This window comes from Neopsephotus bourkii, unplaced genomic scaffold (genome assembly GCF_033783945.1).
Source record: "Neopsephotus bourkii isolate Nb327-2 ecotype Australia unplaced genomic scaffold, CSIRO-AGI_Nbou_v1 NB_1542, whole genome shotgun sequence".
Lineage (NCBI taxonomy): Eukaryota > Metazoa > Chordata > Aves > Psittaciformes > Psittacidae > Neopsephotus > Neopsephotus bourkii.
In genome coordinates, this window is record NW_026902018.1 from 6059877 (window position 1) to 6266765 (window position 206889).

Consider the following 206889-nt stretch of genomic DNA (forward strand, 5'->3'; position numbering starts at 1 on the left):
TGTCCGTGTGGTACCACGGCCTTTGAGACTCAGGGGTTGTGTAAAGTGGTAGAAGATGTGCCATCAGTTTCAGTGAGCCAGTGATGTGTCAGTTCACCTAAGTCATGACTGACCTCGCTGGTTTTGGTCAGTCACGAGGTGTCAGTCATGACTTAGGCGGACTGACACCTTACTGTGTGGGTTGGGAGGAGTACCTGAGGAGATCAGTGTTGTTTTTATTGTGACTTTTTGCTCACTGCTTAATATTGCTCATTCCTAGTCCTGAAAAAAAGGATAAAAGTTGGAACTAGGGCAAACATCCTGAAGTATAATACTTAGAACTGCAAAATACAATGTAAGTTATACTGTTATTGAAAGGTTGAAACACTTACTTCTAAAGCATACATACAGGGTATTTTTATAGGCAACTGAGTGACAGCTGTGTAAATAAGGTTTAAGATCAGCCATACAAGATAGCAAAGCCATCCATCTGTTCAAGCATCTTTTGACTAGATTAAGAATGGACCAAGAAGTCTATCTTGTTATGGGAAAGTAGTAACGGGCCCCTCAAAGTGAAATAAAAGAAACAGCTTGTTACAAATTTGTAAAAGCTTTTTTGGGATATTTTTAACTTTTAACAGGCTGGAGCTGTTTCTTAAGAAGCATCTCAAGATTTATGTACTCTCTGCACTGTATCAGATTTAATGTAACTTCTCTGTTAAACTGTGCCACATCCCTGCCTCTTTCTCCATTCCAGTTATTACCTTTGCCATCTCACCCGTCTGTGGGAGCTAGATTAGGAAGACAGATTCGGTACACTCTGAAGTGTAGCTACATCAGAAGGATTATCACCTTTCCACTTCTTACAAGACTACAGCTACCACCACTGGAGCCAGAGAGATGTTTGGAATTGCAATAGAAGTCCTGCTGGAAATACTCTTACAGATGTTTGTTTCCTTCTGTTTCACCAAAATGTGTCTTCTTTATTGTGCAAGTGCAACTTTTTTGAACTATTCTTCAAGAATGGCCACCAATTAAGATGGAAGAAGCATATGACAAAAGATGTATAAACATGTGAATTATATTAAAAAATGCATAGGCAGAATAAGATCAAGTAGCACACATGGCTTATTGATTATAGGGACTGAATTGGAATGGATTCTAGTTCTCTTGTATTCTGTAAAACTGCAAAGGCAACAAAAAACCCTTAAACCCCTTATTGATATATCTTACTGATGCTGAATTTCTGCAGCAAGACAATGGAGTTCTGCCCTAGGCACAGCAGAATGGCAGCTCCTGCATGGTTCCCTCAGTCTGGATCTCTGTACCCTGCCCATGGGAACAGGCAAGCACAGCCAGAATAAACCAGGGGCTGGCTTTTATTTACTTTATTAAGGAAAACACAATCATTGCCAACAGACCTCAGATGCTTCAGGAACTGCTTTAATGTGAGTTCTAGTTTGGTTTCATTAATTTTCAAAATTGTTCTTTTATACCTTAAAAGCTGTGTATTTTCTGCATAAGCAGTGAGCTCTTCCCCAAATTCTCTTTCTGGGAACAAGTCCAGAGGAGGCCATGAGGATGATGAGGGGCGGGAGCACCTCCTGTATGAAGATAGGCTGAGAAAGTTGGGGCTGTTCAGCCTGGAGAAGGCTGTGTGGAGACCTCATAGCAGCCTTCCAGTATCTGAAGGGGGCCTATAGGGATGCTGGGGAGGGACTCTTCATTAGGGACTGTAGTGACAGGACAAGGGGTAATGGGTTAAATCTTAAACAGGGGAAGTTTAGATTCGATATTAAGGACAAAGTTCTTTACTGTTAGGGTGGTGAGGCACTGGAATGGGTTGCCCAGGGAGGTTGTGAATGCTCCATCCCTGGCAGTGTTCAAGGCCAGGTGGGACAGAGCCTTGGGTGGCATGGTTTAGTGGGAGGTGTCCCTGCCCATGGCAGGGGGGGTTGGAACTGGATGATCTTAAGGTCCTTTCCAACCCAAACTATTCTATGATTCTAAGCACTCTGATATCCTTATCTTCCAACCTCCCGCTGGGCTTGTTTTCTTCATGTGTTTTTCTTTACATCGCTTTTAACAGACTTGCGTGATCTTCCAGGGTTTCACCCAATTTCAACAGCAACATGAAAGCCAAACACCCCCTAGCAAGACAAAAAAAAAAGACCTCGTTTATAACAGTGCCCTCACCTGAAAGCCCCTCTGGAAACACCCCGGGGATGAAGCCACAACCGAACCGGCTGCTTCAGCTCAGGGTTCACCTCACGTTCGCTTCGCTTCCCCGCGCGCCCGCGACCCCACACCTCAGCGCCAGGCCCCTCAGTACCTCAGCGCCGCCGATGCTTTCCCGCCTCGCAGCGCCTGAGGCCCGGCAGGGGGCGTTGCGGGGCCCTCGCCTCACGCGCCATGGAAGGCCCGCCCCCCCGCGCAACGGCCCGCCCCGCGCGCAAATTGCGCGCGGGGCGGGCCCGTTGCGCGAGGGGGCGGGCCGTTGCGCGCGGGGCCAGGCTCTTCCTCCTCCACAAAGCCAAGGGGCGGGGCGGGCGCGAGGGAGAGCGCGCGCGCGCGCGCGCCGTGATTGGCTGCCGGCGGCGGTGGGAGCGCGTTTAACGGCCGCAGCCAGCGCCGGGCTAAGGGAAGGGGGGTAAAGCAAAACAAAGGCGGCGGCACCGGGAGCGTAGCGGCACCATGTCCCGGCCGCCCCTCGGTGCTCAGGGCGGCAGACGAGCGGCCGGCCCCTGCCTATGACCCCTGCCCGCCGCCGAGAAGGGACCTTCGAGGCGAGCGAAGCCGCCACCCCGTCTTTGTTTTTCGGCGAGGGCCCAGCGCTGAGCCCTCGTTGGCAGACGCCTGAGGACCGGGGTTGCCGTTTGCCCTCGTTCCCCGAGGGAAAGGCGCCCGGGGACGAGCTGCTGCCCGGAGTCCGGGCTGGAGAGTGGAGCCGGCACGGCGCAACGGTGAGTACCGGAGCGTGCGAGAAGCCGGCCCCTCTCCGTTTTGCTTGGGTATTTTTGTGGTGGGGGGAACACGGGCCGGGAAGCGGCTGTGGCCGGAGGCCCCCGTGCTGCACCCCCGGTCGGGGGCCGCGGTTTCCTGTGTGCGCGGGGTCGGGGCCGCCGAGGCAACTTTGCTGGCGGGAGGAGGGCTATTTATAGCGCCTGGAAATGACGGCAGCGCTGTCTGCCTGTAGCCTCCTCGCTACGGGGCGGGTGGCGGAGGTTTACATAAGTGAGGGGGGGGCGAGGCCGAGCTCGGCGGGCAGAGGTCCGGTGCGTTCTCCCCCTTCCCTCTTTATCCTATCGTGCGGCGGTCCCTGCCTAGGGCTGGCGGGAGCAGGTCTGCGCTTGGTGATGGCGTGCAGCGGTGCCCGGCGGCGGGCTGGGGAAAGCGAGCCGGTGTTCCGCGGGATCGCCTCGAGTGCGAAAGGCAACGAACGGCGTCACCCACAGCAGCGGCTTTGTGCTCCGGCGTGAGGGAGGAAGCGGCTCAAAACGTGCGCGGAGCCGCCGCTCCCTCCCGGCGGGGAAGCCGAGCCTCTGCCCGCAACTTTCTCCTCGCGTATATATTTCCCCCGTTATTTCTCGGTATGTAATGTAACAGTGAGGCTCCTGTGTGTCAGCCTTTAACTTTGCCAGGTTTTCCCTGCCGGAGTAATCGGATAGCAGCTTGCTAACAGCGCGTGCACAGGCTTTGTCCGGCTCAGCGACTCCTAAACGGGATTTTTGTGTCGCTCCTTTCCTCTGCGCCCAGCAGCAGTGACGGGGACGCTGCCTTCTTCCACTTGCTGTTCCTCCCGGCGTTTGCGTGGGGCTCCGAGCAGCGCCGTGACCATCCCCGCGCAGACGGGGACGCGGCCGTTGCCGGGCGGGGGGAACTCAGCTCGCCCTGCGGGGCGGGCCGCGGTGCCGCCCCCCCGCCACGCTCATCGGGGTGTTTGTTTACACATCCGGGAGCCGCGCGGGGCGGGGCCGCCCCCCCCGCCCATTGGCCTCCCGTCGGCCCTCCCCGGTGACGTCACGTGCGGGCGGCGGGACCGAGCTCTTAATCAATTCTCCCCCTAATAACGGCCTTGAGCTCTCGGCGCTGGAGGGCTCCGTGCCCGGGGCGGTGCCGCTGCCTGCGGGGAAGGTGAAGGGGCTCCAGCTGTGAGTCTGCGGCGAATGCAGAGGTTCTGGGGTAATAGGGACAGACCAGCCACCCGAAACAGGGTCTTGACAGCGACTCGGAAATGACAGCAGCCTGCTCACTCTCTTTGTGTGTAAATGACAGGAGGCTGTACGCGCTTAGACTTGCAGTTCCTTTCGAATTCCTTAGATCTTCAGTAAAAACCTAGCTGTCACGTGCATGACCAAAGCACAGATTGTGGTGTTGCCTAAGAATAGGGAAGGAATAGTTGCTTCAGATTTTCATAATGCTTTCTACAGAGTACTGAACAGCAGCCCTGGAACCTGCTGCTGCTCACAGCTGTCAGTGAAGTCAGACTGGGTTTATTCACCATTACTAGAGTAAGCTAAGAAATGGTTTAAACTTTGAATCTTGCCTTCAGTGTCACAAAGCAACAAGTTCTCTTAGGGGTGTGTATCAAGCACTTAAGATTGCCTTCTTGTTGAAGAGAGCAATATCAAATACAGTTTTTCAAAAGAGCATTGGAATTACTTTATTCCTGCAGTTGAAGGGCTCAGTATATAGGCTCTGAGAGAGTCCAGGTTGCATTTACAAGTGTGAATTAAAAAGAGCTTCTAGGAATGTCTTGAAGAAAAATATTTTCCTCCTATGTTAAATTTGCCGAACTTCTGCAAGCTTTGAACTCGTGTTTCAGTTACTGATTGAAAGGGTCTAATCCAAAGTCACAACATCTTTGTTGGTGGTGCCTTTCATTCTGAAGCCCTGTTTGTTGAGTTGGGTGTGGTGGGTTGTTTTTTTTCCCATTTCTGTGACATTAAATAGGATCTGTATCCTTTTAACATGGGAACTCAAGCAGGGAATTTAGAGGGAGCCTCATGTTTAACTTTCAGGACTGTATTTCTTAGGTTGTCTTTCTCCTGTAATCTGATGTCTGTAATAAATACAGCTTCATATCTGGCGGTTCTACAAATGCAAGCTGGTTGGTTGTTTGGGGTTTGTTTTTGTTTGTTGGGTCGTGTCCCCCCCGTGTAATCATTATTTCCTTTGTAGCTATAATTATCTTGGGACAATAGGTATACAATACTTGTTTAAATTACTCTATTAATAATTAAGTTCTGCTCTTCATGCTAATTGGGTTAATATTTCAAACAATTATATTCCTTATCAAATCTCTTCTGCTTTTTAGTGACTGACAAAAGTCCAGTCATTCTGATGTGTAGATACGTGCTTTGGATGGCAAAGTGTTCCCATTGTTGCTGTATTTTTTTTGTATTGCATATTGTGCTACTTGTCTTGTTTGTAGCTTATCTCTGCCTGTGCAACTTCTTGCGCAAGAAATTTTCTTTTAGCAAGTCCTCCAGTAGTTCTTGACTCTCTTCTGCTGTGCTGTCAAGGTTAAGATTAAAGGGATTTGGTTTGGTGTTAAAATCTTGCTGTGGCTGTCTCTTGTGCTAGGCCTGCTGTACAGATTACTTTCTCAAGTTGTGTTCTGAAGCACTGTGACTGCTTCCTATAAACAATCTTTAATTTATGTGGCTTTCATTATCTGCTCTGTTTGTATTACAAGTATCCTACTGCTGGAAGAGTGGTTAACTGCTGCCCTGCATACAGTTTACAACTGTGATAAATGTTTTGCATGCCTGTTCTAATAGCTGGATCAAGATACTGTAAACTCTATATTGGCTCTCATTTCTGTGTTTGTGCTATTGACCTACTCTGCCAGTCACCTGATAGCCAATGACACAAATGACTGTGCAGTGTTCATGTTTGGGTTGCTTGTTAGATTGGTGCATATAGCCTGGTGACTGATGGCCTTTGACAGATCAATAGATGCTGTTATAAAGATTTAGATTCTGTAACTTTCAGCAAACTGTTGAAGGCTTGCCTTTCCAGCCTGGCCAGAAGGTCTGGCCTTCTCTGTGCATGCAGTACCTCTTAAAGGCACTCTCTGAGGATTAAGAACACAGCTGGCTCTTCTCTGTGTAGAACTGGCCATGATTTTTATAGCACCCATCAAGACCATTCTGGTAGAATGAGGAAGTATCTAATTAGGTTTGATCAGGGTACTACTCAAAAAGGTCTTTGGCTAAAGGCATAATTCTGCTGAGCTTGAAAGAGGAGAAGACCTGGATCCTTGACTAGGGCAACAGCAGCTTACGTGGTATTTGACTTAAAGCCAGGTGTGATACAGCAAGATTTTTTGCTGAAAGCCAAAGTGCAAATACCTATTGTATGTTTAATGTTGGACACGGCAAGTGTGTTCTGAGATTCCTTGTCATTTGCTACATTGGAACTGACCACTTGAACTTCAAAAACAATTAGCTTTCTCTAATCCCCTGCCTTTCTGCTGTAATTTTCTGCATGGATACCTTGAATCTTCCTGGTAGATTGTAGAATGTGCTTGTGTTTTGTGAACTGTTTGAATCTCCTCCTTCATTACAAATGTGACAAGAAGCCATCTGTGAAACAGAACTGCTTGTTGCCATATTGAATGGAACTTGAATTGTGCATCTTCATAGAAAAAAGGGGCCTGTAGTGCAGCCTGGCATTTGCTCTAGATGACACTTTGCTTTATGTCTAGAGTTGTTGAATAACAAGTTTATTCTGGCCTTGTAAGCTGCTAATTGTTCTGCTCTTTTCACTTGCAGGTTGTGACTGTTTCTCTTCTGTCATTTGTGTGGAAAGTGCCACACACACTCCAGAACAACAACGGCTTTTGCTTGCATATTCCAGTGTTTCTTTTGTCAGCGAGTTCAGCAAAGTTGTAATTCTTCAAGTGCCAGCCCTGAGCTGAGTGAGGAGCCACCAGCAGAGATGGTAAAAATGACAAAATCAAAAACGTTCCAGGCTTACCTGCCAAACTGTCACCGAACCTACAGCTGTATCCACTGCAGAGCCCATCTAGCCAATCATGATGAGTTGATCTCCAAGGCAAGTGGCTTGTTTAGAGACCTCATGAATTATTTGTTAACCAAAATGGTTATCACTGTATTGCTGCTCCCAGTAGATAAGGGATGCAAATTGACACATACGTCAAAGTATCTTCCCTTGATTCACTCTTGGGTCATATATGCTGCATATGGAGGTCTGGATATATTCTGGAAACTTTCAGTTTGACATAAAGGCTGTTCTAATGTATTCCACATACTGACAAGCTCTGTGTACTGTCAGGTAGGTACTGCTTGTGAGCTGTCATGTCTGAAAAGGCTGCTAAGAAGAAAAGATGGATCTTTGGGGAGAGAAATTACTCTGGTTATGGTTATGCCAGATAAAGATTATTTTTGACTCTGACTGAAGGTCACAAAACTGGTTGTTTCAGAATGTTGCATTTCTGTTATGGAATCTGTAAACACACTTGCTTCTGTTGTGTACCAGTTCCTAAGGAATATGATTAGCCAGAGCTGTTTAGAATAGTTGGACTGTCTAAGCCTAAGCTTAGAGGATGGGTGGGTCCTTGAAACAGGCTAGGCCTGTCCTTCTTACCTGTTCCTGGAAGAAACCAAGATTTGTGATGTATGAAATATGTAGGGAGGCTTGAAGTTTGGGATAAGTACTTGACAGACTGGTTCATTGTTTGCTTCAGATAAGCTCCTGATGAATTTGCTCTTAATGGTGTATTGGAGAAAACACTTCAGTTGCTTTTCAAACCTCTTTCTAAGAGGGTGCTTTCTACATTACTATTTTGTGAAATAAAATTTTAATGGCAAACCTGTTAACTGTTGTTCTTGGGTGCTGAAGAGATGATGGGGTTTGAGAATGCTGCTACTTCTGGTTTGTGGTTTTCCATGGGCAAAGAGAAAGTATATCTGTTTGCGTGTCCCTTAGAAGGTTATATGGAAATAATGGATCTTCCCTGTGCAGTTTTCCTTGTTACTAATCTCTGTTTAGGTCTCAAGACAACTTTTTGATTCAAATAGTAAAATTGGTGACAGTTCTTGGCCATGTTGCTTACTGCTTGCTTGCTTCTGTTCTGCCTTTAGTCTCTTCCCCAAAACAATTCTTTCCCTCAATGTAGTACATGTATTGAGGTATGGAACTGCCTATGTGACATCAAAAGTGAAGCAATGGTCTAGCTACATGTGTAAAATGATGTGAAGGAAAAAAAAAAGGCCTTGTTTTCACAAAATCAATTAGGTTGTAAAAGACCTTTAAGATCAAGGCCAGCCTCTACCCCAGGACTGCCAAGTCCACCACTATACCGTGTCACTACGTGTTTTTTAAGCACTTTCAGGAATAGTGATCTCACCAGTTTCCCAGGCAGCCTGTTCCAATACCTGATCACTGTCTCAGTGAAGAATTTTTTTCCTAATATCCATTCTACACCTCCCTTTTTTGTTGTGCTTGTATTTGAATTTCATATGTTTCCATGTTGATTTCAGAATTCTAGTATAAGGGTTATTTTTGAAATATGGGATTCTAAATTGCAAGCGATCATAGCTTTATTCCTACATGTTCTGGGCCAAAAACTGGCAGGAGGGGTTAATATTTCCTGAACTTCAGGTTATAAATGGCTACAAAAAGAAAGAAACTTTACTAGCTGTGTCTCTTGAGATGTATAAATTTACTGAGAAAACTGTATCCAAGAACACATACTTTGTAAGAAGCTCGTCTTCTAGTGAACTAAAGTTTTTTGCGTGTCTACTTAATTGCCACAGCTACCACACGAGCTAGTTGCTCTCCAAAATCTTGGGAGTTTTAGCAGAATATTTTTAATATGTTCTTAAGCGAATTGCATGTTCATATTGGTTTCATAAATTTCAAACATCAAAAAAATCAAATTCTCAATTCCAAACAGAGCTAAATTTATCTAGTAAATAGAAATAGTTACTCCTAAGTTATTTCTGATGGTATTGGGAAGGATGTTAGGTATGGATTCTGCTGCATTTCTGAATTCCATAATTCTTTTTTGCAGATATCTTAAAAGTTTCTGAACTCTCAGGTTACTATATGCTTATTTGATAGCTGATCCATGTTCTGTCAACTTAAGATTTCTTGTTTTATTGTCTCAATCTGTGTGGTTAGATATGCACTTAAATGTGAGGTTATCTTATTTTATGTTTTTGAAATAAAAATAACATTTTCATCCATTGTATTTGGAGCATAGCTTTAAAAAACTCGCCCTCCTTTAAGCTTAACTTCTATGTATTCTAAGAGTGGAGAAGTTCTTCTGATGGAAACAACTGCAAAGCAATAATAAGATACACTTGGGTCATTAAAAATAAGTAGTGCTTTCCTGGGGAGTGGTGGGAGGAGATAAGATTTGATTGCTGCACATAAAAACACAGGTTAACCTGGAAAATAAAAATTGAAGAAATATACTAGACAGTTGTCTGTAGATAGAACTGAAAACAATTGAGGTACAGTTTAATCCTTTTAATGTGAATCCTGTTTCTGAATTTCTGTGAAAGTGCTTTCATAAATGCACATTATGTGCAATTAACTTAGGATAATGAGTTTTTCATTTACACCAACAATATCTGGAATCCTAGTAACTACCAAGCCACTGCAAAAATACTTAAATTAACCTGAAGTGTAGCAGGTTGGTTCTATACAACCTGAAGTTAATGAAGAACAGTGCGGTTTCTGGGCTGTTTTGGATTTTTTGATGGAGCAGAGCATTGGACTGCCCTACCTGATTTCCTCCCCCCAATCCCACCTTAGGTTGAGGGCATAATTAAAAGCTGAAGCCATGATTACAGGTTGCTGTGCTTTTTTCTAGATAATTACTGTACAATCTCATTCCAGAACTGTAGTCCCCCAAATACTCTTCAGCATATAAAAGCAAACAATACTAGCTGCCTAGCTGTAACCACTTAGTTTGGGTGTCATTGTACCCCCACCCTGCATTTCCTGGGTATGTAGTGATTGTCCATTCTGCTGTATGGTCAGGGAATAAGAGCCAAAATATATGGTATGCTCTTAATTTAAAGCAGCTACAACTAGTTTTCTAATGTGCTTTGAGGCATAAGTGTTTGTTATACTTGACACGATAATGTTTCAGAGTTCAAGATGAAAAGATGAACTATGCTACAAAATAAGTGGTGTTTCTCTTAAATGTTGGTCTTGCTTGGAAAAGCAAAGAGTGCTGTTTTTTGTCAATCATCCCTTTGATTCTGGTCCCATAATACAATACTTCAGAGTTGCAGTTCTTCAGCTTTTGAGAACTGTTGATGCCAGTTGTCTGACAGGGATGATGGCATACACGAATCACCTTTTCATTTTATTTCTGCTCTGTTTGGGCAGCAGGATCTTTCTTACTTTAGAATTGATCACAAAGCTCTATATCCTCCACTCCCCCCCTGTGTCCTTGCTGGTGATAAAATGGCAACCAAGAGCCTTGGCAGTGGCTTACAAATAAGAATGCAGACTAATAAGATGGTATAAAAACGTTACCTGCACAAATGAGTTCATCATCAGTAGCTTTAGTTTTCTCTGCTACTCTGAAATGACTCAACATGTTGCCTAGTATCCAAATCAAGTTGGGTGTTGGTAAATAGAGTACGGTTCCAGCTACTTTCATTCTATAACCCTGTGTTTTCTGCAGCAAGGCAGGAACTTGGGGAAAGGGGAGGAATGGGAAGAAGGCTGGTTGAGTATATAGGAGTTCCAAGCCGAATGTAATCAGCAGCATAGATGTTGACAAATGTTAGTCTCTACAGCTGAATGAATGCATACATATATGAATAGTTGCCACAATAATTTATAACTCCAGTCATCTTGGAGAAGATACCGATTTAAAGGACGCATAATAAACCTGACAAGCTCTAGATGACTTAATTGAAATAAGTGCAGTTTTGCACACTACTGATCTGAACGGTTAACAAGTCTGCCAATGCTGGATTTTCTGTTTCTTTGGACAAGACTTTGAAGTGAAGGTTAAACATGAAAAAAACCTAACCCCAACTATTAGGAGTATACCAGTCGTCATGACACTGGAATAGGTTGCCCAGGGAGGTTGTGAATGCTCCATCCCTGGCAGTGTTCAAGGCCAGGTTGGATGAAGCCTTGGGTGAGATGGTTTAGTGTGAGGTGTCCCTGCCCATGGCAGGGAGGTTGGAACTAGATGATCTGAAGGTCCTTTCCAGCCCCAACTATTCTGTGATTCTATGATTCTATGCTCAAAAGCACAAGGGAAGAATGTGCAGCTTTCTTACTTCTTTAAAGAAGCAAATGCATATTTCTCAAATCATATCCTACTGCAACTGCAGGCACAGAAGTAAGCTCTGTCAGCAAGCAGCCACAGGTCTTACTAAAGAATAAGGCAAAATCTGATGCCATAGGAGGCACCTGTTGAATTTAAAATGTTCAAATAACACATAAAAAGCTACCAAACATTTTATGCTAATAATAATTCCAAAAGTCCCAACAATTTAAAAAATGGACATAATTAAGTTTTGATGGGGAAACTTCTATAACACACTTTGAAGTCCAGGGGAGGTTGCCACTCTTCTGTCATGTACAAAATGTGCGTACTGCTCTTTAAGTGGTTCTGAAGTAACTTCTGTTAAAGGCTTAACTGAAAGAGCTTTCTTCTGATTTGCTTGTAAATGGTAGAAAATGTGCAGTGATTATTAACAGCAGTTAATTTTACAGGAGGCAAATACTGCTTCAGGAGTGAAACTTCCAAAGCACTTGCGAATGGCTTGTACCCACTAAGTTCCAGTAACTTAGGCATTCGGGCACAGTCCAACAAATGACAAAGAAATACAAATACTTAATGGAGAGCTTGGAACCTAGTGGATATGTTGTAAAGGATAATGCTTTGTTACTCAAGGTTGACCAGCTTGAAAGACTGTTGAATCGTCTTACGTGGTGCCTTAATGCTCGGGATGGAAGAAAATCTGGATTACTTTGTGCAGATGCTTGTATAAATACTGTCACTTTCTTCTGTCTCATTCATTGTAAAGCATATCTGACCAGAGGGGAAACAGGCAAATGAAGTCACAGACAAGACTAGATGTGTCAATATTTTCAAGAACAAGTTCTGCATAAAGGTATATATATATACACATAACTGTCATTGACTTCACTGGGAAATCCTTGCACCTTCCTTGTAAAAGAACAATCTTGGTGATTAAATTTAGTTCTCCAAGGCATTCTGTATGTCTGCTGTTATATTATTGATGAGAAGGAAAAGTCTTCAGCTTAAATAGATGCCAGAGCATTTTTAGCCGTCCTTAGCAATCTGTGGTTATGTCATCTACTGTTTAACAGATGAGTTCAAAATGAACTTTTCGAAGATTTATTGTCTTTACTTAAAGTATGCTGTTCTTAGCTTGATTCAATTTGGTAATCTTCCTTCGCTTATGATGTAAGGAGTACTTGGAAAGATAGTTGGGACTGTTGTATGCTTGAAGGCCATTTTTATTTCCTGCTGGAAAAGTTGAGAATGGGCCTAATTTCATAAACACTTGGGTGACACTTTTTTTTCTGAAGAGGCTTATAGTTTCTTGGGTTGTGGTTTGGGTTTTTTTTCTATTGGGGGAAAATAAATCCAGTTTTTGGAAGCAATCTTTGAAAACAGCTAAGAATAGATTTGAAAGCTTAAAGGAGCTGGAAAGTGCGCAAGGGAAGTGTTCTACTCGTGTTTTGGCATAATCATTTCTGAAATACATTCAAGATGCTGTAAAACTCAGCTTGTCCTGCCTGACAAAGTTGCCTTTTTGTGAAATAACATTTGCCAAATCTGCAGACATGCAGTTTCTGGGGTGGATTTTTTTAAACTTTGTTTCTGCCTATTGAACTTTACAGCTGGCTTTATTAAACCCAGTCATGAAAAATCAGAATGAAAATCTATGCTGACATTTTTTTTTAACATGATGAATATGATGGAGCAGTATTATCTCCAGTTGTGTATGGTATTAAGGAGCTGGATTGGAGTGAAATATCATATGCAGCAGCTTGTGTTTCTGGATTGTCTTTAGACCACTGCCCCTAAGAATACTGTCTTTGGAATTACTCAGTAACGTTTGTTTGAATCGCATATTTGTTCAGAATGCTAATCCCGGTTGATCCATCTTAGCCTGTAGAGTGAAGTCTGGTGAATGTGAAAGGAAACTCAGGAAAATGAAACAAAGAAAAAAAGGACCATGAACTTCTCTCATTTCCAGTCTTTAAAGTTGCCTTTCTGTGTTATGACTAGCTTCCAAGCTACTTGTAACATACTCATAAGATACTGTTAATGCCATTCTGACTTGCTTATAATGCCTGCCATACTTTTAATACATGCTAAGATGGCAGTTTCTCTGGATGTTTTTAATGGATCATGATCTCTATCCATGCAATCTAATCCCATCTGTGGGGAATAATTAATTGTATAAGCTTTTTAATAGTTTCCCTCCCCCAACTTGTGCCCTTAGGTATGCCTTAGGGCAGTAAATACCTGTTCTGCTTAAAAGCTAACTTCATTTTCTCCTGGGTAAAAAGCTATTCCTGGTGTTAAAGGTAATGATGGGTTTAGTTTAGAAGCATAGATCATATCTAATTTTGCAGATACGTACTAGGGTATGAGTGAAACATTTGTAAGGTTTCTTTACTACAGAATATACTGATGACAGAGGTCTGTCATCTGACTTGAAAAGATCATAATTCCAAACTGTTCTTGCAGTTGACCTTAGCACAGTTGAACAGTTTTGCTTATGCAATCAGACAGTCTAGATACTTTAAACTGTACTAAAACAAAAAGTTATGGATCTTGTAGATCTTCTTGTAGGAATGGACAAAGATGTGGATTTTATAGGGGAAAAGTTAATTCATACATCAATGCAATATTAATTGAGGACCATGAAAAAGCAGACTTAAAGCAAGTTTGTTATAACTGGAGATATTGAGCTGATAAATTGCCCAGCTTCTATGTTAAGTCCTGGTTGATGTGAGCCATTATTGATGACATTTGAAGGTCACACTTGCCACTATCTTCTAATACCTCTCTACTGGGTAAGACACATTTAAGACTCAGTTTTAATAGAATGTTCTGGTTTAAGTGTGATTTATATGTAGTGCTAACAATCTTGGAAGTGCTGAACATACCTTGCAAAGTAAAAGCTTGCATTTGCATAGGTGACGTTTATTCTTCAGAGAAGCAGTTTGTCTGGAGACTGGTTTGAACAGTTATGCCTGTTAGTCCTTGAGACTGCCATTTAGAATACTCCCATTTCCTTTGAGGAGTTGACACGCAAGACATTTAATCTGACAGTCTCTTAAAATTCATATCAGTATAACTGAATCACTCAGTGCAGAGTGTGAGAAACTTTGTGCTGGTAAAAACACATGTTTGTTCAGTATTCCTTTTCTTCTGGTTATGCAAAATACTTTGTTTATAACCAAGCTACAAGCTTAGCAAGCAGGGTGCTGAAATGAGTCGTCTTCTTTTAATTTCTAGTAATGGGATGCATCAGGAAGTTAAATCCTTCTTGCACCTATTAGGTGGAACCTTAATGTGTTAATCAATATTCTGTGGTCAAGGGAATGCATATGTGACAGATGTGTATCTATATACAGGTCTTGGGGAACAAAGCTGTTCATGTGAGTAAGAAACTATGACTGCCAAACTCTGAGGAGTTAAGAAATCCGTAAGGAAAAAGCCACGGGAATTTAAAATGTATCTTTACTGCAGCTTGTGTATATGAGTTCCCATGGGTGAATTGCAGACATTAAATGCTTGGCGACACACTGATGATATGGTTGAACTGCCTAGACCCTTGTTCTGTATTCCCAAACACAGTAATGCAAGTTGCTGCAGGTTGCTGTTCGGCAGTCTGTAAGTGATGTAAACATGGAGTAACTCACTCTTCGCAGCTGGGCAAAGAAACAATTGTTCTATGGCATGTAAATGTGATATTTAGCTTCTCAACATGTATGTAGGTAAGAAAGATGGTATCAGCCAAACTCTGCTAACAGGAAGCTAGAGAAGGTGGGAATGGAGGAGGTTTTCCCAGTGGGATGTTTGCACCCCTGTCCTAGGAGAAAGTTCTGGTTTGTGTTGCTTCTCCCTCCACTCTACCTTGATAGACTGAAAATATGACCGTTTCTGAGGGGGAAAACCCTAGGAGGAGAGTACAGCATATTTAGGGCAAAAAAGCAAGAAGTGCAAGAAAAGCAATCTTTAAAAATATATCAGGATAAAAGGAAACAAGCAGTACTTTCCAACCTGTGGTTTGTATTTCATTTGGCTAGAACTTTTTTTCAGCTTATGAAACAAGAGGGGAAGAGCTGCTTTTTCTGCTATTTCTGGCATCCTGCTGCTGCCCTCTGCTTAATTTTGAGAAATGCAGGGTCAAAGGAGAGCTTTTATTAGGTGATACTAAGTCAAGACTAAACATAAACTTGGCAGAAATAATTGCATATCATAGTTCAGTAGGTCTTGTGACTGCTGATTTGTTCCGAAGGCTTTTTGGTTCTTTTTTTTTCCACCCAGCTAGCTGGGTACTTCAAGTGTGGCATATACATAGCTTACAAGTTATTGTGTAGAACCAGACAAAAAAACCCTCCACATTAATTTGTATGTGATTGACATGTGTAGTTACATGTAAATGCAGAAATTAGCACATGATAAATTTAACAGGAGACAGTAATTCTTGATCAGTTTGAAAAAGGATTCATGAATTCTAATTTAGAACATAGACTTTTTAAAGCAAGGAGAAATTACTGCAACTTTTAAGATTTCTTACAGTAGCTTAACAAAAAATAATGTCATCATGGCTTTGAAAGTTCCTTTTCTTAATTTTGGGTGCATGGAACAATAAAGTTCTAGTTTTAAGTTTGCTTATAAGACAGTAAGAGCATCATTAAAGTGTTTCCTTTGCTTTTTTCTTAAATTTTGGGGTTGCACAGCTGTAGTTGTCTCTAAATTATTGTGTATTGACTCAGGCTAGTTACTCATTCGGTAATGGACTGGTTTTGAGAGTATATACATTAATAGTTTTTATTTTGATCTGCAATAAGCATTCTCTGCTTCATTACTGATTCTGAGGCTCGAATTTAGACAGCAATGCTTGTATAGAAAGTACAGACTGTAGGTTCTGTACCATTCTGCCAGTTTTGGGATGCATGTTTAAGTATCTCAGGAGAGCTGAACTGAGGTTTTTGTTTGTTTTAAAGGAAGGTGTAAGGATTACTTTCTGGCAGAGCAGTTCAGACTGTACTGAACTGAATCTCTCCTTTCAGGGTCAGTCCTACCTGAAGTTTTAGCTTTCACTGTACTGCATAGCCTACCTTTTTTTCCTTGCCTTGTGAAAAATAAGACTTCCGGCTAATGGAGAGAGTACCTTTTCTTTTGTCTTTGCTATAGATAGAGATATAGAATTATCTAGGTTGGAAAGGCCTATAAGATCTTTGAGTCCAACTGTTAACCTAGTGCTGCTGAGTCCACCACTAAACCATGTCTCAAAGTGCCACATCCACATGCCTACAGGCGCCACCATTGCTACTTAGAGTAGTCTGAAGTCATGGTTTTCTTCTAACGTTCTTTGTTGTAGTGTATAATCTGGTTAATGATGATCCAAAACTGTTCATTGATATATATTTACCTTTTACAATTTTATTTGTCCAAACTGTTCCAAGTAGTTAAGGTAGAACAGTTACTGTGTTGCTGATCATTAGGCTATCAAAGTACCTATTTGGTGTCCAGTGACTTCTAATTGTGTAGCTAAATACATGTCAAGAAGCATCCATTGGAGAAAGGTCCTTCTGCCTATACGTCAAGCCTAATGTTACTAAAACCATTCAAAAATACTCAGAGTGAGAAAAACCTTCCATGTTGATCTAATGTAGGTTTCTGAAAAGTTCGTCTCTGATCTCCAATACTAGAACTGCAAGGATTCTTAAAAACAATTGTACTTTCTCTTCATCACGAATAATTAATTTTCTTTTGAAAGTAGGTTAGGGAAATTCTGGAAAAAATACTTTAAGGCAGTTTTGGGATTACTTTTTAAATGGAATTTGGTATGGAAGAGAAAAAAGTAAACTCCATTTCAGTGTGATCCTGTTTGAATGGGAAATTATGACTCTGTCTAAATTATCAGGTAATTTAATACAGAAGAAACATATAAACAGATGAAAGGAGTGATGTTCTTATGTATGTTTTGAATGTTTTACCTATGGCTGGATCTGCTCTGCTCACAAGTTCTGCCAGGATGTTTGTAGCTCAGGGCTGTCTGATCAGAGGTTCAGGCCTTTGTGTCTTCATTAGCATTTATAGAGTGCACAGTAGAAGAGCTTCTGGTTTAGTTCTGTACAGAAGGAACAGAGATGTAGTTCACAGGCACTGAAACTGCTCTGCAAGCAAAACCAACCCCCAGTGCGTGTGGTTGATTAGGGGTTTTACTTCAAAACTGCGCTACTACTCTGGACTAAAACATTGATTTAGATCCAGCCAGGAGGGTCTGTCATGTTTTGTCCACAGTCTATCAGGAACGGGAGAGATTTGAAAGCATATGGCTGTTGGTGCATTTGATGATAATTGCTTTATTAAAATAAAGCCAATCTTATAAACTGATCAGATGCATTTCCTGAATACCGTATGCTTGGTACATAATTTCCCTGGTCTAACATCAAATGATGCAATAAAACTGAAATAAATCATCTTTTGGGAATAATTCCTTTTGAGTTAAAAGCAGATTATTTTAATTAGCATAAAGGATGTCTAGGAAAATGAGAATTGGTATCTTGCAGAAGGGTAGGGAAAAAGTATGTTTTGTGTTATCAATGTCTTACTTTGAGACTCAAAATAGTTGCTAAAATAGTTACTCAAAATAGTTGCTAAAAATCTGATGTGGGTAAAAACTTTGCTGACCAGACATTCCTCTAAATAATTGGTACAAAGTCATTCATCTGAAATAGTTTATATCTGTATTATATGTATACGCTTACTAACAAAACCCTCTGGAACTGTTTTTTTGTTTGGTGGGGGCTTTTGTGTTTATTAACAAGTGCATTTTTCTTTTTCTTTAATGCAGTCCTTCCAGGGAAGCCAGGGACGAGCCTACCTCTTCAATTCTGTGTAAGTATGTTGTTGTGTACGCTACCTGCAGTGTGGTTTTATCTGTATGCTTCACAAGTGGATGTAGCTGCACTTTGCCCTGTTCTTTTTAACATTGGCTTAGTAGTTATTGCAGAGCTACTGAGCTGATTTGTAAGTATCCCTTTGCACATACTAGTTTATCTTATATTTTAAGCAATTCTGATAATAGCTGAAAGTTTAGGGGAAGGTGTTAATATGGAATTCATTCTGTGTACGTAATGGTCACTATCCTGTTCTGAGGTACTCCAGAAGTCAGAATGCATTGTGTGACTAAATTTGCTTTAGACAACTGTGCTGAAGTCTAAAGAAGAATTTTCCAGTGTGATAGATACATTTACAGTTTAATGTTTCAGTGAACTTGGGGCATCTTATGTGACCTTGAATATTGTAAATGTGCTAGAGCTAAAGGTCTGTGATCTTATCATGCCTAATATTTGCAATTTTAGGCACATCCTACCCATGATATAAAGCTCTCTGAATTTGCTAATGGATTTATTTTAAGCTTCTAATATGCAGAATTGCATTTTTGTCTTTATTTTTCAGCAGTTTAATATTTTTCAGCTTTTTGTAGAAAGACATGCAGTTAAGTGTCTTAGTCTATTTTAGACTGGGATAATGGAGCTGTAACTGCAAAGGATTTGATTGCAGATCCTTGAAATTCTTTTCATATATAGTTGTTAAATGGTGACTTGGGACTTTTGGTATAATTGTAGTAGTAAGAATCTGGTAATACAACAGTAAAAATGGCAAAATTTTCCTCTTGTATAACACTCTCTAAAAACTTGGTTTAGTCTTGTAGGATGTTTTCTACACAGACTCTCAGTCATTACAAAACTAACTTGATGCAGTACTTCATGGGATGTTTTGTTTTGATATTGCTGTTTGTTCATCGTGGCTTACTCTGCCGATCTGTAGCAAAGAAATATTTATGAGGCTTTTTCCTTGCTGCTATTTTGGAGTTGGTTCTAAATTCAGCTGTACCAGTGCTGATTTACTGGTACAGGCTCCCATTATAGAGGTCTCAAATTGGTTTTAAAGAAAAGCCTGGAACTGTAGAGGTGTCCAGTTACTGCTTAGTGTTATGTTCTTTTAAAGTTAACTCTTTAGCCTGTCTTTGTTGATGAGAGTAAGTGGCCATCGCAGTTTGCTGTTTAGACTAGCCACTTGAAAAGCTCAAACCAAAACCCTTTATAGCTCCTGTCCTTCGTCTCAGTGTAACAGAGGAAGTTACTTCTACAGAGCTGAGTAAGTTAGGCACTTCTCTGCAGAGACAAAAAAATAGTATAAAAAGAAAAATAAAAGATGGATTCCAGGTAAGAAAAGAAACACTCATGCAATTAATGTAATATGTAATTTCTCTGGGTTTTTTCAGGGTAAACGTGGGCTGTGGTCCAGCAGAGGAGAGAGTTCTTCTGACAGGTTTACATGCTGTAGCAGATATCTATTGTGAAAACTGTAAAACCACTCTTGGATGGAAATACGTAAGCAATATACTTAAGTCTTTAATAAATGTTTGTATGTTGAAGCACTGATACTCGAGAAGCACCTAAACTGATAGTTTAGATGAGTTAGCTCTAGTGCTTTTGTATGTGTCAAGACTGTACTACAGTTTTGCTTCCTTACATCTACTGGAATGATGTAGTAGATAATGTTATTTTGGACCGCAAAACAAGCATGAGCTATAGGTGCTATTACAGTTATCTAATACTAATATCTTTTTGCAAGATTACCAACCACATACACTAAACCAGATAGAAGAAATTGTTAAAATGAGTCTTTAATTTTTAGGGTTGCAAAAGTTGGCTCATATAACAAAAATATATTTTACAATAAATGGTACTGAGCATATTTACACTGCTTTCATTAATGTGCACCTAATTCTGTTGTTTGACATGTTATCTGTACGCGTGCACAGTTACCTGCAGCACTTGCAGCTGTTGCAAGTTTGACGCTTTGAAAATGTTAGATTCTGGGTGTTGTATGTAGGATTTTCATTGATTTAGTACAGCTTCAGATCTTACAGAAAGAAGTTGTCCTAATGCATTCCCTCTGATGAATATAGAGGACAGTTTTTGGAAAGTTCGTTTTCCTTCTTTTCATTGCTTCTGGGAATAAGGAAATTCACATAACATGCCATAGTCTAACCTTCACTTGAAAAAAAAGGGAAGTTCTAAAGCAAGTTCTGTTGTGCAGTGGATTTGCTGATTCTGCTTATGAAAAGTTTACTCCTATTTCCTTCTCAATCCTCTTCATCATTTGTTTCTTCCCTCCTGCCCTGGATTCGCTGTAACCAGTATGGGATGTTAACTGGAATATCTCCTGGTTTGTATTTTTAATGCAAGTTTGATGTTTAAAATACTTTATTTCCCAGCTTAATTTAGTGTCTTGATTTTTCTCCTTTCCAGGAGCATGCTTTTGAGAGCAGTCAGAAATACAAAGAAGGAAAATTTATCATTGAACTTGCCCACATGATAAAAGACAATGGCTGGGAGTGAATCATAACTTTTTTCCTTCTGTTTGGACAATATTCTGTGGAACATGCTTTACAAAGACTAACGCAAAATAAAGGAAGAGCTTGGCTAGATTGGCCCTGAGAGTATCACTGAACTCTGAAACCTCACAAATGAGTAGTGTAGTGTAAGTGGCTATTTCAGGCCATGTTTGCCTTTTCTCCTTGTGTAAGTTCCCTCTTTTTGTACGTGTATTATTGTGTGAACAGTTGTTTTGGAACATTTTGGATGACTTTTTTCTAAACTCTCTCAAACTAGAGAAACAGTTCACTAATTGAAAGCAGATTTTACTGGTTAGCATCTATCTCTGACCTATGCCTTTAATGCTACCTTCTGCTGTGCATGCTTCTTGCCTAAACACGTACACTCCAGTCCTGTAGAAGTTCTATATCTGAGAAGTCCGAAAGAATGTATGGGATGGGGTGCTTTTTTATATGTAGCAATTTCTGATGTGTTTGGCAGTGAAGAGGATGCAGTATTGTAGTTATTGATTTCTTTTTTAAATTTGAGTGTACCACAACCTATGTACATCTTGTAGGTGAATTGGTTAAAGGTACAGTGCTCACTTAAGAAAACTATTTCAGTTGCACTGACTGAAGTTAGCAGATCTCAAGTTCTTAGGAAAGGTTATGCTACAGGTTTGGTATCTTAATGAAATACCTTAGAAGGATTTTAAATCAATTATGCTACAGAATATGTTCATTTAAGACCAACATATTCCCTAAGGAGTTTGCTGGATAAGAAATTTATAAAAATAGCTTGCAAGATTAAAAAGGCAAAAAAAAATAATGCATCTTCTATTTTGGAAAAAAAAATGCATAAAAATTAGTCGGTGTATTAGAAAAAAAGAAGTTTTGGTACTGTACCCTTGCCAGTAACAGGGACTTGCGCATCAGTAAAGTTTTATGGCTGGTTCCATGTAACTGCATAGTCCTAATGCACTGGACAAAGAGGTTGATATTGAGGAAACTTGTTTAAGTACTCTGCTTCTGCTACATTGCAACAAAAATATTTATTTTTGTGAGAAATGGCCAGAGCCTATGACATGAAAATTACTATAGTACCTGTAGGAAAAGGAGGTAATGAGAGAGAAGGGAAGTTTGACTCAGTTTTTCATAGACTAAAATAACAAGATAGTTTTTAAAGCTTGGGGGTGGGGAAAGGGTTTGTTGGTTTACTGGCTAAATCATCCCCAAGTACCTTTTTATAATAAATTATATGAAACTCACCTTCTCTTTTGTTCTTGTGCTGTGTCTTAAATGGAACGAGTTAATGAGAGGAACTTCTGGAAAGTGTATGCACAGTGTTAGCTGTTGGTATCTGTGCATGCAAATTCGGAGCAACTATGAAAGAAATGCTCTACATAAAAGTGCTAACTTTATTTTCAAATTAAACAGGCTCTGAAAAGTTTTTGTATTTTAATCCTTTTCATGATTGAGGAAGAAATGTTTGGGAAAACCCCTTGAACACTACAGAAGCACTCTTAACTGAACAGTATGGAAGCCTTGCAATACAGAATCATTTTCTCTCAATAACAATTCTAATATGGCACCTGCAAAATAAGCCAGAGGTGCTGTTGCTGCTGTTAGGTTTTTGGGAATCTCTCATAGGCTTTCTGAACTCTGCTGCACTTTAGAAATTTTGTCATATCTGAAAAATTATGCCAATGGGTAGGGGCAATATAAATCCTTAAAACCAGCGTTCCAGTGTCCTTGTGGAGAGGAAGAGTGAAAGTTCGCCCATGTGTACACATTCTCTGTGATGCAGGCTGAGTAAACTGCATTCAAGATGTTGTAGTGATCTATACCTATGAATTGAAAATGTAAGAATTAGAGAAACAGTTAAAGCTGTTGGGTTTCAATCCAAACACCTGAGGTGATACAGTTGCATTCAATCTGGACTTTGTAGCTTGCACTTACTACTTAATGTTCACATCATGAGGCTTCGAGTCTCCTTTTAAGCAATCTCATTGATGCAAGATGGGCTTTGGTGTTGCCTGTCTCTTGATCTTTTTGACCTGGCATTCTTGGGATTTTGTTTTCCTCCATTGTAATGTATGTTGCCAGCAAAGAAGGCACTAAAACATCTATCAGCAAAACGTTTGTGTTGGCTTCAAAGTCCAGTTGCAGTGTTGATACTTGGGAGCGTGCTTATTTGAAGTTTGTGCATCTTTGGGCTTTTCTTACTTCCTGGCTACAGACTTGCTGATGCAGTACACTGGACTGAAGACAAAGTAATGGCTGCTTTTCAGTAGAGAGTTGAAATTAAAGAAAATATGTAAAAAAAAAAGTCTCTCTAAAATTGGGGTTTTGGCTGTCTCGTGTTAGTACGTTAATGCTGTCTGTAACAGTCTGATTCTACTTAGATATTCAACCTCTTTTTTCAGTGCATTGTTTATATTTCAAACTGGACATTTTCACCAAAACCTTAATTAACTTTGATGCCAAAGGTTGGGACTTCATCAAGTGCTTCGCACATAGAGCTTCAGACTACTGGCATAAAGAGTTAATGATCTATAGATGATGTTTGTGGCTTTTAAGAGAACCAAACAAAGCAATATTCGTTTTGGTCTTTTAAGAGTAGATGTTTAAGAGGACTAAAGAATAGAACTAGTACAGAATTGCTACTTCATGCTGCCATGTAACAATCCTTGAGACTCATTCTATTGAGGGAATACGTGAATTTTCTTTCTGTGTTGCTTGGCAGTGGCAATGATTATTTTCTTCCCTTACAAAGACCTAGAGGGTTCTTGTTACTGGTTTTGGTGAAAGTAGGATCCAGACAGCAATGGCTGCTGGCTGATGTGAAGGGGTCAGTCTGGTCACTGAACCCCTCCAGCAGTCATTTGAAAGAAAAATAAACTTACTTGAAAAAAATTTTACTAAAGCATTTTCCCTCTAACCAATTTTTGTAATATATTGAAGATTATATTTAAAGTTTGTATGTGTTTTGCTCTGGGCAAGTTTACTTCCCCTCCAACTTGAGCACTTTTGTTACTTGTACTGGTTATTTTTATTGTTGGTCTTAACATTTATTTTGTATTTTGTTTTTTATAAACTGTAACAAAAAGCTTTTGTGAACCTTTTGTTTCTTGCTGGCTCTTTCTTGGACCAAATGAACTGACTATGAGCTGGCTTAGAAGAAATGTTCATTGGGATGCATAGGAATTTGCTAGCAAAAATGTACATGTATTGAAAGTTGGTTTGATTTTGTTTTTTCCTCTGAACCTCTAAAGCCACGCCTGTCCTAAAGTAATTAATCATCATTTGATGTAATTCTAGTAATCTGACCACACGTTTTCTGTTCAGGTCCAAAATAAAGGCTGTAACAGCGGTGTTCCAGGACTGAGTCTGCCCCCAAACACTAGGGTTACTCTTTGGCTGGTCACTCAGAAGAACCTTTTTGATGACTAAAAGGCAATGCTGCCATCTATAAAGATTCTGTTAAGTTGCAAACTTGCTGTGAAATAAGCTGCAGAATTTGGCGAGGGATTGCTGACACATCAGCCTAACCACTCTTGCTCTGTGCTTTTAGCAGTCTAGTAATCTCAATTTTATCTGCCAGTAAAAAGGGCCAGAATATGAATTTCCCCTGTTCATTGTAAGCTCTACACTGAAAAACTGTATTAATTGAAGTTTGTGGTAATTCCATCTTAATTTCCCACATGCAAGTCCTAGTGTGATGGCCAGTCTGGGTGGTACACCTTGCATGCTTGCAGCCTTTTGCAACCCATGGGGCATACAGTTTATGAAATTCCTTTGAAATAAAATCTCAGAGGTTCTGACATGGTCATCGCTGCTCCCATAACCAAATGGTCATCTGTATTTCTTATTGGTGTACCAAGTTAGTGCAAGAGTTCATGAATGCTGTGTGGATTTATGTGCATTCATTTCTGGTGGATTTATGCTTCCCCCTGAGTAATGCTTGTAGAGTTTTTCTGCACGCTCATCTCAGCAGTCAGGTTGCAACAGTAGTGCCCTACAGTCTCACAGACCAAACTTCAAACATCTCCATTCTTTGATAATGGCGATGAGTGGAAGAAGCTGTCAAATTATTGTTCAACTTTTTGGACACTTTGTTGTATTTCATTGAGACTCATGTTAAGCCAACCAGCAGTATAAAAACTTACTGCAGAAGGAACAGAGCTTCAGAGGTTTGTTTTAAAAGGACTGTTACAGATGGTTCAAGGCCTAAAGCATGAGTTGTAAGTGGCAGTTGAGTTGTGCCTCATTGTTTCTTAAACTCTTTACAATGCTTTCTTTTACAGGTGACATGGCTGTGTTGCTGTTTTGTCCTAGCAATACTGTACATCATTTGTTGTTTCACTATATTGTATCTACTTGAGGTATCACAATAAAAGCTTTCAGTTGTTTTGTTGAGTTGTTGGGTTTTGTGCTATCCTTTCTTGCTGATTGAATTATCATGCTTTATTATCTGGTAAGGCCAGAGAATAAAGCCAGTGCTCTTAGTTGCTCTTAAAAACATCTGAATATGGGTTGAATATGATTTGTGTGGTTTTAAGACTGCCACTAAACATTTGGGTTTTTTCCTTTCACTAATCTTTCCAAAATACAGCAAGTGGTGTTGCTGCTTTTAGAGCTTTTGCCTATTCTGAGCCAGTCATGGAACCTTTGTGAAGTGCTTTCAAAAACACACTGTGCACACCCCAAAACTAACCGTCAGAGAAATTGAAGGAAGTGTGGGTGTGCTTTCTGTTGTTTTAACTCGGTCATCTATAGACCAGAAGAGCTCTGATCACAGGCACTCAACCTGTTATTTCTGCTTTGTTTGGGAGGAACTTCTGGAGTTCCTGTAATCAGATGAATGGTCTTCTTGCACGTTAGTGCAGTTAAAAGTCCCCGCTGTGAGTCAGTAACAACGATGTGATGAAAACTGGTGGTCTCCCTCCAAGAGCCCAGGTCACAGCAGGCTTCTTATTGACTCAGATTTATTCCACCTGGGTATTTGCAGGAGGTAGAGTGTTGTGTGTGTAACTGTGGAGGGCTCCCACCAGCATTCAGATACGAACTGAACCCCAAAGGTTGTGTTTCAATGCCAGTGTATCATCAGCTGTCTGTAGCAGCAAGCATGACAGTGCCTCACAATCTCCAGTGGAACATCTGTGCGGAACAGGAGGTTTGCGTAAGAAGGGATGATTAATTAGGAGAGAGATGATGTCTGTGATAAGCTGGCTACTTTCCTACTGTAGCCCCAACATGTGGTTTGCTCCTTTATAATGAGGGGACACCCTGATCATGTTTAACCTGGCTCCCACTAACCCCCAAGTACTTTTCAGTTTGAAAGTGCACTCTGTGGCACTCATTGATGCTTAGGAAATTGTTAGGTCAAGCAAAGCAATGAAGATTAATCTCAAGATTAATCTGGTCATATTGGTATTAATGGCTGTAATTACAAAAACAAGGGTTAACCGGGGCTTCATTATGAAAGGTTCATATTAGTTTGAAAGTCTTCAACCAATGCCTCAGTTTAAACAAATCCCACATAAAAGGTCTGTTTCTAGTAAGAGTAAAAATATCCTTTTAACAGTTCTTAAAATCATAGGAAGGGACTACTGCAGTGATCTGGTTTGCTCTTCTGTATAAGAACAGGTGTAGGATTAGCCTTAATCACATTAAGCCATGCAAAATAAATAGTTTTCAAGGAATGCTTTCCATCAGACTCGCCTGCTAGGACAAGGTGTAGGTGAGTGCTCAGTAACACTAAAGTGTTCATCAGACTTTCCTGGAATTTCTCTTAACTACAAGGTAGGCCAACTGATATTGTGATTATTTTAAGCATGATAAACCAGTAGGGAACATAGAACCCAGATAAAAACCAGCAGCTGCTTGCTTTGAGCACCTTGAGTGAAGTAAGGAATTGGTAGCAAGGACTTATATAGGATTCTGGGAGAGTTTTTGTTTGGTTTAGTTGAATGTTCAGCAATTACTGAACCTTGGTAACAGTGCATCACATGTGACCTCTTTGGGCTGCCTGAGGCTGAGAATGAAGTCATTCAGTGTGGGCTGATTCAGTGTCGCTTCAATAATCCATCATTTCATCTCATAAAGGGAGGGGGATGCTCTATATATGAGATCAAACATAGTATTTCCATCTGAAGGAAAAATGGGAGCTAGCCTGCTCCCCTTCCTTTTATTCATGTGCTTATAAGCTACCGTCTCAGATAGACTCCTTTTTTTCATTCCTTTTATTGGCATTACTGCCATACAGCATGAAAAAAGGATCTTTCCTGATCTGACCATAAAAAAATGTAAGGATAAAACCTGCATTTTATGAGGAATGTGTGCTATTCATTGAATAACCTAATTTTTGACATGGGTATAATCAAAGTAAAAAAAGATTCAAATAACACAGAAGTATCTTTCATGTTCAAGATCTTCACAGTAATATCCCATTACATTTTGGTTGAGCAAAGGGACTGTAAAAGCACCGTCAGTAACTGGGTTACCAGAATAACTCTGGAATGCGAGCCCACTGCTGTGTTTCACCGGCTGGAACATGCCTGGAGGATCCCTGACTTCCAGATGGACAGAGATGGGCAGGTGCCTCATCTAAGAGTTGTGAACCTTCTATTAAATGTCTTTTTGCCCCTGTTAAATGACTGGACAGTGGCCTTGGTCTGCGGCTCTTCCCACGGATGAGACCATAGCTGCAAGGTTAAGCTGTGGTGGGACAGCAGCAGGTCTCTATGTACAAAGTCCAGTCAGCCTAAACAGGAAAACAGTCCCAGCTGAAGCCTGGTTTAACCTCTGGAAAGGGCTCCAGTTCGGTTGCTGTGCCCACATGAGGTTTCCTTTCCATTCTTGTCTCTTCCTCTGCACCCTCCCCTTGGCTTTTCCCCAGGCAGGTCCAGCCTGCGCTGCTGCTGGCACTTGCACCTCTGACAAGCAAAGCAGCTGTGGATTAACTGGGGCTGGACAAAGTCATTCCTTGGCTGTGAAGCAGCTCTGCTGAGCCATGTAACTGATGAGCGTTAACTGTTTCTCCTCTAGTAAAGGCTGAGATAATCCAAGTGTTTGACTCATTCATTTCTATAGCATTGCTGAATAAGATTCGGGCTGGGGTCGCTAACTGCAGAGCTGAGGATCTGAGGTGCTTTGTGATCCTGGTAACAGTTTAATCTATGCTTGTGTTATATATAAACCTGATTGATTGCCCAAAGATTTTACTTAGTAAAGATCACTCTAGAAAGCAGACAATGCAGGTTTGTCAGTATGCAGTGAAATAATGGGCAGATTTTGCATCATCTGGTTTCTGTATTCTAGTAATAAATAACGTAGCTTCATTTTCCTTCTTGCCCAAATAGACTTTAGAGGGTTTTAGTTCAAACAAAGGCAATGGCAGGACCAAACTAGCCCTTTATTCAAAATGGAGTTTGCATCCCAACAGTTAAATATACACATGTATGCAAATTTCATCACAGCATGGAGCATCGTGGCTCACCCTTTACCTGCAAGAAGGGTTGTGAATGGTATTTAGTGTTCAGAACACGTTTATGACGTGATTAGCAATGGTCAGTGCTTTATTCTATACCTGATGAAAGTTAAGTCACTTTACAAAACCATTTATGAGCAAAAACCTCCAGTTTGGGACCTGGAGTTGATGCCAGGGCAGCAATGGTGTATGGGCATCTGAAAACAAAGTGTGTAATTGAAACTTAAGTGAATTAAACGGCAGCCTGATTGTTACTGATTTTGCCAGCCTTTCTATTCTGTGCATATATGTGCTATAGACACATGTCAAAGCTGGTAGTCTTGTCCCTTACTGCCTAAAGCAGACGGTTGGGGTCATACAAGATTACAACCAATAGCATCTTTGAGTTTGGCTACAGCCATTTATGATCACACATTGGATTCCTTCAAGTTTCTTTGTCCTCAGAAGCAAGATCTCCCCTGCACAGGCACCTTCAGTCCCTCTGTGGTGAGGCTGCAAGCTCCTTGGGTCAGTATGAGAACAGGGAAGGTCTCTTACTGAATATGGTTAAGGTTTTAATTCTTTCAAGGCTTTGGGTGGTGCTAAGGATCAGCTGTGTTTGATCTGTGAACTTGAATGGAATTCCTTGTCCCTTTGAAAACAAAACCAGGCCTCATTTTGCAGGGAAGGTGATTTAAAATGTTTCTGTGCCCAGCTGTATAAAGCCACTCTTACAAAGGCACAACACTAAAAGTGAAGGAAACCCAACCCCAGCTGCAGGCGCTCTGAGCATCTCCTGTGCAAGCAAACCTTTCCCCAAAACTCTCTTGAAAGCCCACTAGAAGTCAGGGATCTCGTGACAAGGAGCAGGGCTGCCAAGGGCGAGAGGAGCTTGGGCCCAGGGGCATTGCTGCATGGGGGGGGGGGAGCCGGGTTGCAGATGTTAAACACGTGCTTTGAGGCCTTTTTCCTAAACAAATACAAACCCATTCCCTGCCATGTGCAGGGCAAACCTGCTGGTGCCATTGCAGTGTGAACCCTCGACCTGTTGATGGGAGCTGCTGTACGCTGTGAAACCATCCCAAGAGGCACATGCTAAGTGCCTTAAAGCGGTGGTTTGAAGGGTGTGTAGGGCACTAGGACAGGAGGGTAGGCACCTGCCTCTGCAGTGCTGGGAGCGTGGCTCTGCCTCACCCAGAAAAGCCGACCCTGTCAAAGGGACGTTTGCCCTGCAGGGAGAGCACAGGTCAAACCCGTGGGGAAAGATGAAATCTTGTGACCGGTTGGGTCTCCAGAAGCTGCCCAGCTCAACACTACCGGTGCTGAGGTGGGCAGGGCACTGCCCGAAGGCAGGCTCAGCTGCAAGCCCACAGCTTTCCTAACAGCTGCTCTGTGGGGCAAGAGGCTGTTTCTGGCCATAATCTCCTTATAGGTTTCCATATAGGTTTCCCACTGATGGTCCAATAGGCACTATTGCTCTGGATCGCACGCTCCACTTCGTTACCTGCTATAATTGGTAGGACTGTAAATCTGCTCCTGCTTGTCTGCTTGAATTATCTTCCTTCCCTTTCTTCCTCTTTTATTTTCCTCCTTCCTCAATTCCCCTCTTTTTTTATGACACTCATAACAGTCCAAAGTCCGCAGCATTTTGCTTTTGTTCCTCTTCTTTCTCATCCAGAACGCCCTACCCCAGTGGCAGCGCTGCCATGTCTTGGTCAGGCACCACACTGATACTCCACGGTGTTTGATTCACTGTGTATCAGCAAGAGCCACTGTTTCCACCCTGGACGTGCACCCCAGTGCTGGGGAGCCAGCGGGGCCAGGCCTCGAAACACAAGGGCAGAGGACAAGGTGCTGCTCTTTGCTACTCCCTTATCACTGCTTTACTGATTAAACAGCAGCCAGTCTGAGACTGAATGCTGTTTCTCTGGAATGATAATCCAGAGAAAATGAGCACGTATGAAGTGCAGCCCCATAGCCCTCCAGTGAAGAGGTACTTTACTGCCTCTGCTCCTCCTGCTCCCAGGCTGACAAAGCTGATGGATTTTGCTTTGGCAGCAATTTTTTCCCCTTTCCCCTGTCTCCTATAATGGAAAGTTTCTTGCAGCACAGAGGCTGGAGACACAAATTAATGCCCTTTAATCACCTGCCCACAATACACAGAAACAAAAGGTTTCTCACGTCATCCTTTCAGTGTTTACTAAAACAGAGACTTTGCTCTGGCAGACCTCTCCTGTACCAGCCAAAACTCACACTGAAGGTTAACAGCTCCCCAGGTTAATGATTGTCTCCCCTTGTTTGCTCGGTCCTGTGGAGTTGAAACATGTAAATACGAGTCCCCCGTGTGATTGCTGTGGTCAGACAGCGACCAGCACTGCCCAGAACAGAAACACGTCCAGTAGCAGAGAGCGATGTTACTCCCTTGCCTGGCCCCCTGCTCAGCACAGGATAACACCGTCCTGCTCGGGCTGGTGATTACAGAGCCTGCTATGAAAACCCCCTCTCAAAATAGCAATTCCTAATCTCCCCCAAGGCCGTTAATCAGGTTTCTAATCCAGCAAAGCTGTCCCTACTGTAACATGCTGCGATTCCCAGGTCTTTATTAGAAACCCCTCTTAGTTACAGCATTTACTAGGTCAGGGGACTGATGGTGACACTTGCCTAGGCAGAAATAGCTGCAGATGCTTTGTGAGACTGACCTTACATAGTGCGTGATGCCATGACCTGGCCGCCTGCTACTGATGAGTGTTGGACATCACCAAAGGCTCATCTTCATGGAGACAGAGCTCCTAATCTGGTATTTTCTGAGGACAGAAATGCTGCCTCTGCTCCTCTGGAGACAAACACAATTGCTGGTCCTGCCTGATTGCATTCAAATTGGATAGAAATGTCCTGCACACGTGTGACAGCCAAAGTTTCCGAGTAGTTTCACATGAGAGCAGGATTTGCCCCTGTACTTTGGCTTAATTCCAGCCAGGGTAACTGCATCTCCCTCTTGCCCACCTTTCCCTGGGTGGTTCTGTCCTGAAGGACCCGGTGTGTTGCAGAGGTGGGGTGATGTGACTGATGTGTGTAGCTTGCACACAAGTATGTGATATTTGCAGCATTAACGGAGATCCCGCTGGCAAAAAGCACCATATAAATGTAAGCTCATCACTCCCAAAGCAAGCCAGCATCCTCGTGCACAGCTGTACACAAGCAGGTGGTATTAGTGAGGCAATGGGCTGTTAAATCTCCTTCTGCTACAGGAGCTTTACGAGGGTCCCTGACTCCCAGGGAGACAGTTTGACTTTGAGGCTCTGGTTGAAGAGATGCAGGCTCGTGAAGGGGCTCGGCTGGATGCTGCAGCGATGGTGGGGGCACTCTGAGAGGGGACTGTCCTGGTGCTCAGCACTGTTTTGGCTATCTGGGGGTGCGGGGGGGGGCTGCTGCAGCTGAGCCCCATCTGGAGATTTGCTTTGGTGGTTCCTGGTCTGTGGGGCTGTGCCAGGCAGCCCAGTGTCCCTGCCCAGCTGGGAAAGGCTGCAATGGGATGGGGAGTCATTGGGAATCTCAGTGTGGTGGGCAGTGCTTTCTGTGCCCCAGGGTTTGTCATCCTGCTTGCACATCCTGCTCTGCAGTGCCATTTAAGCAGAACCAACCCCAGTTCCAGGCTTAAAGGACCTGGTAGGTTTAAAGGCACCATGCAGTGAGCCTATGGTGGTGAGAGGCAGCGTGCTGCACCAGGACAGCTTCCTAACACCAAACCCAGGAGGGGAAAAAGCTCAATATAACTTGGGAAATGAACTGAAGTGTTTGAGTGTCCCATCCCTGCTAACGTTGCTGGGATGAGCACAGCCATGTGCCCCTCCAGGCCAGCCCCATTGCCTCCCAGCCTCCTGCTCCCGAGCGCAGCCGTGCGCTGTGCTGCAGCAGCCCGTCTGCAGCGCAGTCATGGGGCAGGCGATGAACACAGCCTGTTTTGTTTCTTTATTTAGCACGTTCCTCCCGAGAGGCTCCAAGGTCTTGAACTTGGGGTTTTACTGAGCTTGCTGTTTGCCCGCCCGGGCCTGTGTGCGCATGTGCGGGGCTGCTTCCGTGGCAGCGCTTTCCTCTCCGGTCAAGAGCTCCCAGGGGCCGAGGGGTCCAGAGCAGCCCCATCCTGTCAGTGCAGATTGCACGGCCTCTGTGCCCCGTCAGCATCACATCATGACCAGAGCAAGCGGCCTCCCCCAGGTCTGGCTTTCGCATCACACTGTTGACGTTTGTCCATATATTTTAGCCTCATTTGCTGTGCCTTTCCTTCCCCCCCCCATTATTAATATAATTTAGTCAATGCTCGGGAGATCTCCCACGCTCCATGAAGCCCAGAGCCCCTGCTGCTTCCCCATGCTCTCGCCTTTGCATCTGGCTGGCTCCATGCCCCGTCTCCCAACAGCAATCTGTTCTCTGTCCTGTCCCAAAGCCTGGACCGCATGTAGAATGGGCTGAAGGGTAAAATAATGTTGTCCAAAGGTTAATGCTGGGCTCTGCAGGGCAGGTGTGAGGCTGGCATCATCCTCTTGCCCCATATCATGGTCTTGCTGGCTGGAGCCCTGCATAGCTGGGCCGAAAGGAGAGCCCCAGCTCGGTCAGCTGCGCACCCCTGTCCTGAGAGGACCCCGCAGTCCTCGATGCTGCCAGCACAGGGCAGTGACTCAGTTTGCAGCTCGGGGCTCTGGGTGTGGATGTCTCACTTCTCGCCTTGGCAGCAGCAGCTTTTCCCGCTCCCTGTCCAGCACAAAACAGGGGGGGCCAGTGCTCGTGCTCGTGCTCCTTGCTCACTGAGCAGTGTCTGAGCACATCGGGCCACAGACTCACAGCGGAACTACCTGGCTCATCCCTTGGTTTCCTAGAAATCCAGCGGCCAGCCTGGCAAGCAGAGCCCGAGCCCGCAGGCTTGTTAAATCAACACGCCAGTGGCCATTGCCTGAGGTTTGCATTACAAAGCGGTCGCAGCTGTGCCAGAGGGCGGGGGGTGTTTTTTAACCTCTGCTTTTTCCATTGAGCTGTGGAGGAGGCAAAACAGCCTCTGAAGCGGCATTGAGGGAGCAGCCTGTGTGCACGAGTGGGCAAACCGGGTGTCGGAGCTTGGTCCAGCCACCGGAGCCCCAGATCCTGTGAGGATGCCCTGCCTGCATCCGGCTGGCTTTGCCCAGCACTGTCAGAGTGAAGGGCTGCATGGGAATTTCTCTGGTTCCCGTGCATGTCAGCTCTGAAAACCAAGCTTATCTCCCCCGAGCCGCGCTGTACGGCCCCTGCTTTAGTGTGTACAGGAGGTGAGAGCAGCAGCCAGGCTGTGCGAGCATCGCCAGCCTTCTCATGAAGGGTCAGTGCCATCTGCCCCTGGCCTGACCCAGCCGGGCTTCCTGGGCACCGCTCCCATCGCTCAGCATCGCTCATCCCTACGACGGCTCCTCACGGCCCTGGACGATGTCCCCTCGGTGTGAGCTCCGGGTGGTGCCTGGTTTGGCTTCGCTGTTCCTCCCTGCGGCCTTGTGATGCTCCAGGCTTGATTTTAATGGAAGGTGAAAGCGTGGCAGGGCTCGGAGGTGGCGGAGGCAGCCCCGTGCTGAATGGATCTCGGGCTGGCGCTGATTCCTCGACAGAGTGAGCAGCCCTGACACTGGAGTGCTTGCATGCCCTCACCCTTGAAACAACACACAGAGGCTGAAAGAGAAGGTCCAGCACCGTGTAACTTGCTCTGTTATGGATTAATTGCTGCAGTACCCCACGGCGCTTTGCTGAACTGGCCCTTTAACCTCCTCTTCTGATCCTGCTCTGTGCTTTCAAGACAGGCGCACTACAAACTGCTGCCTGTGCTTTTATGTCCTTCTTGCCTCTGCACATCTCCAGGCAGGAGGCTGGGAGCAGGGGGGATCAATCTCTAAGACCCCATGCCCAGGCTGTGCCATGTGTCTGGGAGCACCGTGCCGCAGGGCAGGAGCCAAGACCCTTCATTTCCGTGCTGAGGAGCAATGATGTCTTGTACCGACCGACTGAATCTTCCCCGAGCATCCACCACCTCCGTGCAGGCACTCAGCCCCTCTGCCCCTGCGGAAGGGCCCTTTGCTGGGCACAGCGGTGCTGAGCCGGGTGCTTTCCTCTCTGGAAAGGCTTCAGGTGCCCGCCGGGGCGGGAGGGCTCTGCTGACCCCGCAGCTGCAATCCCGCTCCTGACTCCAGGCACCTCCCGGAGCCGCTCCTGGCCCCGTTCCTCGCTCTGTCCCCAGGGCGGGCTGTGAGCACGCCGGGCCAGCGCAGCCCTGACCTGAGCGCTCCGGCTCCCAGCGGACTGCCCCGGCCCTGCCAAGCGCTTGCAAAACCCCAGTTATTTGTTCCCCGCAGCTCGCTGGGCGGAGAACAGCACCGCGCTGCTCTTTGCATCTATTCTTAATTGTGGGGTTTCTCCTTATACCGGGAGGTGCCAATAACAACACAGCAGGAACTGCTCCCAGACCCAAACCCGTCAGTTTTCGACCCTTTTTTTCTGTGGCAAGTGCCAGACTGGTTTCTTGCCAGCCCAGTGTCTGCTGACAGCGTCCAGCAGCAACACAGACAGGGAGGAGTGATGGAGTGAATGAGGTGTACTCCCTCAGCCCTGCATGGTGATGGGGACAGTGGGTGACACTCAGCCCTGCGCTGAATGAGGCTGACACCCCCCCCACGCTTAATATCTGGTAATGGAGCTAGAGCCAGATGCAATGCAAAGCCAATACAGACAGGGCCTACAGGCCAATGCTTCAGGAAGGAGATTTTCCAGGAATACATAAATTGTGGAAATAAGACGATGGTTCCCAGCCTTTCTGGTCCCATGGGATGAGGGTGTTGGGGTGGAGGAGCAGCAACTGTGCCCCTGCAAGACCGGACCTGGGAACAGGCAGAGGAGGAGCTGGGGAAGTCTGACTCAGCCCTGACAAGGTGGGGTTGGTTTGTGGTAACTGGTTTCTGCCTTGGCACTGGGTGCGGGGCTGGTGCTGGAGCAGAGCAATGTGGGGTGGTGGCCAACATAGCCTCAATCACAGAATAGGGTTGGGTGGCCCAGTGTCCCCACACAGCCGGTGTGGATAAGCACTGCTTGCCTGATGGAGGAAAAATACATCAGTGCCTTAAAATGTGACCCTCCGGGTTATTCCCTGTGTAAATACATGCTCTTAACTAATCAGAGCTGTTGAAGTTAGTTAACTTCTTCCTTGTGTCTCTGCCTGCCTCCTTGCAGAGCTCTGTAAGGTGAAAAGCACAGTGAAAAATGAGCTTATTCAGCTGAGGACCCAGGAAGGATGAGGACCAAGAGACAGCCCAGGATGGTGGGGATGGAGAAGGCAGGATTATTGCCCAGGGTGAGGCTGGCATTATCAGTGAGGGGCCAGCACCCAGCTGCGCTCCCACTAGCCAGGATGACTGCAGGTGCCAGTCACGAAGCCCTTTTCCCTGGGTAAAGAAAAGCTGCAGCCTTTTGACCGTTGAAGCTTGGGAGCCCCATTCACTGCCAGTGCCTTTCCCTGCCAGCCCTGGCTCCCCCTGACCTTCCCGGCATGGTCACAGGGCTTGATCCTCATTTCTGTGCTGCCCGGGATGCCCAGTGGTGAGGGGGCTTACCCCAGCATCCTGGTGCTGGGACAGCTGAGCCTTCATCCCCCTGTGAGCCCTGGCCTCCCCCTCCTGCCGCTGGCCCACAAACCCAGCTACAAAGTGGGAAATGGGGCAGGCGCCAGGGACTTTGACCCCAGCCATAGGAGCCTCCTCCACGAGCTGCTTTCTCTTGAGAAACCACCTTCTGGGGGTGCTGAGCTGCCGCCGTGGCCTTTGCAGCCCCAGGAAAGGGGGTTTGGCTGCTGAACCATGGGATCACCTGAAGCCTTGTCCCATAGAGATGCCAGCACCAATGCAGAGCAGACACGTGTTGCACCTTGGACGGCTCCCACACTGCTGTGCTCCCTCCTGGTACATCTGCCCATATCAGCCAGGGCAAGGCCAGCCAAAAACCTTCCCCACTGGGAAACACTAAGCAGAGGGCATGTGCCCAGCACAGCAGCACCAAGCCCCTTCTCCCAGGGTGCCTGGTGGGACAGGACAGGCACTGGCTGGAGCTGCCCCACCAGCAGTGGGATCACCAGAAGTGGATGCTCATGTTTGCCATAAAATCATCACAAAAGGTTTTGTTGGGTTCTTTTACTTCTTTTTCCCTTCCAGAGGATGCTCAGCAGCCCCAGCCTGCTCCAGCTTGGGGAGGACAATGCTGAGCTGTTGGGTGCAAACCTTGTGCCATGCTGGACATGCAGTATCAGGTGCAACATGTGAGAGGGTATTAAAGGGCTACAGGTCCTCTCTGCTAAAGGGCTCAGGGAGCCACTGATTAGCAATTCCTTTTCCCCACTTTTGTTGTCTTTATTATAACTCCAGCACTTTCCAACATGCTGGAGGAGGGCCCTTTTGTGTTATTTAGAGGCAAACATAGGAAATAGTTTTTTTTTTTGTGAAAATCAAAGGCGCAAAACATGGAGGTCTAAACAACAGCAGAATAGCATCTGGGGATTCTTGTACCAAGCTTCCTGATGAGGTAAACACAAACCCTATCCCAAAGTCCAAACTGCTGCCAGATCCTCAAGAGAAGGTGATGGTTCCCCCTGAGCTGCTGCTGCAAACATCCTGGGATGCCAGGCGGACACAGCAGTGCAGGACCAAGGCTCTGCCCTGCCACGAGCTGCTTTTATTTCATTATCCTCTGCTTAAACCCAGATTTTTCCTGTTCTTGCTTGTCACTTTATTAGTGTTTCTGCTCCTTTATTTATAACTGCAACCTCGTCTCTCACACCCACAGACACACGTGTCAGTGAGACGCCTCTGCACCGGGGGCTAAGCATCCTGGGGATGTGTTTCAATCTGCCACCGCATCCCCAGTTGTCCCCCAGGGCCAAGAAGTTTAGGGCATTAGTGCCATCAAGCCTTTAACATCACCCCAGTGTCGCCCTGCCGTGGCTCCATGAGCACAGCAGTAACTCGGAGAGGTTTTCCACTCTGACAAGTAACCTGAGTCACTTCCAGTGCTTCCCTAATGTCTCCCTGCAGTTGGGCTCCAGCATTCACACCCTCCATCATGCCTGGATTTGATGGTTTTGCTGCCCAGAGCTGTTTTCCTCCAAGGGAAGTGCTTCACCTGCAGCACTCAGCTGAGTCCCATTGTGTTTTGGGAGCATTTGGCTGCTGCAGCTCCTGGTGCTGGCTGAGACTGAGCAAAACTCAGTGCATTGGTGCTGAGCAGTGGAGCTCATTGCAGGGCTGAGGCTGCCACTGCCAGTCCCTGTGCAGCAATGGCTTGGCAGTATGGGAGAACTTGATGATCTTAAGGTCCTTTCCAACCCTAACTATTCTATGATTCCTGTACCCCCTGCAAGGTTCCTGTGGATTGGGATGAAATCAGGGTTTGGCTCCAGTGTTGTACCCTGTGCAGTGCCTGGGAGACAGATGGGTCTGGTTCTGATCCCAGCAGAGGGGATGGAGGCAATATCACCAATGCACCTCAATGCTGCCAGCCAGGGCCATGGCACTCACAAGCTCTGCATGGACACGGACCCCGACCCTTTCTCCAGAGACGGGAATTCTTCTAAACCAAACAAACCCAATCCCAACCCCAAACATGTTTTTAAGCAGAAACAAAGATCAGAGATACTGTAAGTGGTGGAGACAAAGCACCAAAAATAGCATCCAAAGTTTCCCCCGTGCACTCTCCCTGCAGGCAGCCTGCACTATATTTGTCTTCACTTGCCATTTCTGCTGCAATCAATTTACAATTGCCGCTGGCGAGGAACCCATCCATTAAAACTCGACTGAGATCTGTGCCGAAGATGGCTGTAATAAAAAATCTGGCCGTTCATTAAAGAAATAAACAGTGTCCTGCTCACCAGCTCTTCCCAGCCTTGGCAAACCCCACTCTAATTGTCACCGGCTGCATTGTCCGGGCTCGGGAGCACCCATGGAAGCCTAAAGTGGGTTTTCTTCCACGTGGGGAGGGATTTGCTCCGCAGCTGCTCTTGGAAGCTCTTGGCGCTTGCTGCGTGTCAGTGCCTTATCTCCTCAATTTGCTGCAGGCCGCCCTGGCAAGGCGGATTCCTCCCGGGTCAATTGCTTTTATCATAAAACAAATGTTTTCTGTCATCCCTTTTATCCTGGGATGAAAGCGCAGATAGAAATCACGCTGCTCCCTGCGCTGCCTTGGTGGGCCACGCTGCCGGGTGCTCACCCTCACCCCAAAGCAATGGGGTAAGAGGGATGAGAAAGCCAAATGGGAGCCTGGAGCAGCCCCTGCCTTTGCTCTCTGGAGGTTTGCGGCTCTGCTCCGGCTTCCTGACCCAAATCATCCCAACCCAAAGCATCCCGGCCTCCCAACTGGCTTCGCAAGACAAGGGGGTGCCCACCTGAAGCCCCTGTGCTCAAGGGAGGGACGCAGGGGGAGGCAGAAGGGTGATGGGGCCGTTAGGAGGAGGCTGGAGGCATGCAGCTTGTGTGGCCAAGCAAAACAGCGGCTGCGGGGGGATACAATTGCTGCCTATAAATAGCAGCGGGAAGCAAGCATTAGGGAGGGAAAAATGTTATTCAAGCTAAAGGACAATGTTGGCACAAAAGCAAATAGATAAAATTGGCCATTAATAAATGAAGGCCACAGATTAGAGAAAGTATCTAATATCAGCAAAGTGAGAGCTCAGGAGGCTTTCCAAGGTGGGGGGTGGGGGGTAGAGGAGACCTCGACCAGCATTTAGAACAGGCCGTGGCTGTTTTTTAAAGCCATTAGGTTATGAGCTGTCACATGCAGCCTGCTGTGCCCGCAGAGCAGCCTTTCTTTCTGTGTAAAAGGGAAAAATTGGCCTCTTCCTGACGTCAGGAACCGCAGAGGGGCCTGGGAAGCTGCCCTGTGCACAGCCCCATGGGTACAATCCCAATCCCTACCGCTTCCCCCTCCCTCGGGCAGATCGATCCATCCCAGCCCCCCCTGGAGCCCTCTGTGCCCGCTCTGCCCTTCACAACCCCACCAGGGACCCAACCTGCCTGGAGAGATGCTTTAATCCCCAAAGCTTCCCTGCAGGCCTGGGAGGGCTGTTTCTCACCATGGTTAAGGCATCGCATTGCCAGCAGTGGCTTCCACCTGCCTGTCCTGCAGCGGCCACATCCTGCACAGCCCCCCATGGTCAGCAAGGCAGGGTGCCCCTGCGCTCTGGAAGACACCAAAGCCATCAGCCTGGAGTCCTGCATGGAGGAAAACCCTGCAGAGATGCAGCCCCTTGGGCCAGCAACACGGGAAAGGCCCCAGTGGAGGGAGCAGAGGGGCCTGGGAGAGGTGGCTGGGTTTCTTCCCCTGTTTTGAAAGCAAATCTGGCCAAACAAGTTCCTGAGGGATAAGGGACAGTGGGCACCAAGCTGCCCTGCCTCAGCCCCTCTGACCTTTAAGCAGTGTCTGGCAGGAGCAAAGCTCTGGCACTGCAGCAGCCCTGAGACTGCAAAGCTCTTGCTCCCACCCCAAGCAACAGATGGCCGGGCACCCATCATGCCTGTACACACTCTCCTGCATGTCCCATGGGATGTGAGGCAGGCAGCACAGCCCTGTGCTGGACACACGGACTGGCGTCTGCAGGACACCTGCCTTGTTCCCATGTCAGCCCTTCACCCTGGCCTTGACTCCACAAGCCCTGTCCTTGCATTGATCCCTTGGGAAAGATCAGGGTGGAGACCCAGTGGGGACTCAAACACTGCTGGCCTTGGTGGTAGAGGCATGGCTGGGCTCTTTGGGGATGGCTGGGAGCTCCCTGGCAGTGCTGTGCCTGTACAAAGCCCAGCTCTGCGCACCCATGGTAACCCTGCACAGGCAGGGAGCAGGCAGAGGGGCCCTGTTACCTGCTGCAGTCACTGCAGGCTGCTGCGATGGCTTCACTTTGCTACCAGGGAATTGCAGGATTAATTTCCCCTCTTTGCGAGCCCAGTGCCACTCTGCAAGACACATTTTAGCCAAAAAAAAAAAAAAACCATTATTGGCTTTAGTGCAAATTGCACTGCTTGTGCTGGTGGGGGTATAGGTAAAACAGCCATCTCTGGCCTTGAAACCTTTTGATGTCACTGATTCCTGCAGCAGCACCCTGACTGTCCCTTGCAGGGCTGGTAGCACTGGGCTGTCAGATGCTGTTGGCCCCATGCAGGCACAGGGACTCGTCCTATCCCACGCATACAGCTCCCGCATGTGGCTGGGCTGGGAGCAAGACCAGAGGCTTGCTGCTGCTGCTGCCTTGGGGTTGAACCGGCTCTGGTGGCTGGGGCTGTGCGGCGGTGGCAGAGACCGCTCCTCCCCGGCTGCTATTTCCAGCGGATGAAGTCACCGGGCTGCAGCGCCTGAGCTCAGCTCGGGGTGAGTCAGTGCCGGCCTGGCCGCGCTGCCCCCACCGCGCCGCAGCACCGTGCCCTGCGCCAGCCCGGCCCCGCATGAGGGACGAGCTCCGAGGGCTCAGGCTCCGCAATAAAGCAGTGCCAGGCCTGCGGGCCCGCTGCGGCTTCCCTGCAGGGTGCGCCGGGCTCAGCTCTTCCCCACGGTCCTGCTGCCACCAGCCCCAGGCAGGACTGAGCTGCTTTGCAGAGCCACCACCTCCGTGTTTGTCCCGAACAGCCACAGGTGCCTTCAGCGGACATGTCCCTCACGGGCCATGAGGTGCTCCAGACCATGCTCACACCGTGCTGCTCGTTTAAAAACCCCAATCCATACTTTCCACACACACTGTCGGCTGTGAGCAGCTGCGCTGTGCCCACTGGCCTCAACACAGCACCACAGCTCACCAGCTACTGCTGCCTCCCTATGGAGGTACCCAGCACGGGACACACGTACTGTGCTTGGCCACATCTGGAACTTCCCAAACCTGCCTGGGCTGCCCATGGGATGTGCAGGAGGCGGGAAAGGGACCAGAGCTGCCATGGTGGCTTTCACACCAGCAAGGCTGACACCACCGGGAGCCTCTCTCCTCTCCAATCCACCCAGGGATTTTGGTTTCTTAGAGGTGTTTTCTGCTGCAGGCGTTAAGGGCCAAGAAGCAAACCTGCTGCTGGGTGTTTGTGCCAGGTCAGTGAGCTAAAGCCTTGGGTGGGATGGACTTGCAGACACTGCATGGCAGGGCAGGAGGGTGTGACACCACCTCCTTGTCCCTCCTGCACCACAGCCTGGTACTGCAGAGCGGGTCCTGGTCCCAGTGTGTGTCAGGGATGGGGATACCCAGGTCAGGGTTGGATGTCACTGCTGTGGAGGGGCTGTGCACAGCCTGGGCTGCAGCCCCTTCCCCACAGCCCCAGCACAGGGTGGTGACTCCCTCCGCTATGGCTGTGATAACAACACTCCAAAGAAAGAGAGGAAGCGAGAATTCCCCGGCTGTGCTGCGGTGTTAACGTGCTGCTGGCTGGAGCCCGCAGCCACCCGCCTCCTTCCTGTGCAGTCTGATTTAGTTTGTTTGCTTCCCCAAAGCAAACAGTGTTTAAACTTGGGGGGTGTTTGGCAAATCCCCTCCCTTGCTTATAAAAGCTGCTTCCTGGCACAAGGCTTCCGGCATCCTGTTCCTTCCAAACACCGCTGGCAAGGGGTGGCGGGGGACTCCAGCACTATTTGGTACCTATAACCCAGCATCCCAGCACTGGGTTTATCTACCAGCTGCTCCCACCAGTGGCCATGGCCATAGCTGTGGTTCCACCACAGGCCCAGGGGATTAGTGTGGTTTTTAATCCACAGTAAGAAGTAAACTAGAGTAAAGTTAGCACAGATGAGAAGTGAGCTGAGCCATACTGACCGAATTCTGCATACATTTCTCCACTGCTCCCCATTGAACCCTGTGCCCTGACAGCAAGGGGTGGGCTCTGGGGAACGCTGACTGCCTGGTCCCTGTCTTGAAGGGAGCCAGGAGAAGCACGATTTTCTTGGAGACTTTGAAACATAGTTTGAGTCCTCACAATTCACAGCCCCACACAAGATGGGTACCACTATCATCTACCATGTGATGCTGAAGCAAAGCATCTTGTATGAGCTCTTGCCTCCAAGGCTGTAGCAATTCAAACCAGTGGAGAGCAGGCAAAATTGAACTGAACAATGTTTTGGGCTTTTTCTCTTGGTAAACATGGAAGCAGAGTTGCAGCTATTCAGCTCGACATCTATTCAATCAGTGCTGTTTCCCACACAGACAATACTATGGTCCTCAGGGGGCCAGGCTGACTTCATGCCAGGAGAAGCAGAGGTGAAAAGCTGAGTCTCCTGCAGCCCCATGTCCTTCTGTGGCTCTGAGGAAAGGAGCAGTCACGGCTGCCAGCCCCACTGCACGTCACGGCCTTCTCAAGGGTGTTCTGTGCTTGTGGTGTTTGCTGCTTCAGTGCCAGATCTCAGGAAACAATGAATTCAGTGGTTACCCAGTGCCTCTGCCTTTCAGCAAAGTGACTCAGGTATGAAGCAATGCAAAGAGTGCTGGTGTTATTCTAGATGAGGCCAGACAAAAGCTACTTCAGTCTCTGGTTAAAATCCTACTTTTTCTCTCTAAGCACATTTACTGGAAATGTGTCAAAGCCAAAGAATGTAAAAATGTGCTTACAAATAGCACAGCAGTTCCCAGGAGCGAGTTTCTGTAGGAAGGCTGCACAATTCCTGCCTGTCCCTCTGCCCACTGCAGGAGCCGCCTTGGGTATTCCCTTAGCACACTGTCCTTGCTGGAGAACAAAGTGATGAAAGGGGCAAAAAAGGTTTCAGCAAAGCCTCCTTCCTCCCCTTTCCTGGCTCTGGTAGGGGAAGCTCTTCAAGTCACCCTGCAAAGAGCCAGGTTTTGTATAAAAGAGGGATCACCACACTGCCCTGCTCTCTGCGGACCCATCCTGTGCCCCCATCAGTACAGCTCAATATCTTCCCCCATCTGCCAGAGAAGAGCTTGTGTCACACCATCTGTGGATACCGCCCACTGGGGGAAAAGCTGAAGTTACAAAAAATTATCCAAGTTTGCAAAACTGCAGGTACAGGAGGGAGCACAGAGGTGGGAATGCAGAACTGAAGTTTGCTGTGGTGCCTGCCTGCCTGCCTGAGCAGAGCCATGATACTTGTCCTGCAAGGCTCCAACAACCCCAGCCCGGGTGCTGACTCACCACACAGCCTTGGCCAAACCACTCGACCTCCTCACCCCACTGCAGCACCCTGGGGACAGGCCACAGCCAGTGTCTCCCAGCCTGGAAAGACCAACAACAGCAGGAGCACCAGCAGGCCAGCAGAGAAGTGGATTCAGGCTGAGCAGTGAACCGAGGCTGACAAGCTTCACCCCTGCTTAGAACAAAAGTAAAAGGGTTAAAGGGTTATGCTCAGCCCTTCCTAGAAACCAGGAAACTGTTCTTTCTTTTGTGTCCAATGTTCTAGTGGGAAATCATAATGAAGCAGGCAGTGCAAAGGCAGTGCCTGGAAGGGCAGCAGTCCCTTCTGCACTGTGCTTGCAGTGGTCCTTCATGGACTGCAGTGAGTGCTGCCAAAAAGCTGGAGTAGAAAGGGAAAGTGGGTAGTTATCTCTGCAGCCTGCTGCTGTGAAAGGAAACCATCCCTTTTATCAATCTGTAACAAGGACTCTTGCTGAAACAGGAGTCCTTGCCACACCTTTGTTGCCTTCCTTGTAATCAAAAGCTCCATTCTTTCATAATCATCTCCATTTTAATCTAGTACAAAAAAGCACTTTACTCTTAGGATTTCATTAAACTGCCTATTCCAGCTCTAGCAGTACTGTGAACTTAATGACTCAAAAATGTGCTGAAGTACAAGCTAGGTAGAAGGGATCAATAACAATTTATGAGGAAAAGGCCAGCCCAGGATAAGCAAGAGGTTTCAACAAGACACAAGGAACTCAGCTTGAGGAAAGTACCATCATATCCCTGTTCCAGGAATCAAACACATGTTATTTCAAACTTACACGCTGCAAAAATCTTACAAAACAACTCCCCCTATTATTCTTTCAAATTAGTTTGAACTTCCTATGATTTAACAAAGATGTAATCATATCCGCAAAGATCCCAGAGCTCCTCATGAGCATCTTAAAAAGTAGGAATGAATCACTTCCTTGTACGACAACCAGCTCTGCAATGCCATGATCCTGGAAATGACAGCTGAACAGCCAAAGGCAAGCACTCAAAAGAAAATAAAAGCATTTAATGCAAAACATTTTACCAAAAGTTTTTACAGCAATTTCATATAAATGGAGTCTTCTCCTAAAACAGGAATCCACCGGTAGAAATGTCTTGTTACAAAGCTGATTACAAAACTTATCTCCTCAGCCACACAGAGAGGTAGGGAGGGTATTTCTGTCAGCTGAAAACACCTAAGATGAACTGAAAAGTAATGTTCAGGGTCTAGCCTGCCACATCTAAGTGATGGCTACACACATAAGTTTCTGGATTAAAACTCCACAGGCTGATATATCTCTACCCCGTAAGGCCTTTATTAAGCTTCCTAATAATTTGTGGGTATGCAATGGAAACATCTGCCTGTCAGCTGTTTTATATGGTTTTCTCTAATCCTGGGAAGACTGATGTCAGGGCAGACTATGGTGTGTGCTCCCCTGCAAGGAGCAGGCTCCAGGGATGGTTGAAAAAACATAGAAGAATAAAGAAAATGTTTCTATTCCTGCTCAGTTTCTCCCGGCTGTAGTTTCTGGGACCCAAGTGTAGGTTTGAACTGCTCATCCTGCTCCCTCTAGCAGCACAGCGGCTCACGGAAGGCCAGCCACCGGGTGAAACAAGTGGCGCAGCTACCCCAGGCTTCCCACCTAGATTTGCTGCTTCCCAAGCTGTCAGAATCTTAAACGGGTACAGACAGAGCTCATTCTGGAGTGAGGCCCTATGCAGACCGACAGCAGTCAGCCCAGCCAGGATCCTGGCAGCCCTGCCAAGAGCAAGAGGTAAAATCGGTCCTGGTTAAGAACTAGCAAAAGGCAGCTGGAAGGGAAGGGCAGGACAGGCTGGAGCCCTCTCCTCCCCTCTGCAGAGCGCTATAGCAGCACAGGCACTTCCCCAGCCCATTAATTCATCCCTTCCTTTGGCACACTTGGCTCGCCTGGAAATGATTACCTGTAAAAGGAGCTCTTTCACCAACGTAGCTGTTCACTGAAGTAGTGCCCTGTGAGGCTGGGCTCTGCCTGGTCTGCTGCCAGCCAGGCAGAGAAAGGCTCCAGCTAATCCCCTGCAGAGCTGGGCTGCCTGCTCCCTGCTCAGCAAAACAACAACAAAAAGGCCTTCGAGGAAGATGCAGTGGGGGGAATGCCGCTCCCTAGAAAACAAAGCCACATTAACCAGCCTTAACAAAGCAACAGTTTTCTTCCCCAGTGGAAGTGCAGGCTGGTGCCTTCCCTCCCCAGGACAGACTGTCTTTTGGGCTCTTCAGGGACATGTGGGAAGCCTGTGGGAAGCTGCTCCAGTGCTAGGCTCCCCACACTGCTACCAGGAGCTGAAGTCCCCGAAGCCTGTGCTCTTCTTCTCTTTCTTCACAGCTGTGCTGGTTGAGGGGCCGTCATCTTCCATGCTGCGCTTCCTGGAACCAAAACAAAAACAACTTTCAGGGACTATTTAGTGTTCAGTGGGACTGGGGCAGCTGGATGCCTTTCCCAGCATCAGCTATACTGGAGCCAGCTCACCCCTTATCAATTAGAGAGGAGTGAAAGCTCCATGGGGATGGTTTGGGTCAGGCTTTGAACACCTCCAGGAACGTGTTCAAAACTCAAGTTCTCCAGGCCAGAGCTGAAGACTTAGCACAGCCACAATGAAAATATGAGCCACAAGTTCCCACCCCACCTTCTCACCTGCACTTGTGGCAGCAGAAGGATTTATGGGGAATTAGGTGTAATGCAGCTGGACAAGCTTTTCAGACCCTTTCCTGTTTCTTGAGCACAGCTTGTTGCAGTCGATGCTGCTATCCCCAACCTGTCTCAAGCAGAGTTTGCAAACCCATGGAAACACTATGGAGCCAGCTCACATACTATGGTTTTATTGTCAGGTATCAGTAGCAAATAGGGAGAACCAAAAATCCTGAACCTGCCAAAGGGCTGCTATGGACCAGACTCCCAGGACAGGCTGCAATGAGTGAAGGACTAGGAATGAAAACTCCTTTCTATAAAACTCGGTCCTTTCCACATGGCTGCAAACTCTGCCTGGGTTTCCTCTGTAAATACAGTGCAGAATGGCAGCAGTTTTAAGCTGAACATAACATTTTAAGGAAAAAGCAGTATTTTGTAACTGAAACATTTTACTGACCCACATGGGCTAACATTTTTGTTCTCACAGTCATGCAAATGCCTGTAAATCACAGAAGCACACACAAGCTGATTAAATAGTTGTCCAGGTCTGTGTATGCATACATGCACACCTTCATGCAGCAGCTAGACAACAGCATGTTGTAAATGCTTTTAGAGAAGTCTGCTAAAAACAAGTGGAAGGCATTCATTTTAATTGTTCCAAAACTCATGCTAAGGTGCTGCTCAGGCAGATTCTGCATTTTCCTTAGGAAAGCAAGTGATGCTGCCAATCCCAAAGGGTGTACAAAGGGTGTCTGCGAGAGGATGCTTTAGGACAAGCCTGTACAACCAGCCAGGTACCCTGGAGCTACCTGCCAGATGTACTGTGCTCCCACAGCAAGCTTGGGAACCTGCTCCCCTTTCCGACCACTTCAGTTGTGCTGGTACAACTGTTGTGCAGCTGAACAGGGAACCAGATCAGCAGGCTGATACAGGTTTAAGGCAACTACTTTGATGCTGGGAAGGAGCTGCTAAAAGAGAAACATCTGTGGGACCGTGGCCTTCACAAATAACTGCAGAAGGGGAAGAGAGTAAAAGATGGTGTAGGAAGTGACACACTACAGTTCCTCAAGGACTTCTGAATTGTGCATATATATCTACAGTTCTGAAGTCAACAAATGCTGTTAAAGACCAACTTGGTCATGAATGGGCTGCCCAAAGAAGTGATAAATGCTTCATCCTGGGAAGTGTTCAAGACCAGGATGGAAGGAGTCTTGGGTGACCTGGTCTAGTGTGAGGTGTCCCTGCCCATAGGTGGGTGGGTGGAACTAGATGATCTTCAGGTCCTTTCCAACCCAAACTATTCTATGATTCTATGTTCAAGTGCTAAAACTGTAATCTTCAAGAGGGTCAGCAGGGAACTCTTGAACGTTAGGACTGCATGAAAGTGTCTTTGCAAAGCCTGCTGGTACAAACCAAATATCTAAGCAATGGCACTGGACAAGGTCAGTGTCCAGCAGGAAAGGCCATTAAAACACTCAACAAAGATTAGATGGGCAGGGCACTCACGCTGCAGCCATGTTAATGTATTTTCCAATCCCCTGCCGGTAAGTTTTAGGAGTCTGGACCTCTTTCTTCGGTGGGACCACTTCAGCTTTTGCCTTGGCTGCTGCTTCTTCTAGCTGCACCTTCTCTCTTTCAGCAGCAACCTGTGGGAAACAAAGAGTTCAATCTGTTGGATGAGCTAGTCCAGCATAAGGAGAAAATGCCTACAGCTCTTTGAAGCTTTAAAGCACTCTAAACCAGCAATCAGCACCACTATGATTACAAGGCAGGCTTTGGAGACAGACTTCAAGGGCCACTACAAACAGGCTGTCTGCAGCCATTATAACAAAACTCCCCTCTTCTCACCTGCAGCTACTGATAGCTAGTGGGGACATTTGGAAAGGAAACCACTGGAAGCATGATGGACTGAGAGCTGTGCCACTGCCTCTATGCTAAAAGAGTCGCAATAATCTGGCACACAAGACAATGCTGAATGGCAGCTGTTTAATCTTAGCTTGCAACCATATGGGCCAGGGGGCTGCACATGTTCAAAGAAAAGGCATTTAGTTACAAAGTTCTCCAAAGAAGAACTTTGTCCTTTCAAGAAAACCAACCGACTATCCTCACCTGGGCATCTGCTTCTTCATATGGATCAACAAAAACAGTTGTTGTCTGAATTCGTATTTCCTCCTGGGAGCAGAAGAGAAGAAGAGCAATTCAGTCTGCTGATTTAGTTACACCATCTCCCCCAGTCTGGTTTTCAGGGAAGGACCAGTGGGGTGAACTGCACTGCCACACAAGGCAGTGTGTGTTTGCTCCCTCCTGCACAGCCCCTGGCGCTTCACATGTACCTTGGGACGGTCTGTTTTGGGGTCACTTTCCACGTTCTCCATAGCAGTCAGAGTCTCAAAGCCACCAACCACCCTAAAAGAGGAAGAACATAATTTCCAGCTGTCACAACACCCTCAAAATATTCCTGCACCCTTACATCTAATACATCCATTACCCGAGCAGATTCGTCCAAAAACCTGGTAGCCACACACAGGACAAGCGACCATGGACAGGCGTCTGCGCAAGACACACACCCGTTTCAAAATGGGTTCACTTGCTAATGCTACATCCATAGATCTGTTATTCCCATGAGCTTTGAAAAACAAACCAACAGACCCGCTCAAGAAAGCAAATGTTTTCATTAACTTCTGATTTTTTTACTTTTTAGGTTTCTTTTGTTTTTTGAATTGTGTAGCAGACTGAAGAATGTTACTAGCAGGAAAGGAAACTATAACTGCCACTACTGTGGAGCAGTGACAGAGCTGTCTGTAAGAACACCACTACCACAGAAAGCACAGGACTGCTCTAAACCCCACCATGATCATGAGCTCATGAGGGCTCTGGGAAGGCAGCAGCACATCAAGTCACAGCCACAAGATAACACTGGGACTTTTCTCAGTGTAATTTTTGTTTAGGAGCACATTAGATCTTTGGCCTGTTGTTTTTCAAGTCAACATATGCAAATACTTGCCTGGAAATGTTTAAGAAAGGCTGAAGACTTTCTGGCCTGTTTAATGTTCATTTTTTAAAGAAGTGTGGAACAATGGGGAAGTTCCAGAAAAGGGTATTTGGAAAAGGATAAATGCGGTGACCCAGATTATTATAAGCCTGTCATCTATCCCAGCAAAATAATGGAATAGCAGACACAGGACATGATTAAGAAAGAAAGGAAATAAGTAATGGCAATCAACAAGGTCTTGTGGACAAAAGTCTGTCAAACAACCTTCTATCTTTGAGACAACAGATGTGGTTAACAGGGATAACAGTGTCCACGGAACAGACTGCTGGAAGGCAGCAGATACATTGACTGAGAAACGAGGATGATAAGAAGTTAACCCAGCACACATTAAACAAACGTGCTGACAGGTGTCAAAATCTAATTCTGAATAGGAACCACTGAGTCACTACATTTCCAGAGGGGTTCTGCTGGGATCAGATCCTGGTCCCAGGGTATTTAACACTTTTATCTACATCATCATCCACAATTAAATTTGAAAACAGCTATACTTAGAAGAGCAGTAAATAAAGACAAAGACAGGCCGTTGATGCCGAGCAATCCAGATCCCTTAGAAAAGCAGTCTGTAGCTGGACAACATCCGTTTTAACAGAGCCAAGCCACATGGCCAGAAACCAAAAATACAGCCCGTATTAATGGCTGTGGGACAATGTGAAGCAGCTATAATTCTCAAAACCTGCTCTTGGAGCCAAAGGAGTTTGGGACCAGGAGTGAGCACCAAGGGCACGAGCCACCATTTTAAGGAGCGCATAGCTAGACCCTAATGCATTTTGGTGATGCTCAAAACCTTCAGTCATTATGCTAATTACACCTTGTTGGGAATACTTTGCCACTTGTACATTTTAAAAGGCTATGACAGACATGGTATTCACAGGTTATCAGTAAATAACCTAAATAGTTTATTTTGACATGATTATAAAGGGCTAAGGGGGAAGAAGACAAAGGTGTCAGGCCTGCAGAGTGTGTCATTCTCTTTTCTTCTTAGCTTCTTGTCTCTCAAATGGAAAATTACTTTCTTTTATACCCCTGCATTCTATAACATTTTGCACAGAAAGTATCTATGCAAATTACAGTGTCAGCAGAGTGAGTTCTCAATATAGGTTTATGGTTTTAGACTCTGCTGTAATACCAATAAAACCCCAAAATTAATTTGAATGCAAACCACCAGCTCAGAGAGCTCTGGCCAGAGGAACCAGAAATAACTTACTATTCACTTCTGTCTAGGGAGCACTTCAAAGCTTTGTCAAGGATCAGGCCCAGGTGAAGCTGATGTTTCATCAGTAAAAATAAAACTCCAAAAGGACAAGATCTGATTGCAAACATCACATGTCCAGTAAAAGCTGAATTACACTCTGAGCATGGCACTCATGGCTAGATGAAAAAAGACCAGGAATATCCCAACTTAAGGTCTCAAACTGTAAAGGATTTTGCAAGCTTTCCTCTGATTTATCTAAGTAGAGATACAAGGTACCTGCAGGCTCCTGAAACACTACATGTTGTTATTGTCCAATCTCATGATGTTACATTGCAGCACTAAAATCAGTTTGATGAGATATAATGTGTCTAAGCCCATGCACTGGCATTTGTTACAGCAACTGCTCCTCACACAGTGAGGAAACCAACGTGCTGGAGCAGTTTGGGGATTCTTTGCATGTCCTACAACACATGCCGGGTATAAGAAGAAAAGGTAATGGATGCCTGGCCAAGAAAAAACCCAGACAAGTTATATGAAGAAAAGACCATCAGGTCAGTACATTAAAGCATCTGAAAAACCTTCTAAAGAGAGTGCCACTACTTAATATTATTGTAATATTCACTAACTTTGAGCAAAAAGAGATAAAATCTATCCTATGAATAAATAGGATTCTCACCATAAGGAACTCTGTACATCATTTTCATTGAAACAAAATGCAAACTCCAGAAATTTAGGCTAATATATATCCCTTTACACTCTTCACATGTGCTAAACGCATTACCCACACAGCAACAGTTCACACGCCGTTAGCCTTTCTCACACAACATCACTTGTGCTAAGTTGGGAGTGCGGTGGAAAAGAGAAGAGAGAAGGGCAGAAACAAGCTTAACCTTTTTCCCACTGTTTCTGGCTCTGTTCCTTTCATAAGGTGCCACACATGCTTTGTCCTAAATTGACTAAGCAAGGTTTAAACAGATGTTCAGATGACCGCCAACAGAGAAAAAGATGATACCTTAAAGACACCATTTACATTAGAACAACAGTGAAACGGAGGGCTTGTTGTGTGCTTCCAGTAGATGCTGAACAGAGAAATGATGATCTCAACTATATATTTAGCTCAGCATCCCTGAGACAGTTGGTTGTATTTTTAGAGGAGCTTGACAAATGTTGCATTACATTTAAGCGTGGACGACAAGGTAACATTTAGGCTTTTTCTGTTAGCAGGGTAATGAAACAAAAATGTGCCCTTACTCGTGCAATTCTGTTCTTAAAAACTGAGCAAAGGTAGCACTGGAAACCTTTGCATTTCAAATTTAGAGACGTTATTTAAAATCTTGCTTCCTGTTAAGACTCCTTTATGCAAACAGTAACCCTGCTTCATAACCACTGCCAATGTCTTCGCATGAAGTGTAAGTGAAATATCTGGAGCAAGCTCTACTTATTTGCAATATGCCAATATAAGTCTCACTGTACATTAGTTACTGCTGCTCCCAAAGAAAACTGCAGCTTCCTTGCAGTCTCACAGACATTCACAAATGGACTTCCTATTTCTGATAGTTTTGTTTAGAAGAATTATAGGAATTAAGCCTTATGCAATGCTGGGGATGGCAGTGGTCCAAGACGATAGAGTTTCCTGGTCAGAAGATGATACAAGAACAATGTGTGGACTTTTTTATTTTAGAAAAAGGCTTTAAACTAGAAACAGAAGCCAGAAAGAAGCACTCTTGTTTTGTAAACACATTCTGCCCTCAAGGTTATTTTTATAAAAAGGAGTGCATACATTTATATACACACACAGAGGGAACAATATAGACATGTCCAAACATGTACACTCAGGACAAAATGTTTTCTATGTACACACCCCATCTGAAAAGGATCGAGCAATTCGAACTTGTAACAAGGATGCAGCCAAAACATCTCAATCTCTCATAAGGGCTTAATCTAGCAGGCGAGACACAGTAATGATGGGCACTGAAAAAATAAAACAACTTGGAAAAAAGCATTTTGAAGCTAGACTCAACAGATGAACAGCAAGGACTCTGCTTTGGCACAGGTTCCTCTTCAGAGATCACACAACTGTTTTGGAAACAATAGCAGCCCTGGTGCACCTCCAACCACCCGGTCCTCCTGTGCTACAGGACACCACAGCCAAGGCTTCCACAGGGAGCCCTGGTTTATTTTCCCACCTTGCTCTTCACTCTTCTCTGGTGTCTGGGGAGCAGACTCTGCAGTGCAAAATTAGGTCAGGCTCCCTGCACTGATTCAACAACAGAATCTGCCTTTCTGCTGTCACACAATTTCTCTGTTCTTCAGATGAGTTGCAGAAGAGCAACAGGAACATGAATTTTCCTACTTAGAAGCCACTGGGGTTCACGGATTCAAATCATACAGCGAATGATACAAGTGGAAACAGATACTGTGCATTATTTAACTGTACCTGGGTAACTGAATAATGCCTGGTACTTGTTTTATGTAGCTAATTACTTTAGAGGACAAGAGTTACTTTCATTGCGCTGTTCTAGAGAGTCACTATAGAAAGCAATAAACACGTTAAGGAATACTTAATGCGGAGTGAATAATTATCCAAGGAAAGAAAACTCTTCCACAAAAGCATCTGGCAAGGGCAGGAGGGAAGAAAAGAGAAAACTGAGCTTGATATCAGCTACTGAACAAGTGCCTCCAATGTGACCAGGTCTGTGGTTTCCCAAACTACCTTGCTCATTATTTCCAGGAACAAGAGAATTGAAGAATGAGTGGCAGAAACCTCAAGAGATGCTTAAAAGTCATCTGTGTAAGCGGATACATGCAGCCATGTACAAAGGGGAAAACTGTCCTCCGTATATTCATCTCCTCTATCAGACGCCACATCCTTCTCTCAATTCTTGACAAACACAAGTGATTCTCTAATAAACACACAGAACTGCTGCACAGATAATTTCCAGCTTTGCTACTTTTCTCTCCACTTCCTCTATTGCCTTTCCTTTTTATCACATCATTTACTTGCAATCTGCCCTCACTTTTAAGCCCACCATGCTTTGCTTGTCCTAAATCTGACCCAAAACTGAGACAGCATTTCTCTCCTCCTGTTGATCAGCATAGCTCAATTACCTTCCACTATTATTTTAAACATACACTTTTTCATGTGTCCCTTTAGCTTTGAAACAGGCCCTCCCAAAACATACACAAAGCACTTATTTTGTTTTTCCTGGGGCTTTCTTTTCCCTTGGTTCTGAAGTGCAAACTGTCAGTGGAAAGCAGGCTGAAAGGGGTCACTGTCACAACTTTCTCCTCCATCTATATGCAGCCTGGTTTTCACTTACACACACTCTGGGCAGAGACTGTGTTTCTATTTCTGCTTACAAAGGGCAAATGTACCAGGTCTCTCATCCAAGGAGCTGTGTATGGGAACACTGGAGTAATAGAAAATATAATTACAGCATGGATGAGATTTGCTTGAATCTAAATCTCATAAAGCACACCAGACCGGAATGTTAGCTGATGCTGGTGTTTGGGCTGTAACATCCCTGCAGCTCATACAGCTCATACAACAGTTGAACTCCCAGTTATAACATGGGTAAGAGGGAGAGCCCATGTGCACAGGCCTCCACAACAGCAGTCCCCTGCAAATGCTTCTCATCCACTCTGCGCAGAGCAAATACATGTTGGTTGGTTTACATCATCTGAGTTACTAAATTAAACCTTCTACCAGCAAGCTAGAAGCCAAGAAAAGCCACCAGTTAGTTTTCACATTAATTACAGCATTCTCTAAGTTAGGAGAAATGGTAATTAGGAGAAATGGTAATTACTAATTTAATCTAGGCAGCTCTGCTGGAGCAGGAAATCCGTGCTGCCTGCAACACACCTCCAAGGGAACACATTCTTCTCTCATTGCCTTTGGTTTTGCTCCCCATACATGCCAAATTACATCTTTTATTTTCAGTAGCATCTGTCCTCATTACTGCCATGATGGGCAGCACCATCATGACAAGATGCCTTCCCTGTCCTCTGGTCTCTTCTCATGAGACTTGAAAATTCCAGTGCATCAAGCCAGACATGTGCCACTTTTCATAGTCCCACTGCCTGCAGCTGGTGTGTTTTCCAAGCATGCTTAACAGCCAAACATCCAGCATTAACAGCCGCTGCTATGCAAAAATTGTGTTGCAAACCAGTGGGGACATGAATAAGATGCAGCTCCAGAGAAGGAACTTTTCAATGTGCCATCCCACACAGGCCAAGAAAAAAAGAAAGGGGTGGGGAATGGCTGCTCTTTCACTCTTTTTTGTTCTCTGAAGTATGGAAAGCGTGCTGAAAAGTTCTACACAAACTACAAACAGGTCAAATTCTGCTCTCAAAGATACGGATGGGACACTCACTAACATAACATGAACGAGAACTCCATAGAAATAGCTGAGGGTACAGTTGAGACCAGAGTATTTTGGTTTTTATATTAACTGAAATAAGTAATCCTCAAATCTATATATGAAAGTCACAACAGGCCAGTAAGCATTCAATTAAGACAATCCAATTTAACATCCATGGAAACAAAGAATTAAGATTTCATGGGTTCATTGTATTCTTAAACCCAGATATTATTCCTAGATATGCTTCCCAGATATTATTGTGCTATACAGTCTAAAATCAGATACAGTCACCAAATCCTTGAAACACCCAGGATCTAAAATAGCAAACTAGAGCTGGCGTTCCACTACAGATACAATCTCTGGAATCTTTTGGCTTTTATGGCTTTTAAAAACAAACACAGGTAAAAAGAGCTGAAGGATTCTGATGACAGGATATAGATCTTAAGAGCTGCACACAGCAGCCTTTTATATTAAATTTGTAGGTAAATTCATTTATTCAAGTATTCAATTTTTAGATTAATACAGTGACTGGAATGCATCTAGCCCAGCATCTTCATTTTTTTACATTCTTTGAATTTACATGCAAGAGAATACAGAGTAAAATTCACCTTGGCTGTGTTCATACGAAGATGACACTCAGTGTTCATGCAGGAAGCCAAATATGATTCTACATCAACATTTTTATGAAGATTTTCCTTTGTATTTCAGCTACGAATATTTGCAGTGCTGAGAAAGCAGCACCACTTCTTTACTCCAGCAACTAAGTTCAGATTCCTGTAGTAGAAGGACAATTAAATTAATTGTCCTTTAATTAAAGAGACAGTCTTTGCTAAAACTGTGTAAATCTCTGCTATATACACGTAACAACATTTACTTAGACTTGCCCTCTCTAAAGGACAATGCACTTTGTGAAACATCATTCGAGCTCGTAAGGTACTTGAGATGTTATGCACGGCTTTTGGGAGCCCACCCCCTGCATCACATGAAGCTGAGCTCCTCTTACTCTTTCCTGGTGAATTATGATAAAACTGGAGCACATTAGGGAATGCTAAGATACTGAAGGACTAAACAGGATGCCTGCTCACTGAAGCCAGGCTGCATCCAGGACTGAAGAACAGTCACATTTTCAGCTGAGCTGTCCTAACCCAAATACTATTTGATGAGGTGGCAAGCTCAGGTTAACAGCATTACCATATGGGATTTAATTGGATTTTTGCAAGGAGGACTCAATTTGTAGCTTAAGTGAAATAGTCTTAGGATACAGGTAATGTAACCCCTCCAAGAATATACTTGCTCTCAGCCTTCGGTATTAGAATTTGCTTTATTTATCTGCTTTCACCAAATAATAGGGAACTTTAAATTTTTCTAGGACAGACCTAAGAAAGGAAAAAGAACTGTATTTCATAGGGTACAATTATTGCAGAATAAGTATTGGAACTAACAGCACTGAAGTAAATGTTTAAAATGAAGCCAGTTTCTGCCTCAAGAACTCTAAGACAGAGAAGACGGATTAAATATACCACTTTCATTGTACACTGCAATTGTATGACATCCAATCAAAGTAAACAGCACATGCATTTATTTTCAACCGCTGCCTTTCAAACAGGTAAAACTATGAAAAGAATTATGAAATCTTCACTTTTAAAAGATTGTAAAATCCCTGGGAACTACCAATGAAGCAGGCTAGTACAATTCTCCTTCCTGCCATTTGCATGGAGGCATTTGTTAGAACAGCCATGCATGACTTGGTAAATACCATGTACCAGCAGCAGAGGAAGCAAAGAACAAACTGTAACATAAAGCTTTTGTGATCTCCTCTGCAATAAATACCTTGATCTTTATCATGTGAGGGCTTGACTGGAAAAGACTTCTAGAAGAGACTTCTTTTTACAACGAATGAAGTTCCCTTGCTGTCTTGGCATTGGTAATATCTTTATATATCTACACACATGAACATGTATGCATATACACACACATGCACACAAACATACAGATTTTATACTGATGATAATTGTCAGGAATAAAAAAATGCCAGAAGAGCAGAATAAAATAAAAGGGGACAAAAGACTTAAACTATGTGGAAGCTCTATGTTCTATGACATGATGAACAGCAGCCCGGTCATGACTAATTTTCTGGTTTATAGCTCATAAGAGGATGAAAGCAGTGCTGAAGAGGTAATCTCTTGTGTCCCAGCAATTAGCATGTACAGATATTAACATGGTTGGTTACAGGATGATGATTACTTTGTTTGTGACTCCCTGGAGGGCCACCCACAGAAGGGGAGTAAGGCAACTGACAGTGACAGAAGGAGGAAAAAAGGCAGAGTGTGATGACTGGCACTGATGCAGTGTTGGCCATCTACTCATGACCAGCAGAACTGGATTGTGAGATATGAGTATGCTTCAGTTCAATTGCAAGGGTCCCTAGATTCTTTTCTTAAGGTTTCAGACACGAGTGCATGTCTGCTATACTGCTGTTCATAATATCCTTCACTTACCTTCCAAAAACCGTATGTTTCTTGTCCAGATACACACAAGAGCGGAATGTGATGAAGCTGGAAGGAATAAAGACATAACTGTTAGCATATTATCTCATTGACACTCAACAACAGCCAGTAATGCTTAAAAACATGAAAATGTTCTTTTACATATGCAAAAGCTCTCTGAGACAAGACAAGCCCCTCTCCCTTTCTGACTCCTCAACAGGAGCCTGCCGGCCAAACATCCTTTAACTCCTCTGTTTTGTGGGTATTGTCTTGGATTCTGGAGTTTTGACTTCTCATTTTTACACCTCACTAACATCTCTAAACAGTACTCCAGGCATGGTGACTTGCGCAAGCTCCAAAATTAAGCTGAGCATTTGCCTTCTTGGCCAGACAGGCCCTGGGAAGCTCATGCAGGACAAGGAGACGTGCATCCTGCTTGAGAAGTACATTTCTTGTGCGTGACTGGAAGCTTCTATCCAGTGAATACAGTTGTATAACACAACAGTCCCTGCCAGTGTAAACTTTTATCTTTCAGGATATTTACTTTTTGCATTTCTCTTCCATTACATTGGCCTGTCGGTGATCCACTTCTTTGATCACTGCAAATTTGTGCTTTGGACACAAACACAGCAGAAGAATATTTCCAAGAGTCAAAAATAATGAAAACCTGTGAAACTTGGATTTTTAATCATTTTAAATTCATTGAATTTTTAATTTTGGGGTATTTTTACACTTAAAATGTGGGAACTAAAATACCCAATCCAAAGCAACTTTGAGTCTAAAACTTTCCTCTAAAGCTTAATACTTCTTTGGAAGACGTGGACTACAAGCATATGAGACAGAGGTTTCCACACTGTGGTCTGCAGACTATGATGGCCCATCTTGGCTGGACATGCAGTGCTGGCTCTCCTCCCTGTCTCCATCTGTTTCACTACATTAGAGACAGCTAAAAATATATAAGCATTCCAAAAGCACTTTTCCATATAAGCAACTGCCTCAGGAAGTTATAGGATTGCAAATAGGAGGGGCTGCAATCTGCCAGAAAATCTATTTAGACATAGCTTGCCCTAGGAAAGCTTTGAGATGCTGTGCAGAATGCCAACTCCTACGCAGGGCAAACATTACAACTGAGCCTCTTGCATGGGTTCTTTGCACCACTTTATCCCCAGATAGCCAGTACTTAAAGACTGTCAAGTGATCCATTATGTAGTGTTGTAATAAACATTTGAGTGGTAGCAAATATAGAGAATGCTTCTCATCCATCACTGCAGTCAAATAAAATTAAGGACAATGGAATTAACATAACTCAGGATGATCCTGGAGGAGAATTCCTGAACATTATTTGACCACCACCCTACACAGGGGATCTGGCTCACCCTGCACAGCAGTTGCCTATCACCTACCGTGAAAGCTATTCACCCAGTTCCTAAGGTCACACCAGTTACCAGAAGTTTCTAAACATGGCCTAGGAAGCTTTATAAATATGGGCAGCTGGAGCCTCTCAAGGACTTCACATATAAAGGAATTTTACATTTCATTTGCAAATTTGAGGGAAACATATGATTACATTTACAGGAGCAGACGATGTGACTCAATATGGCACACTGCTCATGAACTGTCTCTTTAACTTCTGTTTCTAGAATCCCCCTTTGAAAAAAAAAAGAAGAAGCCTCTACTCGCCCCTAATTTAGCACCTGAGCTCTGGCAATAACATTCAAATCCAAAATAAGCTCTACAGCAACTCAATCCTGCACGCTGCCCAACATTTGCTTAGCCTTAAGTATGTGAGTAAGCCTATTAAAGGCCCTGAGACAAGCACTTGCAGTTAATTAAAGCTAACCACACTACTGCATAGTTTACAAGCCATAATAATTTTTAGCATCATAAAGACCAACACCAAGAACCCCCTCCCTTCCTTCCTCCCTAGTCCCAACACATGGTACTGTACGCACATATACACTGTCTTTCCTGGGGCTCCCAATAAAAGTGCCATTTCTTTTGTATTGCAGTAGAGAGTAACCAATAAATATCTGGCTCAAAGTGACACAGAACATTTTCAAAAGACTTCAGGCAAGTACCTGTATTAATGTTATGCTTAAAGAAGGTTAGGACTGCTTCAATATCTTGAAATTTCCTTTGTTGTTCTTCCTGCTTCATTCATTTCCCCCTCACTATAGTCCTCATTCTGCTTTTGTACATTGAAAAACATTTCATTCTTAATCCCAGATTCTGCACACTGCCATGTCTGGGTTCTACACATTTCAGCAGTGCAGAAGGATCCCCATTTGTTTAAAATCATGTGAGCAAAAAGAAGCAACATTTCCATAGAGTATATGTTTCATTTCATTAAGCTTTTGGGAAGCTCAGGATGGGGCTAAATTTAAACAGAGTGAAGAGGTGGAATGATCTTACAGGGACAACACTGGGGGGACACTGACAAAAATGAACTAAACCTTCAAATCATAAAATCAGAAAAGACAAATTAATGATGCTATAATAAACCCACAGGTCTTCCTGCTGTGCTTCTCTCTGCTCTTAGATTGGGTACCAGCAGCTGTAGCTACTGTGACTTCAATATGCAGCACTCGACAGAATATTTCACTTGACTGAACTTTAAAGAGTAGCTTGTAAAATGTCATTTGTTTTCTTAACAGAGTAAGACACAATGTCTAGAGGGAAACAATAAAACACAACAAGCAAGTGACTACTTACAACTGTGATTTGTTTGTGTTGGGTCCTGAATTTGCCATACTAAGAACACCACGTCCTGTGTGGGACAAGTTGGGCTTAAATTCATCTTTGAAAGGTTTTCCCCAGTAAGATTCTCCTCCTTAACAAAAAAAAATAAAAGAAGAAAAGTTCGTTTTCATTAGTTTTCCACTACATGTTGTAACAGGAACAGACATTAAATTTAAGCTTTCTGGTACTTCAAATCCCATGTATGATACGTTCTTTCTTCATCCCTATCACTAGGCTAGTATTTGAGCATGCCCTTGAAATCAGATGTTTTTAACTGGCAACACAATTCTGTTCTTCCACACTACCAACTGCAACAGACCTGACTGCTTATCAACAGCATTATACATTGTGTGATGAAAAACTGCCAAGTATTTAATTTTTTACTGCTGGCACACTATTGTTTTTTGTTTTTGAGACATTATTTCTTTAAAAAGTGGCTTCCTGACAGAACACTGAGCAAAGAATTACTAGCTTAATTGCTCTCTGGATATGGCATTGCTTCTGGAAATCAAATATTACAGAGATTAAATACATTGATAGAATCAACTAAGAATAGGAACTATAAGCCCAAATGCTTAATTCCTTTCTAAAGAGTGAAGAATGATGATATACATTTCTCCAAAATGAAAGGTAAAAATGAGATATTTGGACTAGATACATGGATGCTGTAAGCATTTAAATGCAATGAAGTCAAAAGGATGATGAAATTTTGCACAAGCCATAGACCCAGCCCTCCAAAACCGATTTCTCTTCCATGTCTTTGCATAGAAAGAGGGTCTGGGAGACCTCTCCTCCCGGCTGTCATTTTTACATTATTTATGACAGACCTGGCATTTTCATTTGCACTTTCCTCCAGGATCATTCTTAATAAGAAAAACGAAGGGTGAGATGAGTCACATAGTTTTTTACAGTCTAATCCATAATCTTGTTTGACAAACCATGAAAAAAATATTTCACCTTAGGATAGTATTAAAAATAAACCCAACAAAACTATTCAAACAGGCTGCAAGACTGGTCCATCTGCAGAACCAGCTCAAGAATCCTCTACAGTAAGTGTATCACTTGCGAAGCAGAAGGCCAGTAAAGGATCAGTAGTGCTCAACGGTTATTTGCACATGTAATACAGAAAAGCGATTTAGTGATGTGGCTGCACAGGCAAGCAGCAAATAAACCTGAGGAATGAAACAGGCTCCTACTGAAAACCTCATGAGGAAAATCACACAAGTGCATGAAATGAGCGTTTCAGATGATAAGACAAAGGTGGGTGGCTGTATGTGCAAGGGGAACTAAGCAAGTGAGAAATTTTGGAAGAAACCCACCCATTTAAACCCCAATTAATCCTGTTCAAGAGACTTATTAATAGAGTTGAGTGTTGCCTCCTCTGCAGTTTGTCAAGAGGCAGCAAAAGGGGACAATCCCTGCAGGGATTTTCTGTAATCAGGAGTATTGGAGGAGCGATTACTTCAGCAATCTCTGGCTATTGAATATTTTAAGATCAGCTAAATTACATCAGCTTGATCTCATATGCCAATCTCTTCCAGTAGTGGGTGAAAGGGATATAGTACAGCTGCAGCCAGTTCTACTTCTTGAAGATGGATCCAAACCTCAGCTATTCTAGCCAAGTGTTCAATCTATTAAAAAATGTTTTACCAGAAGCCAATAATTTGCTTTGCTAATGAATCTCCCTGTGTGTTGCTTCTTGCTAAGAGAGGTTATCTGTGCAGTGCTGTAGTTACCTGCCTTATCCAGAAGAACAAAGTTCCTTTATGTTAGTAAATAAACAAACTACACTTGGAATATAGGGAGGCTCCACGCCAACAGGTGCTGCCTGAAACCAGAAACACACCTGCAAAGCCTGCAGACCCAGTGCCCACCAACAGCACCATGCCCTGTGCACTGCTTCTCTTTCCCTCTTTGCCTTTTACAGTTTTCACCTTCTCACTCCCTGCCCACACCACCACACTGCTGCAGGGCCATTGCTTCAGGGCTTGCATTTCAGCTGGGGCTCTGCACCTGAGTAATCAACTTCACTTGGACTTCCCTTGGAGAAAACCGTATTTTTGCTCCAAAGGATCTCTTGAAGGGGCTCCCTAATCATTTGTAAAGCAGATGCACTTGCTCTAAGTTCTAACCTAGAGGAGTTTTTGCTGTCTGAAATTTTCAGATGATAAGCAAGCATGAACACAGCCCATTGAGATGGTACAAAGCAGCAAGTGGCCAAACCCTTGAGTCTGTTACAGCCTTCATATGTTTCCAGCTGATGCTGAAATTACAGTGATTGTCAAGCTGCTGAAGGAGAGTAGAATCAGCCCTGAAGCCTTTGCTGCTCAGAAAAAATAATTCAAAAGGAAAGAGAAAAACTGTGAATGACAGAAAGAATCTCCCTTTCTGGCACAATAAGCAACCAGACCCAAGAGCTTGCAGACAGGAGGAATGAGCCATGATCTTTAAGTTTTGGAATATTTCTTTTTGAATGATTTCATTTCACTGCAGGTCAGAATTAATGTCATAACTTTGGTTCATTCCAGTTCTCTGGAAATAAGTGCTAGTATTTTAGAGGATAGTTACAGCACAAAATCCAGCCCCTGCTTCCCCCTCTGCCTGCCATACAGCTGTTTCCAAGGCTAATTCTGTCTGCCTGGGAGCTGCAGCACGAACAGGGAATGGCCTGTGCAGCATTCGCCTGAAAAGCCAGAGGTCCTATAAAGGACATAGCTGAAGTGTCTGTGGAGGCCTGGCAGCACGAACTGGCAAGGGGCAGTGGTGATGCTGCAGTCAGCAGGACAGGAACAGATTGGGGTTTCTTCTCTTTTTTGAAATGAAAAACCCAACACTGTATTAAGCATTCTCATTAAATTGAAAATGGCCGGAAGATGCTGTTTGTCAAACTCCTGCTAACCTCTGGAATTGTTCCAGGCTGTATCTGCTTGAAGCAGGGCCAGACAGAGCAAGCCAGAAGATGGTGTGTTAAATGTATGTATTTTTTTAATTACTGAAACCCAGATTCACTTTCTCTCTGAAGATTAAGTACAAATCCCTCATTAGTCTACTGCCATGGCAGCACTGTGCCTAATGCTTAGCCAGGGGGGTCTGGAACAGGAATTTTAGATTCTTACTTTTTACTCTCTACTGTAGAGCTCAATGTAAACTTGGGAAAATAACTCTCTAATCATTACGTGGCATTTTGAAGTATCTAGCAGATTTTACTGTGTTTATTCTCAACATGGTTGGGAGGTGTGGCTGTGCCATCTTCCTCATTTTCTGAAAGCAGAACGGATGCAGACAGGCAGAGGAGGTGGGACCATCACACTGTCTAGCTCTATCCCTCTCATGTTACACTCCTGGTATATGCCATAAAGAGAGGATGCTCCTCCTTATAGTCCCCAAATCCTCCTCAGAGAGCACACAAACACTGCTGACTATATATGGAGTCATGATGATGTAAAAACCTCACCCCAAACTGATGTACTAGCCTACAAGAACAGCCCATGGAAAACAAGAATTGACTCTGGGTGTTAGATTCACAGCGGGCAGCACTGCCTGTCACTTCACCTTCCTCTCAGCTTACTCCCTGATAAGATTATCTTCTGTCAAAGAGGAGCTGTGTGCCTACTGGACTTGCAAATGTTTCTGAGATCCTATTACAAAAAGCACCAGAAAAAAATTCTGGGGACTTCTGTGCTAAAAGTCAGAGGAGTTCACATGGCAGCAGACATGCCACAGGCTGAGCTGGTGCTGGGACTGGGAAATGGGGGTCTCCTGTTGGTACAAGGCTGGAAACTTGGGACTGGCCAAGGAAATACACTGGCCTTCTAGCAGCATTTAACCTGCACAATGTCAAAGCCTTCAAGAGCCAGAAAGAGTTTTTGCACAGTTCTGTAAAATGAAAAACACATGCTAACCCAGATACCCAGGACTGAAATCTGAAGGCAGCTGGGAGCCACTTCCCCACATTTTTAATAACAGAGAAAAGTTCTCTTAAGTTAGAGATGTTTACCTAATTGTTACACAGAGATGAAACCAACCAGACCACACAGCTCATAGGAAAAATTAGACGGCGTTCATCATTTCCATGGCTATCCAGAGTAGCAAGATATATTTAGGTTGTAACTGAAGCACTGCTAGTTATTCAGTCTTGTATCTGCATCTTGTTCTGATAGTGAAAAGGTGAATAGATCTAAACTGACATCTGAAGCAGTAAGAACATTAGCAACTACAGAGAAAACCTGCACATTTTCAAACTGTCTTTTGAACTGAACCATCTTACTCTTTGGTAGCCTTTACTCTTACTAAATGCATTTTTTTTCCAGAAAGAAAATTTTTGGGGTAAAATTACAGAAATCATACAACTTTCTTGCAAGAGCTGAGAGATGCACCTAAAGCTTCAGAAATGTAGCATTCCAAAAGCCAGGTGTGGGCTGGGAATCATCATTCATGACAGTTGTGATTTTAAATAAATCCTTTCTTTTTCTGGCATAAAAATTGCTAAGCAGTGGTAAAGAAGTGGGAGGGCTCTGATTCACAAAAATGATGGCTTACTTTCTGTAATTTTCTTCTTGTCATTTGGAACAAGGAGGTACATAATAACATCTGACACTTCTTCAGAGCTTTCCAAGTAGGATTCTTGAATCATTTTGCAAATATGAAAGCCTTAGCTCAGCCAGTAACTGCTTCTCTCCTTTCAGATAAGAGGACACAGTACTTTTAACCCCAATTATCAGAGACTGGATTTTCAGGGGGGCCACAATCTAAAAGGAGTACATTGCTAAATAAAAAGGTCTTGCCCTTGTCCTTTTGCTGAGCTTCAGTCATGCAAGAAAAGGGGCTCTAAAACTGGTTACATTTTAGGAACTTGCCTTGTTAGGAAATCTTATTGCAGAACTGACCAAGTTTGTTCACAGTCCTTTGCTATTGACAGTTCAGAGGAGCTCTGCTCATTGCCAAATACTACTGGTATTTTATCTTGGACTTTTACAGCTATTATATGCCTCTTTTGTGCCTTCCTGGATTCACAAATGGACAGAGGCACACACACAGGCTGGTTCATGAGACCTTCCATTAGGTTGTGAGTAAGAGTAGCTGAAAAATGGTCTGTGCTGCTTTGAAACTGTAATACAAAAGGGTTAGGATATTAAACCTATTTTTCCTACATGCAAATTTTCTTCTGTTATTTGAAATACTGAAATACAGAGCAGCTGCTCCACTTGCACTAGCATGAGTTAGATGGAATTACTCATGGTGTTCAACCACTTAGTTGTTATGAACAGCAGGAAAAGAGATACATCACAAATCTAAAATTCATTTTCAAATAATTAATCATTACAAAGAATGACCATGACTCAGCTTATTGCTCTGAATACTGCCTCTATGGGTGGTTATTTTGTTAGAAAAGAAATAAGCTGCTGCAGCAATGTAAAATTTCTCCCAGTAGACTTATGAAACACTAAGTTGAAGTCTGTAGAAAATTAGTTTGGTCCTCTAAATCAGTGTCTGCATTACAGGACTATATAACTGACTGCTTTGGCAACACAGGTCTGCCAGCTAAGCTAAGATAAGCTAAGGTAGAACTATTCCTCACTCTTTTCCCCGTGTGACATCTCAACTTCTAGATGCTATAATGCTAATTTCCACCCTCCTCCTGCTGAGTACCAGCAATCAATTGTCCTTCACAGGTCTTCTGGGTCACAGTTACTTCCACAACAATGTAAGAGACTCAGAAAGGACACACCAGGGTGCTGAATAACAAATAGAAGTAAGTATCAGTGCTGCTTTCAGATAGGACTGTTCAGCCGGAGCAGCCATGGAAGCGGGAAGGAACTGACAGCCAGCGTGGCATCTTACATCTGTGCACTGTTTCCAAAACACAAGCACTCTTAATCTACGTGAGCCTAGAGAACAGTTCCAGTCTATGTGTGACATGTAACCATACGCCAGGTTGTACTCAATGTGCCCAAATCCACCCAGAAGCTGAACAGTCCTGGGCTTAGTTAGCAATGGAGTGGGTGATCATCAAAGCATTTGGGTGTTGCAACCATAAACCCTGCACCTGCTGATGAACAGGGATGAATGTCAAATGACAGAAACCAAATGGTGGGAAGATTCTTAAACAAGTCAGTTCTAGTTCCTGAGCTGATGAAGAGTAATGAAATAAATAAAGCAAATCAAAGATAAATTTGAAGGCTCAACACACCTTCCACATATCAGTTTGGAAAAGGTGTTTTTCAGTTTTAAACAAAGAAACATCCCAAGCCTCTTACCCATAAGATTTCAGTTAAAGTAGAAGGTTCTATGGGGAAGAGAAAACAAAGGATGTTCTTTTTTTCTGTTCTAACAGAAACAATTCTGGCAGTTTAAAATACTGATGTTTAATAAGTAACCTCCAAGCAGTCTTCCCTATTGCCAACTGAATTATCTGGAAAGAAAACCCTGTTCTACTCTCATTTGCTTCTCTGATATTAACAAAGTCCAGCTATTTACTCCCCAAGTAAACCTCTAAAGACCAGTAAATATTATGGACTTCTTAGCTTTCAATGATGCATCTTTTTTTTTTCCCTTTAAGAAGCAGTAAGAAATATGGAAATTCCTTGCAGCTGCCAAATGAAATAAAAAAGGGAACTTATACTGCAAGTAATGTACAAGACCCAAGTATAAAAAAGTACAAAGCACCGAATCCAAGTGCTTTACTCCAAAGCTTTCCCAAATGCACACGTATGATCACATTAATAATGCACAAACCAGTAAATGACATTTTTACACCATGGGAATCCAGAAGAGCATCACTGCATTTGCCATGCTCTTAAACTGCTGCTGAGCTGTACCTTCCTCTGGCGATGCTGCTGCAGGCAGAACACAAAACCAGACAAGCACCTCAGGTCTGACTACCTTCTTACAGCATGTGCCTCGAGAGTTGACCATTTACTTTTTCTTGTGATATTATCATATTTAATAAGTGATTAAGGATATCTAAAACTCAAGATGTATTAAAAAAATAGAAACCAGACAGTTGCATCATTTGGACTCTACAATAACTGCAAACAGCCTCTAAAAATCTGCAACACTTGTAGCTATTTGAATGTACACTGCCCATTTTATTAGAACTTTAATAGTCTTGACAGATGTTTGCAAGCCATCTTGCCTGCAGTATACTCGTATTTAATTTAGAACGACAGGAAGGAAAACAAGACAGAAAAGACTAGAGGTCATTAGACTCCTTTTATAAATAAAAGAATATGCATAGGAGGTTTTTTTCTCCTATGGGCTTAGTTGCATTTTGCTTCCTATTTGCTTTGCCAGTAGAGCTGAGCCTTGATCTTCAACGCCAGTCCTCTGCCAACTATTAATTGTGCTGTCTTAGAATACCCCTACCATTTGCACAGAGACAAGAATGACACCAGCAAGTTAATTTTCATTCAACAGAAGGAGCTGAATTCCACCCTATGAGGGTAAAGGTGCCTGAGTTAACTCATTACATTTCTTCCATCTCCTGACACCTGTTTAATTTCTCATTTTAAAAGATGTTACTAATTATGTCTTTTGGGATTTGAACCAATCTTTCCTTATAACCAAGTCAAATCACGTTTCTTTTGACAGCCCAAGTATATAAGGTAACAAATCCTGTTCATGGGCTTTTGCCATCAACACAGAATCTTTAACTAATCTCAAATCTTAGAGTATGCAACTGTTGAGTATCACATGCAGCAGAAGAAAAGTTCTTGGGCAACTGACAACCAACATTATTTACAAAGTAAATAGAGCTAAAGTATTTAACAACTACAACGACATCTTTTTTTGGATGATCCATGAGCACACAGAAGAACAATACAGAGCTTGCATACACAAGTGACACATGTATGAACTAGAATAAGAATTATCAGAACCCTACAGGACCAGGGAAGGACCTGTGGAGGCTGGGGACATCTACAAGTGGGTAGATAAAAGGTGCAAGTGGAAAATGAGCAAATCTATAGCAGCAACTAGAGATACCATGTGGTGGGCAATTATCTATTGTGGTGGGCAATTATCTATTGTGGTGGGCAATTTGTGGTGGTCTCCTGATCATTTCTGATATGCCTGCTATGCAGATCTCCAACTAAAACAGAAAGAACAGGCAGAAGAATTTACTAACAATGATCCCTAAAAGTTAGAAAAAGAGCAGCTTGGGCTGTACAAGGCAACTAGCTGGGAGAACAGATGGTATCTGGCCGCTCACCAATAGCGATGCAGGTCTGAAGTATTTCATTAACACTGAATTTGAAAACGACTTTGCATGAATGTTTTCCTCCTTTGTTCTTTGCCCTGGAAGGCCAGCTGTAAAGTCATTGTAATTTTCATTTATTTATTTTCAGGAAGAAAAAAGGAAGCAAAGACCGAGCAAGAATTCTATGGGGAAGAGTGTCCAAGTTTTAAGCTGAGAATATATGAGATGAAATTTTAAGCACAGTTAAAATGGTCATAAAACATACCAACAAACCCCCTGCTTTAAAGCAGCAATACAATGTACCACATACCACCATTTAGAGAATTTTAGGTGTTTGGAAATAAAAGTAACAACATAGCTCATGAAGTGAAAACAGCTTACTTGATTCTAACTCAACCTTACCTGTTCCTGTTCCAGTCGGATCACCTCCTTGGATCTGCAGAATTAAAATTAAATCAATAGCTTACATATATATTTGTGTGAAAGACATTGCATATAAGCCTTAAGAGCCAATTCTGTTTGATTTTCTTCCTTCTATATTGTTGACAAGTTAGCAACAAGGAAACCATTACTACTTGTTTGGAGCCTCTTTTATCAGCTGGCTGTCATCTCCTACATTACTTATCCAAGAGCAGAAGGACAATTTTATAAAAATAATAAGTCTCTTGTGGCTAAATAGGGAAAACAAACAGCCTCAAATGGGTTAACTAGATCACCCTTTCTATTACGTGCTGAATCATAACCTGCTTTTTAACTGATGATGTATTGCTTTTGGAACTGAAAAGGCTTTATGTTTTATTACCAATCCTCCATGTGATGCAAAGGCAAGAAATGAAAGAATATGGAATATTTTCTGCATCTGAATCTGTACTTCTCTGTACCCCCCTCACTATCTGCAGTAGGGAAAATCCTCATGTGAAACCAATCTTGCAGCAACAAAATTAATCACTGCATATACATGCAGGATCTACAGAAATAATAGTCTATTCTCTCCCAGTAGAGGCAGTGTGACATGACTAGTTTCACAGTCACACAAGCACAGTTTTAAATGCAAGTTTAACTATGAACTGAGATACACAGTGCTGCCAAAGGTGTGCTCTGCCTTCAGGATCAGGTTATTAATTCTTCTGAAAGAAAGTTACACTGACAGCTACAATATCTTAAGCTGCTTGGACTGCACCTATGTAAGTAAAGATCTTTAAATACCAAAGTCAACTTCCTGGTTCACTAGGTGCTCTTTCACTCCTTCACAAAGAAAGCCTGGGCACCCTGTCCTGGAGCACACTCAGCAAAGGATAATCTGACAGTATCCTAGTACCACAACCTGAATCAGACATTCAGCTGCTTTCTAAAGTTTCACCTGAATGGGATTTCAACAGGCCACAGTATTACTTATCCAAATTAGCATTTCCCTCCCTCTCTCTCTCTCTCTCCCCTTCTGTTCATTAACCACCCACCCACAGCTTGGGGAAGATAACAAGAGCTTTGCCAAAGCAATGACTGTCAAAGGCTTTGTCTGGAATGCCAGCAAAGCACTACTAAATGCAGTGATGCTCCAAGTGACAATATTAGTCCGAGACAGTTGTTAGTAAGATTAGTAAGTACAAATCTAGTAAATTAGGACAATCCTAATTCTGATGTTATATTTAATATATATCTATTGCAAACAGTCATGCATGGAAGAATATAAAACCGAATTAAACTAAATAAATAGCGGAGGACATCACATATTGTACATTACACAGGATCTGTTCAATACTCACCACAAAATTACGAATTGATCTGTGAAAAATTGTTCCATCATAATAGTTCTTCTTGCACAATTTGATAAAGTTTTCACAGGTCCGGGGTGTCTGAAAGTCAAACAGAAGTTTGAATTAAGGCTTTAGCAATCGAATGGGTCATTATACTGTTTACAAGAATCACTTCTAATTTGTGCCTTATGAAGAAACAGCCACACAGGACTTGAAGAGGAATGAGTCTTTCTACAGAAAAAAAAAAAAAAATGTTCTTTTTAAAGCATACAGTATACAGTATAAAGGAGAGACATGCGCTGTGTTAAATAAATTAAACCCAGACCTTCCAACTAGCACAAAGCAGCACTGAACACTAGCTCAGATAACGTGAGCTCCCAGTGGACATAATGACGGTAAAAGTAGGTAAGCTCAGAGACTTTCAAGTAACTCAGTTCCAGCAGTGTATCACAATCCTGTTCCAAAGGGGGGCTTACAGCACTGAAAAATGTTAAATTTCCCAGAGTAAGAAAGAACCCGACTTCTCTGCTCCATTATTTCAAAGTGAACACAGTGAAGCTACCTGGGAGAGAAGCAGCATTTGGTCCTCTTTACCACCTGAAACTGAAAATGGGACTGACCCCAGAAGCCACTGGACCACAGGAAAAATAAAAAAAGACAACTTGTTTAGCAGAGATGCTAAATACATTGCCAACTTCTGATTTGCTTTTACAGTACAAATTAAAGCTATTTATTTTAATTTATGGGCCATGGCATTCAAACAGTACCTTTTGAAAAACTTTACTGTCTACCTAATTATCCTTCCACTGTAATTGTCTGGATTCTCTTCTCTGCGACTCTAAAATACCTTCAAATGTACAAATGCAAGTACAGAAAAAGCCTGTTTTCTATACTTGGACATGTTTTCCAGCTCCAGTGTGAATTATGTGCATAAATATATTTGTTTTGCAAAACAATACATCTAACTAATCTGAGTTGTCACAGGCCTTGAAAATACCCTTATTGTGGTATGTGCTTGCAAGTAAAGCACCAGCATGAGTCGCAGTGTCTGTATATGAACACACACAAGAAGCCTCTTTCTGTAAGCCACTGATACACTCTGCACTGGTATGACATCATTCTTGGTCTGAGGGCTGCAGACAGAGTGAGACTGAGCCATGCAACCTGGAGTGGCTTAGAAGCAAAAAAATGCAACAAGCCTGATTACAGTCATTTAAGGATGAAATAATCTCAATCTTTTTAAAAGCAGAGCCATATAAATGTTCACCCAGAACCCTAAAGACCTTCAATTTTCTCATATGAAACACAGTCATTCTCAGCCCTCTTTTATTTACACTGAGATGTCTCTTATTATCCAAACAAACTCTACCTGCCACTATAAATTCTTTATAATGATTCCTTCTTACTTGCTCTACCCATACAGATGGCAGTTGTCAGCTAGGCCGTAATTGGAAAACCAAACAATCTTACACCAGCTATTATGTCAGATTTCCTATATATTTAATTACTGCTTTAAAATGGTAATGGTAGCATAATGGATTTATGGTAGAATACTACTGGGAAATGTATTTTGGTAGCATCCTGAAAGCAATTTGTAAGTAAACATACTCCACAAAAATTCTTTCAAACAATACGAGGTTTTCCCATAGTTTCAATGTTCACATCAAATTTGAATTTTTTTCCTGGAATTTGCCACATACGCTTGAAAATAATCTTTGTACATAACCTTCCAAGTAAAATTCAATCCCTGAAGAATCATTTGTGCAGCATATGCTTCCTTTATAATACAATATCATAAGAGCCTTGATCCTAACCTAGTGCTTATTAGTTATCACTCATGGAAAGTGTCAGTAAGGATAAAAATAAGCTTAAAAAATTTCTTTACGAATCAGAAATGGAATCAGCAGCTTTTAGCCAGAGGCACTTTATCTCATGAGAACCAAGAACTCCTTGGAGAGAGACACAGTTAGTAAGTTCTCGGGGGGGGGAATACAGCAACCTGTAATTAATTAAGAAAAATGAAGTCAGACAAAAGACTGAGTCCCCTGGAAATACACACACGCACACACACACGCACACACACACACTCCAATCTGTCCTGAACTGGCACCAAGCTGACAACCCAATACAGATTTCCTATTTATTTTCAAAACAAGGATTTGTAAAATATACATCAAAAAACCTGACTCTGGTGATGTATTTTTTACGCAGGACCTGTGCTCACCCTTCTCTCTGAATGGATTATTATGCCTTTTCCCCCAAACAAGCTTTTCAAATGTAACTACACAAATATTTAGCATACATGCAATAAGCATTTCACTACGAGGTTTTCTTTAAATAATTGCTACCAAATTGGTTCCCATGGTCACCTCATGCATCATACAGATACGTTTGTCAGGTAAACAGTTCCTTAGCAACATTACCATTACTTTTCATGGTGCTTTTAGTAGACACAAATAAAAAGGTTTGATTCAATCAGTAATAAACCCCAGTTTCGGTCATGCAGTTGATCTAGAATATCTGGCTCAGATTATCTAATTTATTCAAAGAAGTTAATGTTCTTGCCACTTGTCTCACACTGCCAAGCATATTTCAGGGACTTTTTAAAGCAGTATACTGCCCAAAGCTGGACAAAAACCCTTGAGGTTTATAGGCAAGTCGTAGACCCTCTGTAATGAAGCTACGTTCTGCATTGACCATACAAACAAGGACAGTCTTTGAAGTCTTTGTTAAAACTACAAAGACTGATGAGAAATATACATAAACAAACCTGCCTGTTATTTAAGTGTAAGATCTTGTAGAAGATGTCAGACTTGCAGTCTTGGAATGCAAACCTGTCTACTTCTTCAGAAAGCAGACTCCACACTGTTTGCCTCACACCATTTCTGAAGGAGAAAGGGATGGTGAAGGCACCTGGAAATGCAGAAGCGCAGGAGGCAACACTGGTTTCTTGTTACCTTATTATTGACAATGGGCTCCAGGCTGTCTTTTCACTCCTGGCTGGTTTTCATTCAAATTGACCACAACAGCAGCAGCTGACTTTTCCCTCTTCACTCCTTTTACAGTAAGCAGGAAATTATCTAAATTATTTTAATCTGCTGACTATGATTTAAACATATATGTAAGGAAATTAAGGGAATAATGACACCTTAATTTGTTAACCTGTTGATCTGAAAGCCACTGACAGAAAAGGAGTAATTTTTTAAATCCACTGCAGTATCTTCTCAGAAGGATGCAGTGATAGTACTAGGAAGTCAAATTAAAAAGTTGTGGAAGGCTTTTCTCTCCAAAGAGTGTGGTAGGACAGCCCTGATAAATCCTTATTTTCTTTGGTCAAGCTGGGACCGTGCAAGTTAACACTGTGTCTCTGTATGACATCCTTCAACTTAAAGATATTTCTCTCTCCAAATGACAAACCACAAGAAGAAGAAAAAAACCCTTATTTATACCAAAAACGAGTCTTCTGCTCCAACTCTGCTCCCTGTTTGTAGATGCCAGATAACTGTCTTTCAGCTGTTGAAAATTCACACCCAAGACAAGTGATAACATTTTAATAAATGGTTTGAGAGGAATCCAGAAGAACAGTTATCTCAGAAGATGACACAAATGCTTTGCTTGGCTCACAGAAATATACATTTAATGGGGCAACATCCCAACAGTTTTCTGATTATGTTTAAGTCTCCATTCAGGTAACACACTCAGCACGCCACTTTACATGGAAATACCAGCACTCCACCAGTTACTAGGCCCAGACTAATTTCAGAAGTCAAGAGACTGCTGCACAGGTACTGGGAAAACATTCAAGAAAGGAATATACAATTTAGAAAACTAAAGCAAAACAGAAAAAAAAAACCCTGACTCCTTACTATAAAATGGTAGGAGATATGTAGATTTTATCTTGTTCCACATTCAAGTATTAACTGTGCCAATTTTAGTTTCCTTTTTGCCATCAAATGTGGCTCCAAAACAGGCAAAATTCATCTCTCCTGCTGCATCCCCAGAACTGAGGGGTAAGACTAACCAAGCCAGGTCACTATCAGATTTCTCAGTTTGCAGCTCTCCTTTCTCATGTTAAAATAGGTCATTATATTTGTAAAAGTTACCTTAACTCAGAATTTGTATTGGGCAGTTGAAGAGCCAACCAGAAATAGATTAAAAACCTGCAGCACTCCTGTTGCCAAGGTACAGGAGATGGGAAAAGAAGAAGTTCTGAGTCGTTGCCATGACTGCAAGGAAGAAGGGTTTACTATGTGAAGAGCTAATCATTTCAAAATGCTCTATCCCTTGAGGTTGTGCATGAACCTTGAAGAGAAATTTCACACTAAGCATTCAGAAGCTGTCATTCGCACATCTGTATAATTTCCCTGTGCTAATTCCACTTCCCTTTTATTTCTTTTTGTCTCTCTAAATTGGATGAACCGTAGTAGCTGCACTAAACTACAGAGCCTTGATATATGCTCATTAACCCCATGTTTCAAAGCAGAAATAATCTGAAATAATGAAAAGCTCGTTCCTCACAAATTAAAATTACATTATACAGCCTTCATCTTATCACACAAATGCCAGAATCCTGCTACTAAGAGGCATGAACTAGTGATGGAAATTTCTAAAGCTTCAAACGAAGCCTGCAGTTTTTTTTAACACAGCTCTCCTTTAAAATGCAAGGGGGATTTTGTTTTGCTTTAGTCCATTTATGGACTTTTTTTGTTTTTTACACAGAGCATTTTCACTCCTGTAATTGTTCATTCTAGCAAGTCTCCTAATGCTTGAGCACATAAAGAGGTGATTTGGTAAGGTTTAAACTTATCCCTTTCAATCTGCAATCCTCATAGTCTATCCATCCCACAGGAAAGAACTCACCCTAATAGAAGGTTGGCTTTACTTTGTGCTTACTCGGAGACAATTATAATGGAGCGGTTTCTGGAATCACCATCTACCAGGTGCAAATGTCTGTTCCCTCCACTAAGTCATGGAAAGAAATTTGACATATAAGTGTATCCTGTGTGCTTCAATGCATAATACTGTACTGGAAGGCAATTTAAGTGACTGTATTTCACTCTGCACCAATGGACTAGGAGCACGCTCCATTTGTTTCAGAGCAAGAGGGACAAGAAAATCCAGAACTCTACAAAGCCCACTGCAAAAGCACAGGGAGAGTTTCACTGCAGGAAGCCCATGGCAGGAGAAGTGTTTACTATAGACCCGAACATCACCCCCTGCCAGCTCCACTTCCCTGCTAACAGTTCCCCTATGTGCAAGAGGGGTTGAGCTGGCAACAGGTTACGGTGGCAAACAACAGCTGCCTATGGTGGTTCAGTTCAAACAAGACATAGTTCATGTAAGGGACACCATTCTCAATCTGGTCATGCAGCGAGCAAACACGTTCAGGTCAATTTACAATCTACAGCCAGAAAAACACAGTTCCAGTGAGTGAGCACTGGGAGAGATGAAAGCATCAGGGCACTGGGGGTAAAGCAGTTGGCCAGACTCTTACAGTTGTTAAAAAGAACCACAGATATTAAAAAGAACTAGAACAAGCAAACTATGCCTCAGGTAATAGAGTGCTGACTTGATAGTAACATTCGCCTGTTTTGCTACCTCAAAGCCTCAAAAGTTTGCTTAGTACAAGGAGCAGAATTACGGCAATCTTCTTATACAGAAACCCACTATACTTTAATTAGCTATTTAGCAAAGATTCCTGCAGATAGCTAAATTTCACTTTTCAAAGACATTTCTTCCACAGTACTGACATTAATGATGCTACCAAAAACTTTTTCAAAGTCTAAGCAAGATGCTCAGCTTTGACAAGATGCCAACAAAAAAATGACACACCCCAGTTTTATTTTTCACTTTTTTGAAAGTACAATCAATCAGTTTAGCTGAGCACTACTCAAGTTAAACAAGGCATCTAATTCACTCATCTAATTTGTCAGTGTTAACTACTAGCTCTCCAAAGGCAAAGTCATCATTCCTAGCCACAGTCACCACTTTTCCTCTAACTTTTATTTATTGCAGTGGTAGAAATGAAAACAATCCTCTCCCCAGCCTCAAATTTGTCAGTCACACAAGGCTGAGGAGCCTGTCAGACAGTGTGGTGCAGGGCTGGGTGCTGATGAGGACGGGGATGGCAAGCACAAAACAGCGTTTGTAGGTACAGTCTAAATGAGGATGCAACTTAAATTGCTTGAGCAGCCTCCAGTAGCTGTAAAAGCTGGAGTCTCGCAGGTACCAGTGCAGGTCCCTGGCATTTCGTCAGTCTGCAACTGACTGCACATAAATTCCACCTTTTTAAAAGATGCAACCTGTAACTGCTTCCACGCTAGACAGTGAAGCTCTGGTAACTGTCAGCCTCCCAAGGTCACCCCGCTCTCATCAGAGGAGCCAAAGTACAAACAAGAAACATGTCACAGAAAGATGAAGAGCAGCAGCTGTGTAACTCCAAACCACCCGCCTCATCCTCGGGTCCGGGATCACTAAATGGCAGACACAGCTGGTATGGGATGCCTGCACCATCAAGCGTCATAAAACCAAGCAACATAATCCAGGAACAATTGATTCTCTCCCAGTACAGCTTATCAGGGGGGCTGGGGTGGTAGAAAGGTTCAAATGTGCAAAATGCCTTCTCACTGATTATCCTTCACCAAAGGCTGCCGGGACATCATGCAAAGGGTAGCAAGCCCAATGGTGCAGGGACGAGTTCACAGGGATGTGGTCGAGCGCCTTCCTCAACCCCATGTTGAATGTCCTGTTTAGGCACAGGCACTGGGGGACAGCAGGGATTGCCACTGCCCCTCTGCTGCTGCAAAACACCGCAAAGCACTTACAACAGCTTTTGCCTTATTCAGCTCATGAGTCTTCTCACTTCTGCTCTTCCAATTCTCTCCTCCATCCCACCATGGGGGGAGTGAGCAAGTGGCTGGGTGGTGCTTAGCTGCCCCCAAAGTTAAAAATATTTAAAGTATTATCTTCTAGTCACTTAAGAACAACCTAGAAGTGACCTGTTAATCAATACGGCTGTGCAGAACCATTCTATTCCCAACCACAAAAAGCAATAGGTCTGTCTACCATTGTGGCACTATGAGGAAAAACAAACACACTGAGAAACAACATCCTCTCTAACAAACATTTTTATCCAGCTGTTCCCCTACTGGAAAAGGGCAATTCTGTTTGTTAGGTTGGTTTTAGTTTCTGTTGATGAGAACTTTCAAAGTTGGAAGTTGCAGCTCTGTCTACAATGAGCTATTTTGATGAAAAAAAAAATGGAACCACCCATTTACAACCATGCCAAGACCACTGTATTTCATCCCTACAACCATATTACTGAGTGAACACACACTGGTAAGCCACCAGCGAGGTATCTGACAGACAGTGCCACAGTGACGCTGAGAGAAAGTGAGCAGAATGAACGTTTAAATCCTAAAGAAGAGATTCAGGGAGACCGGGGAACCTTGTCATGACAGGAGGTCAAAGGATTTTTTCAGCAAATCACTTCTTTCCCACTGGAAATGGATAAGAAATTTACAGGCTTCTGATCTTCAGAACAGTCCCTCACACAAAAGGAGAAATGATTTCAAAGAAGAGGGGCTGGACTATACACATTTATAGATCACAGGCATATTTAACAGGTCAGAGGGCCTCAAAGATTAAAACAGCAGTGTTAGTAAAATAATGGCTTCTTCAGATAGTTATGCCAAGACATCATCATTAAGCAAAGTTTGCCAGGTCCTAAAACCTCAAAAAGCATTTGTGGAGTGCTGGATGGAGCTTTGAAATCCATCTCACATTCTTCTTTGTTATGCCAACTTGCCCTTAAACCTTGAAGTATTAAACCTGAGAGAGACAGGCAAATGGACAAAACCTGCTGTGGCAGTTACAGATTAGTATTTAATTACCACTATTGGCATGTGTTTAACTACCAGATCCCTACCACTTGGATAAAGAGAACTCACAAAGGAGAAAAGGGTGACCAAACCACCTGTTCATCATTTTGACAGGGTCTTCTGGAGCTGGTATATTTATTTATATATATTTATACATACATATTTCCATGGCAGGATCAAATAAAAAACATACAAGCACTAAAGAAAGCCTCAAAGCAACCTAGAGGCAGAGGCAGGAAGTTTTAATCCCTTTCACAAGTGCAGAAACCAGGAGTTTACTACTCTGTCTATTCTCCTGCAGGACTGCTGATTCCAACAGGCAGCCTAGGCTATTTGCATAGCTGCGCTCCAGCAATCAGGCATCCATGATAAATGGCTGGGAATTCAAAATTATGCCCATATTTATTGCTCATTGTGAAACAGAAACTGGGATGCCAGTGATTTAAAAAAAATCCATAACCAAATTACAAAAGCCAAACTATGGAGTAAGTCTGTGGCAAAGGCACAGAATTCAGGGGTTACCAGCTCTTAGTTCTCGACTCCATCCATTACACCACACTGCTTTTCTACTTCCACATCCAAGTCAATTTGACATTTTGCACAGGGTAAAGTCTCCACCCTGCCTTAGGAGGCTGCTCCACCATCTACAGGGTACAACTACATCGCTATAGTGACCAATACAGCAGAACACACACAGACAATATAGACAACTGTTCCCAGCAACGTCCTGATTAAAGTAACTTGAGAAGGCTAGAAAAATCACAGTAAATAAAATGCAAGAAATCCAGTGACATTAATTGCCTTTCATCAGTTATTCCTTCATAATTTACTTGTTTGGCGATGCATAAGACTAGAGCTAAAAGAGTAACACTTGTTGGATACTGTTAAATCTCCTGTACTCGCCAACACTACTTCTGGCAAGTAGAATTTTTGTAAGTTTGTTTCCAATTAGCGTATACAACAAATGTTGCTTATGCCCAGCTGAACTCAGCTTCCTGGAAAATATCCCTAACAAATGGCCACCTGATTAGTCCCCATCAGGATGAACATACTGTATCTGAGTAAGAAGATAGGGAGAAAAACAAACGGCAGCAAGAGCACCAAGCACACTGCTACGATGCAAAGAGAGAACAGTAGTGTACCTTTGCTCATTTGAGGCACAAATTCAAAAGGGTGGAAAAACATCCAGCTTATCTTCCAAAGTCTTTTTGTTGCCTTTTTTCAGGTCAATAATTTAAACCACACATCACCTTTCTGGAACCTAAGTGAAGTTTTCTGATTTTCTGAACAAGTGATTTCAAGCACAGAAAGTATCTGGATTCTCACCCTATTTCATGCTCTCCTTCTGAATGAATCCTGTCACCAAGTAACTGATGACTTCAATCATACTGCAGCACTGATTTCCTCCCCTGGATCAATACAAAACACTTTTTGATTAGGTTTTTGGTGCTAGGAAGAATTTCATCACTATCAATCTTATTGATTGGCACCATGAAGTATATGAAGATCCCTAGATTTATTTTTAAACAAAAGTTTCCATGCGTCCATATGGACCGAACTCCAAACAATCCACACTGCCAGACAGCTCACAAAAAAACAGGGGAAGAAAAGAACAGGAGTCAGAAGAGCTGTGAAGGGAGAGGCTCAAGTCAGGTACTGAAAACAGAGACCCAGGGCAGACTTCAGAAGCAGTGAAGACTGCTGAGAGCACAACAGCAAGCACACTTTGCTTAAATACAGCCCATAGGCATGACAATACAGTTGAAGACTCAGTAGACATACACTCTAAGACAGCAAGTATGTCACTTGCTGTTATGTCCTCAGCAAGGAGACTTCCCTTCAAAGCGTATACTGAAATCTAACCTGTAAGACTATTTTAAAATGTAATTTGAATGTTAGAAGTCCACAGGCATTCGTCACATTTATATAGCAACTTCATCCTCAATCTTCCTAATGCATATGACAATCATGTATTTGCAAGTACTGTACAAATACAACCACAGCTTCCATAACAAGCAGAGAACAGGATATCACTCAGCAATTAGAAACAGGAGCTTGTGGTCAGGTCAAGACAACAACCAGGCAGGCCGCGTTCAGTCTTTAAAAAGGGAAGCTAAGCACCACTGTAATACAGCTTACATATCATATACTTGCTCCTGCAATTGCACTGCTGGAGACAGTGTATGTATGAATTCCCCAAATCACATATATTTTATCTGAATTCAAATAGCAATGACAACCTAATAATGCTATTGGCTCTCTCCTTCACTCAATTAGCACTGATCTCTGGGTTGAATACAAGGGTCCCAAATCTGCTGGTGATCTAAATGTGTACCAGTACAGTGCTTTGAGCTGAAATTTGTTTCTCTGTTTCTTTCTGCAAAGTCAAGGTACTACCCATGCTAACAACATGAAAAATCACAAAGGCTGAAAAATCAGGTATCAAATAGCCTGTGCAACATTAATTTAGGTGAGCCATATGATACAGTCCAGTTCCTCCTGACTGCATTCAAGGATCCACATTTTACACTTTTCCAGGAAAACCAAACCCTATGTATAAACCATTTCACCACACAGTTCTAAATAGCTCCCCAAACTGGTTCAGCCTGTGCACTGAATAAGACAGAAGAGCTAACAAAAAAATCAGCGTATGATTAATTAAGACTATTACCATGCATATTCACAAACAGGGTGAACTGGATGTGTTTAGAAAAGTTTGATTTTGGCATTTCCCCATTTTCTATGCTTGTCTTTGCAACCTCAATAGATCCACTGTGCTGATCTGTGACCTGTATGTATGTTACATTTCTGTAAGATATTTTCTCTGTCTGCACTGAGCTACCTTATGTGCCTAACCTCAGTGTGATTCAGGAAAACCAAAGTTAGAAGCACAAACTCCTTATATAGTAAAGGGAGAAAAACAGGCGCCTCCCGGAAGAAGTGATTTAATAGACCCAGGATGATGACCTAAAGTGGATGTTGTGAAAACCTCCTTGAAGCAGCAAGTTTTTCCTACTTATTCTAAATATATATCTTTTCCCCTCTGCAGTGCCAAAGGTCTGTTTAATTCACATAGATTTAATCGACACAAAGAAATGAACAGATGGTTAAAGGCTAGTGTTCATGCAGGTCTGGTTGTGTAAAATAGTGCACACTTCAAATGTGTGTATGAGGAAGCAGTGTGTGTGAAAGGGAGGTGAACAGGAATTCATCTGGAAAAAAGGAAACACAATGGATATCGTACAGGAGGTTTATAATGGGCAGTTGAGACTGGGTCCTCAGGACTGAGTGACACTGGTTACACATGTGGCCCAAAACCCCCATGCTGATAAGAATAGCTGCAGTCAGCCTGCATTAGCTGGGAGCCAGTTTGAGAACATATGGCATAACAAATGATTCAATGCAATCTGCTCATTCTGCTGCTTCCCCCAAATATTGCTGTACTAACATCCTCTGCTTTTTGCCTTATTATATAGTGTTACTATTTAAGATCATGGAAAACACCTGTAGGGATGACAGGGATCTACAGAATTACTAGCATGACAGGCTGCTGTGGAGATTCTCATATTATTTTCACAAATGAGCATGAGATGCACACACAAATCTTGCTTCTTACTCGTGTGACAGAAAAGAAGGGAAAGCTAGTAGGCTTGTCCTGTTTAATCCTTTCCCCCCACTCCCTCCAGGCAAAAAAGGATGCATTCTCCCAGTGCATCTTGGGATTTCACACCAGGCACCCCAGCTCCCAGCCAGCACCGCTGTCCTTAAATTCTGTGAGGGTCACAACAAGCAGAAGTTTTACCATTTAAACCCCTATTCATATCCTTCAACTTCCTAAAACATCTACCTTCAGGCCTATAATAAAAATCTCAGTAAACAACGGAAGGTTTGAGCTTTCCATTCTGAAAACTTTTTTCCTTTTATAGCTGCGGTTATACAAACAAACAAGCAAGCACACGACCAAGCAGTGATGTCTGAGACATCAGTGTCGCCACAACTCATCCGTCTATCCTAAGTCTTGCCATATTTATTATTTTAAGAGCCATAGATTTCCTCCAGAATCAGACTGTACTGACAATAATAAACTGTAGTCTGTTGTTTTTTTAAATAAATGCCTACCTCTTAATGGCAAAGGGAAGATGTTTGAGAACCTGAACCTTAAAACTGAAACAGCAGAAAATAAAATACATACTCTAAGGTTTTCATATTGCTTTGTTCCTTAAGCTCAAGATATAGAAGCAAATTAACCATTTCTTGAGTTCTTAACTGCAAGTACTCCAGCTGACAGACTGCTCTCAGTTTCACTGAGGTTCTTTTCCTGGTTCTGCCAAGTAACCTGCTGTGTAACCTTGGGTTATTCTCTCTTCCCTGTGCTCTTCCTTCTTTTTTTCTCTACCTTCCTTGTCACTGTTTGGGTCACTATTAGAGCTTTGAAGGTCTAAACAGGTACTTTGACATGCTGTAAGCAGTCCACTAAAATGTATCCGATTACTCACAGAGAACATTTACACATACAGGAGGATAATATATAAAATAATATATATACATTTGCAATTTACATTATAAACCAACTGAAACCTAGTTATTTATCTGTATCTATTACAGTCACAAACTATTTCTTTCTTTTGACATTTCCATTGCCAGCTCCTATTCTGTCTGTTATCTAAAGAGGTTCATTTTATGGGCACACAGTACCATATCACAGTGCAGCTCCAAGTTTAAGTCTCCCTTATTAGTGTGAAGTCGCACATAGCCCTTCTTCTTCACGTATGTGTATCTCACAACATCTTCATCAATAGCAGCTGTATCAAAACAAAAGACAATAATTAGCTCTCTGGAAGCTTACTCATAAATCTTTAGAAATCATTAGAAAACAAACTGCTAGACTCTGCTGTCTGACCTCTTCCCCTGGGGTACTGGGTCTTCAGGGAATGTACACTGCAATTCATCTATGATAACCTCACATTAATCTCTGTGCAAAACACTTTCCATTACAGAAAACCACCAACTCCTCAAGAGCCAACAGTGTAATCTGTATTTTAAAGTAACAGAACCATTCAATATTACAAACTATAATTTTCAAGTGATGTCTACCAACCACCACCGTTACTTTGAAACCAAATTGTTTCTTGTCAAACTTGGAAGCCAAGCAGGTAGTCATCTGTCAACCACAAATTGCTGACATTTGAGGACCTACCCAGTTCTGAGAACAAATGAAACTGTTATGGAAAACATTACTGGAAAGTCAAACCAAAGGATCAATCTAGGATGTTTCCACTTCCATTTGGTCAAAATGTCCAGTCAGTCAGATGTTTTCAACACTCAAAAGTCACCTGCAGATCACTGTAATCCACCACATAAAGGAACTGAACTTGGTGAATGTAGCTTGAGCAGTTTACTCAGTCTTTGGCCAAGTGTGTTACATACTTCTGAATTTTAGTTTCGAAAGACAGACCTTTCTCTTCAGCTGGGAATACCAGACACTCAGCTATTTAACCAATATTCAAATTTTACATTCTACACATTTGTGTTTATGCTGGAGAACAAATGAAAAACTTTATTGTACTAAAATGCATTTTTGTATAACCTTGAAATGCAACGAATCAAATGTCATCACCACAAAATTTGCTGTCATTCTAACCAATACCAGGTTATGCCAAATAGATGGGCAAGATTTTGTGTGCTATTTAAGGAGAGACTATACTTCATTCCTAGCTTACTGAAGTGAATATCCCATTTTGTGGTTCCCAGGCATAGAAAAGACCTCATTAATCTCAGTTCAACGTAAGTAACTGCCATTCAAAACCAAAGCTAATTCATAATTGCTCCATTATTTTCAGAATGAGCTCAGTGGAAAGTAAAGATATATCTACTCAGGGAATACATTTCCACAGCATCAGCACTGACCAATTATCAATGCATTCCTTCAGTCCTCATAACTGTGTGTGCTAGGAAGCACACTTTAAAATTGGAAGCAAATAAACAGTTTGTATCTAGGTAGTTCTGATACCTGCTTCATGTGTAGTTTCAGGAACCATTGCAGTGGAGGTGAAGGAAGCACTTACTGCTCCAGTGGAATAGTGAGCCTGTTTGCAGAGGAAAATGCAAAAGACATTAGATCATAAAATTTATCTACTAAAGATACTATATAAGCACTAGAAACACACAAATGTTACTCTTCTGAAGGCAGACTTTCCGCTCTAGTTCCTACAGAAAGAAGCAAATGAACAATGCACCGATAATTCTCCATCTGTTGCCTGTAACATTTGCTCTGATGAAACTAGTTAAGGCTTTCCATGCACTGAGCTGAAGGGGCTTACTGCTTATTCTATTATGAGAATGTATTTGTACGTCCACAGGTGGAGATATGAAAGAAGTACTGCTGGCAAGACATCTGTAAAATTCTCCAATGTTGCTGAGTAAGTGGAAGGAAAACCCAGTGAACCACAGAGATTCTGCGGAGGAAAGCAAACCATCCCCTCTCCCACACACGGCCCTTCTGCGTGCAGAGGCACTATCCCATTGTTCCCAATGACTATTTTGAGCTTTGAAGCTCTCCTGCAGAAAGGAAACATGAAAGTCACACATGGATTTTGTAGTAAATTACAAAGATCTAATAAACCCACAGGTAAGTTTAGTGGCTCTGGGGCAATGCTGGTAAAGAATACAGGTCAGGCTAATGCTCCATTCATAAGGTTACACTGCATCCTATGCAAGTTTTTAGTTATGCCCATCCGCATCATCAGCTGACAATCTGACCCTCCAACACGTGTAGAGCTCATTGTTTTCTCACCTTTTTTCTTCTTCCCTGCATCTTTTGTTTTCTCATAACGCTATAATGCCCTGAAAATGGGGCAAATGTGATCCTACTCCTTGGTCACATACACTCGCATATCTGTCACTAAACGTTATTAAAAAGTGTATGCTGCACTGCCATTCCTTTCTGTGTAAGTGTAATCAAAGCACGAATACACATGCATCCCAAAATTATTAAAGAAGAATATTCTGTCTTGCCAATTTCAAACAGCCTTTGATGTAGGAAATCTAGATGCAGACGAGTTGCTTCTCTTGATAACCATGAACACACAGCAACAAGCACCTGGAAGAACATCCTTTAAAGTAGTCCACCAAAAATCCTGCATTCCAGTGGAAAAATGGAGAAGCAACTGTGGATGACTGATATATTTGCCCACACCAGAAATAATTCACTTGCACTGCCCTTAAGGTGTGTTCTCTCTGCCAATAATTGGAGGAAGCAATGCTAAACAAATTCAAAGCAAGAGATTACAACCTGGAAAAAAAGGTTCTGCCAACATATACATCATAACCACATCATAAAGATTCTTTCTTCTTAGTGTGCTCCATTTCTAAAATCATTTATAATGATTTAACAAAGAGAAATGCATTGATGCATACAATGTATTTCTAAGGAATTCAAATATGATTCTCATATTCTTATCTGTGACAAACTTCCATGTAACAGAAAGCAGGGGTAGTGTCCATTTATACAGCAATATGGCCTCTAAGCTGAAAAACATCTATTGTCATTCCTGAAGAAGTCAATCAGTGCCAAACTACAAATGAAATCTACTTACAGCATTCAGCTTATCCACTTTCTTCTTTTCAGGAGCCTTCATAGTAGCTGCTAGAATATCATCACCTTTGAATTCCTTATAAAGCTCCAATAAAGTCTCTCGGGTCTCTGTATTTGTATTTTTCAAATAGTATGATGGATCTAATTTGGCTTTTTCTTCATCTATGTAAGACAAAAGTCAAATAATGCAGAGTTAAAAGAAAAATTCTATGCAGTTCTCTTTCAGTTTATTACATATGTAGTTACACAAAAATCTTCCTGATATTATTTCTACATTTTTTTTTTAATAAAAAGACCTAGTAACTACATTTATTCCTGCAGTAACAGTAACAAACAGCAATGTGTAACACTAGTGACAGTACCACTTCAAATACAGCACAATAAACACCAGTATGATGAAATACAAGAAAAAACCCAATGACTTCTAATAAACTACTGCCAGAATTTCTTTGGAACCACTAGAATTTATCTAAGTCCACACAAGTCTTGTAAAATTTTTACAGAACAATAAAGACAAGATACAATTGGGTACAATATAAACTTCTGTCTTCTGTCTCTTCACTGAACGGCCAGGCCTGTAGTGCAAACAATTCCAAGACTAGATCTTTACCATGATACAGGAGGAGGAGGAGGAGGCCAGTGACTGGACTGGAGAATTTGATTAATTTAATCTTTTTTATTTTTACAAGTTTCACTTGTTCTCTCTCTTTCTATGCCCGCTATTTGCTGCATATCAGAGATTCCATCTCTGAGATCATACCCACTTATTTTAAGCAGGTAAATGGAAAGAGAGATACTTGCTTGCAGAACTAGTAGTTTTAGAAAAACCCAAAGATGAGCATAATAGACCCAGAAAAATACACCATGCTTAGAGTCAGCAATTAGGCCTCATCAGAAACAATTCTAAACCACCAGGGCAAAGAAGAGATTTTTTTCCTTCAGCACTTTAATATCAGAAAATATTACTAAGCATTTAGCTAACAAAAAGTCACAAAAGAACTCAGAAGCAAATTAGATATCTAGAAAGAAAAAGTATTTTATATTTTATTAATAATATAATACAGGGACTTTTAAAAAAAAAATCTGTATCAATGTTCAGCTTGGAAGATGCCCACTGTTCTCCAGGAAGAAGGATGGGAAATAGATTGTTGATACACTCAATAAAGAGCCTAGCAGACAATAAGAGAAGATGCAGGTTTTCTTTTCTTGGTTCTGGTACAAGGCTAATGGACCTTTCAGCAAATTATATTCCCCCCCCCCCTTGTCTCTCATCTACCTACTCTTTAAGGATATGGAAAACTTTCCATGTTTGCACAGCACTCAGTAGAGACAGCTAATAATTTCTCAAAGAATCATGTCTTTGCTTCAAAATCTGTTAACACCTTTTGATGTGAAAGGGACAGTTTTGACAAGTTATTCACGTTTCCAAGAAGCTTTCAAAGTTACCACTAGCCACTGAGGGATGTCCGTCCAGGAAACTGTCAATTCCATAATGTCTTCTTTAGAATCTGCATATTTGGCTCAGCTAGCCTTACTTCAATTACTCCTTACCTGGATCTATTACTTTTATGTTGTTCTTAACATGAAAGAAGTTTGAGACATTGAACTTATCCAGGTTTGTTGGATCCTGAAAACAGTAATTAAAAAAACAAATATGAGACATCTTGGTAGGCACCTATTCCATAAAACACACTAGTCTGAAGGGCGGACACCACCATAATAAATAACAAACAAATAAGGAGAGAGACAATAACTTCCACACTCTCCAATCAGCAGAAAGATGAAAAAAATATAAAGCAATCAACCCCAACTGACATCAGGCATGAGCCCATTCACAGAAGGTTCCTTAGGGATCTGGAATTTGCTCCCATACATAGCATTACACATATTTTGTCTACTGAAATTACTAACAGAATGAAGCTGTGTCCACCGTATCCTAGTGAGAATAAAGAATGAGGAGCTGCAATCTCCTGATTCTTTCCTTCATTCTGTGGTTTGGTGTAAGACCTATGCAAATTCCCATCAGCTATCTCCTATTTGTAACAGTGTGCCTGATGTGCACATGCTCTCTGAATTTTTGTAATGTATCTCAAAAGGCAAATAAATCTCAGACCAAGTCTTTGCAGTCAGAACCGTTTTGTTTTGTTTTTTTTTTACTAGTAAAAACTGTGCTTACAAAATTACATTTAAAAAGAAAAATTAATAATTTTAAAAAGCAACAAAAAGTGGTATTACTGAGTGACCACTCAAGGAAAGCAGCAAAAATACACAGTCCATTAAGTGTGAGTCTTTATCTCTAGGCATCTTTCTACATAACTTTGACCTTTTGTTAGAGAGAGTGAGACAAGGACTGTCCACTGGTAAACTAGGTTACATTACACTATTATTAAACAGTCCTTAATCCTCTTCTTACAATGACTTCAAGCTTTCCTCCTCAAGCTCCTCTGCAGCACAGAAAGGTCAAAACATCAGCTCAGGACACTCAAGTCATTTTTGGAAATTCTATCTTACAGAAAATAATTCCAAATCTAAAATACCAAAATATCTTAATAATATCTTAATAATAAGCAATAGTTCCAATTTCAGCAAAAAATAACGCAATGTATTACGTGAAAAACTGTGACACTGACATGAACAGTATTATGCCAAATAGATTTAACAAAGCTTCCCAGATCACCACCGTTGGTAAGAAGTTCTGACAATTCCATCTCTGATAACAGTAACGGTTAAAACAGGCAGAGCTGGCAGCTCCATCACTTATTAAATGAGCTAATTACGCCTTTTATTCATCCCTGAAATGGTATGCTTCCACCAGAGAGTGCATTTTTCAGTTTAATGCTGGTAGTAAACCCAAACACATTTATGAAATCAAGCTGCGTTATTCTTAGCCTTAATGATGACCTCCTGTCTTTTTGTTGTCTCTTTTTCTAACCACTATACAATCATTTTCTATTGTTTCTTGTCCCACTATACCCCTCCAATAGATCTTCATCAAGACATGGACTGCCAAAACCCCCCAGATATTTTATCTTTAACATCTTGCATTAGAAATGGATAACCTTAAAGTAAAACTACTAAGGAATAGGAAATTTGGACCTGTTTCTTAATCATTTTTGTATCCTCCGACATCAGCGCTCAGGTGTATTTATTATTACCTCACATGTATAGTTATGTATGCATGAATAGAGATAATCTCAGCCTTGTTCTTTGACAGTCAACAAGATGCATGGAGAAAGTCTGGCGAAAGGGCTTAGTGTGTTTCCAGAAGGCACAGAGCCCTTTGGGAGCCCTCCTCCCAAATACCCTTCAGTAATCATGAGCTGCAGCTTGCCCACACAAAAATCATTGCCTTGCACATGAAAGTACCACCCCAAAAGTTAAAGGAAGTCAGACTGCCTGCCCTCTCCAGGAAAGGAAAAAAACATTATCTGTGTATTAATATTAACAGCACCAAATGGATTTACATATCTGCCATTCACAGCAAAGCTGAAGGGCAAGACTGGCTCCTGAAATTGACTTTTCATGGACATGAGGGAGGGCAGAAGACAGCAGTAAAGATGAACCAGAAAATACCTTCATTATATTCCTCTGATTTATTGATTGTTTAATAAGAAAAAAAGGACATCACAACTGCCAGTACCTTATGAAACCAAGTGGTTTGTGTGCAGGGTACCACGAATCAGATTAGTTCAAGCTGTTTCACAGCCACAGTTCAATCAAACGTTTACCTGCTTTAAACAGCCTAATTGCAGGCACTGAGCAGCTCCAGGAAAAATATTTAGAGTCTTTTGCCCTGCAAGTGATTTCTCAGGACTCTCCAAATCACCACTACCCTCTCCATAGGCAATGCATCCATCATGGTATGAAGGACAGCAGGAGCCATGGGGCAGCTCCCTCTCCTTGCAGATCATAGCCATCCGTCTGCTTCCTGAGAGACCTGAGACAACCCCAAACCCCAGAACTGAGACAGAAGTCCTCCACACAAGGTCCTTCATCACATTGAGGTGAGCCATCAGCTCAAATGGAAACCTCCACAGAGGTTTGATGTACAGTGTTTTCCCTTGTGCTCCTGATTCTGCAAAGCAGGCCTCTCACCATGCACTGAGAAAGCAGACAACCCATGCGCTACTCCAGAACCAGTTTCCCTCAAAAATGGTTCCTCAAATTGAAGTTTGAGCGTCATCTTACACAGGACACTTAGGACAAGCGGTTGACATACTGTTTCCTCCACCTAAAATACAGCAACATGATATACTAAAAGTTTGACTAGAATTAGTTTGATTAGAATTAGACAAGCGCACATACTAAGTGCAATACTAAGGTAATCACAAGACACCATTTGCTTCTACCACTCCAAGAACAGAAACAATCTGGCCAGGCCAACCTGTGCTGTGGGAGACACAAACTATTTCCTTACTGTTGTTATAGAGTCCTAAAACACAACATACACATTTTTTCAGAGGTGCATTTTAAATTTTAAAACTACAGACGGTCTTCAGACATAATCACTTCAGGAAGAAAACTGTCTAAACACTAATAATGAGTCTGCCAAGTTCCTCTCATTGCATCCCCAACAGACGCCAGGCACAGAATCAGACAGTGTGACCAAGACACCACAGGGATGGGCAGACAAACGTACCCACGCTGTCAAAGCCTTGGTCTCTCATGAATTAATGGCTTCTCCTGGTCAGAAAAAGGCTGGACTCACAGGGATGTTCCTAATCCTGTTAAGATTAAGGCCTGGAGCCTGAAGGCCTAAAGAAATAAGTTGTGTGCAAGTGCATCAAACCAGAAAGGAAGATGAACTATGAGGAGTAAACTGGCCTACTTTTGTTCGTCTTAGGATGTTTGAAAACATGTATTCAAATTGCCCTGGGTAGCAATCTCAGGGTTTTTCTTATTAAGGTTACAAACCAAAAACTTTAGTTTAGCAAATCACTGGCACAGATACAGACTTCAAAGTGTTGCTAACAACCACAACTATTACAAAAATCTCATACCTGATGGTCTCCTGAAAGCTGAGCTCTGAAAACAATCTTAAGTTTTAGTCCACTTGTTTTTTTCCCTATCATTTTCTGGTTTCACCTACTTCAGGAAACACTTAAACTCCCTTACTCTTAAGCACCATATACACTACCCCCAAAAAACAGGTTAAAACTGTTTTTTGACAGTTTACAGTTTTAAACCATGTAAATTTTTTGAGGTCTGATTCCTCTCTTAGCATTTGGTCGGCCACACTGCACCCCTAAGTATCTTCAGGACTGTTACCCTCATGTGCTGACCATGTCCCAGAGTGCCCCTTCTTTAGCCACTCTGCACATGCACTGAGGCAGGATTTGCGCTCAAAGAGCCCTCGCCCACAACTGAGAGGAAATCTGCTCTGACCTGTCATGCAAAGAGCAAAGAAGCAATAGCTGCAGAGTAAAATACCAATTAACAGTGTGCAGCTCAGCTACCTCCAACTTAGTTCATTAATTATGCTTCCTGCCACAAATGCCAGTGGTGTTTAACACCTTGTTGGGACCTACGTCTTGTCCATGGCTGATTAGGTTATACAGAAACAATAAAATTGACATAAGGAAGCATGTAACAGTATTCCCCCCCCCCCCCCTTTAATGGCAGTAAATCTGTTTGCATTCTACCCAGACTTTCTGTGCGTGTGTGTGTCTAGTTCTCCCAGGAATCCCCCTCCACTCCTGCAGATGCATTTGTTAAGATGCATCTATCAGGGAAGGCTCCCAGCAAGCTACCATCAGGAGGCTGTGCCTGTTACCACTGGCACAAGGGTTGGGGGGATTTATTGCAGTTCTTCTGGTGAAGAGGAACAGATCACCTCTGCCTCTGCTCTACCTGCAAGCACTGCCGCTGTGCAAAGCCACACTATTTCTCCTCCCCTGCCGGCAGATAGCCCAGCAATGGCTTATACAGAGTTTCCACAGCACGAATAATTTCTGCTGTATCTTCACAAATTTGAGCACTGTGGTTTCTATTTGAAAAGTCACAGTGGAAGATGAGGAGTTGACAGGGGGCTAAAGCGAAAATTGTTCTTAGCTCCTCTGAACAATTCCTACCAAATGGGATACGAAAGCAGGGTACTGCAGCATTCTCACTTTGCTCTCCTCAGGACCTTCTCACACTTGCAATAGGAAAGAAGTCTGCAGCACTGTCAGAGCCCACCACCATGTCCAGAAAAGCACTGTGTGCCCCTGCTCCTCTCTGTGCATCTTGAGCTGGGGCAGGTGCTTTCTTCAGCCTGCCCATTCTTATATGAGGGAATCCAGATTATTTATGTGCTTGCTAGTAAGTTCTACATCATTACATATGAATAATTTGGAACATATACAATTGAAACACACAGAATTTACATGGTCACTAATTAATAATAATTTCTACCATACTGTTGACCAGATTTTGTCACAAAGATTAAATGGTGGACAGCAGACCTTGAGAGCTTACACTGAACTACAAACCCCAAAAAATTTACTTGGAAGATAACTTCAAATTAGGTTGAACATTTAGATTGAAAACTAGCTGAAAACCTGTAAAACACAGGATAGAAAAAAAATCACATAGTTCTGACTTGTAATCTAATGCAATCTTATTATGTGAAGACAGAAACCTTGACTTGAGTTTGTGGACAATCATACAGCTGTGAAAAGGGAATTTGAACTTGAGGGTAAAAGGCTAGTCTAAAAATACCCAGTCATACTAAAACTGCTGGTGTCTAAGAAGGGTTTCATAAGGAATAATGTCATGTGTATTTCTGCTTTTATCAGTAAGGTATTAAACCAGAATCCATGGTATTTTTTTCCCTGAATAACTACATTCCAGTTTCAGTAATGTTATCTTGCACACCAGGATATTCTTTACCTCCTGCCCTGAGGGGCTGGATAATATCACCATATGTTGATGTAAAACTGCCATGCTCTTCCCCAGGACATTTGCATTTCAACAGGGAAAAAAGCAAATTCTGTGTATCAAAGTGCAGGAAGTATTTTGCAAAGGAATCCACAATTCCTCTACAAAGAGAAGTTCATCATAGATCTAAGATAGTTTTACTAACAACCAAAGTTGTGATTTCACTTTAGGTCCAAATCCAAAATAATTTGTCCTTCTTAACAAATAATCTTATTAGTAATAGGACACAGTAACTATCACTCAAATCAAAGGAACCAGCTGAGATGGTGCTCACCAGAAAGATAACAGCGAGGGATTACAGTCTATGTTTAAATGATGTTTAGCACCAAGGACAGGACAAAGAATTTGATGCAGTTCTTTCTCTTCTGGAAAGCCATTTTTTTGGTTTGTTTTAATTACATACATTAGGAGAGAGAGGTCAAGTTTGAGGTCAATTGCTATTCCGGTAAAAGATCATCCCTAACAGCTGTGGGACTGCCCATTCTGTATCAATAAAGAAAACAATGATGATACAAATAATCTGTAAACATACATTATTCAAATTTTCCATTTATCAGGTATTTCACTACCAAACACAGGTAGCCCATCTGCTTCCTATGACAGTCAGACTAAAAATGCTATTTTCTATTGATAAACACAGCTATTACAGACAGTCCTTTTAGCTGTTATCTGCAAAGCAAAAAATGTTTTTTTACAGCAACTTCATTTATATCTACCTTTTTGCCAAACAGCAGGGTCACTGTCACCAACTCACTATCAATTCCAGCTTTCTCAGATACCACAGTACTCAATTTACACGCGAGAATGGGAAAAAACAAAGTGATAAACTTCAACACAGCACTGAAAGGTTTTTAAGAGGAGCAGGATTTAGGGTAGAACTCTAGAGCCACAAATTGAAACACAACAGATTGCAGTCATGAACTCTGGCTAAGAAACAAAGCCACAGGTGGTAGAGCTTGGCAGTGTAAAGCCACCACGCTGCCTACAGTGTTGTCAACAACACAGCTTGTAGAGGAGACACTGGTCTGCCTTTCAACAATTTGCAGGAAGAAAACAGCATGAGAAAATAACAACAGATTCTTATACCACATATACATACGCAATTTTAATACCCAGCCTAGTCCTACCACTTTAGGTTGCATTCTGGCCTCAACAAAGCAAGTCAGGGTAGGGCAGCATTTGAATAGGGAAAATCAAAGTACACTTGCAAGTTTGCAGCTGGTGTTATGCAGTGAATTAAATGGCTTTTACTTCTCAAACAACACCCCAAAGCCATTTTAGCCTGTTTGTGGAAAGTCTTTCTTTGAAAGAAATATTTATAAACTAATTGGGTAAAGGGTCAAACTTTAGCTGGTTAACAGCATTCCAATGTTCTAAATCTCTTCTAGGCCAATGCCAAGATGGGGTATCTTTGCTATTTCTAAACCTATTTGAGAAGAGTATACCACAGGATTGTACACTACAGAAGCTAACACCAATCCATAATAAGCTGTTTAATTAAGAAGAACAAATCTACTCACACATTACAAACATCATCCTAAAAGGAAGTAAGAGAGGTACAGGTAATATATGGCTGTGACCTCTATGTAGCTGGCAGGATGAGTGTACCAGTAACTGGACAACCATCGTTACCTACTGATTTCCATTAATGGACATACTCCTCCAAGCAAGATAGAAACCCAACACATCAAGAACAGAACGAAGATGAAAAACATTGATAAAAATCCAGATCGGGCACATGTAAATTACCAGCTATTGCATTCTGAGATTTAAGAGACTATAGCATCTGTTTGCTTTTATGAAAAAAGCAAGCTGGGTGTGTAACAGGAGCACACTCTTTACACATACATTAATCTCCAAACCTACAAAACATACCAAAATATTTTTAAACGACGGCACATTTCAATTATTTGTTCAAAATAACTTGGGTTTCCATACTGCTGCACAGAAACATTTTTAGTCACTCATGGTTTTTTTTACTGTTCCAAATCCATCAGCAACCATGCTGTTACATTCAAATAACATTCTGTTGGGAGCTTTCAATCTGAAAAAGTGATGATTTCTGCTTCCATTGGATTAAAAACATTTTATTTTGTTGCATGAGCTTGAACAGCCACAAGCCCAAGGGGATAAAGGAAAAATATTTATAAACATGCTGTTTAGCACTGGGGAGTAGGGAAGGAGGGAGACATTTTATTTAAATTTAGACATAAATGGAAAATATTATTCTATTCAAATGAGACTGAATTAGTCTTGGTTAGTGGCAATGAACTGTTCATGAGATGTGTATTAACTCATGACTCCAGTAATAATGATCCTTGCATCTTTTTTCCTCTATTTTTAAATCATGCAAACTTAAAAATGCATCCTTTTAAGCAAAGGTTTTTGATATTTTGGTACTAAAATTCATCTGTAAATAAATATCTTTTACACTCTTAAATTTACAATGCATTTTTAATTTAGATTTTAATTCTGATAAATAATTGAAAGACCAACATTAGTGTCTATTCGGAAGAAAACCATTCTAAGCAAGCACTTTAAAGAAAACCCTTTGGTTTGCTGCTGATTTTACTCTACATTTAAAAAAACATTCTACAAAAAAAAAAACTATTCTGAAGCTTTGGCTCCTTCAGACATCTTCAAAAGAGTAAAATGGACAATCAGTTCCAGTCCTAATATGACGTGAACTTCCTAAAAGTTTATATACTTTACATTCTAAAACATGTTTTGATAGCATGGACAAGACACAGCTGTATCAAGCTGAAGAAGATTCTGGAAATATCTTTATCTTTCCTCTACAGAGTCCTTTAGCAATGCATTTCTGTTAAGTCTCACAATAAACCCAGGGAGTCACAGCAGATTTTCAGGTAAGACTTACATGTAAGATCTTACATGTAGTTTCATATCTAAAACTTACAATTATGCATAAGATCTTATATTCAGTTGGATACAGTGAAATAACTGCAACTGCAAACATGTTTGTCAAAATTCATATTTTTACATGGCATCCTTGATGTTTTCTGGGCGTTTTTTTTTCTCCTCCAATTTACAAGTTTTTACAATTTACAGTTTGAACACCATGTACAAGGTACACAAAAGTCACTCTACTGATTTGTCAAGCTCTAAGTTATATGGCATCTTCATGGCTCACCTGAATAATAAAGAAAATACAGTTATTCCCATTCTACCATCTCCAAGTCACACACAGAGATGATGTTTACCAGTTCCATTATTCTAGATTACTGCATAACAGTGTACATAGCAACATTCCGTCCCCTGCAAAAAAGCTGTAGAGTAAGACATGTAACAGAGAGAAAAGTTTACCTGCAGTGTCACAATGTCTTGCCTAGTGAAGGGCTCATCTGTCAAAAGATCCTTGTAGCTCTTTGGTTTTATGTTCAGCTGCTCAACTGCCTAACATCCAGGCAAAAAACACAGATATTAAAAATTGGATTCTAATGCATAAATATTACAAGTGAATAGGTGATACCAATAAAATCTTAAAGTAAAAATAATAAAGAATACAATTTAACCCTTTGTTTTCAACTGGCTGCTGCAATATTTTCACTGTGTGTTTTTAAGAGATGAGAAGCTTTTGTTTTTCACCCCTACAAAACTTAACAGTTCCATATGGTTTGTTCTTTGGGTTTTACTTCTTTTTAAAAAGAACTTTGTAGCCTTTAACATTCCACAGTTATGCATATCATTGTAACCAAATTCATCACAGAAGTACTGCCAAAATAAAAGAAGTCTTGCTTGCAGTTTTCTGAGTTAAGTGTTTACAGATGGCACAAGACAGGCAGCTCTAACAAGGGCTCTGTATCTCCTCCTCTGTCAGCCCCCCTTGGGGAGACACGTCATGTGCCAGGCCAGCATTAGTCCCTCACACTCTGTCCACCCTTACTGCTGCATCCAGCCTGCAGCAATGCTTCTGTTCACCTGAGAAAATTAAATGATGCTCAACAAAGCAGAGGCATGTTATTTCATAGTGACAATCCAAGTGGAATAAATGCTTTGTTGTTATGAACAAATACATCATACAGTGAGATGACTGTGACTGTCTGCCTGCAAAAAGCCTGAATGTTATTCACCCAAATGTCCTCTATTCTCCTCAGATAAAAGTGATAATATTTTTCTAGTTTCTTCAAAAGCCCATAAATTAATTCCATGCTTATAACAAACCGATAAATGCTACTCTACATGAGAAACAGACCCTCTTGGCACAGCTTGTTTAGGAAGCCTGGTATTATAAATTGTACCAAACTGAACAATAATTTTACAATATCAACAAGCATTTAACAAAGACTTCTCTTAAACTCATTTTTGCCTTTTAACCACAGCAATCAAAGCATCATGCTCCCAGAAGGAACAGAAATTACTTTCTATTTTAACCTAATCTTGACTGCTCTCACAGCTGGAATAAAGACAGTTCAACTACAAGCAGAGCACATTTTCAAAACCATGATGAATCCAGTATTTTCCTTGATTGCAATGGTTTCAGCTTGCTCCTCTCTCAGTACCTGAAAGTCCTACTGGAATTTCTCATCAACAGATTTCAAAAAGCAGATGTTTCAGTGTTCAGATGTCTTACAACACTGGATATGTATCCATTAACTGAAGCATTTATTTGCTACTGAAAAGGACTAAATCTTGCTTTTACAGTAAGGCTTATGCAAACAAGTCATAACTAGAATTCTACCTGGGTTTGCATAAGTGTTCACAAAACACAAATAAAAATGCAGTTAAAGTGTCCATTAAGGCATTCTCTCTGCACTTTCCCCAGCACCAGTTAAAATACTACTTTTTATTCATTGATATGGACAGAAATGAGGCAATTTGTTTTGGTGATGACACTGTGTCAGAAAGAAGACAGCAGAAAATTTGCCTATTAATTCAACTGAGGAGGGTATAAAAGCTACTCCTTTTGGTCTAAGAATTCCATGCATGCAGATTAACTTAGGAAAAGGATTTAAAAATGTCTTTTAAATCATACTGTAGGCTTCTTCATATATTGAAGGCAAAAGCTGGACAACAATTTGTGAAGTCAGTTCACCTTGTACTTTCACCTCCCTAGCTGTAAAACAAGGCTGAAACTTACCCATCTTTTTAGAGCGTTTTGTAATCTTGAATGAAATGCATCAAGTCTAAAATGTTAATAATGAAATGCAACAGAGAACCTACCTCGTAGGCAAACACATTTCCAGTTGTCTTGATGGCCACAATATGAGAGTTATTGGTGAATACAGTAAACAGCACTGGACAGTGATATTTACCTGAAGGAGGGGAAAGAAGTCTAAATTTTACATGAAGTCCCTGCAGCTGTTTTGAAATAGCCAATTTCTATTATTTCTGTGAAGGGTATTTACATTCATTTTTAATAGAAAGTGTAACTTCAGTATACATTCAATAGTGTTTTAACCATGCTTTGATTTTTCGATGCCCAATAGAAGAAGTAACATTAAGGGAATTATAAAGCAAGTAATAAAAATGCAGTTTCGAACTCTACCGCCTTCAATTCTCCCAACACAGAACTTTGTCCAACTGGCTTGATATCTATGAATTACCGCAATATAATAGTTATTGTTGTAATCAAAGCTCTATTGATAGCCAGTATCTTGTAACGTGCCCAGTGCTCTCTTTTCAGCGTTGTTTCCAGGAATAAAAGTTTAGCTTATATCTGACAAAAAAGTTCGCAGCAGCTGTTGTGCTTTTAGGAGAGGAGAGTATTTTGTATTCAAATGTTGCAAGCAGAATGCCATTAAATCTGAACACGTTATTCAATAAGGAACCCAGCTTCTGCTCTAATCAAGCTGTGAATTTTCCCAGGAGGGTCAGCATAAATATTAAGCATGTCAACAACAAGCAAACTGATGGAAGGGAATGTACGAGGAAAAAGAAAAATGTCTGGATCATCTCAGCAGAAAGCAATTAGAAGAAGGTTATTAATACTTGATCAGTCTCCTAGACCCAGGGGTTTGGGTGAGACTTTTGCAATATGCTGGGTCTGTTTGGTTCTTTTTTTCTTAATTACCATCTGAAAATCAAAACCAGCAGGGAGACCAGAACAGAGGCTGCTCCGAGCACCTGCAGACAGGAGAGGCAAGCACCTACAGAGTATTTACCATTACCTGATCAGCAAGAGGAGGCACTCCGACCTCCAGCACACGGATGCAAGTAAAAGGTGAAGACTGTTTCTGTTAATGTCATCAGAGCTGAAGGAAAACCATTGACACAAGGGACTGAAATTCAAGAGGAAGTTAAGGAAGAGATTTATGGAAGTGGCACTGGGGTATGGCCCAACTGGTGGATACAGAAACACGCTGCTAAAATGCAAAGCCTCACCCCAGGTGCATGAAAGAGAGCAAATCACCATGCTTTCAGTTCTAGCAAAAGTAGAGCTGCTGAAGGCACACACTTGTTCTGGACAGAAGATGCTCAGCTAAGGAGGGGCTCATTAAATGGAAGAAACTGCAATATCTGAAGACCTTTTTTATCATACAGGTGTGAGCAGAGACTATCCTAACATACGTATCAACCATTCTGCATGTTAAGATTTAAAGAAAAATTAACAATGGACTGAAATACAACATTTTACTCTTCCTGTTTTGTTGCATCTTCCCGTGATCAATTAATGACACAGCATGAATCATTTTAAGGAAAAAGCTCCTGAAACTGTGTGGCTGGAATCATTCCACTCCATAGGAACCGGACTTCTTTAAGGAAAGCACAGTATCTTTCAAAGACTTTTGGCCACAGTGACTATCAAAAAATTGTTAACACCCTTCTCTTGAGACAGATGGAATGCACAGAAGAAAACCATCAGCTAGAGAAAAGACCTTGTAGTCCTTTGGTAAGATAATGAGACAGACACTCCAGAATTTTATGCTCACCAAGACATTGCAACTCTTTTTTCAAAGAAATCATTATCTGCCTTGTAAAAGGTTAACTCACCTCCACTCTTTTTTATTCCTAGCATCCTCTCTCAGATGGCAGATTCTGTATCTTTAACCATGCAGAAATAAAACTCGAGGTTGCTGTCTTTTGTGCTACAATTCATAAAATCCCACGTGTTCATTTAAGTCTAATTCTTTTTATAAGCATAAAGTTGCTCAAAAGCAAGTGAACAGCAAATACTGCCATAGGTAAGGTAGAAGAAAAATGATAACATATTATAGAAATTTGGACTTTTCTGAAACTTTTCCTTAAAGTGAACAGTACTTTACTGCAGTAACTGCTACAGTAAAGTGAAAATGCTGAACACTTTACAGCTCCTCAATGTAAGGAAAAACAGAAATGGAGCTTCCAAGGTAAATATGTCACTCACAAGAAACAGCCATTTTACTAAAAAAAAACCAACAAATTACAACTTGACAGAGAACACAAATAGGTAACTTTACCATGAGGAAGACAGTCCAGGATTTACTGAAGTGCTCATTAAGAAGAGAAAAACAAACAAGCAAATAAAAAGAAAACCCACAGAAAATGACTGCACGTACCTTCACTGTTTTTAGCAAAATTCAGCTTTATCAGTGATTTGGCATCTAGTTTCTAAAAAGAAAACAAAGAAACAAAAAAAAGGCAGCATTAAAAAAATTAATCACAACCAAATCTAGCCATGGAAATAAAAGGAAACTGTAACATCAATGTTAGGATTTTAATGATACATAATTTATTAATAAGATATTGCAAGTTGTCTGAAGCATCAGAACCCTGGGAGTTTAAGGCACAGGCAGCCCCACAAAAACAAGGCTGACCGAGCCTGAGAGCTGGGATACGTTTACTTACAGCGTTGCAGTTTGACACAGTACAGTGCTAACAGAGTGAACCAGCTCAAGATCTCACACAGCTGTCTTAGCACAAACTGAGAGTTCACATGAAAAGCTAACAGGGAAAGATCACTGCTGCTGCTGAGAAGCGACAATTCAGAAGGGACCTCTGATAAAAGTCATAAAACCAGCAAACCATTTTGGTAATCAATCTCACTATCTTTTCTGAAATGACTGTAATTTTTCCTTTACTTCTGTAAAAGTGTAGCAGAGCCCATGGAATAAATAGCAATAATGAAAAGAAATGGAGGCACAAATTCTCTGGAAAGGTGCTTGGGGTCATGAAGTGAGTCTCAGGAAGGGTCTTTGACCACTTAATCCCCAGGTAGCCATTTCACAGAAGAGGGAACTGAGACGGCAGCTGAAGTTGGGGTAACATTCTCCAACTCCAGAGAGAATGCTGCAAACTAAGCTAGCTCCTGCCCTCTCAGGCTTCATCAGAATGTCTATGGCATCTTCCTGGTGCCCTCTCTCTGGAAGAGCTGACACAGGGAGGGAAGAGTTATCAGGCTGGCAGACACTTTTGGATCATCAAGCTGTTCCCTCCCCACAGCCAAGACATTAAAGCTGCAAGCACACCCAAACCAATGGTGAGCCTTCAGTAACATGACAGGGAAGCCCACGTATGCCAATCCTTTCATAGGGTGAGTGTGGGATTTTGGCACATCACTGGCATGACAGGGTGCACCATGTCTGGGGTCACCCCACCAGCACAGCCCACCAGGATGGTCAGGTAGCACTTGACTGGGGCACCCAGAGACAAAATCCAGCCCAGAAAGCTGCAAGGCTGAGTCAGGATCTCAGGTATATAAAGAAACCCCAACAAATGCTCTGATTGTATCAGCTGTCAGCGACAGTTTCACTGCCAAATTGATTGTTAAAAACACACACAGCACAGGCCTTTGAAAAGAAACAACTGGTTCTCATCTCAAAACATTCACCTGAACAGATCAGGGAGGTTTTTATAACCCAGACAGCTCTTTATAAACAGCTACGAGTGGTGATGTGGCAGCCACGGTGCCGACACTGCCAGTTCCATCATTATGACAAAAAGTGATAACAAAATCATGTGAAACTAAGTCAGTGGGCTCTTTCTGCCTAATCAAAATTCATATTCTTGGATCAGAGAGTACAGGTTATGACAGCTGGACACAGTCATTTATAAGAAGACAGTTCTCAAACTGTTTTCAGCCATCTGGCAGGCTCATTCATGGCCACAAAGGTAACCATCTCTCTAATTTATTAGCAAGAGCAGCAATGAGGGCTAATAGGAATAAGATGGGAAGGGAAAAAAAAAAGGCCAGTTTAGGTTATATTTAATTAGGCGATGGAAGATCAGGGCTGCTGTTTTGCCTTAAGTGGATTTTCAAATAACAATCCATAAACCCCAACATCTGCACACTGCTGGGGCACAAAGACAGCAAATGCAACAGCAGCTTCTGCAATGACTTACGTGAATGCAGAGCTTTATTCATTTATTTATCTTCCTAAAGGAACAAAATTGTCATAGTAGTAGTAGAGAAACAGCAGAGTTGCCAAAATGAACATATGATTCTGGACAGATCTATTCAACCTAAACAACTATTAACACAAAGCAGCATCCATCTGTGCACATGTTGTGCAACAGCCCAAAAATTCTGTTCCAGAAAAAGCTTCTTTAGAAATAAAACCACTGGCAACATTGATAATTTGAAGGAAGGCCTTTAAATTATCTTCCTGGCAGACGTGACTTATCCCCAAAACATGTAAGCAATCATCTTTAAACAAAAATGGAAACAGTTCCCTAAGAAACAGTTTAGCACGATCGAAGATTCAGATTTATACCTTGACAGAAATTTAGTGGAAAAGACAGACTAAACTGCTGTACAGACTTTAAAGGCAGCAAAAGCTGTAGTACATTCTTTCATCTGTCAACATGAGATGTACTGTTAGAACTGCTGCCAAGTCCTCAGACTCGCACTCTGTACCCAGGGAAATAGTATGGTATTTCAGGTCACATCTTTCCATAATATGGAAAAAGGTTAGTTTTCAGCATCAGTTACTCATGGTGCATCATCTGCTTGTGCTGGCAACTGCTCCAAAATGAGACCAGCATTTATACAGTCTTATGTATCAATAGTAAATAAAGAAATAGTGATTTTCATATAGGAGTTGAAACACACAAAAAGCTTGGAGACTTCAGTAGAGTTTTCATCCTTAAAGGAGTGCTGTATATGAGCATTATAACCTTTTATTGCCGCAGACTGGCCTCCTATCAAGTTTGTATACAAGAAGTGACTTTGGTGTGTCAGTGCATGCCCTTTGGAGCAGCTCTGCATTTTGGCTCAGCTGGCAACAGCTTCGTGCCCAAGCACTCCCATACCAAATCATGATGGAATTTCCAACTACTGATAAAGGAAGTTGCTTGTGCAATGTATTTATGAAAAGAGATGGAAACAGAGCAAACTGTATATAAGAAAATATTGGGAAAACATAATTAGGGCAACACCTCAAGAATATTTTGAGAAATTGATTGACAAGTCTTGATGCATGACAAGACAAAAGGGGGACTTAGTGTTTTGTCAAATGAAATCTTTGGAGAACCAGAACAGCAAAACCAGGTGATGATCTGCTACAGAGGACTGCTATGGTCTACAAAGGCACCTGTGCCCGAGACCAGGATGCAGTGACAAAGGAGGAAGTCCAATCTGCATGCTGTGACTTCCAATAGGTCCAGTTTTAAAAGACATACAGATTACACAGGAAACTATGAAAGAATATGATATAGAAAACCTCTATCTTTTTTTTTCCTCTCAAGTTATTAATTTCACATGAAAATAAGGTTATTTTGTGTGGGGGTGAATCTGCTTTTATTTATTCTCCGTTAAAAGTCAAGCTTTCCAGCACCATCACACAGTTTGTTGCCATGGAAATGACCATTATGCCACAAACAGGCACTGGTCTTCACAGGAGGAGACAGCAGGAGCAAATGAGTCCTAAGATGAGTTAAAGTAGTTGTTTTCATGTCTGTCCTATTATTAATAAAGCATGAGAGCTCAAATACTGCATACCCAGCTGAAGTTCAAAAATCATTTCCAACCTGTGTTTCCCCAACACACACCTACCATCCAGTTCAAGGCAATCTCCCGTGAAGAAAGCAAGGGCAAAAAAGATGTTTATTAAAAACACTTGATCTAATTAAAATTCTAAATTCTTAACGAAATCGAAAGGCCACAAGCATCTGCCACTTCCCTTAAGCAGAAATAAGAGCTGCATATTCACTTCTAAAAATATTTTATGCAAGAATACTGGAAAGCAGACGCATTTCACAGCACGTAGTGCCAGCTGCTCCACAGCAAGGAAGGGCTAAAAAAACAAACGCAAAACCCATGCAAGCTCTTTTCTCAACTGACTCCTTTCTCACAGGCACACTTCCACAAAGGCAGCCAAGGCTACTTTTGGCCATGACCTACTTTCTCGCAGCAGCACGAAGCCCCACAGCCTTGTGCTCTCATCTGTCAGCTGACAGCACTCGCTCCTGCGGGATCCCAAAGGGCAGCGTCCTGTATTGATACCCAAAGTAGAGGTTACTGCAGCGTGTAGGTTAGTGGGGCACTGTGGCAGCTCGTGGGTGAAGCATGCCGATTGTTCTGAATTAAATCATTCCGCATCATCACTGTGTGCCTCATGAAGATATGACCTACAATCCCCACGCATCAATTAGTTACACTCTTTGAATCTCTTTGGTCTGTGGCTGAACGTTCTTCTTGTTAATGAAGCTCTGACCCTGTTGGATATGCAGCAGCCTGAAAAGCAATCAAAAAGGGCTCATTTGATTCTCTGTCCGCACATGGGTAGAGCTGGTAACGTGTGGCAAGACTTGTATTTAGTAAATGCAGACTTTCCCACTCTATCAACTGTAATTGAGTCAGTGTTAACATGTTCAACACTTGGGGATCAGACACCCTCCTGAATGGCCTCTGGCAAAAACACACAATAACCCAGCAAAGCCGTCATGAGGGAAAAAGAACATGTCATCTCTGAACTGGCTGACAACACGAGAACCAAATCATCCAGTGCTGGCTTGGCCACTTGGTATGTTCTCACTCACCAGAACAAGCAACACAGAGTTACCTCAAATAGAAGAGAAATCCAAACCAAATATTAATATTAAAACACAATGTTGCTTACCAAGTACTAAATTTAACTTAAGAGCAGCAAACTAATTTTGTGTTAAATTCTTTGGCTCCTTTAAAAGTGAAAACTGTTACTCCTTGCACAACTTAACATATTAAGAAGCCCTCTGACAATTTTCTCTGCTATAAAACCTTCAAGAAATACGGGGATAAGAGCTGAATGAACGGTATTAGAATAACTCCATGTATAATGTTACTTATTCCAGATTTTGTAAATGGATTTAATAATGATAAAAGGCACTGGAAATCCTCAGCAAGCCTACACATAATGGGAATGTGACTAGAAACAGTAGTGGGATTTTAGCAAGATAAGCCAGCTTCACGTAGTTTAATACTTGATGAAAAATTTGGGGTCAGCATCCATGAGGCCAAAACAGCCTCATGATTCAAGGTATCATTTCTACATTCAGTTCAACAGCAAAAAAATGCCAGATATTTCTCAAGTGGACAACTGCCTACCAAATGCTAAAATGATGTCCTCAATTCACATTCTTGGATGAAGCTGCTGTTCAGCTGCAGCTTTCATCTATTACCGAACTGGTATGGAAATGGACACAAAAGATCCTTCATTACCCACTTCCAGACCACTGTATTTCCATATTTAAATTTTAATTAAACTGACACCATATGGTCACCAAAGCCTTGTCCAGAGAATCATAAAGACATGCTTGATAACACACATGGCTCACAGATACTAGCAATAATGTTGCTCTATCAAAAGAGCAAATTAACAGAAATTACCATGAGAAAAAGATGTGTAGTTTCATGTGCAAGATTAAACCTGCAGCCTTAATGCAGTCAGAAGTCTATCAATCCAGAGACCCACAGCCAAATACAACATTATTCATGGAAAATAAAGCTTTGTAGAAGCATCAAAAAGCTGGTCTCCAATTTTAGTGAAAAACAGGCAAGTAAGGATCAGTGGGAAACCTCATGCTGGATCTCATTTAAGGTCAGAGCGTTTCACAGCTGCTAGTTTAAGTGTCACAATCACAAAACCTCATCCAATGTGCACACTTCCACCAAAACACAGAAAAGGAAAAAAAAATTACCATCTGCTCGGTCTGTAAAACCTAGATGTAAATACTTTCTTGCTGTAAGGGAAATAATGCATATTAGGAATAGTGCTAGACATATTTATTTGCTTGCATCCAGAGCTGGCTTACTGGATAAAACACTGCCCATCACCAAGGCAATCCCTGTCATCAAGGTGCAAAGGAGGCACAGCAGCTTGGCCAGTGACTCATGACACTGGAGAGCTTTAAACATCTCCTTTTGATAAAGCACCTGAACAGTAAGTAGAAGCAAATCTCATCTTCACTCTGCTTCCCAAAAACAGAGGGAACTGAAAAACAAATCCCCCTTTTAGCACAGATAAAGGCTAACTCCTAGTGGCCCTGGGTGTACTACTGTAAAACATAGAGATACAACTTTGGGAGTCTATCCATCTGTTCGTCAGTAACAAAGGAGAGTGGGAAAGTTTCTGAAAACCCAACAAAAAAAGGAGTCATCTTCCAAGCCCTCAACCTCACCAGGACCTCCATCCCCATGACCCCTTCTGTTTTATGACCCTTTCCAGTTATGACACACAACTTTCTGGTCATTCCTTTGGGCATGAATCATGTCCTCACATGTTTCTATCCAGGGGCCTTGAAAATTTATGGTCACTAGTCAAATATTAACTCATTTAGACTGTTGACTAAATGTCTAGTAATTTCTGAGGCAAATGAGGTAAGACAACATGGTTCAGTTGCTGCATATTGAAAAGTTCATCTCGTTCAAAGTGGATTCTAGACATTTCAGCAGCTGCCCCAGACAAAAATGCACCTGGAGAGAGATGCTTAATAATGATGGCTGTAACCACCCGTGCCTGAAAGACCGCTACAGGCCACAGGAACACAGGTAGCAACCTTCAACTGGAAACAAAGAAAAAGAGAAAAGGAAGAACCAGCGTTCATCCTGGCTAATTCTTCTTTGTAAGTACCTACTTCTGAAAAGACCCAAGCTATCAAGAGAAAATGCAACAAATTACTATATTCTGAAAGCAGCCTTCATGTCTCAACACAGACACTGAAACTGTTTTCTGTCTCACATTATCATATGCAGTATATTAAAGTAATATCAAAGTATTTCAGGAAGAGATTAGAAAATACTCCCATCACTGTACCAGGAACTCAACCAGCATTTACTACGTATGATTGACTCTGTTCAAAGAAGACAAGTTAAAATTAAACAGATGTGGAGAAGAACAACTGTGACCATTTAGGGTATAGAGAACTTAAAGGCAAGAAGAACATCTGACAGGAAAATACAAGTCTCAGCAAGAAAACGTCAAGAAAGCATTACATTCCTCTGTACCAAACACACAGCTGTAAACACTAGCAGATATACGCACAATTCTGGCACAAACACAAACGAGACTAAGCTGGTCAAACCCAAAATTTACAGAAGATATCTATCAGATGAAAACCATCAGAAGAACCTCTCGGCAGTCATAGCAGGAAGGAAGCAAACACTGGCTCAAGACAGAGCATGCAGTGTGCAAAGCAGACTGCGAGACAGCTGAACACCTCAGTGAGCCTTTCAGTTTTCTGTTCCTGATCATTGCACCCTGCTTTTTGCAACACACGAAAACCAACTAAGCTGGATTTGTCTGAATCATTTTTCAACAACAAAGCTTCCCTTGGTTTGATTTCTGCAAGCTTTGTTCTCTGCTCTGTAATAAGCCATTACTCACCCAGAACAAAACTGTATTTCCACCCCCCACTTAAACTTCTCTTACAAATAAACAAGAAATAATCTCCCTTCACTTCAAATGCACAAGAAAAAATATGGTAAGTTTAACAAAAGCGAAAAAAGGGGAGCAATTGACATTTAAAACTATGCAATATCCGAAGGGTTGACTTGAGTTGCATCAGACAAATTAGGAAATATACTTCGAATTTCAAAGCTGAAGATGTGCCAACCTCTGACACATTTGTGAAAAGCCTTCTCTAGAGAAGAATTAAAATTCTCATTTATACATCAGTTATGCTACAACCAAATGAGACCTGAAGTTACAGATCTATCTGAATGATCACCCATTTCTCCAGTCGACAATGCAGCACACAGCCTGGATTTCAGGAGCTGTATTCTGATGCTGAGGTGAAAAAAAAAAAGCAATGAAAGAGGGATATGCCTCACTCCTGAATTTTCCTACATACCTCAGTTGGTCAAACTATTTTGCTCTTGATTAGATAATCCCATCAATCTAGGTGTGGAAAACTGATGTGGAGATAGCCTACCTATAGAGAGAAGCACAGCATTTTCCTCTCAACGTACATAACATAAGGTATTGTGTACCTAGACAATGAATGAAAATGCTCAGAGTCAGAACAATCTCTTTGGAAATAGTAAGAGTGAAGAAAACTCAAGTTACAAGGAAAACTTGACTCCTGCCTCAGCGTGCCATCTTTAGAAGACCATCAAAATCCTAAGGTAACATTACCATCATGTTACAGAAAGGTCCAGACAAGCACTCTGAAAATGCTTCACACTGAACATTATCTACAGCTATTACATTTTCCTGACGATGTATTCCAACAGCAGCTACTGCTACGCTGGCATGAAAGAAGTCACCTTCAAACCACAGATCCTTGTCTGATGATATCCATTATTTGTTGCTCATTATCTAGAAACACACCTGGAATAACGCAATTAAAGGAGCAATCTGCAGTAAATTATCTCACAGACCATATGAACTGAGTTAAAACCCATAGTTACTTCTGATTTAGCTAATACTGGCCACATGAAACTTGAACCTGTCCTCTCCCCTGTTCAGCCCAGAGACCTGTTCCACTCAAGTCAGCACTGGATGAGTTTTGTTTGATTTTCATCTCGGCACCTCTGACTCAGCAGCGTGTGAAGCTCATGCAACCCACTTACAGGAATCTATTCGTGAAACTCATGGGCCTTACAACAATTATTTGACAGAGGTGGAGAGCAATTTGTAGTGAGCTATAAACCCTTGGCTGGAACCCAACCTGTACTTTAACACCTGTTCCTACAGTAATGAGTATTTTCCATACTTCTGACATGCTGCAGTTTCTTTATTCAAAATACTGCAAAAGAAGAAAAAATATACCTAAGCCCTCTTTCCCATTATGTTCACTTTTTGAGTGAAGAACCATTTATCAGTGCTTTCTGTTTCTGTATCTGTGCTTTCAAAATATATACACAGTAAAAACACTTTTATGTTTAAGGAAGTTTCACCTTTGCTCCAATTTCTGCATCCTTTTCAGGCAGGATTTCCCTTATTTAGACAGCCAAAGGCTTTTTTAGTGCATGTAAACATAACTGCTGTAAGGTTGTTTGCTCATTTTTAAAGTGGGATTAATAAATCCAGTAACCGTCTCCATATCCTCTCCATTAACCTGGCCAGCAAGGTTCTCTCACAAGACCAGCAACTGTTTTCTATGAGACTGGCTGAAAAATACGTTAATCAAACTGAAAAGAAACCATGATTTCACAATAAAATTAAGGAATAACAGCCACCAGCATCTGGAAGAGGAATTAGCTAATAAATATATTTAAGGAATGTGTTTGAGAATTACTTTACAAAGTTTTGAAAAAACAAGACTTGGTTTCAGATTTTTTCTTTTGAGGGTAAGAAATTATTGGTTCTAAAAGTGCCTGTAATTATTCAGGCAGGAATCACCCTACCAATCTTATTTCAAACAAATGATTAAAATAAAAGAGCACTGCTCACATTGCTATGTGAGCAATGCTGGAGGGAGGAGGTGTCCACTAAGGCTCTGTCACTGCTGCCGGGCATTGCAGGTACAAGATGTGCATCTCTGGGTGCTTCCAAAGAGTGGATCAGACAGGCTTACTGCATGAGGCACCTGTACTACCACAATTAGTTGATAATATTAGTCATAATCTCACCCCAAATCATTTTTATTTGGTAAACACAGGATTAAGAGTGTGGGAGAACAATAGCAAATGTTTATCTTGCTACAGAGCAAGACTTCGGCTACAGCTGTCTCTTCTACGAAGGCAGATGTTCTGCTGGGAAAAGTTAGAAATTTTCAGCTTTCTCACTCCAAAGTCAGTCCTCATTTTCCATGTCAGTGCCTTATGACACTTAAGAAGAAACTCTCTCTGGCCTGTAGTTCTGGATCTTAACCTTGCATGAGATAGGGCATGACACAAATTGTGCTCTGCCTCCTTCAGTCCAGAAACGTGACTCCTAGTCTCATACATCCACCACACAGCATGTTCAGGTCTTCTAACCTGACTCTTGGGCATACATTAAGCCCAAGCTAAATTAACTCAACTGAATCCTGTTTGCCCTTCAAGCTATACATACGCAACTACTGCTCAGCTGCACGTGGCCCTTACCAGGGGGATTGCCTCTCTGGGTTATGCAGGATCAGCAGACACATGGATTTTAGTTTGCTGTCAGCAGTGCAGAAAGAATTCACATAGGTGACCCTGCTATGAGAATTTAAAAGTAGATGCACTTGAAACAGTCACTAAATAGACTTTGGACCAAAGCCTTAAAAGCAAACACCAGAGATGAACTAAGTTTCAACTATCTGAAAGAATTAAATTCCCACAGAAAAGGGGGAACTGGGGACAAAGACCATAGCTACTTCTGAGAGGGGAAGAGAGATATTTGGCCAAGAGCCTTGAATGGAGCTGAAGTACAACCACAATAATCTGGCCTGCCCACATGCAGTAGAATGTCACTGAACCAGAGTGGAAAAATAGGTATTTACATCAGACAGATTACAATGCAAAAATAGCTCAGCCCACATACAACATATCCATGCAACAAAGAACAATTTCCTTGAAATTCCTGTCAAAAGGCATGCTGATCTATCATCTGTTCAGATTTCAGATTTCAACAAACCAGACACACTCTGACCAATCTCACTTCTTGGAAACAGGTACTTCAGAGCCCAGCTGGCTGACTTGTGTGGGCATGCTGGTCAGGGCTGTCATATCACTGCTACATGAAACATTCTGGCAAGCTTACAATTATTTGCAAGCCCAAGAAGCCAAAGTGCTGTTCTTAGTAAAAAGGAATGAGCTAACTATGACTTTCTTCTTTATTTTATGCAATTTTAGCATAAACATAAGCTAGAGCAGTGTCCTGACAAAGCTGAGAATAAAAGTGAGCCAATGCCACCTGACAGGCTGTAGTTCAGCTGTGAGAAATGCGTGTTTCTTCCAAAATTACTGGCCTAGTAACAGAAGTATTTTTCACCCCAAAGCATTCTTAAAAAGGATGGGGAGGGGAAGGTAATTAATTTAAAGTTGTTTTCTGGAATAGCTCATGGAAAACTCTAGACAAAGGTCAATGGTGATTTGTTTCTTCTAAATGGATATGGATACTGGTGTCCATACTGCACCTCAGGAGAATGTTCAGAAAAGCAAGAAAAAATAAACCATGAACCATGAGGAAGTATAGGGAAGGAAAGCAAAGGAAAAAAAAATATTTAAACATATCAAAGAATAACTAATCTTGGCATTGCTAAATGTCTTTAAAAAGGAAGACCGGTCCAATAGCTTAGGATTCAGAAGAATCAGAGAAGTCACATGTAGATCAGTTCACCAAACATCCAATTAATAAAAGCTTAAGCACAATCCTACCCCCTGGGGGCACTGTGAAGGTAAATACATTTATGATTGCAAGGCTCTCCAACTCTCCACTAAGGGATCCACTTCAGAAATAAGACAGCTAGGCAGGATTAGTGAGTACCAAGAGTGCACCATTGACACTTTTCAAACAGCCTATTGACTTCTCAGAAACATTTGGCCTGTAGCAAACTGTAGCAATAGAAGCACAAGCCACAAAGGATTTCATTTTTAACTTCAGAGCAAAAATTTGGAAGAAATTCTGCAAACTCTCATCACCAATGACAAATGATCAATCTGTGCAAAGTAACTTCATAAATCGCCATACAAAACATGGCACTGCAACTAATCCGGCTCAAACCCAGAATCCTGAGTTTCTGCAAGTCACCAATTCATTACAGAAAATATTTCCTGGTTTCCAAAATGAACAAGCTATACAAGTAACAGAAGGTACACACACAATGACACATGAAATAGAGGGCTGTACAGCCTAGAGATGCACAGGCTCCTCTCCAACTTCCTCTGCGACCTACCCTCCCTCATCCCAGCACCTTCATCCCCTTCTTGCCTAACACCATCCTCCCCTTCCAAAAACCAGAGCTAGGCCTCTGGGAAATAAAAGGCTAAATTACAATACTTTATTCAACCCCACTCTTCAACTTATAACTCCACAGGGATGGATTCAGTAGGGCTCTGGATAGCAAGAATATAGTTTTTCTTCCAAGTGGTCTGGAACACCTTTGTCCTGTGGAGGAGAGAACTGTAGTGTACAAGTCCACCACTGAACAAAAGAGAAGAAAGGGCTCCCCAAACAGAGCAATACAGAGGAAAGGGAGCTCATGTTGAGGTGAGCTGGAGATGCACTGCAAATCAGCTACAGAAGCACAAGTCTGGGTAAACTAACATTCCAAAGTCCAACTTCATTTGAGCACTTTTGGCTCACCAACTACATTATGCACAACCTCCTTTCTCTAATTACACAAAACCACTAGGCACGTTACACTTGCCTAGCATTTACACGAAGTAATTTTAAACCACATCACGGTTCACATTCTGAAATGAGAACAGGTGTCATGGAGCTGCTCTGAGTGAAAAAAACTGATCTGGCAAAACCCTAAAACTCCCAACCAATGCACGAGGCAGAAAGATGGTTAGAAGCTGGTGAAAACAAATAAACAGCTGTAATTCTATTCCTTCTCAACAACACTGGCCTCTTCATGTGTGAAGAAAGACCTTCAATCATCTCTCTATCACACAAACACACCTGCAGTTTGCTATAACTGAAGAGATTGAGTCTCAGACAGCCTGTTCACGTTTAGAGTTTGGAATGCTGCATCTGTATTTAGCTTCTCCTCGAATCTGTCTGCTGGGAAAATCTTTAATCAAACACAAGATGTTTCAGAGGTAATCTCATTCCACAAAGCTGTCTGCAAACAAACCAACAACCCTGTGCAATGCCTGCCACCTACTGCTCGGGAAAGTAACTGCACCTACTAAAGGAAAAGGCAAGTTTCAGTAGCTCAAGCAACAATTTCTGTTTAAAATTTCCCTCTCTGCCCTCACAAACAATGCACTCAATCTTTTAACACAGTAGAAAAAAATTAATTCCAACACGGAAATATTTCCAATACTTCATATTTATCTGGTGCTTTATAGTGTCACACTACTACAGAAAATGACCCCTTCAAAACTACCATTTATGCAGAAAAAGAAGGGAGAAAAACCACTAGGGTCCTGAAATCCCAGTCTCATAGTGAACTATCACAACAGAGGCAGGTCAGAGGCTTTCTGAAACATACTGTCAACATAATTCAAAAGATTTTGTAGCTTAATCTGACCATTCATAATATCATCTATTTATCTCCTTAATCTGCATGAAGACAAACATCCTTCCGTTTAGAAAACATCACTGCAAGTTTAGTCCCAGATGGAGGAGTGAGCTTGCCAGCCCCTTGCCCTGTACAAACTAGAACAGTGCTTGTATGAGGCAGCAGGACAAAGTCTTTTCCATCAGTGACCAGCTGGGCTGACTGGGCATCACTAGTAGTAATATGAAAGCTCCTATTTCCATCTCTACAGATTATACCTATGCCACACCCGTAAGAAAGGCAAGATACCCTGGGAATTTATATAAACAAAGTGCACATAGTATACTATTTACAACCCTCCTTCTTCCACACACATGATCTGAGACTGATTATTTTCTCCTACAAAGATCATTAGCAGGATGACAGGGAGAGGCTATCAGGTCGCAAATCCAGAAGCCCTTTTTTTCCCCAGCTAAAAAGAGATCCCTAGTAAATCTCTACATTAATTTCTGCAAAGTCAATCTCACAGATACCATAATTCAAAACAGCACTCCTGTTCAACTTCTTTTGCTTTCATTAAGGCATTTTGTTTCTTTCACATGTTAAATAGGAAACAGAGCATAAGGGACATGTTAAATAGGAAACAAGAGCATAAGGGACATGTTAATTAGGAAACAGAGCACAAGGAAAGCAAAGACATCATGTGAATACACCCATTGTTACTTACTTCTCCTGTGATTGGATTAGTTCCATATTTCTTTATCCAAGGAACAATGCTCCTGAAAAGAGAAGGGATAAAATAATAAGTGACAAGCACAATCAGAAAACTCTGTTGATAGGCATGATTATTTTGCCAACTTGCTACGACCAAATGACAACCACACAGCTGTAACCAGTTCAGCAACACAAAAATAAAGCTAAGTACAGACAGTAACTTACAGTATGTCAAAGACTGTCCCATCTGGTGTGCAAACTGGGTATTCAAATGGCTGTAGAGACAAACTAGGAAAAAAAAGTACACATTCTTTTTAGCAAAATCAGTTGGAAATCATGACAAAAGCAAACTACATTTTGATGATTCACTTGCACATTAAAGTAAGGCCTACCCTAATAAAAATACTGAGTGACAGCCAATACCCACTACCTGATTCTACAAAAATCATGTTAACAACAAACCCATGAAGAGAACTGGTGCAGTTTAGTAATGTGGAGCAGCCAGCACTCACAGCCATAGAACCATGGGATGCTGCAATACTCCCTAACTGACATGTTGTGCCCCACCAGCAACAAAAAGATGGTTCAAGCAGAAACACTCACTGTCTTTGCACTGAAAAGGACCTGGGAGTAACTGGCATTCATATTCAGCGCTCTCTGTTAAGGATGCTTCCATAAAGCAGCCAGCTTCTAGCCAAGCAGCAGTAGTTTGCATATGAACTATTCAATTTACAAGAGGATTTCCAACCCATCTCTACTAACTTCCCTCTTTCACTCCAGCACCTCAAGCAGTAAACTCTGAACACAAAAAAATGAACATAAATATTGCTTCAATATACCTAATCACTGCTTCAGAAAGACGAGTGACTGACAAAGCATAGTCTGAGCAATGAAAGGGAGACTCAAGCTCCAGTTACACAAATTTGAAAGACTGAAACGTATATAATAATTGTTCTGAATTATTTCATCACTTGTGTATTCTTTAGCCATCAGCTCCAATCTTTGCAGACACTAATCATGGAAAGTATAGACACTGGTTTAGCTCTTACCAATTTTTTTTCTTGCTGTATTACTATCATAGGAGGCACAAGCCAATGAAAGTAACTACCTCAGAAGAACGTGTCTTCAGTTATAGTTCAGTGTCACCAGCCTGATAAATACATGCGTCATTTAATAATGATAATGTATATCTGTTGTCTTACCTGCAGTGATCAAATGACAAACGTCTGAAATTAGTTCGTGGAAGGTCTGTTGATGAGAAAAAAAAACAACAACAAAACAACACAACAGAATTGTAATGAATATATAGTAAATACTCCATCCCTGGCAGTGTTCAAGGCCAGGCTGGACAGAGCCTTGAGCAACATGGTCTAGTGTCACGTGTCCCTGCCCATGGCAGGGGGCTGGAACTAGATGATCTTAAGGTCCTTTCCAACCCAAACCATCCTCTGATCCTATGATTCTGAAGTAAAAAATAAACACTTGAAATTTACATTTTGCTACATGCATGGTAGCAATTCGCTGATGACAAGGGTAGATACACTAAATTTACATTATTAATAACACTTGGACAGAGCTTTGAGCAACATGGTCTAGTGGAAGGTGTCCCTGCCTGTGGAAGGGGGGTGAAACTCGGTGAGCTTTAAGGCCCCTTCCAACCCAAACCATTCTATGATTCTATAAACCTTACAAAACTGTAACAAAAACCGGATTTCTACTGCAGAGCGCAAGGACCCTCCTCAAGTAAAGTTACACAAATAGAAACACATCAAAACAGAGCTCTGTCAGACTGGCGGCACCCAGCTTGCGTTTAACACTCACGCTCTGCTCTGCCAGCGGGCACAGAACTCGATGAAGGCCGGGACAGCTCATTCGTGTGTTAACACGAATTTCTGCCGGTTTTCACGCTGACGATCACCACAAATTCAGGTTCCCGGCGGCGCGAAGGCCGTACCCCAGGAGGCTGTGCTCTGCCCGAGGAAGTCACCTCAGCCCCCCACACCTCCACGTTCGGAGGGCGCCTTTACCTGCTTTCTTGCCCCCGTAGAACTGCGTGTACTCCGCGCACGTGATGTACCTGCCGAGAGACAGCGCGGTCAGTCACGGACACCCGCACCACGCCGGAGGCCCCGAGACTTCCCCCCGCCCTGCCGGGCCATCCCCACTCACATCTTATCCTTCTGGTGCTGCCGCTTCCCCATGGCGGCGGCTCAGCTCGGGGCCTCAGCCCACGGCCCCTGCGGACACAACTGCCCACTCCCCACAGAACTCCCTCTGCGCCCGGACGGCTGCGGCTGCTGCGCCCTTCCGGTGCCGGTGCTGCTGCGAAAGGCCGCGCCGCGGAAACACGGGCGGTGAGCGACGTTCCGGGCCGGGGCCGGCCATGGGGGGCGGGAAGCGGAGGAGCGCTGAGGGAGCGGGGCGCCCAGGCACCGGGTTGCAGCACGTCGTGAAGGCGTGTGTGGCCGCTCGCCGGCCTGAAGGCGAGCCGGTTGGGTTCCCCCTCACCGGTGCCAGGTAGGGACGCCGGGGAAGACCTGAGGGAGTTTTGGCGGGTGAGTGGTAGTGAGAACGGCTGATCCCTCCCGTGGCCTTCCCCGTTCACACCGTTAATTAATAAAACAAACCTGCCCCTACTCCCACACTGAGAGTGCTCCTCGTTGATTTTGCTGCAGGCTTCCTTTGTAATGTAATAGAGGGTTCATAGAGCTCATCTGAAAAAAAAGCAGGTGCTGAATGTAAGCAGAAAATGCTAAAATACCGAATTTAAGAAAAACGTGCAACAACTTAAATAGTTTTTTATTCCTGGCCTGTCAGGCAGTGACAGAGCCTCTCGAGAAAACAGAAACACTTCGAGACAATCCTTCATAAAGTATTCCAGCACCTCTTGGAAGACTTAATGACAAGGAACTTTCTTTCCCTTAGCTAATCACCTTTAAATCCTGTTAAAAAGCATTAATTACAAGACTGGCATGAACAGCACGAGGCTGAATAAAGGATAGACAGAATCCAAACATCTTGCCTTCTGCAGGGAGGAAACAGGCCCCTGGCTCATAGCTTTCACCTATCAAACACCTCCAAAACAATCTATGTTCATTTATTCTTTCCTCAGTAAAGCATCCGCTGGCAGCTGCCTGCACATTCTGTCAACCATCGAGAGTCAAAATCCACGGAAGCCAATAGCCAGGCTCCTGCCAACAGTACCAAGCTTTGGACCAGACCCACCCTTTCCCCAGAATGTGGTATGTATCTCTTGTTTTGATCACTTCAGTGGGTTCTGTTCCACTCTGTGAGGAGCACAATGCCTACTGCCATGATTGTAGCCTACTTGTCAATAGCATATGAATCACAGCACTACCATGACTGCTTGTCACAGTACTATCAAGACTTTTTGGGCTAGAAGTCCTGAGCCGGCACACACAGAATCAAGCTGTGCTACATCTCCCACTGCTTGCTGAAAGGTCACTGATGCCATACTGAAGACTAGCTGCTAAGTCAGTTGTTTTTATTGCTCTTCAAGACACTTCAGTTGATGTGCATATCACATTGCTGTACAAAGGAGTCAGGTGGCCATAGGTCTGGCAGTTGAACAGAGGCAACAAAACCCTCCAAATGTGGGGTTTTGTTGCCTTAAAGAACACATCCCTCCCACTAGGATCCAGACAACCATATAATTGCAGAAGTGCCTCTCTGAGCTCAGTCCCCTTCAGCCAAAGACCACAGCAACACAGCTGAGGGTGAATGATAGTGTGTTTCTGATAGAAGTTTGGGGGAGAAATTGCCCTTTCACAAGGGTTTAAAATACACTTACTCATTTCTGTACTCATTTTCTTACTCAAAACCATCTCAAAGTAAGGCAGTAAATTGAGGCATACCTGAATAGTTAGGTCTTAGAACAACCAACATAGCCACTCGCTTCTTTCCCAGCACCATGTGTACTTAGGGAAGGAAAACAAGTTAATTTGGTTTCAGTGGAATTCCAAAACCACTCCCCAAGTGAACTGCTGGCAGGCCACCAGCACTGTTGTGTTGTCACAAAATGCCACACAAGGAACATGGTCGTAACTGCATGAAGTTCACTTCTTGTTGCTGCACTGACCACTTCAGCGGTGGTCAGGGAAGCCCATTTTGCTTTGTGTTGCCCGAGATAATGAGCACTCCCACACAGCTCCTGTTCTTCCAGCTGAGATGTGGCTCCAGGAGAAAATGTAGCTGTCCAGGGAGATCACAAGTACTTGTCTGATCATGCTCCCAGAGGAAAGATCACCCAGACAGTATTATTTATTTCTAGACACATTAACATGATTCAGCCTGCGTTGACATTTCTGGAGATGCTTGTGCCTGTTGTAATAATTCAAGACTTACATTTGTTCTGTTTGTTTTTTAAACCAATGCAATGTTCATTTATTTCTGTACTTACAAAAAGAGTCACCCCCCGTATCCCTTTCCCTCCCCCCTAAAATGCCTTTTACAAACATTTAAAAATTAAAAACCAGATGATGACATGTTAATTTGGTAGAATTATTTTGAAACATAGCTTTTGTAATTAGAGTTAGATTTCCTACAAGATGACTTTGTAGAGACAGCCTGATTATCGGCCAAATAAAATTCCATATTACAAGTTAGCAAATTCTAGTACAAAAATAGTCCATGTGTTAGAACAGCCTCTTATTATTATTATATTCACAGGAAAGAGTCTATTGGCTGCATAATACCTTAATATTTATGAAATTTCTTTTTATGTGGCTCATTCATCTAATTTAATATAGTGTTGAGCCTCAATAAATCCTCAGGCAAAAACCCTAAACAGGGTTAAATATGCTGTTCAGTGTACTCTGAAGTACTGTGCTTTTCACAGGACATCCAAGAAACCCCACAAACAGTTCTCAGCTAGTTTTGATATTAAAATGAGAACCAGATCCAAAAGGACCCCCCCTGAAGTACACATCCACGACTTTCCATAGAAACAGAGGCCACAGCTTCGATGGTTTCACTTGGGAAATGCTTTATCTCATCCACTCATCATTTTCACAAATCCACTTGTGAGCTTCTTTAAAACTAAACCAGGTCACTCCTGGGACCCTTACGGCACTGCCCTCTTCAGGAGTGTCCCTGCTCACTGGGCTCTAGCTCCTCTTCTGTCTCTGGTTAATGCTGTGCAGCAGTTTCTCGTGGACCAGGCCCCGCAGGGAAAATCCAGGTAAATGCTACTTGTCTCTCAAGATGTCTAGCTGCTCTTGATATTCTGTGAAAAGCCTCTGGAAGCGGAGGTTCTGTCCAATTACAGGAAGAAGCTCTTTCAATAGTTCTCTCTTTCGTAAACCCTGCACAAAAACCACAAAAGCGTCCTCAGAATGTATTACTTGATAACATATTGCATAGAGCTGTTTAAGATTCATGCCCTTTTTCCTGCCTGGAGAGAGCTCTGTATTTTATGTTCTTACCCTGCTTACATGAATCCTAAAATAAAAACTATCTTTACATTTATACACTCATGAAGCTGGTGCACCTCTGAAGTTGCAGACTTCCCTACTGAGAAGGGAAGACATTTCACTGGCCTGTCACTATTTCAAAGTTGCTGTGTGAAGAACGCAACAACCTGAACACGCAACTCTGCTCCATCTGCCTGAAACTCCAGACAGCATCAGATCTGAAACTGTGGCAATAAACATTTGTCTATGCTTTCACATGAAATAAATACAAGTGTAGTGCAAGGAGCCCTGCATATGAGATGAGCACAGAGTAAGGAAATGGTTCCAAGGACAGCAAAAATAATGTGATTCCTATTTTGCCACTAGTTTAATAATATAATATTTTCAGTTCCAATGTCTGTCCATGTCTTGTAATTTTCAGGGGAAACTCTTCCTCATTGTTTTGTTTAACTGTTATCAGGACTTACCATAACTGTTGATTCCCACTGACTTCCTGCTGAGTAATGGACTGGACCCAGTAAATCCTTGCATAATTCTCGCAAACGATATTCAAACCCTGAATATTATCAGAAATAAAATCACATTCAGAAGCATTTCACTATATAGAACCCCTCTACAATGCAACTGACAACATTCAGGAAAGAGTTTAAGTATCTAGCATAAAATAAAGCCAAAAATACTGATTTCTGAAAGAATGTATTGTTCTTCTAACAGCAAATCTTTGGAAAGATAAGGTGATTCATAAAGGATTTATTTTAGAATTCCAAAGGGCTTTATTTTAGGTTCTCAAAACCAAAACCACTACTAGAGATAATCTACAATACAGAGAAAAACTGAAGTAGGTCTCAACCTCACTCCCTCCTCCCACATAAAGATACCAGCTTTTAAAAGCAAAACAACATTAGAAAACGTTAACAGCCAGGGAACTAATACAAAGAGGTATCACATGAGCTGGAAAGCCACAAGATGAAAACCAGCAAAGGGGGAAAGTTGTTAGGTTGCGTTTCATGGTAATACATGAATTTGGAAAAATGGAGTCCATAGTGAGGAAACTAAAAAGGCCTTCTGATACATTAAAATATTACTAAACTAGGAGAGAAATCTCAACCTTTAGCAAAAGAGCTTACGACTAAAATAAAATGCACTAAATTAATATGTATGAGTTTAAAAAAAAGGTAAAGAGAAAACCTTTAATAAAACCACACAGTTTCCAGGCCAGCTGTATGCACCTAAAAATCAGAGGGGAGAATTCCCTTGAAGTAACTAAGTCATCAGTTCAGGAGTAACTTGCCAATCAAGGTATAACAGATTGAGTATTTTAAGGGATTAGAATTCACTAAATGTTGAAATCATCAGAGGAATAAAGGGTCAATAACAGGATATGCAATTTTCAAATTCAGCAGACCTAGGATAGCAATACACGTGCGGCAGAGCAGAATGTGCAGTGACATCCAGTGTATACATGCATGCAAGGCTGTGACATTAGTGTAGTGCAATATGAACCCTGCACACACAATAGAGATTCCTAATTAGTGAAGACTTTAAAAAGTGTGACTGTCTCTTCAATATATGTATGACCCAAGAATAACATTTTAATTTCAACTAGAGAATCACATGCAGTTTATCAAGCTCTTTTGTTAAATAAGGGGTCAAAAGACAAGAATCAATGACTTGAATTTTAATTCAATCAACACCTATTAGGTGGCCTAACATGAACCACTTAGCTCCCCTCTATGTAAAATGATTATGCATGATGAGGAATAAGGCTGGGAACTACAAAATTTGGAATGCTGGCAAGTGGAGACACAGAGATCTTTAGAATCCAAGAAGCATAAAGTCAGTTGGTTAACCTTACTTAACATAATAGCATAGAGATATAGTGTATTCAAATATAAAACAGACACAAGTACTTTTCTTGCAGGTTTCTCTCCTCACAGAATTTAACCTGTGGAGCTCACCAGTACAGGCTGTTCAAATTTTAGAATGTAAGAAACCAGTATAAAGTGCAAGTAACACAAGCAAATTCTCTGCAGTTTCACGTGCTCTGGTACAAAGTGTCAGAAACCAAGCAACTCTTCCATTTCACATCAGGCAGCCATCATCAGTTGCCTGAGGAATGTTACATATGAGTATGTGCTGGTTCCTCCAAAACATCTGTAGTTACTGCCAGATAATACGTATGATGTCTGACAGGCACCTGGACTTTTCTTACAATGCTGTTCCTACTGCTGAAGTCCACAGATGGCACTGTTTCCCCAGATCATGATCTGTTCACATTGTGTCAAAATAGGATTCCTGAGTACTGAGCACTGCAGGAAGCAAATGCACTTCAGCTGCTTGTTTTGGTTTTAAGTAAACACTGAGTCCAGAAGCGAAGTGCTGAAAGGAGAACATTAAGTGCAATCATACATATACATGACATGAATAAAGCGTTTCTTAAGTCTACCAAAGCTGCAAAGAAGTAACACAGCATGGCAGATCTCACCTTCATTAACTAGGTACCGTGCATAGATAAGGAGCCAGTGGCGATATTCGTGACTGGATTGTAAGATAAGTGCTGCTGCGATCTGGTTCTCCAGGTATGCAAGTGTTGTTTCTTGTTGCACTAAATGAGGCATGGAGAACAATCTTGCAGCTTGCCTTCCTGAACTACAAAACAAAAAATTTAACATGCCAGCCATAAAATCAGATACTATTAAATTCACTTAAACTAAATACTTAAATTCAGTTTAAGGAATAGATCTTTTTGCACAAGCTATTCCACCCTTATCTTTCAGAGGCATCTAGTGCTTCCAGGGTTCAAGCTTTTAATGACAAAGGTGGCACTTCATAGCAAACTGCCTTCACCCCCAACCGGACCATTTACAAGTATCAAGGTCCACAGAGGGTTTTCTGCCTCCTGTTCTTTTCCTTGCATTTGTCATCGCTTTAAAAACACATGGTTATCAGCAACCAAGAAAGCTAATTTGGAAAAAAAAGTAACCCATTCTTTCATTTTTGAAAACAAAAAAGCTAATTTTTCAGTGTGATATTTTCTCTTTCTCAAAAAGAGAATGCTCTTTGTTTGGATTTCAGATATTTCTCGCAGTTAATTCCCCTCCCCCTCCAAGGGAACAGCAATCAAATTATACAACTCTCCAGTTTCTCTCACTAGAAAGAATAACCTCTGATGTGAAGGACAGAAAGAGCACAGAAATCTGCCTGGGAAATCAAATACAAATCCAGGTGAGGATAGGCTATTAAATTACCTACAGGAGTCTGCTCTGGCTCACACAATTCCCTAGTGGTATTTTCAGATGTTAAAAATAAGCATTAGATGACTAATCACACAACTTTCTCAGACTTCACTAAATAGATCCTTTGAGGACAACTGAACTACTCAAAATTTGCAGGCCTATTCCAGAAAGCTGGTAAACTAAAAAATTAAAATGCAAAACAAAGTCAGTTTGGCTAATCAGAATATTGCATCGTCAAATACTTTACCCATCCAATAAAGAGGAGCCTTAGAATGATTAGGTTTAGAGCATGCTTTCCTGCACCCCAAGCAATCTCGAAATAACATTAAGATACAGGCTATAAATGTGCAAAAGTTGTAAAAAAAAACCTCAACACTGTATGAACTCCTGGTAATTTCAGAGCCATTAGCATCTTAAAAATTAACTCACTAATTCAACTACATGAATAAATAATAGGAAAAGAGAGAGAAACATGCTGATCAAATGAAGCAAGTAAGTGCGTACTTTGACGTTCGTCCCTGTATTACAGCTAAAGGCCCAGAACACAGCATGGCTTCTTGGGATGGTAAACTATTCCTGAAATCTGCACATTGTGCTAGAGAGTCCTGTTTGTCAGAAACAAGATTCCTGAGGAAAAAAAGGAAACAAACAAAACACAAGTTTGAGGAGAGCAGGCAATGGTATCAGGGGATCCAGGTCTGTTCTGACTCAAAGCCCAATTTGTATTTTCACAGATAACCAAAAAGTATCACTGAGGTGCCCAACTGTTCCCACTCCATGTCCAAGTTCTACTTGTGCTGTCATGTGAATGTCCCTCCCACCTACAACATTAATTGTGTAATACAATTTAGCACTAGTTTTCAGGGAAATGAACTTTCTACTTGTCATTCTGCCTCTATTAAGAAGTCATGCCCCAGAACAAAGACTGGAGTAAACACAGGTAATGACTTTAACAACTTGATTTTGCTTCATGTCAGGTCCCCACACCCACCAGACAAGTCATCACAGATCATAGGCATTGACAGTCTTTCCCATACATTACAGCTATTCCTTCCATGGAGGGAGCTGACAGTTACCGCTGGCATTTCCACGCGTAATCGAGGGTATCATTTGCACTGGTTTGAGATGCCAAGACAATCAGTGGCTCAAACCAATGCTAAGTTTAGATCTCCAGACAGCTCAGAGGAAAAATGTCACAAATATTTAAAACACCCTTTACTGCTTTATCAAGTTTAAATCTGTATGATGACTAAAGGGATTGCTCTTATGTATCTCCAAAGCTGTGGTGCAGACAAATAAATTATAGCAAATTCAGAGTTTTGGCCAAGAGCCTGTCCTCTGCTCCTTAACTTTCTACATAATTTCTCAGTTTATCTAAAGAACAAATAAGGTGTTTTCTTCTTTTCCAGAGCACTCACATCAAGTAGTGACTAATTTCAATTATTCTAAGGAGAAGTTGAAACAATAAGCCCTTTCATAAAGCACTCTCATTACACTAAGTGCACCTATTAAATTAAGACTGAAGTATGCGGTTTTTTTTCCCCTCCTGGAAAGACAACAAAGAATCTGTTTTGGAAAGACACTGTAAATAATTTAACCATGGCAAAATTTTTAATGGGACCTTATGCCTTGACAGAAGTAAGAGAATCCATGGAGATAGCCCACCTGATACCCAGTAAGGCACAGATTCTTACGTGTTTATGTGTTTAAGACACCAGTAATGACTCTTCATGGGGATTCTCTAAGCTATAATGATTTCTTCCCTCCTCCCAGACTTGACTTACTGTGTTCATAAAACTTTTTAATGTTGAAGACAGCTCTCTTCAAACTTTGCTTGTCATCAGATACAGTAAGAATTCAAGGAGTGATGGGGACTGACAAAATCATTGCCAACTGCTCAACAGATTCAACTGATGTATATCAGCAAAAATATATATAGGTGTAGGTTAATAAGCAAGAGTATGTACCATGTAGGAAAGAGTGATAATGCTGTAGAGTAGCTTTTACATTTTTTTAATGTTACTTTAACCATACCAAGTCTTACAAATATAAAAAGCCTAGACATGCAATAGTGAACCAACACAAAATTAAGCCTGGTGTGTGACCCTACTTAGACTAAACCTTCAAAATAGAAGCATCTGTTCAGCTAAGTTGTAAAAGCAGGGAATAATACATAACTTACCACGTAGAAAGAGAAGGATTAAAACAATATGCCTTTCCGTCAGACATGCTCATTACAGGTATACCATGCTGAGTCAGCAAGATCTGAGACACAGTTGCATCACTTCCTACAAGTCAAATGAGACCAAAGTACTTCTTTTGGAGTCTTGCATAATATTCGTAACAGTAAAAAACACTACCCACCATTATCAGTCATAGCAACCAACAGAAAAAGGTTCAATGTTATTCTCAAGCACTGACAGCAAGGTTAAGACACAAGATCATGGTGGTAAGCACCAGGCTCAGTGCAATAGCATTAAAATCACACTTTTGCAAAATACATTATCAACCTTGATGCTGCAATTTTCGCAGAACATGGGCATTATCAGAGATGTTCTCCACATCCAGGGGCAATCTTCAGTAATTCTGCCAGGTCTTCTGTAACCCAAGAAGTCTTTCTCTTTCTTTTTCCCATTAAGTAAAAAATTCTAAACCCCAGCATACTTAGAAAAGCATACTTTCTAACACAGGTAGGATCACTGGATACTTGCATTTCCCAGCATATTCCAGGCCCAGGGTTTGTGCATGTAACTTTTAACAAATACCTTTGCAAACTGCTAGTACAACTACTTCTCTAAGTAGTTTGAATTAGTACTTTATGAATGAAAGCTAAAATAGAAGCTGCTATGCTCCGAGATACTGCTTTTTTTTGACGATTTGTGTTGTGCCAGATACTGGCAATGATTGGAACTGAAGATTTTGAGATAACGAATCAGAAGACAGTCAGTTGCAGTTCATTGTTAAAAGTAATAAACATGCAAAGTACACTCAGAGAAATTGTTGTAATAGCAGATTGACATTAAATATTTTGTGATCTTCACAACACTGAATTTTCATATTCAAAAGCAATTCAGAATATAATAAGCTACAGAATCTTGTAGAAGACTGTTACCCACTAATATTCTCATCTCAGCTGTTTCTGTAGTATTTCAACATCGCCAATGACTTCATTACACAATAATGAAGGAAAATCATTTGTTTAGGCTTTTCAGGTTTTGTATGATTCCAGCAGATTCATAAATGGCACTAAATAGTACAGGGGGGCTCAAAGGTTGGTAACGAAATGAACCTTTTTATTACCTGAAAATATTGTTTGCAAAGACTCATCTCTAACAATGACTGTCTGCTTGTGAACATCCCTGGAAAAGACAAAAGGACAAGTCTGCAGTTTACAAACAACTGAAAGCTCCAAAATCATTTAAAACACACGCGCGCGCACACACACACACACACACACACACACACACACACACACACACACTTCTTCAGCATTCATGACAAGGTGCGGTTTTGGGAGGAGTATGCTTGGGCTTATTTTGTTCTGACATTTTCTTCATTGCTTCAACAAAATTATTTTGGCAAACTCAAACCCCTTAAGGCAAGACAGAAGTCAATAGCAGAGAATAACTTTTACAGCTCTTTATCAGGAAACCTCATTACAGTTAAGCAAACACTAAGGATCCAAATAACTCCTTCAGGAGCTCTGACTTGCATGAGACATTAGATTAAATTCAACAACTGTAAATGAGTTACTGCAGTTTTTATATTGGTATCTTGAAGATGGCTAGAGTACTTCTAACTCTGGAACTCATATACTTTATTGGCAAAATATGATTGGATTTGGAAGTATCCATATTTCTCCTTTCCCTCCTCCTTAATCTAGTCTGTATGCATGGCAAGGCTGTCCTAGGGAAGCTGTTTACACCAGTAACTTCAAGTTGATCCTTTATCTTCCTTCTAAAATCAAAATCAAAGACTCTTCTAGAACAGAGAAGAAACAAGATTCAAGTCCTGCCCAGTTAACTTTTCATGTTATATCCAGAAGTAGACTTGTGTTCAGACCTGAAGAGGTTTAAGCCTCAGTTTTAACAGCAATGCATGGACACAACTGATTAGTTACTACAGAAATCAGCCCAGCCAGCTGCTGCAGCCTAACATGGTACTTACCAAACAGAGAGCGTAGCAGCAGTGGTGAGAGCCATGACGTAAGAACCTGTGCAATGTAGGGTGGAAATGGGTGTATTCAATATAATAGGGGGAAGAAGGCGACGACCACAAGCTGAAAATACTGACAATGTTCGTTTCTCACAGGCTACGCTTACAATCTCACTGAAAGAAAGAAAGAATAAAACCACCACATTTTGTCAAATGCAAGTAGCATGGAACCAGACTGATTTCTTAAGTTACCATATAACTTGGGCTAATTCCTTAAAAGGTAACTATTACAGGTCTTAAACTGATTATAATGTTGATCGTTGAAGGAGATGGGCAAGGGAAGGTCTGCAGGTAGAGACAGTATCTTTTATTAGCCCAAGAGGCATAGTCGTAAAGATTTTGAGTATACACAAACTATTCTTCAGGTCTGTACTTGTATTTAGCTTTAAAATCATCTTTTTCAGACTTGGACATGGCTCTGGCTTAAACTCTGAGGTTGAACTAAGCAAAGTAGGAAAAAATAGGAAAAGACTCAGGAAAATACTTTTATATTACAGAACATCCCATTTCAAATTTTTCATTTTTAGTAGCTAAGTTAATCAACTTTAATGAAGAAATATAAAGGAGAAATGTAAATAGACAGGAAAATAGTTGTAACTGGCTAATGAGAACTCTCGATGCTTTAAGACAGAACTAATACTTGGAATGAAACTGGTCTAAAGACTAAACGCAGTATATATTTTTATTCACAACACATTTAGTATGAAAGATTGTGTAAGATTCACAGTGGGGAGTGATAAAACCAGCAAATAGCAACAGTCAACAGAAATAAGTCAGAATCCCTACAAAAATCTCCACAGGATATAAGTTTAAGAGCATCAATGTATGAGACCAGGTTAGCTGGAAGAGAAATATGGTATTTTGAGCCAAGAATGAGGAATCACAAAAATCCCTAAAAGAAGTGATCCTGTTAATCAACTATTCTAAATAAGTAGATGAGAATATCTTTAAAGCCTGTGCTTATTTGTAAATATATGGGTTTAGCCATAACTTTCTGTGAAGTATACTTTTGTACCCCTAGAAATGTTTTCTGGCCTTCAGAACCATCTGCTTCTACAATACACTCTTACCAGCTTCCTGCTACAGTGAGAATTCGACTGGTGAGCACCGTCTCCCATTCCTTTCCTTCTCGATTACACTTTAACCTGCTCAACTTTGAACCTCCCACAGTGGTTATTTCATTCTCCACTTCAAGGTACATTGATGGATCTGAACATACCTGAAATACAAAAAACAAAATACTTTTCGGAATAGGAAAAGAGCTACAAAATACTACCATTAGATCCAAAACAATCATAGAGTTATGGAATCAAGGAGGCTGGAAAAGACCTTTAAGATCGACAGGTCCAACCTTTACCCCAGCACTGCCAAGTCCACCACTAACCCATGTCACTAAGGGTGTCATGTACACAATTTTTGAACACTTCCACAGACGGTGATTCCACACTGCCCTGGGCAGCCTGTTCCACTGCCTGATCACCCTCTTGGTGAAGAAATTTTTCCTAATAGCCAATCTAAACCTTCCTTGGCACAGGCTGAGGCTGTTACCTCTTGTTCTACCGCTTGTTACTTGGGAAGAGAGACCAACCACCTCCTCTCTCCATCCTCCTTTCAGGTAGTTGTAGAGAGCATTAAGGCCTCCCCTGAGCCTTCTCTTCTCCAGACTAAATAACCTCAGTTCCCTCAACTGCTCCTCACAGAACTTGTTCTCTAGACTCTTCACCAGCTTCATTGCCATCCTCTGGGGACTGAGTACCCTGAGAATGGGTGGTCTGACTATTAACGACTGAGGCAAAGGCAACATTAAGTACCTCACAGCCTTTTCCTCATCCTTGGTCTATAGGATTCCCCTAGTGTCCAGTACAGGATGGAGGTTCTCCTTGGCCCTCCTTTCATTGCTAATGTATTTGTGAAAATATTTATTATCTTTCATAGCAATGGCCAGATTAAGTTCCAGCTGTGTCTTTCCCTTTCTAATTTTCTCCCTGCATAACCTAATGACATCCATGTACTCCTCAAGGGTCAATAGTTCCATCTTCCACAGGTTCTCTTTCTTTTTTTCCCAAGTTCCAGCACTATCTCCCTGTTCAGCTGGGCTGGTCTCTTCCCCACTGGTTCTGTTCTTGGCACACAGAGACTGCCATTCTTGAAGAGTGTCCAGCCTTCCTGGACCCCTCTGTCCTTGAGTACTGTTTCCCAAAGGATTCTCCCAACCAGTGTCCTGAACAGGTCCAAGTCAGCCCTCCAAAAGTCTAATGCTGTCACTAAGTACAGATTTAAGTATGGCATTCTCTGTTTAAAGTGCCTTCAAAAGGTACTGTGGTACTTCAAAAGAAACAAACCTCTAAATATCAGTCTTGGCTAGAACACAAATAATTCTTTGTATTCAGGGCATTAGGATAAAGAAAGGTTGTGCTAGTCTGTGCATCCTAATTAAGGGCACCAGATCAAGTCTAGATGTGCAAACCCCTGCAATCTTGCTATTAGAACCATGCTAGTCTGTGCATCCTAATTAAGGGTACCAGATCAAGTCTAGGTGTGCCCAGTCTCCCTGCAATCTTGCAATTAGAACCACACTAGCACAACCTAAACAGGCAGAAGAATTATTTCATAAATGCCTAACGTAATCTTATTTGCCAGTCTCTTCAGTTGTAGAGCCCCTCCAGAGAGCTCTCTCATTCTTCCTCTTCAGCAGTGTACTACCAACACAACTGTAACAGGACAGCAGTTACTCCCATTGGAGACTCTGATTTTTACGACACACTTTGCTTAACCAGGATGAGGGAATGATGAACCAGTAGTATTCCTCTTTGAAGTTTTTTGCAAATTCAGAAGTGTCTTATTTCTAGCTGATTTTTCATTAACTTTTCTCATATAGACATATTCTTAGAAGCTGAAGTATACCATCTTGCTTGAACAAATATACATATTCAAACGTTAATTTAACAAAGGATCTGAATAATTAATGATATTTTTAAAAGCAGGTTATTTTAAGTATTAAGCTTTTTCCCCTTATAGTCCACTTACTTGCAAAGTAAACGACTTCTGTGGGATTGGGGTTGGCAGTTTAAGTGCTAATGCTGGAGCAGAGATGCAAGCGGCATCCTTCTCAGAGGCCAGTGTAGCTGGGGACTGGAAAAAGAAATTGCAAAAGTAATTTTTTCCATTAAAAAAGGTTAAACCAAAGATACTCTATAGTACAGATTGATTTGAAAAATTTTTTTTTAAAATTCCAAATAATGCCAATTGCAAATATTAATCTTTTCCCAATTATTTTCATAAATACAAGGGTTTTAATATAGCTTCTAAGAATTAAAAAAAAACCAAAACAAAACAACAAAACTAGACATAGTGGGTTTCTTTTATATCCCCCATCCCCTTTTTAGCTGCAATTAGTTAATGGGAATTCTGCTATACTGCATGGAAAAGCTAAGCTCCAAATACTGAAAACAGAGGGATCTATATGGCCTAAAATGATGGAAACTCTAATGGAACTTAGTAATTCACAGTTCTAAGGAAATGCATAACCATTTAAGTCATCATATCCAAGTCACACTTGTGTGCTTGGGCCACTCTCCATCAAGGAACACCCAAACCTGATGGCATTGCATTTTATTCTGTACAGTCATTTGGCAGGCTACCACTACTTAGCATGCTGGTACCACTTCCTAAGTAGCTGCATATTTATATAAAGGATGGACACATTTCCGTCACCATGTGCCTCTGCTTTTTTAAATCTTAAATTTTAGTAAGAGTTATGTTTAAGGGCAAGGAAGAGGAATGGCTAAAAATTCGGAGGGACTGATACAACTTGTGTTTCTCTGACTCGATGGAACAAGTCAACACGGTACTGACTTTATCAAATGAATATTGAAAGCCACAATTAATCTTATTTATTTCACCTGAACAGTTAAAGTTACTGGTACAAGTCTAGAGTCTTTCCGAGGCCTTCCTTTTTTCTTCTTTTCTACTGTTTCTCCCTCAAGTTCCAGTTTCCGTTTGGGTGCACTGAGTGGTTTTGCAGCTGGAATCTTCTCTTCGCTGTCACTGCTGCTCTCCAGAATGTCCTTGGGCTTACTGTCTTTAATTAAATTCTGATCCTTCAGTCTGAGCAAGTAAAAAAATACATTTCACGTTTCATATAAGCTGATTCCAAACGCTGCACATAGCCTGCGTATGTATTCTTGCAGATAAGCAGGTAAATTTTAGCTTGCTTTGAGTGTACTTCAAAATGCACAAAGGCAAGAGGACGAAGCCAAAGAGGCTTGGCAAATCCCCTGCCAAAGCACAGTGTGCAATATATATGTAAGCTGATCGGGCATATTCTCTCCTTTAAAAAAAAAATAATCAAACTAGCAGTTAGCTACTGGATAAAGCTGCAAGTAACTTTATTTTAGCATTCAGTTCCAATTACAACCAGACCTCTTCCCTGGGTTGCTACAAATAATTCAGCTCCCTGTAAGATGCAAGAGTAGTTTATCTTTTTCTCTCCAATGGACATTGCACTTTCTGCTTACTCATGCACAACTTCATTTGTCATTCTGCTGTCTATCCCCAAAAATTAGAAGCATAAAATCATTAGGGTTGGAAAGGACCTTAAGATCAGTTGTCCTATTCAGTTCTGACTACTGTAAGATCATATCTGTAAACCATGTAAATGACTTCACTGCTCCGTTTTCTGTTTCAGGAATACAATATAACTAAAGAAAGCAAAGAACAAATCCCTGTGAACTCTTTTGTTAACCATTACACCCTAAAATACACCACTCTCTCCCCATTCCCTCCCCAATAACTGGTTGTTAACTCACTACAGTATTTTGCCACATTTATTCCATAAACATTCATCTTCCTAGAAACACCTTGCACAATACAAACTTCTTCTCTTTGGCATCTGAATTATGCCAAACAATACACTTCTGTCCATACTTTACTGACACACTAGAAGCAATTATGAGAGTAATTTAACACAGCATTTCTTCTGCATCATATGGTTAAACCCTTTGACATAAAAATATTGAGGTGTTTGGTAAAAATACCTTTTATTGGTAACAAGTTGGGGAATCACATACTACTTTCTCAAGACTGCTATTGTTATTATCGTTTGTCCTGGTGCAGCAGGAATACTTATGCCATAACACACTGTGTTACCAAACAAAGGCTGCCTTTTGTTTTTTAAATCGTGGATCCAGAGCCAAACCCCCTTAAAATCAAAGTGTCTTCTCTGCACGCTTTCAAAACTGAAATACAACTGCAGCAATGATGATTCTAAGCTGTCCGCAGATATATATGGTAATTTACCTTGAAGTAAATCTCACTCTTGTACAGAGATGCAGGCTGGCTATTTTTGTCTTCTAAAGAGCACAGATGCATGCAGCCACACAGAGGCACACACACAGAGCCTCTTTTAACAAGCGTTTTAACTCGGAATATTTGAAGAGTCTGCTTGATCCCAAATGTCAGAGACAAATGTACAAAGGGATAATGCCAGCAAAGCATTTACCTATTTGCAGCTCTTCTCTTCCTTCCAATTGTGGAAGAGACCCAAGACAATTTCTAGAGTGCCAGTACCATGACATCTACACCACAGAGAATCAGCATTTTAACTCTCTGGATTACTACCCCCAACAGCCCACTCAGCTAGGTCTTACCTGTCCACAACAGTCTGATTTGTATTTGTTACAACAGCGGTCCCTGAGGTGGCTTTGGATCGTTCTGTAAATCTAGAATCAAATGCTTTCATAGGTTCAATCTTGGATGGAGTTGTCAAGACAGAGGAAGATGATGCAGGAGGAGCAGCTGAGGCAGAGGTAGCATTTACACTGTCAATAAAAGTGACAGGAAAACAAAGTTTGTAAGAAATCTAGTACTGGCAATCTGCAGTGCTCATAACTAGCTAGCATTCATTACACTGCCTAGAAACCATATTGAAAATCTTTCATTCAAGTACACACATGAATTGTTGTGAGATTTTTCCTCTTTCATACATCAGTATCTCACAAGCTTTGTCTGCTCTCAAAAGCTGTTCATGTACATCTCAGACCTAAGAGCTTCATGTGGTCACGTAGATATACCTAGATTAAAAGACCTAATTCATTCATTATGTATTTTTAATTCAGGAATGAAATTAAACTTTGAGCTGCTACTTATATACGCAAAGGGAAAGGATCACTATTTTACATGATATCTGGGGTTTTACCCTTTGTTCAGGTTACCAAATACTTCCCATCACAAGATTATATTCCACTGTTTATCTATCAGTTTGGGCTGGAACAATTCATGCTGGGTTTTGATTTTGTTAATGAAGAATCCAAAATAATTATTAGGCATTTCCAAGCATAACTGTAAGGCAAAGGAATGTGTCTTCCCCACATTAAAGCATTCCAGGGATCTGTAATTTGAATACTTGTTTACTTTAGAGATTTTTCAATTCATTCAGAGAATGAATTGCAAGAAAAATGTCTCTAAGATAACTGATGGTTATACTAAAAAGCTGTTAGAATTCCAATTTCCAAAGAAAAAGAGACTTAATAGTTTAATCTGTCAATCATTTCTCACAGTCTACCCACTCATTCTTTAATCTGTGGCCAATTTCAACTAAATGTGATGAAGTGGTAGAGGTTCCAATGACATTGTGCTCTTCGAAATGCTATAAAAATACATTGCGGAGGAGAGACCAAGTCACTGTACCACTAAAGGAAAAGCAAGTAAAATCAATTAATTAGCCAGGCACACTGGCCAATCAGCATATGCACACTGACAAGTCAACGACACTGTGCTCTGATGGGGTCGTTGTACAAGAAAGAAGCACTATCAAGTTTGAAAAGAGGAGATCTACAAGCCAGCATTTGACAGAAAGCAGAATTCCTTAGTTCCACTGCTGGAAAACCTTCTATTATTTACGACTAGCCACCCAATAATCTATAAGCAAGTCCCTTTGTTAGAGCATTAGCAATCAACTGCATACCTCATTGCACTGAAGATCATTTCCAGAACTATGCATATTGATTTATTCATTACTGATTTATCATGATTTGAAGTAACCAGATACTAGTAATACCTGGATGTTTTCAGGAATGTCAGATTCCTGAAGTTTTACAGTAAGGAAGCCCCTTTAATAATTGCTTGCTTACAGAACTGTAAACAAGATTTAAACTAAACAGTCATGTAAGTGAAAAACAAAACTGCAGATACTGACACATCTTTATTGGCTGCATCATCTGTTGGTTTTATACTGGCTGCTGTTGGCTCTACAGAAGGCTTTGAAGTATTAAGGGAATTTGCTGCATTAGAATCTAATGACATGAGCTGCTGGTTACTTTGAGAAGACATCATCGAGCCACACAGAGATCCAGATATTGGGATGCTATTGAAAAACGCCGTAGAAAAATCCCTAAACAAAAAGACAACAAATGTATTTATCGAAAACACTTTTTAAATAATTGAAAAATAACAGTTTTAACTATTTATTCCATTCTTCTATTTTCCACATGTAGATTCCCATATACAACATAAATAAACCGCCAATGCCTAACTTTCTAGAATTGTTTCTCACATACAAACGACACTAAAGCCATTAATAACGTAGAGAGGAGCATGCAATACATTATTGTTCACTCACCTGTAAGGGCACCTAAGGAGAACTAGCCTTAGCTATAAGATCTCAGTTCTAATAGATAAGAGAACAGAGGTCAAAACCATATCCTGTAAATATACATAAGGTATTTCCAGGAAGTGCTTTAAGATGCCCTAAGACTAAAGTCACAATTGTGAGTTTGCATCAGAATAAAGAGAACAAAGATAAAAAGGTGAAGAAGGATTTAAAAGATGACTTCTAAACATACCCAGTGTCGAGCTGAGCTATGCAGAGAGGTGTGATCCTTCTCCGACCATCTGCTGTCCGTGTTTCAACTTGTTTTTTTAAGAGATTCTGTTAGGAAATATAGTTCATAGTAATTTCTGATAAATAGGAAATGCTTTCTTTTGTTTTTTTTCCAACTGACAAGAACAGGTGTATTAGGCTGAAAGATGTTCCTCAACTAAGAATATATTAACAGAGGTTATTCTCCATATTGTCTTCCAAACATACTATTACTGCATAAATAGAATCAATGCATTTTTATTAATATAAGTGTATTTTAATATTACAACTTTTTTTTTTTACCAGTAACAGGTGTTTTTTAAGTAGAAGTTCATAGAGCACAAAGTACAACAGAATTCTGTTTACTGCTCTCTGGCTGTACCATAATATTGTGTTTTAATTTTGTTTAATATTGTTTTTAATTTAAACACACACATTTCCAATCCTGGATCTATCCATCTGTAGCAAAAGCATTTGTGGATGATGTAATCTGCTTTCCACATTAAGAGAGTCAAGTTCAAAATAATTCTCATCTGTGTGCATTGAATCCTTCATTAGAACTTGTGTTCTATGTTTAGGAGAATTAAATAATGCTTTCAACCTCCTTCATTGAGAAACTGAAGCACAGTTCTACAGTTTAACTGTTACTACCTAGCTTTGGTTTCCTTTCTGCACACCCATTTTTAGCACCCATGACAGAAATACCCACAAGCCTTTTTCCACATAGTGTTATTTCTGCCTAAAAGCTTTTTAACTTTTCAACAAGTCCCAGTAATGTCAACTGGACCATTCATGGGTTGAAAGGTGCCATTCAACACATCTAAGGAAGCAGAAGCTGATTTTATCATAAGCAGTTTGATTATAATAAAAATCAAACTGCTCGGTACTTGACCCCGTAAAGTGACTGCCCAAGAACACCTTACCTTCCTTATGTCCTCCAAACTCTCCCCATTAACCATGCTTGCCACTTTGGGAGCTGCTGTCCCAGTCCCAGATGCTTCCCTAATTGACGCATTCTTCTGGTCCCCCTGCTGCTGTTGCTGCCTCTGTTGGTACTTGAGCATCTCTGGATTCTCAATAATGGTGGTAGACAACTGAGCTTCAGTCATTATAGCTAGGCTTTTGCCATAGGTGGACTGATGAATATTGCTCTGTGGGCATCAAACATATCACACAAAAGACTGACTACAACTGTGTCCCAGGTTCAGTGCAGAAACCACAACAGACTGCTACCACAACGTCACTGGTTGTGTATGACAGCATCGTAATACTGTAATGGAACCCATAGAATGCAAATGCCCTCTTTATCATTTATACATTTATATTTTAAACACTACTTTATATTTTCAGCTAACACTAAATCAATACACAAAATAATTGGAATTCAAAGCTTTAGTTGCTAAATAGCAATGAGAGGAAAAAAACAGCCAACAGCAATTAGTTTAAAAAGACTTGAATACATGCAAGTCAAAGAGTAATTTTAAAGTGTTTTGAAGCACCCACTCCTTGTTTCCTTGGCCAAATAATTATTTGAACTGTATAATGATGTGTAAGCAGGTGATGTTTTCCAAATAGACTTTCTTTCCAGAACAGAAATTAATACCACAGATTCATTTCTTGACTACTCTATATTAATGATTTGTAAAATAGACAAGAACATATTTTTCTGTAATATGGAAATCAATCACTACATACTTCTATAAATAGTTCTGTATCTTAATTGCATCAGTGCATCCCTTAAATATGATCGTAAAATCTCTGAGTGCTTACTGTACCTTTTCCTCCTCACTGAGTGGATCTCCAAGTTCATCCTGGGAGAAGTCCAAAAATGCCACTGATCCATCCATGGAACATACCAGGATACCAAGTCCATTAAGGGTCCTGAAGGAAATACAGGTTCATTTTTGTTTTCAATCTCTTTCATTGATGCAAAGGGGCAATACAATGTATTGTTCAACAAAATTCTTAGTGTAAGATTTATTATCACAGCAACTACTGATAAAACCAAACAAGTGGGGCAGTAAAGAGACAGAGTGATGGACAGCAGGAGTCCATGTACCAATATTCCTTTGGAGGCTGCACACAAAAAGGTAGAAGCAGAACCATACAGCTACCCATGGCATGACTAGCACCATGAAAAGCTGTCTGTAGGGGTAAAACAGAACAGTGTTCACAGGGAACAGTGAGAGGAAACTCTAAATGCATTTGCTTCAAAAGATGTAGAGTATCTTTGTGTTAATGGAACTGGGTGAAGAAAGGGGCCTTCAGCAGATAAGCAATGGATATACTTCTTTTAAGGCCCCATAAACTGACGTTTGGGGCCCATGAAGACGAAGCTTCATCACACACAGGCAACAAGTTACAGACAGTCCACTATAAAAAGTTTACATTCCAAATGAACAAGATAGGAAGGAGAAGAGATGAGACTAAAGAAGCAGCAGGTCTACAAGTTGGGTAAATGCCTCTTCTCCATCATCATTATCTGAAGTGACAGCAATAAGAAAGCAAGCTGTGCATATGAGCAGTCCAAACAACTCTATTAGGTGAGAACATATGTTTGATTTTGATATTGGTCATTATTTGCATTTTTAAGCAAACTGCACGTTCTTGTATGTGGAGATATATTGTAACCCTCTTCTGGAGGTCTCAAAATGTTTTCCTGAGGGAAAAGAGGAAGGAGAAACTATACATTCTAGTCTTAAAGAAATGATAACCTTCTGTTAAAACCTATCACTGCACATTTGAAAAAAAAAACACCAAACCCAGTACTTGCTGAGTTTTGACCAATAACCCCATAACTTCCAATTACAGAGCTCATAGAGATGGCAAAACAGTGGTATACAGATGACTTGTTAAAGAGAATGGAAAAGGAAGAGAAGCAGGCACAGCTCTTAAGTCCTATATAAACTAGTCCAGCAAGGCTTACAAATATATTCCATGCATCATGGCTATAGGTGTTTGAAAACACCTTTTTTTTTTGTGCTGGCTGATGGCACCACATCCAGAGAGGTTGGCCTCAGCACCATGTGACAGGTTAACCAATACTAGTCCAAGTTAGAAAATGGTAAAATCTTATTGAGAGTTCTCTGCTTGCTTTGCAGACAAAATTGCTGAGCTCCTATTGATCTCTGGCTCCAAGCAATTGTTCCATGAAAACATAATCATGTTCAGATATTATGATGATGCATCCAAGTCTGAAACTCTAAAATAGAAATGAGACAGCTATAACAATAGTATCAGATTTCTCTGAATTTACTCAGTCTGTTTTCAGAATGGAGCATGCTTCTGGGAACATTCCATATTACTGACATTTTAGCCATCCATTTCAATTTGTAAACAGGATATAAAATAAGTTTCCTGATGATCCTTTGTCTCTCAAATATCCCACAAAACCATTTCCTCAGAAACTGCAAAATGTTAACCAGCTATTACTGCCAATGGCTTTACACCATGAAAAATGTGCAAACTGCAGATGGAGAAATAAAATAAAACACATTACAGAAAAGCAAAGCTATTCAAAGCTATTGTACTACAACAATAGCAGCACTTCTCATGAAATATTCCATTTACTGCCTTTCTAGCCTTAATCTATTAATGAAAGAAAAATATTTTGGTTTTGAAAATTTTTTATCATGCTTCACTGGGCTTCATGGCAAACTCCACAGGGCACACAGAAAACAAGTTGTTATACAATTGTAAGCTTTAACATTTACAGCATAACCCACCAGAACTGTTATAGCTATTAAGACAACCCTGTCATCAGCTGTGTGTCTGTCATGAAAAAAATACCAGTCTTTTCTTGTGCAGAATCCTTAACTGTGTAAATCACCTGACGTATAGGTGCAGAGTGTTTTCTTAATGCCACTTACTGAGTGGTCTCAGGGTTATTCCTCCCTTACTATTCACTTGCAGTGAATATGCAGTCTATAACTAGAGACTTCTGCCTTTTTATGACCAGGCCTTAGGAAGAAAGCAGGAGGGAGTACCATTAACAGCAGAAAGAGGAAAACAAGATACATGACAGTAGACTGCTAGGAAAGTGGGTTGTCCAACCCAACCCAAATCACTAGCTAAAGCTACAATCTATACTGTTTTAAGGAATTTCCAGTCCATACATATACCTGAAGATGATAGCAACATACTGGCTTCCGTAACAAACAGCAAAAAGACTTACCAGGAGATGTCCATGATAGACTTGTCAAACAGCTCATGGATGACAACTAAAGGGCGTTTCAGACATGTGAGCTTAAAATAGAAAAAACAACACACTCAGAAATGTAAGTTCTATGCTACAGATATTACCACATTAACACTAAGAGTCTAACAACATTCAAACAAGACCTGGCTAGGAGACAGCTGTATGCCTTGTGGTCTTTCTGAAGCATCTAGGTTACCCATTCCATTACAGGCACAGAAAAGCTTTGGAGAATAGCAGCTGACATTCAACCCTCACCTCCTTTCTGAAACACGGACTGAATTTCTTAACCAACTTTGCCTTTACATCGCAGTAATAGAACACTCTCTACCACTTAAAAAGTAATTTCACAGATGCTAAAGACAGCTTCTATTCTAAGCTTTAATGAGATAAGAATGTTGTAAACTGCCAGCACAGGAGGAACACAGAAAACAGATTAGGTTTCCATGTCCTCACTCAGACTCACTTGTCTAAATAAGTGAAGCCTATCAAGAGGAAAGGGAATTTGACTCACCATTATTCTTAAAGAGGATTCCTCTATACTTATAAATCAGCTTAGAAAGAACTGAATATGAAAATCCCCAGTAACCTGTTCTAAATCATTCTAAGCTCTTTAATGTTAAACGAAAGGTCTTGACATCTATAGTACATATTACAACTGAAATAAAGCAGAAGACAATGTGGTACAGGATGTTTCATGCTCAAAGGTTCACAGATGTAGTGTAGCAGTCACCTTCAGTAGTTATTTCTTTTACGCTTCCATAGGTCTGTGTTATATGTGTAACAATTAAGGTCTTCAGGGCAAAGACTGCCTGCAACTTTGCATCTCTATAATACCTAGTATAACCTCAACAGTAACCCTAGATGAAATCATAGTATAAAGTAAAAATACTGAGAGCGATACTTTGATAAGGGTATGCACTGGTAGCATTGCCAGAAACAGACTTAGTGTTGTGCATTTAGCAATTAATGGATAAATATCACACTGGAATCTATAAATAGTAGACTGCAGTTAGCAATTGGTGTGTTCTGGCACATTCTCATCACAAAGCTTTACAAATCAGTTAAATTTATTCCTTGTCCTTTCCAGTTGCCAAACAACCGTCTTGCATTTCTAAGTGTTGGAATAGCTACTCTTCTCTTAGCCAGAATAACAATTTTAGCGTAAAATTTACAGTAAAACCCAAACTAGACATTGAGAACTTGAAAATATACTTAAAAAGCTCATTCACTGTCACATTCCTCTTTCAACAGCAAAAACAGGAAAAAAAAGCCAGGAAATGAAGTCAGAACAAAACAGAAAGATGAGCTGCTCAGAAGCAGCTATCCTGTGCTTGCTGTGTTCTCCTCATGCCCATAAAAGCAAGACTAACAAAGGCAGACTCACTCTAAGAGTGATTAATGAATAGGTGGGCTAAACATGGAGAAACAGTACTCTTAAAAGACTCATATGGAGAATGAGTAAAAGACATAGGAAGAAAATAGGGTGGAATTATGTTTATTAACTGAGGTAACATACGATTTCTCTTAACAGTTCCCCCCAACCCCTCACTAGGGCAACATATTCTGCCACTGCTGTTGGCTTTAGAGAAATGAACTAACACCAATCCACTTCCTCCCCCCCAGATAATCCTCTAACAACAGAGAGAAAAACACCTAAACATTAACCTAAATGTAAGACCTAATGCTGCACATGTGGCCTTTGTGCTAAACCCCAAAGTTATCCAAATAACCACATTAGTTCAAGGGTGGCAAAACACCCACTTACCCAGACAGAAAGAGATCGATCCTTACTACCAACAGCACAACAGCAGTAGGGACAACTCGACTTGGTGGAGCTCCCATTCTTTTGTTTCTTCTTGAAGATTTTCGGATTGAATTTCTGCACCAATGAGATGCCCCAAATATTATTACAGTAATTACATTTCAGTAGATCTGCTTTAAGAGCAAGTTTCCCACTTAGGAGTGAAAAAAAAACAAACTTTTCATAGAAGCAAAGTCCTTAACCAGACTATGAGAGCACTGACAAAAGCACATCTGCTTTCTGAAGAGGCTTTCTGAATGCCTTGACAGGAATGGTAAGTAATAATAATTTTACTAGCAATAGGAAGCCACTAGAAACCTATATCACTTTAATCAAGTCACTGAACAGCTAACCAAGCTGGTGTGGTTAGCTACTAACATACTCCTGCACCCACACCCTCTTATCTTGTTCATGTGTGTCCAGTTCTCTTATCACAAGAGCAAACTGATTGCTTCCAACATGTAAAGTTGACACTTTTGCATCACTACTGTGGGGTGTGCTTTACTAATCATGACACCCATCTTCACCTCTTGTCCTATTTATGCATAAAATTATCAAAAGTTTTACTTCAGGGATAAATTACTATCACTCACTCACCACTACTGTAACTGCCTTCCGATGCCCTACAAAATCCATGTTGGTTTTCCATCCATCTCTCTCAATGATCTGAGCTGTAGGTCCAGAATTATTCATGGCATGAGCAGAAACAAGATAGTGACCATCAGGTGACCAGCTAAGTCGCAACACATGAGTTGTCCCTCCACACTGACAAAAAAAACCACCCAAACCAAACAAGAATTAGAGCTTTAAAAGTGGCAAACAAAGGATGTTTAATAGAAGATATTCAAGTTTTAGATTTAGGGAATATGATTACAAAGTCAGTCTTTTGTGACTATAAAAGCATATCTTTACATACAATTCTCAGTACTTCAGCTGTATTTTATACAGGTGATGTAGTGTGCCTTATGAAGCCCTACCAAAAGGGGGAAAAGGAACCCAGAGAACTTTTTTAAAGGAAACAAAACATAAGTTATTTTGGATACTGTACATTCAAAGTCTTAATTAGTGACAGGGCTGCAGCATACCCAACTGCTAACAGTGAAACTTCAACTTGCAACACCAGCTCACACATGAATTTAGGCATTTACACTATATACAAAGAGTAACTGCACTAATCACAATACCATAGATCACTGCAAAACACGCCACTCACTAAGCACCAACTTCTGTCCCCAGAAATTTGATCTCTTGATCAAAATCATCACGTAACAGCCCTATGATCCCAGACCAAAGATCCCTCCTAAATACTTATCCTATTTCTGATAGTGGCCAACAGAAGAAGCATAAGGAAGAAGGTAAGAACAGTGTATTTAGTGTGCCAGTATTTCCTTGGAATAACCTTTGCATTTCCAGGAATTTACTTAATTGCTTACATAACCCAAATAAACCTTTGACATCCACAACATCCAATGGCAATGAGAGTCTCACTTTAATCACATTGTGTGAGAAGGCAGCTCTTTTTCTCCCCTTTAGAACCTGCCATCTGATAGTTTCATTAAATTCAGCCCCATTAAATCAATCAATGTTTGTGCAGAATCAGAGATACTATTTTTATTCATTCTGTAGGAATTCACTTTGAACAGTCACACATTCTGGAGTACCTCATCAAAGGGTTTTGTGATGCTGGTTTCCAACTGCCAGTCCATGGTCCGCCACACCTTCAAACTTCGATCATCAGCCTGAGAGGCAATATATTTCCCAACAGGATCCCAGGTCAGCCCTTTCACCAAGCCAGAATGCCCCTTCAAAGTGGCAAGAATTTCTGCGCACACAAACATTGAGAACAAGGAATAGTTGCTGATATCTCCTTTATGACAAACTGCTGAGGAGATCTACAAGATCTTTTGGAAACAGCATTATTAAATATAACTTCCTTTAATGTACAAACAACAACATAAGGAGTGCAAAGTTCTTTATAAGAAACAGATCAGAGCAGAAACACCAGCAGAACCCCAGGTGTTCAGAATAGCACATGCAAGCTATGGAAAGTAGCAGTTTAACTGGAACTTCAGTTAAACATTCATCCTCTCCCCCGCACCCAAAGATTATCACAACAAATTCAGCTTTGTGCAGCAAATGTGAACTAAGCCAAAGTTGTAGCTGAACAGACATACAAGCCTGGCAGACCTGGTAACCTACTTTCAGTCAATCTCCTCCCAATCGGACTATGAGAGAAGAGGCTGCGAGTACTGCACAAGCTACACAGCTAGTGTGAATGTCTAAAAACTCTGGTATCTGGATTGTAAGCAACACTAAAACATAACACAGTGACTAGGCACCACAGAATGGGAGTTTTAGCCTGCATCAAGTTATGTGGTGAGAAGCAGCCAGATAAAAGCACATGCTCCCTAACTGCCACAGACCCTCACAGGTCAGCTAAAGCTGTCCAGTGTGCTGGCTGCTTATCCCTGAGAAACAGACTTTGGGACTGTGTGATCTGCCAGCACTGCAGCAATGGAAGAAGGAAAATGGCCATCAAATGTAAGACTTGAGAGCTTCTGCTACTGTGAGGCTCCACTAGTCCTTCCCTTCACCCTGTAAAGTCCCACTGCTTATTAAGCAGCAGCAGTTAAAATGGGCTAAATAAAATAATGCCACCCCAAAGGTGAATGAATGTGAAGTCTTGTGAGTACAAAGGCAACAGGGGAAAAAAAACAAAACAACCATATATGCATATATAGATGTATTATCAAGCTCAAGTTCTATCTCTTTGGGATTTTGGGGGGGAAAAGGTAAAAGAGAAAATACATGTGACAACCTTCACGTAAAATTAGCAACCTAAATGTAGCTGCTGTCTACAGCAGAGTGGCATCCACTGCTCATTGCCATCCAAACTTGGAAGGAGGACTGGGTCACCACATTGCAAGAACATCATCTCAAAAGACAGACAACCCATTCCCACCTGCTGATTTTCACAGTCAGTGGAAAGCACCCATGGGGTAAAGAGCTTACCACAAAGCTTTACATATTGCACATCTGAAACGTAAAAATTCTCACCTGGGAATTTGACAGCATTCCAGATGACAACAGTGTTATCCACACTACAGGATGCCAGCCAGGCATCATGCGGAGACCACGCTACATCCATGACATCTGTTTACAAGAAGTTTTCATTTAAGACATTGATGGTAACCAGAGAATCCCAAAAATCTCTTTTAAAAGAACTGGTGTGGCAACTTCTTTTCAATCACTGAGAACTTATGATTCCACCAGAGTGGAAGGTAAGAAAGAACACAGCAGCACTCGCCGGGAGGGAGCTCTTTTTTACAGCGCCCAATGGGGAGCAACAACAAAATCCAGGGCAGAGAATGCAAGGTTTAGTGATGACAGGAAGTACTAATGCCTGTATAAAGTACTTTGTCTTGTTTTGAATGAAGAAGCAACAGCAGCTGTTGCACTGCACTCACTTTATTCCAACACACGTGGAGTGATGAAAGTGATTTTAATCTTTATTTTAATCGCAGCTCGCATCAGCAGGTGCAAAACACATTTGAAATCTGGTTTATTCATCTTTTGCAGTGCTCTTCAGATTTACTTTTTCTTAAATAAATATTACTATTCTTTGGGTTACAAAAGTTTGTATTTTGCTAACCAGATTACTCACTGCAAGTGTGAACATTTATTGAAATAAAAACGCAGTTTAGCTTCCATTATACAGATTTATTTTTAAGCTACCAAACAGCAAAATATAAGTTCCTTGGTTGCTAATTTTTCTACTACAGTAGTTGCTTGAAGTTTTCAGCTACTTTGCCTAAAGTGACTTGTACGAAAATCAGCATTTGATTAAAAATGACATTTTCTTTTAGGTTTTCATTGATGCTTTCAGAAGTTGCCACCAAATACGTACTTTTTGAGGAAAAACTGAAAAGGTTATTTTTTTCCTCCCAAATACGTGCACATTATGTTCATTCAACACCTTTTAACTTACCCCCTGAATGGCTTCTGAGAATCGATACACACCTCCACTGCTCAACATTAGTGAGTTTGCTACTAGAACCAAACACAGTGCTAGGTCCAATGTACCTAATTAAAAAAGAGAAAGTTATCAACAGAACAACCTCAGGTTCTTCAAACTTTCTTGCTAAAGAAAATCAGATGCATGGTACACTTCTTTTTTATAATTAATTATTCCTGCAATGAAAACTGAAAGGAAAAAACACTTTCTTTTTTTAATAGAAAGTAATTCCAGTTATTAAAAATTAGCTTCAATAAAATGTACGATTTCTACAAATAGTAAAAGAAAATTAGCATTTAAGATAACTCTTCAAATCTCATCAGGAAGCTGTCTTCAAGTACAGAAGAAAATGCCTCAGCTCCTTGGTAGGACAGAGACTGCCCAGGTAGACACACTCCAACCCAAGAGACAGGCCATCAAATCTCCCATACCAGGTTTTAGCTCCTTATGCACTGGGAGAAGCAGTGAGCTTACGAGAGACCAGCACAGGGAAGAAACATTAAGAGATGTGACAGAGTAACCTACTTAAAATACAACATAAAATCAGGAAGGAAGAAATATGCTTACGCAGCTCGTTTCCACACCATAATCAACTTGTCATCTCCCCCTGAAGCCAAGTAAACTCCATTGTTTGACCATCGCACACAGTTCACACATGCTGAAATGTAGAAAAAAGAAGTTTGTAAGATGAAATATGAGAATAAGTGGTTCGGGACTGGGGCAGAGTTTATAATAACCAAAACTTGACAGGAAACGGTTAGGATTTAAGTGTGCTTTTTCCACTTGTAACAGTTACTCTGCCTGCTTTAGATAAATGAATTAGTACTTATCTTTCAGCAGCAGTTGAGGAACTTCTTATTTTAAAAGCCTACTCCTTATTTAAAAAAGCTTCACCAGAAGTAGCTCAAAAGAAGAAAGATTAATATTCATCTAACGAAGAAAACTGCTTGTGGTAAATGAGGTAGGATTAACAGGGCACAAAAGAGACAATGTATCTTGAAGATGATGCATCTTGAAGAAGGGACAGCTTTTCAGGTAACCATACTTCTTTCAAATGTCATATGCAATAAATCCAGAATAATTTAGAACTACAAGAAGATACTTCATATGGTATCTCTTTTATACTTAATTCTTCTCTTGCCCTTTCCTTCAGGGCTTCCCAGTTCCTCAGAATGTGCATTATCAATTACTTGATGCCCACTGCTGGAAAAAAGCTCATAGGGAGATCTCCAAAGGTAACTGTATTGCTCTGCGCAGTTTCCTACATTTTCCCAACATTTTCTGCTGCACATCTAAACCAGTATACAAGCAAAGTATGAGACCACTTTGCTGTATAGTATTGATTCTTCACCACTGAACAGGGCATGACTTTTGTACAACATGAAACACTTAAAAAAAGGTAAAACAAAAAAAGAATAATCTCTGTTACCTAAGTGATTGTCCATCTGACAAAGCATTTTGGGAATATTTTCATTCTTTTCATCTTCCTCTTTCAGGACAGGAGCCATATTCCAGATTACAACTTTCCCAGAATCCTGACCTGTAAGAGAACAAAAAGCCCACCCACCCCTTTTTAATACATACAAAAAGGCTTCTCAACCTAAACATCTGTTCTGGAACTGAGATAAAATTGAGGCATTACCAGAAGCATATGAATACAGATGCCATTCGGATACAATTACACCAAGCCAGAAGTGGTTTATTTTTCTTGAAGCTCTTAAAAATAAAGGTTATACAGCCTTGTTCAAAAATCGTGCTGTGCACAACTGATGGCAACTGTAGGGATGAACTACTTATTATAAGATTGTATTTTAAAAGAGAAAAGAGAGATTCAAATCTGACATTGCAATTATTGTAGCCAACATAAAATTATTCACTATTGTGATCCACATAATATTTTTGCATCTGTTTCTTAAGCTCTTCCATTTATATAATTGGATTTCTTTTGCCCCAGTAGCTCTAGTGTTTAGCAGGTCAAAAAGCCCAACTTCACATTCAGTTCCTCTTCAAAGAAGAAATTTGGCCAGTATAGCCACAAGTAATTACTGCAGCTTCTATCTCAGTGATGTCCACAAGGATGAGTACATCAGAAAACATAACCCTGCCTTCTGCAGTAACAGCAGCACTTGCCAATACATTTTAATGACTTACACAATGATCTCTTTCTCAGAGGTAAGTGATGTGTTTTTAAAAGGGTCAAACTGATTCAAGTGTTGCGAAGGCACAAGATTATTATTATAGCCAAAATTCAAACTTCTGTCAGTATCAAACACACCTTGTCCTCCTGTTGCAAACTTGGTCCCATCTGGATGAATGTCCACTGAAAATATTGGCTTTCCTGGAATTAGAGAACAAGCAGCAACACCGTGAATTGGTTTACAGCCAAGAGAATGCAGTAATGCCAAAAGAACCATAACTCTTCTAGATGGCAAATAACTTCCTTCTTTTAAAAACTACAGTTGTTAGGATTTACAGCTGACTATGAGTTGAAAGCAAGCTAATTACAGAAATGGCAGCCTATTAAAAGTGTTTATGGAAGTTATCAAGCCATAACAAACCAGTGATAACCAAGGACACTTAATCCAGCAGGATATGCCAAATGCCTCAAAGCTAAGTAACACCACAAAGCAAATGCCAACGAGGCAAAACTGATTTGAGTAAGGAATTCCGTCCAGGTTTTTACAGTTCATTAGCTGATGACCTGAAGCAAGTTTTGTTCTGGTTTCTGGTTTTGTGTTTTTCAATCCTCCCCAATCTCAGACTGCATCTCTTGGTCACACAATTACCTGTCTCAGATTCTGTTGCTATGAAACTCTTCTACCCAAATACTAGCTTCTATTTTTATAGCTTCCACATAGACAGAGGAAGACTAACCAACTCTAGAACTAACTCTTAAATCCTTCAGTTCCCCACATGCTACATCTTTAGAAGAAAACTAGTAATCTTCCAAAAACGTAAACTCTATAGCAAATAACTAATATAGCTGGGGAACAGCTCTGGAAACCAGACAACCCTCCTCTCTCAGCCTAATCTGCTCCAATCACTGGATCACACCCCCTCTCCTACATGTTCAGAGTTCTTTTAACCTTTGCAGAAGGAGAAGGAAGAGGGAAGAAGTAAGCTTATTGCCCTTTCAATGATGCTGAAAGAGCTACCACTAAGGATTACTTGAAGGAACACACGTTATTTCCACATTCAGATAACTTTTGGCAGCAGTCCCAACCCTTTCAAAGTGGAATGCTTCTGCAAGCAAGATCACACATGTGCCAGTATAAAATAAGGCAGTTTATCTCAGAGCCAAAAGAACTGGTACCCATATACCAGGGTTACTCAATAAATTCCCCTCTATCTCCACTCTTCAGTGCATCTTCACAATATGTTTAGACGTAAAAAGATAAAATTTGGAGAACTGATCCAGTGATAGGTTTTAGCATCCGAATTCGTTGACACTAAACTGCTAACAAAACCCCCCTCCAAATACCCAGGATTTCTTACTTTTTGTGGGGTATGCATTTTGCTTCATGGCAACTTTTTCTTTATGGTGACTTTCTCTAAGGTTTATTTTACTTGGATTTATACTAAAAGTGACACGTGATTCCCCTTAAAATTTCTACAGGCAGCCAAGCAAAGACCTTAAGCACAGTAAGACGGCACTCAACTTACATTCCTTCCAAGTCCTTTAGGCCACATAAAACACAACCTGAGACATAGCTGTGGCTTTTCTTCAGCTTGTTGTGCCAATTCTATCTTTTGTACTGTATTAACTTGAATGCAACTTAAGACAGGGCTAAGCTGAATATTTAGAGAAGCACAGGCAAGAAACAAACATCTATCTTGCCCTTCCAGGTGCTTTAAGCTATCATAGCCTCTCCAGTTTCTGCCTCATCTTAAGAGCACAACACCAGAGGAGCAGTAACATCAGCTGTCCTTCTCCTTCCAGGCAAAGTGTTGCACAGATCCACAAACAGGGTTGGTGAAATTTAGCGAGTTATTTTATTTATGGAGCCAGAGGTAACTTAGCTACAAATTCACCATAAATGCTTTGAATTAGCCACATCACACCAGGGAAAATGTCCACCTAGCCCGGTACTCTGTGTGCAGAAACCAGCACTGGGTATCTCCCTAAAGCATGACAAGGACACAATGTTTCTTCCTAGGATAACTGCCCATCCCCAAAGGATTTCCAACTCTGACTTCTTGAATCAGAGGCCCTCAACAGGCTTTTCCCCTGTAAATTCAATCATTCACCCCTTTTCTGCGCTCACAGCTCTACACACATTCATCATGTCTCCAGCTCCGTTTTCCCACTCCTGGCCCAAAGACTCCCACTCAGTCATGCCTTGTACAAAAGCTGTCTCTCGCTTTTGATCATTCTGGTCACTCCACTGTAAGCCTCCTTTAACTCTCCTGTGTTTTATGAGATGGAGGGGAACTGTCATTGAAGACAGTGCTCAAACACAATCATCCAGGTATTTCTGTAGCGGGATAAAGTTTTCAGTTATTTTCCTAGCAGAAATTTGGGGTTTTTTTTTATCTAACAAACACTGAGCAGATATCTTCTTAAATTATTATAACCCTAAGATCTCAGACCTCAGAGGAAGTTGTCAGGTCATGGGATATTATTTTATAGATGGTTCTAAAAGGGTGTGGACTTTGCGCTTAGGAAAACTGGCAGTAATAAATGAAGCCCTCAACAACAAATCAAGTTTCCTGGATGGCTCTGCTAGGAAGGGATCCTATTCCACAGGTAACTAATCATGAACAATGACCTACCAGGAAACTTGGGCTTTTCCACAGAATTTACCAATAAACTTAACATCCAATGACTTGTGAACATGAGGCCTGTCAAATTCATCTCCTGTAAGAGACAGGTAAATACTGTTTCCACCTGAGGGATACTTCCTAATAAATTGGACTGGTTTCATACATCACACTCTCACCAGCAATGTCCAGATGCATCCAGTGGTTAACCTTTAAAGACCTGCTTTTTCTCCCTAGAAACATTAGTTTAGCAAATCAAGTTCCAGACTTCTGGGAGTTTGTACAGATAACAGTCTTCCAGTTTTCATATACAGGAAATCTGTCAAACTACACCCAGCCTCAACCTGTCACACCCTCTTTGTAATAAACATCTGCATTAATCCAAATGCAAACGACTGCAAAATGCCATGTTTTATTTATTCCTGGAGGAACCCATGAACTTAAACTGACAATAAGAAACCAAAGAGGGAAGCAAATACTTAATGATCTTGCTCAGGACCACAAGGTATCAGGATTTGATTCCTGGCTCTGGCTGCAGTGACTTTTTCCTGAAGCCAAGCGTAGCAGCAGCCCTGTATGGATGCCTGCAGGAAGCAGTAACTACTGGATGTCAGAACCTGAGCTTCTACCTCTTCAGCTAAAATGACCACTTGCATCCATTTCTCAGGCAGCAGGAGTTACTGTGTGTTTTAGCACCGGGGACCTTAAGGGACTCAGGGTGATATAATCCAGACTAGAGAGCATCTGATTTGGGTGCTCTTTCCTCCGGGGTACCGTTATCAAGGCAACACCATTTGCAGTAGAGGATAACTGTCACAGGTTAAAGCTGCAAGACTTGTTCCATACTACTTGTGGTTCATAAACTGATCACAGACACTGTGTTTTTCCTCACTTCCATAATTTTCTCAAAGCAATGGAGAACGAGCTGACCTTTGATAGCAACTGCCTCCCTCCTCGGTCCAAGCGTTTATCTGACTTTGTTGTTAGATCCTGCTGAAACAAGCCAAAAGGCACAAGGTTCCTGTTTCAAAGAGGCTGAATGCTCCAAACTAAAGATGTGTTGAATTTCCTAACAGCAATCATGTATCAAACCAAAATGTGATACTTCAGCAGGAACATTAAAATGGCATTTTGTCCTCTTGTAAGGCATTTTGTCCCCTTTGTTTCTAAAGAAACAAAAGAAAGTTTAAACTATGGAAGCTCCCAGCATCACATTGCATGATGAAGCAAACCGGGTTCATTAAAAACAGAACACCTTATGATAGACCAGATGTCCTGTTGGATTATTTGTTTGAAGAAGCCAAGTATATATTATGTACTTAAAGAACTATCAATAATGAAAGAAGCCTGGAAGGAGAAGTTCCAAGTGAGGTAATTCAAACCCAAGAAGGCCCCATCTTTAAGAAAATATACCAGCTGAAGAAATAAAAGGCTATTTTCAATATTGCATCTTTGCTTGTTATTTACCTTCAGGCAATAGTCAACAGAATATAAAGACAAGTTCATGTTCATTCCTACCACAGGATGAATGACTTCCTATTCATTTTACTTCCAGCCCATCTGATATATAACATCCAACATGACTCACAAATCAATTCAAATATTTACATTCCACCATTACAGCTTGGAGAGATAATAAACTCTGTGCTCATATTTAAACAAAAGCAGGCTCTGATTTCTACAAGTTGTTCTACATGAACAGCACCTTGGGATTTGCCTGGGTTTCTGGGAATGTCAAGAGACCTCCTTCCCTGCAGGGCTCAGCATGTGCCTGCATTTGCCAGCTTTAATGACCAGGGCTTGCAAAACCCTGTGTGCCAAATACATACATACAACTGTTGGATACGTGATGCATCTTTATAGAGGTGCTGAATGGAAAACTGGGAAGGAGAAGCAATGGCACCATCTGTATCTTAGTCATCTGTTCCTGCCCCCACTATTAGATTGCATGTTTCAATGTTCTTCCTTGCTCTAAGTCAATGAAACGAAGAACACAGCGATATGAAAGTTTCATACAAAACCTAATAAACCCACATTAAGAGTGTGAAAAGCTTATGGAAAATGCATCTGAAGAAGAAACATTTCCAATAAGTACTCAGATAAAGTGACATTAAGAACTCCAAGGCAAAAACCTGTAGGGCCAAAATGTGCTAAAGTGCTTTTACTGCAAACAGCACCTTGGGTGAGCAGCGCATGGTTCACAGGTGTACTGGATTTCCCAGGTACATTAACTTCCATTGTCTGTTATCTCATGGAGCTGTACGCCTGTAAGCATCATTAAACCCATTCTAGCCCATTCAGTAAGGTAAAACCCCCAAAACTGAATGGGGAGAAGGGAAGGACAGCGCCTTGACCTGGTGTGTGGGAGAAACCGTGAGGACTCTTGCTCACAAACCAACAGCAGTGCAGCAGCCTCTTGTGCTCCTGGAGAAAACAAAAGTAGTTTAAAACCTCCTTTTACACAGAATCTGAGCAAGTCTCCAGGTCATAGAGTGAGGATAAACTATGTTTACCCTGTTTCTGGAGAGGTTTCACAGCAAGCAGGTAGACCCATTAAGAGCAATGGAGACTCCTTGCCTGCAGCGATGCCTGCAGGATCCGGAACCCGGGCACGCTAAAAGAGGCTGACTGAACTCCCCAGTTTTTATCCTGCACACCCTGCCCCAGGGACAAGCACACATGAATGTGCTGCAGTCCTGTGTACGTTTGCAGACCTTAGAGCATTTTACAAATGAAGCTAGTGATGAACGTCTGTTTTGCAGGTGGTGAAACTGTGACAAAGTGACTTGCCCAAACTCATCCCAGCAGGACAGCAGCAGGCATGGGAATAAAATCTGGGACTATCAAGGCCCTGGCTCGCTCATTATCCACTAGGCAAAGTATCACAGGGCTTTGTAAATGGAGCTCCGCTGTGAGCTGCTTGGCTGAAGGCTGCCTTCTGCAGTGGTGAGATGCATTTTAAGTTGCTACAGATTTCAAACACGTACCCTCACCACAAGGTGCACCCACTAAAGAAATACAGAAAGAAGTTACAGATCTAACCCTTGTCACCTGCAAAGGTTCAGGTCGAAAGCATGCTCCCACTGGAGCTCCAGAGAGGCACAGGCAGGTGGAGGTTAAAATGGAAACGCGACATTTGTTTAGATCAACCAAGCAGAAAGGTAGAAAACGCCTCACATAAAATACTTCTACCCTTTCCCAAGGTGACTAAAAACTTGTGTCAAAAGGCTGGGCCCATCTCCTGACTGTACAGTACCTGCGGAGTAGTTCAAGTAGAGATGCATGTGAAATGCATCCCAAGGCTTAAATTACTGCTCTTAAAACCTGCAGCATGATTACAAAGACATCGACGCGTGCAGAAAGGCAGCTGCAAAGTTGTATCTGCAGTTTTTAACTCAAAGCACACACTTGAATAAGCTGGTCTCTGGTTTGGTTTTATTGTAGAGGAGTTCAACTGTTGACATTATACCAGGGTGTAAGATTTGCAGTTCAAATAAAGCTGGACCCATGAATCCATGGACAAAACTTGCATCAACACAAGGCAATTTTTCATGTTAGATTTATTCTCACGGCTTTGCCAGGAACAGGACAGTATTACACTGGAAAATTACCATAAGCAGTGTAAATACATAACACTGATGCTGTCCTGTGCTCACCTTACCGGGAAAGCTCAGAGCTTTCTGTCAGCAGCGACACTTCATTCTGAGTGCTTCAGCTCACAGAGCTGTTCAGAACCGTCAGAGCGGCAGGCAGGATACTGCACAAATTCAGGGAGCTGTTTCACAAGCAGCATCAGCAGAAGCTTTTCCGTCCATGGCGAACAGCGCTGTAGCCTACTGCGGGGCGGGGGGGGGCTCTAACACTGAACTTGACTCAGTAACGCGGGACCACCGTGGCCAGTGCTGCGCATTGGCACGGGACATCCGCCCATCCATCATCCCACGGGGCACCGCGGTCGCTGCCCGACAGCCTCCTCTCTCTCACAGACCACGCTTGACCCAAACCACCTCTCTGTGCTCCGACGAGGACGGAGCTGCCCAACGGCTGCCGGCAGGTCCCAGCAGCGGCCGGGGCTGGCTGCGCCCCGCTCCACCCCAGAGCGGACCTGTCCCTGTCCCCGCGGCCGCTGGCAGCGTCGGTCCAACGGCCGCCGGCGCGGCACCCTCAGCCATCTTCCGGAGGACGGGCTCGGCCGACCTCCGCACCCTGCGCATCCCACTCCTCTGCATCCCGGGGCGGTCTCGCATCTCTCCTGCTGTCCCCGCGCAACCCGGACTCCCGGGACCGAGGACTTGTTGCTCCCCGCTCCCGCCCGCCCCGCAGCACCTGCCCGCACCGCCCGCCGAAGCGGCGGGGCCCCGAGCACGCCGCGGCCGCCCGCAGCCTGTGGGGTGGCAGCTCCGAACGGCCCCGCTGCCCCGGCCTGGCCACCGTTGGCCCGTGTTCAAACTCGCCCCCCACGTGTGCCGTGCCGCGCCCCTCCTCACCCAGCGCCCCGAGTCGCCGACACTCGCCCTCCGCGGCCCCGCTGCCCCGGCCCGGTACCCCGCCGCACCTGCCCGCCGGCCCCGCGGCACCTGCTGCCCGGCGGCGCGCCCGGCCCGCACTCACCATTGTGGTTGACCCAGGTCGGCTTCAGGAGCTTCATTGTTCCCCGCCCGGGGCCCCCGCCGGCCTCCGCCCTCGGGACCCCAGGGCGGCTCCACCCGGGCTGCCTCCGCGGCCGAGCGAGCGGCGGAGCTCAGCGGCCGCCGGCCACCATGGGCCCCCGCCGCGCGCCGCTCTGCCCGCCCCCTCGGCCGGCCGGAGCCGCCTCAGCGCTGCCCCATGCCCCGGCGCCGCTCGTGCCGCAGCCGCCGCCGCCCGGCCGCATCCCCCGCTCCGCTCCCGGCGGCTCCCGGCAACGCCGGAACTCGGCGCCTGGCAACCGCCAAACCGGCCCGGCGGGAAACAGCCGCCCCCGAGCACCGGCGTTCCCCCGCCTCGGCCGGCGGGGGGCGAGATCCCGCGAGGCACCGCCGCCCCGCCTCCAGGGCGGGCGGGAGCGGCCGGATGGGCGGGCGCCCCCTGCCGGGCGGAGCGCAACGATGGCGGCGGGGCGGGGCCGGGAGGGGCGGGGCCGGCCTGCGCCAAACCCATCTCTCCACGCCCGGAACGTTTGTGAGACGGAACTGAGGCCGCGGCAGTCGGAGCGCGGCCGGCGGGATTCTGCAGGGGTACCGCTGGCACTGCGCTGGAGCCATGTTGGCGGCGGCGGTGGCGGCCCGCGGGCTCTGCGGAGCCCGACTCAGGTACGGCTGGGGCGGTCACGGTGCTCCGGGGCGAGGCCCGGCGGAGCGGCCCTTGCGCGGGTCATGCACTGCCCTCCCCTGGCCAGCCCTGCGCCGGGCGACCTCGCTCTCCCGGGGCTCCTCGTGCCTGCGGGCCTGGTTCCAGACACCGGGGCCGGTTCTTGTTCTGGTGCGGTCTGCCGAGGCGTGAGGATCGGCTTCGGTCCTCCCGATGACAACGGTGGGGGCTCTACCTCCAGAATCGCACCTCAGAGGCCGATACCTGGGCTTAAGAACAGGATTGCTCTGATCATTAAAACTCTACCTGGTTCACCCGCCGGTGCTCTGCGGGTTCACACCACTGACAGCGGGCATTCTGGGGGTGAGGTTATCGTCTCCGAGCACGCACTGTATACTGTCATGAATTAAGTAGCCAAGATGATTCAAAACCCAGTGTTGTGATTCATATATATATAAAATATAACTGTATACAACTAATACTAACTATATATAACTGATGTATTTATTATAAGTAATGACTAGTTCTTGTGCAGAATCAGTGGCATCACAGTCAGCTTCTCTTCACGCTTTATGTCCCATTTCCTTCCTCAGTTCCTGGCTGCCCCAGGCAGTTCCATCCCGAGGGAGTCACTGGCAGAGTTCGGTGCTGGCGTTCAGGGCGTCTCTCCCCATGAGGTGAGTGCAGCTTCCATGGAGTTATATTGAAATGTTTTCATCCATAGGGAAATGCAGATTTCTGAAAGTCTAAATTAACTTTTAACTGTAGGTGTTTGCTTTTCAGTTACTGTACGTAACAGTTGTTGAGGACTGTCGGCCTCCTGAGAATTTAATGGTAACCTGTGCAACTACCACTTGATGCATGTATTTGCTTCCTCAGCCACAGAACATGGCTTGACGTATTCAAATTTATGCTGTGCTCCTCTGAGCACCAATGCAAATGAAAGCCTTGAACAGAAAACACTGTACTATGGAAGTGTTAGACTGGACTGCCTGCATTTATGGAAGGCTACATGATGGTATCTCTTATTTTGACGCAACTAGACTTAAAATACTCATGTTGCTGTTTGGTACCATCAGAGAGGCTGTTTCACACCACAGCAGCTGTTTGTTCAGTCTGCACGGCAGGAGTGATACCCCACCACAGGCCCACTGTGAGGGTTTAGTCTGTGTTTGGGGAATGTACTGCATGTTACCTTGGGAATACTGGATCTGCATGAGGAAGTACAACAGCAGAGTAACGTCTGCAGCCTGAATTTGATTCCAAGTGTGGAAATTTTAGAAGGATGTGTGAAACCACTCACCCTCCTCTTTAATGCGGGAGGACAGGAATACTTGCAGATAAACCTGTTACCCACACTGCTGTACCTGAACAACAATTCCAGTTCAATTTTTGTGGCACTTCCTCACGTCATTCTGATGTTCAGCACAAAGTTGGAGGTTGCTTTTCTCAGGTAGGCACAGTGCTCCCTGCAGCAGATCTCACAGGACATGCTACTGTCACCTGGAAAACTGCATTACTTGAATAAAGCTCATGGCAGAAACCTCACTGGAGACCAAATTAAGCAATAGGAAGGAACAGTACTTAGAAAAGCAAAGTGGAGGTGAAGGCTGCTGGTTTGTAATTAAATGACAAAATACCTGCTTTCATTGACACCCATTATTTCCCTTGTAGAGCACAACCAAAGAAGAAGAAGAAGGTGGATGTGAAGAGAGAGCAAGCACAGAAGGATCGTATGAAAAAGAGGATTAAAAAGTTGGAAAAAACGGCCCCAGAATTGATTCCAATTGAGGATTTTATAAGACCAGTGAAGTATGCAGATAGCAACAGGTCAGTCTTTCACTGTGTGCTTGCATGCATGGTAGAAACACTTATTCTCTCTCTGCAAAACAGGAACATAGTGCCAGCCTTGGGACAAAACCTTCTCTGCTTCCACCAAGACAAAAACATGGAAAATAAATTTTATCTGCTTCCACTGCTAGAAGTAGTGGAAATAAACCAGTAACATGAATTTCATGTTAGACCAACTGGAAAACCTCAAGAGCAGATGCTGTATGGAGGAAATGTACTCTCTGGCTTTGGTGGGGTTTTTTGTTGGTTTGTTGTTTGCTCTGATTTGCTCTTTGGGGTGCCAGCTATTTTTATGACAATGTTTTTTTACCTTGCATCAGGGTGCGAAGTCTTCCTGACTTGTCACCTGAGGAGACCGAAAGAAGAGTTTTACTTCTGAAAAAGTGGTGTTTGTTTAAGCAGAAACAAGATAACGCCGAAAAGAAAGCGATTCAGAGCATGGTAGAAGCTCAGCAAGAGGCACTAAAGGAACTGCGCCTTGAGTCGGAGGAGTTGTATCAAGCAGCAATCAGGCGAGATGAGGGGCTTTTCCCCTTTGAGAGAGATGGACCCAGTTACACCCCACCGCTCCCTGGCTACGATCCTCCTGAAGGGAAATGCATTGATATCACCAAAGTGTATACACAGTGATGGAGGAGTTTGTAGCTCATCTGGCATGAGCTACTCAGGTGATGCAGGAGGAAAGAATGGAGTAAGGATGAACTACTCCTGTAGGTTAAAATACTGTAGGTGTGAGACTGCAAAAAATACGGATTAATGAAGTACCTGTTTGGTTGGGTTTCTTTAAACAGCGCTCTCAGTAGTAATGCCCAAAGAGCTACACTGCCTTATACTTGTGCCATGCTGCAACAAGATAAACGGTATTTCACAGTGTTTTATCTTTCTAGGCTTCTCTCATCCCTCCATGCAGCATTTCTTTGTCCTACATAAACCATTACTTGGAAGATTCCCGTGCTACGAGTAAAGAATGTCACAGTCATCATATTAGGATCTGTACTAGAAGGGAGTTAACAGCTGATTGTTTACTGCCTTTCTTTTCAGACCTCAGTGAAATACTTTTGCATCTAAGAGGGAAACATGGTGACAAAGTCAAAAGTGAGGTGGTTTTGTTTCTCTTTAATATTGCCATATAACAATTAAGTTTCTAACAGATTTCTCTCCATCCATTTAAACCTTCATTTCTGTAGTAAGCTTGAGTACTGCAGTCGACACATACCCATTAGAGAGCAATTCCACAAAGGGGCAGTTTTATCCCACCTGGTAAGAAACTCTCAACCCATAACAGTCACAAACCCAGGAAGGCTCTTTCAGATGCCAGTGGCTGTGTTTGTCCTGACCTGGCAGGGAGGAGCCCCTGCTTGGTTTTATTTGCCCATCTGGCACCTTGTTCCACAAGTGCACAACACTGGCTGCAAGAGGAAGAGGTGCTGGCCTAGCAAGAGGAGCTAGATCATGTATGCAGTGACATAGGAGTTCCCCGCCAAGGTGCTGAGATGAAAACCTAAAGCATGAGACAGCAGTAAGAGACCAGAATGAAATCAAGCACCTCAGTTCTCCCCTTAAATAGCAGAGGGTGTTTAAGTGAACTCTGTTTATGAATGAGCACTGAAGTATTGCCAGGGCAGAGCTACAGTTACATCATTTCAACATGACATGGAAGGAAAGGAAAATACCCAGCATAGTTGTGCATTGTGTATTGCATTACTGACCAAACACAGCAAAGCAGTCTCGCTAATTTGGTTTGTCTTGGTCAAGTGGAAGATACCAGTCCCGGGGTGGGCTCTTCCTGAATGTCCACACTGGAGCATACTTCTGGTTTTCCATGACTCGAGCTCTTTCACTCTTGCACAAAGCTTCCTGAAGTACAAGACAAGAACATTACCGCTACAGTGGTGGATGTTCCAGTATCACACAGCTTATTTCTTGCTGTGACTGAGATAAAAAGAGGACCTGAAATTTATCATACTTGAACAGAACTGCCAAATACTATCTAAGCAGGCCAGCATACAAACTTTTAACTACATCACATTTACAATTTTGCCTCTGACTCCTCCATCACAAAAAAATCGCCAGTTATGTGCTACCATCCCTGCCAGCTGTCCGATGGAGCTGAAAGGCTGTTATGCTGCAGCCTGTGCTGAAGGACTCCCATCCACAGTGTTCATGGGGCTGTAGAGAGGAGCATTTCTGGATGTCCCAGGAATACTTTTTGCCCGTAATAAGGCAACTTTCGTTATGAGGAAGGGAACGCTGGAGGAACTGCAATCAAGAGCTTTTACAGAACTTGACACTGCTCCCGCGGGATGTCAGACCAGCTTACCCGCCTCCACCCCAACCGAACACCCGCTGCTCCAGCCCCTCCCCGTTCCCTGACCGCCGGCACCCCTCGCCACAGGCAGCTGCGCAGTTCTCAGGCACCTGCCTACAGAGCCCGTACGCGGTGCCCGCAGGGGCCCGGGCGGCACAGCAACCTCCGCTACCGTCTGCCGCTCGATGCGGGCCGTACCTGCGCGGCGGCGGCGCGGCCCTTCTCCCAGGCGCGGCAGGCCTCGTAGTCCTCCCGCCAGCGGTCGCAGGTCGGCAGCTCCCCGTGCGCGTAGTAGTGGTGGAAGGCGTGCCGCAGCCCGCGGCAGTGCTTCCACTCCCACCAGTAGTCTTCGCACGACCGCGGCGGCTGCGGGCGGACAAGAAACCGGGATAAGCCCCGCTGCCGGCCCGCCCTGCCGCCCCAGCCGCCGCCTCCCCGCTTACCCTCCAGGTCCCGCCGTCCGCCATACTGCCACCACCCCGCCACCAATCCCCGCCGCTCTTTGCAAGTAGATCCCCGACTCCGGCCAATGGCGACGGGCGACACAACCCGGCAACCCTTTCTCCCCACCCCAAGGGCCTGCGAGCCAATAGCTGGCCGCTGGGCACGCCACGTGACCCGCACTCCACCCATCCGCGCAGCCCGCTCGCTGTCCCGGGAATCAGCACACGGGACGCACGGTGGTCACCGAAGAACCTTTACTCGCCCGCCGGGACGGAGCGCACGGCCTGCACCCGGCTCAGGAGCGACACGCAGCCGTCGAAAGGCTGCCCGGGGCATTGCGGCATTACCCAGCACCAGGCAGCAAAGCTGGGTCTGCCACTTGCTACATGTGCCACGAGATAGTACAGTACGTTATTTATCTGAACTATCAAAAAGGCATGTTATTAATTATAAATATAAAAAGCAGTTACAGGGAGATTGCTTAGAATGATTTATAACCCAACACCTGAAGCTAAGATCAAAGAGTCCCTGCACAAAAGTCCTAAACACCAAACTATCTGCTTTGGTTTACACCACACCAAAAAGCTTACCGGAAATTGTGGCAAAATGCATACAGAGGGAGGAAAATACCAAGCACAGAGCGATGTGAGACCATCACTGCTCGGGATGTAAAAGGGGAGGATACAGTCTAAGAACAGGCCTTCTAGTAAGGTAGACCTTGGTTTTATCTCTCAGGTTTATCCAAGGTCAACTTCTCCCTCTTTACAACACATACAAAACATTCTTTCAGAATTCCTAGAACTTACTTTCAACTTAATTTCCAACTGAAAATTAAGACAGTCCAACAACTCCAGTTTTAAACATGAAACCAAACCAGTAAAAGTGTTCCTGTGTGCCCTCTCCTCTCAACTGTAGTAACTAAGATCCAATATGCTGCAATTGCTTTATTTTCCTCCTAACCGACTAAAAGTACCACAACTTAGGGTTTTCTTCCCTTTTTGCGCAGGGACTGGCCTTCTCCTGAAAAGGCAATAAACCGGCTTCCAGATTCATCCTGGAAAAAGAAAGGAGGGAAAAAGGTTGTTACCTCGTTGGTCACTGCTTGTGCATGATATAAGCTGAACAATCATTAGAAAGAACACTCCCTCAGAGCAGCAACTGACTGTTGACGTTTCACATCCTTAATCTACTTAATAACCCCTTTCTCCCTCAAAATACAAGCATTTCAGGGACCTCTGAGCCAAAAGAAACTGGCCTGGCTTATTAAACTTATATCAGGTCAATCTTTTTACATCAGTAAGCAAGGGTATTGGAGGTTGCTTTCACCTAACTCAAACCACTTTTTAAGAGGAATGTGCAATGAAGAATCAGGTATGGAGAGAGGAACCACAAACTTGGGCAGCAGTTCTGGTGTTCTAGTTCTGTGCAAATTGGGAAATATACAACTTGATTTACCTCTTCGACTTTCTTAACTAGGGGACGTGAGTTTCTAATGAATGTGATCCTACCAATCTTGAAGTCATAGTTGGGAATTCCTCTGGAAAAGAGCATAAAAATGTTATGGAAAAAGTTTTTTACCTTCCATCCAACTGAACACCATGAGACCTATTCCGTGTCTTTCCATATTGCACCAACACTACTGCAAATTTTCATTACTAAGTAATCCTAGAGTTAAACCACTGAATTACTTCCTGAAGGCAGGCACACATTGCATGAAGTAAATGATCAGATACTGGAGCTGCTGTAGCAGCCTGGCTCTGGGCATGTTTCCATGTGGCCTGTGGTTTCCAAAGGGCCACAGACTTGTTTTCCACAAGGGTTCAAGTTTCATTGTGACAAGTGTAAGTGACAAAACACCACAGAAACCATGTACCTGCACACTTTCACCAAGTCTGAATTTCTAAATGTCCTTGTAGGAAATCAAACACACACAAAAACCCGCACCACACAAACGCATACATGGCTTTGATTATCCACCCAACTCAAAGAAAATTCCACTCTGACACATTTCACTTGACTACATCAGCAGGGGTCTGTGCATTGCTTGATTCAGCCCAGTCCAGACCTGCTGCCTCTCCCTGTTTGTCTTCCATATAACCTGAGTTTTAGCAACATTAATTTAGGATCTGCATCTTAAGCAGACAAGGACCTCACAGTCAGTCTAAAATATTAGGTCATTTTCTAAATGTAAATTTAGGATGAAAACAGCTTGTTTACACTGCAGGAGCAGGAAATAAAATAAACTCCACTCAAACAGTGATCCCAGACGTACCTTCGAATGTCTCCTGGTTTAATTGGTGATGGACTGGGCTCAACTCCTTTCTTCTTGCCATCCAGCCTGTTCCCAGAACCAGAAAACGCCTGCATATACAGAATGAGTTTTAATTTAACTGTATCCTGTATTTGAACACTGCACAAGGATACTGTATCCTCCAAATCTTACTATAACTTTTATTGAATTACTTGTTTCAGCATGTTTCTTCTTGGTACATATAAGCTGATGGACTGTGAGTGGAAGAGTATGTTTCAGTCTCCCATTCAAAGACTGTCATTTAAGGACAGGAAGTCATACTGTTACTGGCTGTAACACCCACAGATAGTTGCCAATTAAATGATAAACAGGTACTACTGTCTTGCAGTTGTTTGGAACCACTTCCCCTCACCATTCTACAACATTCATAAGCTATCAGAAATAGGGGACTTACACGAAATCCTACATCACTCACGTATCCACTGTGGTCTGCTTCAACATCCTGCGAGGCAAACGCAAGTTAGTTCATTGTTCATGTTGTGATATGCAGAATACACAAAAACAGTTCCACGTATTTCTGATAAAAAAAAACTTCACAACAATCCCTTTCCAAAACAACACTTAGTAGACAGCCATCTCCTAATCAACACAAGCAAAAGCATCTGGTAAGTAAAGCTTAGTCTTAATCTTTTCAGGAAGAAAAAATACATTGTTGTGCACTGCACCATCACAAGCAGGGTTGACTTCTAGGGAATACATTTTTGAAGAACAGAAGCTTAACCTACTGTGGTTTCTTCATGCTGTGCAGCTCTTTCTGGTTCTTTGTACCCCAAAGGAGCATCAAAATCCACCTATTTACACAAGAAGCATGAAAATAAGCATGACTGGTATTTTTCTTTTAAGCATAATCTTTACACTGCTACCCCTCAAAATTCCACAAACCATCATTCCATTTGATCTAGAAAGAACTGAGGTTTGTTTGCCCAACATTCTAACTCGGAACTAAAAAGACTAAGCCTCTTAGGAACAGGTGTTAGCATGTAGTTGAAACAGTGCAGTAACACAGCACCACACAACATCATCGGAGTTTGAATCAAGACAAGGCTATTAAATAAAACTCTGCTATAAAACACGTTGAAGCTAAACATTATATTTTAGGCACTACAGTCACCTGACAGTACACAAAGCGCAGCTCTAGACTACAGCTGTGGTTACAAAGATATATGGGGTACTGTCAAATGCGTCATCTTCCCTGTCTCATCTGATTTTATCTTTCCTGCAGCATCAGAGGTGCTCAGTGTTCAGTGCTATCACTGAACAAGATGCCCTCTCCTTCTGGGAGGGCACAGTAAAAGCAGACTTTCCACATCAGCTTTAACTTACATTCATATCACATTCTATGATGGACACAGCTTTATCCGGTTTGGTCTCCATCACCCGAAGCTCATAGATCTGAAACAGTAATGAGTATTTTAAGGCTGCACATGAAACAGCTCAACTTACATACAAAAAAACCCGATCTAAACCTTTCCCTTCAGAGAGCTTCCAGAAAATGGAAGCGAGTGCTCTTTAGGTTGAGGACTGAATACTGCAGGGTCTCTACAGAACTTGAAAACAAAGATTTTTTAGCTTAGAAGACTGCTATATGCTAGAGCTAAAGAAACTACTTTTTGTTGTAACTTACTACACTCTTACTATAATCTGCATTCCTAGAAGCAAATTATGAATTTACAATACATGCAAGGGACAGACTTCAAAATTACCAACAGCACAAGTGTTTGTTTTGCTTGTGAATCAAAAACCAGTCTGAAGAGCAGCTCAGGAGAAGACTTAGCTGACCCTTTCCTCTTCCAACAGAAAACTGACTGCAAAATCTACTATCTGGGATTGCTTCTCACAAACACTGCACAGCTCTGTTGATAGTTTTAGCACCACCATGCAACAACAGAGCTTAGACTACAATCCCAAGTGATCACATGTGCTGCCAAAAATACTCAACTATAAAATCCATTCACAAGATGTACTTGTGGTCACAGCCTACAGTGTGCTTTTTTACATGGAACAGAACTTGTTTCCTCAAATTGACGTATCCAAACAAAACCTGCATGGACTGGTCCTGTATACAGTACCTTTTCATTGTAGTTGATGGCAATAACATCTCCAGTAGTCAGACAAGCGAAGTTCCTCAATGCATTTTCTAATCTGTGAAGTATGTTAAGATGAAACATCTGTTTTCAATGCAACATCAAAGCCTCAATCTATACAACTCTGATCCTTTATCTCTCAAATGTCATTTAAAAGTCATAAGTATTGTACATAGCCTTTTAGGAAGCATTAGGCTGCATGAGTTCTTCTAAAGGGACATGCAGACTCATTGGACTTCAAGTCAAGATTCATGCTTCTTCATTTCAGTACACGTTGTGCCAGCAGTTGGCAGCATTTCTCTACATAAGCTATCCATTCTTTTTTGTTTTCAGAAGGAGCTGTAGTAGTTACCTACTACTAGAAGAGTATAAGCCACACCTGAAAAGCTAGCTCTGCTTCATCATTCAAATTTGGGAAAAACTTTTGCCCGCTGGCTCCATAACAGAACAGAAGGATACACAGCTTTGGGATTGGTGATGTCAAGAAAATCTGGACTCTGTGGCTGAAATTTTGAGTAAGTTGCAACTTGAAGATTAACGCTCTCCACTTGCACCAGGCCTCCCTCTTCCAGAAGCAAGTTCTGCATCATCTGCAAGTGTGAAAACAAAGACACAAACCACTATTATCACAACTGATCTTTTTAATGCTCTTTCCTTGAATATACCCATTTTTGCTGGGGCTACCATCTTCCTCAAAATGCACCAATTTACCACAGTTTAATTTCAGGAAGAACAGTCAGGTGCATCTTAAAAAGCTGTCTGCTTTGCTGGTTTAGTTAAACTCTCATGGAGGGAAATCCAAGCTGTGCCTGAAAGCTGTTGTAGGAACATGACTGGCAAATACACTTTCAGGAAACATTCTGCCTCTTTAATATTAAACTGGCAACTCACTAATCCTACTCTTCAGGTTTTGACAGTTCAACCTGAGACAACTCACCCAGTGTGGAAGGTAACATATGCCCTCATCAGCCACAAATTCAAGCACTCCACAGTGTGTCATTCGGTCCGAGTTTTTATTGGTCAGCTTGAACAGCATTGGGTAAGTGATATTAAGTCGGCCTGGTGAGAAAGAAGAAAACAATTTTATTTGCTAAGAGCCACTGAAGCTCTTTCTGAAGCTTTCAGAGACTGAATATGGGCAAGAGAATGGGCCAGACTACAGGAGAGTATTCCCCTCATACCATTATCCCAGTTGTTCACTATAAATCCAGGAGAGAATGCAGATACACAAATACTTCCTCACCATCACACTTAGAGCTTTAAATGCCTCTCCACATTTCCCCAAGCTCAGAGACGATCAGACAGCAGGTAACAGCAGAGGGATCTGTTACTATTATGTCCTTGTGCTATTATCAGGTAGCTCCTACATAATGATTTTTAAGAGGCCTTGCCTACTTTAAAACCTCAGTAAACTAATTTCTCAAAGAAATTCTATTAAGGCTAAAACTTGGGGTGGGGGAACCTTAGTTAAAAGGACAAATAAAGACCATTTATATCACTGATTCAGTTACCTTTTTTCCTCCATTTCAAAGTTAATTGTAACTTATTTTGCCTTTAATTTTGTTTGCTCCAAACAACAGCATCCAGAACAAGCAGGTTGAGATTAAGAATTTACTAGATTAACCATAACCATTTTACTAAGTATGCTGTTATTAAATATTGATTCATGCTTCAGGTAGTCCAACACTTCAGATGTCTGTACTTGAAGACAGACAAGCCCCATGAATTCTGACAAACAAAATACTTCCGAAATACCTATTTTGAACTAATTACTCTCGTATTCTCTTCATTAGTCAGACTTAATTAAAATACTGTGGTATTTTCTTACATATTTGGTCTTGTTTTTAATGTTGTTATTCCAGAATAAAATATCCACTTACTGAGTTGATCCAAAGCCGACGGTGGCATTATTACTGCAAAAATGAATAAGAACGTAAGATTAGGAAAAGTATGTCTTTAAAAAAGAGTATATAATATGCAGCTTTATCAGTCCTTTCTCTAAAATACCCTAAGAAAAGGAGATTCTAAAATCTCCTGCAAACTAATTTCTGAGCCAAAGATTTCAGTAGAATCAGTCATGACAAATATATCTGCTGGCATGGAGAGTTCAGAATTTAATAAACAAAAGAGAGAGAGAGAAGTTTGTACAATACCCAGTACTAAAGGAAACATTTCCTAAATGCAATTTTATTTACTTGGGCTTACAGGTTCTCTTAAATCGATGCCAAGTCAAAACAGCACAGGATTAGTCTAACAGCTTGAAAATTAACTTGGCCAATCTATTATTTTTGCTCCAGTTAAGTACAACTTAGGGGGAGGAAGCCTTTGATTAGAAATTTCTACGGCTTATAATGGATCCAAGATTTTAACGAGAGGCTTTAAAAGAGAAGAATGTCTTCCTCTAATGCTCATAAACCCAGACTCACTTGGTAAGTTTCGTTAATTACAGAGTCATGAGAAAAAAGATGAACCCTCCCTCTTCTTCCTTAAAGCCCCACGCAGGGCGCTCTCCTAGCTCAAGCCACAGTGCCAACAGCACATCTCCGTGCCGCTCAACGATGTTCCTGGAGTTTTGGCCAAAAGCTGTGTTACTTGACATTATTCACAAACACTCTTCCAACAGGTTATTAGTCAAAATAAAACATGCACATACTCTTCCCGCCTTTCTCCACATCTGACCTGTCATTAGGTCCAGCAAGCATGGATACTGAAAAGCAGCGGTATTGGGTTGAGAAGCGGTTCTGGAAAACCCGAGGGATGGGGTGATCGAACATATTAAAGGAGAACTGGAGGAAAAAACACAGAAAGAGAAGGCGGCATTAATAGGTATCAACAGCGCACTGAAGTGCTACAGCTCTCACTGCCGTGTCCTGAAGTTTAGCTAGAACTCCGTTCAGAGACATACGGTGTCTCTCCCGTGACAAGAGCCCGGGGAAGGGCTGTGCGCTCGGCGCTGCGCGGGGACACAAAATGGACGCAGCGCACTCGGCCTGCCCAACACACCCCGCACACGGGCGGCGATTCGCGGCACAGACACCGACACCCGCCGGCCCTCAGCCTGGCGCTCGCCGGCTTCACAAACGGCCTCCGCGAGCGGGCTGCCAGCGAAGGAACGAGGGGCCCAGCCGCCCTCCCGCCCGCCGTGACTCGACACTTCCCACGGCCGCTCCCGGAGCCTCACCATGGCGGCGGTGCTGAGCCGCGGAGCGGCAACGCTCGAGCTCCCCGCAAGAGCCGGAGGACAAGACGCAGGCCGAACGCTCGCTCCCCCCTTTCCTGACGGGGCTCCGGCCACCGCCGCGGGCCCCACCCCACGGCCCTGCCCCGCCGCGCTGCCCCTCCCAGCGTGCAGCGCGGTGCCCGCCCCCTCGGGCGGCCATTTTGTGTGAGGGCGGAAGAAGAGATCGCGCTCCCTTCAATGAAGCCATTGTGAAAGGTTTTTAGGGGTCGCGACCCTCCTCAGCCATCGGGAGTTGACGAGATCTCGCCCGCCTCTTCCCCCGACCGCGTTAAATGGCAGAGCAAACAGCTCGCCCGCAGCAAACATGGCAGCCACGGCAACAAGAGCCAGTACGATGCTTCCGGCTCTGATACGCCAGGGATTGGGCAGCCGCACGTGTCGCACTTCCCTTATTCCAATGTCATTGGCGAAGACCCGGAATGGGTTGGGCAGTTTGCCCAATCCGCTCTGCGAGGGAGGGACGGCTGCTTTTCCATTGGCCAGAGTGCCGTGAGGAGAAGACCAATGAAAAGCGGCGCTGATTTGGCGCCCAGCTTGAGTCGCGGTGGCCCCCAGCTGCCGCCGTTTCTCCCTTGTCTCCCCGCCGCTCTCTCGCTGCCGCCATGTTCGTCTCTGACTGCCGCCGGGAGTTCTACGAAGTGATCGTCAACCAGGTGCGGGCCGGGACCTGGTGTCGCCCTGCGCGTCCCGTCCGCAGGCGGGGCTGCCTCCCCTCAGGCCGCTCTCTGCAGGGCTGAGGCGTTTCCCGCCGCCTCACAGAGCGGGGATGGTGCCGGGGCGTCCCTGGCTCTGGCGGCGGCGGCTGAGGTGCTCCGGCCCTCGCGGGCTTGTGGCGGCTGAGCCGCTGTCAGGTGGGCGTGAGGCCGCGGGCAGCGCTGGGGGAGGCGGCCCCTCCAGTGAGCCCGGGCTGTAAAAATATCCTCCTCGGACGTGTCCGCGGGCTGGGAAACCCGAGCCTGAGCCGCCGCTAGTGGTTCGGGCAGTGCTGTGGATCTTTTGTTTAACCAAGACGTCTCTAGATCTATTTGCTGTTTGGTTTGGGGGTTTTCTTTATGTACTTTTTAATTATTATTTTACCTTTTTGGTTTATATTTTTTTCCAGACACTAGATCTCGTGTTCTGTCTTTGTTGCGGTTTTTCTTGTAACAGGTCAGGTTTGCCGCTTTCATTTTTACCTCACAGTTTGCTTTGGTTTGTTCAGAGTGGGTATGTACCCTGGAGTGGTAAAGTTTTCATTGGACAGTCTTCTACTATTTTTACCTACACAACTGTGTTACAGACTGTGCAAATGAATGTATTTCTTTCAGCTTTTCCACCTATGAACAAAATCTCCAACCAAGACCCCAGAATAAAGGACCACCAGACAAACCATTTTACCTAAATCAAGGGTATTTCAAGAGTTGCCTTGCTCCTGTTTTTGCTACCGATTTTCTTTAGTCAAAACTGTTTCAGGTCTCAGGCTGAAAGGCTCTTCAGGTCTTTCTAGACATGATAAAACAGTTGGAGGGCTGAGCCTTCAAAACTATATGTGCTTCATAGGGGTCTGAATAACCACATTTCCTCAAAGAAGATGCTGTATTTTGGTGGTGTGAGGTTGTTTATTGCTCATATTTACAGAGATCCAAATTGGTTCATTTTGGTTGCAGTGTCCATTCAGAAGAGATCCTATTTTATGCCTATAATGCTATCTACCTAAATATACTTTCTGGTCTCATAGTAATGTATGCATTTCATGCACCAGCACGTTAGATTTGATGCCTAAATTAATACTGTTATTCTGTTGTTTTTGCAGCGTGTCCTCCTTCTTGTCGCTTCAGATGTTGATGCATTATGTGCTTGTAAAATACTCCAAGTAAGTCTTTGTTCACTGTCACTGTAGAGTAACAGCAAAAGAAAAAACACCCAGGGATCCTTTTAATAGGTTTGAACTGAGGAAAGGGTAAAAGTTTAAACTGGTTTTGTAACTTTTTCCGTGAGTTATGACACTTAAGTCAGTTAGTCACACTCCCAGATTACAAACCTACATGTATTTTGGGATGTATTTGAGATAAAGATTTGTATGAAGTAAAATTATAGCATGTATAACATTGTAGAAGAGGTTATTTTCCCTTGCCTTTGCTAACAGCTGTCTGCTTCATTTCAGGCTTTGTTTCAGTGTGATCATGTGCCATATACACTCGTCCCAGTATCTGGATGGCAAGAACTTGAAACTGCCTTTCTTGAGCATAAAGATCAGGTGAAAAAACACTGGAAACATTTTAGGTTGCAGGTTATCTTAGAGAGGCATTCATTTATTTCCTTTCCCAACTTAAAATGTCAGTTCTTAAACTAATTATTATTATTGGTTATAAATGCTCACGGTTAATTTAATATGCCAATAACAACCTTTTTTTACATCAGTTCAAACTAATATGCTACAATTTGGATAGAGTCAAATTAAGTTTGCACACATTTTGAGATGTAAAAAGTGGTGGTATTGGATATCCATCATCTCCAAGTTTGGTGCTTTGCCTTACAAATTTTTTTTCCTTCTCAGAGACATCAATTAGCAAAAAGTTAATAGAGTTTTTGGTAACGGTGGGTGCCTGGGATGTTTTGTGCAGGTGTTTTCAAGTCTTCTGTGTTTTCTGCTAATTTAAGTAAAAAGCTTTTTTATTTTTTTCCCTTTTGTTTGCAGTTCAAATATTTTGTTTTTATTAATTGTGGTGCCAATGTTGACCTTCTGGAGATCTTGCAGCCTGAAGAAGACACTGTCTTTTTTGTATGTGACAGCCACAGACCTATCAATGTAGTGAATGTTTACAATGACACACAGGTAACCGCTTTTCTTTCACAACAAAAATCTTCCCCTGGGGTGGTGCTTTTCTGTGTTTTGTAAAACTGCTACTGCTAGTTAGTAAGGCAGGAAGCAATATTAATGGATATTTGCAGTAATAATGTTCATGATCAGAAAAAAAATGTTTTCAGTAGTAAAATATATACTGATAGCAGTGTGATAGTTGTCAGTAGTAAACACCTGTTAATCCTGTTGCTATTAATCAAACTGCTACAAATCAGAGGATAATCATGCTTCAGAATGTAACGTGTTATCTCTCAGCATTAGCAGCACCTAGAATTTGATTATTAACACAAATGATTTGGCAACATGTCCTTAACAAGCATAAAAAAAAAAGAATTCTTGTAATGCTGTAAAAAAGGCATATATTTTTCTGCTCTTATTTTGTATAAGAGTAGCCTTTATATTAAAAAGTAGTATTTTTTATTATGCCATGAATCAATCACAGCCAAATTTAATTATTTGCTTCTCTTCTAAAGTATCTGAAGTATTCTCATTTGTCATTTAAAATGTGTTTAAATCATTAAATAAGATACTTCGTTTATTTAAAATGCTTTTTTTTCTTTCTTGCTAGATAAAGTTGTTAGTTAAACAAGACGATGATCTTGATGTTCCTGCTTATGATGATATCTTCAGAGATGAAGAGGATGAAGAAGAGGACTCTGAGAATGAAACTGATGGGTCAGAGCCTTCAGAGAAACGTAGACGTTTTGAAGAGGTGCTTTTCTGCTACTTTGTTGAGAAAAGAAGGAAAATAAAATAGTGCTTATGTTTTATATAATTATAATAATTACATATGAGTTTAAAAATAATGCGGTGTTAGATCACAAATGGAAGTGTAAGATTTAAAAATAATTTACTACTCCCAATAGAGTTTCAAATACACAAAATGTTTATCTGAGCTGCACAGAAATATTTCCTCTTTGTTAAAAAGAAAAAAAAAATGTTTTGAACTTGATTATGCATAACGCTGTCTTTGTGTAACTACTGAACTGAAGAGCTCTCTCTGATGACAGGCTCTGGCTTTCCAGTCTACATTGATGGGTTGTTTTTTTTGTTGTTTACATCGAATACATTTTGTCTGTCCTTGTACCAGTAAATTAACAAAAGTATATTAAGGTAGACATAAAAAATGAAATGTGTCATAATTGTAGCATATTTTCTCCTAATAGCATACAAGGAAGCAAAGGCTTGAGGCTCGCAATATTAAGAGATGATATAAAGGCATTCTCAGATTTAATATGTGTTTCATTTTATTTTTCTATTAACAGTGTGCATTTTTCCTACTAATCTAGGAAGGGTGCTAAATCAGCAAAAGCAGACATAAGAAATTCAAAGGAAAATCTATAAATAATGCACATGAAAGCTATTCTCAAATCTGTTAAATACTCCACAAAGATCTTATTGATTTCTTCAAGTTTTCAAGCTGTTTATGCAATTTATGGAAGTTAAATATACACTGAGTGCTTAATTTTCTGAACTTCATTTACTATCTATTTTTCATCAGTCTTATTTTTATGTTACAAAATGGTACGAGGCTATGTTGCTGGTGTTGAAAACACTGTGTACTGGGCTTCTTATTTGTGAAGAAGAGCTAGATAACTATGCCCTGACTTCATACAAGTGTGTTTCTTGGAAAAATGCTTAACGATAATATTTTTCTCACTACATTAATAGAAATAAGTGTTCTTTCTAATAAAGACTTAGTCAAGTGTCTGGACAGGTGCTAATCTACTAGAGTATTTTTTCCAGCTATTTAACATTATATTAATTTACAGGATGTAATAGAGAGAACAATGAAGAGGCGGCAGAGGCGGGAATGGGAGGCACGCAGGTATGTTTAACTGGTTTTTATTATGTTGCTTGTGTCTTTTTCTTACTGTTGGATTAAAATCAAACATATAAAAACATGATACTGTGCTGCTTGATTTGCAAGATGCTTTAGTTCTAACTTTATTCAGAAAATTGAGAGATTTCCTATATAAAAATAAAATGTTTAAATGAGGATAGTTATAAATAATAATCATTAAATCTGAGTAGCAGCAGGTGCATTATTCCACCTCTAAGTAGCTGTAGTATTCTGGTTTTGTCTATTGTGGGGTGAAATTTGTGCTTCTGTTTTCTTCCTTTACAATCCTACTATCGTCAATAGGAATAAGCAGGAACAAATCAGATAAGAAAATGGGATTTGAGAAATAATGGTTTAATAAACTTGTTCTTTTACTGTATGAGGACATTTCAGTGTGGCTTCCATGTTACTACAGAAATCCAGTTGGCTTGGAGGAAAACTTTTTTTAGACCAAAGGATATTTTTTGGTGTGTGTTTTTGTTTGCTTGGGGGGGGGGTGGGGGTGTGTGTACAGTAGTGGTGTTTTCTTGTTTCGTTTTAATTGCTAAAAATAAGCTTTTAATGAAACCTGCCTTTGATTTTTAATTGGATGCAATATGTAGTTCACCACTTACGCAAATGTGGGGTTTGTTGGTTTTTTTTTTTCTTTTTAGGCGAGAAATTCTTTTTGACTATGAGCAATATGAATACCATGGGACCTCAGTAAGTACAAACTCGTTTGCTATAAAATCGCAAGATACTAATGTAAAGCTAATTGAACAATATCCAGTGTTATAATTATCCGCTACAATGTTATAATTATTTAACAATGTTGTCTATTATCTTATTATCATGCTTTTTTTAATCTTACTGTTATACAGAAGATACATCATATATGTAACAAATAAGTTGACGTGACAGCTTGTTATTACTGTTGATGAATTAGAAGCAATACTGGTAGAATGGCAGACACTGACTGAGTCATAGTGGCTAATGTAATGTTCATAGTGGGGGAAAATGATAAACTTAGAACTAGTAACATTTTTGTTGTTTGCTATCTTTAATGCTGGTATAAAAAATATGATTGTGTAAATTTTTTAGGTTTTGAGAAAAGTATCTATGTACACAATACTCTTGCAAAAGACTCTAGCATGCATGGAGATTGTTTGCCTTCCAGAGGTTTCAAAGCATCAGGATATTTCAAACATAACACTTAGGACATCAAATTGTTCCTTTTGGTGTTTGGCCTCTTATCTGATTATGTTTTGTTAAGATGTTCCTTTCTACTTAGCATCTTTGACAATCTGCCACTGTCCTACTTTCTGACTCAAGTGTGATGTACAGACCTCTAGTAACACACTAGTATTTGACAAATTTAACAGTGTTCTATTTGCTTAATGAGTGAGGATTTTATGCCCAGTTTATCCCATCTTTTTCCTTTTCTCTCATGTAGTCTGCAATGGTGATGTTTGACCTGGCATGGATAATGTCTAAAGACTTGAATGACATGTTGTGGTATGTTTCTGTTATTTTACCTTAGGGTAAAAGCTTAAACCCATAATAGATAGGCAAAATTTCCCAAGATTGTTTAATTTCAGTATAAGATTCAAGTTTATTTTGAGAGTGGAATTGAATTTGTGTCCTGAATTGGGATCACATCTATGTAAATTAATTATAAGCAACTAACAGGTTGTACACATGTAGTACCATCCTCTTTTTTCCATGTATGTCTGCTAAAGGGAATAATAGCATATAGCTTTTTTGTTAACTTGTATGTACAGTTGGTAAGCAATATTTCTGACTTCTTCTGGTACATACTTAGAGGGTTAAATACAACATACTATACTGGAATATTTTTTGGAGTAACTTTCTTTTTCTCTTTCCCTCTCTTTCTCCTCCCCCCCTTCAATTTTAGGTGGGCTATTGTTGGCCTAACAGATCAATGGGTACAAGATAAAATCACTCAGTAAGAAAGATATAATTTATTATTTATCTTAATTATTATTTGTTTGTCTCTATTTTTTTTTTAGAAGTAATACTCAGCAAACATGGAAATTAACACAAGACAGTTAATAAACAGTGCCATTAAGTATCTTAATGACAGAATGTGATCTGATGCCTTCCGAAAGTGGAAAAAAATGTATCAGAAAAAAAAATATATTTCTTTTCTACTATTGAGAGTTTTTAAACTATTTTTAACAAAATCATAAAACAGTCACTTCTGATCTGGGAAGAAATGCTGTTTAGTAGTAGTTCATGCAAATATGATTTTGATACCGTTTTATTAAAGGAAAAAAAAAAACATGTTCCATGTCTTCCAGTTTCCTTTACAGTTTTAGTTGAAGAATTTCATATTTTATCTTTTTTTCTTCCTTGTTTCTTATTTCCTACTAGATGCAATCAGGATTCTAGTAGTACATGTGTAGACTTTAATTCTGGTGTTCTGTTGTAATATACTGATGTTTTTAAGGAGATAAATGTAATAAGTAGCTAATTTTATTGGTCAGTCTAACTGTCTATATTGTTTGGGGTTTGGCTGTGGTTTTGGTTGTGTTTTTTATTTAGCTTTAATTGCCTGGGTACATGGCTGAATATTGAAAGAACATTATTTAAGAAGTAATACACAGGAAGAAAGTGAAGTGTCAAATTTATTTCTGTTTAAGAATGAAGTACGTGACTGATATCGGGATCCTGCAGCGTCATGTGTCTCGCCATAACCACCGCAATGAAGATGAGGAAAATTCTCTGTCAATTGACTGCATGCGAATAGCATTTGAGTATGAGTATCCTTGCATAAGATCTGGGGAAAATGAACCCTACCCACTTGGTGAACCCCAGTTGAGGTTTTTATCAACTTAAAAAAAAAAAATCCCAGCACCATCTCTGCTGCTGAGAATGGAATCAAAAGAAATGGACATTGGAATGTTTTGTTGAACACATATCTCTTCCAGTAGCTCGTATAGCTTCAGTTCAGCTTAACCTTTCAGAGTTAGTTACAAGTTAATGTTGCTGGTCTTGTGTTACCTGCACCTCTAGCTCCTAACTGTATCGTATGTACTACAGAGATGCAATATAGAAGGGCAACTGAAGAGGTACTAATTGTGAAGTTCTGTTACTATTTGTAACTTTAAATGATAAAAGTGTTTATAGTTATTTGCCTTAATCCCTGTTCAGTCTTCGCCTGGCACTTTATCAGCATTGGTCTCTATATGAAAGTCTCTATAACACTTCATATACCTCTGCTAGCCTTAAGCTCTGGTCTGTACAAGGGCAGAAGAGGCTCCAAGAGTTTTTGGCTGACATGGGGTGAGTTATAAAAATCTGTGTCTTAACTAAAGGATCATTTTTTTCAATTAATTATGGGAAAATATTGAGAATATATTTTGCAAGTACTTGTTAGTTTTTAAATGTGATTGTGGGGCTCTGACTAGTGCAGTGTCTTTGAGTTATGCAACTTGTGTCTTGGTGCCAAAGGAATGCGGCTGTATGGCTTTATGTAGTAGTAGATCCTAGTAAGTAACCTATACTTTCTCACATCTGCTCTTCAATGACTAAATTAAAAAGAATGTAACCAAGTTTAGTCAGACTTAACTTGCTAAATTATCTAATATTAAGAAAGTCTTACATAAGGAAGGCAAATATTTTTTTCTTCTAGCATACCTATCAATATAGTTTCTTCCTTCTGTTTTTAGTTTGCCTTTGAAGCAAGTGAAACAGAAATTTAATTCCATGGACATGTCTTTGAAAGAAAATCTTCGGGAAATGATTGAAGAATCTGCAAACAAATTTGGGTAAATTGTGTTAAATACCACTGCTTATTTTGAAAATGCTTTTCAGTTAAGTCCAAATATTTTTGTATGAAGATGATTTAACATCTTGTTTTGAAAAATGTCAGTTTTGGATTGACAAAGTAGTATTAGGCTTGTTGCAAATGCTAGGGTAAGATTTGTCTTCATGTTCTTAACATTAAAGTACTGAGGAGACTGCTGGTCAGTGTTGATAATGTTGGTAATGGTAATCTTTAATGGGCTTATTTAATTTTGCAGAATGAAAGATTTAAGAGTTCAGACCTTCAGCATTCACTTTGGCTTTAAGAACAAGTTTTCAGCAAGTGACATAGTTTATGCAACAGTTTCTCTTATGGAGAACGTAGAAAAAGAAGGGAAGGAAACAACTAATTTCATTAAAGCTTTGGACAGTCTCTCCAGGTACTGAAAATGTTTCTTTATTCTTTTACAGTTTTATTTAGGTTACATATCTAAAAGATGTATTTGTGTTTCATAAGCCATTGAAGAAAAATCAAAATATCCCTGTTAATGATGTTTAGAACTTGCTTTTGTGTGAAAAGCTTATATGAAAGTGTCTATTTTTATTATTTCTGTTGCAGGGGTAACCTGGACAAACTGCACCAAGGACTGGACTTAGCCAAAAAGCAGTTACGTGCCATTCAGCAGACTGTAGCCAGCTGTATTTGCACCAACCTTGTCATTTCTCAGGGGCCTTTTCTCTATTGCTCTCTCATGGAGGTCAGGATTATAATTGTTGGCTCTCATTTGACTGTTACATTTGGCTATAGCATACTTGAATATCACCTTTTTCTGAACTGATTGATTCAATAAGAATGACTTAATGAGAAAGGACTGATTTATCTGTACTGTGTTGTGCTCTGATGAGTCAGTATTGATATTACTCTGAGCTTCCCAAAGGAAGAATCGGTCCTCTTGAAGCGGGGAGGGTTTAATTTTGAAGTCAAGTGGGTCAACTCAGATTCCTATATTGTTTGGTGTTCTTTGAGTCATATAAAACCTTTAGATTCATCAGTAGATACTTAAAGAAGAGGAAGAATCATCTTGGATTGTAACCAAAATGTTTCTTATTTTCCTAGGGCACACCAGATGTGAAACTTTTTTCCAAACCAGTGTCTTTGTCCCTGCTAAGTAAATACTTACTCAAATCGTTTGTTTGCTCTGTAAGTCAATCAAAAGCTTTTGACTAGCTTGCCTACGTAGTAGTTATTATTCTGTTGGATATGTGTAGTTGATTATTAAAAACATTATATGAAAATGTTAATAATGTTTCTGCTAAATGGTTGGATAATTTTAGCACATCTGTGAATACTCTTTTAGGAAAGATATCTGCCTAGGAGAATTCCATAGCATTAGAAAGAGTTTTCATTGTCAAGACACTTACAATCTAAAATCTTTACCTAATTTTGTAAGTTTTGAGGGAGCAGATCACCAAGTATGTACTTTGAAAAGTTAACCTGACATGGAAAGAAGCAATATTGCAGGACTGGTAATTGTTACCTAAAGATTTCTGTGTCTGCTTAAATAAAATCCTATTATCTTTACAATCAATGTAACTGAAGGTAATTTGCATTTACCTTTTGAGCCCTATTTACACAATTCAGTTAAAAATGCACTTTTAAGATTGAGAACTGTTTCCACTGTGAGCACTCCTTAATTTGTAAGTTAAACTTATGATGGTTCATCCTTGCCCAATTGCATCTGTGTATCCTCATTTTAAACGTTCAACTTGGTCAGTAACTAGTCTGCCGCTAGAAGGAAGACAGCACTTTAAAACCTCGCTGCAGAACATTTACCTTAGGAACACTTTAAACAAACTTCTGTTTCATATACTTATGTATCTAAAAATGTTAAAATTGTTGTAATTATTTTTTTATCCACAGCAGTAAGCTGTACTTTAATTAAAACTGTATGACAGAGAAAACATAATTTCTAGTGAGGACTGTATTTGTCAGTGTTAGCTGTTGTATTTCAATGTAAAATAATTATTGAAAAAAAAAAATTACTACTCCAAGATTTTAGATACCCATACCTGCAATTTAAGAGCTTTTTTCTTTACTGTAAATCATATTTTGTCTATATCATGTCTGTGTTACAATGCAAAGCAAGATTGGAGAAGAACTGAAAATTCTATCAGTCCTTAAAGTCGCTTTTACTGTAATAAAAAAGGAGATCAAGAGACTGTGTGAAGAAAATGCCTTCTGCTGAACTGTATTATAGCTGTGTCCTTAGGTCACATGGCATGCTGAAACTAAATTGCTTCCTGAGTTTTGTCTAACAAAGTTTTGTCTTTCTGACTTCCAGACAAAAAACAAGCGCTGTAAATTGCTGCCGCTGATAATGGCTGCACCAATGGATGTTGAACAGGGAACTGTGATCATGGTGGGGATTCCTCCAGAGACAGAAAGCTCTGACAAAAAGAAGTAAGCATGTTGTTTGAAAGTTCCTGCTGAAAGTTATCTATAGACTTGTCCTGTTTAAAGCAAGTGTCTCTTTCCTGTATCTATTTAACACTGAACACGCTGACTTGAATTGTATCCTTCTTTAATGGTATGCATGATATATTTTTTGAGAGAGGATACAGGTGTTTCAAAGTTGTTTGGGTTTTTTTTCTCCTCCCTCTTAACTATTTCTTTATCTTAAGAGTGAAATAGTTCACAATATGGCCCATGACTTCATTTCTTAAAGCCCGTAATGTTAAAGTTTTTGCACTTGAATAAGTGAGGTGTATGTTGAATACATGGCATATGAAAAACATCTGGAAAACATTTTCAGCTCTCAGCAAGGAAGTTCTGTTCTTCTGCTTTAGTATGTGTGTCCTTTTCTGTAATGCTCATTTGGGTTTTTTTTTTTGTTCATCTAGCTTTTTTGGAAGAGCATTTGAGAAAGCTGCAGACAGTACCAATTCTAGGACTTTACACAACCATTTTGACATGTCAAGTGAGTAGTGCTGCCTATCGCTTATTTCATTCACCAAATATTCCTTTAGAGGTCAGTGTTTATGCAGCCTCCATAAAACACCTCTGTGCTATGACTTGGATGCAAACATCAAGAGTGTGTATGCCATACGCTGTTCCTGAGTCTGGTATAAACACAAGCTGTGTTATTTGTCATCTTTTCTAAGTGCCATCTTGGGCAGAAATTATAAACTACTAAGCAGAGGCTTGTGTATCTTTGAGGCCATCTACATTTTGTGCTGAGCAATGATTTTCATATACGCACCTCAGTTTAAAGTCTGAGTTTATCTGGTTTTATATTTAGCAGCCAAATAAAGTAGGGTAGTGATGTTATAGATACTTTATTGTCTGTTTGAAAAATGAGATACTTGCATGAGGAAATTTGCATACCTTTTTATGTACTTATGAAAGAGGTGGTTTTTAACAATACATACTGATGAATTGTTGAACATAGAAAGAAACATTCCTAGACTTAGAAAGTGGCTGATATAGCATGTAGTGAGCACTTAAACTGGAGTTTGCTGAAATTTAAGAGCAAAATAAACAATGTGCATTTTGTGCAAGTAGATTCTCTTTTTCATCCTTACAGATGCTTAAGAATACAAGTATACTTGGAATTATTATTTTTCAAGTGTGACATCTGTTATATCTTTCAGTAATTTGCATCTTGTAATATTTCATATTTTAGTAATTGAATTGAAAACAGAAGACCGGAGCAAATTTCTGGATGCCCTCATTTCTCTCTTGTCATAGTGGTAAGGAAGATTAATTAAAAATTTAATTACAAATTATTTACAATTATAAATCAATTATAAATCAAGTGAGTAACCTGTTAATATCTGTAAAATGTCCTAAGAAAATGTGGCAACTTCTAGTACAAATACAAATTGAAGATAAGAGTTTCTTACAAAAGACAATTGTTTTTCTTTTTGGGAGGAGGCAGACAATGTACAAGTAAACTTTTCTCTTCCCCCCCCCCCCAATTTATTTAAGTTTCATCATCCATAAGCTTGTCTTCCATTGTTCTAAACTTTTTATGGCTTTTTAACTTCAGCTGGGAAAGGAGTTGCTGTTTTGTTTTGTGAGAGAAATTGAGATATTAGCTAGTTGTAGTTGCTGTTCTGTTACTTAATTCTGGTAGCTTTGTCAAGCTCAGGATGGAATTTTGGCCATAGCAGTGCCATTCTTGGCTTTGATGTTAATGTAGAATTTCCATCTGTCTTTCACAGTGTTAAGGTAGCCTATATCAGTGTGTAGTTTTTATCTGGAATAAAGATGGGAATATAAGACTTCATCTGTAGTTGTGACTATTAGCTTCACACTAGTTCAAAGTCTGTTTTAAAGCTATTTTAGGGTAAGACAGATTTTATTGTAGCTCTGATGAGACTGTCAAATTGTTGCAATTGTCTTTGAATATTCCCTGCTTTTCAGTGCTGAACTATTTTATTGGTTTGTGTGTGTGTTTATTCTGCAATGATGGGTGGCAATAGCTTGCTTTGTCCCAGAGAAGCCAAACTCTCAACTCAAAGTAGTTTTGTAAAGTCTGTTCAGAAAACCTCTAAGAAAGTATATTAAGAATCTCATGGCTTTTTCATGCCTAGATAAAGACTTGGTCGTTAGTATTAATCTGTGAAGTAATCTCACAAGATTATGGTATGTGTATGAAAGCAAAGGAGTAAGATCAACAGCCTGACAACAGCCTGTGAATGTTGTAGTCCTAGCCAAATGACAATGTGGCCTTTTTAAAATGTGCATCAAAGCTACAGTTTCTTTTGTTCACTCAGAAGTTTAAAACAGTGGCTCGGTAGCTACAGTTGTTTGTTAGACAGCATAGTTGTGCCTGGCTCCCAAGATTTCCACATCTGTTTGTTTCTTTCTTTATACTCTGACTACTGATTGTTTTGGTTTGTCTTCTGCCCTTGTTACACAGTGGTGCGTTTTGGCTCTTTGTGCTGGAAGCTGAGGATCAGATGCATCTGAAATTATTTTGGATGTTCCAAAGTTCATGGTGCTGCAATTGTGATGTATCTTCTTGCTTTGTCTTAATGTACTGGTACAGGCCTGGACTGTTTTTGCGCCTCAAGGGAGGTCAAAATGATTTTAACCTTAGCATGCAGATCTTGAAAATGGCTTCTCTGTAAACATCCCATCCTTGTAACGGCAAAAGGTGTCACATAGGAGCACTGGGAAATGGACTTCTGTTTGTTGAACGTGCTTTTATTAGTAGACATACTCCTGTGATGTTTAGTTGTTGGTTAATAACAAGAAGGTTTTAAGAAGTTCCATATTTATATTACCATTTTATTACCTTTAAATGTTCTTTTTAAATTGTTTTGAATGCCTTTAAGTTTTAAGATTTTAGGGCTTTTAAAATCCAGGTACTGAGTAACTGCCAAATACTGAATGAAAAATCTATGGAATTCCAGTGTCTATAGAGCACTAGTAGTCATGCATTGTGATATTATATGGTCACTTGTAGCTTGGCTTTGGGAATAATTTTCCAAGAAATAATCTAAAATACCATGATAATTGTGTAGAGACTGTAGCACTATAAATATTGACAGATTAGCCCAATCCTGTTCCATAACAGTGATTTAATGTCACTTTGGTCATATGAATTGGTATAGCTTGTTAGACTTAACCTGCTCTGCATTGGGAGGGTGTGTATATGTTTGTAATTTTCTTGTAATGTTTGCTTGAGTTCTGTGTGACTTCAATGTTTTCATGTATTATAATGAATATGTAAAGGTTACGTATCATTGCTTCATACTTTGTACAAATGTTTAATACTGGTTAACTTAATATTAAATGTAGCCAACAGAAAGCTGATTAAACTATATATTTCTATTCAAACAAACATGATTTTTTAATTTTTTAAATGTTGCCACCTTGTCTGAGTAAAATCCCTGTGCCAGGCTGTGATGGCCAAAAAATTATGCTTCCCAAGATAAAATGTAATGCCACCGTAGGTTTTGCACGTTGACTAGGTAGTATCAGTAACAAGTATGCCCTCTTACCAGTGTACTTTGGAAGGGGAGAGTGCTCCTGTGTTTTAGTAGGTGATTGTCATGTCTTCAAAAATGAACAGATTTTCAGGCACATGCACCCTCCAGCTTCATCATGTTGCGTTGTTCTGAGTGAGAAGTGGGAGCTAGTTTTTATGCCTCTAAACACATGTGTAAGCTTGAAGCTGTGGATCTATTACAAGGAGCTTCTATTGTTTGCCTTTGTCTCCCCTTATTGCTTGCTGTGTTTAGGTGGTTTTTAAGGTTCTAGTTTTCCCAAGATCTACTGGAGGTGCCAAGAATGCTTTTAGAAATCATTAGAATTTATCAACAGGTGTTGAACTGATCCCAAGGTCATCTAAATGTTCCCCAAATCAGTCAGAAATAGTAAATGCTATATAAAACCAAAGTTCAGTCTGTGTGGAAACCTCAAGTCTATGTCAATAAATAAAACTTTTGCTTGTCAACATTTTACAATATGTAAAATTGTATCAGATATAACTTACGTAGTTTATTTTATAGTTTGTGGATTAAAATGCTAATATAGCTTAAAGAATCATTGTATGAGAACGTGCAAAATTGTGAAGTCCCCAGTGTGTAGACAGAAAAGCAGTTCAGTTCAGGAGTAGTAATCTGGTGGTTTGAATGACACATTGAAACTGTTGTGTAGGTTAGTTAAAATGGTCACTTCTTAATGGTTAAGTGTAGGGCAGAGGCTCCATGCCAGGAACTCAACATCTCTTCATGAAGAGATTCATTATTAATAAATTATGAAGCTTTTTCATTTTGATACATTATTATGCTTTTGATTTTTTTGCCCAAACAGAAAATGTGACTCTAATGAGTCATTTTAAAATAAGTAGTTAGAGCACTAAGAAATCTGCTTACATTCTTAGATGTATGGTGATATTCCAACTAGCCATGTCTGAACACTAATAGAAACATTCCCTAAGGATTATATTTGAACTGCAGTAACTTTTTCTCCCACTGTGTTTGCTTACTGCAAGAGTAGCCTCATAATCAGCTCTTTAAATTATTTCTGCTGCTGCTAATCTGTTTTAGAGAGCAATACAAGTATGAAACAAATCCTTTAAAATATTTTAGGGTTTTTTTTAAGAAAATAAAATAATAAAAATCCTTAAATACCAAAGTACTGAAGCAGCTTCACAAGCTACCTAAATTCCACCATTCCTGCAAAGTGATTCATGGCCATTTTCTTTCTGGGGTAATAAATTTAGACATAATTGGAATTGCACAGTAAGGACCTCATTTGATGGGGATTAAAGTGAATCCCTTTCCGCTGAAGAACTGTAGTGACTTAATAGACTTGTACTTGCCACCATCAAAGTTGTGTAGTGGGTAAGAATTAGTTCTTACTTTCTTTACCATTTCTTTTAAGATAAGTGAAAATGAAAAAGTATTACAACTTTCTTGTACAAGGGAGATATTAGGTCTGTGACACTTTAAGCTCAGTAATAAACAGGCTGTTTAATCAGCATCTTGACCTCTATAATGTCAAAAGCAGGTGCTAGGGAAGAGTACAGAAACAAAGCAATTGCATCTTATGCTTCCTTCCAGATAGAGACACAAGTACTCTCCCAGTTCTCATACTCAAGGACATCCTGAACCATGTGTTTCTCTGTATGTGGTAACTCTCAGTAGTTATCTGTGAACACTGATAACTTCCTCCTGAGTCCTTGGCAGATTCTAGCCTGTTCAATTCTCTGTTGTGAGTAGATCTGCAACCTAGCTGGATATTGCATAAAAACTACAACTTTGTATTTATTTCACCATGCTAGTGCCTAGCTTATTCGATGCTCTGTAGTATCTACCCTACTGTGGACTCATTGTTTTGAAAACCTTTATATTCCGCACAGTCATCTCTTGCCAGTCTGAAGAACCACAGCCTGATTTTTCCTTTTACAGGTTCTGTATCTTGATTACCTTTGTTGCTCTTCTTTCAATTATTTTCAGACAGGGTAAAACAAAAGCTGCATGCAATACTCAAGGTGTGGGTGCACAAGTCCATAGAACAGTGTAATAGCGTTGACTGTTCTCTGTCCCGCTGTTTACTAAATCTTAACAGTCACTTTGCCCTTTTGACAGCTACTATGCACTGACCTGGTGATTTAATGGATCTAGCTGCTATAACACCAGTATCTCACTCATTGCCATTAATGGTCCAAATTATTGCTGGGTTTTGGTTGTTTTCTTTCCTATGTCTCACTTTACAGTCATCAGTGCAGAAAGTAATCTGTTTACTGACTGGTGATTTTTTTTTCCAGTTCAAAGCAAGAGCACCATTAGTCTGCTGCACTGAAAAAACAGTAGTAAGAAAAGATATAAGAAAAAAAACCAACTAGACTCTCCATCACTGAATGGTGCATAAGTGGATGGAAAGAGTAGATTCTGATCATTTGGTGGCAAGAGATAGCAAAAACTGTGGAAGAACTTAATGGTAAAACAAACTGTTCACAAGTTTACAACTGAATTTTTAGGAGATAATTGTTATACTTTCTGTTCCTGTTAATAGATGTTTCTAAGCATCTAAGAATTTCTAAGCAAATTCTTTTGCAAAAATTCATTACTTTTGCTTGTCATCATAAAACCTGTATAAAGGACAGAAAGTAATCCTGGGTTGAAAGTTTGAAGGTAAATGTGGCAATTGCCTTGATCTAGATGAGTGTGTATTGCCTCAGGACATTCGCAGGCTGTCCTTTATGCTTTGGTACTTTAGACGAAAATCTGGTTGATACTACAATGATATTGGCTCTAGTTCATGAGCCATATCGAATTTAGCTATTTCGTCCCACTACCCTCCTAGAACCTACTGCTTTAATGGCAGAAGCAGTACATAAGATATTTCAGTCTGTTTTTATCTGCCCTATCATCCATTGGAGTTTGTTAGTAAATTATCAGTTTTAAACCTGCCAGGATGTGGGAGAACCACTGCAGTCTTCAAATCCTGAATGGCTTGCAGGAGAGCTGTTGTTTGTTTAGTAAGATCCAATGTACCCTGGAGAAAGTGTAGGCAGTTGCTTTTCTGCCAAGTGGAATGTAATGGGAGACCAGAACCATAGGAAGAGAAATCTCAGGAAGCATAGCGTAACTGCTGGAAAGCTGGTGTACATTGCATTCTGTCATTTGTTTTGAAAGTGAAAGGTAGTAATATACAGCAAGGTGTTTAATCTTCCTTGTTTTCTGATTTATTTTTTTCCCCCATCAAATATGTTACTACAAAGTATACATTTCCTCCTTCTACAGCCATGAAGTTTCCTATGGAAATAAAAAGTAGTTAAATGGGAATGGGGAGAAAACTACCTTAGAATTGTCATCTTTCAAATCTTAGACTCAACGTCTTAGACTGCACAGGGAAAACTGACTCTGAGAGTTTCAATGAACCTTTCATGCTTCGATTTTTACTTCTTCCACTCCCATTTCCAGTCCTCAGTTGTCCATAAATACAAGAGAAATAAAATGTTAGTTCTTTCTAGGAGAGATCACTCTAGTCTGCAATACTCCAGTTTTAAGGTCTGAAAAACAAGAAGTTTTAAAATCACTCTTTTGTACAGGAGTTCTTTGAAAATGGCTTTGTTAAGTTGAATTGCCCAGGATATGCTAACTTGCAAAGATGGGAGTAATACAGAACAATATTAAAACAGAAGTGGAGTAATCAATAGAGTATCACAATTGAGGGAGAAACAAAACATAAAACACTCAGGACTGGTCTCAGGACAGGAAACAAGAGCATCATTTGATCGTTGATTTTACGTGTATGTCTGTCAGTCCTCATGGTTTTGATTGCCTCAGAAGGAATATTCTTGAAAACATTCCTCTGGAAGTTACTTTGTAGGTCTGGCTTGTCAGAAGGAAAACAAGCAGTGAAATGTTTGTTTCTTTTAAATGGAAAAATTGAAGTCCCTTTTGGCTCTTGTGTACCATTGCTGGCTTCAAGCTGGTACTGAAAGTTCCCTTTGGATCCAGTCCAAGAACTGTGGAAAACATGTTGCTCAGGGTGGAGCTCTGAAGTCCAGTGCCACCTTTATGCACAAGCATTTGTGTGATAAACACTTTCTTAACAGGAAATATTACACTCACTAGGGAAAGCAAATGTGAGCTTTTTATTTCAGACTGGAGTCCCATTCTTTTCAAGCATCTTGAGGTTTTCGTCATTCAGAAGGTGGCAGAATTAGAGAAACGCAACAAAGGTCAAACACAACCAAAGCAGACAAGAGGTCTTTTGCTCAAGCGTTCACAATTTCATGATAGTCCTGGGTATGACAGAGAGCAGAGAACGTGGGCTTCCCACTCACTGCTGCTGTGTGATAGAATCATTTTTATTTCTTCTGCCCTCTCAAGGCAGTTGTGTCTGCTGGCTAGCTACCCTGGTACTTGTTCCTTTGACTTGCTACCTGTACTGAGTCACATATCTGGGCAATATGTAAGATCTAAATAATAAGAGATAAAGAGTTGGCTAGTAAATTGTTATCACAAAAAGCATTTAGCAGTCACTGCGTTATATTCTCAATGGGCTGAATGCTCAGAAGCCATCCTTGAAATCGGAATTGCAATAAAGCCTTTCTCTAGAGAACCTCCATTTAGAAATCTGTGAGCAAGCCTAATGCCTCATGAATTATACCAAGGTAAATGTATATGTAAGCCAGACCACAACAGAGTTCCTTCCAGTGTTGGGTTTATTTTATTACATGATCTGGGGGTTTTATATTCCTCAGTTCAAGAACATTCCTTCCAGAAGTCAACTTGTTTAAGAATTTTCAATGACTTCTTTGGGTACTCCTTGGTGTTACTTAGGCTACCTCCATTAGACAAGTACTGTGATATTCTGAGTACTTTTTCTTTTCAAAATCAGTTTTAGTTGAGCTGGCCCTTCCTTTAATTGACCTTCCTGGTCCCTGCAAAAAAAGTAATGCTCACTTACAAAAAGATGAGCTGTCTTTTTAACTGGATGAAGCACTTGGTTTCCTATCTTCTCACTGCTACAGTTTGCCTGCTTTTTCAGTCCCTGTGGTGTTGGTGTCTCTTTCCACTGTTTAGCTCACTGGAATTTACTTTCATTTAATCATTCATTTGCAGCATGTCAGTGGAAAATCGGAGGCACCTGCCACTGAATTGGAAAGAATTCACAGAGACATTCAGCTCTTGCTCTGTTTTTATTTGCTGAAAGAAGTCACCAAGGGGCTGCCAAAATAAGTGTGGCATTAATAATTATCTCTTGTCTGATCTGAAAGTGGGTGGAACAGGCATGTAAATGGTACTTTCTTTAAACACTGTTGCGGTCAGAGTAGTAATTCAGGACTCAAATAACAGGACTGTAGAACACATGTCATGTTTTCATGCTGTCTTATGGTAACTGCTGTTAGCAACCTGTCTGTATATTTGAAGTTGTAGCTCTTTTAAGGGATTGTTGTGTTCCTAAATATTTGTGTATTGTGTTCCACATGGCATTGCAGAACTGGAAGGAAAAGTTACTTTTGGCTCATTTTCAATTGATAAAGAATAGAATAAACGGAGGTGGAGAGAGGGGCATGACTCCCTTCTGTGGCTTGGGATAATCTTTAGGTGAGTGAGACTGTTACAATAAAGCATTTCAGGAAAGTGGAGAATAAACAGGATTTTAAAGGAGCGGAAGCAAAGATTGCTCTTGTCATTTCTCTGAGACCATGTCCCTGTTTTTGGAACAGGTCTAATCAGCAGTGAGTATTTTTAGTGATAGTGATTTGTCTTTAAATGTTTTCCTACTTTATGGGTATTTTCAATGATTCTGCTTCAAAGGATGTTGATGAAAAACCATCAGTGCTTTTAAGATACTGTTTTTTTTTAATCTGCTGTTACAGTTACCAGAACTAGGTTATCTGCAAAGATCTCACAGAATTAGAGCTAGAGTAGCTTGCAGGACAAGGCTCTAAAGAGATGGTGAAGAATCTTTCTCTAAAAAGCAGCATGCACTGGGGTTTAGTATGCTCTGAGATCTGAGATGACAATCTTGGATTCTTGCTACATTCCTCTTGTCAGACATAGGCACTGATCAAAATTTCCTCCCCTTATTGTACAGGGTTACAAACATCTGTTTTTTTAAAGAAAGAGCATTATATTTTTTTTTACCTGAGGCTGCTGCATTTCCTTCAGGGAAGTCTGTTTTAACTGGAAGTGTCCTTAAAGGATGCTCTCTACACAGTTTTCTTCTGTGATTTTCCAGTGGTAACTGTCCAGTTGAAGAAATTCCAAAGAGCGTTTGGCTACTTGTGGCTGATCACTCTTTGTGGAGCAGGCTGTATCTTGGGAGCTTTTGTTTATATGCTCTCAAATTTGAAAAGCTGCTGCCCTACAGTCTCTGGCTTACTCAGGTGTCCTGCAAATCTTAGGAAAGTTCATAAATTAAAGGAAACAAGATCTCAACCTTAACTTGTGCTGTAATATAATTCTGCAACTTGATACTTTAGGTGACAACTGTGGTGTTTTACAGTGCAGTTTGCTATGTGCCATACTCCACTGTCTCAAATAATTGCCTCCTAAACAGATCTGGAGGTTGTTCAGTACATTTACACTGCCCATGTTTGACTGCTTCAATTAAATGTTTATTGCTTACTAAGCTAAATCAATATCCAGGTTTAATTTTATCTATAACTGGGGATACAGGTAACTGTTTGGTACTAGACCAGTTCAGCACTTAATATTGATAGTGGAATATTCCTTAGGAAGTTTAAGACTTTTAAGATGATATCTGTCATTTCACTTGCCAAGATCCTCATGGGTCAAAAGATTTTCTACTTTTAAAAATACAAAGCAGTAGGTTTTTCTGTATTTATACTTGTTGTCAGTAAAATCCATTACCCTATACCCTTAATGGTACTCTGCGAGTATTTGCTATCAGAACAGCACTGTTTCTGGACTGTGTAAAAGTTACACTTTGAAAAATTAATCATTTAAAGACCTGTATGCACATATTGTAAAGCACTGGTGGAATTTCCCAGACATGTCTGCTCTAAGGAGGGAAATATTATCCCCCTAAAGCAGTCTGAGGAAGAGAAAAGCCAAACCATCCTGCAGTTTTTCTCTCTGCCTGTCTGTTCTTTCTCTTTGTGAGATTTTTCTACCTACACATTTCTGTGTCTGATGTTAAGCTAAACTGCCTTCCAGTCTTCCTGCTAGATAGAGGTCTGTACCTCCCTACAGTGTTTATGTTTCTTTATCCTGTTTTTTGGCTGTAGATTGTTCATACCCACAAAAACAGCATTTGCTCATGCATGGGCTGTTGGTATATGGTTACCTGCTTTGCAAATCTAGTGTGTGCTGCTTCATGAACATGAAGAAAGGGAAGAGTATTGTTGTTTCAGCTGGTTCCACTTGCAATGTAGCTGTGTAAGTAGATTAGCTGATATGAGTGTTAAGGACAGCATAGTTAGAACAATAACTTAATGAACATATCCTTTACATGAGACTTTTTCCTTTCTAAAGCTACTGAATTCTGACTCAGTTTTGCTGGCTCCTTTTGTAGAATACCCCCTCAGCAAACTCTCTGAGCATAGCACGTTCTGTTCAAGGGAAGCTTTCCAACTGTTGTATACAAAACTAACAGGGAATCCTGGAAAGGACTGAAAATGACAGGGTGAAGTACAAAAATAGAAAAGAAAGAACTAACAGGGAAAGAGAGACTGGGCAACAATAGAGGGTAAGCAGTAAATCCAGTTTGCCTTTTGAGTTCAGGAAGGTGTCTTGGAATCTGTATTTCAGGGCACCCACTGGGTGGTCACCAGAGCTCTTTTGAGTGTGTGAAATGAAATGGAAAACAATAGCTCAGCAGCAATTGCTACTTTTCCTCTGATGAGGTGTTCCTTGAATTGCCAGCACGACTCCTGCTTGATTTAGCAGAGAATACAGCCAGGCATTTCCTGAAAACGACAGCACTACATGGTGCTATTAGAAACGCTAAGTGAAAGGTTCTGCTGTGAATAACAGAGGAAAGGGAATAGGATATGGGACTGTGTCCCACTAAACTGACCCTGCAACAAAAGGGGGAATGAAATGTAGCACAGCTGCACAGTGGCCATCCACCCAGTCTGAAAATCCTCATTGCTTTGCACAAATGGATGATAGGAGCCAACAAGATCTCTTTGGAAGAGATATTTCCTTTTGGAATGGTTAGAAGCTGGTTTAGCTTTGTTTATTTTCATAACTTGTGGGGTTTTTTTTTCTTTTCCTTGTATTATCTAATAAACACTAAACACTATGCTGCTTCATGCAGATGTTTCACCAGTAAACATAGATATTGTTTGTGGATTTGGCCAATGTCCCATTCTGACTAGTCTCCATGTATGTATGTATGTATGTATCTGCTTACTCATCTGTTCTGCTATCTCCAAATAACCAATAAATGTTTCCTTTTTAGAAAGAGTATCTTGTCTCAACCTTTCAAAGATAGCAATACTGTACATGGCACCAAAAGTACTGCATTGACTTGGCAAAAACTACTTAAGAATTGCTACTCCTCCTCCTCCCTGATTACAGCCCTAAGGAAAAAAATGTGATGAGCTCTCATTTTTTTGTTATTCAGCACATTTTTTGTGGTCTTTTATTTCATTAAACCTCAGACTGTTTTTACTTCCTCCTTGCCTCACCTTCTCCCTTTAGCAGGGTGGATGTTAGACTGCCTTTGAGACAAATGGGCAGGGAGACCCAAAAGGACATTACTGTGACAGATCAGATTAGTTATTGTATTATTAATATCAAGTCTCATGGGATGCAGTCTGTATTTAGCAACTTGTGCTGGATTTTATCCAGTGTCCAATCATTTATATTGGTTCTATCCTTTTGGTTTTAGAACAAAAAACTTGTACATTGCTTAAATCAGTCTTAGAACCCTCCAGCTGTCCAGAACACTCACCACCTTGCATATACAGGTGTTATGTATATTGCTTATTAATCTAGTTATTAAAAGAAAACCGCCTTTCTATTTACCTTCAGCTTGGGCAATTCTAAGCTTTCTGTAACAGATTAATTTTAGTCCTACGTTTACATTTTAAGTTACTTAACATGGCTTATCCATAACTGATCTCCAAAATATCCATTCCATTGGGTTGCATCCTTTGCTTTGCTTTCTTCCTTTGCTTTGCTTACTCCTTTGCTGTACTTTGCTTGCTGTTATGCCTATTTTGAAGTGTCTTCTCTGTAGCTTTGTTCATTCTCATGGTTCTAGATTTTCCAGGGTTGTTGAGGTGCCTGGTCTGCACATGGTCTGATGTGCCCAGCTTCATCCTTTCCTTGTAGAAGGGACAGAATGCAATATCAGGTCAGGACAGAGCCAAGACATTTTGGTTCAGGAGAAGGATTGCAGATTGTCTTTTTCTTCATAATACAAATTCCCATGTAGCAACAGATACTAAAACTGAAATTCTCAAATCCATATCATGACATGGTTCAGACTTCAGTAACTCTATTAAAGAGAAAAAACTTTGTCATGCAATTTACTGCCCATTCCCACCCTATCTTTGACACAGACTTGTTTGCTATATACCAGTGGAGCTCAACACTAGCATTGCAATCTACCAAAGCACCCTTTCTGCAAGGCTGTGAATACGATTTGCAGTCAGCAAGCAAGTAAAATCTGTAATCTTGTGAGGGAGGCAGGAGACAAAGGGATTGTTCTTCCCACTGCTGATGATAAGCCTTTAGGACAGATGGCAGGAACTGCTTCAGAGTGCAAAATGAGCCCACACGGCCATCCAGGTATGAAGTCAAGACTGCTGTGCTGAACAAAAAGTGCAGGTAATGAAGAATGTAATCAGCTCTGGAGGAATCTGGGCAGGATGCCATGGATAATAGCTTTCCTTTTAGGAGGGACACTATAGTGATGATATGGATGTCTTGAATAGCTGTGGTCATTAATAACCTCATATAGACAAGGGGTGTCTTTTCCATATTATCCAAAAAACAGTGTTTTACCCCTAAACAATTAGTATGATATTTGCATCTTTGAAAATCCAATATCTGTTGTTGCAAACAACTGTTTTAACAGTGCATTTACTTTAGTTTCTTGCTATGCCACCCAGTGGAGCTAATTCTTTCTCTAAAATGATGTTTTATCCACATCGTTACAGTAGACAAAGATTGTATTTATGGGGAAACTATTTCCATATATTTGGAAAGGTGTTCTTATTAATGTCTTATACTTTTTCGGATAATAGAAACTTCTCTTCCATGGCACAAGCTGTGTGAGTTAAGACTTTTCTAAAACTGGCAGGTAGAAATTGTCAACAGGGTAAGACAATAGAATCAGGAGAAAATAAAAGGGTTCAAAAATAAATTGGAGGTCCAAGAACACAAAGAATTCAGAATAGATGTTCAATTTCTAAAGCTTCAGTCTTGCATATCAACATTTTGAAATGTCAACAGTATAACAAAAATAAAGTAGATGTAAACAGTGGAATGTATTCTCTTGCTTAGATCTTGGCAGTCACATCCAATTAAATAATAGCAGGAAATCGTAGAGAAAAAAGATTGGTGAAATCATTCTGCAGTCATTGGGTATTCATGTGAGTCTTCTGTGATGAGATAACACTTGGGTTTATTTGTATTATAGAATGAAAGATTGCTGTTATAATTGGAAACTGTTAAAGGTTTTGTAGCTGAGGCTAAAGGTTATCCAGGCTGCTGCAGCAGATATCCTAATTCTGACAAAAGATATACAGTAAGGACAGGACATTATAACTAGAAGAGTAATCTAAAAATACGCATAGCACAAGAATTCTGCTGTGCTAGGCACTTGTTACAGCTGATAAGAATTGGGATTGCTGTGTTTTTCCCTGATCCTTCAAATATGTGAAGCTATATTGAAACTGGATTATATAATTTTGAGGTTTCACGTATGCTTTTGTAAAGGAGTGCCTATTTTTCTTTCCTGAGTGATCTTGTCTATGCCCAAGCCTAAATTCTCTTAAGATATAACCTTCTGTGGAAGTGTTCAGATTACAAATACTGTTAATACGAATGAGTTATATATAAGTGTAACAGAGGAGAATTGATTCAGGTCATAACATGTTTGACAGTGGGAACAGAACCCACGTATAGTTGAATAATTTGCTATAGTACTTGGTATGAGATCAGGATGAATGTCACTCAGACCTCTGGCAGCTAACCTGGTTTCTTGAAACTTCAGGAACATACACATCTGAAATACAAAATGCATTTAATATTGCAAACTATTTTTGCTAACAGATTGAAAATGTTGCGGTAGGTTCTGCTTTTGCACACTTCCTAGCATTTGGTGCAATTTTTCAATGCATTAAAATCTTCTGTTCATCTAATAAATAAATCAAACCTGGTAGCTGGTGCTGTCAGGTGATAAGACCTAAAATTTGCACACATGTAACTCAACCCCTTGCAGGTCTTTGCCAGCAATGAGCAATGCATAGTGTTGTTAAAACTGGCACAGAGTTCACAGTCTGCTCATTGGATCAGAGTCACTTTTGGAAGGGTTATCTTTTGTTTGCCTGAAAAAAAGCAGCTATTTTAAACATTTACTTTTGTTCTCCTCTGTAAATAAACATAATCGGGCTTCATCTCATCTGTTATGTTTGTGTACACCAGAGCATCTCCCTGTGTCATGCAAACTCTCAGCCTGGCTGGTGCAGCTTGGAGAATCCACCAGAAGGGAACCTCCCTGGACTTGAAGCTGACATGCAGTAAGGAATGGATCCACTGCTATTGCTGTACACTATAACACCGAGGGACTTCAGCCTGTCTAAACTAAGCATATTTTTCCCAAAAACAATAATAACTTGTGTGAATGACATCTCAGCTGGGTTTCAAGAAAAATCTTGTACCTGCTGTGAGTACTCTGCCAGCTGCTGCCAGAGCTTTAGCCAGTGTGAATGGCCTTTGCCATTCAAGATTCTCTGAGGAGGATCAGAGTACACGATGCATCTTATTTTATTTTCTGCATGGTTTTCTAGTTGGTTGAAGTTCTTTTGCACTGGTCTGTAGTGAGTGTTAGAGGTATTATCTTAATTTACTCTCCTGTATTAATATCATGAGAGTGCTGTACCTTCTTGGCAGCTCCTTTTGTATATTGAAACCAAACCAGCTAAATAGATAATCTTCTCAAGGTTCTCTCTTCTTTTGCTTTAAGAATATCCATGCTATATGTACAGTTCCCATTGCTCTCAGAACAAAAAGCTAAAGCCGGTAGTTCAATAAATGCATCAGTTAAGTATATTTAGGCTGCTTAACTTCCAAGCTTATTGATACATTTGTTTTCCTAAGTAGCTCCTAAAATAAACTCTTACTGAGTGGTATGGTTTATGTGGTAGGCTCCTTCATTATCCTGAGCTTATTTAAGTTGTACTGGTAAGAGTGACTGTAAGATCTACCCAGTTCAACCATCCATCAAAATACGGATGTGCAATACTGCATTTATTATATGAATTTGTAAAGGACTACATGAATCTCCTGTGTGTGCATGTATGAATAAGAGACAGAGAGGATATTTTGACAGTGATTGAAGTCATCAAGACAATAACATGTATAATCAGTTGTGACAATTCCTTTGCAGTTTCTGTATGATAGGCTGGGCACACCTTCCATGTCCCACGTATCTTGGGGTAATCAGCAACTCAAACAGTAGGTGCCAGTTACAGCGAGGCAAAGCTGTGCCTCAGGGCAATGCAAAGTGGCCAGAGTGCAGATGCACTCAAGCATGAAGAGAAGATTGGCAAGAGTCCTGGGCAGATGCTTTAGACTTGACACATGTGCTTCTATGATAAGTCCTTGCTACCTTTCCTTGACAGACTTTGATTTGAAGCTACATGGTAAGCTTTGGAAGGAAAGAGAAGCTTAGTGTTGTAAACAAAATCCCAAAATGCCACAGACAAAGGACACTGTTAAAGTGATTTATGTTAGAATGTCTCAATCTGGGTTTAAGTAAAAGAAAAGGTAAAGCAAGGCTTGTGTATCTGAGCAACTGTAAAGCCTTTGCTGTTTCCATGGGAGGTTTTATCAGTGGTGCAGTGGTTGAAATGGTCCTTTTCTTATAACTGAAGGTTGTGGTAGGAAGAAGGGTTTTTCTAGACAGCCTGATCCTCCAGAGAATCAGCAAGGAACAGTCTGGAGCAGTCATGTACATGCGCAAAGATGTGCACAAAGGTCTAATCAAAATAAGAATGATAGAACTCAGTTACTTCTAAATGATAAACGTGAGGGGCTTTGAGGACCTGCTTTTGGAATTACTTACCCTATCACAGTCACTCTTCAGGTAAAATAAATGCAGTATTTGACCTGAAAAGATAATTCACCTGCTGTCTCCTGATTAATCTGATACAGTAGAAATATTTGCTGTCTTACTAAGCAGAGTTACAAAGGCAAGTCTCTAATGTGTACTTAACTAATGATTTTTTTTAGTATACAAAACAAAAAAAGGATGCATTGTGGGTATCATCTGATGCTGAATACTGTGTTTATAGCTGAATATATGCATGAATATTACACTTATATGTGGTGAATGGCGTTTGAGAGGCAGGATTCTCATTTGACATTACAGATGTATGGATCAGGCTGAGGAAGCAGGTTTAAGGGACTTACTTACCTACATTCCTAGTTTGAGAGATCGCAAAGGAAAAAGACCAAATTCCTTGCATAATATTTAATCAGGGAATAGATTTATAAATAATAATTGGGATTTACATTGGTTCTCACTTCGAGATTAAAGTGTTTCAGTATGTTTCAAAGAGCAGATACCCAACAAACATCTTTGTGCAGGAAAAGGAAATATTTCCTTAAACATCCTGCAGCAAACGTGACTGATTGAGCTTCCTTTTGCCTCTGCCTGGTGCGTTTCCCTTCTTTGCACAGACAGGATCTAACCAGATTTGCAGGGTATGAACTGCAGGTTACTTTCAAATTCATAACTATGAAATGGTTCGCTTAGCAGGACAAAGGCCAAGCCGGCAGACACCCTTTTTGTAGCTCAGCATGTGCATAGCAATGGGAGGGTGGCAAGGAGCTTTTGTTAATCTCAACCGAGCTGGCAAGAATGCTGCAAAATGAAGTCTTTGAAGATGTTTTTTTTCCTTCATTTTTAAAGCAACAGTTTGTTAGGAGAGCTTGAAAATCTTGCAAAAAAAAAAAAAAGTGCAAAACTTGAAAGCCCTCCCTGGCAGTCATGGAACTTGGGCAGGTTTCCTCACTAGCAATTAGCTTCTGCAGGTTCCTTTAACAACCATTTTTCCACAGGTTCTGTTCTGATCCATCAGAAATGTTTTTCCCCAGCTTCAAGGCACTTTACAAAAAAAAAAAAAAAAAGTGTGGCAGAAAGGATGAGGGTATCAGGTCAGGTTGGGGCTGATCCAAGCTACAGCCAGATTGTTTCCTTTGAAACGTGTAGGAATGGAAAGCTTAAAAAGCTTCATGCTTAGAGCTGTTCTCAAAATAGTTGGGACTCACACTCCACTTCCTAATGTGCTCACATCACAAGACCAGCTGCTGCTACTTGCTCTTTTGTCTGAGACTTCAGTAAGGAGCTGAGATATTTGCTGCTCTGCAAGGGAGCAGTCTTTCCGTCTGCTTCAGAGGGGACCCAGCTCTCCATCTGCCAGAGGCAGCCCAGGTAAAGGTGGCCCTTTGGGCACCCATGTCACACCCCATCTCCCTGAGCCCAAACAGTCCAGTGCCTTTCACAAAAAACAGTAACCCTGTTCAGGGATTGGTTTAGATGGTTTTATTTTTATGTGAAATTATAAATACAAAATAAAAATAATAAACAAGTGCTAGAGATTTCTCTTTTCATCAGGATGAGGTTCAGGCCTGATCCTGAGCACTTCCAAGTATTGAAAGTTCTGGACTAGGTCTTTGTTCTTAGAAAACAAAACAGCAAAAAACAGCTTAGACTTTTACCCTGAAGCCAGTGACATCAGTAGCAGAGTTCTCTCCAGTTGTTTTTTTAAAGCAGAGCAACAAGTCAACTGAAGGATGAGATTAAATATAGAAGCATTTTTTAAAATGGGCCCTACTTCCTGCTGGTGCTGTTGCAAGCTGCCCCACTGACCTCAGCATAAACCTTGTCACATCAACAGTGAGGTATGGGTTTGATAGGATGATGCTATGTTATCAGTATATCCACAGTTAGCACTGGCTTCTTCCAAGAGGTCTTGTGGTGTAGTTATTTCAGATTTTGGTTCTAAGAGGATCCAGCCCTGCTGTGACACAAAGCTCCATCTCCTGAAATTTGGCTTCTTAAAAACAAATTCCCTTCTAAGGCATGGGTTTCCCTCCTTCCTAGAACACCAGTTTTGGTGTGATTTTAGATGCCAGTGATGTGCTTTCACCTTTTGGTCAGAGCCCAAGCCCTGTAGCACTTCTGAAAGCTATACTGTACAGATACATGCAGGTGTGTCAGTTGGTGGGGATTGCTTTTTTGGTCTTTAAGACCAAAGAGTGAGGTCTGGGATTTGGGCTAATACCTGTTGAATCATTTGCTAGACACAAGAGAGTTGAGCAAGGGAGTCTATGGGCTAGATGACGAATACAGTTAGACATTACCATTTAAAATAAAAGATAAAGCAACCATGAAACAAATGAAGGCACCAAACCATTTAACAAGCCAACTTTGGTGGATTTCTTGCTAAATAAATGCATTTAAATACATTTACAGTTTACAGGGTTACACTTCTTAAACAAAAAAAAAAGAAAAAAGTTGCAATGATGAAATACATAATATTTCATTCTTGTACCAAAACTACATATCACATCAAAACAATATTATAGCTTTTATTTAAATGCAGACAGTATAAGAGCTGCATCTCTTCATAGAACAAAACTAGTTGTAGGCATATTGTTTTCTGATGGGCTCAGACCCTGCTCTTTATGTGTTTAAAAAGGAAAGCAGTGATATTTAAAGGGGTAAATCATGTCCTCTGTATGCAACACCAGAATCTGCAGGGGCAGGGCTGCTGTTTCTTATTCAGGTCTGTGTTCATATTGATACCACCAGGGATTTAAGTTTGCTAAGCAAGGCAACAGCACAGTTGATGTAGATCTGTCACAGATGCACAGTTACTGTTAGTCCGTAAGTCTTGATGTTATCAGGAAGTTGTAAGAGTTGACTCTTAGTTTAGAAGTGCACTGATTGCTACATGGCTGTGAGAGACCCAAGAGGTTGTAGTGCTGTGCTCTGAGGAATAGGAACAGCACTTTTCTTTGCTTTTGGCGGAACTCTTCTTATGGCGATACAGATGTTGCCACAATCTGTAGCAGAATTCTGTGTCGGTTTAAAAGTTGGTTTAAAAGTACAAGTAATCTACATGGAGGAGCACCCATTAACTCCTCCTTCAGAAAAACCTGTCTCTGCAGTGTAAAATGCAAAGGTGTGTGCTAATATTCCAGGCTGTGCTGAAATCCAGCAGGTGTTGAGCTCAGAAAATAAGTGTTATGTTGCCTAGAGCACCTTCCTTCAAGCCTGCGCAGTGTTCCGAGGGCCATACGGAGGAGCTGAGAGCTGTGAGAGCCAAAATTTCACGTCTCCCAATCAGCCTGCATAAAGTGTCCATCAAGATGTTTGATAAAATTTTTCTAGCAATTTCTTTGCCTCATTTGTTAAATGAAGGAAAGCGCGTGTTAACAAAGTTACAGTGGGGAGCCAAGCAAGTGCATGTCCAACTGAACGCACAGTTCAACACCGGCAGCAAGTGGGGCTTGGTGAGAAGGCCATGAGAGCTGTTTGTGCACCCAGCCATCAACATCTGGGGAGATTTTTGTTTCCAGTCTCCTGTAGTGCAGATGAGAGGCTGCAGAGGGATGCTCCGCTGGAGCCAGAACATACAAAGATCTCCTAGGTCTCTGAATCTAGTCCTCCAATCATTCTGGCAATGAGTTCATATTCAAGTAAAAACAGAACAGAAGTTGAGGGAGAAGAGATGAAGAACCTCGAGGGATGAAGAACCTAGTGTAATCTGGTTTGTACTCCGCTAAACGACAACAATTGCCTGAAACCTCTTTGAAAGGCTTCAAAGACACAATGCATTGAAACAACTTCAAGGAAACCAAATGCCTTTCTCAAAACAGTTACTTGCCTGCGGGATTAAAGACTAAGGTTAGTCTCATGCTTTAGACAGAATCCCTAGTTTAGTTATCTAAATACAAGAACAATCCCCCTCTAACCAGTGAAAGTCCCAGCGGGAACAGCCAGAGGCAGGTTTTCAGCAGAAAAAACGAAGACGGGAAGCTTCTGCAGCAGTGCGCTCCCGGCGGCACGATCCCACCGGCCTGGCGGCGCCCCGAGAGACACCAGCAGCGGGAGCAGGCGGTGAAGTACTCACGAGTCCCCCACGGTAACGCCAGGGAAGGGCCGGGTGCGGCGGCGGGACCCAGGACGGGGCATCCCGGTAGACTTCGCCGCGGTTCGGCCGGGCTCCTGGGTCCTCAACGCCGGCCCGAGCCGGGAAGCCGCCGGTTCCGCTGTGCAGCCGGGGAGGGCTTGGCTCACCCCGGCACCGCGGGCGGTCAGTACCGGGCTCGGCGCTGCCAACTGCGGAGCTGCCGGACCCACCGGGCTAGCGGGCAGCAGGGCGCCGCCCTGGCTAGGGCTGCCGCTTTACGGGGGTCCCCGATAAGAAGCACCGCCAGGCAGGGTAGCGCCGAAGCTCACCGGACAGCTCGCAGCAGTCTGTCCGTGTCCCCGCAGGGCCGGGGCGGCGAGCGGAGCAGCCCCGCTCAGACGTAGTTCTTCTTGTCGTACTCGCCGTTGGAGGTGGGCCGCCGCGGCGCCGAGTACTTGACGGGGAAGGAGGTCTCATCGCGCTGGGAGCAGGAGCAGCAGCAGATGAGGCAGCCCCCGAAGAGCAGCAGAGCCGTGGCTGCCCAGCCGATATAGAGCGCGGCCCCCATCTCCCGCTTCTGGGACGACGGCACTGTGGGGTCATAGAAGTCGCTGATAACGATGTTAGCGAACCAGCAGAGCGGGACGAGGACCAGGACCCCGCAGAGGACATAGATGGCCCCGCCGGCGACCACGATGCGGGACTTCATCTTGCCGGGTCGGATGCAGTTGGTGCACTGCGCACCCACCACGGTCACCATCAGCGCCACCAGCCCCAGCAGCCCCACGATGACGGTGAGCGCCCGGCCCGCCTGCAGCTCGGGCCGCAGAGCCAGGATAGAGTCGTACACCTTGCATTGCATCTGCCCCGTGCTCTGCACCACGCAGGTCATCCACAGCCCTTCCCAGATGGTCTGTGCCACCACGATGTTCACGTCGATGAAGGCCGATACCTGCCACATGGGCAGTCCGCAGGCGAGGATCACCCCGACCCAGCCCAGGATGCCCAGCCCCAGCCCCAAAATCTCCAGCGCCGCCGAAGTCATGTTGGTGCCGCGCCGAAGCCTCCTGTGAAAGAACGGATCTGCACCACTGGCTCCGGACTGCAGCTGAGCCAACTCTACTCGCCGCCGCCGCCGGGCAGCGCTTTATGAGGAGCCGCGGGGCGCCCGCCCGCCCACCGCCCGGCCGGCCCGGCCCTTCCCGCAGCGGGGATTCGCGCGGTGGGCGGCAGCACCGCCCGCGCCAGTAAACCGCGGGGCTAGGGGGCTCCCGCTGGAGCTGGGGAGATGTCCTTCTGCTAGCCCCGGCGCCCGGCTCCAGGGGCAGCTCGCAGGCGCGCTGCCCGCTTCCAGTTAAGCGGGGCTGGAGTAATCTCGCCCTGGATTTCAGTCTCTCAGTCTTCTTCCTTTCAGAGTCGTCGTGTGGGTATTTTGTACTTACTGACAAAGTCCGTGGTCAGACGTTCAAAGAGGTCTTGCCAATGCGGACACCCAGCAGCACGGGTGTCCTGATTGTCAGAGCCTAATAGATCATTTTCCAAAAGACTAAGCATACTGACTGACCTGCATCTCTGCATCTTGCACACTGACAGGCAAAAGTGTAAGCAAGCACCACCACACCTTAGGAACCACCTGAAAGTGGAAGATCTTTGAATATGGGATTTGCACCAGTAGACAGATTCTTAATTCAGTCCAGGAAGAATAAGTGCTCCCAGTTTACACCAGTCATGAAACTCTGGTTTGCTATTGGAGACAAGAGCAAGGCATTCTATTTCAGTATATTGCCACAAAGATTTCAGACTTCACTTTACTATATCAATTACTCAAGTGCATTTAAAATCTTTCTGTTGTGTCAATGAGTTAAGTGTATTTACAAGAGGTTTTGTTAACAGGCCATGCAGGCATTGAATTGCTACAGTCTTTCCATGTGGACCACTGGCATCCTGGATTGTTCTTGCAAAAACCTTGCTTCAGTCTCTGCAGTTCAACAGCATCCTACAGTCCCCCAGGCTGGCAGATGCAGTTTGTGGTGCAAATGTTGCTGTTACAGCTGCAGTAGAACAGATCTCAGAGCATTCACAAGGAGCTGCAATCCAGTGGCTTTCTACTGGATGTGCTGGGAAAAGCTTGTTTTGATTTAAACTGGATTTGCTTTGGTTTATCATAAAATAAGTTTAAATGTTTTATACAGAATTGAAAGTTATGTTCATACTGACTTTTGAACTGACTTGACCAGATTTGGTTTCAGTTATCCTAGCGACGTCCTTAGTTACTCAGTTATCCAAAGTATCCTAGTTTAGAGATCACAGAGTTGAAAAGAGCACCTTTCCCACCCCTGTGTAAGCAGTTTTCTCTGTTGTACAGAAGTTTAGAGTACATATTATGGCATACATAGAGTTGTGATGGAAATACCAGGACTGATATGAATGCAACATGAATGGAAAAGTCTGTGAAGCAGAAGAGGCAGCACAAGAAATGGTAAGCAAAAGTTAAAGGAACCACATGCTTTGACAGCTGAGGACGTGACTGATGTAACGGTTAACACTGAGCAATGTCCTACTTACATCCTGACTGATGACTCTTCTGCAGAAGATCCCAGTGCTGGTAACAGGAAGATCACAGCACACTGGATGTGGCCTTTCACTTCTTTTGTTTTTTCCAACCAGAAGACAAACTTTAGCCACAAGACACCCAAAAAAAGAAACAGGAGAACATCAGCAGCTTGTGGACTGTCATGGTGTGGACAGGCTGAGACATGATGACTGCAGACTCCCATTGATTATCTCTGCTTGAGGAGCTATAAACATTTTTAGCGTCAAAAATACCTTCCTAACAGAGGCAGCCTGGTGAATGGAGTTAGAAGGAGTTATCTCCTCTTCCAGCTGTATATGAAATACATACAGTTTACTTCAATTATTTAAAACTGTACATTCCATTGTGCAAGTCCAGGAGGAATGTGTGACTGGGGCTGTGCAGTCTGTCAAACTGAGGCTGCTTACAATCACTCAGAAAAGTCCCTGGTGTCAGGGAGAGGAGAATGTGCAAAAGAACCAGCCACAGAGACAGAGATATCTCAGAGGTGAACAGGAAGAAACCCAGAACACAAGCTGAAGCTGGATAACATCTGTATTTATGATGATAATAATGATTACATAGAAAACAGCACAGAAGAACAATTAAAAAGTGGGGGGGAAGAAATGCCAGTTATCTTAGCCTGTAAGCACAGGAAAGCCCCACCCTTGCCACTTGCCTGGGAGCACAGAACTCCAAGTTTCCTCTGATAAATTGCCTGTGTGTGCTCCTGTGCCAGACGGGAGGCACTCATGGGGCCTTTGCAGCTGCCAGGCTCTTTGGGCTGAGAAGGGAAACCAGCACATGGCTTGTTTTACCTCTGCAGCCCTCACCCCACCTTCCCTTGCTACCTGTTACCGAGCAACTGATTCCTACAAATCACTTAATCCAAGGCAATTATTTCTCTGGGGAAATACATGCTTAATAATCACAGGGTAAATGAACCTTTCTGCTTAAGAGGCAGTTCCATTCCTGGTATTTCACCTTTGTCTGTTTGTTTCTTTTCCTTAACCCAGATATTAACTTTTACCCTGGCTATTGGCAACAACCTCCATTTTTAATTACTCTATTCCCTGATCCTGAAAGTGAGCCTGTTGCACAAACTACCCTTACTGAGCCCATTGCTGCAAGGTGAACACTGGTCTGCCTGGTAACTTACTGGTAACTTGACAGACACAGCTGCTGGGGGCCTTTGGACCCCACCAGCTTCAGCACATTGTGGCTTCTGATGCTGTTACTGTCACAACATGAGGAGTTACTTTAGACTCCCAAAAATGAAAAGGTTCTGATTTCTTAAAAGGAAACACAAATCAGCACGATGTTTTGCTTGGGATGATAAGTAAAGAAATTGCTACTTTTAAGTTAAATCATTGCTGGTAAACTCTGGATTCCTTTAAGTTCAAAGGCATGACATTCTTGTAGCAAAGTAACTCATTAGCAAATGACCTTTAATGTCACTATATCTATTACTGCTCCAACTATGTATTTATTAAATTATTCGTGGGGGGTGGGTGGTGTTTATGGGGGGCTTTGCAGCCTGTGCAAATGGGAGGAAGTGGTATTCAAGCTGAGAACAATTGCACAGAAACCATACTATAGCAAGAGGGGCTTTGGGATTAGAGGTGATTGTGTTTTCACTCTTTTCCTGACATAATCAAGAGAAATACCAGGCACAGTTACTGGGAGGGCGCTAAGGGGGTCCAGGCTCTTCCCAGCATTGCTTGTCCCTGCACATGAGCCCCATGCAACAGCACAGAACTGCTGTGCCGAATCCTCCAGTCTTGCTAGGGTTTTGCTCAGCCCTAAAGCATCCCAGTAGCAATGTAGGTTTGTTTTGGGGGACCTGAAATGTAGCTTGCAGAGCACGCTTGGTTTCTAACTTGCATAATGTCCCTTATCTACATGCTTCTGCTGCCTAAAATGTTAAGCGTCTGGAAGACAGAGAAGTAAACGGCATTTGGTATTAAGCTTATGCACAAGCCTGGTATTGTTTGTAGGAATAAAACAGAGTGTGAGTCAAAAGATGAATTAAAAGTCCAGTGATCTCAAGACAGCTTACCATAACTTTTGAATCAGCAGAGGCAAAGAATCAGGAATCCTATTAGATACAGTTTTTGTATCAGATTTTGTCTTCTAATTATTTCTGAAATGAAGGCAAGGAGATTTATAAATACAGAGTTTTAGGCAGGGACTGTTCATTATTTAGAAAACTCTAGTTTTCTCAGTGAAGAGTACTCCTTTCTGAATTACCTTTTAAAATGCAACTGTTTTTCCCAAGAGAAGAGATTTAGTTGGAGCTGGAGTGCCCATATCATCTTCCACAGTAAGATAGGCTTCCTTGGATTTCCTGCATACTGGCAGTGCGAATGTGTCTTCAGACCAGTGTGACATATCAGAAGACTGACACGTAGGAATGAGTCCTTGTCAAATGAACAGGTTATTTCAAAATCAATGTGCACAATTTCACCATAGGACTTATCCCAAGATCATTTCTTTTGAAAACAAGCTGAAGTGGTTAACATGAAATTGTCACTTCCTCTCTTAGTTCATCTTTTGAACAAAGAGAAGCAATGGTTTAAAAAGCACTCCAAAATGTTGCAAGAGGGACCAGTAACCAGTAACTATGACTGGCACTAATGATGTAGGATCCAACACCTTTTTTAGTACGAGTGCTGCTGCTGCCCTTCAGAATTGAGAAATGGAAGCCCACGCTACTCTTCCTCCTCAGTGGTGATGTGACATAGCTCACGTAAAAGAAAGGGAAGAAACAAATATATGTAGTCGGAAAAACAGTGAAAGAGGTTACAAATCTGCTTCCAGTCTTCATATATTTGCTGCTGTATGTCTGTTCCAAACAAGCTTCCTTAGCCCTGTATCAATCTCTGCACTTCACATGCACCCTCTGCCTGGGGTTTCTTACTGAATTCCCACTAGCTCTGCCAAGGAGCCAGAAGCAGGGGCTTCTGGCTGGGCTACACATGGTGAGAATACTGAGACAGTGTTCTGAGCTCTTTCCACACATAAGGAGAAAATTAATTGTGCTAAACCATCATTAGAACTGAGTTCCTCCCTACTTGAATTCCTCTACACACAAACTTCTGGATCAGCATCTGAAACTTCCCCTTGGTTGAAACTGATCTTCATGTCTTACTAAAGCACCTCCCTGACAGGAACATTTCCAGTCACCACTGCCTGGACCTGCTGGGCTGCACTGGTGAGCTGCTGTGCACCTAACTCCTTAGCACCTTGCTTTCTGAATTTGGCTTTTGAGAGGATGCTGCGGTGTCACTGGACAGCCACAGATTTGTGTTAACAGTGTTTCAGGCCAGTTGATATGGTGAATGATGGCCCTTTCCCAAAGCTTAGAATGTCCCATCTGTAGATGAGCATCTAAAAAGCCTGATGATCCCATTAGCCAAGAGATCACATGGAATATACGCTTAGACCATGTAACTTCAAATACTTCTCCTTAATGTTATGGAGAGCTCTTGAGAATGTATTGAAGCTTGGCTGGAGAGAGGGGAAGTAGCTATAGGAAATATACATTGTTTCATGCTTATGGGCCCATTCTATGTCATGTTTCCTACCAGGAGAACTGTAATTTAATTTTGTCCTCTTCCAAAGTTAACCTCCTTCCACAGATTGTGGTGTACCAGGATCCTGGTAGATCTTTTTCCCATGTTAATTGTTGGGAAATCACATCAGATGTCATTTTGTAAAGAACAGCGTCAGCAGGGACAAATGCCATTGTTTTAAATATACATTGCAGATGTTGAAAGTAATTAGTAAAGATATGACCATGAAATTACTGAAAACTGTTCAGGACTAGCGATGGGAAACAACACATTTATCTAGTGTCCCAGGAAATCTGTGTTCCTGAGAATACGTGAGAGGTTTGGGACACCTCCTCTGAGAGTGATTAACTCTCAGTAGTGTTGTTGCTATTCTGTGACAAGTCTGAGACAAGCCTCTTCTTTAGGAATAGCACGCATCTGTTTTGTCAGTCCTGATTCCCTTCTTAAAAGTAAAGCTGGCTTCAGGGAGAGGAAAGGATGGTTGTTACTGGTGAAAAGATGCAAAAATGCATCTTATTCCAGAGAAAAGTTGTTGATTCTTCTTATTGCTTCTTGGTTGCCATAATTAGCATCTTGAAAAGCTAGGCTTGTGCGTGCTTGTAAATACAAAACCCCACTTCTATTCCTCTGAGACTACTATAATTCAAATGTAATCTTCATTTCCTATGGTGTGTTACTAAAAATGCATTTTTTTTTTTTTTTTTGCTTTTGGGGTTGGTTTTTATTCAGCAAGGGGAAACACTTATCTGTTGCAGATTTTCTTATGGATTACTAAATAACTTGTAAAGTAGCTTGTGTTAATAAATCCTGGTGCATCCACAGATAGTGGCTTCCTGTTTGTACATAAGCAGAGTTCCAGCCCTGAGCTGCATGCTTCAGAAGGGCTTAGCAGTGAAACCAGCTATCAGGGGACGTGACTTTCTGATTCCCAATGCAGCATGGCTGCAATAATACAGAAAATTGGAGATGTTAATATGGTTCACTCATTAGTGAGTCCTTAGATAAAGCACTACACAGCGGAGTATTTTGATCAAATCACTAGTTTACCAAATGCTAACAGAGAATGGGAAGTTTGCCCTTAAATTCCTGTCTATCAGCACACCCAAATACTGAAAATTAGCCTAGGGAATATTTAAATTACAGTATCTAACATTCACACAAGTTATGTTCAAAGTGCTTTTTTCTCTGGTAATCCTTTAAAAGGTGATGTCACCCACAGTGAGCTTGTAACTATTTATTTCTCACAGGCTTGGTCCCGGAGCCGTGTACTGTAATTTAGCAAAGCATATACAAATATTCTGAATCAACCATAAACTCAAATCTTAGGAAGTTAAAAGGGTTTATGCATATGCTTAAGAATATGTTGTTTAATCAGGACTTGAATACTTTTATCTTGGGGGTAGATCAGGAGAGATCAAGGTGCTCTGTGTCTTACAGTAGTGGGCCAGTATCTCCATGAATTGCTCTTACAGTGCAGCCACTACAGCAATCATACACAATTTTAGGCTCAAATTCCACATATTCAGCTATGTGAGGAGCAGACTCAACTAAAAGAAAATCAAGTTAAAAGGATCTTATAGCTGAAAAGAGACAGTTTTATTTTCTTTTTATAAGTTTAAATTTAATCAAAATAATGCAAGGGACATGAGACTGTTTTATCAAGACTCAGTTTTCAGTTACATGGTGGTATTTATTTTATTATAACCACTATCACACCATTCTCTATGTTAAGGAGCAGAACAAAAGAGAGAGTATTTTTGCTGAATGTATGAGGTACTTCTAACTTGCTGAGATGTGACTCCACACAAAGTTAAGATTTGAATTCAAGGAAGGACTCTAATTGTACTTTTGATAATGTAAACTGAGATGTACCAGAAACTTTTATAAAAGGCTTTTGAGCTTCCAAGGGAAGAATAAAACAAAATTCTTTCAGAAATAATAATTATGGGAATGGGTGATTCAAAGCCAGACAGCTGTTCACTGCGTTAACATCTCTAGGTTATTTAACTGTTTAGAAGGAACAGTGTTCTCCAATACAACAATTTCTTCTATTTGCACCTTTTCTAATAGCAGTGTGAGAAATAACAAATATGCTGTACATCTTTTGTGGGCATGCGTTCTCTCTAGGCTTCTGCAGTGCAGTATTTCAGTTATATGTAGCTAATTGTTTCAGTTCTGCTGCTTGGTGATCCTGCATGCTGTGGTTTCATAACGGGTCTCATAACTGCTTTCAAAAGTAACAAAAGTACATGTTCATAGCGCACTGTAAAACTCATTGTCACAGGATGCTCTTTAATGTCAAAAGTTGAGATGGGTTCAAAAAGCAACAAGAAAAATTCATGGAAGAGAAGACTATCAAGATAAAACTTCTGGCTCAGGAAGCTGCTGAGCTCCAGATTGCCGGAAGCTGGGAGGATACACAGACAGGACCCTTTTATCTTTTCCTAAGCATCTGTTACTGGGTACTGCAGGGGTACTGCACTGGTGAGACCTGACCTTTGCTCTTACCCGAAGTGCCCTTCCTTGCGTTACTTTCTGGCACAATGGGACTGTTTTGGGATGATTGTGACTTGCCTGAATCTTTTGTGTGACAGTTGGTCAGCCATCTGATTGAGCCATGACTTGGGAAAACCATTGGTAAGCTGCAATAATGCAGTTTGACATTTCTGGAGAATATTTCACCCATTGCACTAAATCCTGCCAAAGGAAAGGAGT

General features: G+C 41.6%; 8 protein-coding genes and 1 long non-coding RNA gene across 16 annotated transcripts; 4 read left to right on the forward strand and 5 right to left on the reverse strand.

Annotated features, from left to right (window-relative positions):
- Nucleotides 1-2837: 2837 nt before the first annotated feature.
- On the forward strand, nt 2838-25022 carry YPEL1 (yippee like 1). Of its 2 annotated transcripts, none has more exons than XM_061370812.1 (5): nt 2838-2942; nt 6759-7041; nt 18066-18109; nt 19503-19611; nt 20536-25022. In XM_061370812.1, exons 2-5 carry the CDS (start codon nt 6925-6927, stop codon nt 20623-20625), a joined length of 360 nt encoding a protein of 119 aa, XP_061226796.1. In that variant the 5' UTR covers nt 2838-2942; nt 6759-6924; the 3' UTR covers nt 20626-25022. The 2 variants fall into 2 exon arrangements, with proteins under 2 accessions (XP_061226796.1, XP_061226797.1); XM_061370813.1 differs by lacking the exon at nt 2838-2942 and adding an exon at nt 3002-3254.
- A 20500-nt stretch (nt 25023-45522) lies between these two features.
- PPIL2 (peptidylprolyl isomerase like 2) lies at nt 45523-115575 on the reverse strand. 2 transcript variants are annotated; one of them, XM_061370814.1, is made up of 20 exons: nt 115397-115575; nt 115255-115304; nt 114430-114475; nt 113453-113515; nt 113241-113292; nt 99577-99628; nt 97262-97353; nt 95405-95494; nt 86714-86789; nt 85164-85324; nt 83579-83654; nt 82264-82370; nt 69698-69787; nt 68337-68370; nt 59711-59828; nt 57011-57067; nt 48241-48313; nt 48017-48079; nt 47414-47553; nt 45523-45645 (listed from the first exon to the last, which is right to left on the reverse strand). In XM_061370814.1, the coding sequence occupies exons 1-20, from the start codon at nt 115426-115428 to the stop codon at nt 45552-45554; spliced, it is 1566 nt and encodes a 521-aa protein (XP_061226798.1). In that variant the 5' UTR covers nt 115429-115575; the 3' UTR covers nt 45523-45551. The 2 variants fall into 2 exon arrangements, with proteins under 2 accessions (XP_061226798.1, XP_061226799.1); XM_061370815.1 differs by lacking the exons at nt 113241-113292; nt 113453-113515; nt 114430-114475; nt 115255-115304; nt 115397-115575 and adding an exon at nt 103359-103434.
- Nucleotides 115576-116055: 480 nt separating this feature from the next.
- Nucleotides 116056-142713, forward strand: LOC133221701 (uncharacterized). The gene is made up of 2 exons (XR_009728052.1): nt 116056-116469; nt 141594-142713. It is a non-coding gene; the product is annotated as an uncharacterized LOC133221701 (long non-coding RNA).
- LOC133221700 (protein HIRA) lies at nt 117480-153543 on the reverse strand. 3 transcript variants are annotated; one of them, XM_061370817.1, is made up of 25 exons: nt 153355-153543; nt 146258-146320; nt 145412-145522; nt 144550-144640; nt 143956-144050; nt 143025-143120; nt 141629-141789; nt 140565-140732; nt 139932-140045; nt 138143-138213; nt 135744-135849; nt 134892-135119; nt 133952-134037; nt 133306-133500; nt 131759-131929; nt 130013-130217; nt 129138-129242; nt 127181-127329; nt 126063-126224; nt 125196-125254; nt 124078-124183; nt 122400-122522; nt 121145-121308; nt 119127-119215; nt 117480-118551 (listed from the first exon to the last, which is right to left on the reverse strand). In XM_061370817.1, the coding sequence occupies exons 1-25, from the start codon at nt 153389-153391 to the stop codon at nt 118435-118437; spliced, it is 3072 nt and encodes a 1023-aa protein (XP_061226801.1). In that variant the 5' UTR covers nt 153392-153543; the 3' UTR covers nt 117480-118434. The 3 variants fall into 3 exon arrangements, with proteins under 3 accessions (XP_061226801.1, XP_061226802.1, XP_061226800.1); XM_061370818.1 differs by lacking the exon at nt 153355-153543 and adding an exon at nt 152400-152418; XM_061370816.1 differs by lacking the exon at nt 153355-153543 and having other exon boundaries at nt 146258-146971.
- A 993-nt stretch (nt 153544-154536) lies between these two features.
- On the forward strand, nt 154537-156982 carry MRPL40 (mitochondrial ribosomal protein L40). Its single transcript, XM_061370820.1, has 3 exons — nt 154537-154709; nt 155707-155862; nt 156204-156982. The coding sequence occupies exons 1-3, from the start codon at nt 154549-154551 to the stop codon at nt 156511-156513; spliced, it is 627 nt and encodes a 208-aa protein (XP_061226804.1). The 5' UTR covers nt 154537-154548; the 3' UTR covers nt 156514-156982.
- Nucleotides 156983-157562: 580 nt separating this feature from the next.
- Nucleotides 157563-158664, reverse strand: CUNH22orf39 (chromosome unknown C22orf39 homolog). Its single transcript, XM_061370821.1, has 3 exons — nt 158635-158664; nt 158390-158557; nt 157563-157740 (listed from the first exon to the last, which is right to left on the reverse strand). Exons 1-3 carry the CDS (start codon nt 158656-158658, stop codon nt 157615-157617), a joined length of 318 nt encoding a protein of 105 aa, XP_061226805.1. The 5' UTR covers nt 158659-158664; the 3' UTR covers nt 157563-157614.
- Nucleotides 158665-159112: 448 nt separating this feature from the next.
- UFD1 (ubiquitin recognition factor in ER associated degradation 1) lies at nt 159113-166308 on the reverse strand. Of its 2 annotated transcripts, XM_061370822.1 has the most exons (12): nt 166212-166308; nt 165684-165816; nt 164911-164943; nt 163968-164089; nt 163490-163620; nt 163016-163088; nt 162270-162338; nt 161672-161737; nt 161341-161388; nt 160908-160996; nt 160091-160172; nt 159113-159689 (listed from the first exon to the last, which is right to left on the reverse strand). In XM_061370822.1, the coding sequence occupies exons 1-12, from the start codon at nt 166212-166214 to the stop codon at nt 159615-159617; spliced, it is 924 nt and encodes a 307-aa protein (XP_061226806.1). In that variant the 5' UTR covers nt 166215-166308; the 3' UTR covers nt 159113-159614. The 2 variants fall into 2 exon arrangements, with proteins under 2 accessions (XP_061226806.1, XP_061226807.1); XM_061370823.1 differs by lacking the exon at nt 166212-166308 and having other exon boundaries at nt 165710-165811.
- Nucleotides 166309-166820: 512 nt separating this feature from the next.
- Nucleotides 166821-192539, forward strand: CDC45 (cell division cycle 45). 3 transcript variants are annotated; one of them, XM_061370825.1, is made up of 19 exons: nt 166821-166924; nt 168064-168123; nt 168415-168507; nt 168949-169086; nt 169682-169825; nt 170886-170941; nt 171610-171658; nt 172389-172450; nt 172851-172901; nt 173599-173718; nt 174110-174241; nt 174628-174726; nt 174982-175143; nt 175323-175461; nt 175821-175904; nt 177046-177164; nt 177605-177681; nt 178387-178453; nt 192308-192539. In XM_061370825.1, exons 1-18 carry the CDS (start codon nt 166874-166876, stop codon nt 178449-178451), a joined length of 1701 nt encoding a protein of 566 aa, XP_061226809.1. In that variant the 5' UTR covers nt 166821-166873; the 3' UTR covers nt 178452-178453; nt 192308-192539. The 3 variants fall into 3 exon arrangements, with proteins under 3 accessions (XP_061226809.1, XP_061226811.1, XP_061226810.1); XM_061370827.1 differs by lacking the exon at nt 192308-192539 and adding an exon at nt 188220-188892; XM_061370826.1 differs by lacking the exon at nt 192308-192539 and adding an exon at nt 179629-180555.
- Nucleotides 192540-195416: 2877 nt separating this feature from the next.
- Nucleotides 195417-199360, reverse strand: CLDN5 (claudin 5). Its single transcript, XM_061370828.1, has one exon. It carries the CDS (start codon nt 199070-199072, stop codon nt 198422-198424), a length of 651 nt encoding a protein of 216 aa, XP_061226812.1. The 5' UTR covers nt 199073-199360; the 3' UTR covers nt 195417-198421.
- Nucleotides 199361-206889: the final 7529 nt, after the last annotated feature.

What these genes read in the sequence shown, in the direction of transcription:
- YPEL1 (XM_061370812.1), top strand. Translation starts at nt 6,925, where the DNA reads ATGGTAAAAATGACAAAATCAAAAACGTTCCAGGCTTACCTGCCAAAC. An exon ending in ATGATGAGTTGATCTCCAAG is followed by an intron (nt 7,042 to 18,065) that starts GCAAGTGGCTTG and finishes TCTTTAATGCAG; the next exon opens with TCCTTCCAGGGAAGCCAGGG. An exon ending in GCCTACCTCTTCAATTCTGT is followed by an intron (nt 18,110 to 19,502) that starts GTAAGTATGTTG and finishes GGGTTTTTTCAG; the next exon opens with GGTAAACGTGGGCTGTGGTC.
- PPIL2 (XM_061370814.1), bottom strand. Translation starts at nt 115,428, where the DNA reads ATGGGGAAGCGGCAGCACCAGAAGGATAAGAT. An exon ending in AACACAAACAAATCACAGTT is followed by an intron (nt 57,068 to 59,710) that starts GTAAGTAGTCAC and finishes TATTCCTTCCAG; the next exon opens with CTTCATCACATTCCGCTCTT. An exon ending in CCAAAACAGACCGTCCCAAG is followed by an intron (nt 48,080 to 48,240) that starts GTACATGTGAAG and finishes TTCTGCTCCCAG; the next exon opens with GAGGAAATACGAATTCAGAC.
- LOC133221700 (XM_061370816.1), bottom strand. Translation starts at nt 146,396, where the DNA reads ATGGTTCTTTTGGCATTACTGCATTCTCTTGGCTGTAAACCAATTCAC. An exon ending in CACTCAGTGAGGAGGAAAAG is followed by an intron (nt 135,120 to 135,743) that starts GTACAGTAAGCA and finishes TGATGCCCACAG; the next exon opens with AGCAATATTCATCAGTCCAC. An exon ending in ACGGTACCTAGTTAATGAAG is followed by an intron (nt 119,216 to 121,144) that starts GTGAGATCTGCC and finishes GATAATATTCAG; the next exon opens with GGTTTGAATATCGTTTGCGA.
- MRPL40 (XM_061370820.1), top strand. Translation starts at nt 154,549, where the DNA reads ATGACTAGTTCTTGTGCAGAATCAGTGGCATCACAGTCAGCTTCTCTT. An exon ending in AGGGCGTCTCTCCCCATGAG is followed by an intron (nt 154,710 to 155,706) that starts GTGAGTGCAGCT and finishes TTTCCCTTGTAG; the next exon opens with AGCACAACCAAAGAAGAAGA. An exon ending in AAGTATGCAGATAGCAACAG is followed by an intron (nt 155,863 to 156,203) that starts GTCAGTCTTTCA and finishes ACCTTGCATCAG; the next exon opens with GGTGCGAAGTCTTCCTGACT.
- CUNH22orf39 (XM_061370821.1), bottom strand. Translation starts at nt 158,658, where the DNA reads ATGGCGGACGGCGGGACCTGGAGG. An exon ending in CGGACGGCGGGACCTGGAGG is followed by an intron (nt 158,558 to 158,634) that starts GTAAGCGGGGAG and finishes GTCCGCCCGCAG; the next exon opens with CCGCCGCGGTCGTGCGAAGA. An exon ending in GCCGCGCCGCCGCCGCGCAG is followed by an intron (nt 157,741 to 158,389) that starts GTACGGCCCGCA and finishes CTTGTACTTCAG; the next exon opens with GAAGCTTTGTGCAAGAGTGA.
- UFD1 (XM_061370822.1), bottom strand. An exon ending in TGAGTGATGTAGGATTTCGT is followed by an intron (nt 160,997 to 161,340) that starts GTAAGTCCCCTA and finishes CTGTATATGCAG; the next exon opens with GCGTTTTCTGGTTCTGGGAA. An exon ending in AAACCAGGAGACATTCGAAG is followed by an intron (nt 160,173 to 160,907) that starts GTACGTCTGGGA and finishes GCTCTTTTCCAG; the next exon opens with AGGAATTCCCAACTATGACT.
- CDC45 (XM_061370825.1), top strand. Translation starts at nt 166,874, where the DNA reads ATGTTCGTCTCTGACTGCCGCCGGGAGTTCTACGAAGTGATCGTCAAC. An exon ending in ATGTTTACAATGACACACAG is followed by an intron (nt 169,087 to 169,681) that starts GTAACCGCTTTT and finishes CTTTCTTGCTAG; the next exon opens with ATAAAGTTGTTAGTTAAACA. An exon ending in TCAAATCGTTTGTTTGCTCT is followed by an intron (nt 175,905 to 177,045) that starts GTAAGTCAATCA and finishes TCTGACTTCCAG; the next exon opens with ACAAAAAACAAGCGCTGTAA.
- CLDN5 (XM_061370828.1), bottom strand. Translation starts at nt 199,072, where the DNA reads ATGACTTCGGCGGCGCTGGAGATTTTGGGGCTGGGGCTGGGCATCCTG.